The following is a 264,573-nucleotide window of genomic DNA, read 5'->3' as shown; positions in this document are numbered from 1 at the left end:
GAAGAGGAGCAGGTGTGCCGAGCCAGCGCGTGACGTCTACAGCAGCGGATACGCGACGGAGGATTTTCCCGCCAAAAACCGCGAGGAATTGAGAGCTGCTACCTCCGGCCTGGCCTCCCTCTCCAGCAATCTACCTCAAGCCCTACCTGCCTGCAATATCCCCCTGAGTAAGTGTGAACGTCCTGTCCTGCTCGTTTGTCTTGGGGCTAAGTAAAAACGAATAGTGTAAGTTAAGGATTCGCTGTGTCACTGTTTCTTCCATCCTTTGCTTGTGTGTGTATAATAAATCTGTTCTTCCTCCGTATTCTTCTTCTTCTTTTTCATTCTCTTGCGATCGCTTTAGAGATTTCCCGATTGAATATCCGTGGGGCGATCTGGTCAACGTCGGGTGAAATCGGGTTTTAATCGGGGAGTAACTGTTCGGACGCGGTTAAATACACCACCGCTCGGTCAATATAACATCTAAAAGCCGCGTCTGTAACAATTGGTGTCGAGGAGTTGGATTCGAACCTGGGACTAAATTTGTTAGGCCCAAATTTTGGAACACCAATTGTACTATTAGAGTAACAATTGGTGTCGAGGAGGGAGATCGGACCCGAAGCGCGCTTAACGCGCTCAAAATTACAAGCTGCCGAAATTTATTTTGTTTTATAAAGCAAAACCCGAATTTTGAGATCGCGCCATGGACAATCAAGGCGATCGGATGTCGGTGGGAGAGATAGACAGGGTGGAATCGACCCAGGACCTCGGGGAAATGTATGTGGAGGAAAGGGAGGAGGAGAAAAATGGCAATGTGGTTGCGGAGGTTTCAGACGCACAAAATGGCGCCCTCGCGCACGTGGTTGAGGGGGCCACGGTCGCGGAACCAATGAGCGCGACCCAAATGCAAGCCTTCATGACCCAATTCATGGTGGAAATGCAGAAAAATAACGATAGTGAGAAAATGGAAAGCAGAAAAATGGGGGCCCTTATGGACAGGCTAGAAGCCAAAATGGGACAAATGGGGAACCGGATGGATGCTCAGGGTGAGCGATTGGGGGGCCAAATGGGAGAGATGGGGGGCCAAATGGGGGCAATGAGGGACGAAGCGAGGGGTACCAATGCCCAGATCGGGGAATTAGACAAGAAATTTGAAGGGATGAAACATGGGTTAACGGGGGTGGAAAATAGAATGGCTGCCCAGGAGAATCAGATAGAGGGGATGAAAAATGGGTTAATGGGGCTAGAAAATAGCATGGAAGGCAAATTGCGGGAGATAGGGGAGCAATCCGCCCGAGAAATTAAACAAATGGGAGAGCAGATAGAGGAGGTAAAAATCGGGGTAGAAACCAAATTGGATGCTCAGAGGGATGAATTGGGACAGATGAGGGTGGCATCTACAAAACAGATGGAGGAGATGAAAGAGGGGATACGACGAGGTGTGAGTGAGGAGGTCTTGGGGCTACGCGAGGAGGTAAAGCAAGGTGAGAAGCGTATGGAGAAAGAGGTGAGAAATGGGATGGCAAAGTTACAGGGGGGAATAGAAGATCTGACGGAGGAGGTGGAACAGCTGACAGAGGGACAGACGGAGTTAGTGGAGCAGGTTCAAAGGAACACTGCAGTACTCGGAGGGTTAAAGGCGACACAAAAAGAAATTAAAAACGAATTAATAGCGACACAGAAGCAATGTCAGATGGTACGTGAGGGACTGACAATGAGGGTGGACGAGGTGACAGAGATAATGGAGACGAAGGACCGAGAGGTGAGGATGCACATAGAGACGGTCACGGTAGCCTTAGAGGACGAACTTGAGGGGACGCACCGGGGAATAAAAGAGGTGAGGCAAAAATTAGAGGAAGTGGAAGAAGAGGTGAGTGAAATTAAGAAGGGACGGACAGAAACTAAGAGGGAGATAAAGGAGGAAGTAATGGAATTGGTACAAGGTCTGTGCTCGAATCGTGATGTGCTGCTCACTGACCAAATAAAGAGTTTGCAGGTGGCAAAGGAGGTGCGGAGACGAGGTGCCAAGGTGAGTGGCGAAATATTCGGCAATGTATATGATGTGAGGAAAGCTTCAGTCGGCTTGGGGATTGGTTTGGATCCGGGTGTTCGTGAAAGGCCGTTGGTGAAGTGTGCGACAGGTCTGGTGTGCGAAAAAAGAGGTGTGCGAGAATGTCCGACCATGGGGTGTGTGAGGAAAAAGTGCGCGCCGACCAGTGAGTGTGCTGTCGAGAGTGAGTCGGTAGTAGCGCGTGTGCGAGGGAGCACATGGAAGCGCGGTGTGGTGAGTGTTACGGAGGAAGTAACGAAAAAGTGTGCGTAAGAGGATGCGCGAGAAAGGTGTGTAACGGACGGGTGCATGGGGAAAGCGCATGCTGTCAAGAGTAAGGGGGAATGCACGCCTGTGGTGAGTGTTACAGAGGGTGTAACGGGAGAGTGTGCGCAAGAGTGTGCGCGAGAAAGGTGTGTAACGGACAGGTGCATGAGGAAAGAGTGCGCTGTCGAGAGTAAGGGTGAGTGCGTTGTCAAGAGTGGTGGTGAGAGTAGTGAGAGTGACACGGAGCGTGAGTTGGTTGTGACAGGTGAGCGAGGATGTACACCTGGAATGGAAGGATGCACACCTGGAATGGTAGAGCGTGTGTGGGAATGCACACTTGAGTTGGTCGTGAGGCACGTGGTTGGGTGTGCGAGTGAAAGCACACCTGTGATTGTCACAGAGGAGGTGACCGAGGAGGGGGCGCGAAGAGGTGTGTTGGTGAGGTGTGCGAGCGACGAATGTGTGCCAAGGTGTTCGGTGGTCAGGTGTGTGACCATGTCTGTGGGCGGAATGAGTGTACCGAGGTGTGTAAGGAAAGGTACGAGGAGCATGGGAACAGCTGGAGGTATGAGCAAGAAAGGGGTAGCGTATGCGTGTCAGCATCCAGGTGAGGCATCGACGGTAAACGGGTTAGTGGTTAGAGCGACTTATAGCCGAATCGGGCCCTCGGTGCGTGCCGGGCTTCGCGTGCCGCGAGAACCAGCGGGGATCCGAGCCGCGGCGGGTTCGAAAGGACCGCCGTACGCGATCCACGCTGGGCCTCGCTTGGAACGGCCGCGTCCGTGCTCCACTAGGCGGAGCGGGCAGCCCGATAGGAAGGGTCGTCATGGCGACCACTTTTTGTTGAGACCTGCCGGCAGGTCGAGATCGGGAAATTGGATGGCTCCGCGCCGAGGTGGTGCGTGGGATCTCGGCACGGGTAAGCCCCCGTCCCTGCCCCGAATGCGGGACGTATCCAGCCGCTGGCACAAAACAACCCGCATTCATTGCTCGGCTGTACGAAGCCGAGCTTTAGAAGGGAATTGGCGCACCGAGAGGATCTAATAAGTAGACGGGTGATGAGGATAGTGTTTTGGCCCCGAAATTAGAAAAGAAAAGCAAAATTTGATGATGGTACGGTGATTAGCAGTAAATGACAAATTTTTGATTTGTTGGATTTGGACGAGCGAAATTGATAGTAGGACCTCCCCGATGTGGTGGGATGGCAAATCCACCATCCCTCACAGAGAGGGGCAAATGCGCTATAGGTTATGGGGTTGATGGCAGTGAAAACTAGCCCGGGTGGGTTAGGATATTGTTTGTAGGGATCTAGAAGAGATTGACATTAGGTAACGTTAAGGTTTAGTTAGTGACTGATACCTGTAGTGGGGACGCAGGTAGATTAGTATGGATGATAATGACGTGGGAGCGCAATAGTTTAAAGGGACGACTGGGAAGCGCAAGTTTCAGAGGGGAGTAGTTAGATGAGATGATGCCGTGTGTTTGAGGATTGAACAGGTGTGATTGCACAGGTGTGCAACTGAACAGGTGTGTGGAGCAGTGTATGAGGGAGTAGTGGTGATTGCGTGTTGTGTTGACCAAATGGTCCAGGAAGAGGAGGAGGGTGCAGGTGGCACCAGGTATGATTGCACAGGTGTGCAACGACAGGTGAATGGAGGACAGGTGTATGGAATAAATGGTATGGAGTATTGGAATGGATGGTCGTGGAGTGAGTATGGTGGAAATTGTGGAGTGGAGTGGATGGTGCGAAGGTGTGAATGGGGGAAGAGTGGACCCCCATCACGGATACCCGGGGCGGGTAGAGTAAGTGTTAGGTAGAGGGTATAGGTAAATTGTGGTTGGATATTGGCATCTGTGGTGCGGGTGAAAGAATGGTCTTTGGATGGGTGCATTAGTGTTGTGGAAATGGCTGGGCGTGTAGCCTGTTAGTGTGTGTAGTTGGTTGGGCGCTCCACCACTGTGAGGATGTCGGCCAGGTGAGGCCGCAGGTGGGCTCTGGGAGCCGGTAGTAGTTGTTGTGGATGGGGCCCGAGGATCCGGAGGACGGACCCGGGTAGCCCAGTGCCAGAGGGCACCGAGTGGGGTGACAGAGCCAGGAGGGGCTTTCCCCAGTTAGTTAGGTTAGGGTGAGGAGCTAGGTAAGCTCGGGTGGCAACTGCAGTGGTGGAGGTGTGCAGGTGGGTAGACCTGCTGGGAGAGCTACACGTCGCAGCCCAGAAATTGTGCGAGGGCACCGGGAGATGAATCGGGGGAGTGAGACCCCAAATTGAGAAGCACCACAGTTTGGTCAATGGGAATTGGTTTTCAGAACCCATAGTGTAAGTTGGCCAATGGATTGGCAGGGAGAGACCCCGGGTAGTGTAAAGTGTGTTAATGTCATTTAGAAAGTAGTTAGGATGAAGTCTCCTCGCACCATCTGCATCCACTCACCTGAGGTGACAGGTACTCCACACCATGCCATGTTTTGATTATTTTTTACTGTGCAAATGTTTTGGATTGTGAGACGCATCATGATGTGGGTGTGACATTGTGCGTAATTCCATCTCTCCCTCCTTATGAGGATTGATGACGAATTGGGTGATGGCAAATTTTGGATAGTGGGGGAGTGAAGACGAATTTGGTATAAGGGAAATAAGGGGAAGACGTGACGGTAGCGACGGATTGGTAATGTGTAGATTTTTGTACATATGGGGTAAGGGCAAGGGTAGTGTAGGTGACAGGGGGGTGACGTACGGTAGGGACGAGCTTTCTCATTTCGCTCTCCGTACGCATTTCACCTTGCATTGCCTTATTGACGTGTACCCTTGTGACCTTACCCCTCGCTCATTTCTCTTGTCCCCCTTTTGTCTCCCACATGACCTGTGCACCATGGGGCGCCGAGGGGAGCGTGCGTGAGTCGGCCATTGTGCGCCCGGAACTCTCAGAACCAGCTGTCTGAATCGATGCACCACATTATGGGCCACATGCCTGTGGCCGAGCACCACTTATGGACCCCATGGGTTGGGGCATGGCCCCTCTGCTGGAACCGGCCATGAGGGCCCGAAATCTTGCTGGCGGACCTTGGCCACAGCACACCGATGCCCCACAGGTGAACCACACATAGTCGGCCCTGTGGGCCATAAATAAAGAAAATAAAAAGGACACATTGGGCACACTTTATTGCAAATAGGCCGCCAGTAAGAAAATGAAAGAATGACAACATCTGGAAGAACAAATAATAATAACCAGCAGAGGGAGCCGAAGAGCAAGAGATCACCTGCAGGGTTAGGGGTTGTTTGGTTATTTTTTATTGTTGAACACTGATGAACAATGGTGACTGCACCGATTGGTGCTTGGGTGTGTATTGGTGCGTTTTTGGGTGCTTTCATGGTGCATTGATGCAGAGCAGACTGTCTCCCCCCCAGAAAGAACAATCACAGGTCCTGGGTTAGTTTTGTAAATAAAAATAGCGTCATTGTAAATAATGCTCCCCATTGTATAGTTTGTAGTTTGTTTGTTCCAAGTTGTTGTTCCAAGTTCCAAGTGTTCCAAGTGTATAGTTTGAAGACAATTCCGCAATTCGGTTAACTGTGGGCGTAAGTCTGTTAGGCAGGGTGCAATGGAGCAGCGGGACACATTTATTTATGTTTTAAAACTGTCGCACTCAGGGTCAGGTTAAAAGTAGAGGGACTACACCTACGTGTCACACTAAATAAAAGTTGTAGGCCCGGGACGTGCCTAAGAGGAGGAGGGTGCAGTGTTGCGGATATGAGGACTGTATATTTTTTTGATTGTGTAAATTATTATTATTGTTTATTCTGCGCCCCCTGCCTCCAGAGCTGTGTAAAGGTGAAAGGGCATCCCATAATTAGTCCACAAGCATACACGTCAGCCAATAATAGAATACCCCTGTTTGATAGTTATATCTTATTCTGTGTTTTAGAGTAAGGCTGTGTCTCCCATTAATTGAAGTACTCCATTGCACCAGTGAAAGAGAATAGATCCCCTTTCATTCCCATCCCCAAAATCTCCATTTCCTTTCACATCCCCTTTCGTCATTGCCGAGCCTCGATTGCCAATTACCTCCCCTCCAAAACCACCATTGAACAAGTGCTCGGGTCGGGGAAGAGGGGCGTGCCCGCCCGTCGTCATCACGGGCGGAGCCAGAGGGTCGCATGACCAACCAGGGCCGAGGTGAGCACACCGATGGGCGTGTCCTGAAGGCCGGCGGCTTGATCGCTGGAGGCGCTATAAAGGCGCGCGCGCAAGAAGCGAGGAGGGAGTCAGTGGAGTCAGTGGAGTCGGTGGTGAGGTGGTCAGTGGTCAGTTGGTTGCGTTGGTTGCGGTGAGGAGTCGGTGGTGGTGGTCAGTTGGTTGCGTTGGTTGCGGTGAGGAGTTGGTGGTGAGGAGTGAGTGGACCAAGAAAGAGTTGAGGGTTTGGACCAGACGAGTCAGACAAGTCCTGGGAAAGCACACGACGTCCACAGCAGCCACAACAGCCACTTGGGGCCTGGACGGCGGTTTTGAGCAAGGCCGTGAAGGAACGGCGGCTGCTAAACGCGCCGATCGTGCTGCAGGACCCCCTTGGACCTTCCTCTCCCTCCAGCCATCCACCTCCTGCCTTTCCACCCTTCTTGTGTACGTGAGTTTGTTTTGTTTGTTCTGTCCCTGGGTTAATTAAGTCTGCATAAGCTAGTATTTGCACTGTGTCGCCTGCGTCTTATGTGTTGTAAATAAACGTGACTGCTTTCTTTTTGCTTGTGTGTACAATAAATCCAATTACTCTTCTGTCCGTCTTCTCATTTTATTCCTTTTCCTCTTTGCATTTCGTCGTTTTAGTCTTTTCCCAGATTGGGCAGCTGCGGTGCGATACGGCCAAAGTTCTGGGTGAATCGGGTGAGTCGGGGATCCTGTAACGGTCGCGGTTGGACCATCCGCTCGGCCCATCATAACATCTAAACCGCGATCAGTAACAATATATATATATATATATATATATATATATATATATATGTATATATATATATATATATATATATATATATATATATATATATATATATATATATATATATATATGTATATACATATATATATACAGTCGTCCCTCGCTATATCGTGGTTCACTTTTCGCGGCTTTGGTACATCGCGGGTTTTTCTCGCTCGTATATGTAAAATTATATATCGGATTTTTCATTATATCGCGGGATTCTGCGGCCTATAGGTATTTTTATTTTTTTAGATTTTAATTATTTTTGCGGTAAAATAAGCATTTTCTAGCCTAAAAAATTAAAAAACGTAAAAAAAATAAGAAAAATACAGTAGTTAAAACATATTACAAGAAATAAAATACTGTACATAGTGTACAGTAGAAGAGTAGACAAAGAGACAAAGAGTCGTGCGTATGGAAAACGCAGATGCGGCAGCTTCCACTTGCGCTAGTTACCCACGTGAGATCGTACACGGCACGCTACTGGCTGATGGATTAGAGGCGACCAACCAGAGCATGGTGTTCTGTATCCTGGGCTCTGATTGGCTCAGCGACCATAGCATCATTCTCTGTATCTCCCGCGCATAGCATGGAGCTGTAATGCTCTTTCTGGCTGTGCAGTACATTCATCATCGTCATCACCTTCATCGTCATCAGTACTGCACAGCTAATTCATCATCATCTTCATCACGCAAGTTGTAGTATCTTCAATACTGAGTACCCATTAGAATTTTATATGTTGTTAAAATTACGTATGTTTAAGAGTGTAAAAAGTGTTTAAGAGTATAGGAAGTGTTTATAAGAGTATGGGAAAGGTTAATAAGAGTGTGAGAAAGGTTAATAAGAGTGTGGGAAAGGTTAATAAGAGTGTGGGGAGGGTCATAAAGCTTTAAAATATATATAAATAATAAAATAAAAATATGGTCGCTACTTCGCGGATTTTCGTCTATCGCGGGGGGTTCTGGAACGTAACCCCCGCGATAAACGAGGGATCACTGTATATATATATATATATATATATATATATATATTGTAACGATTTTGAGAAGTGTGTAACGATTTTGGGAAGTGTGTAACGAATTTGGAGGAAGTGTAACGAATGTGAAAACGTTACAATGTGAACGTTACGAACGTACGGTACCACCCTGTTAATGTAAATAATGGTCGCAGTCAGCGTCCTAGTTAATTGCATGGAATATACACGCAGGTCACGATATATCTTTTAAATAGTGTATTTCCTTATTCCATGTAGGCTAAGTATGTGTTTTCCCACTAGATTGACTTTGCATTGTATCAAACAAAATAAGCATAGGCCCTTCCAGTTTCCCCAAAACCTCCCTTCCAATTGCCTTCTGCATTTTGGCTGGTTTTCTTCAAACCACCATTGGCCACGAGGTAAGGTTGGGGAAGAAAGGCGTGTCTCCACCTCGTCGTAAGAGGGAAGGAGTGAACCAGCCCTAACAGCCAATCAACACCGCGGTGAGTGACCCGGTAGGCGGGCCCTCGGAGTCGGCGGCTTGATTTCGCTGGAGGTGATAAAAGCGACTGCAGGGGACTGCTTTACCGGTTGACTGGAGAGGAGATGAGATGAGAGATGACTGGAGATGAGCTGGAGCCTGGAGATGACCCTGGGAGAGGAGCAAAGAGGCTGCACCAAAGAGAGGCAGTGAGATGCGAAACGCTCCAAGCCAAAGAGGAGAGGTACTCGGAAAGGAAACCAGCTTTGGAGAGACGCGCTGAAAGGAGGGAGACGGCTCCACCAGGAAGAAGAGGAGCAGGTGTGCCGAGCCAGCGCGTGACGTCTACAGCAGCGGATACGCGACGGAGGATTTTCCCGCCAAAAACCGCGAGGAATTGAGAGCTGCTACCTCCGGCCTGGCCTCCCTCTCCAGCAATCTACCTCAAGCCCTACCTGCCTGCAATATCCCCCTGAGTAAGTGTGAACGTCCTGTCCTGCTCGTTTGTCTTGGGGCTAAGTAAAAACGAATAGTGTAAGTTAAGGATTCGCTGTGTCACTGTTTCTTCCATCCTTTGCTTGTGTGCGTATAATAAATCTGTTCTTCCTCCGTATTCTTCTTCTTCTTTTTCATTCTCTTGCGATCGCTTTAGAGATTTCCCGATTGAATATCCGTGGGGCGATCTGGTCAACGTCGGGTGAAATCGGGTTTTAATCGGGGAGTAACTGTTCGGACGCGGTTAAATACACCACCGCTCGGTCAATATAACATCTAAAAGCCGCGTCTGTAACAATTGGTGTCGAGGAGTTGGATTCGAACCTGGGACTAAATTTGTTAGGCCCAAATTTTGGAACACCAATTGTACTATTAGAGTAACAATTGGTGTCGAGGAGGGAGATCGGACCCGAAGCGCGCTTAACGCGCTCAAAATTACAAGCTGCCGAAATTTATTTTGTTTTATAAAGCAAAACCCGAATTTTGAGATCGCGCCATGGACAATCAAGGCGATCGGATGTCGGTGGGAGAGATAGACAGGGTGGAATCGACCCAGGACCTCGGGGAAATGTATGTGGAGGAAAGGGAGGAGGAGAAAAATGGCAATGTGGTTGCGGAGGTTTCAGACGCACAAAATGGCGCCCTCGCGCACGTGGTTGAGGGGGCCACGGTCGCGGAACCAATGAGCGCGACCCAAATGCAAGCCTTCATGACCCAATTCATGGTGGAAATGCAGAAAAATAACGATAGTGAGAAAATGGAAAGCAGAAAAATGGGGGCCCTTATGGACAGGCTAGAAGCCAAAATGGGACAAATGGGGAACCGGATGGATGCTCAGGGTGAGCGATTGGAGGGCCAAATGGGGGTAATGGGAAACCAAATGGGGGTAATGAGGGACGAAGCGAGGGGTACCAGTGAGGGGTTAGACAATAATTTTGAGGAGTTAGACAAGAAATTTGGGAAGTTAGACAATAATTTTGAGGAGTTAGACAAGAAATTTGGGAAGTTAGACAATAATTTTGAGGGGTTAGACAACGGGATAAAAGAAGTGAAAAATGGGTTAATGGGGGTAGAAAATAGAATGGCTGCCCAGGAGAATCAGATAGAGGGAGTGAAAAATGGGTTAGAGGGGTTAGAAAACAGTATGGAAGGCAAATTGAGGGACATGAGGGACCAAGCGGAAAGGGAAGTTAAACAAATGGAGCAGCAGATAGAGGGGGTCAGAATGGGGGTAGAAACCAAACTGGATGCTCACAGGGAGGAAATGGAGCAGATGAGGGTGGCATCTGGGCAGGAGATGCAAGTGATGGGAGAGGAGATCAGAAGAGGGGTAAGTGAGGAGGTTTCGGGGCTGCGCGAGGAGGTAAAGCGAGGCGAAAAGCGTATAGAGAAAGAAGTGAGGAATAATACGGCTAAGTTACAAGGGGGAATAGAAGATCTGACGGAGGAGGTGGAGCAGCTGACAGAGGGACAAACTAAGTTAGTGGAGCAGGTTCAAAAGAACACTGCGGTACTAGGAGGGTTAAAGGCGACACAAAAAGAAATTAAAAACGAATTAATAGCGACGCAGAGGCAATGTCAGATGGTACGGGAGGAACTGACAATGAGGGTGGAGGAGGTGACAGAGATAATGGAGACAAAGGACCGGCAGGTGAGGATGCACATAGAGACGGTCACGGTAGCCTTAGAGGACGAACTTGAGGGGACGCACCGAGAAATAAAAGAGGTTAAACAAAAACTAGAGGAAGTGGGAGAAGAGGTGAGTGAAATTAAGAAGGGACGGACAGAAACTAAGAGGGAGATAAAGGAGGAAGTCATGGAATATGTACAAGGTCTGTGTTCAAATCATGATGTGATGCTCACTAACCAAATAAAAAGTTTGCAGGTGGCAAAGGAGGTGCGACGAGGTACGGAGGTGAGTGGCAATGTACATGATGTGAGGGGAGATTCAGTCGGCTTGGGGATTGGTTTGGATCCGGGTGTTCGTGAAAGGCCGTTGGTGAGGTGTGTGACAGGACAGGTGTGCGAAAAAAGAGGTGTGCGAGAATGTCCGACCATGGGGTGTGTGAGGAAAAAGTGCACGCCGAGGAGTGAGTGTACCGTCAAGAGTGAGCCGGTCGAAGCGCGTGTGCGAGGGAGCACAGGGAAGCGCGGTGTGGTGAGTGTTACGGAGGAAGTAACGAAAAAGTGTGCGCGGGAGGATGCGCGAGAAAGGTGTGTAACGGACGGGTGCATGGGGAAAGCGCATGCTGTCAAGAGTAAGGGTGAGTGCGCGACCGAGAGTGGAGGTGAGAGTAGTGAGAGTGAAACGGAGCGTGAGTTGGTTGTGGCAGGTGAGCGAGGATGTACACCTGGGATGGAAGGATGCACACCTGGAATAGTAGAGCGTGTGTGGGAAGGCACATTTGAGTTAGTAGTGAGGCACGTGGTTGGGTGTGCGAATGAGGGCACACCTGTGATTGTCACAGAGGAGGTGACCGAGGAGGGGGCGCGAAGCGGTGTATTGGTGAGGTGTGCGAGCAATGAATGTGTGCCAAAGTGTTCGGTGGTCAGGTGTGTGACCAAGTCGGTGAGCGGAGTGAGTGTACCGAGGTGTGAAAGAAAAGGTACGAGGAGAATGGGAACGGCTGCATGTATGAGCAAGAAAGAGGTAGCGTGTGCATGTAAGCCTGCAGGTGAAGCGTCGACGGTAACCGGGTTAAAGGTTAGGTCGACTTTTAGCCGGATCGGGCCCTCGGTGCGTGCCGGGCTTCGCGTGCCGCGAGAACCAGCGGAGATCCGAGCCACGGCGGGTTCGAAAGGACCGCCGTGCGCGATCCACGCTGGGCCTCGCGTGGAGCGGCCGCGTCCGGGCTCCACAAGGCGGAGCGGGCAGCTCGATAGGAAGGGTCGTCATGGCGACCACTTTCTATTGAGACGTGCCGGCAGGTCGAGATCGGGACATTGGATGGCTCCACGCCGAAGTGGTGCATGGGATCTCGGCCCGGGTAAGCCTCCGTCCCTGCCCCGAATGCGGGACGTATCCAGCCGCTGGCACAAAACGACCCGCGTTCATTGCTCGGCTGTACGAAGCCGGGCTGTAGATGTGAATTGGCGCACCGAGAGGATGTAATAAGTAGACGGGTGATGTGAATTGGCGCACCGAGAGGATGTAATAAGTAGACGGGTGATGGTGATAGTGATCGTAGTGATTTGATACAAAATTTAGAAAAGTGAATAGAATTGGCAGTAAATAGAAAGCTTTTGACTTGTGGAATCTGGACGAACAAAATTGATAGTGAGAGACCCCCCGATGTGGGGGGATGGCAAATCCACCATCCCTCACAGAGTGGGGGCAAATGCGCAATAGTTTATGGGGTGGCTATGACAACCGAGCCAGGGAGGGCTTGGATAATTGTAGGGATCTAGCGAAGATGACATTAGGTAACGTTAAGGTTAGTTAGTGACTGATACCTGTAGTGGGGACGCAGGTAGATTAGTGTGGATTATAATGACGTGGGAGCGCAATAGTTTAAAGGGACGACTGGGAAGCGCAAGTTTCAGAGGGGAGTAGTTAGCTGAGATGATGCCGTGTGTGTGAGGATTGAACAGGTGAGAATGGAACAGGTGTGATTGCACAGGTGTGCAACTGAACAGGTGTGTGGAGCAGTGTATGAGGGAGTAGTGGTGATTGCGTGTTGTGCTGACCAAATGGTCCAGGAAGAAAGGAGGGTGCAGGTGGCACCAGGTATGATTGCACAGGTGTGCAACGACAGGTGAATGGAGGACAGGTGTGTGGGGAATAAATGGTTGTATGGAATAAATGGTATGGAGTATTGGAATGGATGGTCGTGGAGTGAGAATGGTGGAAATTGTGGAGTGGAGTGGATGGTGCGAAGGTGTGAATGGGGGAAGAGTGGACCCCCATCACGGATACCCGGGGCGAGTAGTGTAAGTGTTAGGTAGAGGGTACAGGTAAATTGTGGTTGGATATTGGCATCTGTGGTGCGGGTGACAGAATGGTATGTGGATGGGTGCGTTGGTGTTGTGGAAATGGCTGGGCGTGTAGCCTGTTAGTGTGTGTAGTTGGTTGGGCACTCCACCACTGGGAGGATGTCGGCCAGGTGAGGCCGCAGGTGGGCTCTGGGAGCCGGTAGTAGTTGTTGTGGATGGGGCCCGAGGATCCGGAGGACGGACCCGGGTAGCCCAGTGCCAGAGGGCACCATGGGGTGACAGAGCCAGGAGAGGGGCTGTCCCCAGGTAGTTAGGTTAGGGTGAGGAGCTAGGTAAGCTCGGGTGGCAACTACAGTGGTGGAGGTGTGCAGGTGGGTAGACCTGTTGGGAGAGGTACACGTCGCAGCCCAGAAATTGTGCTAGAGCACCGGGAGATGAATCGGGGGAGTGAGACCCCAAATTGAGGAGCACCACAGTTTGGCCAATGGGAATTGGTTATTAGAACCCGTAGTGTAAGTTGGCCAATGGATTGGCAGGGAAAGACCCCGGGTAGTGTAAAGTGTGTTAAAGTCATTTAGAGGATAGGTAGGATGAAGGATCTCCTCGCACCATCTGCATCCACTCACCTGAGGTGACAGGTACTCCACACCATGCCATGTTTTGATTATTTTTTATGATGCAAATGTTTGGATTGTGAGACGCATCATGACGTGGGTGTGACATTGTGCGTAATTCCATCTCTCCCTCCTTATGAGGATTGATGATGAATTGGTGATGGCAAATTTTGAAGTAAAGGGATTGTGGAGACGAATTTGGTATAGGGGAAATATGGGGAAGACGTGACAGTAGTGACGAATTTGTAAATGTGTAGATTTTTGTACATATGGGGTGGGAACAAGGGTAGGGTAGGTGACAGGGGGGTGACGTACGGTAGGGACGAGCTTTCTCACTTCGGCCTCCGTACGCATTTCACCTTGCATTGCCTTATTGACGTGTACCCTTGTGACCTTACCCCTCGCTCAATTGTCTTTCTTTTGTCTCCCACATGACCTGTGCGCCATTGGGTGCCGATGGGAGCGTGCGTGAGGTGGCCATTGTGCGCCCGAGATTCCCAGAACCAGCATGCATTGCGTTGATGTACCACTTTATGGACCGCTGTTCTGCGGCCAAGTACCACTTGATGGACCCCAGGTTCTGGGGCAGGGCACCTCTGTTGGAAACCGGCCATAGTGGCCAGGGAATCTTGCTTGCGGACCTCGGTAAGGTGGCACCGATGCCAAAGAGGTGGACCACCCTTAGTTGGCCCCTGAGGCCCTAAATAAAAATGGACACAAGTTGTGCTTTTTATTATGTCCAAATAGGCCGCATGAAGCCTGAAGACGTCGGGAAGAACATCGGCCCAGCAGAGAAAGAGAAGACCACCACCAGTTGTTTTGTTGTGTTTATTATGAACCATGGTGACCGCACCGGATGGTGCTTTTGGGTGCTTTGTGGTGTTTGGGTGCTTTTGGGTGCTTTGGTGGTATTGGTACTGGTGCATCGATGCAATGCGTGCTGTCTCCTCCCTCCCAACAGGAATTTCTTTTTCTTGTTCCCTAAAAAGAAAAAAAAAAAAAAAGAGAAAAACACAGGTCCTGGGTTGCGTTGTAAATAAGAAATCACGTCATTGTAAATAATGCTCCCCACCGTAAATGTATAGTTTGAGAATAATCCCGTAATTCGGTTAGCTGTGGGTTTGAGTCTGTTAGACAGGATGCAATGCAATAGGGGGACATACTTATTTGTGTTTTAAAATTGTCACACTCAGGGTCAGGTTAATTGTAGAGGGAATTACACCTACGTGCCACACTAAGTTAGTTCAATAGGTCCGAGGACGGACCTGAAGAAAGGGGGGTGCAGTGTAACGATTTTGAGAAGTGTGTAACGATTTTGGGAAGTGTGTAACGAATTTGGAGGAAGTGTAACGAATGTGAAAACGTTACAATGTGAACGTTACGAACGTACGGTACCACCCTGTTAATGTAAATAATGGTCGCAGTCAGCGTCCTAGTTAATTGCATGGAATATACACGCAGGTCACGATATATCTTTTAAATAGTGTATTTCCTTATTCCATGTAGGCTAAGTATGTGTTTTCCCACTAGATTGACTTTGCATTGTATCAAACAAAATAAGCATAGGCCCTTCCAGTTTCCCCAAAACCTCCCTTCCAATTGCCTTCTGCATTTTGGCTGGTTTTCTTCAAACCACCATTGGCCACGAGGTAAGGTTGGGGAAGAAAGGCGTGTCTCCACCTCGTCGTAAGAGGGAAGGAGTGAACCAGCCCTAACAGCCAATCAACACCGCGGTGAGTGACCCGGTAGGCGGGCCCTCGGAGTCGGCGGCTTGATTTCGCTGGAGGTGATAAAAGCGACTGCAGGGGACTGCTTTACCGGTTGACTGGAGAGGAGATGAGATGAGAGATGACTGGAGATGAGCTGGAGCCTGGAGATGACCCTGGGAGAGGAGCAAAGAGGCTGCACCAAAGAGAGGCAGTGAGATGCGAAACGCTCCAAGCCAAAGAGGAGAGGTACTCGGAAAGGAAACCAGCTTTGGAGAGACGCGCTGAAAGGAGGGAGACGGCTCCACCAGGAAGAAGAGGAGCAGGTGTGCCGAGCCAGCGCGTGACGTCTACAGCAGCGGATACGCGACGGAGGATTTTCCCGCCAAAAACCGCGAGGAATTGAGAGCTGCTACCTCCGGCCTGGCCTCCCTCTCCAGCAATCTACCTCAAGCCCTACCTGCCTGCAATATCCCCCTGAGTAAGTGTGAACGTCCTGTCCTGCTCGTTTGTCTTGGGGCTAAGTAAAAACGAATAGTGTAAGTTAAGGATTCGCTGTGTCACTGTTTCTTCCATCCTTTGCTTGTGTGTGTATAATAAATCTGTTCTTCCTCCGTATTCTTCTTCTTCTTTTTCATTCTCTTGCGATCGCTTTAGAGATTTCCCGATTGAATATCCGTGGGGCGATCTGGTCAACGTCGGGTGAAATCGGGTTTTAATCGGGGAGTAACTGTTCGGACGCGGTTAAATACACCACCGCTCGGTCAATATAACATCTAAAAGCCGCGTCTGTAACAATTGGTGTCGAGGAGTTGGATTCGAACCTGGGACTAAATTTGTTAGGCCCAAATTTTGGAACACCAATTGTACTATTAGAGTAACAATTGGTGTCGAGGAGGGAGATCGGACCCGAAGCGCGCTTAACGCGCTCAAAATTACAAGCTGCCGAAATTTATTTTGTTTTATAAAGCAAAACCCGAATTTTGAGATCGCGCCATGGACAATCAAGGCGATCGGATGTCGGTGGGAGAGATAGACAGGGTGGAATCGACCCAGGACCTCGGGGAAATGTATGTGGAGGAAAGGGAGGAGGAGAAAAATGGCAATGTGGTTGCGGAGGTTTCAGACGCACAAAATGGCGCCCTCGCGCACGTGGTTGAGGGGGCCACGGTCGCGGAACCAATGAGCGCGACCCAAATGCAAGCCTTCATGACCCAATTCATGGTGGAAATGCAGAAAAATAACGATAGTGAGAAAATGGAAAGCAGAAAAATGGGGGCCCTTATGGACAGGCTAGAAGCCAAAATGGGACAAATGGGGAACCGGATGGATGCTCAGGGTGAGCGATTGGAGGGCCAAATGGGGGTAATGGGAAACCAAATGGGGGTAATGAGGGACGAAGCGAGGGGTACCAGTGAGGGGTTAGACAATAATTTTGAGGAGTTAGACAAGAAATTTGGGAAGTTAGACAATAATTTTGAGGAGTTAGACAAGAAATTTGGGAAGTTAGACAATAATTTTGAGGGGTTAGACAACGGGATAAAAGAAGTGAAAAATGGGTTAATGGGGGTAGAAAATAGAATGGCTGCCCAGGAGAATCAGATAGAGGGAGTGAAAAATGGGTTAGAGGGGTTAGAAAACAGTATGGAAGGCAAATTGAGGGACATGAGGGACCAAGCGGAAAGGGAAGTTAAACAAATGGAGCAGCAGATAGAGGGGGTCAGAATGGGGGTAGAAACCAAACTGGATGCTCACAGGGAGGAAATGGAGCAGATGAGGGTGGCATCTGGGCAGGAGATGCAAGTGATGGGAGAGGAGATCAGAAGAGGGGTAAGTGAGGAGGTTTCGGGGCTGCGCGAGGAGGTAAAGCGAGGCGAAAAGCGTATAGAGAAAGAAGTGAGGAATAATACGGCTAAGTTACAAGGGGGAATAGAAGATCTGACGGAGGAGGTGGAGCAGCTGACAGAGGGACAAACTAAGTTAGTGGAGCAGGTTCAAAAGAACACTGCGGTACTAGGAGGGTTAAAGGCGACACAAAAAGAAATTAAAAACGAATTAATAGCGACGCAGAGGCAATGTCAGATGGTACGGGAGGAACTGACAATGAGGGTGGAGGAGGTGACAGAGATAATGGAGACAAAGGACCGGCAGGTGAGGATGCACATAGAGACGGTCACGGTAGCCTTAGAGGACGAACTTGAGGGGACGCACCGAGAAATAAAAGAGGTTAAACAAAAACTAGAGGAAGTGGGAGAAGAGGTGAGTGAAATTAAGAAGGGACGGACAGAAACTAAGAGGGAGATAAAGGAGGAAGTCATGGAATATGTACAAGGTCTGTGTTCAAATCATGATGTGATGCTCACTAACCAAATAAAAAGTTTGCAGGTGGCAAAGGAGGTGCGACGAGGTACGGAGGTGAGTGGCAATGTACATGATGTGAGGGGAGATTCAGTCGGCTTGGGGATTGGTTTGGATCCGGGTGTTCGTGAAAGGCCGTTGGTGAGGTGTGTGACAGGACAGGTGTGCGAAAAAAGAGGTGTGCGAGAATGTCCGACCATGGGGTGTGTGAGGAAAAAGTGCACGCCGAGGAGTGAGTGTACCGTCAAGAGTGAGCCGGTCGAAGCGCGTGTGCGAGGGAGCACAGGGAAGCGCGGTGTGGTGAGTGTTACGGAGGAAGTAACGAAAAAGTGTGCGCGGGAGGATGCGCGAGAAAGGTGTGTAACGGACGGGTGCATGGGGAAAGCGCATGCTGTCAAGAGTAAGGGTGAGTGCGCGACCGAGAGTGGAGGTGAGAGTAGTGAGAGTGAAACGGAGCGTGAGTTGGTTGTGGCAGGTGAGCGAGGATGTACACCTGGGATGGAAGGATGCACACCTGGAATAGTAGAGCGTGTGTGGGAAGGCACATTTGAGTTAGTAGTGAGGCACGTGGTTGGGTGTGCGAATGAGGGCACACCTGTGATTGTCACAGAGGAGGTGACCGAGGAGGGGGCGCGAAGCGGTGTATTGGTGAGGTGTGCGAGCAATGAATGTGTGCCAAAGTGTTCGGTGGTCAGGTGTGTGACCAAGTCGGTGAGCGGAGTGAGTGTACCGAGGTGTGAAAGAAAAGGTACGAGGAGAATGGGAACGGCTGCATGTATGAGCAAGAAAGAGGTAGCGTGTGCATGTAAGCCTGCAGGTGAAGCGTCGACGGTAACCGGGTTAAAGGTTAGGTCGACTTTTAGCCGGATCGGGCCCTCGGTGCGTGCCGGGCTTCGCGTGCCGCGAGAACCAGCGGAGATCCGAGCCACGGCGGGTTCGAAAGGACCGCCGTGCGCGATCCACGCTGGGCCTCGCGTGGAGCGGCCGCGTCCGGGCTCCACAAGGCGGAGCGGGCAGCTCGATAGGAAGGGTCGTCATGGCGACCACTTTCTATTGAGACGTGCCGGCAGGTCGAGATCGGGACATTGGATGGCTCCACGCCGAAGTGGTGCATGGGATCTCGGCCCGGGTAAGCCTCCGTCCCTGCCCCGAATGCGGGACGTATCCAGCCGCTGGCACAAAACGACCCGCGTTCATTGCTCGGCTGTACGAAGCCGGGCTGTAGATGTGAATTGGCGCACCGAGAGGATGTAATAAGTAGACGGGTGATGTGAATTGGCGCACCGAGAGGATGTAATAAGTAGACGGGTGATGGTGATAGTGATCGTAGTGATTTGATACAAAATTTAGAAAAGTGAATAGAATTGGCAGTAAATAGAAAGCTTTTGACTTGTGGAATCTGGACGAACAAAATTGATAGTGAGAGACCCCCCGATGTGGGGGGATGGCAAATCCACCATCCCTCACAGAGTGGGGGCAAATGCGCAATAGTTTATGGGGTGGCTATGACAACCGAGCCAGGGAGGGCTTGGATAATTGTAGGGATCTAGCGAAGATGACATTAGGTAACGTTAAGGTTAGTTAGTGACTGATACCTGTAGTGGGGACGCAGGTAGATTAGTGTGGATTATAATGACGTGGGAGCGCAATAGTTTAAAGGGACGACTGGGAAGCGCAAGTTTCAGAGGGGAGTAGTTAGCTGAGATGATGCCGTGTGTGTGAGGATTGAACAGGTGAGAATGGAACAGGTGTGATTGCACAGGTGTGCAACTGAACAGGTGTGTGGAGCAGTGTATGAGGGAGTAGTGGTGATTGCGTGTTGTGCTGACCAAATGGTCCAGGAAGAAAGGAGGGTGCAGGTGGCACCAGGTATGATTGCACAGGTGTGCAACGACAGGTGAATGGAGGACAGGTGTGTGGGGAATAAATGGTTGTATGGAATAAATGGTATGGAGTATTGGAATGGATGGTCGTGGAGTGAGAATGGTGGAAATTGTGGAGTGGAGTGGATGGTGCGAAGGTGTGAATGGGGGAAGAGTGGACCCCCATCACGGATACCCGGGGCGAGTAGTGTAAGTGTTAGGTAGAGGGTACAGGTAAATTGTGGTTGGATATTGGCATCTGTGGTGCGGGTGACAGAATGGTATGTGGATGGGTGCGTTGGTGTTGTGGAAATGGCTGGGCGTGTAGCCTGTTAGTGTGTGTAGTTGGTTGGGCACTCCACCACTGGGAGGATGTCGGCCAGGTGAGGCCGCAGGTGGGCTCTGGGAGCCGGTAGTAGTTGTTGTGGATGGGGCCCGAGGATCCGGAGGACGGACCCGGGTAGCCCAGTGCCAGAGGGCACCATGGGGTGACAGAGCCAGGAGAGGGGCTGTCCCCAGGTAGTTAGGTTAGGGTGAGGAGCTAGGTAAGCTCGGGTGGCAACTACAGTGGTGGAGGTGTGCAGGTGGGTAGACCTGTTGGGAGAGGTACACGTCGCAGCCCAGAAATTGTGCTAGAGCACCGGGAGATGAATCGGGGGAGTGAGACCCCAAATTGAGGAGCACCACAGTTTGGCCAATGGGAATTGGTTATTAGAACCCGTAGTGTAAGTTGGCCAATGGATTGGCAGGGAAAGACCCCGGGTAGTGTAAAGTGTGTTAAAGTCATTTAGAGGATAGGTAGGATGAAGGATCTCCTCGCACCATCTGCATCCACTCACCTGAGGTGACAGGTACTCCACACCATGCCATGTTTTGATTATTTTTTATGATGCAAATGTTTGGATTGTGAGACGCATCATGACGTGGGTGTGACATTGTGCGTAATTCCATCTCTCCCTCCTTATGAGGATTGATGATGAATTGGTGATGGCAAATTTTGAAGTAAAGGGATTGTGGAGACGAATTTGGTATAGGGGAAATATGGGGAAGACGTGACAGTAGTGACGAATTTGTAAATGTGTAGATTTTTGTACATATGGGGTGGGAACAAGGGTAGGGTAGGTGACAGGGGGGTGACGTACGGTAGGGACGAGCTTTCTCACTTCGGCCTCCGTACGCATTTCACCTTGCATTGCCTTATTGACGTGTACCCTTGTGACCTTACCCCTCGCTCAATTGTCTTTCTTTTGTCTCCCACATGACCTGTGCGCCATTGGGTGCCGATGGGAGCGTGCGTGAGGTGGCCATTGTGCGCCCGAGATTCCCAGAACCAGCATGCATTGCGTTGATGTACCACTTTATGGACCGCTGTTCTGCGGCCAAGTACCACTTGATGGACCCCAGGTTCTGGGGCAGGGCACCTCTGTTGGAAACCGGCCATAGTGGCCAGGGAATCTTGCTTGCGGACCTCGGTAAGGTGGCACCGATGCCAAAGAGGTGGACCACCCTTAGTTGGCCCCTGAGGCCCTAAATAAAAATGGACACAAGTTGTGCTTTTTATTATGTCCAAATAGGCCGCATGAAGCCTGAAGACGTCGGGAAGAACATCGGCCCAGCAGAGAAAGAGAAGACCACCACCAGTTGTTTTGTTGTGTTTATTATGAACCATGGTGACCGCACCGGATGGTGCTTTTGGGTGCTTTGTGGTGTTTGGGTGCTTTTGGGTGCTTTGGTGGTATTGGTACTGGTGCATCGATGCAATGCGTGCTGTCTCCTCCCTCCCAACAGGAATTTCTTTTTCTTGTTCCCTAAAAAGAAAAAAAAAAAAAAAGAGAAAAACACAGGTCCTGGGTTGCGTTGTAAATAAGAAATCACGTCATTGTAAATAATGCTCCCCACCGTAAATGTATAGTTTGAGAATAATCCCGTAATTCGGTTAGCTGTGGGTTTGAGTCTGTTAGACAGGATGCAATGCAATAGGGGGACATACTTATTTGTGTTTTAAAATTGTCACACTCAGGGTCAGGTTAATTGTAGAGGGAATTACACCTACGTGCCACACTAAGTTAGTTCAATAGGTCCGAGGACGGACCTGAAGAAAGGGGGGTGCAGTGTAACGATTTTGAGAAGTGTGTAACGATTTTGGGAAGTGTGTAACGAATTTGGAGGAAGTGTAACGAATGTGAAAACGTTACAATGTGAACGTTACGAACGTACGGTACCACCCTGTTAATGTAAATAATGGTCGCAGTCAGCGTCCTAGTTAATTGCATGGAATATACACGCAGGTCACGATATATCTTTTAAATAGTGTATTTCCTTATTCCATGTAGGCTAAGTATGTGTTTTCCCACTAGATTGACTTTGCATTGTATCAAACAAAATAAGCATAGGCCCTTCCAGTTTCCCCAAAACCTCCCTTCCAATTGCCTTCTGCATTTTGGCTGGTTTTCTTCAAACCACCATTGGCCACGAGGTAAGGTTGGGGAAGAAAGGCGTGTCTCCACCTCGTCGTAAGAGGGAAGGAGTGAACCAGCCCTAACAGCCAATCAACACCGCGGTGAGTGACCCGGTAGGCGGGCCCTCGGAGTCGGCGGCTTGATTTCGCTGGAGGTGATAAAAGCGACTGCAGGGGACTGCTTTACCGGTTGACTGGAGAGGAGATGAGATGAGAGATGACTGGAGATGAGCTGGAGCCTGGAGATGACCCTGGGAGAGGAGCAAAGAGGCTGCACCAAAGAGAGGCAGTGAGATGCGAAACGCTCCAAGCCAAAGAGGAGAGGTACTCGGAAAGGAAACCAGCTTTGGAGAGACGCGCTGAAAGGAGGGAGACGGCTCCACCAGGAAGAAGAGGAGCAGGTGTGCCGAGCCAGCGCGTGACGTCTACAGCAGCGGATACGCGACGGAGGATTTTCCCGCCAAAAACCGCGAGGAATTGAGAGCTGCTACCTCCGGCCTGGCCTCCCTCTCCAGCAATCTACCTCAAGCCCTACCTGCCTGCAATATCCCCCTGAGTAAGTGTGAACGTCCTGTCCTGCTCGTTTGTCTTGGGGCTAAGTAAAAACGAATAGTGTAAGTTAAGGATTCGCTGTGTCACTGTTTCTTCCATCCTTTGCTTGTGTGCGTATAATAAATCTGTTCTTCCTCCGTATTCTTCTTCTTCTTTTTCATTCTCTTGCGATCGCTTTAGAGATTTCCCGATTGAATATCCGTGGGGCGATCTGGTCAACGTCGGGTGAAATCGGGTTTTAATCGGGGAGTAACTGTTCGGACGCGGTTAAATACACCACCGCTCGGTCAATATAACATCTAAAAGCCGCGTCTGTAACAATATATATATATATATATATTGTTACGGCCCGCAGATAAGGATGTTGGTTTGCCGAGCGGATGGCACCGCGGCCTAACAGTTACCCCAACTAACCCGATTACCAAACGTTGGCCGGATCGCGCCACAGATATTCAATAGGGAAAAGACTAAGGCGACACGGATGTGAAGAAGAAGCAGACAAAAAGGTTGGAAATACGAATATAGTTTATTTGCTATTTACAGGCTCAAAAAAACCAAGGAGAAGGAAAGATAAGAAAATAATATACAGAAGATATTAGAGACACAGTGAAAATCGCTAGCTTATCTAAACAGGCTTAATTAATACCCAGGACAGAACAAACAAAACAAACTCACGTACACAAGAAGGATGGAAAGGCAGGAGGTGGATGGCTGGAGGGAGAGGAAGGTCCAAGGGGGTCCTGCAGCAGGATCGGTGCGTTTAGCAGCCGCCGTTCCTTCGCGGCCCTGCTCAAAACCACCGTCCAGGCCCCAAGCGGCTGTTGTTGCTGCTGTGGCCGCCGCTGCTGCTGCTGTTGTCTGCTGCTGCGGCGGTGGACGTCGCGCGCTTTTCCAGGACTACAACAGGCTTCTTGCTGTTAACTACTGCTCAGTCCAACCTTGGCGAGCAAGGCGACGAATAGCAGGCTTTGTGCTTCCCTGGATATCCTCTTAATGTTCTCTCTGGATGATCTCTTTTGGACAAGAATGCTGCTGGATGATCTCCTCTGGACAAGAATCGCTGCTGGATGATCTCCCCTGGACAATAATCGCTGCTGGATGATCTCCCTTCTCTTGGTCCAATCACTCCTCACCACCGACAACTCAACGCAACCTTGCTTCTTGCGCGCGCGCCTTTATAACGCCTCCGGCGATCAAGCCGCCGGCCTTCAGGTCACGCCCATCGGTGTGCTCACCTCGGCCCTGGTTGGTCGCGCGACCCTCTGGCTCCGCCCTTGATGACGACGGGCGGGCACGCCCGTCTTCCCTGACCCGAGCACATGTTCAATGGTGGTTTTGGAGGGGATGTAATTGCAATCGAGGCTTGGCAATGATGAAAGGGGAAATGGAGGTTTTGGGAATGGGACTGATGAATGAAGGGAATCTATCTATTTCACTTGGTGCAATGGAGTGTCATCTTAATGGGAGACGAGGCCTTACCCTAATACACATAATAAAGATATAACTATCGAACAGGGGTATTCTATGATTGGCTGACGTGTATGCTTTATGGAATAATTATGGGACGCCCTTTGACCTTTACACTACGGAGGTATTTACAAGGAATCATTACATTTTACAGAGGGTGATATTTACAACAATTTACTATACAATACAACACAATAAAAAAACACAATCCTCATTTCCGCAACAATATATATATATATATATACACATATATATCTGAGATATATGAGATATCCTGCTATTGGCCCCATCTCCCAATGGTGAAGAATCACTTTAAAAATTCTAATAGCTGGATCCGGATCCGGATCTTCACCAATATTTAATCGATTCTTCCTTGTCAGACACACAACCTGTCCAACAAGTTTCGTCCAAATCCGTAAATAATTGAAATATCCGGCTAAGCATCGTTTTTGGCCCTAACTCCCAATGGTGAAGAATCACTTAAAAATTCTAGTAGTCGGATCCGAATCCGGATCTTCACCAAAATCAAATCATTTCGTCTTTGTCACATATGCTACATCTCTGCCAAATTTCGTCCGAATCCGTCCACAACGCTTTGAGACATTTTGTTCACAGACAGACAGACAAACAGACAGGGGGGGGGGGGGGGGGGGACATAACCTGCATACACCTTTTGTGGCAGAGGTAATAAAAATCAGCTGTCTTTGTCAAATTTAGTTCCACTACAAAGCAGACAGCACACCGACGTGATTTGCATTTTGAGATGTTTTCTAGTTTCAATTTTATTTATTTATAATTCGACGCCCCTTCCCAATCGTCGTTGCGTACGTAATATGTCGAAGATGTCTTTCAACTATTGGTCCTGTACGTGTTTTTGCCGTTGCTACTTCTTCATTCTTATCTCTGGTCGTTTTTCTTTGTTAAGTGGTTGGAGATGGAACTAAATGAAAAGCGCTATTATGTTATATTTTATGATAAATTAAGATTAATTAATCGCAGTGGCTGTGCCACGTGACTCCGTCTCAGAACGACGTTTATATCCCAAATACCTCGCGTTGTCTATACGGGTTTACCTCAAAATTCAAATCGATCTATATTTTATATAATTTTTGTAATTATTCGTTTTTATACATGTTATTTATACTCTAATGTTACTTATACATGTTTATACTCTACAACGTTAATAACAATAAACGAAACTCCTGAGCTTGCGGACGCAAGGGGGCGGGAGGTGCGGTAACCATGGAAACGGGGCCAATGCGCGGAGCGGAAGGCCTGGAAGGCCGAGGCCAGGGAAGAGAGCGTGTGTCGCACATGCGTCGCACATGTGTCTAGGGGATTGGCCAGTCAGGATACTCCAAGATGAAGGTAAATTATTCGTGTCGCGATCAAATGTTACCTTTATTTACCGTTAAGGAAAAAAAGAGTTCCGTTTTTCATCGTAAACCTTTTTTATATACACATACGACAGAGTCGAGGCTCGTGGAAGAGCTAGAGCTCGTACACTGAACGGATGCGATCAGGACAATCTCATCTCTATCTTGTTATGCAACTCTTCTTTCAGTCTATTCTGCTCATCATCGTCATCGTCTTCCTCGTTCGTCTTCTCTGCTCAGTTGTTCTCCCTTGGCTTCCTTTCCCAAAACAGGACGTAGCCTAAAGCACGCAAAGCAGGACGAAAAAGGAACAGTGGGGAAGGAGAGAGACAGAGAGACAGGCAGAGAGACAGGCAGAGAGACAGGCAGAGAGACAGGCAGAGAGACAGAGGTGAAACACCAACAGCGGAGTTGGAAGCCAAGATAGAGTTGGGAGACTTGGACAAACAATTAAATGGGTGTGAGGAGGAATAGAGTGGGTGGGGGGTGGGTGAGGGATAACAAGGGTAGAAAAGATCATGGTTTTGGATTGTGGTGGGTGAGGGATAACGAGGGTAGAAAAGATCATGGTTTTGGATTGGGGTGGGTGAGGGATAACGAGGGTAGAAAAGATCATGGTTTTGGATTGGGGTGGGTGAGGGATAACGAGGGTAGAAAAGATCATGGTTTTGGATTGGGGTGGGTGAGGGATAACGAGGGTAGAAAAGATCATGGTTTTGGATTGGGGTGGGTGAGGGATAACGAGGGTAGAAAAGATCATGGTTTTGGATTGGGGTGGGTGAGGGATAACGAGGGTAGAAAAGATCATGGTTTTGGATTGGGGTGGGTGAGGGATAACGAGGGTAGAAAAGATCATGGTTTTGGATTGGGGTGGGTGAGGGATAACGAGGGTAGAAAAGATCATGGTTTTGGATTGGGGTGGGTGAGGGATAACAAGGGTAGAAAAGATCATGGTTTTGGATTGGGGTGGGTGAGGGATAACAAGGGTAGAAAAGATCATCGTTTTGGATTGGGGTGGGTGAGGGATAACGAGGGTAGAAAAGATCATGGTTTTGGATTGGGGTGGGTGAGGGATAACGAGGATAGAAAAGATCATGGTTTTGGATTGGGGTGGGTGAGGGATAACAAGGGTAGAAAAGATCATGGTTTTGGATTGGGGTGGGTGAGGGATAACGATGGTAGGAAAGATCATGGTTTTGGATTGGGGTGGGTGAGGGATAACGCGTTGGATTGGGGTGGGTGAGGGATAACAAGGGTAGAAAAGATCATCGTTTTGGATTGGGGTGGGTGAGGCATAATGAGGGTAGAAAAGATCATGGTTTTGGATTGGGGTGGGTGAGGGATAACAAGGGTAGAAAAGATCATCGTTTTGGATTGGGGTGGGTGAGGGATAACGAGGGTAGAAAAGATCATGGTTTTGGATTGGGGTGGGTGAGGGATAACGAGGATAGAAAAGATCATGGTTTTGGATTGGGGTGGGTGAGGGATAACGAGGATAGAAAAGATCATGGTTTTGGATTGGGGTGTGTGAGGGTAGAAAAGATCATGGTTTTGGATTGGGGTGGGTGAGGGATAACAAGGGTAGAAAAGATCATGGTTTTGGATTGGGGTGGGTGAGGCATAATGAGGGTAGAAAAGATCATGGTTTTGGATTGGGGTGGGTGAGTGATAAATGAGTGTAGAAAAGATCATGGTTTTGGATTGGGGTGGGTAAGGGATAATGAGGGTAGAAAAAATTATGGTTTTGGATTGGGGTGGGTGAGGGATAACGAGTTGGATTGGGGTTGGTGAGGGATAACGAGGGTAGAAAAGATCATGGTTTTGGATTGGGGTGGGTGAGGGATAATGAGGGTAGAAAAGATCATGGTTTTGGATTGGGGTTGGTGAGGAATAACGAGGGTAGAAAAGATCATCGTTTTGGATTGGGGTGGGTGAGGGATAACGCGTTGGATTGGGGTGGGTGAGGGATAACGAGAGTCGAAAAGATCATGGTTTTGGATTGGGGTGGGTGAGGGATAACGAGGATAGAAAAGATCATGGTTTTGGATTGGGGTGGGTGAGGGATAACGAGTTGGATTGGGGTGAGTGAGGGATAACGAGAGTCGAAAAGATCATGGTTTTGGATTGGGGTGTGTGAGGGATAACGAGGGTAGAAAAGATCATGGTTTTGGATTGGGGTGTGTGAGGGATAACAAGGGTAGAAAAGATCATGGTTTTGGATTGGGGTGGGTGAGGGATAACGAGGATAGAAAAGATCATGGTTTTGGATTGAGGTGCGTGAGGGATAATGAGGGTAGAAAAGATCATGGTTTTGGATTGGGGTGGGTGAGGGATAACGAGAGTCGAAAAGATCATGGTTTTGGATTGGGGTGGGTGAGGGATAACGAGAGTCGAAAAGATCATGGTTTTGGATTGGGGTGTGTGAGGGATAACAAGGGTAGAAAAGATCATGGTTTTGGATTGGGGTGGGTGAGGGATAACGAGGATAGAAAAGATCATGGTTTTGGATTGAGGTGCGTGAGGGATAATGAGGGTAGAAAAGATCATGGTTTTGGATTGGGGTGGGTGAGGGATAACGAGGGTAGAAAAGATCATGGTTTTGGATTGGGGTGGGTGAGGGATAACGAGAGTAGAAAAGATCATGGTTTTGGATTGGGGTGTGTGAGGGATAACGAGGATAGAAAAGATCATGGTTTTGGATTGGGGTGGGTGAGGGATAACGAGGATAGAAAAGATCATGGTTTTGGATTGAGGTGGGTGAGGGATAATGAGGATAGAAAAGATCATGGTTTTGGATTGGGGTGGGTGAGGGATAACGAGGGTAGAAAAGATCGTTTTGGATTGGGGTGGGTGAGGGATAATGAGGGTAGAAAAGATCATGGTTTTGGATTGGGGTGGGTGAGGGATAACAAGGGTAGAAAAGATCATGGTTTTGGATTGGGGTGGGTGAGGGATAACAAGGGTAGAAAAGATCATGGTTTTGGATTGGGGTGGGTGAGGGATAACGAGGGTAGAAAAGATCATGGTTTTGGATTGGGGTGGGTGAGGCATAACGAGGGTAGAAAAGATCATCGTTTTCGATTGGGGTGGGTGAGGCATAATGAGGGTAGAAAAGATCATGGTTTTGGATTGGGGTGGGTGAGGGATAACAAGGGTAGAAAAGATCATCGTTTTGGATTGGGGTGGGTGAGGCATAATGAGGGTAGAAAAGATCATCGTTTTGGATTGGGGTGGGTGAGGGATAACGAGGGTAGAAAAGATCATGGTTTTGGATTGGGGTGGGTGAGGGATAATGAGTGTAGAAAAGATCATCGTTTTGGATTGGGGTGGGTGAGGCATAATGAGGGTAGAAAAGATCATCGTTTTGGATTGGGGTGGGTGAGGGATAACAAGGGTAGAAAAGATCATCGTTTTGGATTCGGGTGGGTGAGGCATAATGAGGGTAGAAAAGATCATCGTTTTGGATTGGGGTGGGTGAGGGATAACGAGGGTAGAAAAGATCATGGTTTTGGATTGGGGTGGGTGAGGGATAACGAGGATAGAAAAGATCATGGTTTTGGATTGGGGTGGGTGAGGGATAACAAGGGTAGAAAAGATCATGGTTTTGGATTGGGGTGGGTGAGGGATAACGATGGTAGGAAAGATCATGGTTTTGGATTGGGGTGGGTGAGGGATAACGCGTTGGATTGGGGTGGGTGAGGGATAACAAGGGTAGAAAAGATCATCGTTTTGGATTGGGGTGGGTGAGGCATAATGAGGGTAGAAAAGATCATGGTTTTGGATTGGGGTGGGTGAGGGATAACAAGGGTAGAAAAGATCATCGTTTTGGATTGGGGTGGGTGAGGGATAACGAGGGTAGAAAAGATCATGGTTTTGGATTGGGGTGGGTGAGGGATAACGAGGATAGAAAAGATCATGGTTTTGGATTGGGGTGGGTGAGGGATAACGAGGATAGAAAAGATCATGGTTTTGGATTGGGGTGTGTGAGGGTAGAAAAGATCATGGTTTTGGATTGGGGTGGGTGAGGGATAACGAGGGTAGAAAAGATCATGGTTTTGGATTGGGGTGGGTGAGGGATAACAAGGGTAGAAAAGATCATGGTTTTGGATTGGGGTGGGTGAGGCATAATGAGGGTAGAAAAGATCATGGTTTTGGATTGGGGTGGGTGAGTGATAATGAGTGTAGAAAAGATCATGGTTTTGGATTGGGGTGGGTAAGGGATAATGAGGGTAGAAAAAAGTATGGTTTTGGATTGGGGTGGGTGAGGGATAACGAGTTGGATTGGGGTTGGTGAGGGATAACGAGGGTGGAAAAAATTATGGTTTTGGATTGGGGTTGGTGAGGGATAATGAGGGTAGAAAAGATCATGGTTTTGGATTGGGGTGGGTGAGGGATAATGAGGGTAGAAAAGATCATGGTTTTGGATTGGGGTTGGTGAGGAATAACGAGGGTAGAAAAGATCATCGTTTTGGATTGGGGTGGGTGAGGGATAACGCGTTGGATTGGGGTGGGTGAGGGATAACGAGAGTCGAAAAGATCATGGTTTTGGATTGGGGTGGGTGAGGGATAACGAGGATAGAAAAGATCATGGTTTTGGATTGGGGTGGGTGAGGGATAACGAGTTGGATTGGGGTGAGTGAGGGATAACGAGAGTCGAAAAGATCATGGTTTTGGATTGGGGTGTGTGAGGGATAACGAGGGTAGAAAAGATCATGGTTTTGGATTGGGGTGGGTGAGGGATAACGAGAGTCGAAAAGATCATGGTTTTGGATTGGGGTGTGTGAGGGATAACAAGGGTAGAAAAGATCATGGTTTTGGATTGGGGTGGGTGAGGGATAACGAGGATAGAAAAGATCATGGTTTTGGATTGAGGTGCGTGAGGGATAATGAGGGTAGAAAAGATCATGGTTTTGGATTGGGGTGGGTGAGGGATAACGAGGGTAGAAAAGATCATGGTTTTGGATTGGGGTGGGTGAGGGATAACGAGAGTAGAAAAGATCATGGTTTTGGATTGGGGTGTGTGAGGGATAACGAGGATAGAAAAGATCATGGTTTTGGATTGGGGTGGGTGAGGGATAACGAGGATAGAAAAGATCATGGTTTTGGATTGAGGTGGGTGAGGGATAATGAGGATAGAAAAGATCATGGTTTTGGATTGGGGTGGGTGAGGGATAACGAGGGTAGAAAAGATCGTTTTGGATTGGGGTGGGTGAGGGATAATGAGGGTAGAAAAGATCATGGTTTTGGATTGGGGTGGGTGAGGGATAACAAGGGTAGAAAAGATCATGGTTTTGGATTGGGGTGGGTGAGGGATAACAAGGGTAGAAAAGATCATGGTTTTGGATTGGGGTGGGTGAGGGATAACGAGGGTAGAAAAGATCATGGTTTTGGATTGGGGTGGGTGAGGCATAACGAGGGTAGAAAAGATCATCGTTTTCGATTGGGGTGGGTGAGGCATAATGAGGGTAGAAAAGATCATGGTTTTGGATTGGGGTGGGTGAGGGATAACAAGGGTAGAAAAGATCATCGTTTTGGATTGGGGTGGGTGAGGCATAATGAGGGTAGAAAAGATCATCGTTTTGGATTGGGGTGGGTGAGGGATAACGAGGGTAGAAAAGATCATGGTTTTGGATTGGGGTGGGTGAGGGATAATGAGTGTAGAAAAGATCATCGTTTTGGATTGGGATGGGTGAGGCATAATGAGGGTAGAAAAGATCATCGTTTTGGATTGGGGTGGGTGAGGGATAACAAGGGTAGAAAAGATCATCGTTTTGGATTCGGGTGGGTGAGGCATAATGAGGGTAGAAAAGATCATCGTTTTGGATTGGGGTGGGTGAGGGATAACGAGGGTAGAAAAGATCATGGTTTTGGATTGGGGTGGGTGAGGGATAATGAGTGTAGAAAAGATCATGGTTTTGGATTGGGGTGGGTGAGGGATAACAAGGGTAGAAAAGATCATGGTTTTGGATTGGGGTGGGTGAGGGATAACGAGGGTAGAAAAGATCATCGTTTTGGATTGGGGTGGGTGAGGCATAATGAGGGTAGAAAAGATCATGGTTTTGGATTTGGGTGGGTGAGGGATAACAAGGGTAGAAAAGATCATGGTTTTGGATTGGGGTGGGTGAGGGGTAACGAGGGTAGAAAAGATCATCGTTTTGGATTGGGGTGGGTGAGGCATAATGAGGGTAGAAAAGATCATGGTTTTGGATTGGGGTGGGTGAGGCATAATGAGGGTAGAAAAGATCATCGTTTTGGATTGGGGTGGGTGAGGGATAACAAGGGTCGAAAAGATCATCGTTTTGGATTGGGGTGGGTGAGGCATAATGAGGGTAGAAAAGATCATGGTTTTGGATTGGGGTGGGTGAGGGATAATGAGTGTAGAAAAGATCATGGTTTTGGATTGAGGTGGGTGAGGGATAACAAGGGTAGAAAAGATCATGGTTTTGGATTGGGGTGGGTGAGGGATAACGAGGGTAGAAAAGATCATGGTTTTGGATTGGGGTGGGTGAGGGATAATGAGTGTAGAAAAGATCATGGTTTTGGATTGGGGTGGGTGAGGGATAACAAGGGTAGAAAAGATCATGGTTTTGGATTGGGGTGGGTGAGGGATAACGAGGGTAGAAAAGATCATGGTTTTGGATTGGGGTGGGTGAGGGATAACGAGGGTAGAAAAGATCATCGTTTTGGATTGGGGTGGGTGAGGCATAATGAGGGTAGAAAAGATCATGGTTTTGGATTTGGGTGGGTGAGGGATAACAAGGGTAGAAAAGATCATGGTTTTGGATTGGGGTGGGTGAGGGGTAACGAGGGTAGAAAAGATCATCGTTTTGGATTGGGGTGGGTGAGGCATAATGAGGGTAGAAAAGATCATGGTTTTGGATTGGGGTGGGTGAGGCATAATGAGGGTAGAAAAGATCATCGTTTTGGATTGGGGTGGGTGAGGGATAACAAGGGTAGAAAAGATCATCGTTTTGGATTGGGGTGGGTGAGGCATAATGAGGGTAGAAAAGATCATGGTTTTGGATTGGGGTGGGTGAGGCATAATGAGGGTAGAAAAGATCATCGTTTTGGATTGGGGTGGGTGAGGGATAACGAGGGTAGAAAAGATCATGGTTTTGGATTGGGGTGGGTGAGGGATAATGAGTGTAGAAAAGATCATGGTTTTGGATTGAGGTGGGTGAGGGATAACAAGGGTAGAAAAGATCATGGTTTTGGATTGGGGTGGGTGAGGGATAACGAGGGTAGAAAAGATCATGGTTTTGGATTGGGGTGGGTGAGGGATAATGAGTGTAGAAAAGATCATGGTTTTGGATTGGGGTGGGTGAGGGATAACGAGGGTAGAAAAGATCATGGTTTTGGATTGGGGTGGGTGAGGGATAATGAGTGTAGAAAAGATCATGGTTTTGGATTGGGGTGGGTGAGGGATAACGAGTTGGATTGGGGTTGGTGAGGGATAACGAGGGTGGAAAAAATTATGGTTTTGGATTGGGGTGGGTGAGGGATAATGAGGGTAGAAAAAATGATGGTTTTGGATTGGGGTGGGTGAGGGATAATGAGGGTAGAAAAAATTATGGTTTTGGATTGGGGTGGGTGAGGGATAACGAGTTGGATTGGGGTTGGTGAGGGATAACGAGGGTGGAAAAAATTATGGTTTTGGATTGGGGTTGGTGAGGCAAAATGAGGGTAGAAAAGATCATGGTTTTGGATTGGGGTGGGTGAGGGATAACGAGTTGGATTGGGGTTGGTGAGGGTCTGAGGGATAACGAGGGTAGAAAAGATCATGGTTTTGGATTGGGGTGGGTGAGGGATAACGAGTTGGATTGGGGTGGGTGAGGGATAACAAGGGTAGAAAAGATCATGGTTTTGGATTGGGGTGTGTGAGGGATAACGATGGTAGGAAAGATCATGGTTTTGGATTGGGGTGGGTGAGGGATAACGCGTTGGATTGGGGTGGGTGAGGGATAACAAGGGTAGAAAAGATCATCGTTTTGGATTGGGGTGGGTGAGGCATAATGAGGGTAGAAAAGATCATGGTTTTGGATTGGGGTGGGTGAGGGATAACAAGGGTGGAAAAGATCATCGTTTTGGATTGGGGTGGGTGAGGGATAACGAGGGTAGAAAAGATCATGGTTTTGGATTGGGGTGGGTGAGGGATAACGAGGATAGAAAAGATCATGGTTTTGGATTGGGGTGGGTGAGGGATAACGAGGATAGAAAAGATCATGGTTTTGGATTGGGGTGGGTAAGGGATAATGAGGGTAGAAAAAATTATGGTTTTGGATTGGGGTGGGTGAGGGATAATGAGGGTAGAAAAAATTATGGTTTTGGATTGGGGTGGGTGAGGGATAACGAGGATAGAAAAGATCATGGTTTTGGATTGGGGTGGGTAAGGGATAATGAGGGTAGAAAAAATTATGGTTTTGGATTGGGGTGGGTGAGGGATAATGAGGGTAGAAAAAATTATGGTTTTGGATTGGGGTGTGTGAGGGTAGAAAAGATCATGGTTTTGGATTGGGTTGGGTGAGGGATAACAAGGGTAGAAAAAATCATCGTTTTGGATTGGGGTGGGTGAGGGATAACGAGGGTAGAAAAGATCATGGTTTTGGATTGGGGTGGGTGAGGGATAACGAGGGTAGAAAAGATCATGGTTTTGGATTGGGGTGGGTGAGGCATAATGAGGGTAGAAAAGATCATGGTTTTGGATTGGGGTGGGTGAGTGATAATGAGTGTAGAAAAGATCATGGTTTTGGATTGGGGTGGGTGAGGGATAATGAGGGTAGAAAAGATCATGGTTTTGGATTGGGGTGGGTAAGGGATAATGAGGGTAGAAAAAATTATGGTTTTGGATTGGGGTGGGTGAGGGATAACGAGTTGGATTGGGGTTGGTGAGGGATAACGAGGGTGGAAAAAATTATGGTTTTGGATTGGGGTTGGTGAGGGATAATCAGGGTAGAAAAGATCATGGTTTTGGATTGGGGTGGGTGAGGGATAATGAGTGTAGAAAAGATCATGGTTTTGGATTGGGGTGGGTAAGGGATAATGAGGGTAGAAAAAATTATGGTTTTGGATTGGGGTGGGTGAGGGATAACGAGTTGGATTGGGGTTGGTGAGGGATAACGAGGGTGGAAAAAATTATGGTTTTGGATTGGGGTTGGTGAGGGATAATGAGGGTAGAAAAGATCATGGTTTTGGATTGGGGTGGGTGAGGGATAATGAGGGTAGAAAAGATCATGGTTTTGGATTGGGGTTGGTGAGGAATAACGAGGGTAGAAAAGATCATCGTTTTGGATTGGGGTGGGTGAGGGATAACGCGTTGGATTGGGGTGGGTGAGGGATAACGAGAGTAGAAAAGATCATGGTTTTGGATTGGGGTGGGTGAGGGATAACGAGGATAGAAAAGATCATGGTTTTGGATTGGGGTGGGTGAGGGATAACGAGTTGGATTGGGGTGAGTGAGGGATAACGAGAGTCGAAAAGATCATGGTTTTGGATTGGGGTGTGTGAGGGATAACGAGGGTAGAAAAGATCATGGTTTTGGATTGGGGTGGGTGAGGGATAACGAGAGTCGAAAAGATCATGGTTTTGGATTGGGGTGTGTGAGGGATAACGAGGGTAGAAAAGATCATGGTTTTGGATTGGGGTGGGTGAGGGATAACGAGGATAGAAAAGATCATGGTTTTGGATTGAGGTGGGTGAGGGATAATGAGGGTAGAAAAGATCATGGTTTTGGATTGGGGTGGGTGAGGGATAACGAGGGTAGAAAAGATCATGGTTTTGGATTGGGGTGGGTGAGGGATAACGAGAGTAGAAAAGCTCATGGTTTTGGATTGGGGTGTGTGAGGGATAACGAGGGTAGAAAAGATCATGGTTTTGGATTGGGGTGGGTGAGGGATAACGAGGATAGAAAAGATCATGGTTTTGGATTGAGGTGGGTGAGGGATAATGAGGATAGAAAAGATCATGGTTTTGGATTGGGGTGGGTGAGGGATAACGAGGGTAGAAAAGATCGTTTTGGATTGGGGTGGGTGAGGGATAATGAGGGTAGAAAAGATCATGGTTTTGGATTGGGGTGGGTGAGGGATAACAAGGGTAGAAAAGATCATGGTTTTGGATTGGGGTGGGTGAGGGATAACAAGGGTAGAAAAGATCATGGTTTTGGATTGGGGTGGGTGAGGGATAACGAGGGTAGAAAAGATCATGGTTTTGGATTGGGGTGGGTGAGGCATAACGAGGGTAGAAAAGATCATCGTTTTGGATTGGGGTGGGTGAGGCATAATGAGGGTAGAAAAGATCATGGTTTTTGGATTGGGGTGGGTGAGGGATAACAAGGGTAGAAAAGATCATCGTTTTGGATTGGGGTGGGTGAGGCATAATGAGGGTAGAAAAGATCATCGTTTTGGATTGGGGTGGGTGAGGGATAACGAGGGTAGAAAAGATCATGGTTTTGGATTGGGGTGGGTGAGGGATAATGAGTGTAGAAAAGATCATCGTTTTGGATTGGGGTGGGTGAGGCATAATGAGGGTAGAAAAGATCATCGTTTTGGATTGGGGTGGGTGAGGGATAACAAGGGTAGAAAAGATCATCGTTTTGGATTGGGGTGGGTGAGGCATAATGAGGGTAGAAAAGATCATCGTTTTGAATTGGGGTGGGTGAGGGATAACGAGGGTAGAAAAGATCATGGTTTTGGATTGGGGTGGGTGAGGGATAACGAGAGTAGAAAAGATCATCGTTTTGGATTGGGGTGGGTGAGGCATAATGAGGGTAGAAAAGATCATGGTTTTGGATTTGGGTGGGTGAGGGATAACAAGGGTAGAAAAGATCATGGTTTTGGATTGGGGTGGGTGAGGGGTAACGAGGGTAGAAAAGATCATCGTTTTGGATTGGGGTGGGTGAGGCATAATGAGGGTAGAAAAGATCATGGTTTTGGATTGGGGTGGGTGAGGCATAATGAGGGTAGAAAAGATCATCGTTTTGGATTGGGGTGGGTGAGGGATAACAAGGGTAGAAAAGATCATCGTTTTGGATTGGGGTGGGTGAGGCATAATGAGGGTAGAAAAGATCATGGTTTTGGATTGGGGTGGGTGAGGGATAACGAGGGTAGAAAAGATCATGGTTTTGGATTGGGGTGGGTGAGGGATAACGAGGGTAGAAAAGATCATGGTTTTGGATTGGGGTGGGTGAGGGATAATGAGTGTAGAAAAGATCATGGTTTTGGATTGGGGTGGGTGAGGGATAATGAGTGTAGAAAAGATCATGGTTTTGGATTGAGGTGGGTGAGGGATAACAAGGGTAGAAAAGATCATGGTTTTGGATTGGGGTGGGTGAGGGATAACGAGGGTAGAAAAGATCATGGTTTTGGATTGGGGTGGGTGAGGGATAATGAGTGTAGAAAAGATCATGGTTTTGGATTGGGGTGGGTGAGGGATAACGAGGGTAGAAAAGATCATGGTTTTGGATTGGGGTGGGTGAGGGATAATGAGTGTAGAAAAGATCATGGTTTTGGATTGGGGTGGGTGAGGGATAACGAGTTGGATTGGGGTTGGTGAGGGATAACGAGGGTGGAAAAAATTATGGTTTTGGATTGGGGTTGGTGAGGCATAATGAGGGTAGAAAAGATCATGGTTTTGGATTGGGGTGGGTGAGGGATAATGAGGGTAGAAAAGATCATGGTTTTGGATTGGGGTTGGTGTGGAATAACGAGGGTAGAAAAGATCATCGTTTTGGATTGGGGTGGGTGAGGGATAACGAGAGTAGAAAAGATCATGGTTTTGGATTGGGGTGTGTGAGGGATAACGAGAGTAGAAAAGATCATGGTTTTGGATTGGGTTGGTGGATGAAAATGGGGGTCAAAAGATCATGGTTTTGGATTGGGGTGGGTGGGGGTTAACGAGGGTAGAAAAGATCAAGGTTTTGGATTGGGTTGGTGGATGAAAATCGGGGTCAAAATATCATGGTTTTGGATTGGGGTGGTGGAGGTTAACGAGGACAGAGCCGTAGATAGAGAGAGTTCGGTCAACCCGGTTTCAACTGGTCTGCCCTATGATTGGTTCAGCGCTGTCATGTGATTCCCAGGCGCCATGTTGTTACCCAACCTCCGTAACTAGCAGAACTCGCATCACATTGCATGCATTCGCTTAGTGGAAGTTGGGATGGATGAGGGGAAGGAGGGATGGATGAGTGGAAGTTGGGATGGATGAGTGGAAGTTGGGATGGATGAGTGGAAGTTGGGATGGATGAGTGGAAGTGGGGATGGTTGAGTGGAAGGAGGGATGGATGAGTGGAAGTAAGAATGGAGAATGAGTGGAAGGAAGGATGGATGATGAGTGGAAGTTGGGATGGATGAGTGGAACTTTGGATGGATGAGTGGAAGTAAGGATGGATGAGTGGAAGGAAGGATGGATGAGTGGAAGGAAGGATGGATGATGAGTGGAAGTTGGGATGGTTGAGTGGAACTTTGGATGGATGAGTGGAAGTAAGGATGGATGTGTGGAAGTTTGGATGGTTGAGTGGAAGTAAGGAAGGATGGATGATGAGTGGGAGTTGGCATGGATGAGGGGAAGGAGGGATGGATGAGTGGAATTTGGGATGGATGAGTGGAAGAAAGGAAGGATGGATGACTGGAAGGAGGGATGGAGGAGGGGAAGGAGGGATGGATGAGTAGAAGGAAGGATGGATGATTGCCGTTTGAAGGAAGGATGGATGATGAGTGGAAGGAGGGATGGAGGAGTGGAAGGAGGGATGGATGAGTGGAAGGAGGGATGGATGAGCGGAAGGATGGATGAGTGGAAGGATGGATGAGTGGAAGGAAGGAGGGGTGGATGATGAGTGGAAGGAAGGAGGGGTGGATGATGAGTGGAAGGAAGGATGGATGAGTGGAAGGAGGGATGGATGAGTGGAAGAAAGGATGGATGAGTGCAAGGAAGGATGGATGAGTGATGGATCTTGCACTCATCCATCCTTACTTATGCTCATCCATCCAAAGTTCCTCTCATCCATCCCAACTTCCACTCATTCATCCTTCCTTCCACTCTTCCATCCATCCTTCCACTCATCCATCCTTCCACTCATCCATCCTTCCTTCCACTCATCCATCCCTCCTTCCACTCATCCATCCCTCCTTCCACTCATCCACCCCTCCTTCCACTCATCCATCCCTCCTTCCACTCATGCATCCCTCCTTCCACTCATCCATCCTACCTTCCACTCATCCATCCCTCCTTCCACTCATCCATCCCTCCTTCCACTCATCCATCCCAACTTCCACTCATCCATCCATCCTTCCACTCATCCATCCATCCTTCCACTCATCCATCCCTCCTTCCACTCATCCACCCCTCCTTCCACTCATCCATCCTTCCTTCCACTCATCCATCCCTCCTTCCACTCATCCATCCGTCCTTCCACTCATCCATCCCTCCTTCCACTCATCCATCCCAACTTCCACTCATCCATCCTTCCACTCATCCATCCCTCCTTCCACTCATCCATCCCAACTTCCACTCATCCATCCTTCCTTCCACTCATCCATCCTTCCACTCATCCATCCCTCCTTCCACTCATCCATCCCAACTTCCACTCATTCATCCCTCCTTCCACTCATCCATCCTTCCACTCATCCATCCCTCCTTCCTCTCATCCATCCCTCCTTCCACTCATCCATCCTTCCACTCATCCATCCCTCCTTCCACTCATCCATCCCAACTTCCACTCATCCATCCTTCCTTCCACTCATCCATCCTTCCACTCATCCTTCCTTCCTTCCACTCATCCATCCTTACACTCATCCATCCCTCCTTCCACTCATCCATCCCAACTTCCACTCATCCATCCCAACTTCCACTCATCCATCCTTCCTTCCACTCATCCATCCTTCCACTCATCCATCCTTCCTTCCACTCATCCATCCTTCCACTCATCCATCCCAACTTCCACTCATCCATCCCTCCTTCCACTCATCCATCCTTCCTTCCACTCATCCATCCCAACTTCCACTCATCCATCCTTCCTTCCACTCATCCATCCCTCCTTCCACTCATCCATCCTTCCTTCCACTCATCCATCCCAACTTCCACTCATCCATCCCTCCTTCCACTCATCCATCCTTCCTTCCACTCATCCATCCCAACTTCCACTCATCCATCCCAACTTCCACTCATCCATCCCAACTTCCACTCATTCGCAACTGACTAAACAATTTAAGAAACTCAGGAACATAAAAATAAACCCGTCCCTAATAGCAGTAAGTTGCATGTACGCTTTAACGCACGCGCGCGTGCACTTGACCTTGGGTAACAACATGGCGCCTCTTGTTTAGTTGGCCAAACTCTCTCTATCTCTACAGCTCTGAACGAGGGTAGAAACGATCATGGTTTTGGATTGCGTGGATAGGGGTTAACAAGGTTAGAAAACATCATGCCTTTGGATTGGGGTGGGTGGGGGTTAACGAGGCTAGAAAAGATCGAGGTTTTGGATTGGGTTGGTGGGGGAAACCGGGGGTAAAAAGATCATGGTTTTGGATTGCGTGGGTAGGGGTTAACGAGGTTAGAGAACATCATGGCTTTGGATTGGGGTGGGTGGGGGTTAACGAGGCTAGAAAAGATCGAGGTTTTGTATGGGGGAAGATATGTGATGGTGGTGAACAGCTATTTTGAAGACCTGGAGGGAGGAGTGGGATTGAAGAGAGTGAGAGAGTTTGTTCCAGAGGTGGGAAAAAAGAGGAATGAAAGAATGAAGGTGAGCAGAGAGTTTTGATTTTGGCAGTTTCACCAGAAGAGGGTTGCTGGCAGATCTTGTGCATCCTGCAGAAATATTTGGGGGACAGAGCACAGACAGAGCTGGGGGAGCAAAGCCGGCGAGGCGTAGGTAGAAGATAGAAAGACCACCAACCTGCCTGCGGTGAGAGAGTGAAAGGCTCTCAGAATCAGCTTCATCGCGGGAGATTCCAATGATTCTAAAAACTTTGGTTTCTACAGTGTGGAAGCCGAGCTAGGTGTGAGGCAGGAGCACCAGCCCAGAGAGGATAGTAGTGTTCCATCAATATGCAGATGAAAGCTTTGGAAGTGGTGATTAGTTCAGTGGTGTCAAGGAAGAACTTTGCATGATGGATGATGCCCTGTCGGTGGCTGTATTTGGAGGCCAGCTTGGAAATGTGGCTTTCCTCGGAAATATCGTGGCAGATAGTGAGTGAGAACCAAAAGTTCACGTATTACACCTCAACCCTCATTTATTTCATACTTACCTCACCCCTTTATAAAGAGAAGAGGAGGAGAAGATCAAAGAACAATTGCACAGATGTATTCCTCATACCACCCAAAAGACAGGGGACCTAGATTATCATCTCCTTGTTTTTTCATGAGTCTAATGATAGTAGTGTATATATACACAAAGAATTAAGTTAAGCACCCCTACACAACGAATTAAGGTAAGCACCCCCTAATATATATTCTTTGTGTATATGTATACATTGGCATATATTCTAAGGTATGTGAGATCAAATAATGATTGGTATGACATTAGCAATTATCCATTGATGAAATTGAGTGATCAAAGTGAAAAAAAGTGATTGGTTGAGTCAGTGATCCGATCACGTGGGTCCTACACACGTTATTGACGCAAAGATCGCTAGAGGTCTTCTCAGAACAATGACTGTACGTTAGAAAACATAAACGTCATCCACACTGTCCGTGATGGACCTATAGCTCCATACTTAAATTGAGGTGAAAATATGCCTAAAATTCCCAAAAAATTTCACCTTAAATTATTCAGAATAAAATATTGAAAACGGCATGATTGTTATGTTTTTATGTGACCATAATATCACTTCTCCAGAAAATATAGCAATATCATGAGTATATTACACTGTTTTGACGACAACAAACTTGTAATGTGCGAGGTTGTACAAAAACGGGGGGGGTGCTTAACTTAATTCTTTGTGTATATGTTGCTTCTGGGACACTCTCATTTTTCCCATTGACTTACATGTTAATTTTTCCCCTCCCTCATTGCCCCTAAACACCTCTATTTCTCTCACCCTGTTCTTTACGAACCTTCTAACCTTTTGACATGTTATCCTTATTCATTAGACCACTTAAACAATGGTCCTGTGTGAACCTGTGATCCTTCTGACCTTATGGACCTTTTAACCTTTTACTCTTAATATCAACTGGTGAATCATCTTTGGCCCACTCAAACAACGACCCTACAAATATTTGTTTATGCGTGGGAAATAATTTAATTCTCTTGCCACTCCCTTCACCATCTAATATATTAACAAAAAAGATGTTTGAGTTTGGTTCTTTATTAAGATATTTTAACTGAGCTAAGATAAAATGGTAAACCTCCCTCAATGTTCTTGTTTGAGCACCTCCAGTGCCACACACTTTTTGGTAGGCTCTGCCCACCTTTTGTTAAGCTCCGTCCACTTTTTGGTAAACCTGCCCACTTTTTTGGTAAACCACGCCCACTTTTTACGAAGCCCCGCCCACTTTTTGTTAAGCCACGCCCCCTTTTGCTATGCCCCGCCCACTTTTGCTAAGTCCCACCCACTTTATAAACTCTTCAGCATTGTATCATTTCCAGGTAATACATTACATCATTTTCAGGGAATTTCCATCACATCATTTCCAGTTAAGACACGCCCAGGTTTGCCCAGGGAATTTCCACAGGAAATGACACACACCCAGCCCTTCTTATAAAAGGCACCGACCACACAGGCTTTTTCAAACACGCTTTCTGCTTCACTTGAGAATGGACTACTATGCCGAAATGGAATGGGATAACTTTGCTATTCCTTGGAGTCCTACTACCTGTGTAGAACTCAACCTTCAGATTGATGAAATGGACTCGAACCTCTTATCAATGGAGGTAAGTTTGTTTATTTATTAATTTATTTATTTAAATTTTTTTTTTTTTAGATGAGACTCGTGTAAGAGTTAACAAAGTTTATTTTAATATTCATAGAGCTTGATTTATACAAATAAAAATATTGTATTAAATTAATACATTGTTATTTTCTTTCACAGGAAATTGTATCTGAGATACGAAATGAAAATTCTGCTTTTAACACAACTTGGGATGAAGTTATTTTTTTGTTTGAAGACATTTTGAACAACCAAGACCCCCAGAACGAGTTCTACCTTGATGACCCAGCCAAAGAGTTATACCTTGGAGATCCACAAAATCCTGAAAAAGAGTTTTACCATGATGATACTTGTTGTGAGTTATCAAAACAAAACCCACTGAACAAGTTCTACCTTGATGAGCCAGAATACAAGTCATACATTGGAGACCCACAAATTTCTGAAAATTGGGAAAGGGGAGTTCTCCCTGATGGTCCGCAGTTATACTATGTGAGACACATCATAGAAACCCTAAAAAATTGGGCAAGGAGAGTTCTCCCTGATGGTCCGCAGTTATACTATGTGAGACACATCATAGAAACCCTAAAAAATTGGGCAAGGAGAGTTCTCCCTGATGGTCCGCAGTTATACTATGTGAGACACATCATAGAAACCCTAAAAAATTGGGAAAGGGAAGTTTTCCCTGATGGTCCGCAGTTATACTATGTGAGACTTATCACGGAAACCCCCAATATTTCTGAAAATTGTGGTTCTACCTTGGGGACTTGGAAAGATGGTTATATTTTTGGAGACTCGGAATGGGGGTTTTGTTTTGATGACTCGGAATGTGATACCTATCTTGGAGGCTCAACAGGAATGTGGTTATACCTTGGGAACTTGGAAAGTTGGTTTTATTTTGGAGACTCTACCTGTGGGGTTCCTCTTGGAGACTCTTTGGATTCTAAAGCAATGAACAATGTTCTTTATTTAATGACGCTTGATTTAAGCAATATCGAGAAAGTTCGAGGAAGAAAATGCTGGAAAATTCTTTCTTCCCATTTCTACTTCTTCAAACTTGAAAGCCTTGAAAGACAGAATTGGAAGAAGAGAAAGAAAAAAAAAAAGAAATACGTATTTAAAAAAAGAAGAAAAGAAAGATTATGTTAGGGTTTGGGTGGGATTTTGAATGTGAGGGTTAGGGATGGGGTTGGGTTAGGGATGGGGTTGGGTTAGGGTTGGGATTTTGAATGTGAGGGTTAGGGTTGGGGTTGGGTTAGGGATGGGATTGGGTTAGGGTTGGGATTTTGAATGTGAGGGTTAGGGATGGGTTGGGTTAGGGATGGGGTTGGGTTAGGGTTGGGTTAGGGATGGGATTGGGTTAGGGATGGGGTTGGGTTAGGGATGGGTTGGGTTAGGGATGGGGTTTGGTTAGGGATGGGTTTGGGTTAGGGATGGGGTTGGGTTAGGGATGGGGTTGGGTTAGGGATGGGGTTGGGTTAGGGATGGGGTTGGGTTAGGGATGGGGTTGGGTTAGGGTTTGTATATTATTATGACTCACTCACACATACACACACACACAAAAGTTAAGCCCCAACTGAAAAGTTGTGGGATTCTGTGTTTGGGGTTCACAGATTTAAAAACGTATCCCCATTATACACACACAAAAGTTAAGCCCCAACTAAAAAGTTGTGGGATTCTGTGTTTGGGGTTCACAGATTTAAAAACGTATCCCCATTATACACACACAAAAGTTAAGCCCCAACTAAAAAGTTGTGGGATTCTGTGTTTGGGGTTCACAGATTTAAAAACGTATCCCCATTACATTTTATTTATTTATTTATTATTTTCAAGGGTATTATCTGCTTACTTGTGTTTTTTGTAATTCTTGCGAGTAAAATGAACCCAAGATTTCTCCTCCATTTAAATCATACTAGGGCATGCCCGTAATATATATATATCTAAAATTATATCCCCCCCCTCTATTTACATGAAATGGTTTGGTCCATGAAATGTTTTGGTCCATTCGCAACGCCAAAGCGAACGGCGAACGCTTTACATGAAATGGTTTGGTCCATGAAATGTTTTGGTCCATTCGCAACGCCAAAGCGAACGGCGAACGGCTTGCGAGTACAGTGACAATCCCCCCCCCCCCCTCTATTTACATGAAATGGTTTTAATTAGTTTTAAAACATAGTTTAACGCCAACATATGGCATGCCCGTACCCGTACTATCCGTAATGGCGCACGCTCTCACAGGAGCTCCGGAAGGTCGCATATCGCAGGAAAGCGAAAGAATCGCAAATTAGTTTTAATTAGTTTTAAAACATAGTTTAACGCCAACATAGCGCCAACATAGTTTGCCGACGGGAAATAAATGAATACGCTCTCAAATGTGCCGTCCGAGGCAGAGTGTGTTCGCCACGTTCGGCACACGTGATAGCTCGCTGCTCTCTGATTGGTTGAATCGTTTTTTGGACATAGCTCGGTAACTACTTCTGCGATTAATTTAAAACCTTGAAAGGCACATCCTCGGGTCCCCAGCAATATACCTGGCAAGTTTCAAGTATATCGGACCGGTAGTTGTCGAGAAACAGCGGTCACAGACAAACATACATACAAACATACAAACATACAAACATACACACAGAGATTGCTGGAATTATAGATAGATAATTTGTAGGTCCAAGGGACTGTATCCATTACATCAATGATTTTAAATAATTCACGAGTCCATTTTTGTGTATAACCTTTCTCAAAATGACTTTTCCATTTGTATATTCTTACAATATCACCAACTTTAAACTTGGGCTTTCTCAAATTAATCTCCTTTTCATATTCTAATTTTGTAAATGTTTCCAATGGTTTTGATTTTGTTGATGAATGAACTGTATTATTGTAATTATCTACAATATCCTGAATTAAATACACCCATTTTTGAGAACCGAGTTGTGTGAATTTTTTATATAATTTCTCTTTTAAAGTACGATTAAAACGCTCAATAACAACTGCCTTTCCTTCATTAAAGGTGCTGTATAATTTAATACCCTTCCCCTTAAGAAATTTCATGAATATTTTGTTATAGAACTCTGTTCCCTCATCAGTCCATAACTTCATTGGTTTCCTTTTATCCTGATCAAATATTAGCTTAAAGGCTAACATTAAAGTATCACCCCTTTTATTTTTTAAAGGGACAACCCAGGCAAATCTACTCCTCAAATCAATAACGGTTAAAGCATACCTGTATCCCCTGTCATTATTCAATTCAATTAAATCAGCGGACCATATGTGGTCGGTGTATTTAGAATAAACCTTCCTTCTTTTAAACTTTGTGATTATAGGTTTGTGTAATTCTTCAGCCAAAAGCTCCTCAGTCTTGATGACATCATTAGAGCCTAATAGTTTTTTGAGGAATAACCAAGACCAAGTTTCAATTTAGCATTTATCAAATTTCTCACAATAAACCTATCAACTTTCTCTCTCAACGTTGGATTTTGTATCAAAGACAAATTATACAACATTTCGCTGTCGGCTTTATGTTTTTCAGTCAACGTAGTGGTTTTCCCATAAGCAATATCATGCTTCATACACACTTCGTCAACCCTATTTGTAGGTTTAGACCAAGGTTTAGGATTGTCAGCCTCATCTAATCTTTTATCCAAGTTTGTTCCTGGACCACAGAAAGAATACCCTGGAAGGTGTAATTCCCCTGGAATTCCAGTTGTTGTAAATTTACTTCCTGACAGAAACTTTTGTATGTCTCCTCCTCTTTTAGGAGAGATGAATTGGCACTTTTTAGAGCCACATACTTGACATATTCCTTTTTGATAAACTCTATTATTTTTAGCTTTAACATAAGAGATATTTTTAGATTTAGTTTTATTTTTACATTTGAGACAATAACTCATATTTATTTATCAGAAAAATTCCGACAGAGTATCAAAACCTTTTTGGTTTTCAACATATACATTTCAATCTTTATTTTTAAAACATAAAGAATCCTAAGGAATGCCTTCACTCTCTCCTCCATTTATTTACAAATAAAAACTAACTAAAGTCAATGACACCAACATCATCAATCACATAATCTTTTCCTTCTTCTTCTTCTTCTTCACCACTTTCTCGTTTAAATCTCCTCCCTGAAATTGAAGACATTGACGTTGTTATTTTTGAAACCATTATCTTCATAAGAGTTGTTAATTCTTTAATTTCCTCTTCGGTGCGTTGAGATTGATTTATTTGCTGTAATACACTCAATCTTTTACGAATCTCACTGATTTCCATCTTTTTATATTTTTCCTCCCTCTCTCTTTGCTCCCTTTCCTCCCTCTCCTCCTTCTCCTTTTTCTCCCTCTCCTCCTCCTTTTTCTCCCTTTCCTCCTCCTTTTTCTCTCTTTCCTCCTTCTCTTCTTTAACTCCTTCCTCATTTATCTTAGCAATTTTTGATATCAATATTTTCACAGCATTCATTCTTTCTTTATTTTCCTCTTCGGTGAGTTGAGATTGATCTTCTTGCTGTAATACATCCACTCTTTTTTGAATCGCTCTGATTTCCATCTCCCTCTCCTCCCTCTCTCTTTGTTCCCTCTCCTCCTTCTCTCTTTTCTCTCTTTTCTCCTTCTCTTCTTCAACTCCTTCCTCATCCCTTGCTACCCTTGAGTTTAAACCCCAAAGAATATTATACATATACTCATCTGGATTTTGAGATATTCTTGTATCTATAATTATTTTTCTCATAATAGGATACCAATAAGATTTGTTGACGATTTCTAAAAGAGTTTTATATTTCATAACTTTGAGAAGTTCATTTTTATTTAATACTTTAAACAAGTCTCTATTTGTGGGTTTAACAATATCAGTATAAGGCCAGTTTTTTATGACAAAATTCCCATGTATATGCTCCAAATCATAAGGTATGTAATACCGAGCACCCTTTTCTTGTAGGTATCCTTGAATACAAAAATTATAATTCTCTTGTAGTCTTCTTCCTGCCATTTATGTATCAGAAATATATGTGAGATTAATATTATGACAGGTAATACCACCCCATCTTCCCACTACCAAATCGGTTTGTATTCCTCGGCTTTCTATCCTTATCTCATGACCTTCCTTCTTTGTCATGCTAACCATCGCTATACTATCATATATTTTTCTTTTCTTAAAACCATGTATTTGTTGTTTATTAATTGTACTTCCACATAAATCCATATCCTCACCAAGTGGATAATATTCTTCTTTACGAGACTGATTCAAATCATGTAGGTCTTCTATGTTTATTGAAAAAGACCAATTATACCCTAAATCAGGCATATCGTACCCCCATTTATTAATTCGCATATTAACTATATGTCCTTCTTTATAAAATTCAATTGTAAGCAGGTAGTTAAATTCAATGAGGAAAGGTGTATGGTCAGTATAACCAGGTGTTGTGGTTGTAAATTTTACTTGTTTAACAAAACGTGCTGTTTTCTTTAAAAATATATATTGTGATAAATCACTAAATCTAATTAAGTCATTTGCATCTGTAGGGTTTGGATAATTGATTAATTTATAAGTATTCTTCATATTAATATTTTTACTTACACTATATTTTTGTCGTTCAGTCTGTGCCTTTGTATAATAATTTGATAAATCAATATCCTGAGAGGATTTTCCAAAGATAGAACCATCTTTTCCAACATAAGTCATTTATATTAGATTAAAAATGATATCATAAAAATTTTCATTATTGTTGAGTTGAAATAATACATATAAACATAATTGACCACAACATTTAGAATTAATTTCTTGAACTTGAAATGTTTGATAAACACCATTCTGTAAGAATTGTATTACTTCAACAGGTGGTGGCATACCATAACTATCAAAATAATATTTATCCTGACTATTATGAATACAAACCCAATGAGAACCATTCTGTGTGTCTAAATTCATAATAATATTCTTTGTATTCTTATTTATATGTATTAATTCATCTCTCATACAAATAACCACATTATCAATTTTTAGTGTTTTACAATACTTAGTAAGTTCTATATTTGACGTTGTATTCTTTCCAAATTGTTTAAACCATTTATCCATTTATTTATGAGAAAGATACAATCCATTACCCCGTTTAGTTAGTTTAACACCCGCTTGAGCGATAGAGGAAAGCATATCTCTAACCAACAATCTAGCTTTATCAGGTAGACTTTCAAGTTTTTGAGCAAAATCTACAATTACACCACTTCCACTAATTTGTTTCTCCAACTCCTTGTTATGTCTTTCCAATTCTTTTTGAGCTTTTAGTTGTGCCTTCCTTTCGTTAGCAGTTTTTACCGCTGCTGAAATACCACCAGTCAATGCTCCCGCCGCACTTAAACCAGCAAATAAAGGAATTAGAAACGGGAGAAATCCTCCTCTTGACTCGTCTATTGAATATTTCTTTAACATAGGTTTCGTCATTTTAATTTTAAGTGATCCAACATCATTTAGTGTTTTTACTTGTGTGTGTGTGAGTAAAACATCAATTCTTACAGCTCCTTTTCTTTGAATTGTATTAACATTAATAATACAAGGCTTTTGATTTTGAATACAAGATGTTAATTTATTAAGATTGATTTGATTAACATATACCCCAACCATTTATTTATGAGAAAAAACCTATGTGATATTAATCATAACACCATTATCTGTATTAGTCTGTAATTCTGTTTCCTCCAAAAGCAAACAATATGCATTAACCTCTTCACTCTCCCCTCTTTCAATGTATAGAGAAGTATCCACTCGATTAGACTTTATAGTTTCCTTTTGAGAACTCAGGTCAATTGCATGGATTGTATAAAGTTTTTGAAACGCAACCATATCCAAAATAGGATCATTATTACCATTACTTTCACACACCTTTTGGTAGGACTTGTAGGCTTCCGCATAATCATTTTTTTCCCAATCAATTTCCAATCTATCTCGCGGATAAAATGTGCCATCAAGAGAAACCCGAAGTTGTTTCACCTTAGCATTATCACTCAGCGCATTATTCTTATTAGTACCGTCCTCTCCATCTGGTTTTTTAAAAATGAGCCAGAGGTATCGTGGCTTTCCTTGAAGAACACCCAAATTCCAAGTGTAGGTAGTGTGTTCCAGTTTAACGTGTTGACATCTTCTTTTAAGGTATGATACATTTAGCGGTTTCTTTGAGTTAAGTCTTCTATTTAACATCTCTTCCGTTTTAAGATTAGGAGTATATTCACTGATATACCAACACAAATCATTAATAACAAATTTATTGTTGTCTCCAAAAGCATTTTCAACCCCAAAAAGCAACCTATTTACATTATCATTCCTTTGTAGTTGAAATCTAATTTTAAGACCATACAAAACTTTGTCATAATCACAAAATCCAAATATACCTTTCAGAGGTACTGCTACGGTAAAACTATTCTCTGGTTTTGTGTCATCATTATACATTGCCTTCCTTTGACTATAACCAGTGTCTGTGTTTGTACCCGTTGACATATCAGGAATAAAACCTTCAACAGCTCCCTTACCCATTCTATCACCAAACGAATATAGTGTAAATTTCATCATTTCAGATGTAGCAGAGACATAATCAACCGCTTCAACCTCTTGTGTTCCAATATACAGGCGAACACTATCAAACATTTTCCAGAAGAAATCATTTACGAGTGTAGCATTAGTATTATTCGCAGCCTTAGTGAATTTAAGTTTACACAGCAAGAAACTATCAGCTATATTCAAGTAAGTTTGTTGATTATTTATTTCAAAACTTTTTGTTCCGTTTGAATTCCAGTCTGTTCCTGTTATAGCATTTACCTTAAAATAGTCTTCCTTTTTCGTGGAGTTTGAAATGATAATTGTATCATCCAAATCATAGATACTATCAATCGCTTCCATACTTGTATTTATATAGTATTAAAATCGTTGAAACCCTGACCCAAGTATTTTAATGATTTTTTGTCGTTCTTGTGAAGATAGTTGAGTTTTACCTTTTTTTATTTCTTTGATTGCTTGTAATTTATGAGACTCCTTTTGAGCATCTTTTATACTCTTTATAGCACCCGCAACGGAGCCCACGGCAGAAGCAGTTGAACCAATTAGGTCTTTATGTTTAAGGATGGTTGAACCAATACCCATTAGAGTATCAATGATCCCATCTCCTTTATTTCGAAATTGATGACCTACACCTCGTTGTCTCTTAGGTTTATAGTATCCTCTACCCACATACCTTGTATAGTATGGTGAAAGGTACATGCCCTCCCCTGTAATTATTTTATATTTTCCCAACTCGTGTTTTCTCACAATAACCATTATTTATTTATTGAAAAACTTCACGTAGGTGAATTCTGATGGATATAATTTCATCATTAAAGGATATCATACGATTATCTTGGTCGGTTATCCTAAAATTTACTCTGTATATGGTTTTTCCTGACACAGGTAAATAGACAATATTTTTTGGTTCCATATTAAATTTATAACCAATCGGGGTTGAGTATGCACTGAATGAAAATATTGTATTTGTTCTTATTCCATCGTTATAAGCACCATCAATCAAATCACAATGAATTAATACTGAATTTATACCGGAGGATATTTGGATAACATTATCACTGTAAAACGTCCCGTTATTTTCAATCTTTTTTGAAGAGAAACCCAATAGCTCTCTAAACGAATTTTCAATCGTGAAATCAACTTTATAATTATTTTTAAGTTTAATAGTTGATTTTGAAGTGTGTTTTTGAATATCTATTACAATATTTTTTGGTTCATCACCTTTTTCTTTCATAAGGCGAGAGACTTCTGAAGATATTTGAGAAATCTCGTAAGCTCCAGGTGAAACGGTTATAGTTTTATATCCACTTCCTGGATTATAACTAAACTTGTTGTTTTTCTCTGTGATATTAAACAAGGTATTATAAGTTTCCATCGACAATAAAGATGCCTCATATGAGGTAAGGGGGTCAAGTTGTAGTGGGTAAGGGAATGAAGCTGTGTAATCGCTCGTTGTGAAATTAAAACTAAGAATTGTGCTTCTCATCTTATTTAATATCTAATAAAATATCTTTGTATTGACATTTATTAATTATTTTCATATTCATCAACTGATCTAAAATGGCTGAGGATTCATTAAAACAATTGTTGTTTCCAGCCTTCTTACTACCTAACAACAATAATAGCCTATTAACTAATTGTGATGGGTCATTTGGAAGAAAACTAACACCCGAACCAAGCTTACTTAAAGCATCAATAATATGTTTCTCCTTCTCATTCTTCTTACTTTTACCAGCAACAGAAACTCCATAATCAAGTGCATTTAGCAACTCAATATATACCCTATCTTCCTCTCTTTCCATATCAAGTGGTTCCTCAAAATATTTTGAACCGCTGAATCCGGGGTTTGTTAGAAGAAACATTAATCTTGGAGTTAATTTAACATTTGGTTGAGTAGAACTCAAGAACATCAATTCATCATTAAATATCAATACCTTTTCTTTCACAAGATGGAACACTGCTGGTTCTTCTGTTGGAATGAGACCTGCTCTGGTTTTTGAATCTGCCAAATATTCATTGTTTTGAAGAGCTTCCACTACATAATTAGGGGGTTGATTTACCTCCTCAAGTTTCTGAAATAATTCTTCATCATTATATTCTAATTTTCCAAGTTCTTGTTTTGTTATCTGACTAAAATCTTTGAGCATTTGAAGTTTTTTCGGAGTAAATTCTACCGTGGGAACTGTAGGGTGTTGAGTTTTTAAAAGCGGTTTAAAATATTTCTCTTGTTTTCTTTCAAAGGCTTCTTCACCAGTTAGTTTCTGTCTCCGTTTCTTCTTTATCTCTTCCTGTTGCTTTACAACTTTTGAAACCAACTCTTGATGTTCTTTAAACTTTCTTACTCTTTCTTCGGTATTCATTTTCTGTATTTATTTATTGAAAAATATCATTTAATGAATTGTAAAGGTCAATGGGAAAATTTTCCTTTTCTTTGTCATTATAGTAAATGTGTTGAAATAAATCCTTTTCTTTAAATATTTCATCAAATTCTTTATTGGTATTAATACGAGTTGTTATTTCTTCTTCACTAATACTTGTATCTCTGCTTTTCATACGTTTGCGTTGAGTCTCCTCATAGATATCAAAACCGAATGATAAAATCTTAACTCCATCACCACACAATTGTTTAATAATTTGTCTCATTCCTTCAGGATTAGTTTCTAAAATCCCAAGCACATTAGATTTTACTTTATTTAACTCACTCTTACAATGTGAATATTTTGTAGAACCAAGAGAGACCTCCTCAAATATTTGACCTTCGTTCCTCAATCGCATATGTTCCTCCATTGAAATGTAGTAATAATCTTTCCCTTCTACTTCTCCTGGTCGCTTTGCTCTGGTTGTAGTACTCACAAAACGAATCATAGGGTGTTTAAAAAAAAAACTTACAATCTTTTCATTTTTACTATTCAAGAGTTTAGATTTATGAAAGTTCTTTCCTGAAGCAGATTTACCCACAAGATTAATAATAATAGTTATCATTTATATATGTAATTATGTTTAAAATAAAAATACATCCTTTAATATCTCATCTTGTTTCACAACAATATATTTATATTTTTCAATCGTGTGTTTCATATAATTTTCAAATTCTTTTTTACTACATAACGTAGAGCAATTATCTCTCCAAAAATTATTTACATGTATTGAATTTAACTTAAATAAAATAAAAGTATTGGCATTGTTTCTTATTGAGCGTCGAGGGAGTTGAAAATATGATTGACTAAGATATATACAATTACAAGAAGAATGTCTCCCTCTTGTATAGTAGCTATCCATTACTGTTTGGTTTCTCTCATTAACACAATCATCAAAGATGACGAGGTTCTTTTTTGATTTATCTAAATCTTGAGGTGAAGGTATATCATCCGTATTATCACTGAGAATACAAGTTATGGGTTTTGGTTTCGATTTTGATTTCTGTGTATCACAAAATAATTGTATTATATCTTCAATATTATAATCATTTAGTTTGTTTTGAAGTTTAAATAAACCGATAATGTCTTCCTTTTTAAGACCTGCATTAAAACCCTGTGAGAGTAGTTGATACTCGGGTTGAAAACTAGACTTTGTAAAAATTATTAAATTATCATAATCTAAAAAATTAGGACCAAGGAGCATCTTTAAAAGTAAACAGGTTTTTCCACATCCGCTTGAACCAACTATTAGACATCTCAATGAATTTGGAATGTTTTTATGGTTATTAAATTTTATCTTATTTTCCCAAACGGGTAAAAAATCATTCATTTATATATTTGGAAAACAAGTCATCTAACTTTTTTTGAGCTATTTTAGAAACTCTATATTTTATCCTGAGTTCGGGTTTAATTTCAAAATAATTCATTATTTTATTTATATAGTATCGTGTATTAACATTTCCATTAAAATTATTTTGAATAATAAATATCATTAAACCCTTATACATTTCCTCAATACAAATAGTCTCTTCCCTTGAAAGAAATGGTGTATTATTATCACAATACTTAACATTCATCTCTCTTATTAATCTTGTAAAGTAATTCATTTTTGGTTCTAATTTAAAAGAGTTATATATTTGTTTATATTTTTTATTATCATTAATTAAAATTAAATCACAGAAAATACATTGTTTATATGAACCCTCATTATTAAGCCCTATTCTATCACAAGCCGGACAATTCTCTAATTTATCATATGGAGAGTCTGGAAATTCTAAATATCCTTCAGAACTTATCATATTTATATGGTAAATTTTTACTTAAACTAAACGCAAGTTTATTCATTAATAAATACAATGTTTCAAAGCACAAAAGACAAATTTCAATCAATCTCTACTTCGGTGAAAGATATAGAAAAATATGTCAAAGATGTTAAATTGAACAAAGATAAATATGGAAATTTTTGGGTAAAACCAGTTATGGAAAATAACATGAGCCCCTCTATTTCATTTAAAGGAAGAGCTCTAACTATACCTGGAAAGACATCCATTAAAGTAAATCTAACAAAAGTTTCTCCTCTACTCCTGGCAATTTATTCAAAGCTTGAAAAAGTGATTGACCACGATACTTTGAAAAAGAATGATAAGACCATCAACAATACTCGTGGAGAAATTTGTATTTACTTTAATAATCCAAAGGGTGTAGATCTAAGTAAAATGAATGATGTTAATATTTCTGGTGAAATGTCATTTCGTTCTATGATAGTTAGAGATTATTTAAAGATAACTTTTGATATTAAAAATGTAGAGATTGAATCCGTTAATGAAAGAAAGTATATTGGTATAGATGGAAAGGTTTTTTCTGCTAATTAAATATGAGTCATTACAGCAGTGAAGATTTTACTATTTCATTGAACTCGGACGATAGTGATGATAGTATTTCATTGAACTCGGACGATGGTGATGATAGTATTTCATTGAACACAGATGATAGTTATGATACTAATAGTTTGTGCTCAAATGATAGTTATGAGAGTAGCTTTATTGATGACTCTGAGTATGATTCTGAGTATTCATGTGATAGTTATGACTTAGATGATTCTGAGTGAAAAAGTGTTTTAGTTTAAGCACAGCGATATATATAAAACGGAGCTGTAAAGCTCAAAAGTGTTTTATTTTAAGCACAGTGATATATATAAAACACCACGTTTTCTCACGCTATAAATATGGTTTATTGTGATACTTGCGAGAAGGAAGTAAAATATTATAAACAACATATTCTCACCGCAAAACATACATACAACATTCTTAACAAACTTTCCCCTCTTCCACCTAAAACAAAACATTGTAAGGTCTGTAAAACAACCATCCTCAAGAAGGGGTTTAAAGCCCATCTTAAAACTAACAAACACTTGTCAAAATTGTTTACTATTAAAAATACTGATGGTGCTTTCAAAAGACATATCAGGATTCGAATCTTTAACTTCAAACCTCCCGAACCAAAGTCTATAGTTGATGCTGTAGAAATAGTCAAACCTGCTGTTCAAACATTGATTGAAAAAACACTAAAAGAAATGAAACCACTTAAATTTTATATGGGGGTAAAATTAGAAATGACAAAGGATAAAGGAGTTATAGATACACCATACATGAGAACTGAGCCACACTTTATATCTTCATATTAAGATTTTAAAACATCAGGAGTCTATGATGAACTTATTAAACAAGAGCAAGATGTGGATAATTCAATCGTAGGAAGTGGATTCAATATAGGAAAAATTATTTACATAGACATTCATATTCTTAAATCAGATCCTCTAAAAGCTTCTTCTTACATTGATTTACCCAGTGTTATCAAAAATAGAAAAGCAGTTATCAATATCAAAAATAAAGACAATAAATGTTTTCTCTGGTCTATTTTAGCACACTTACATCCTCCACATTTTCATGATGAAAGAGTATCTCATTATAAAAAATATGAGAATACATTAAATACGAAAGATCTAAAGTTTCCGATGACTTTAAATGATATTCCTAAATTTGAAAAGATGAATAATTTATCAGTTAATGTTTATGGTCTAACAGAAACAAACAACATTCAGGTTTTAAAGCTTTCTGACAATTGTAAACAAACTCATATTAATCTTCTATATTTTAATTCAGAGGAAAATTCACATTATACATACATCAAAGATATTACAAAATTAATAAAACCACAAGTATGTAAAAGAACAAATAAAATATATATTTGTATGCGTTGTCTTAACTTCTTCCATACACAAGAAAGATTAGATAAACATTCAAATTATTGTGGTGAACATAAATCAATGGTAATCAACATGCCTAAAAAAGGCTCAAAGATCACATTCAAAGATGAAAAGAAAACAATAAAACATCCATTTGTTATATATGCTGATTTTGAAAGTATTTTAGAAAAAATTGATACTGCTTCTCCAGATCCAAAAGAATCATACACAAATAAATATCAAAAACATACTCCTTGTGGTTTTTGTTATTATATCAAATCATCCGTTGGTGATAAATATAACAAGTTAGAGATGTATAGAGGCTCAAATACCCCAGAGGAGTTTGTGAAACGACTAGAAAAAGACTGTGTTCGATTAACCAAGATAATGAGAGAAACCAATAAACCAATGTCCTTAACAAGTAAAGAAAAAAGGGAATTTATAAAAAACAATGTCTGTCATATTTGTGAGGAGAAAATTGGTAAAGGTCTAAAGGTTAGAGACCATTGTCATCTCACTGGTAAATATAGAGGTCCGGCTCATCAAAGTTGTAATATTAATTATCAACTCCCCTCTTTCATTCCTGTCTTTCTTCATAACAACGCTCATTATGATACACATCTATTTATCAAGGAACTCTCAAAGACTTCTGGAAGTATCTCAGCAATTCCAAACACGGATCAGAAATACATTTCATTCACAAAAACAATTCACACATCTCCTATTACTCATATCAGATTTCTTGATACATTTAAATTCATGGCAAGTCCATTGGCTAACTTGGTTCAAAATCTAAAAGAGTTTCCATGTCTTTCAGAGTATTTTTTAGATAAAGATTTTCTAACACAAAAGGGAATTTACCCCTATGACTATATGGACTCATTTGAGAGATTCAATGAAACACAACTTCCTTTAAAAGAAAATTTCTATAACAAATTAAATAATAGTCATATATCTGATAAAGATTATGTACACGCACAAAATGTTTGGAAAAAATATAACATTAAGAATCTTGGTGAGTATCACGATTTGTACCTCAAAACGGATGTGCTTTTGTTGGCTGATGTGTTTGAGGCTTTCAGAACAATCTGTCATTCTGGATATGGATTGGATCCTGCTCACTATTACACTGCTCCTGGATTGGCTTGGAGCGCGATGTTAAAAATGACAAAACAAGCTTTGGATTTGATAACCGATGTTGATATGCTTTTGATGATTGAAAAGGCAAAGAGAGGAGGAATTTCACAAGTCTGTTCAAAGAGATATGCTAAAGCAAATAACAAGTACATTCCAAATTATGATCCATCGGTAGAGAGCTCCTACTTGATGTATTATGATGCGAACAACCTGTATGGCTGGGCAATGTCTCAGGCTCTTCCTTATGGAAAACTTAGATGGGTAAAGGAAAAAGATTACAAAAAGGTTTTACAAGATGTATGTATCTCTACACAAAAAGAATTGGATGATTCAAAGGTTGGTTATTATTTTGAGGTCGATTTGAAATATCCAGAGGAACTTCATAACCTACACAAAGATCTCCCATTTGCTTGTGAAAAGGAAAGTCCAAAGAAGGAGTGGTTAAGTGATTATCAACAATCATTTAATATAGGTGAATCAACAGAAAAATTACTTACTACATTATATAACAAGAAAAATTATGTTCTACACCAAAGAAATTTGCGACAATATTTATCAAAAGGTCTAAGAATAGAGAAGATCCATAGGGTTCTAAAGTTCAATCAAAGTCATTGGTTAAAGGGGTACATTGATTTTAATACACAAAGAAGAACAGAGTCAAAAACAGATTTTGAGAAAGACTTTTATAAATTGATGAATAATGCGGTCTTTGGTAAGACCATGGAAAATGTGAGAAAAAGACAAAATATCAGACTATCAACATCTTGGAAACAAGCATCAAAATTAATTAATAGACCGAGTTTTACTAGAGCTGAGGTCTTTACTGAGAACTTTTGTGCGATCCATTTGATTAAAGAGAGTATTGAAATGAACAAACCTATTTATATTGGAACATCAATTCTTGATTTATCAAAGTCATTAATGTATGATTACTTTTATAATAACTTGAGGAAGAAATATCAAAATGATGTTCATCTACTTTATATGGATACAGATAGTTTTATTTTGCAAATTAATACTGATGATGTTTATTCAGACATGAAAAAGGACATTAATATCTATGACACTAGTAATTACAGTCCAGAGAGTGAGTTGTTCTCTTCTAAAAATAAAAAGGTGATTGGAAAGTTTAAGGATGAATTAGGGGGAAATGTCATGAGTGAATTTGTGGGATTGAGGTCTAAGGCTTATGCTTATAAATACATTGTGAATAACGTCGAAAAGACTGATAAGAAGTTAAAAGGTGTAAAGAAAAATGTTATTAAAGAAACAATAAACTTTAAGGATTATTATAACTGTTTAACAACAAAGAAAGAAGAGTTTAGAAAGATTAATGGAATAAGAAGTTATAAACATAAATTATATTCAGAAGAGATGAATAAGAAAGCATTGGGGGCTTTTGATGATAAGAGGTTTATTTTAGAAAATGGAATTGATAGTCTCCCTTATGGTTATATAAGTATATAAGTGATAAGTTAAAAAGGGGGGTTAGGGATTTTAACGGGCTACCGCCGCCTTTTTTACTATTATATAAATGATAGAACCAAGTACCAACCAGACTAAAGAGTGGAGGTGTAATCAACCTTGGTATATAAATGGTAAACATAACGAATGTGAAAAATATCAAATAGGTATAATTGAAAAGACAACTGGTAAAACAATTTACAAAACAAATAAGAGAATTAATTTAAATACCGGTGAATTGGGTAAAAAAGATGGAAATATTTTTGAGTGGACGGAAAACTTTGATGGTTGTCAGGAAAATATATACTTTAATTTAAAAATGGTATGTGGCACTGGAGGCGCTCAAACAAGAACATTGAGGGAGGTTTACCATTTTATCTTAGCTCAGTTAAAATATCTTAATAAAGAACCAAACTCAAACATATTTTTTGTTAATATATTAGATGGTGAAGAGAGTGGCAAGAGAATTAAATTATTTCCCACGCATAAACAAATATTTGTAGGGTCGTTGTTTGAGTGGGCCAAAGATGATTCACCAGATGATATTAAGAGTAAAAGGTTAAAAGGTCCATAAGGTCAGAAGGATCACAGGTTCACACAGAAGGACCATTGTTTAAGTGGTCTAATGAATAAGGATAACATGTCAAAAGGTTAGAAGGTTCGTAAAGAACAGGGTGAGAGAAATAGAGGTGTTTAGGGGCAATGAGGGAGGGGAAAAATTAACATGTAAGTCAATGGGAAAAATGAGAGTGTCCCAGAAGCAAGATATATACACTACTAATGATGTTCTTGATTCTATGTATCTGTATGCAGAGAGCATTCTTACTTCTTACTACTTCCCCTTATTTTCCCTCCTCCCCCTCCTCCTCCTCCTTCTACCCCACCTTTTAGCCCTTCCCCCCTCCAGCAAACTATCTAATCCTCCTTTTCCACTATTATATATAATTTTTCCTTATCATTATTTCAATTTCATAAATCGAATAATTTCATTTCATTTGATCTCTTTGCAGACACTGTTCTTGCTGGAAAAAGAGGTGCTGGGCAAAGGCCCAACAATTTACAACTGGCAAAAGACGCTTGGAAACCTTTTGGCAGTGGCATGGTATGGCTGTTCAATGAATTATAAATTTAATAACAAGTTATTGTCATTCCTTTTATCAGTGTATTTTTCAATGCATTTCTCACCTTTTGTTTTGTCCTATTCATCATAATAGTGACTCTTCATCTTCCCTCTTCAGTCAGCACAGTGGAGATCTCTTCCTGAACTTTTGATTAACTTTGGTTGAGGTTTCTCACATTTGTACTCTGACTTCCACTTGAGTGGCTATTCTACTTATGGATGCTAAATATATAGATATGTGATGGTTGTAAATGATGCAGTTATCTTTTTACCTGGATTTTTCTTTACTTTCTGTTGTTCATTTACCTCTGCCACCGAAGGTGGATGGAGGTTATGTTTTAAACCCTGTCTGTTTGTTTGTTACTTGAATAGATTCCGGCAAGTATGTTGGTTGGTTTGTTACTTGCGGAAAAGATTCCGGCAAGTATGTTGATCGGTTGGTTTGTCTGTTTGTCTGTCTGTTTGTTACTTGCCGGAAAAGATTCCGGCAAGTATGTTGATCGGTTGGTTTGTCTGTTTGTCTGTCTGTTTGTTACTTGCCGGAAAAGATTCCGGCAAGTATGTTGATCGGTTGGTTTACTTGCCGGAAAAGATTCTGGCAAGTATGTTGATCGGTTGGTTTACTTGCCGGAAAAGATTCCGGCAAGTATGTTGATCTGTTGGTTTGTTACTTGCCGGAAAAGATTCCGGCAAGTATGTTGATCTGTTCGTTTGTCTGTCTGTCTGTCTGTTTGTTACTTGCCGGAAAAGATTCCGGCAAGTATGTTGATCTGTTCGTTACTTGCCGGAAAAGATTGGTTCTCACAGAACACAGGCCTGTGTGTGTTCTCTCCAGTTGTTCTGGCACCAAGTTTAAATAGAACATTCATATCTAAAAGACATTAATGTCACTTATGTGGCTAATTTCAAACAGGAACAAGTCAATACCTAAGACTATGCTACCAAATTTGAAAAGCAACATATCGTGTAAGTGCCAAAAATACGAGGTATCATTAAAATTGGTTAAGCTGCTCAGTGGGAATGGTTATCATGCTTTAATGTACTCTTATGGACGCTACAAACAAATTGACACCCAGAAGGTTTTGCCACCTCAGGTGTACCGATATCTTCTCTGGCCAATGGACTATTTCTACTGGCCTTGAGGTGTAAATTCATTAGGAAAACGTGATTATTCTGCTTTATTCTATACTATAAGAGAGATGTTTGCCTGTCCGTGTGTGTTGCCATTTTTCTCAGAAATCGCCCAACGGATTTCAAACTTTCAGAGGTTCATCAGTGAGTGCTGATCATCAGTAGGCAAAAAGTGCTGATCATCAGTTCATCAGTAGGCAAAAAAAAAAGATTTTTAAATTAAAAAAAGGTTGGATTTTTTTTATCGCTTTATCGTGCTTGGTTTTGGGAGGGATTACCAGTGGCAGACCTATGTCAAAGGTAATATTTAATGGTCTCTGACCCCATTCCTTAGTGGGTGTAGGGAAGTGTTTTAGGCCCCCACATGAAAATAGAATTTTTTTTAATTTCTTTAATATACAGGATTGGAACAGCACCAGGCGACTCCGGTCAACTTTCCTTTACGTGGGAAGCATGGGGATTTGTGATGGCTCGCCATCGACTTCACTCTAGTTTTGATGGCACAAATCAGTTTACTCTTGAAATATTCCTCAACATTGCTGTTGATGTGGTTTAAGATTGTGACTACTGAAGAGTCGATTGATACCTGAATTCGGCATATGACATTCAAGGCTGTCTCCAGGGATGACAGAATAGTTTAAAGGTATTGTATTATCCTTTGAGCTGTCGAGTCTGGTTTTTATTCCTGACCTGACTATAAAACTGTCACCCCAGTTGCTTTGCAGGCAGCGAATTTCATCAATGAGAGTGCTGTTCATCAGATTTCATGTTAAGCCATTGTCTCATCTGCCAGCATTTGTTCGTGAATGGTAAAGATCCTACATCAGCATGCCATTGGGGATTAACCCGTAGAGCCGAGGCCAGAAAAACACACACACATACGCACACACACACACACACACACACACACACATCTCGTTTTTTCATTTCTGTTCCTCAAAATTCTATCTCTCTCTTTTATTCACACACACACACACACACACACACACACACACACACACACACACACACACACACACACACGCACACACACGCACACACACACACACACACACACACACACACTTACATTACTAGCTGGACGATTTCCTTCACTTCTAGGTGATTAAACTATCCCCTCTGTCTTCACAAAGGAGGGTGGCACACACCCAAAGAATTGTGTTGGGTACAGCAGCGATGTTTCTTGTATACTTAAAGGACTTCTCAATCTCTACCATTTTGCAGATGATTGTACCTTGTGTCGATCAGCTCCTTATCCTGAAGACAGGTTGTCAGCAGCTAAATTCCTCTAAGGTTAGGATTTGGTCCAGTACCTGAAATTTGACCATACAACCCAGACAAGACTCTCCCTACCCAACTCTCCCGTTACAGGCTCTTTTATCTGCAGTACATATTCAATGGCAGTTCTTCCTATCGAGTTGTTAATGTGACGCCTCTCTGCCCTTTGCAATATTTCTCTTCCATTAGACCTATTTATCTATTTTAAAAACGTCTTTCTGAATACCTCTATGTGTATTGCTTGTTTATAAAGAATTAGTAAAGAACCCGTCCTTACAGATGGATGACTTGTAATACCCACCAGGTGGTGCTATACAATACACATTTACATTGACTGTGGTCCTCCGGCACCCTGAACACCTGGGACTATGAATTATTTTTACCACCTAAAACCCTCCCAGGTACACTTCGAGTACAACCACCTGGTTTCACCTCATTCCGTCCAGCGATTCAGGAGTGCATCAAAGTCACACACGCAAACAAACACAGACACAGACACATCTCAAATTATATATACTTCAAGCTTGAATTTTTGCCTGTTTCTTTGCTGACGAATTTAATCAAAATACAACATTTTCTACTTCACAAACAATCTGCTTTAGCCACTCTATAATTTGCTTGAGGTCATCTTCCATGTGCTTGGAAGTCAGCCAACATCACCTTCATCAACCATCCTTGCTGCTTATTTGTGGTGTGAGCAAAAATCACTTCCACTTTGCTGTGAAGGTCAGTGTTGGATGCTTTGGTTTGAACCTCCATTTAAAACGAGTGAAATGAAACATTTTGAATATTTGAAGATGATTTGTAATACCAGATACCACCGGGTGGCGCTATAGGATACACATTTACATCGAGATAATTGGGATCTTCCCTCATCCCTGAACCCCCTTCCTCAAATTTGCTACTTTGCCATAAACCAAACTTGGGGTACCCGTAGGTAACATGCAAAATATGGTTGGATTTGGTTCCATAGTTTTTTAGCTCACCTGGAACGAAGTTCAGGGGAGCTTATGCGATGGCGCGTCGTCCGTCCGTCAGTCTGTAAGTCATTAAGTCAGTCCGTCCGTCCATCCGTAAACACTTGATACTTCTTCTCCGAAACCGCTGATGGGATTGCGACCAAATTTGGCATAAATGATACTTGTTGTGTTGTGACTAAAGTTTGTTCACAGCATTAAAAAAAAATCTGGGTCTAAGGGGGTCTACCAGGGGTCAAAGTGGATCCAGGTTTGACACCCCCCAAAAATAGGAATTTGCTTTTTTCTCTGAAACTACACACACTATTTCGATGGAACTTGACCATAACCTTCATCACCCATGATGTACCGACGTTTGTTCACGGCACGAAGAAAATCGAAGTCTATGGGGGTTTATGGGGGTCAAAGTGGGTCCAGGTTTGACCCCCCAAAATACAGTAGATATTTGCTTTCTTTTCTGAAGCTACACACGCAATTCTGATGAAACTTGACACACCTTAATCTAATGTCTAAGGACCTTAATCACCCGTGTTGTACTAAAGTTTGTTCACAGCATTAAAAAAAAATTGGGCCATGAGGGGTCTACTGGGGGCCCCAAAATAGGTATTTGCTCTTTTCTCTGAAACTACATACACAATTTCAATGAAACTTCATCACAACCTTAATCACTTGTGATGTACCAATGTTTGTTCAAGCCATTAGAAAAATTTGGGTCTGAGGAGGTATACAGGATGGGGAAGGGGGGGGGGGGGGGTTGCCCCCCAAAATCGGCATTTTTTTGTTTGTTTGTTTAAAGTCTTATGATTATGTTGGTATGATTCTACATGCTGCCCTGTCTTCTAGAAAGCATTGAAATTGGTTTAAAATACCATTAGTCATTGTAGTACCAGATACTGTTTAATGTACCAGGTGAGCGCCAGGGGTATTTCCCCTACGTTTTATTTTTTGAAGCTGATATATATGAACAAACAAGCATGAATTGAGCTTTATATCTACTTCTCCCTCTTCTTCTTCTTCTTGCTCTTCTTCTTCTTCTTTAATGGCCACCATTCTCCCACCTTTATTGTGGGTTCGGTCGGAGGAAATTTGGCCCGAGTCATCACTATCCGGCTGGCCAGGCCTGACGTTCGACTAGTTAGAGCAGGACATTGGAATTTGTTAATGGTGCTGGCGATAGCTCGCCTGCTCTTCGCGAAGGACACCGTGGGATCTTTAACGTCCACCAACGAATGCTGGCACATAGGACGCACGTACAATGCCCTTCCGAGGGATGGCACGCACATTGATAAATTACCCTGCCTGTGAGAACGAATTGAGCTTTATATATATTAGATGATAACATATTTTGGTTCAGTTTTTGTCTTTGTGCATACAATGCGAATATCACATAGCAATGGCAGAACTCATTTTTCTTAGAACTTTATCGAATGGACATTCGTCATTGCAGCTGCCCTTACTAAGATGTAATGTTATTTTTTTTTATTTTTTTATTTTTTTTTTGTATACAAGATCGAGGCTCGTGAAAGAGCGAACATTAATCACACAGAAAGACAAACCGACACATAAAACATATAACATCGGGAGCGGTAGACAAGATGGGGAGAGAGGGGGAAGGACACAAACACAACATTTGAGAGCAGGGACCGAGAGACATGGAGACATCGAGAGATCTGAGAGAGGGCGAGGGCTTTGGGGGGGGGGGGGGCAAGGGAAGGGGGCGGTGGGAGAGGTATAAAACATATGGACACTGCCAGGACTTCCAGGAAAGAAGTTGGAATTTCAAACAAGGTGGATCTGGGGTGAATTAGCGGGGGTAGAAAAGATCAAGGTTTTGGATGGGGGAAGATAAGAGATGGTGGTGAACAGCTGTTTTAAAGACCTGGAGGGAGGAGTGGGATTGAAGGGAGTGAGGGAGTTTGTTCCAGAGGCGGGAAAAAGAGGAATGAAAGAGTGAAGGTGAGCAGAGAGCCGAGATTTCGGCAGTTTAACCATCAGAGGGTTGCTGGCAGATCTTGTGCGACCTGTAGGAATATTTGGGGGACAGAGCACAGAGAGAGCTGGGAGTGCAAGGCCGGAGAGGAGTCGGTAGAAGACAGAAAGACCACCTACCTGCCTGCGGTGAGTGAGTGAAAGGCCCTCAGAGATAGCTTCATCGCGGGAGATTCCAATGATTCTGAAAGCTTTGGTTTCAACAGCGTGAAGCCGAGCTAGGTGTGAGGCAGGAGCACCGGCCCATAGGGGAGAACAGTATTCCATTGAGCTGCGGATGAAAGCCTTGTATGTGGTGAGGAGCTCAGGTGTGCCGAGGAGCACCTTTGATCATGCAAGCTAGCTTTTGGCTTGTATGACAACCTGAGTAGCATAATACTATCTACAACCGAGCTGGATGTTCAGTGCTTTCATGTTGACTTGTTTATCTGAAAACATGTTTATGTTTATTTTTACCTCCGCCACTGGATGTTGCTTCATAATGTTGACTATAGACCACTGATTCTATGTAGCATTATTAGTTCTCATTCCTCTCGTCCCACCCATTGTGTACCTGCAGTTCTGACAACTCTGTGAAAATATTTGACAGACATGGCCATCGGATTGAGCTGATCAGTATTCCAGGGTAAGATCAGTATCCCCTTTATTTGTACATTCACATCCGTGCAGCAAATGCCTTCAGGCAAGGGATGTTGAAGCACCTTTGATCATGCAAGCTAGCTTTTGGCTTGTATGCCAACCTGAGTAGCATAATACTATCTACAACCGAGCTGGATGTTCAGTGCTTTCATGTTGACTTGTTTATCTGAAAACATGTTTATGTTTATTTTTACCTCCGCCACTGGAGGTGGATGGAGGTTATGTTTTCACCCCTGTTTGTTTGTGAACTGGATATCTCAAAAAGTTGTGGATGCATTTGGACAACACTTTGGTGGACAGGTTGGGTTGGGTTGGGTTTGGTGGACAGGACAGGTTGGGACAGGATTGATTTCAAGTTTTCAGAAGAATTGATTTCAGAAGAATTGATTCAAGTTTGGTGAAGATTCAAATCCAGATCAGGGGATTTAAAAAAGTGATTCTTCACCATTGAGTGGTTGGGCTCAAACCAATATATAGCACGATATCTCAAAAAGTTACACACGTATTCGGCCGAAACTTGGTGGACTGGTTGTGTGTGGGACAAGGACAAATCGATTTTGGTGAAGATCCGAATCTGGATACGGATACGATAATTTTTAAAGTGATTCTTCACCATTAAATGATGAAGGATCAAAAACTATGCACTCTATAACATGATTGATATTTCAAAAAGTTGTGGATGACTTGTGATAAAACTTGGTGGATGAGTTGGTTAGGTGACAAGAACAAGCAGATTAGATTCTGGTGAAGGTCCGGATCCAGATCCAAACTATCAGTGGAATACAAAACGTAAACTGTTCAGCTTGGTGGAGGTATGAATTCTACCGAGTGCCATTATAGTATTTCATTTCATGTTTTATTAATATCATTTATTTTAACTGGATTAACATTTGTACATAATGGCCTTTATTTCAGTAATAAAGTGAATTGCAGATACCTTTTAAATTGCTTTTCTTTACTAGCCCAGCAGATATGTGAAAAAATTGTGCTTTTGGTGATACAAGCATGAAATTTTGAACACTGATAGAGCATACTACTAGGAAGATTTTTGGATATAGGGGCATTCAAATCTTTTCCTAGGGACAAAATGGCGGCCATTTTAAAAATGGCCGTTTACGGATAATAAGATACACAGTACCGATGTCTATAAAACTAGATTTACTTATTGCTCAAGCACACCTATGATGTTTTTTTCACGTAAACAGGTTGTAAGATCATAATTAAATGTCAACAAACTCACATAACATTTATTTGGTCCTTATTCTTTACAAAAATAATTACTTTTTGAGCTATTTTGAGCAAACTCCAGAAACACAATGGAAATGAAGTGAAAATGCCACATTAACGCTGTGGAAGTGACTTTCACTATAAAACAGTCTACAAAACAGTCTTCCACATGTTTGTGTATATGTAACAGATGTGTTATTCCTCCTGTATACTATCGTGTGCACTCCCCTGCACAGTGACACAGAGCTGAGCACTGGAGTGCGGCCTTAACACACTTGCACTGTTTCCTGCAACCCTTCTTGCATCCACATCTAATCAATTGTCGGCATGCCTCAGTTGCCTCTGTGAGGGTTGTCCAATATATCCCCCAGCCGTTATTACTCTGTTTCCAACCCCATTCACTTGGCGATGGGAGCTCAGGTGCGCAAATCATCATCTGGCCCCAACAAAAGCCGGCTTGGTAGGCAGCTCTCTTGATGTGTTGTCTGAGGGCTTCTTGCGTTGGTGGGATAGCCTCTATTGATCTACCAGTCTGGGTGAAGAGATGCTTGCGGGCATCGTTAACATGTTCCTGGCTGCTTGTTCGATCGTAGAGCAGAACAACAAAACGCTCCAGTGGATCCATGTTGTCATTTGCAGTTGAAATGGTTGGTGTGGCAGCCAGTGCGCAGAAAGCTGAGGTGACCTCATCATAGGCTTTCCATGTTTCCCATGCTGTTTTCTTCCCCCTTCCGCCGAAGCAGGACACGGTGTCACACCCAGTGAAGGCGTGGAAGAATGGCAACCCTCGGCACTTGTTTGGTCCCAGTGCCACAGCCATCTCGTGAGCTGCCAAGTGCCTGAAATTCTTCCCTGTGCCAAAAGCAACCCAGAGTTCATCGATGTCAAGATATCCAGTTGCTGCCACTGCAAGGATCAAAACATCTGTGTCCACTGTGCGGATTGACACCTTGGTATAGCCCTGTCTGACTGCATCTTGGACATGGAGTAGTATCCTTGTATCTGCCTCCTCGTGACTACACGGGGAAAGACCAGTAACATCTCGTGGCTGTGTACAAAAAACTTCTTTGTGGTTTGTGGTGACGATTTGCTTGTCAGTCTCAATGTTTGCTATCCTCGTTGCTAGAAAGTCAAACAACTCCACCTTGTTCTCGTCTATGCGAAGGAAGGCCTGCCAGTTTCGAGGGATGGAACTAGATGGCTCAACTCGTCTCCTGGTGCCTTTACCCCTCGTCTTCCTGGTGTCGGCTTTCAAACTGTCTGGGAAATATTCATCCCAGATAATATCAACCCTGCTCTTATTTTGTATCTGAGATGTGATGTATGGCAAGAATACTAGTGATGCATACTCAGAGAAGGTCTTCGCATTACGAGGTGCCAGCATGTTCACGATGGCTGCTCCATCCAGGATCATGACTTCAACAGGGGGGCTTACATCATCATTTTCCCATGAGGTGATCAGATCTTCTAAGCACCCAACCAGATCAGACTTGGTTCCAAGCCGGATTTTGCCCATTTGTGACAATGCAGGGGGACAAGCTTGGTTTTCATGTGCAAAGAATTCATCAAGATCTCCATTCCGTGTCTGGGATGCAATAAACAGCCTGGAGAACAGAACGCAGTCATTCTTCAGAGATACCACCTTCAACTCTGTTCTTGACTTCTCTCTGACTGGGGGTCGGCTGAAGAGAGGGAGATTGTTTCTTTTTATTGGGTCAGTGATAGGCTTTGTCTGATGTACAAGCCTCTCGTTCACATATGTGTCATACTGTTCTTTTCCCAGCTTCTCGATCTGGTAAAGGGTGTTGATGACTGCTGGGTCTGCCAGGTCTCTGCTGTCTAGCACCAAGAGATCTTTGCTGTCGTCACAGAATGGGTTCCCCATCTCTCCTATGACACGGGTGAGTGCTCTCACATCTCGAGCAAAGGCTACCTGCGTGTGCTTTGTCTGTTCATGGTGTTTTAGTTCAGTTTTCCTAATTCTTTTTTCTGTTGTGGCCTCGAACTTATAGATCAGTTTGGCCATCTCTGGACCAGACACCATCCATCAGCGCAAAGCTGCAGCATTCTCCGTAAGACCTACAGCCCCTCCATCACCTTTCACCAATGCATTATTTTGCTCGTGTGCCTGGTCTAAGGCTATGGCAGAGAATGCACGTGTAGTCTTCTTCATGGTGAAGTTTCCTGCCAGAAACTGTGCGTATACAGTTGGATGCTTTGTTGCAAGTGTCACCATGTCGCGCAAGTGAACTGGGATCCACCTGGCATAGTTTGTATGTCCCAAGGCGAAGAACCATGGTACAAGCTTGGTCAGAGCATCAGTGTACAGTTGGAAGTTTCCTTCACGGACGGATCTCACATAGATCAGGACTGCCAGTTCTAGCTGCATAATTAGGAACCAGAACTGAAACTGTGGACTTGCATTGGCTTGTTCACCGCACCAGTCATCTAGTGGTATCGTATCCTGTCCCTCATCTAGTCCACTGGTGTACTGGCTGTAGGCTTCCTTCAGGAGAAGATAGAGAGTACTGGCTGTGACTTGGTGTGCTCGTCGTGTGCGTGTCACATGGGTCACTTTCAGGAAGGAATCAGCAGTACCACTTGTAGCAACCCCTGCAAGCATCAGAACGCCTGTCCACCCACTGCTATCCAGAAGGTCACCGAGGGTTTTCCATGCTGCCATCTCAATATGGAGTCCACCAAAGACCATGACGAAGTGATCTTCTCCGTGTGTTTCTGGCCATCTCCATTGGATCTGTTTGGCAAGTGTGTACAGTGGCTGATCAAGTGTGATTACAGGGATCTGACCTGGATTCAGAATATCGATTGCTTTCTTGATGACATCCATGGAGTGACGAATCATTGCCACAGATTTTGCCTGGTCATAGAAGAGAGGCAGCAATGAAGTTAAGGCCACACTACACTCTGGTTCTTCTGGAATAGACTGCTTGCTGGCATGGTATCCAGCCCATGATACTGTCTCGTCTCCCTTAAGTGGTGTGTCAGATAGCACTGTCTTCTCCATCTGCTCCAGCCACCTGTCAAAATGCAAGATAATGAACACAATTAAGAACAAACAAGTCCACACAAGTTAACAAGTCTTGGTTATTTAGGTACACATATAACTGTCCACAGTTCAAACACAATAATCAGTTACCTGTACTCAATCTGCATTGCTTCAGGGATGAGTTGGCAGTTGCTTTTGTTGGGACCCGCTAGCTTGGGTACAGGTGGGTCACATTTACCCAGAACAACAGGAGGTACGATGGTGTATGACTGTGGCAGGTGTGCATCTGTTGTTGATGTGTCATCTGGGTTTACCCGTTGAACTCCACGGCTATCGCTATTTGGGTGCTGGAAAAGTGAAATGCCAGTGCCATGGAAGGAGTCGTTGGCACTTGTTGAACTGGGGTTATGATCAATGTTATCCACTGCCCCAGTTGTGAAGAGGTCACTTTTTAGCTCAGGGGGGCAAACTGTACCCTCATTTTGGAAGAAACGGCAGATTCTGTTCCCCAAGTCCGTGGAGATGCTAAGCACCCTGTCATAGGAGATCGAGAGACCCAGGTTGAACATAGTATCAACCAGGTCTCTTTTTCGAGTCTTTGTGTGGATAAGGGTGCCCAGGTACACAGGCAGGGGAGTCTCCCGATTGTGACTGTGCCTCGTGGACGTGGTAGTACTGCTACTCTCTCTGCGGCGTGAGTAACTGTTGAACATAAGGAGTTGTGAGATTGTGAGAGTAGGTGTTGATACCGACGAGTGGCTTGACTGCTCTTGGATGTTAGGACCATTCAAGATCATAGAAACTAGTGATACAAGCGAATTAGGTACCGAATGTTCTTGGCAGTGGGCTTCAAATGAACCACTAAATGTTGAGTTCATTTTCAACATGTCTCTACGAACTATATTTGCGGCTCTAGCAAGACAAACTCAATCACTGTCAGTGTCGTGATCACATGCCTTCTGAAGGGCTGAGCCAACATCCTGGTTGAAAGCAAGCAGAATATCTCGACCGGACATGTGCTCCTCTAGGTCTGGAAAATATGTCATGATTCGATCTTTGAGTTTGGTGGAGTGGACACGCCTGGTCAAGACTGTTCCAAGCTGTTCCAGCCTGGTGGTGTATAGTCTTGCTAGGTCTACCAGCTTGAACACTGGTGTCACAAGAGCATCTGTGCGGGCATCATCGATGTAAGACACTAGCTCTCCAAGTGCTATACCGTGATTGATATCATCTTGTTCATTCAGTGTTGTGCTTGTGGCCCTTGCTTTGTTATAAAGTGACACCAGACACTTCACGTGGTACTGTGCATCTTGTGCTATAAGGTCACCTGCACTCAGTTTAGCAAGAAGTGCCTGATCTCCTAGTTTCAGGGCAGCTGTCCTGACATGTTTATCGAGGTCGAAGGTGGAAGCTTTTCGCAGAGAATTAGTACCCGCTGGTTTGTCACAAAAGAAACACTTTTCAGGCTGTGGCTGTGTGTGGTCTACATGTACTCTGTGACGGGTGTACTTTCTTGAGACACTTGCGGTTTCTTCACTAGACGTTTCTCTTTTTTGTGCCCGATGCAGTTCAGTTTTGTTGTATTTCAGTCTGCATGAATCATGCCACTTAGCCTTGTGGCTCTGGAAGGTTGACTGGATACCTTCACCATCGTCCAGGCGGGACAGTTCTAGAGATTTTGGCAGGCAGCCCATCTGGCTGAAGGTGAGGAGATAATCTGCAAGAGTTTGGTATCCGGACCCTGTGGTTCGCTTGGAATCAGCTGGACAGGCAAGGGCCTCATCGGTGACCTCCTGACATAACACACACTTCTCCCAATCTGTCAGATAAGGCATGTTTGTTCCAGATGTACTAGGGCTTTGGGGGTCTAATAGCTTGAAATTTTTGTTGGCCATTGTCAATTAAGCATTATCCACCACCACCATCCAATCAATATACAAATTGGGAACCAAATCTAGGTAGCTACTACAGTCAATGAGCGAAGGTGCAGTGCAGTCGAGTTATCATCTGAAAAAGAAATACATACATTATTATCATAAATATAGTAATTAGCTTTCGTAACTTTTCACTAGCCTTGCATTGTTCCTTATAGTCACCTAGTCTATGATAGGAAAGTTCATAAAGCTACATCAAAGTTGTTCATATAAAGGTATTGAACCAAAATTACACCCAGGAGAAATCAGATAGTCATGCAAAGTTAAATAATTAAACCGCTAGACCAGTCCTGTCTATTGCAATGGTAAACCATTTGTTCTGCCCCTTATAGGCCACCGTAGATTCCAATTTTGAACCCAGTATGAAGGTATTGCATAGCATGTACATGACAATTTATAATATGCTCATTACATTGTGTTTCAATAGCAGCACAAATGACAAGTCTGAAATAATAGGTAAATATGTCCTTCTTAGCCGCCATTTTGTAAAATGGCCGCCATTTTGGGCCAAGGAGAAATCTGGAATGCCCCTACATCCAAATTTCACTGTAAGGGTATGCCCTAACTGTGTGCCAAGTTTCATGCTTGTATCATCAAAGGCACAATTCTACCACAATTCTTCACATATCTGCCGGACTATACTTAATAAGTACCTTCACAAACTTCCTGTTTTCACTTTCTCTTAAGATTCACTTTCTCAACAATCCTCTCCAAGAAGTTCTGTCGCTCAAGATTTTGGGTCTCACTATCTGCCATGATCTTTCTTGGGAAAACCACATTTCCAAGCTGGCCTCCAAAGCCAGTCGCCGACTGGGCATCCTCCGTCGTGCGAAGTCCTTCCTCGGCACACCTGAGCTCCTCACCACATACAAGGCTTTCATCCGCAGCTCAATGGAATACTGTTCTCCCCTATGGGCCGGTGCTCCTGCTTCACACCTAGCTCGGCTTCACGCTGTTGAAACCAAAGCTTTCAGAATTATTGGAATCTCCCGCGATGAAGCTATCTCTGAGGGCCTTTCACTCACGCACCGCAGGCAGGTAGGTGGTCTTTCTGTCTTCTACCGACTCCTCTCCGGCCTTGCACCCCCAGCTCTCTCTGTGCTCTGTCCCCCAAATATTCCTACAGGTCGCACAAGATCTGCCAGCAACCCTCTGATGGTTAAACTGCCGAAATCTCGGCTCTCTGCTCACCTTCACTCTTTCATTCCTCTTTTCTCCCGCCTCTGGAACAAACTCCCTCACTCCCTTCAATCCCACTCCTCCCTCCAGGTCTTTAAAACAGCTGTTCACCACCATCTCTTATCTTCCCCCATCCAAAACCTTGATCTTTTCTACCCCCGCTAATTCACCCCAGATCCACCTTGTTTGAAATTCCAACTTCTTTCCTGGAAGTCCTGGCAGTGTCCATATGTTTTATACCTCTCCCACCGCCCCCTTCCCATGCCCCCCCCCCCCCCCCCAAAGCCCTCGCCCTCTCTCAGATCTCTCGATGTCTCCATGTCTCTCGGTCCCTGCTCTCAAATGTTGTGTTTGTGTCCTTCCCCCTCTCTCCCCATCTTGTCTACCGCTCCCGATGTTATATGTTTTATGTGTCGGTTTGTCTTTCTGTGTGATTAATGTTCGCTCTTTCACGAGCCTCGATCTTGTATACAAAAAAAAGAAAAAAAAAAAAAAAGAAAAAAAAGAAAAAAAAAGATGCAACTAGTGATGGAATTAATGCATTAAGGTGCAAATAAAGTTTGTTGCTTGCTTAAAAGCTTAAGGGCAAGCACTTAATGAAAGGCATGTACAGCAATTTATTACTTGCGAAAATCTGACATTTTTCAAGTATATTGGTTGGTCTTGTGCGTTATTCTGTCTGTTTGTCTGTTTGTCTGTATGTCAGTCGCTGCCTACAGGTCACAATTTTCAACCGATCTTCACGAAACTTCACCAAATGGTAGAGTTGGTCATAAGCAAGAAGCCTATTGTTTTTGGGGTCAATAGGCCAAAGGTCTCCAACTTTGCCAAATTTCTAAAATCCTCAATTTTCATATAATTGACTTGAAATTTGAAGAGGATTTGCATATATGGTCATTGAATTCAACCACCAATTCTTTTTGAGGTCAACATAGACCATATTTCTAAAATCCTCAATTTTTATCCAATTGACTTGAAATTTTAAGAGGATTTGCATACCAGGTCACTGAATTCAACCACCAATAATTTTTGAGGTTAACATAGGCCAAAAGGTCAACACAGGCCAAAGGGTCAACATAGGCCAAATTTCTAAAATCCTCAATTTTCATCTGATTGACTTGAAATTTGAAGAGGACTTGCATGTCTGGTCATTAAATTCAACCACCAAGTATATTTGAGGTCAACATGGACTAAAAGGTCAACATAGGCCATATTTCTAAAATACTCAATTTTCATCCGATTGACTTGAAATTCTAAGAGGATTTGCATATATGGTCACTGAATTCAATCACCAGCCATTTTTCAGGTCAACATAGGCCAAAAGGTCAACATAAGCCAAGTTTCTAAATTCCTCAATTTTCATCTGACTTGAAATTTTCTGACTTGAAAGATAAATAATTTAAGAGGATTTGCATACCAGGTCACTGAATTCAACCACCAATTTTTTTAAAGGTCATCATAGGCCAACAACCTATTTTAGGGATTTCGCAAGTATCATGCTATGCATGACATATTTGTTGTTTATTTATTTTTAAAACGAGTCTGGGCTGTTGGAGGAGCTAATCATGTTCGACTTCAGAGAGAATATCACATTCCTCAAAATATTAACTAATGGTGATGTTGAATGAATACACACACTCGAAGCTTGGAACAGAACTGTGTCTTCGTGTTCACATACAGGAAGTGTGTTGGGCTGGATTGGAATGAAAATGGAGACACCCTTGCCACAATCGCTGACATATCACCAACTATATTCCTATGGAATGCGAACTGGCACAAGCTGAATCAGCTGGACAGCACCATGAAGTGGGTGTTTGGAACATATTGAAATGTATTTATGACAAATAGACTGGCTCAGCAAACTTTGCACTTTTTTTGCAACATTTGCACTTGTGTTCTCTCTGTATTTCCACCAGATGCAATGATGCATATCAATAGTTTATTGCTTAGAAAACTTTGGATACTCATTATTTCAAACAAGCCCACATGGATGTTTTAGATAAGCAGAAAGGTAAACTGATAGATTGAATAAATATCAAGTTGATATACCAGGTCTAAATATGCCAAATGGCCCCCTTCTGTGTCAATGTTACTTCTGTACAGTGCATTCAAAAAGTATTCAGACCCCTTCACTTTTTTCACATTTTATTATGTTCCAGCCTTATGCTGAAATGGTTTAAATTCATTTTTTTCCCTCATCAATCTACACTCAATACCCCATAATGACAAAGAGAAAACAGGATTTTAGAAAGTTTTGCAAATTTATTAAAAAGAAAATACTGAAATATCACATTTACATAAATATTCAGACTCTTTACTATGACACTTGAAATTTAGCTCAGGTGCCTCCCATTTCTCTTGATCATATTTGAGATGTTTCTACACCTTGATTGGAGTCCACCTGTGGTAAATTCAATTGATTGGACGTGATGTGGAAAGGCACACACCTGTCTATATAAGGTCTCACAGCTGACGATGCATATCAGAGCAAAAACCAAGCCATGAGGTCAAAGGAACTGCCTGCAGAGCTCAGAGACAGGATTGTGTCGAGGCACAGATCTGGGGGAAGCCTACAAAAAAATTCTGCTGCATTGAAGGTTCCCAAGAGCACAGGGGCCTCCATAATTCTTAAATGGAAGAAGTTTGGAACAACCAGGACTCTTCCTAGAGCTGGCCGCCCGGCCAAACTGTGCAATCGGGGGAGAAGGGCCTTGGTAAGAGAGGTGACCAAGAACCCGATGGTCACTCTGGCTGAGCTCCAGAGATCCTGTGTGGAGATGGGAGAAACTTCCAGAAGGACAACCATCACTGCAACACTCCACCGATCTGGGATTTATGGCAGAGCGGCCAGACGGAAGCCTCTCCTCAGTGAAAGACGCATGAAAGACCACTTGGAGTTTGCAAAAAAGCACCTAAAGAACTCTCAGACTGTGAGAAACAAGATTCTGTGGTCTGATGAAATGAAGATTGAACTGTTTGGCCTCAATTCTAAGCGTCATGTCTGGAGGAAACCAGGCACTGCGAATACTTATGTCAATGTGCTATTTCAGTTTTTTCTTTTTAATAAATTTGCAAAACTTTCTAAAATCCTGTTTTCTCTTTGTCATTATGGGGTATTGAGTGTAGATTGATGAGGGAAAAAAAAAAGAATTTAAACAATTTCAGCATAAGGCTGCAACATAACAAAATGTGAAAAAAGTGAAGGGGTCTGAATACTTTCTGAATGCACTGTATATCCTTGTAATGCCTTTGTAAGAGATTATTCTGTGGAGAATGATGAAAGTCAATTTCTTAAATGCATTGTCTTCTTGTTGAGAAATGTTAAATGAGATTAGGAGACATCGACATGTTACTTACATGTTACAAGGAATCAAAAGGAAATTTGACGCAGGTGGAGACCATTCAGCCCATCGTGCCTGCACTACACCAACACCAGATTCAATAAATCCGTCTAAGCTGAGACGTAATTTCATTGGGGGAATGGTGGCAGGAATTGGGATAAGAAAAGTGTGGCAGACTCAGGGACATCACCAGTGTTAAAAGAAAAGATGGGTAAAAATGTTTTGTGTGTTTGTTCAATTTTAGTATTTTATTTTATATATTTTTCTTTTTCTTTTTTACGGAGTGGGAGGGAGGAGCGGGGGAGGGGTTGAAGGTGTTTTTTGCATGAAGAATATACAACACTGATCACACACTATCCCTTTGAGACCCTCTCACTAACATCACAATCAGCACAGATATACACAACCACTCATCCGTTCCCTCATCCACCCAATCAGAAACTTCTTCATAGAACTCCAATAAATTTGTTAAACATGACTTCCCTTTGGTAGATCTATGCTGATTGCATTTAATTAGTTTGCATTTATTTAAATGTTTCCTAATCTTATCCCTAATTAATGTCTCCAATACTTTCCCTACAACTGAAGTCAAACTAACAGGTCTATAGTTCCCCTAATTCCGCTCTGGATCATTTATTAAATAACGGTGTTAGATTTGCTACTCTCCAGATATATCTAGTCCCGAACATCTTCTCCGAAACCGCTGATGGGATTGCGACCAAATTTGGCACAAATTATATTTGTTGCGTTGTGACTAAAGTTTGTTCACGGCATTAAAAAAAAATCGGGGTGTAAGGGGGTTCACCTGGGTCAAAGTGGATCCAGGTTTGACCCCGCCCCCCCCCCCCCCGTCCCACAAATAGGAATTTGCTTTTTCCTCTGAAACTACACACACTATTTCGATGAAACTTGACCACAATCTTCATCACCCCTGATATACCGAAGTTTGTCACGTAACTAAGAAAATCAAAGTCTACAGGGGTCTACGGGGGGTCAAAGTGGGTCTAGGTTTGACCCCCCCCAAAATAGGTATTTGCTTTCTTCTCAGAAACTACACACACAATTTTGATGAAACTTCACCACAACCCTCAGCACCCATGATGTACCAAAGTTGGTTCATGGCATTAAAAAAATCTGTTCCTTTGGGGGTCTATGGGGGGTTGCCCTCCAAAATAGGTATTTGCTTTCTTCTCAGAAACGACACACGCAATTTCGATGAAACTTCACCACAACCTTAATCACCCATGATGTACCAATGTTTGTTCAAGGCAATAGAAAAATTGAGGTCTTAGGAGGTGTATGGGGTTTGGGGAGGGGGCTTGCCCCCTAAAATAGGTATTTTTGTCTTTGTTTAAAGTCTTATGATTATGTTAGTATGATTCTACATGCTGCCCTGTCTTCTAGCAACCATTGAAATTAGTTTAAAATGCCCTTAGTCGGTGCAGTATAGTGTTTATTCTACCAGGTGAGCACCAGGGGTATTGCCCCTATGTTGAACAATTGTCACAATTTATAATCCAAATGTATATAATGGTGTGTGGGTATCTTTTGATACCTCAGGGAGATGGATGCCCCTGCCTCGCATAATCTCAGGTCACCTGTGGGCAAGTTGTAGTACCTGTCAGCCTCCCTTACCAGGGTAACAGTCCGCAGCCATGCGGTTTAAATGGCAGATGGCCCCGCACATCTGGTGGATGAGAGTCCAGTCGACTCCAATAGCACGGGCTGAAGAGGGTGAATTCCCCAACGGCCAGCAGAGGGACGGAGAGGAGTGGTGATGCTCCCGCCCTCCCAACTCCCCCCCCCCCCCCCCAACCCCTCTATATCACACACTTACCCATGTGTATCAGCCATAGAAAGACAATATGATGGCAAACACGTCATCATTGCCCGAGGAGACTCGACATCATTATTAACATATATAATAAGCTAATGCCATCTGTCTGTCACTCTGTCTATCCCACCCTGAAACACAGAAATACTCGTTGGCTAGAAATATATTGTTACGGAAACGGAGCACGGCACTCCCCTTTAGCGGGGGGGGGGGGGGGGGGGGGGGGAAGGTGGGGTTAATCCCCCTTCTATTTTCACTGGCCGTCTCCGCTCCTGAAGCCGACCCGCTCCCTCCACGAGGCAGGTGGGCAACCTCGTTCGAGACCGCGGACAAGATGTTATTTGCCGAGCGGATTAGCAGCCCGCGGTTCGAACCATTAGCAGTACTAAAACCCGATTCTTATGCGTTGGCCAAATCGTGCCACAGGTGTTCAATGATGGAAATCACAAAGACGACCGGACGAGCATGAAGAAGAAGACGAAGGTAGGAAATAACAGGATTTTATTACTAATTATATACAAGTCAAAGAAACCAAGGAGGAGGAAAGAAACGAAAATAATTTACAGAAGAGGAAGACACAGTGCTATACAGTCTTACTTATTCCCAGGGACAACAAGGACAAACAGACGACAAGTCAGACTTACACGGGGATGATGACAGGAATTGCAGGAGGTGGATGGCTGGACGGATGAGGAGGTGGGACCACAGGGCTGGAAGGGTGCGGGTCCGGCTCGTGTCAATGGCAAGGCTCGAGGTGAGCAGCCGCCGACCCTCCTCACTCTCGTTCGTACGGCGGCTTTGCTTCGCGGCCGCGGGTCGAACTGCCGTTAAAGCTCAACTCCTTCTCAACTCAACTCAGCTGCGGTGGACTCAGCTGCGGTGGACTCAGCTCATCTCCTTAAGCAGTCCCTCCCAACTTCCTTTTATAAGGCGCGTGGCGATCAAGCCGCCGGCCTTTTAGAAACGCCCATCGGTGAGCTCGCCTCGGCCTGGATTGGTCGCGAGGGCTCACCGATCCCGCCCCCTTGATGAGGCATTGGCAAAGCCACGCCTTGTTCCTGGTGCTTGGCTGACTCCTCCCACCTTCTTCTCCGAGATGACCTCGCCGTAATGGTGGCAAATGTAGTTGGCAATGCGATTGGCAATGACGCAGTTGGAAATGGAGGTTTTGGGGGAATTTGAACAAGGGAATCTATCTTATTCGATTCGGTGCAATGCAGTGTCAATTAATGGGCAACAGAGCCTTAAACTGGAACACATAATAAGGAAATAACTATTTTGAAGGGTATATGATTTTCTACGTGCATGCGATGGACTAACTAAGGGGACGACCTTTGACCTTTACAATTAACGGAGGTATTTACAAGGATCATTACATTTACACAGGGTGATATTTACAAACAGGATTCTCAAATCCGCAACACTGCACCCTCATCCTCCAGGCACGTCCCGGGCCTATAAAACTTAACTTAGTGTGGCACGTAGGTGTAATGCCCTCTAAAATTAACCTGACCCTGAGTGTGACAGTTTTAAAACACAAATAAGTATGTCCCTCTGCTGCATTGCACCCTGTCTAACAGATTCACGCCCACAGGATAACCGAATTGCGGAATGGTTCTCAAACTAAACATGTACGGTGGGGAGCATTATTTACAAGTGACGTTACTTGGACTATTTACAAAACGCAACCCAGGACCTGTGATTTTTTCCTTTTGGAAACAAAAAAAAGAATAAATCCTGTGGGAGGGGAGGAGACAGCATGCACTGCATCGACGCACCAGCACCAATAATCACCAAAGCACCACTCACCAAAACGCACCGGAGTGCACAGTCACCATAGTTCAAATTAAAAAAAACCCCTGTTGGTGGTCTTGTTCTTCGGCTCCCTCTGATGGCCATTGTTCTTCCTGATGTTGTCTTTCTTCATGTTCTTTTTGCTGGCGGCCTATTTGCAATAATAATAAAAAGCACAGAACGTGTCCACTTTTTTTTATTTATGGCCCACAGGGGCCGACTATGGGTGGTTCACCTGTGGGCTTGGTGCCACCTCACCGAGGTCCGCAAGCAAGATCTTCCTCTGGCCAACCTGGCCGGTCCCAGCAGAGGGGCCATGCCACAAAACTGGTGGTCCATAAGTGGTGCTTGGCCACAGACTGTGGTCCATAAGTGGTGCGTGGATGCAGGCAGCTGGTTGCGGAAATTCCGGGCACACCGACGCGGCCCCCCCCCCCCCGCATGCTCCCCTCAGTGCCCAGAGAGCACGGTCCTCGGTTGGGGAAGGAAGACAGAGAAGACAGGTGAGTGAGGGGTAAGTGCGCAAGGGTACACATCAGACAAGGCAATGCAGAATGAGGGGCGCATGGGAGCGAGCTGAGAAAGGTTTGTCCCTACGTACACCCCCCACATGTGACCTCCACTGCCCCCCTTGCCCCTCCCCGTATTTACAAAAGCCTACACATTTACAAATCCGTCACTACGTCTCGTCCTCCCCATATCTCCCCTATACCAAATTCGTCACAATCCCATTGTCTAAATTTGCCATCACCAATTCATCATCAATCATAAGGAGGGAGAGATGGAACATCAGCACAATGTCACACCCACATCATGATGCGTCTCACATTCCAAACATTTGCACAAAAAAAAAACCAATAACAACTGTGGCATGGTGTGGAGCCCCGTCGTCACCTGAGGTGAGTGGATGGAGATGGTGCGAGGAGATTCTTAATCCTAACTATCCTCTAAATGACTTTAATACACTTTACACTACCCAGGGTCTTTCCCTGCAAATCCATTGGCCATCTTACTCTATGCAGTTTTAAGAACCAAATTCCCATTGCCCAAACTGTGGTGCTTCATCAATTTGGGGTCTCACTCCCCCGATTCAACTCCCTGTGCCTTTGCACAATTTCAGGACTGGGTCGTGTGGCTCTCCCAGCAGGTCTACCCACCTGCACACCTCCACCACTGCAGTTGCCCCCGAGCTTACCTGCTCCTTACCCTAACCTATCTACCTGGGGAAGGCCCTCCTTGGCGCTTACCCCACTCGGTGCCCTCTCTGGCACTGGGCTATCCGGGTCCGTCCTCCGGATCCTCGGGCCCCATCCACAACTCTAACGGCTCCCAGAGCCCACCTGCGGCCTCACCTGGCCGACATCCTAACAGTGGCGGAGTGCCCATTTAACTACACACACTAACAGGCCACACGCCCAGCCATTTCCACGACACTAATGCACCCATCCAAACACCATTCTTCCACCACGCACCACAGATGCCAATATCCAACCACAATTTACCTACTCCCTCTACCTAACTCTTAAACTACCCTCCCCGGGTAGTCGTGATGGGGTCCATCCTTCCCATACACACCTTCGCACCATCCACTCCACTCCACATTTTCCACCATACTCACTCCACACCATCCATTCCATACTCCATATATTCCATACCATTCATTTCATTCAACCATGCTCACCTGTATTGGCACACCTGTGCAATCACTCCTAGTGCCACCTGCACCCTCCTTCCTCCCAGGCTTCTTCAATCATTCAATACAATGCACAACCACAATTGTTCCTCATGCACTGCTCCATACACTTCCACGCTCAATACAACTCACAATCACCTCACTCACTCATACACTGCTCCATACACTTTCGATTCTCAAACACATGGCATCATCTGATCTACCTGGTTTCCTTCTAACTTGGTGCTCCCCGTCTTGCCTTTAAACTAAGCACATCCCACGTCATTAACAACCATTCTAACCTCTCTATGTCCCCGACTACCTGTCCAATGTCGCTACTTACCTCTACCGTTACCTATGGTCATCTCTAGGTCCCTATACATTATCCTAACCCTCCCTCGGCGAGCTTACACTGCCATAAACCCCATAAAACTATAGCTCATGTGCCCCGTGGATGTGAGAGATGACAGAGTTGCCATCCCATCACATCGGGCATGTCCCACTATAAATTTTGCCCATCCAATTTCCTGCAAATCAAAATTTGCCAATCACTGCCAATCATTCTACCAATCATCAATTTGCCAATCATTTCTGCCAATCCTATTAACTACTCTCAATTTCGGATCCAAAACACTATTACCATCACAGTTCGCTATATCTGAGCCTCTCGGTACGTCATGACATCATTAAAACTCGGCTTCGCAAAGCCGAGCAATGAATTCGGGTGGTTTGTTCGCCTGCAGGTTGAGTCCGTCCGGCATTCGGTTCAAGGGAGGCGGTTTGCTCAGACCGAGATTCCACGCACCATCTCGGCGCGGAACCTTGCGGTCTCCGGCCCGATGACCGAAGCTCGCCCGGTCGGAACCCCGTCCCCGCCAGGCGGCGAACGTCCGACCTGGCCCCCCTCCCCCGGAATCGCGCCGATCGCCGCTCTGACGCGGTACCGACCATTCAGTGCGGGACCCGGCCCGAATCGTGCGCGACGCTCCGAAGAGCGACGCACTTACGGTCCCGGCCGGTCCTTGCTGCAAACGAAGCGCACCGCGCACAGAGTGCTCGCATCGGCTATCCGTCACCCTAAACGCTGCCCCGGTCAACGTCGATGCCTCCCGGACATGCTCACACCACTCGTTCCGTTTGTTGCTCATACATCCCATGCACTTCGTCAATTTCACCACCGTACTCCCTGTTACACACCACACCTCTCGCGCACCCTCTTGCGCACACTCGTCGTTCGCACACTTCGTTCCACACCTCTCTTCTGTTACGTCCTCCGTAACACTCACCATGGGCGTGCACTCTCGCATCCACCCACTCACGTGCTTCAATGGGCTCTCCCACACCCACGCCACAACCAACTCAGGTGTGCTTTCTCGCACACTCTTACCGGCCATCCCTAGCATGCATCCTCGCACCCGCTCCTCGGTCACATCCTCTGTGACAACTATGGGTGTGCACTCTTTTGCACACCCGATCACGCGCTTCGGTGCGCCCTCCCGCACACGCGCCACCACTAACTCACTCTCCGTGTCACACTCCGTACACTCCGATGTGCATTCTCGCTCGCACTCGGTTTCACACTCGCGCTCCGATGTGCCCTCTCGCACCTGCGCCACCACCAACTCACTCTCCGTGTCACACTCCGTACACTCCGACGTGCATTCTCGCTCGCACTCGGTTTTACTGCCACACTTTATAACACACTCACTCGCCGACGCACACTTTTTCCTCACACGAGTGCCATTTTCTCTCACACCACGCCCCACGGACCTCCCACAAACGCCCGGGTGCCATATCGACCCCAATCGCGCGACAATTCTCTTCGTGCCAAACACTCTGCCGAAAAACCTCTTAGCACCATATACAGCGCGACTCACCTTTGGGATCCTCTTCTCCACGCGCACCTGCAAATCTTTATAAGGATTAGCAAGTACGGCATCAGGATGCGAGCTTAGACTTTGTGCACAATCCATTTCTCCCTTCAATTCCCGGGCTACCTCCGTCGTCTTTCCAATTTCAACTATACCCATTATTTCTTTGTTCACCTCGACGACCGTTGTCTTTAATAAAATTCCCTCTACCTCAGCGGTCGCCGGCTTTTCCATACCCCGGGTCGTGATGTCTACCCCGGTCCAGTTACCTGTGCCTTGCTCCGACTCGCTCAACCTGCGCTCCTCGATTCGCGTTACCTCGTCGTGCACCCTTGGGACCTGCTCGCCCAACCTGCGGTCTCTGTCCCTCTCCATTTTTTCAGTACTACGCCTTGCTTCATACCGGGCTTTGGCCCTTACCAGCCCCTCACTAATTTCTTTAATTTGGTTTCCCAATTGCTTTTCCTGAGCCCTCACTTCGTCCCTCATTCTGCTTTCCATCCCTTCAATTTGGCTTCCCATCTCAGTTTTTAATCCACTAATTTGGCTTCCCAGCCCCCTGTTCTTTTCCCTCTCCTCATCCACCTTGACCATGAAGGCCTGCATTTGCAGCATGAGTAGGTCCCAGTTCATTGGTGCTGCGGGCGTGGCTGCCGCAACCTTGTGCGAGCCGCCATTTTGTGCGCCCGAAACCTCGTGTGCGAGGGCACCATCTTGTGCACCTGATACCCCCGCAACCACATCCTCATTGCTCTCCTCTCTCTCCCCCATATACATTTCCCTGGGGTCCTGGGTCGCTTCTACCCCTTCTAACTCCACCCCACCGGCATCCGGTCACCTTGACTATCCATGGCATGATTTTAAATTTGGATGTTTTAATAAAATTTTGGCCACTCGTAATTTTGAGTGCGCTAAGCGCACTTCAGGTCCGAATCTCGCTCCCGACACCAATTGTTGCGGAAACGGAGCACGGCACTCCCCTTTAGCGGGGGGGGGGGGGGGGGGGGGGTTAATCCCCCTTCTATTTTCACTGGCCGTCTCCGCTCCTGAAGCCGCCCCGCTCCCTCCACGAGGCAGGTGGGCAACCTCGTTCGAGACCGCGGACAAGATGTTATTTGCCGAGCGGATTAGCAACCCGTGGTTCGAACCATTAGCAGTACTAAAACCCGATTCTTATGCGTTGGCCAAATCGTGCCACAGGTGTTCAATGATGGAAATCAGAAAGACGACCGGACGAGCATGAAGAAGAAGACGAAAGTAGGAAATAACAGGATTTTATTACTAATTATATACAAGTCAAAGAAACGAAAATAATTTACAGAAGAGGAAGACAGTGCAATTCTACTTATCTATACAGTCTTACTTATTCCCAGGGACAACACGGACAAACAGACGACAGTCAGACTTACATGGGGATGATGACAGGAATGGCAGGAGGTGGATGGCTGGACAGATGAGGAGGTGGGACCACAGGGCTGGAAGGGTGCGGGTCCGGCTCGTGTCAACGGCAAGGCTCGAGGTGAGCAGCCGCCGACCCTCCTCACTCTCGTTCGTACGGCGGCGTTGCTTCGCGGCCGCGGGACGAACTGCCGTTAAAGCTCAACTCCTTCTCAACTCAACTCAGCTGTGGTGGACTCAGCTGCGGTGGACTCAGCTGCGGTGGACTCAGCTGCGGTGGACTCAGCTGTGGTGGACTCAGCTCATCTCCTTAAGCAGTCCCTCCCAACTTCCTTTTATAAGGCGCGTGGCGATCAAGCCGCCAGCCTTTTAGAAACGTTCATCGGTGAGCTCGCCTCGGCCTGGATTGGTCGCAAGGGCTCACCTATCCCGCCCCCTTGATGAGGCGTTGGCAAAGCCACGCCTTGTTCCTGGTGCTTGGCTGACTCCTCCCACCTTCTTCTCCGAGATGACCTCGCCGTCCGAGATGACCTCGCCGTAATGGCGGCAAATGTAGTTGGCAATGTGATTGGCAATGATGCAGTTGGAAATGGAGGTTTTGGGGGAATTTGAACAAGGGGATCTATCTGATTCGATTCGGTGCAATGCAGTGTCAATTAATGGGCAACAGAGCCTTAAACTGGAACACATAATAAGGAAATAACTATTTAGAAGGGTATATGATTTTCTACGTACGTGCGATGGACTAACTAAGGGGACAACCTTTGACCTTTACAATTAACGGAGGTATTTACAAGGATCATTACATTTACACAGGGTGATATTTACAAACAGGATTCTCAAATCCGTAACAATATATTCAGCAAAAATCTGCTTCAAATTAATCCAAACATATGGGAAAATTCTATTTTTTTCAATCAGACGAATAATTTATCCTGAGCGGTGTATAAGGCAACAGACCGCTGCTTCGATTGCTCCCGAATTTTTTAAAATTTATTTTTATTTGCAGCTAAGAAATATGCCGTGATATATTTGCTGTTAAGAAATATGATGATGTTGGAATTTCACAATACTCTATCGAGCCTAAACAGTATATTTAATAAGCTAATGCTGTATGTCTGCCTTCCCCCTTGAAACACGGAAATGCTCCTCGGAGACTATAAATTGCATAAAAGTTGCTTCAAATTAATCCAAACCTACGGGAAAATTATACTAGTACCAGACTGCAAAGCCGCAATGAGCCGGCGAAGCCAAAGCCTCTTGCCACTATTTTACCCATCACGATGGCATCAGTAGGTTAGGTAGCTGATAGTAGGTCGGTGTAGGTACCGTACCTGGTAAGACTTGGTAAAAGAGAAGAGCAGACAGTCCTCCCCAATACCTACATACAATAAATGTCACAAGAAGCTTAAGGAAGTAACTATACGATGTGCTAGCTTAAGGCTTATTTTAAGAAATTTTAACTGGGCTTAACATACGTTTTCACAGTATGTGTGTAGTCTTCTAAGTTCAGTCGCTGTCTGGGCTGGTTCTCTCCGGCACGGCAGCTTCCTCCACCAGAAGAAGTTAGCTTGCAGTAAGATCAGTGCCGACAGATCAGACGATAGCGCCGTTGCAACGCCAATGTATGACTGTCGTTAATCAAACCGAGCTTTCTTTCTTCATGTAAACCGCTTATACCGTATTTCTGGCCGTGAAAAACTATCCCCTACGGCCGCGAGATTTCTAAAAAATAATTCTTCGTCAATTTTAGAATATTTGACGCCGTTTTCACCATCCGAAATGCGTAATAAGCTTTTTTGAAGTATTTTTTCAAATGCTCGAATCTCATTGGTTCCGGTGTTTGGTGACGATTTTCGTTGAAGATAACGAGGTTGGTCTTAACGTATTTTAATTACAAATTAGAGGTGCATTAGATTGTGAATCAAACAAAGACGGGTGAAACAAACTCCTATTGAACTTTTTCGCAATTGTTTTATGCAAACTTCCGCATCCGGTCGATGGCGGCCTCCATTGCGTGATTTGGTTTTAGAAATATTTTTTCAAATGCTCGAATCTCATTGGTTCCGGTGTTTGGTGACGCTTTTCGTTGAAGATAACCAGGCCCGTGCGGGCCGAGGTTGGTCTTAAAATATTTTAATAATAAATTGGAGGTGCATAAGATTGTGAATCAAACAAAGACGGGTGAAAGAAACTCCTATTGAACGTTTTTCAATTTGTTATGCATACTTCCGCATCCGCAAGATGGCGGCCTCCATTGAGCTTCAGAATTCTCAAGCCAAGGCATAATCAGGTTTTCGACATAATACGTACGCGTTTATTGACAACACCTGCTTTGCCGGCTATTACTGCCTAACTTTAGCTCTTTCAACCGGCGCAAGAATAAAAGACTTACTTTTATTTATTTTTTTGTATCGTGGTATTTTTACCACATGCTTCCAGCTAGGAGTAAATGACTTTTCAAATTTTTATATTCTGTACAGATTGTAAGGATGGACTAGTCGTGAAATTTTCACATGGATCAGGTGAGCCGTTCCATTGTTGTGGACATAAAAGCATGTACCTGGAACTGTACCTTCACCATTGATATTTTATATCATCCATTTCCAATTGGCCTATTAAATATATATAATAATAACCACCTTTAGAGGCCATTTTTCCCCGCAAAGCGGGGGTTGGCCTTTTTCGGGGACCGTGGTTGTTGTTTTTCGGTCCCCTTTTTGAAGCAATGTTTTACGGCCGGATGCCCTTCCTGCCGCCAACCCTTTTTGTCGACTTTTACGACAAACGGGGAATTACCAGTGAACTGGTACTCAATTAGCCGACCTCGGAAGGATGACAGGCTGAGTCAACCCCCCTGGCGTTAATTCAGCGATCGACCGGGATTCGAACCCAGGATCCTAGGATCCTAAGCTGGCACCCTAGCCGCTAGCCCAACACCAGGCTAATTGTCACAAAATAATCTCAGTGAGAGTAGATAACAGGCTGACGGCAAAGGAGAAAAGGGGAATGTAAGGAAGAGAAAGGTGAGGTTGATATCCACAAAGGAAAACAGTCATGCACCTTTGATTCAAGCAGCCTTTGGCAATCTATGTTGTACTGCCTAACTAGATGTTTTGCCGACTGAACAAATCACACTTGAAAGCGTCTGCGGAGATTGTGCAATTAATTAGCTGTCAAAGATTAGGCAAGTCTCATGTTAGCCAAGCAAATGGAATGCAGACACCCTTATACATGCCTTGGATTACTTTGCCAAGTAGTTTCTTGTAACAGTTGCTAATAATGATTCGTAATCTACTCTGTCAACAATAACAAATTGTACTCAGTAGGGGAAAATGGTTTAATTTTCAGTTGTTTTATTTCCTTATCTGAAAAACAACACTTTCTACAGGGACAAGATGACGTTTTTGATGTGGGCCAAAACTATGCCGGTGCTGGCAGTGGGAACAGCAAAGGGCAACTTGCTCCTCTACAACCAGCAGACATCACGCAAGATCCACATTTTGGGTTGGTAATCTATTTTGAAAGGCTTTATAATTAGATGGGGTTGATACCCTGAGCCGCAGTTTCTTCCGTGGTATATGAAGGATTGAATATTTCAATCGTAGTTGCAAACCCTGCAGAGATTGGCAATGACATTTTTCAGCCTTAAGTAATATGTAGAGTGAGAGCAGTGATTCAAGCAGAACTTATCCAACACCTGTAACACGCACTCCCAAATGTAACCTGAATTCAAGACAACTGCCTCAGGTTCAGTAGCTAAGGCTGCTGGGCCATAGAAGTTCACGGTTCACGTTTCACGGTTCACGTTCACGTGAACAATCGGACCCTGGGCCATAGGATTTCACGCTTGGCTGTTCACGTGTTGCGCGCCAGTTCTGCTTTGGCCGAGTAACCGTCAACATGGACTCTTCGGATGAAGAAGATTGCCTCATTCTGCTTCTACTAAGACGGAGGAAGAGAAAAAGGCACAGAATTTGGAGCCGAGAGCACTTCCTTCTGAGAGAAACCCGTGGTGAATTCCACCGAACATTCCGTTATCTGCTTGACAATCCCGATGAAGAACTGTTTTTCAATTATACCAGGATGTCATACAGGACTTACGATGCCTTGAAGACCCTCGTCCTGGAACATCTACAGCCAGGTCAAACAAACTGGAGAAAATCGATCGAAGCAGAACAAAAGCTCATCATTACTCTCAGGTTGGTACCTATTAATTTGGATAATGTGGTCTAAATATAAAACTAAATATAGTCTAAAAATAATCAGGTCGACCGAGATCTCCGTTTTCACGCATAGAAAAAGTGTGCATGTTCATTCCGCCTTTCACGCGTGAAACGTGACACGTGAAACGTGAAACATGAAAGGCGTTCTATGGCCCAGAGCAAGTCATACTACGTTTGTCCAGTTTTCTTTACACGCGTGAACCGTGAAACGTGAAACGTGAAACGTGAACCGTGAACTTCTATGGCCCAGCAGCCTAAGACAATAGTTACTAAACTATGGTTATTCTTCATCAAAGGTGAATTCTTGCTGTCAGTCTATTTTAAGCATTCAATAGATGATAAACATCGTTTCAGCCCAATGGGTTCTGCAGGTACTCATTCCTGGGTTTTAAAGCATGTGAATTTGATTGTCTTCCATTCATGATCAGAGGGAAACATTTCAATTGTTTCATCATCCTGTGTTTTGTAGATTTTGATCTCCATAGCTGAGCTTTTGTTTACACTGTCAAAGCTCATGAAAGTGATTAAATATTTGTTTGAGGAGTTGAGAACTGATGGAGTAGTGAGACATTGAACAATGACATGAGATTAAGCAATTAGGAACATAAAAAGGAGCCACATGGGTTGAGATTAGTTTTAATGTGAGATACTGATAGGTCAGAGGTTATATACCCAACATTGAGATGCTAAATCTGAGTTTAATTCCCAACAAAAAAGACAAGAAGACGTCATGCAGAGCACGATACTTGCAAAATCCACCCCTCCCCGCCCCCCCCCCCCCAAAGTTGCCATCGTTACATCAAATTGTCCATTTCATTAAGATTATAACTGACGGTCTTAAAGGTGGGTTTTCACGGGACACGCGAACGGTTCGCGAAGGATGCGAATGTCGAAAAAATGGCAAAGTCCAACATTCGTATTTTAGGCTCCAAAAGTTCGCCAAACATGCGCGGGGGTTCGGAAGCGTCGTCAATTGTTCGCAGGAGTCGTTTTTTGTTCGGCGGGTATTTCAAACATTTTTGAAATAGATTTTGATGAGCCGTTCCTCTAAATTTCTCCTCTAAAATCCTCTAAATTTCAAACATTTTTGGTCCTTAATAAAAAAATTTTGGTCCTTTGGTTTTGGTCCTTAAAACCTTCATCAAAGCTCGGATCAATCGGATTATAATTGATGATTTTTCAGATGAAAATTGATATTAGAGGTTTGGCCTGGAGTTGACCTTTGACCTTTTTACCTCAAAAATAGTTGGTTTCCCAATTTATAGAGTCAATATGCAAATGCTGTTCAATTTTCAAGTCAATCGGATGAAAAATGGCAATTTTAGAAATTGACCTCAAGATGACCTTTGACCTCAAAATCAATCAATAGTCCTCTTCCTTATGACCAACTCTACCATCTGGTGAAGCTTCGTGAAGATCGGTTTAAAATTGTGACCTGTAGGTGATAGACAGACAGATAAATGGACAGAATAATGTACAAGACCAACCAATATACCTGACCAATCTTCGATTTTGCAAGTAATAATCTGAATATAATGGTCATTGGTGCTTCACAAGCAAGCTGCTGCATCATCGTGGTTTCATTATTCTCATCTTTATTATTTTCCCTGCCCGTCTTTCTGTCCTTTGCTTGTTTGTCTGTCGCCTTTGCCTGCCCGTGCTTCTCTGCTCATTTGCCAGTGCATTTGCTCCTCACCCTCTGCAGTCTAACTCTTCCATGTGTCTCAGACCTTGTAATCAATAAACTAGTGGGATACCCATTTCCGACGGGTTCGTAGATGTCTCGCCTCAATGAGCAATTCTTTAGGGTGAGTATTGGGAGAAACGGGAATTCAATGTAAAGTGATGATGTGGACCGTGACACAGGGTACATGTTTACCTTATAGACGATGGGGTTGCGCTCAGAAGAAGAACTATCGTTAGTGATTAAAATTGGCAAATACACCGTCATTTCTTATCAGATTGTTTCGACATTTTGTCGTCAACGTGACACCGGCTATGGAAGCGTTTGTAAAGGTTAAGAAGCCTCGATTACCTCCACAAAATCGCGTGAGAACACCCCAACTCGGTGTTGAAGTACAAGACTCTTCTTTGAACCTCAGATGGGGTGGTTATAAGTGAATGACGGTACTAAAAAAAAAAAGACGTTTAAAAAATGATGTTGCTCAAATTTGTGAGGTAAAATCGAAATTCATGCAAATCATACTTCAGGTTGTATTACTATGAGTTATATTTACATAGGAATGTTAAAAAAAACATTTTAAATGTATAAATATAATGCTCATATCTATATATATAAAAGAAAGTTTTTGTTTGTTTGTTTGTTTGTTTGTTTGTTTGTTTGTTTGTGTGTTTGTTTGTTTGTTTGTCTGCACGCGCTAATCTCCTGAACGGTGAAAGATAGGAGGAAACCTCTAATACAAAAAATGTCGGGACGGGCCCCGGGAAGGTTATAGGCTAGGTGGTGAGGCCGGTCGAGGCCGCTTCGGCTGGGCTGCGCCCATTTCGCAATTAAAAGCTGAGCTGAATTATAGTAGTCAATCTTCTACGGCCGCGAGTAAAAGCTGAATTATCGTAGTAAATTCATTCAAAAAGAACCAAAAATGTCGGGACGGGCCCCGGGAAGGTTAACGGTTAGGTGGCGAGGCCGGTCGAGGCCGCGTCGACCGTGCTTTGCCCATTGCGCAATTAAAAGCTGAGCTGAATTATAGTAGTCAATCGTCTATGGCCACGAGTAAAAGCTGAATTATAGTTGTAAATTCATTCAAAAAGAACCCGGGCAACGCCAGGTGCTTTCAGCTAGTGTGTATATATATATATATACTACTGTGTTCAAAAAGTATCCGACCTTTATTTTTCGTGCGTAAAAAAGAAGAAGCTAGGGAGGCGTTGATTGGTGCACGTATGTAGGCGATCCTAATGCACACGCGTGAATTTTTTCACACCTGCAGAAGCTGTCATTCGACGGCAGACCGCCGATGAGTGAGGACATGTAAGCGAGCGCCGTCGGATTTTCGTTTTTGACAAAATGACGGAAAAACTTGAACAACGCTACTGCATCAAATTTTGTGTAAAGCTTGGCGATTCCCAAGTGGAAACGATCCGCAAGATTCAACACCGTTCATTCCATTATGAAGGAGGATTTGGGCTTCAGGAGAATCTCAGCGAAGTTCGTACCAAAGCTGCTAACGATTGAGCAGAAGCAACTCCGTTTGGAGATCGCACAGGACATGCTGGAGACTGTGAACAGCGATCCCAGCTTCCTCAACACAGTGATCACTGGCGATGAGTCCTGGGTTTATGGGTATGACCCAGAAACCAAGTTGCAGTTTTGATGCAAGTTTGATGAAACACAAAATTTGATGCAGTAGCGTTGTTCAAGTTTTTCCGTCATTTTGTCAAAAACGAAAATCCGACGGCGCTCGCTTACATGTCCTCACTCATCGGCGGTCTGCCGTCGTATGACAGCTTCTGCAGGTGTGAAAAAATTCACGCATGTGCATTAGGATCGCCTACATACGTGCACCAATCAACGCCTTCCTGGCTTCTTTTTTTTTACGCACGAAAAATAAAGGTCGGATACTTTTTGAACACACTACGTATATATATATATATATATATATATATATATATATATATATATATATATATATATATATATATATATATATATATATATATCTATATATATATATATATGTATATATATATATATATTGTTACGGACACGGCTTAAGATGTTATGATGGGCCGAGCGGAATGGCCGCCGTGTTCGCACAGTTTACCCGATTACCCCCAACTCACCCGATTCCACTCGAACGTTGGCCAAATCGCGCTACGCTAAATCAATGAAGGAAAGGACACAACGACTGGGATAAATGAAACGACGCAAGGGGTACAGTTCTCAAGACCTCCGGAGGAGGATATAATTGGTGGGGGAGAAAAGGGGTAGATTACAAGGCAATGAGGTAAAGACACAGAAGAGATAGGCACTTAGACACAATCTTATCTATCCCAGACAGACCACAGACAAACGGAACAAGACTGACTTACACAGGGATTGATGGCAGGGAAGGACAGGCAGTCGATAGCACAAGGTGCACCTTGGCTCAGGGGCAGAATCAAACACGGTCCGGTCTAGAGATGCGGGGAGGTATTGCAGCGCTCGGAGGTGGCGTCCTTCTCTCTCCAAGCTGAGGGCGCATCTGACGTCACCTCCCTCTTCCTGCGCATGCTCAGCGGGGAGTGACGCCCTCGGCTCGTTGGCTCCGCCCCAGATGGGATCGGTCCGCCGCTTCTATTGGGTGCGGGGGGTTACCGGGCTCCGCCCTTGACAAGGAGCTGACAGCGAGCCCCTACTTGGTAACCCCGTCGAGCACATGCTCGATGGCGGCTCGTTGGAAAGGCATGGTGCCCTCCCAACACCCCCCACCAACCAAGCCGGAGTGAGGGCGCACACTCCCCGCGCCGCCGCCGCTGTTGTTGTTGTTGCTGTTGCTGTTGTTGTTGCTGAACCGTGAGGAAGAGCTGCGGGGAGGTATTGGGAGGTCCTAAACTTCCTAACGGTGCCATACAATCACATTCTGGTGCAACGAAGAGTCACAATTAATGGAAACGAGTCCTTAACTGACATAGACTAAGAATAACTAGCAAGATGTCCTATAGTTGTCTACGTGAGATGCGGTGGACCTGGATGCGACATTTAATGGGGGAAATAGGGGGAGGTCGGGTCTACAGAGTGTTGTTTACAGAAAATGGGACTAGGGAATCGGGGATTGGGGATAGTTGGGAAGTATGGAGGAAATAGGGGAATATTTACAAGCGGATATGGATGGATGCCAATCTCATATCCGCAACAATATATAATGCTGTCCTCTACTGTTAACTTTAGTTCTTCCATTTCAAACACACCCGCAAACCAACGTACTTTGGAAAAACCTATTGTTGAAGTGTTTGTCTTTGTACAAGTAAATGTTTGTTGACAAACATCTTAGGATCAACTCAACATTCTGTGCTCACTTTTCATTCTCACACCAGGTAAGCATAGCAATAGGATCACCTGTGGTGCCTGGAGCTCGCAAAATTTGCTCGCACTGGGCAGTGATGACAACACGTTATCCATCACTGATCTGGAGGGCGTTACGTTGCTCCAGGTTCGCTGTTTTGCATTCCCACATCCATATCTTTTGTAAACAGTTTTCCTTTTGCTGCTTTTCAATAACTTCATATTGTTTGTGTTTTACTCTTTTACATATTGTTGATTATTCTCTGTAGATAAAGTGAAATTATTAATGGGCTTGATGTCTGATTATGCAAGTCAATGAATGTATCCATAGTAATGGTATACTATATATACCCATCAATGGTAAACTTTTTGGATTAAAACTTTGTCCTTCAAGGGTAATTTCACCAAAGCCATATTTCTATGACTATAACAACATTTACTCCTAGCTAGGTAAAAGCACATCCTATGTGTTTTGTTACATTGAATCATTAATGTAAGCATCCATTTAATTATCATTGTGTTGTGTTCTTTTTTATGTTTGGAATCCATGGTATAACTTTTACATCAGAAATATTTCTTCTCTGCAGAAGAGCATCTGTGGCAATGTCCGAGAAATGCACTTTTCTACGATGAAGACGAACGATCAAAGTCCAGAAGGAGAGAAAACGGTTGGTTTAAGTCTGGGCATCACACTTCCACTTCAAGAAGTCTCCCACCATTAGCTACTCATTGTGTCGAAGCATAAATTCTCAAATTAACTACAAGATACATGGGTCACTCATGAAAAGAGGGTACCAGTGTCTAGCATAGAGTAAATTTAAAAATACCCAGAGTTTTTCTAAAACAGTTGGTAAGTTACAAATTTAAACTCCAAATGAATACGTACACAATTTTCTGTAAAAAGATGAATTTTCTTTTATATAATAATGCAAAGTACCAACAAAATCATGACTTTGTGTGTGTGATAAAGAAACCAAAGGCCAATTAAAATCATATACTGTAATCAGAATATATGGTTAAATTTGTGGAGAAGGTGGTAATAGTTAGATTAAGGCTGTAGACACCATGTATGTTTCTGTACCTTGTGAACTTCCCTATATTAGAGTGTTTGGGTAAAGAATCTTAAATATTACCTGCTAAAAGACAGGCATTGTCTGATTTGGACAATACATACCGAGGTAAAAGCATTTCGTCTGTTTGTTCTCTGTGGAACTGGTTAGGGGCAGGCAGGGTGGAGATGATGCTTTGCGTTCCCTCTACCAACGAAGGGGGGTGGCTTCTTTGCAGCTGGAGGTGGGCTTGGTTCGTTGCCAAAGGTGGGATTCGTGAATGCTCTTGCGGCAGAGACTTTGATGGGGCCTCAGGGCGGTGATTCCTGAGGGACTCACACTGTGATTGGTGGAACTTCTGTGGCCAAGATGGTTGGGGGCTCCTAGGGGTGGAGACCTTTGTTCCTGTCATTCTTTAGCCTCAGGAAACAGAAACTTGCAGTGGGATGGGTATAGAACCCCTGCCCCAAAAATAAGTGCTTTCAGCCTGTGTCTTGCTCGATCTTGGACCAGCTCGATCTCTTCGACCAGCTCACTCTCTGGCTCTGGCTCAGACCCACTGGGGTCTCATCTGACCATCTATCTGCCTCTAGCCGCTGCCTCACCATAAATATCTGACTCGCTGTCTGGCTCTTGCTCTTACCCTGGTGGTGATGAGGCTGCACTGTGCTTGTTCTGCTCCAGGCTGTTCTGCACTAGCTATGTGTTCTTCACCACGTGCCTTTCCCTCTAAGCTGCCTGGGTCTTGCATGAGTAGTTAAGTGTGTGTGTGTGTGGCACATTTTTTTGTTTGCAGAGTCAAGATTTGTGGAGGAGCTAGAACACAGAAAGTATCAAGATGTAACAGCACAAAAGGAACAGTAGAGAGGGGGGAAACACCAACAGCAGAGTTGAAGGACAGAATAGAGGGAGACTTGAACAAACAATGATGTGGAGAGAAATGAAGGGTAGGGAAGGGTGCATGGGTTGAATACAAGATGGATACCGAAGGAAACTCTCAAGAAGGGAAAACTGGATAATTTGGAAGGATGTGTGCTTTGGAGATTGGAGGCGGGGTTAGCGGAGATAGCAAAGTTAATGATTTTGGACAGGGGGTGATCTGAGATGGAAATCTGTGGTGAACAGCTGTCTTGAAGACTTGGAGGGAAGAATGAGATTGAAGAGAATGTGGAAGTTGGTTCCACAGGTGGGAAGGAAGAGGAACAAAGGACTGGTGGTTAGCAGTGGTTCTTGATTTTTGGAGTATCATCAAAAGGGGGTTGATGGTGGATCGTGTGTGCCCTGCAGAAAACTGGGGGATGTGGTGGGACAAAGCATGGAAAGAGCAGACCAAGATGAAGGCCACCAAATAGGTGGATAGACTGCATCAAGTCAGTTTGCAGGGCCAGACAATTAGCATCATTGGCGGAGGCACAAACATTGGCTCAAGATCGAGGTCTTTGGCGACGGATCATCATTATGGAACAGATGGCAGGACAGGGAGCAGCAGTTGCTGCTCCTGTGTCGACGCCTTAGATCGATAGATACATACATAGATAGATAGATAGATAGAATAGTGGGTCAGGCGCCATTGGAGCCATTGTCAACCCGGCCCTGTGAACCAGGTGGGTATTCCCGTCAGTCATTCCTCACTCCTGTTTGTCAATCAATTAGAATTGACAGGAACGCGATGATATGTCGGGGTTACCGTGCATGACTCAATGGGTGAAAACGTACAACTGAGATCGCTTGTACTTACATCGTTTTACATAATTATTAAAGCTCTAAGCGTTCCGCGATATGTAGAATATCGATCTACTGGTATAGTAGATCAAATGAATATAATTAAAACTAAGCAATGATTGTTTTAAAGACTTTTTTTCCTATATCTGTGTATTTACCATACCCCCAACTTTTAACTTTTTTGCTGATAAAAAGCATGGTTAATACACCAGAAAATACAGTAATTAAGAAGTCATGAAATGAGATGGGGAGAGGCAGGTTAGTTGATACAGTAGGTTAGTTGATACAACCTTCCTCCTCGCCCTCAGAAATGAAACTTGTGTAAATGCTGCCCTCTGTTGTTAGCTAGTTGCATCACATATCATTGATAAGTAGGTCAAGAAGTTAAAGACAAAGAAAGGGTGTGATTCTCCAAAAAACCTGATTTGTGTCCTCCTGAGTAAAAACGCCAACAAAAGGTAAGATCATTTATTGTGAGAATACTACATAGATTTCACAGGAGTTCTCATTGGTTGATTATACCTTGTGAAAGTGGCTTTCAGCCTACTCTGCTTTGATTGCCAGGATAATACACGTAAGCATGTGGGCAACATGTGTTGCAAAAAACCCATGGATGGGTTAGATGATACAGTCTGAGTACGTTAGTTGATATGCGTATTAACTAACCCTACCGAGCTATATCAACTAACCCTACCGACCTGTATCAATTAACCCATTCATAATTCTTTTTTACAAGACAATGCTGTAGCCATTTGTAACTGGGCTTCATACATCATAATATATGTAGGCCTATATAGCCTACACTGTACATCTTTAGAGTATAAGAGTTGTGTCCATCTGAGTTGTGAATCTTGTTCCTTTCCTGATATTTCATGCTTGCCGATTCATTTGTTTGGCAGATCTTTTTTTTCTCTCTAACTTAACCTTTAGCCCTATTGTTCGATATACTTTACATTACCTATGTATACATAGCAGGTATACAACTGAATAAATAACAAACAAACAGCTTAATTAACAGTGCTCATTGACTGAAATTACCATTAGTACAAATATTATACAGAAATGATGGTATGTAGCCTAGTTTGATGTGTATCTGTAATTATGTGCATGCTAATTTGTTACCATTGGCAGAAATACAATGTAAATCGATGTATCATCTAACTCATTCACCATGTAAATCAATGTATCATGTAACCTACCAAGGTCAAGGTGTATCAACTAACCCACTTGGTCAGGTCAGATGATACGTTTGACAAACAGTTTTTTTGTGAGCCACCATTCCAAGTTTGATAATGCAGCGGATCTGGCATGCTTCACAGATATGTACAAGACCCTGATATTTCTTTTGGACAATTCATGAATCCTGTCGAGTTAACAGTCTTCATTATAGGCCAACATAACTGAAAAGTGCATCAACTAACCTGCCTCTCCCCTATCAAGTTTATGTACTGTTACTTCCAAAGAATTACAATCCAACTATTGGCTAACACTGTGTTTCAGGTGAGTCTTTTGGCAGGAAAGAAAATCCTCATCCTTTTAAACATCGATTGTCCTGACAATCCCATTGAGCTTGCCTTCCAGCAAAATTACGGCACAATTGTCTGCCATCACTGGTTTGTCTTCTCTCTTTTGCTCCTCTTTGCATCTGTTTACACTCTTATACACCACTCAACATTTCTCTGTGCCATATCTTACCCGACTGTCACCTAAAAAAAAAAACAAAGCAAAAAGGACGTGAATGTACAAATGAGCCCCGAAGAAATACACCGGCTATCGAACATGTTACAATTTGGGAGAAAATTTGTGCCTATATCATATTTGCGCACCTTAGTGATTTTCAATATCTATATATATAAAACACAGTTTGTGTGTGTGTGTGTGTGTGTAATGTTACCGATAGACTCCTAAACGGAGAGGCTTACGTGCTTGATATTTGGCATAGACATGGCCATTGAGCCTGGGACGAACATGGCCGAACTCAAAATATTTGACGATCCATATTTTTTATTCATATTTACCTCAGCGCATTTCAGCGCACGGAATCAACGGAATCAGAGCAGGTGGGCGCTGATTCGCTCAGAGCGATCACGTGATGACGCTATGAACGATATGACGCTATGACGCTATGAACGCTATGACGCTATGAAAAAAAAAATCGCTATGACGCTATGAAACGCTATGAACGATATGACGCTATGAACGCTATGACGCTATGGAAAAAAAAAATCGCTATGACGCTATGAAACGCTATGAACGATATGACGCTATGAACGCTATGACGCTATGAACGATATGACGCTATGATGCTATGACGCTATGAACGCTATGACGCTATGAACGATATGACGCTATGAACGCTATGACGCTATGAACGCTATGACGCTATGACGCTATGAAAAAAAAAAATCGCTATGACGCTATGAAACGCTATGAACGCTATGATGCTATGAAAAAAAAAAATCGCTCGCTTTGCCAAGGGGCTCGCTCCCTCCCCCCCCCCCCCCCCGTTCCCCTCCCCTCCCCTTCCCCCTTCCCCTCCCCTCCCCCACCCGGCAATGCCGGGTACTTCTGCTAGTCACATATAATGGTGCAACACAAATTTGATCATTATTATAACATCGATTTATGTTCACCAAACTATGAGCAGATCATTTGTTGCGTTATCTGGCACGACAGTTTATTCTGTTTACAATCCAATAGCATAATATTTTCTACGAATATTCTCGTAGTGGCAGATTCTGGTACACCCAGCGCCATGAGTATACTTGTAGTCGGCAGTAAACGTGTTAACCCCTACGGTGTACTGTTTTTGTAAGATTACTTTAGCGCACCTAACTCCTTTTGCTCTGGATGTGGGATAGTCCGATTTATTTCTCAGGGGCTCATATTATAGTTGCCTTCAATATATTTGTATTCTACAACAGGGTGTATATGGTCGACTGGCAGGTATGGTGACGGATACATTATTATTGGCTTCTCACATGGTGACCTGATTGCGATTTCCACTCACCCACAAGAAATTGGGAGGGAGATATTCCATTGTCGTGATCACAATGGCAGCCTCATCAGTGTAGCAGTGACGGAAGCTATAGGCAAAGTTGCAACATGTGGCAACAACTGGTAAGTTGCTCCACTTCCCCTCGCTGTTTCTTTTCCTGGCTTCTTGAGATTCCCTCCTTGAAAGATCCTATTTTCGTTATGGCACACATCATCGGATCCTATTGTTAACTGATTGCTTGAAACTTAGAGATATTCTACTCATGCTTCCTTTTTTTCACTGAAAAGGAGGAAATGTGCTTTCTTTCTTTTTCTTTGCTTTCCTGTTCACGGGGCTGTAGAAAAAACATAGCATTTGAATGAAGCCTCGGCATCCACTAAATTTAAAGGCAAGTGTGGAGTTCTTGCTAAAGTTTAGACAGGTGAATATAAATACGAGTAAAGTACCGTGAAATGGGGTGAATCGGGACAGCAAGGTGAATAGGGACACAAACTGAAAAAAAGTTCGGAAACCTTTTTCGCTGAAAATTGATAACCATACAGATTTGTTGATATTTAGGTTGAAAGTGTTCTCTTGTTTTTTGAAAAGCAACTTATAGTCCCTATTAACCCCAAATATGGGTTAAATAGGAATAAATAGGATTTTTATGGCTGTCCCTATTCACCCCGTTTTATGGGTGAATAGGGACAGTCACTAATACAGAAAAAAAAATAATCAAGAAATAGGGACAGTTTGGAGAAACTTTTTATCCCATATTTTTTTTCATTGGCACCGTGGATCATATTATTATTATGGGTGCATATTATGTGCATCCATCTGAGCTATCAATTTAGCAATAAGTTGGAAACTCAGGATTGTTTCTTGATTATTATTTTTTTGTATTAGTGACTGTCCCTATTCACCCGTAAAACGGGGTGAATAGGGACAGCCATAAAAATCCTATTTATTCCTATTTAACCCATATATGGGATTAATAGGGACTATAAGTTGCTTTTTAAAAAAAACAAGAGAACGCTTTCAACCCAAATATCAACAAATCAGTATGGTTATCAATTTTCAGCGAAAAAAGTTTCCGAACTTTTTTTCAGTTTGTGTCCCTATTCACCTTGCTGTCCCTATTCACCCCATTTCATGGTACCGTATATAATTTTGATCGTGATTCCCATGTTCTTTTGAATTTTATTTGTTAGATGCTTGCATTGTGATAACTTGCACCTGCCTTGCAGATGTCTTTCCTGAAAGCTTATTCAAACAACAGCACATACATGTCTTTCAGCTCAAAACTTATCTAAATGTTGCTCTGGATGATAAGGGAGCTTTGTTTCTTTACATATCTAAAGTATTGCTCATGATTTGTGGATGCACATATGTATGAATGAATATGTGAATGAGTGCATCGAGTTATTGCATTCTGCACCTCTATAAGAGCTCTTGCTGTTGAGGCAAGTTTGGATGTAGCAATTTTTGTCCCCCGTCGCACAGCGGAGCGAAAGGGGGACTATGGTTTTCCCCTCCGTCCGTGTGTCCGTCCGTCCGTCCGTGCGTGTGTGTGTGCGGGCGTGCATGTTTGCGTGCGGGCGTGCGTGCGTGCGTAAGCGAAGGACCGCATTCGAATTTGGTGTGTGGGTGCAACCCACGTCAAAATCCAAGATGGCCGCCACCATGTATGTCTGATGCCATGTATGTCTGAACATTTTGAGATGAATATCTTGAAAAATAAGCGAAGTACCAACTTCTAATTTGGTGTGTGGGTGTATCTCGGCATAAGGAAGAACGCTATTGAAAATTGGGTCGCCACGTCAAAATCCAAGATGGCCGCCACCATATATATGTCTGAAACTTGTGAGCGAAATATCTCGAAAAATAAGCGAAGTACCAACTTCTAATCTGGTGTGTGGGTGTATCTAGGCACAAGGAAGAACGCTGTTTAAAATTGGGTCGCCACGTCAAAATCCAAGATGACCGCCGCCATGTATGTCTGAACCTTGTGAGATGAATATCTTGAAAAATAAGCGAAGTACCAACTTCTAATTTGGTGTGTGGGTGTATCTCGGCATAAGGAAGAACGCTATTGAAAATTGGGGCGCCACGTCAAAATACAAGATGGCCGCCACCATATATATGTCTGAACCTTGTGAGCGAAATATCTTGAAAAATAAGCGAAGTACCAACTTCTAATTTGGTGTGTGGCTGTATCTCGGCATCAGGAAGACCGCTATTGAAAATTGGGTCGCCACGTCAAAATCCAAGATGGCCACCGCCATGTATGTCTGAACCTTGTGAGATGAATATCTAGAAAAATAAGCGCAGTACCAACTTCTAATCTGGTGTGTGGGTGTATCTAGGCATAAGGAAGAACGCTGTTTAAAATTGGGTCGCCACGTCAAAATCCAAGATGGCCGCCGCCATGTATGTCCGAACCTTGTGAGATGAATATCTTGAAAAATAAGCGAAGTACCAACTTCTAATTTGGTGTGTGGGTGTATCTCGGCATAAGGAAGACCGCTATTTTAAATTGGGTCGCCACGTCAAACTCCAAGATGGCCGCCACCATATATATGTCTGAACCTTGTGAGTGAAATATCTTGGAAAATAAGCAAAGTACCAACTTCTAATCTGGTGTTTGGGTGTATCGAGGCACAAGGAAGAACGCTATTGAAAATTGGGTCTCCACGTCAAAATCCAAGATGGCCGCCGCCATGTATGTCTGAACCTTGTGAGTGGAATATCTTGAAAAATAAGCGAAGTACCAACTTCTAATCTGGTGTGTGGGTGTATATAGGCATAAGGAAGAACGCTATTGAAAATTGGGTCGCCACATCAAAATCCAAGATGGCCGCCTCCATGTATGTCTGAACCTTGTGAGCGAAATATCATATCATAGCATGTTTTCTGCGTCTTCCACTTTGTCAACTCACATCACTTCACCGACGGGGGACCCTTGGCGTAACGCTTGTCACAAACGAATACTCTCTGGTTAATTAAATATATAACTCAGAATGTATACACAGATTTAGAGGAGGGATAGGATTAGAATTTAAGTCATCTTGTTAATTGTACAAGCCCTTTTTCCATATCCTGTTCTTCAAAGCTTAATATATTGATCATCATCTCAAGATCACTGTGATGTGAAGATGTGTTCTGTAAATTGGAAAGTTCCAAAGACTCAAAATTCATTCGTGATGATTTTGCATGATTTTTGTTTGCAGCATCAAGATACATGATCTGGCGAAGATCAATGAGATTGACCACGTCATCACACTAGACAGTGAACCAAAAGGTGCTGTCAATGTCAATGTCTGGGGTACTCTCTTTGTTATTACTGAAAATGACTCTTTCATATTCAAAAATCACCACAAAACCAGACTACTCAAGGCTAGAACTACATTAAACAGTTTATGTCAGAAAAGAGTGAGAATTTTCACTCGACATGTTTTTCCAGTATCCACAATGGACATTGGCAGTAAGGTATTCGTGTACAGATGACAATTTTCAGTGTTGAATGGAGGGGGTGTCATTCTCCTGATGGTCGTGGCAGATTGATGAGGGAGAGGTGAGGAACTAGGTGTGTGAACTCCACAGAGCATTAACATGGATTACTGTCCTAAAGGGGTTTTGTGTAATAGTCGCATGTTGTTTTTTTACAATTCGAAATCAATGGCGCAAAGAGGGAAGAGTGACCAGGGAGAAGAACAAGAACCACCTTTGGAGGCCATTTCCCCCGCAGAGCAGGGGTTGGCCTTTTTTGGGCACCGTGGTCCCCTTTTTGTCCCCGTCGCAGCGCGGAGCGAAAGGGGGACTATGGTTTTTCCCCTCCGGCGGTGTGTGCGTCCGTCCGTCCATGCGTGCGTGCGGGCGGACATGCGTGCGTAAGCGAAGGACCGAATTCTAATTTGGTTTGTGGGTGCAACTAGGCATATGGAAGAACCCTATTGAAAATTAGGTCGCCACGTCAAAATCCAAGATGGCCGCCGCCATGTATGCCTGAACCTTGTGAGCGGAATATCTTGAAAAATAAATGAACTACTAACTTCTAATCTGGTGTGTGGGTGTATCTAGGCATAAGGAAGAACGCTATTGAACATAGGTCACCATGTCAAAATCCAAGATGGCCGCCACCATATATATGTCTGAACCTTGTGAGTGAAATATCTTGAAAAATAAACGAACTACTAACTTCTAATCTGGTGTGTGGGTGTATCTACGCATAAGGAAGAACGCTATTGAAAATTGGGTTGCCACGTCAAAATCCAAGATGGCCGCCACCATATATATGTCTGAACCTTGTGAGCGAAATATCTTGAAAAATAAACGAACTACTAACGTCTAATCTGGTGTGTGGGTGTATCTAAGCATAAGGAATAACGCTATTGAAAATTGGGTCGCCACGTCAAAATCCAAGATGGCCGCCTTGCATCTTCCACTTTGTCAATTCACATCACTTCACCGACGGGGGACCGAGGCATAACGCTTGTTGAAGCATTGTTTTACAGCCGGATGCCCTTATTGCCGCCAACCCTGTTAGTCGCCTCTTGCGACACACAGGGAATTACCAGTGAACTGGTACTCAATTTGCCGACCTCGGAAGGATGACAGGCTGAGTCAACCCCCCTGGCGTTAATTCAGCGATCGACCGGGATTCGAACCCAGGATCCTAGGATCCCAAGCCGGCACCCTAACCGCTAAGCCAACACCAGGGAATAAGTGAATAATAATGTACAGAAATACCACATGCTTGTTTTGGTAATGTTCATAATATTGGGTTTGTAGATTAGTTTACCAAAGTGCAGGAGTGATGTCCAACTCTTTCCACCTTTTACTTCTCAACTAATTTGCTACTTTTGATTGCTTATTCACAAAACATCATTCAAATGTAAAGTTTCAATCTTTAGAGATGAGAATCTGCAAACTGAAAAGTTTGACCTGCAGGCCTTGGTGAACTTCAATGGGTGGCTGATGGATACTTACTTGCTGTGGGGACTCAGCGTGGTGCATTGCACGTCTTCTTGGCACGTCTCCCACAATTAGGGGCGACTTGTGGAGCGCGGATCGCGCACCTCACTTCATTGCATGAGGTCACCATATGTAACCCTGCGGAAGAGGTATGCTCCGACCACAAAGCTCGTAGTTACTCAGTCGTAGTTGTAAAATGGGAGTCATTTGTCACCCATGTAATGACACCTTTCAATGATGCTTTCTCACTTATATAAGAAAAGGTTTACACTAATAATGGCTGAAGAGCATAAGACCTTTTTTGGATTGATAGCAAAGCACATTTTGATGATTCTGCCTGCTGCATGGTCTGTCTGTCAATGAGAGCACAACTGAATTGTTTAATGTCTTTCATCTTTTATTTCATTTCCACGGTTTTCAACATATTTCCACATATTTCAACCACGGTTCCCGAAAAAGGCCAACCCCCGCTTTGCGGGGAAAAATGGCCTCTAAAGGTGGTTATATTTTATATATTTATCTTTTATTTCATTTGCTTGGGCCTTGGCTTGCACAACGCAATTTAGGCATTAATGAGTTTCATGGTTTGTTTTGCTTATGGTGTATTCAAATGCTTTTGCCATCCATAATGTCATTGTAGAAATTGATTATCTCATCAACACCCCCTTATCCATGTAATTATGGCAGGAAGTACATCAGTATATTGTGTGTTGGCTATTCTCCATTTTATATGATTTCTCCTGGGCCTGAAAACATTCTGACATGGCCTGTCCGTCATTCTGCAGCCTGTCGTGTTGCAGTTGTGTTGATGGCGTCTATACTGCTTAGTTTTTGATCGTGGCGAAATAACAAATGAAGCGTTTGATGGTTTACAACTTGCAATTGGCTTGTGTGTAGATGCAATTGCTATGCTGCTTGAACATCGTATCGTTCACTTTGATGTTGGCCTTGGAAATCAAAAGTTGGATTGGTCATTGATATATTTCACAGATTTTGTTTTCGCAGTTGACAAATGATGTATTTTGCTATGAATCGATACTTTCTGGTAGAGGTGCACACTGACTGCCATGCATAGATAAACATTTAACTTTACCGCAAAATATTTTCCTTCAGGAACCCTCTCTGACTTTGGAGATCGACATTGAACCCAGCATCATCGGTGCTGGGCCGGATCACGTGGCCGTATGCTTGAACAACCGTGTTTGGTTTTACGCTATCTTGGAAAACGGTACGCCCAACAGTCAGCTTGCTGACTGCATTGAACTTGTGCATTTAAGATGTCTTGAATGGGTGACCAATCAGGCATGCGAAACATGTTTGGACAGGAAATGTACGGCATCTGAAAGAGCAGGAGTACAATGGCACAGTGAAAGCTGTGAGTTTGAATGACGAGTATGCTGCCGTTGCCTTTGAAGGAAAAGTTCAGCTGCATACGGTCAGTGGCTTGCCTGTGTTATTGGATTGCAGCCAATCACCAGCTTAATGTGAAGCATTATGTGTGAGTACTTTAACCTGTCAGAGATCAGAGTAAGAGTAGTAGGATTTTCTGGTGCTTGATATTATTGATATTGATGCTTCATCTTGAATTTGCATGTGACAAGAAGGCAACTAGGCCCAGTGGTGTAATGGTTAGAGCATCTGCTCTGAGTCTGAGAGGTTGGGTGATTCAAATCCTGGCCGAGTCATACCAAATATTTTAAAACGGTACGTGCTGCTTCATTCATATCCTTCAGTCATACCAAAAGTTTGACACTCGGCATGAAAGGAAAAATAGAGCACAGACGAATAACCGTAGCACAGGTTTTGATGCATCTAATTTTCTCCTCTTACATTGAAGTTCCATGAAGTTCCTACTTTGCATAAATTTGTGCAAATGGCGCTTTAATGGCACTTCACAGTTTTGCTATTGTGATCGTCAAATTACAAATAAAATTGTTTGTTTTCATGCATACAATAATTCAGCTAAGTAAATAAATTGTGCCTTTTATAAACAGGACAAAGGGGCACAGGTGTACAATGAACATTCAGACAAATACCATGAGAATAAGTGGAGAATGCTGAAGGCAGGCAAAGGCGGTACAGAATTAACCGGAATACAAAAATCCCTGTGTAGGGGACAAGGCAAAATGTTTATTGTCTGCCCTCTTCACAGTTTGGAGGGAAGAGCTCAATAGCACAGACTCAAAAAATTGATTTGATAACGGAAGGATTTTTTTTCTTATTTTGAAGAAGAAGCAATTAACATAATTTCAAGGCTTCTCTGAGCAAAGCCTAAAAGTTCTGTAAATCTATAATTAATGTTGTTTGTGCAAACATTGAACAAATCAAATGACATGGAGTTAATCCAGGTTCAGATCTCCATGCAATTCGTTAAAGTTCCTTCCATCTTTTACATACCAACACGGCTTCTCCAGAATTCTTAATTATGCATTTTCACAAACTTTTTTTTTTTCATACGGGGTCTAAGGCTCGTAATGGAGCTGCCACTCACACACACACATGGACATACAATCACACACACATGGACATATTGACAAGACAAACACTTAACAGCCACTGAGCTTGGGGGAGATGTCTTCACTTCCCAAGTTACTTTGAGTTCCAGCGACATCACAACATTGGTACCAGTTTCATCACTGCACTCAGCAGGGCATTTCCTCAGTACGAAGTTCCTCCTCCCCATAGATGCCAACCGATGGGGTTTGTCCATGCTCTGCCTTTTTAAATGCTGATTGTCAAGCAAGGAAGTAGCACAGCAAGTACACATACCAATTTTTAAAGTCTTTGGTATGGCCTGGCTGAGGTTTGAATCACCGACCACCTCGACGCTAATCGCCGACGACCAGACTCGGAGCAGATGCTTCTAACCATTACACCAGAGTCTGGATTACTGCCATGACCCCTCTCTCCTGTCCCTCCCCCCATCCTACCCCCACACCACAATTCCAAACCCCCCCCCCCCCCCCACTCCTATTATCGATCACTCACCTCCTTTTACTCACTTAAGTAGTATATCATGGTTTGGTGAATGTGACATGCATAATCCCAGTTGAAGGCAACTCTGTGGTTAAGATGTTTGAACTGATCTCTTATCCCTGTGAAAAATGCATTGGTTCGGATGTTCCTTAAGTTTCCTTAATCGTTGTATCTACCATTGCCATACCCCCAAAATATTTTCCGACTCTTCCATCTGCAAGTCGTGCCAATACAAGGCAATTTCCATTGCATAAGCAAGGAAAGTTGGACCTTCGCTACACATGTGAACTCGTTTATCTGTTGCCATGACATATCATTGTGCAATCTTTCACATTGGCATGTCTCCAAGCGGATAATCTGTTTAGGTTGGATAAGAAATGTGACACTGACATAATGTTTATGTTTTTTGAAGTTTGACTTGTATGCTTAAATACAATACTGCACTTTTGTCACGTGAATACGAAACAGCACTGTCTGCTCATGACGGGCTCAGTAAATGCCCAACCGTAACCATCCTGTGATCTCTCACTCACCTCATGCAGATTGACACTTTATTGCATTGGGTTAAAAAGTAAAGCATTATGTGCTATTCACTTAGCATTTGAGAACTTAATAAAACGTTTTTTTATCTCTGACTAACGACTATGACATTGTGATTGACACGGTGTTGAGGAAAGCTTAGCGGGAATCAAAATCGAGGTAATGAATGTATGTATGGTATAAAGCTTATGAAGTGTACGTGGTTTTAAAATCCCTGGTGTAAATGACTTTTCATAACATATTGCTTCTTTTTTGTTGACAATGGATGAATAACTACATTGTTCATCATCATTTTAATATGGACAGATCGAAGACAGCGTGGTCAGTGGCTCTTGGGACCACAAAACTCTCCTTCTGCCAGTGCGGGAAAATGTCGGACTCATCACCAGCCATGCTTTAACCCCTGAGTTCCTGATCTACGCCACTGATGTAATTCACCTCTCTCCCTCCCTTTTGTATTCATACATACCCAAAGTGCACGTCTCAAACACTAACTTAATTATCGGGAGGTTATCGAATTAATGGGAAACATAGTACTATTAGGCTGTAAAAATGTTTTGTGCTGCCTTTTACAATAGCAAATTAACTTTTAGAATGAACTAAAAAAAATTGGAACTTTTAGAACATTAGAAAAATAAATGTTACCTGCCTTTGGGGAGTTTATTAGCATTCTGTAAATGATAGAAAACGACACTTACCATCTTGCCTTTACCCAGGCTGGATTTATCTGTTACTTTATTCTGGAGGACTGGCAACTTTTGACTGACTTCCAGCACACAGTGGGTATACAGCGGCTCTTCCCAGACCCTCTGGGTACTCAGCTTGCTTTCATGGATGCCAGTGGTAATGGCTACATATACAGCCCCGTAAGTTGTTGAAATAACTTTTGATGTTTGTGCACATGTCCAAATATTTAATTATTTTTCACTGTTTTTTCTTCATCATTGCCCACTGCTATGCCTACGAATGGCTTCAGCTTATGCTGGTTCACGGATAAGGAAACATGGTAAAGAACTGCCAGACTTCGTGTGTGAATATATACCGGTAGTACAAATGTAACTGGAGGTAAACTTGTAAAATATGCTTTAATTGTGAAGACAATAAAATGGCAGCATTCTAAGTGATGCACAGGTGCAATGTGAATGAATGCAAGATGTCAATGTTGAATTTGAACCAGTACTAGAGGGAATTAGACAATGAAAGGAGCAATTTCCAACGCTTACATAAGCTTGCAATATTTGCGTATGAAAATGTGGGGGAAAAAAAAAGCACGAGGCATCGCAAACATAAATGGCATGTAATACTTCAAATTGCGATGGTTTTTGTGACCATGAGCTTTATGTAGATAAAGAAGACCATGGTGGAAATCCCAAACTTCTCCTCGATGCATGGCATTCTTTGGGATATTGCATTGTCCAGCTCCACCATCTTTGTGGCATTTAACAAAGAAAACGTCTTCACGTACGCCTTCCACAAAAATGCAATTACAGGTGAGCCTATCACCACGCGGAGTCTTGCAAATGTGGTTGGACCTTAGTGGCGAAGTGAAAAAAGTGAAATAACAACGCAAACTAGCATTTCACAGTTGACAGTTCTGGATAATTTACCACCAGGATAATTGAAAAATTCAACAGATTATGCTGAAGCATATGGTGATATACAGAGATATGGCTATAGTTTTAAATATTTGTGTGTGTGTCTAAATGAACTGGTAGGCCTATACATTTTCATTCTTGTACATGCACACTTTTTGAAGTATCGTCTATGTATCGATAATGACAGTCCTCAGACCAAATTAATTTAGCCATTCACTACACTAATACTTACCAACCATTCACTGCTGACCTCATCATGTCATTTGGACTGTTTCCATTCGCCAGATTAGAACAATATATACACACCTAGTTTGGCTGTGTAACAGTGTTACAGATTATATTTTAAAACATTTTACAGTTATCCGCCCCTCAAATAACTTTCAACAAATCTACTTGGCATAATAACTGTTCGTATTTATCCATTACAAAGCTAATAGTGTAGGGCCATTTCTCACCAAGTATTTTTGTTTGTAAATTATTGGCACCATATAAATTATTAATCTTCAGGGTGTCCTGAATCAGAAACACTATGGTGACAGGTTTTAAATAAAAATTTAGTGGTATTTTTGGCCCAAATAAGACGGCATCAGTTTGTCGTTTTTGTTGTATATATTTATGGGGATGGGGTTAGAAATCTTGTATATTTTTTACTTTCCTTCAGGCGAGAGGGCTGCAATTTTCTGCAGTATACCTATGGATAAAGTGCTATGCGACAATGTAAAAAAAAATACAACATATCCACTATAAAATAAATGTATTATTATTATTATTATTATTATTATTATTATTATGACGTCAAAGTGATGTTATCAATGTTTGCAAGCCGCTGTCTTGCAAACATTCACCCTATGGTCCTTTTTCTCTCACAAATAAAGATTGATAATTGATATGATAGAAAAACACTTTTTTTTTAATACCAAGTCGAGGCTCGTGTAAGAGCTAAGACACAGAACATATAATAAAGGGAGCGGGAGATGAGGGGGAGAGAGGGAAGCACAACAACAGTGGAGAACTGGGACATCGGGAGATCTGTGGAAGGGAGAGGCCTGGGGCAGGGTACAATGGTACATGGGATAAAACAAATTAACACTACTGGGAATTTCAGGAAAGAAGTTGGAGATTGAAAGAGGTGGATTTGGGGTTTATTAAAGGCGGTAGAAAAGATCAAGGTTTTGGATGGGGGAAGATAAGAGATGGTGATGAACATCTGTTTTAAAGACCTGGAGGGAGGAGTGGGATTGAAGAGAGTGAGGGGAGTTTGTTCCAGAGGCGGGAGAAAAGAGGAATGAAAGAGTGAAGGTGAGCAGAGTCTTGATTTTGGCAGTTTCATCAGACAATTGTTGCTGGCAGATCCTGTGCATCCTACAGGAATATTTGGGGGACAGAGCACAGACAAAGCAGAGGAAGCAAGGCCGGAGAGGAATCGGTAGAACACAGAAAGACCACCAACCTGCCTGCGGTGAGCGAGTGAAAGGCCCTCAGAATCAGCTTAATCACAGGAGATACCAATGATTCTGAATGCCTTGGTTTCAACCACGTGAAGCCGGGCTAGGTGTGAGGCATGAGCACCAGCCCAGAGGGGAGAGCAGTATTCTATTGAGGTGTGGATGAAAGCTTTGTATGTGGTGAGGAGCTCAGGTGTGCCAAGGAAGGACTTCGCACGATGGAGGAGGCCAGCTTGGAAACGTGGTTTTCCCAGGAAAGATCATGGTAGATAGTGAGACCCAAAAGCTTGAGTGACGGATCTTATTTGAGAGGATTGTTGGGAAAATAGATGGGAGGGTTGTCCAGATGGTCTTTTCGAAGAGACAAAATGAGAGTGTGATATTTGTCAGGATTGAAAGACATGTTCCACTTGTTTGACCAGTTTGATTTACCCAGGTCTGCAGAGAGTGAAGAGGCTGCTGCCTGCCGATCTGAGGGTTGAGATATGGAGCGGCAGAGGGTGGAGTCATCAGCAAAAAATAGGATTTTCCATAGTCGGTGAGATCGTTAATGAAGACCAGAAAAAGCAAAATGATCGCAAATGATCTGTTAATAAATGATCGTAAATTAATTATCTTCTTTGTAAAGCATCTTATATACGCATCAACGTTACAATCATAGGTAGTCAGGGCAGTTGTCCAACCAATCCGTGGGAAGGATTGCTACAGACACACACACAAATAAGCGTATTCTTATATAGATAATAATTTCTTTGGTTTTAACAATTTATACATGAAAAATACTTGGACCATATTTATGACATTTGGCCCTACACTATAACTTGTTCCTTCAAGTTAGTTTTCAGCTCAATGTTCTCTTCTGTTGGTTAGATGAGTCAATGGAGATCAGAAAAGATAACATTACAAATGTGACATCTTTTATCTTTTCTTGTAACTGCCTTGGCAGGGCCACGAGTTATCTTGGCAGGTTCCAGCAAGCTGCAGTTTAACCACAATCCTTTACTGCTTTACAATGGCGAGTTGACATGTCAAGCAGAAAATGCTCTTGATTCTGTCATCCTGAAATCACATCCTTTCCTGGAAGTCCAAAATGTGAACTGTGCCAGCAAAGAGGAGCTGTCACACATGTTCACCCAGAGCCTCATGCTTCTAAGGTGGGTCATGACCATGCAGTCAGGAAACAAACCTCAAGTCCAATACAAATGCCTATTTCGAATGCAAAATACCAGGGTGAAAATCGTCAGGATAAGAATGAAACCCGACTAGATGGCTCAAGTGGTGAGTGCACTACCTTTGGGCCATTCTGTCACCCCACAGGAAAATATATGGTTCTTTTTAATATTGAACACTATTTACCTTCCCACCAAAGGTGAGCAGAGGTTATGTTTTCACCCCTCCTGTTTGTCTGTGAGCAGGATATCTCAAAAAGTTGTAGATGGATTCGGACGACATTTGGTGGACATGGTTACGTGTGTGATAAGGACAAATTGGTTAGATTTTGGTGAAGATCCGGATCCAGATACTAGAATTTTAAGTGATCCTTCATCGTTGAGAGATTGGGCTAAAAACGATATATAGCACAATATCTCAAAGTTGTGGAATGATTTGGAGGAGCTTTGGTGGACAGATTAGGTGTGTGACAAAAACGAATTGATTCGAAAATACGAATCTGGATCCGGATGTGTGTTTCTTAATTTTTAGGTGATACTTCACCATTGAGAGATGGGAGCAAAAATGATATATAGGACTATATTTCAAAAAGTTATGGACGAGTTATGACAAAACTAGGTGGATGAGTTGGTTAGGTGACAAGAACAAGCTGATTAGAATTTGGCTCATGTCTGGATCCAGATCTGGCCTATCAGTGGGATACAAAACGTAAACTGTTCAGCCTGGTGAAGGTGTGCGCTCTACTGAGTGCTGTTCCAGTTTCTTCATGTTATACTTTTGAAAAAGAATGCTAGGTAGGGGGTAGAGACATTTGTAACCATCATATAAATATGATTTGCACTGTATTTTGTAAAATACTTTTATGGTCGCCGGATTCGGACCAGAATTTCATCCAAATCCGTCCACAACATTTTGAGATATGCTGTTCACAAACAGATAGACAGACAGACAGACAAACAGGGATGAAAACATAACCTCCATCCACCTTGAGTGGTGGAGGTAATAAAGTGGCCATGTCCTAGTGGTGTCCAAGCAGTAGTGTGAAGACAGTATTTTAAAGGATTTAAACAATTTATCTGGAATAAATGAAAAGCCATCCAACTTGAAAGACAGGGTGTTTCATAAAAAACGCAACCCAACGTTGTTTTTATACTTTTTAAATTTTCCATTGAAACATGAACCTTATACATAAGAATCTTTGTAATATGTAGAATAATGTAACCCACAAAAATGAAACAAGTGATTTGAGAAGATGTTCTAAATGGCTGCCCTGCTGGAGCTGTCCACGAATGGATCCTCCTGGTGACGTTGTTGATAACTCGACTGCAATCCTGAACCGGAATAGCTTTGCTTTGATGTTGGTGGCAATTTCATTTTTGAGGTCGTCAATAGTCTGAGGTCTCCTCTGATACACTTCAGGTAACGCCAAATATAGAAGTCAGGTGGGTTGAGGTCCGAAGAATGGTGCACCCATTCAACATCTGTCCTTTTAGAGAGAATTTGATCACTGAATTTCTGTTGTAGCCGCTGTATCGATTTGTTTGAAGTGTGATATGTGCCTCCATCTTGCTGAAACAATTGCACAGCCCTGTCAATGTGGCTTTTCCTCGCTAATGCAATGCAGAACTTCTGCATAACTTTAAAGTACTGTTCAGTGGTTACAGTTACAGATTTCCCTTCTTCGTCTTGAAACCAGAAAGGTCCAATGATGCCAAATTTGCTTATTGCAACCCATGGAGTGCATGTTTGGCTGTGCAACGGCCTTTCAAGAACTTCATCAGGAGAAATAAAACCCCAAAACACGTTGTTTTTAGAATTAACATGACCACTCAAAACAAAGTGGGCCTTGTCAGAAAACCACACATTACTCAGAAAATTGGGGTCGCTATGCATTTTTTGCTCAAACCATTCACACATCGTCACACAAAGTTGTTTATCATTGTCTGTTAGTTTTTGCTTCACTTCTATGCAATACGGGTACATTTTTAGTTCCTGCTTCAGAATTATTTGTGTACTTGATAGAGACGATGAAGCTAACTCCGAGGGCCTTTCACTCACTCACCGCAGGCAGGTTGGTGGTCTTTCCGTCTTCTACCGACTCCTCTCCGGCCTTGCTCCCCCAGCTCTCTCTGTGCTCTGTCCCCCCAATATTCCTTCAGGTCGCACAAGATCTGCCTGCAACCCTCTTATGGTTAAACTGCCAAAATCAAGACTCTCTGCTCACCTTCACTCCTTCATTCCCCTTTTCTCCCACCTCTGGAACAAACTCCCCCACTCCCTTCAATCCCACTCCTCCCTCCAGGTCTTTAAAACAGCTGTTCACCACCATCTCTTATCTTCCCCCATCCAAAACCTTGATCTTTTCTACCCCCGCTAATTCACCCCAGATACACTTTTTTTTTTTGGAAATTCCAACTTCTTTCCTGGAAGTCCTTGCAGTGTTCATATGTTTAAACCTCTCCCACCTCCCCAAAAGGCCTCCCCCTCCACATTTCTCCCGATGTCCCTGCTCTCAAATGTTGTGTTTGTGTCCTTCCCCCTCTCTCCCCATCTTGTCTCCCGCTCCCCTTATTTTGTGTTTTATGTGTCGGTTTGACTTTTTGTGTGATTAATGTTAGCTCTATCATGAGCCTCGATCTTGTACACAAAAAAGAAAAAAGAAAAAAAAAGACAAGTTCAATTCTTGAGATTGACAGCGCAGAAATTTCCTGGGGCTCCTCAAGCTGCTTCATTGACTGCTTCAATGTTTTCTCGTGATCTTGCAGTCCTCGGGTGTCTAAACTTTAAGCAATTAAGATTTTGTTCTGTCCCGTTGGACTCAAACCTGTTTATTAATCAAAAAAAATAGCAGACTTAGCTGGGGCTAATCCGGTCTCGAACTTCTTTCTGAATCATGTTTGAGTCTGTTTAAATGACTTTGTGGCAAAGTAAGACTCCACAATAAAGATCCTTTGTTCAATTGTCCATGCCATCTTCAAAATCAATAGTATGATTTTCTGGTGTTTGCAGTTTTTCCTCCAAACGATACTTCATACACACCTGCAATAGAAAAAAAATTGTGAATAAGAAAAATTTCACATAACTTTAATAGGGTTACGTTTTTAAAATGAAACACCTTGTATTATTCTTTCTTCAATGTTTTTGGCATTTTAACTTGGACTCAGACTTGAAACCTTATGGTTTGGATTTGCACTACTGCCAGGACTCGATTACGTCACTTGCATTTTTAATTTTGTGTTGTTTTTAAGTTCCTTATAGTAGGCATTATTGCTCATGGTTTGAGTCCAGCAAAAACACCATGTTTTTGGGTGCAACATCTTCAAATCACAAGTTGTGATTCTCTTGGAGCACAGTCAAGACAATATGCAATTGTGAGTTTGTGTTCTAATGGCTATGATACCTTCATCTGTTTTTCATCAACCATTTTTCTCCAGGTTCGCAGACACTTGGCCAATCTGTGAGAGGCTTCAATTGCAGTCGAATTGGAATCATTTTGCTCAAGCAGCGATTTATCATAGAGAGTTAGGCATTGCAAGTCAAGTGTACCGCAGAATGGGAGATGCTGCCATGGTGCTTGCTCTTCAAGATGCCAAGGTGTGGGGACAAGACAATGATGTCCGTAGCTTCTAATGACTCTTTGTGCATTATGTTACTAGCTAATATGACAAACATTTTAGCTTTGCTTACATTTGTTAATTATAAATGATAAATAATTATTAATGATAAATGCACACATCCGTTGGAACGTTAAATACAACAACAACAACATGCATTTTAAAGGCCATTTTCCCTAGTAGAGCGGGGGTTAGCCTTGCGGTCCCCATGACAATCTTCTCTATTTTGCCCTATTTTCAGCATCTCTCCTTGTTAACCCCCTTGCCCGCATTTCTTCTTCCACCATCTTTAGCCAAGTCTTTCTCGGTCTTCCCCGTCCTCTACTTCCTTCTACATTCATTTCCATCACTCTTCTCAACCAGTCACTTTCATCCTTCCTCAACACATGACCAAACCATCTCAACCTGTTCCTCTTCACAGCATCAATCACAGGCTCTATTCCCATCATCTTTCGCAATTCATCATTTGTCTTCCTCTCTCTCAACGATACTCCGCACATCCGTCGAACCATTCGCATTTCCACCCTTTCCAACCTTCGTTGCTGCTCTACGTTCATTACCCATGTCTCGCTCCTATAAATCACAACACTTCTCACACATGCAGCATACACCTTTCCCTTCAGCTTCAGCGACACTCCCCTCATCATCAGCACGCCACTCAGTTCCCGAAACTTCTTCCATGTACATCTCACTCTAGCAACCGTTGCCGAGTCTGATCCACCTTCTCCATTCAGCATGTCTCCGAGGTAGCAAAATGTTTTCACACCTTCCAGCTTCACGCCGTCTCCAAGATCCAACTCAACATTTCCTCCATCTGCAGCTCCCTCTGTGCACACCTTACATTTGAATGTCGCTGCCACACTGGTTAATGACCCTCTCAGACCACTACATTTTTGATGAACCCACTCAGCGCACATTGTACATTGAATGGAGTTCACTCCGACATCCTTCCTACACACAGCACAGGGCCACTTCCCAGTTCTTTCCACCTCACCACATGCTTTACCACTTGCCATCACCTTCGTCTTTCCGATATTCACCTTCAGACCTTTTGTCTCCATACATTCCTTCCACTTGTTCATCTTTTCCTTCAGTCCATCCATACCTTCCGCAATCAACACCAGATCATCTACATACATCAACTCCCATGGTAAACCCTCCTTTACGTTCTGAGCCAGCACCTCCATCACAGCTACAAATGGTAGTGGACTTAGTACCGACCCCTGATGCACTCCCACCTTCACCTCAAACTCACCACTGTTCCCGTCCTTCGTCCTTACAGCTGTGCGCGCTCTTTTGTACATTGCCATCACTACTCTGATCAACCATTCCTCCACTCCTAACTTCCTCAATGCCCATGTCAATACTTTGCGTGGAACCCTATCGAATGCTTTCTCCAGATCAACAAACCCAAGAAACAACTTCTTCCTCTTCTCCATGTACTTCTCCTGCAACTACCTCACAATGAAAAGTGCGTCTGTCGTTCCTCTTCCTGGCATAAATCCAAACTGCATTTCGTCGATCTTCACTTTCTTCCTTATCCTCCTCTCTGAAAGAAACATAAACATAATCGAAACATAATCCTCCCCTCCATAAACGTTAAATGAAGAAACAAATCTCTCATTGGAATTTATTCTTGCTTATTAAATTATATATAAAGAGAGATCTCTTATACACATACACAATACACATATGCACGCACGTGTAACCCTTGCAGTCATGTTCATCCATCTTTGGGGTCTTCCTGAGCAGGCATGCAAGTCATTAGCCTTCAGTGTTAATGTGGGAAACTCCTCATTCTATCCTCGTAGTCAATTCATTTGTTCAACGTTTGAGTTTTAACCTTGTTAGTAGTAGGCCTTGGGTTTGAGTCACATGTTGGATCATCAGTTTTTCATATTAGGTGTGTGTTGGAGTGTACAGTGCCCTCCATAAGTATTGGAACAGTGAAGTCAAATTTGTTATTATTGCTAGATAGTCAAGAAATTTATATTTGAGATAAAAAGATGAATATGAGGCAAGAGTACAGAAGGTCATCTTTTATTTTTTGGTATTTCTATGCATAAATGTTTTACCATTGTAGAATAATCGCACTTTTTATGTTAATTAAAAGAAAATTAATTAAAAATATAAAACTAGAATATCTTGGTTGGATAAGAGTCCACCCCCCTTTATAATAGCAGTTGTAAATTAGCTCAGGTGCAACTAATCACCTTCAGAATCACACACCAAGTTAATTGGCCTCCACCTGTGTAAAATTGTAGTGATTCTGATTATTTCAGAATAAAATCAGCTCTTACTGTAGGTATCCTCTGCTGGGTAGTGCATTTCACAGCAAAGACTCAACCATGAGCACAAAGGCGTTTTCAAAAGACCTCTGGGATAAAGTTGTGGAAAGGCACAGATCAGGGGATGGGTATAAAAATATTTCTAAGACCTTGAATATCCCTTGGAGCACAATCAAGACAATCATTAAAAAGTGGAAGGTGTATGGTACCACAAGACCCTGCCTAGATCAGGCCGTCCCTCTTAAGTGGATGACCAAGCAAGGAGGAGACTGATCAGAGAGGCCACCAAGAGGCCAATGGCAACTTTAAAAAGAGCTACAGACCTTTATGGCAAAGACTGGTCACTGTGCATGTGACAACAATATCCCAAGCACTCCACAGGTCTGTCCTGTACGGTAGGGTGGCAAGAAGGAATCCATTACTCAAAAAACCTGCATTGAGTCCCATTTGAGGTATGCAGAAAACCAATACGGAGATACTGAAGCAATGTGGCAAAATGTTTTATGGTCTGATAAAACGAAGATGGACTAAGATTGATCTTAGTTATTTTATTAACTGAGCTTGAATGCAACTTGACAGAAGTATGGGCAAATATTGCCCAATCAAGGTGTGCAAAGCTGGTAGAGACCTATCCCAACAGAATCACAGCTATAATTGCTGTCATAGATCCACCAAGTATTAACTCGGGAGGTGGGGGGGGGGGGGGGGAGTGGAGGGGGTGGTGTAGACACTAATCCAGACAAGATAATCTAGTTTTGCATTTTAAATTAATTTTGTGAAATTTGTAAAATTTACTTTTTCATTTGGAAGTTGTGGGTTACGATGTGTAAATAAAGTGGGGAAAAGCCTGATTTAATGCAATTTTATTCCAGGCTACAAGGCAACAAAAAGTGAAACTTTTGAAAGGGAGTGTAGACTTTCTAAGTGTATGTATGTATATATATATATATACAGTATATATATATATATATATATATATATATATATATATATATATATATATATATCTATCTATATATATATATCTATCTATATATATATATATATATATATATCTATATCTATATAGATATATATATCTATATATATATATATATATATATATTGTTACGGTTTTCCGCAACCCTTCTTACCCTTACCAAGGGGGGATTAAGCCTCTTGTTCTTTCTGGGCCTGGCATAACCGAGAGACTTGAAACGCCTCTTCCGGGCAAACACAAGGTAGGGTTTCGGGACCAAGGCTCGTTCGTACCTAAATACCTGCGCTGCCACGGAAGCGAGGAACCAAGCCTCGCACGAGCCACGTGTAATTTGAGTACACCGAGCGGATTGCGTACCACGTGGTCCGTGCAGTCACCGTTTCATATTGGACCCCGATTAGAGCGGTTCTATTCGTACCACGCTTAGTCAATGAGGGAAAACACAAGACGGTCGAATAAAAGGAATAACACAATTTAATTATTATTTACACTTATGTACAAGTCGGTAGAAAGCAGACACAGAGCAGAACTTAAGCAGTCTTATTCTAAATTCCCAGACGCGGGCCCATTCACACTCACACAGGGAAATGCAGGCAGGATGATGTTCAGGCCAAACGCACCAACTTGGTCGTCCAGGAACGGCCCCGTCCGACTCTCCTCGGTCACAGCACGTCCAGCGATGATGGCAAGCAGGCGGTGGAAGGATCCTCGTAGCGCGTCTCTCGAACAAAAGGCAGCAGATGAGGCAGGAAGGAAATGTACCCATCTCTCAGCGCGGCTGGGCCACCAGCGTGCTATTACTCGCGTAACCCAATGCAATATAGGCTCGGCTTCAAGCTCAACCGAGCGTCACTTTAATACGAGCGCGTATCTTGGTTCATGCGCGTCTTTCTCCGATCTCGTAACTCTATACTCTGCCGCGCTCTTCAATGCCAACTGCTTGATGCTCTCCAAATGCCAACAACTCGAGAGTCCTCTTACTCTTCTGCTCGTAACTCAATTGCTGGTGGGGGCTTTGCGCAACGGGTTATATGGACACGCCTTGAGCCTTCTCGAACGTTCCAACCACACCCCGTGACGCAGTGCTGCAGCCACACCCTTTGAGCCCTGATTGGCGGCTTGCGCTTACCGTCAACTTCTTCGCTGCCCTCTTTCGGTCCCGACTCGACCCTCCAGGCCTGCCTCATGTTAATTCGCGCCGAAAAGCCAAAGGCAGCACAAAGAGGCGTAAGAGGCATAAGGCAATGGAGGCAATGAAAGGACCTACTCTCATTACTCTACTCAATGCAAGACTAACACAGGAAAAGGACTATTCTCACACATACTATGAAATAACTGAACTATCGCGAGGCGACGTGTTGTTTGTGTGACTAACTATGAGGGGGAAATTTAGCCTTTATTGTACAAAACTCAAAACCGCAACACTACCCCTCTCCCTCGTCAGACTCGTCCCCGAGTCGAACCTAACAAAAAAAATGGAACGACCGGTTTTGAGAATGATCTGGAAATTAACTTTTACTTTTACATGTGACATATAGATGTGGTTCCCTCTAACATTTACTCTAACCCGTGGGTGTGACAGTTTTAAAACACTAAATATGTCACACCTATTGCGTTGAGTAGCTAATCTCACAGAATCACGCCCACAATTAACCGAATCCGGAATTTGTCAAACTACACATACAGCTGGTGGACAGCATTTTATATACAAGCACAGAAAACTTAACCTTATTTACAGTTCTATGACCCAGGACCTGTCCTTTTTGGAAAGAAGATTGGAGGGGAGAGAAAGCACAGCAAAGTACACAAAAACACACTCAAAAATTCAAATTTGCTGCTTGCTTCTTGCATCTTGCATCTTGCTTCTTCTGTGTGCATATATCCAACCGGCTAGCCCCCGGACCGGCATACAGGCCATTCCTGCTCTTCAGCGCTATTTAAACTTACAAATCTTCTCATCCCTAGCACACCATAATAAAATTGCACAACAAATGTGTTTATTGTATGTGTGACATTAATGCCACTCAAAGCAAGTGGTCCGAAGATGCAAGGTGAATTTGCAGCAAGGTGCTGCACAGCAGAGGTGCAAGGCCACAAAACTTGTGGTCCATAAGTGTAATATGTGCAGCAAAGTGTTTGTGGCAGCAAAGTGCTGCACCGGTGCAGCAAAGATACACAAAAGGATATGGCAGCAAAGTGCCATGCAGTTTGGCTGCACAGATGTACCAAGGTGCAGCAAGGAATGCTGCACAGGCCACTGGTGCTGCACAGTTCCACCTCCAAAATGGTCCTGGGGTGGGGGAAGACAAAGCACGACCCGTAAAGCGGAAAGGGCGCAAAGGTACACAAAAACACAAGGTAATGCAGCGTGAGGGGCGCGGAGGAGCGAGCAGAGCATGCTCGTCCCTAGCCATCCGTACCCCCCATCGTCGGCTTACATTACCCTAGCCCTTCCTTATATTTACAAATTCGTCCCTACGTCTAGTCTCCCATATCCCCCTCTAATCCAAATTCATCTCCCAATCCCTCACAGGAAGGAAGGAATCGAACAAACACAATGTCTCACTACGTCATGATGCGTCTTACACTCAAACAGTTCACTTGGCCCTGGTGTGGAGCTTCGTCCTCCTTGGTGAATGGCTGTGGATGATGCGAAGGGGATTTCTCTTCTCCGAACTACACTACTGACATTAACTTTTAAACTACCCGGAGTTGTACCCTGCCAATCGGCCATCTTTAAACTATGTGGTTCTAAAAACCGAATTCCCATTGCCCACTCTGTGATGCCATCCGAATTTGGGTCTCACTCCCCAATTTTTCTCTCTGTGCCCTTGCACAATTTCAGGGCTGGGTCATGTGGCTCCACTAGCAGGTCCAACTACCTGCGCACCTCCGCCACTGAAGTCGCCACCCGAGCTTACCTGCTCCTGCTACTACCTAAACTGGGGAAGGCCCCTCCTGGCTCTTTACCCCCTAATGCCCCCCTTGGCATTGGGTAACCCGGGTCCTTCCTTTGGATCCTCGGGCCCCACTCAACAACTCACAACTACCCTAACTGGCTCCCAGAGCCTACCTGCGGCCTCACCTGGCCGACAAACTACCAGCGGGGGTGTGCTCCAATAACCATACGCACCAATTAAACCACACGCCGAGCCATTTCATATACTCATGCACCCTACCAAAGCACTACTTTGCCACTATCTGCACCACAGGTGTCAATATCCAAACAAATTTTGCCTAAACCCCTACCTGGGTTTACACTACCCCCCCGGGCTTTCGCGAATGGGTTCCACTTGTCCCCCATTCAGTCCTTCGCACCATGCATTCCACACCTTTTATTCCACACCAAGCATTCCACAACAAATATTCTCACACACCATTTATTTCGCACACCTTTTTTCCTCACACACCTTTTGTGCTTACACACCTTTTTCCTTGCACACCTCGAACACAGTTCCCTTTGTCTTCTACACCAATTCCTTTTATTTTCACACAATTCCTCACACACACAGCATCATCTATCTAACTGCTTTTCCCCTAAAACTCGTGCTTCCCCATCATCCCATTAAACTATGCACTCACTTCGTCATTATCAACCAGCTAATCTACCTACGTCCCCACTATCTATCTATAATTCCAGCAATCTCTGTGTGTCTGTCTGTGTGTCTGTGTGTCTGTGTGTCTGTGTGTCTGTGTGTTTGTCTGTGACCGCTGTTTCTCGACAACCACGGGTCCGATATACTTGAAACTTGCCAGGTATATTGCTGGGGACCCGAGGATGTGCCTTTTCAAGGTTTGTAATTAATCGGACAAGTACCTACCGAGCTATGTCCAAAAAACGCTTCAACCAATCAGAGAGCAGCGAGCTATCACGTGTGCCGAACCGTTAATGCAATGCAAGCGTTAATGCGTTAATGCAAGGCTTTTCTTTTTTTCCCTCTTCTCTTTCTACTTTTCCTTGCGATTAAATTGCAAACAGCCAAAATACGTTGGCGCTAATTGAATAATTGGCCATTAACACTAAAATAATCGTAACTGCGATATGCCAACTTCCGGACAGTGCAGCCTTCCATGTTGTTGTTGTTTGCAGCAGCTGTTTGCAGCAAGGCAAGGCTTTTCTTTTTTTCCCTCTTCTCTTTCTACTTTGCCTTGCGATTAAATTGCAAACAGCCAAAATACGTTGGCGCTAATTGAATAATTGGGCATTATGTTTTACAACTAATAAAAACGAATTTGCGATTCATTCGCTTTCCTGCGCGTTTGTGTACGCGATGGCGATTTCTTTACCAAACTCCGGAAGCCGTTCGCTTTGGACCGAACCATTGCATGTAAATAGAGGGGGGGGATTGTCACCACTCGCAAGCCGTTCGCTTTGGACCAAACCATTTCATGTAAATAGGGGGGGGGATATAATTTTAGATATATATATCGTACGGGCATGCCCTAGTAGGTACAATGTCACTACTTAAATCTCATGTCTTCTACAGTCTGCTAAATCCCGAACAATTATCCTAGCCCTCCCTCGGCTAGCTTCGGTGCCCCATGGAGGTAACCATGGCTGGCACCTCCATGTGCCTGTCACTGCTATCCCCCTAATCTAATGCTCATGGGCCCCGATCGTGTGAGGAATGGTCAGACTACCATTCCCCCATGCAGGGTACACTATCCTCATCTGTCCACTACACTCAAACCTCTCCGTGTAGAAATACATCATCACAGCTCGGCTTCGAAAGGCCGAGCAATACATTCGGTTGGTTGGTCTCCTGCATGGGGTATCCGTCCGGCATTTTCGACCCAGGGGAGGAGGCATGGATGGGCCGAGGTTCAGGGCTCCATCCCTGCGCGGGGCCTCGCGGTCCCACGCACGGTGGCCCAACCGCCCACGGTCGGAGCACCGCACCCGCCAAGTTGCGCGGCTCCGAACTCTCCTACCTCCCCTTGAACCTCGCCGATTGCCTTTGCCGCCATGGCGCGGCATCAACCATACAGGGTGGGGTCCGGCACTGGTCATGCACAGCGGTTCTTGTGAAACCGCCGCACCACCGATCCCGGCGGGTCCCTCCTGCACACAACTCACCGAGGGCTCATGTCGGCTATCCGTCGCGCTAAACGCTACCCCGGTCGGTGTCGATGCTTGAGCCACAATTCTCACCACTCGCGACCCACTCCGCACTCGCACACCGAGGCGTCCTCACGCCTTCCATACACTCTGCTACCGCACACTCTCCTTCCACATTCTCTGGTGTGCATTCTCCCTCGCACACCATACTCGCACCTGCACACCTAGGCGCACTCATACCTTCCACACAATCCGTGACACACTCTTCCCGCACACAGTCTGTAACACCCACGGGTGTGCACTCTCCCATTGCACACCTAATCCTCGCACACTCTCACACACACCCTGGCACACACTCTTCCGTTACACACTCGGTAACACCCCCGGCTGTGCACTCCTGCACACACTCTACAACACGCTCTTCCCGCACACATTCCGTCATACACTTTTCTCGCTCACACTCACGCTCCGGTGCACACTTTTTTCTCACACGCGCGCCAGTCGTCCTCGTACACCGCACAATGGACCTTCCACGACCGCCCGGGTTTCGTTTCTTTCCCAAGCGCGCCAAAACCCTTTTCGCGCCAAACACATTCGCGCCATTAATTCTACTCACCTTGGGGACCACTTTTTCCGTCAGCACATGCAAACTTTTTATTGAGTTAGCAAGCCCGACATCACGATGCAAATACCAACTTTGTGCGCATTCCATTTCTTTCTCCCGTGATATATCTCCTATTTCTCCCGTCTCTTCTATTTCAATTATAATCATTTCTTCGACGACCGCCGGCGCGCATACAATTTCGTCTTCCAATTCGACCTTCCCCGGCACTCCCGACATTTCTTTATCCAATTTGACGATCGCCGGTTTTTCTACACCCCGCGTCGCGATTTCTATAGCCCCGGTCAACTTCGCTGCGCTCTGCTCTACTTCGCTCCCCACGTGCTCCTCACACCGCGTCACCTCGTCGTGTCCCAATGTGACGTCCTCGCTCAACCTGCGCCTTATGTCCTTCCCCGCTTTTTTCGTGTCCTTCTTTGACGCTGCCATAAATTTTTCCAATTCCCAGGTGGATTTGTCCCCCAATTCTTTCATTTGATTCTTTAGCTCTTTCGTGTCTTCACCCGACCTGACCATAAAGGCCATCATTTGTGTCATAAATAGGTCCATATTCATTGGAGCCGCGGGCTCGGCTTCCGCTGCCACGTGCGAGGCGCCGCCATTTTCTACCCCTGCTGCCGGCCCCTCATCAATTCTTCCTTCGTCTACCAGCTCTTCCTGTGGGTCCTGGGTCATTAATTCCTCCTCATCATCTACCCCCACTGGCATTCAACCGCCTTGACTAGCCATGGTACGAATACAATTTGGCTTTTACTACTAAATTTAGTCCACTCGTAATTTTGAGTGCATGAAGCAGGTCCAATCTCACTCCCCGACACCAAATGTTACGGCCAATATGTAAATTTGGTGTCCAAAATTTTGGTGTCCAAAACTTTTGTCCAGGGTTACAAATCCCCACTCCTGACTACCAATTGTTATGGTTTTCCGCCGCCCTTCTTACCCTTACCAAGGATTAAGCCCCTTGTTCTTTCTGGGCCTGGCGTAACTGAGAGACTTGAAATGCCTCTTCCGGGCAAACGCAAGGTAGGGTTTCGGGACCACGTCTCGCTCGTACCTAAATACCTGCGCTGCCACCGAAGCGGGGAACCAAGCCTCACACGAGCCACATGTAATTTGAGTACACCGAGCGGATTGCGTACCACGTGGTCCGTGCAGTCACCGTTAATATTGGACCCCGATTAGAGCGGTTCTATTCGTACCACGCTTAGTCAATGAGGGAAAACACAAGATGGTCGAATAAAAGGAATAACACAATTTAATTATTATTTACACTTATGTACAAGTCGGTAGAAAGCAGACACAGAGCAGAAGTTAAACAGTCTTATTCTAAATCCCCAGACGCGGGCCCGTTCACACTCACACAGGGAGATGCAGGCAGGATGATGTTCAGGCCAAACGTACCGACTTGGTCGTCCAGGAACGGCCCCGTACGGCTCTCCTCGGTAACAGCACATCCCACGATGATGGCAAGCAGGCGGTGGAAGGATCCTCGTAGCGCGTCTCTCGAACAAAAGGCAGCAGATGAGGCAGCAAGGAAATGTACACGTCTCTCAGCGCGGCCGGGCCACCAGCGCGCTATTACTCGCGTAACCCAATGCAATATAGGCTTGGCTTCAAGCTCAACCGAGCGTCACTTTAATACGAGCACGTATCTTGGTTCATGCACGTCTTTCTCCGATCTCGTAACTCTATACTCTGCCGTGCTCTTCAATGCCAACTGCTCGATGCTCTCCAAATGCCAACAACTCGAGAGTCCTCTTACTCTTCTGCTCGTAACTCAATTGCTCGTGGGGGCTTTGCGCAACAGGTTATATGGACATGCCCTGAGCCTTCTCGAACGTTCCAACCACACCCTGTGACGCAGTGCTGCAGCCACACCCTTTGAGCCCTGATTGGCGGCTTGCGCTTACCGTCAGCTTCTTCGCTGCCCTCATTCGGTCCCGACTCGACCCTCCAGGCCTGCCTCGTGTTAATTCACGCCAAAAAGCCAAAGGCAGCACAAAGAGGCGTAAGAGGCATAAGGCAATGGAGGCAATGAAAGGACCTACTCTCATTACTCGACTCAACGCAAGACTAACACAGGAAAAGGACTATTCTCACACATACTATGAAATAACTGAACTATCGCGAGGCTACGTGTTGTTTGTGTGACTAACTGTGAGGGGGAAATTTAACCTTTGTACAAAACTCAAAACCGCAACAATATATATATATATATATATATATATACACATATATATGTATGTATGTGTGTGTATATATATATATATACATATATATATATATATCTATCTATCTATCTATAGATATATATATATATATAGTATATATATATTATATTATATATATATATATATATATATATATATATATATATATCTATCTATCTATAGATATATATATATATATATATATATATATATATATATATCTATCTATCTATATATATATACTGTATATATATATATATATATATATATGTATATATATATATATATATATATATATATATATATATATATATATCTATATTATAATAGCCGTAGATGATTCTGTCTGTCTGTCTGTCTGTCTATCTGTTGGGTGTCTGTCCGGGGTGTGGCTTACTCGGTTTTGCAGAGTAGCTCCACCCATAGCTCCACCCATTCTGGGAGTGGCTATAAACAAATATCCACCATTTTATTAACTCGCATAGCTTTGAGTCCTGTTTTGTAGGCCCGTGGTGTCTTGCTCTCCCCAGTTTTATTTCAAATCAAATTCGATAAATCATTTCATTTTTCACAGTCGCTAACATAGTTTTAGACTCGGTTGAAAAAAAACGGGAAGAAAATCCGATGAAAGTTGCCGTTTATAGAACGAAATGAATTCTCAAAGGCCTGTAACTTCAAGGCCATTGAGTCTCTCTCACGCCTTTATCTCCAATCTAACTCACCATATGATTTCATTTTTATCGATGGTTTTACTTTTAGACTCGGTGTCAGCAATAATTGAGAACAATCCACACACGCGGGAAAATGCAGAGATATATTTTTTAAAATCGCGTCATGGTGTATCATACACCGCCCAACATGACACCGCCGGCAATGTGTCGATATATATTAAAAATTCGCTTTTGCTTTTCCGTTATGATATATTACTATTTCGTTTGATGATAGTCGTCACAAAAACGTCAACAATGATGCCGACATATATTTCTTCGTTTTTATTTCATTCAACATATTAGCCGGAAGTAAAATATGTTTCAGGAAATTACCGAGAGATATTTCTTCGTTTTTTTTATTAGTTATGTGCGCATACACTTTAAATAGGTTTATTTGAAATCTTTAATTTTCCACAAACATTCCACACACGCGGGAAAATGCAGAGATATATTTTTTAAAATCGCGTCATGGTGTATCATACACCGCCCAACATGACACCGACGGCAATGTGTCGATATCTATTTTAAATTCGATATATCATTTCATTTTTCACAGTCGCTAACATAGTTTTAGACTCGGTTGAAAAAAAACGAGAAGAAAATCCGATGAAAGTTGCCGTTTATAGAACGAAATGAATTCTCAAATGCCTGTAACTTCAAGGCCATTGAGTCTCTCTCACGCCTTTATCTCCAATCTAACTCACCATATGATTTCATTTTTATCGATGGTTTTTAGAGTCGGTGTCAGCAATAATTGAGAACATTCCACACACGCGGGAAAATGCAGATATATTTTTTAAAATCGCGTCATGGTGTATCATACACCGCCTAACATGACACCGACGGCAACGTGTCGATACATATTAAAAATTCGATATATCATTTCATTTTTCACAGTCGCTAACATAGTTTTCGACTCGGTTGAAAAAAAACGGGAAGGAAATCCAATGAAAGTTGCCGTTTATAGAACGAAATGAATTCTCAAACGCCTGTAACTTCAACTTCAAGGCCATTGAGTCTCTCTCACGCCTTTATCTCCAATCTAACTCACCATATGATTTCATTTTTATCGATGGTTTTGGACTCGGTGTCAGCAATAATTGAGAACATTCCACACACGCGGGAAAATGCAGAGATATATTTTTAAAAATCGCGTCATGGTGTATCATACACCGCCCAACATGACACCGACGGCAACGTGTCGATATATATTAAAAATTCGCTTTTGCTTTTCCGTTAAGATATATTACTTTTTCGTTTGATGACAGTCGTCAACAATGATGCCGACATATATTTCTTCGTTTTTATTTAATTCAACATTATTAGCCGGAAGTAAAATATGTTTCAGGAAATTACCGAGAGATATTTCTTCGTTTTTTAAAATTAGTTATGTGCGAATACACTTTAAATAGGTTTATTTGAAATCTTTAATTTTCCACAATATAATTTACTTGCCATTTATCATTTGATGATTACGAGACAAATTCCTCTTGAGGATCGTGACAATTCATGCGCTGCGTGGAAACTTCTATTTCCAAAATGAATGAGACGATCGATGAAGAACGCAGACTTGAACAGGATGCAGCAAGAAAACGAATGAGACGGGCGAACGAGTCCATCGACGAACGTCAATGCAAACTTGCGGGGTCACCCGTGGGAATCCACGGGCATGGATGTGTGTGACATTTCGACATATTGAGTTAGATGCTGCACATTCATTTTTACAAAATGGTTACTGGCAAGTCATCAGATCCAGAAATGGTGTAAAAACCACCGTTTAGAGGCCATTTTTCCCCCGCAAAGCGGGGGTTGGCCTTTTCGGGGACCGTGGTAGTTGTTGTTTTTTTGTCCCCTTTTTGAAGCAATGTTTTACGGCCGGATGCCCTTCCTGACGCCAACCCTTTTTGCCGCCTTCAACGACAAACAGGGAATTACCAGTGAACTGGTACTCAATTAGCCGACCTCGGAAGGATGACAGGCTGAGTCAACCCCCCTGGCATTAATTCGGCGATCGACCGAGATTCGAACCCAGGATCCTAAGCCGGCACCCTAGCCGCTAGCCCAACACCAGAAATGGTGTCATGAACACAATTTATTTACGCACAAGCACAAAAGCAAGACGGGCCGATTTCCGATTCGCGACGGGCCGACGGGCGAGACGGGCCGATTTCCGATTCCGACGGCCGATTTGGAGCAAGAAAAAGAACGAGACGGGAGAAAAAGGAGAGAAACGAGACGGGGAAAGCCGATTGGAGAGGCGAGTGAGGCGCGATTGGAGAGGAGTGTGAGGCGCGATTGGAGAGGAGTGTGAGGCACGATTGGAGAGGAGTGTGAGGCGTGATTGGAGAGGAGTGTGAGGCACGATTGGAGAGGAGTGATTGGAGGGGAGTGTGAGGCACGATTGGAGAGGAGTGTGAGGCACGATTGGAGAGGAGTGTGAGGCGCGATTGGAGAGGAGTGTGAGGCGCGATTGGAGAGGAGTGTGAGGCGCGATTGGAGAGGCGTGTGAAGGATTGCAGAGGAGAGGAGTGTGAGGGATTGGAGAGGTGAGGGATTGGAAAGGAGAGGGATGTGAGGGTTTGGAGAGGAGAGGAGTGCTAGGTGGAGAGAGGAGAGTGTCAGGTGGAGACAGGAGAGTGTCAGGTGGAGACAGGAGAGTGTCAGGTGGAGAGGAGTGAGGGGTCACATATTATGTGAAATAACTAAATTGTGTTCATCACACCATTTCTGGATCTGATGACTTGCCAGTAACCATTTTGTAAAAATGAATGTGCAGCATATAACTCAATATGTCGAAATGTCACACACATCCATGCCCGTGGGATTCCCACGGGTGACCCCGCTAGTATATATATATATATGTATATATATATATATATATATATATATATATATATATATATATATATATATATATATATATATATACATATACATATATAAATATACATATATATATATATATATATATATATATTGTTATGAATTTGGTAGAGCAACATCTAGAGCTAGGTAGATCTGAATAGGTAGGTATTCGGCTGTCGTGACAGGGACTCTACATGTAATAAGTTCTTGAAGTTTAGGCGTTTGTCGGGGGAAGATGTATGATTGTGGATCTACCTGGAGGTTCGAGTGTTAAATAGTGAGGGATTAAAGGTAACGCCCCTGTGAGTTTCACCTAGTAGTCAAACCTTTGTCCATTATGGCACTGCAACCACATAAACATTAGTTAGGTCCTTAGCGCAACATTAAATAATTCCTTTCCCTGACAATGACTTCGGAACAAATGGACTGGAAACCAGGCCAAAAACACCGCCACAATTGGCCGCCACCGTTTACACCTCCAAGGCCTACAAACCTCGCCTGGCACGTGTTATAACACAAGGACCGCGGGGTCGGGGACGGGAGAGTGGAGCGATGCCGCAGAGGGCGTGACCTGGGCGAGCCGGCGAGTTGGGAGGCTATTATTGGCTGAGGAGTGCGCGAATGTGACGCAAACGCGAGAGATAGATTCGACGGTCGGACGCCATTTTTAGGGAGAGTTCGTTGGAGTTTGGCAGTTGGCAGTTGGCAGTTGGCACTGAGCAGTTGGCAGTTGGCACTCAGCAGTTGGCACTGAACAGTTGGCACTGAACAGTTGACTTGGCTGCCAGCACTCCCGAAGAGAGTCGAGTCGAGTCAAGTGGAGTTCGTTTTGCTTTGTGCAGCCCTGCGTTGGACCGTTGGAGCAAAGGAGCTCGTGGTGTGGGTGGGCCGTTGAACCGACGAGGCCTGGTGGCGCTTGGAGGCGGACGGAGAGGGCCGCGGGGCCGTGGAACTTGGAGTGAGGCGTGCCGCGTGACGAAAGGAGCCGGGGTGTTGGACGGCGGTCACTAAGACGACAAGGACGAACGAGATAAGGCCGTACCCGCGAATACACTTTGCATAAAACTAAAAGACGTGTTATTTTCGTATTCACCTCCCTCGTATCGTGTTTGATATCAGTTGTGTGTGGGATCCCAATTTAGGCTTATTCGAGTTATTAGTATTACCGGCGCGGGCTTTTTCACTGTCTTTACTTATAAATAATAAATCCTTATATTATTTTCTGTATATATCTGAACGCAGTTTTCCTGGGTGGTTTCGTTTTAATAGATAGGGCTGCGGAGCTTGCTGTGTCTGCCCTTCCGCGCGTTTAACTTTGTGTTGAGTTTGAATCCGCCATTGAGTTTTCGCCTCGGGAGTGTAAAGTCTCGCCAATCGGCCATCCGTAACTGTGGTGTTAATCACGGTTGCGTAACAAGTGGTGTCAGGAGTGTAGGGATTCGAACCCGTCGGACAATTTTTTTGTCCGCGGCGAGGCATCGACACGGTCGGGCGTACATTGCGCCCGACGTTCGAACGCAAAATTTTTATAGGGGGGGCGGAGAAATTTAGTAATCAATTGGGCATACGGAGCGCGATATCGCGTCTTCGTCAAATTTAAATTGTGTTTTTGGAATTGAAATAAATACGCGCGCGGGGAACGACCTTCCGAAAAGCGGATGTCGGAGGTCGACGAAATGGAGGTGCGTAGCGAGGCCTCCGTCAGCGTTGGGAGTTAGCCGGAAATAGGGGAATTTGATGCAGAGGTGAGCCTTGGAACCTCCCTCGTCCGAGCACCAACTTATGCCCCTCCCCTACCGGGGAGTCGGGAACAAGTGGGACGGCCCCTAGAGACGACCAGGCTTTAATGAAATTTTTAAAGGAATTAATGGATGCTCAGGAGTGAGCGAGCCAGTCGGGAATTAAATGATAAAATTGACGGGCTGGAAAATAAAATGGAGTCGCAGGGGAAGGAATGGAGGGAAGGGACTGAAGGACATGAGTGACCAAATTAATGGATTGAAAGGGGAAATGAATGCTCAGAACGAGCAATTGGAGAATATAATTAATGCCCAAACAAAAAACATGGAGGGGCAAATGGATAGATTGAAGGAGGGTTTGAAAGAACAGATCGAAGGGATGGACAGCAAAATTGAGGGATGGAGGGAAAAGTGAAATGAACGAATGAATGAACAAATGAAAGAGAGGAATGAAAAATTGGAAGGAAAAATTGGGGAAATGGCACAACAGCTGGGGAAACGAATTGATGGCATAGAAGGGAGTGTGCAAAACCAAATTACGGGCAGACTGGGGGAATTGGAGGATAAAGTAGAAACTAGGGGGGCTGTGATGGTGAGATTTGGACGTGGGGTCCAGCCTTGGGTGTCGAGGTACGACCTGGGTCCCACGGGGGGTCTGGTGGATTGTGACGTCCCTTGTCCGTCGGGGCGCGTCTGAGCCGGTGGCTCGGGCCGGCAGGGTCACCGGACCCTGGTGGGGGTTAAGACCTCCGAGGTGGTTTCTCAAGCCTGGGATGGCAAATATTGAGGACCACTAGGGGGAAGTGTTGTGGGTCGTGCTCTGGTGGTGGCACTGCAGACGGCCAACTTGGGCCTGATGTAGTGACCACCCGGGCATGCGACCTGACACCCTCTCCCTGAGACTTTGGACAACCGGCATGTGATGACCTGCCATGCCGTGTTGGTCGATGGACGCGGGTCAAACCGAATGGACAGGGAATGAGACAGCCTGCCGGACAACCATTGGGGCATCTGTGGAACGTGATGGTGTGAGTGACCTTCCACAGATGCTCCGTTATGATTTATGGACTCTCGGGGTTGGGAAGAGAGCCATGGGGATGTGAATCGGGAGATGTGTAACGAGCCGAGCATATGGGCCATGCTCGGCTGGCATGTGTATGGCAAAGCATCCTTCTTTGGTGAGGTTAGTAAAAGGTGACAAATGTTTCGGCATGGGTAATCTGTGGGTTTTTAAGGGTGGATTTTGAAATGTCATGGTGGACACTGTACAGTGACGCCATTATTGATCCAGGTGTGTAGACCAAAGTGTTGGAGGCTGTGATAAAATTAATAAGGTAGCAGGACACAGCTTCAACTGGTTGCGGGGGCAACTGTGCTGATATTTGGGACGCGGGGTTATGGGGATGTAGTTGTGTAGCCTGAGGGTCAACGTGGTGCTGTGCATGTCCGAGGTGTGTGGACCATGTCTTCTGGGTGAGTCTCCTGGTGGAGCATGGCTGTTGACTGGACCTTGGTGTGGTCAAGTGTGGGTGAGCACTGGGGGGGCTGCAGTTCTGTAGTCGGACTGGGGGATGATGGGGAGGTGCAGGGGACGTGGCTGTAGGGATGCCACGCACTGCGACCGTGCCCCCCAGGGCCGAGGTTGTGTGTGCGGTAGTGTGTATTGTGGCAGCAAGTGCTCACCACATTGGCCAGCTGGGGCTGGTGCTGCTGTGTTCCTCGCAGGGGTCGAAGGATGGATGGTGGGTCGCACCCCTTATGGACACTCATGGGCATGTTGGCGTTTTGACTGCTCACCTTGTCCCGATGACCTTGCACGGTAGAGGTGCAGAGCTGTCGTGGCTACAGGTAGTTGTGTAGTGATGATCGCCGTTGGATGCGGATCCACATACCTGCCAGTCGTAGTGGGGACAAAAGAGAAATTTGGAAGTATTTGTAGGCCCAATGTGAAATTTTGGGAATTGTATGGGTGGATTGCACTTTGGACCTGACCAACCTGTAACTACCTGCACTTGAGGTGAGTGTTTAAGGAGTACTGTCCCAGGCTTCAGGACTTGCTTTGGAGATTGGGGACATGTAATTTGGAGTTGGGAGGCGGGTGAGAGTGATGACACGGCCGGTGAGGGGATGGAATGGGAGCCACACAGTGTCTTGTGGGTGGCGTATGTTTTTGTGTTGTGGTTATGTGTTTTGATGTGGTCGTGAGAGTGGACCTGGAGAGTGAGTGATGATTATTGAGATAATGAGGGCGATACTTGTGCTTTTGGAAATGTGTGATGGTTTAAATGTGAACTGGGGGATTTCACATGTGGCAGGCATGGCAAGCCTTGTAACACCTTTTACACCAAGAATTGTACTGAATTGTGCTGAGTTGTGTGGAGAATTGAATGGCAGCGGGGGGAGGAAGTGTAGCGGGGGGAGGAAGTGTGTTTTGGGGTCTTGTGGGTGGGGAAGGTGTGTGTGTCCGCAGGTACAGAGCAAGCTCTGAGGAGCGATGCCTGCGGGCCCCCCTCTGCGGCAATTACCCCTGTCAGCCGGTGGTAACTGGAAATTGGAGCTCGTCGGTGGAGGGTCTGGTTGGGCGCCGCGGGGTGAGGAAGTCCCCCGGTGACCCGTGTTGCTGCGCGAAAGCAGGAGGCAAAGGAGCCTGGTGTGTGTGGAGACCCTCACCGGCGAGGTAACGGCGGAAAGGGGCTGTTGGGCTGTCACGGGGCCAAGAGGTAAAAGGGGGGGGGGGGGGCAATGAACTTGTAAGTCGGTTGACTTGTTTTTGGGACTGCGGGCACCACAGCCTGATGCGCCCCCACCATCTTTTTGTGCGGTACCTCCCCGCTGCCTAGTTGAGGAATGCACACACACGTGAATGACATCAATGCCATGGTCCTGCAGGGGGTGTATTGAAATAAGTGCTTTGTTGATTTTTGAAATGCCTTGATGACCTATGGAATGAGAATGAGTGGTTAAGGGGTCTGTGTTGCATGAATGTGGGCGAAATCCACCGAGCCGTGTCACTCACCTGTAACATCTGGACAGGGCCCGTGGAAATTTAGGGGGATGCATTGGGGATGGCCCCGCAGGTAAGGTTGTGTCTTGTGGCATCCACCGGGGGACGCGGTCTGTAGACCGGGGTATGTACAAAGGTTAGAGTTTTGAGTTTTGGAAAGATGGTTAAGTTTTGTGGTTAAGTTAGTGTTGTGTGTTGTTGTTTCCTCCCTCCACAGGAACAACGAAGAAAATGTACATACTTGCATGATGGTTAAGGGGTTCAGCATGTTAAGGAAGTGTAGGTAGGTAGTCCGACTCACTTCCCACAGCCCTTCCTGATTTATTTCATAGGTTAATTAAGTGTGTGACAGTAAGTGTTAAGGCTGGAGTGGTAGCGCCTGCAGTGAACCTTGCAGGAGCTACGGTTCCAGGGGGGGGGCTGTGTTATGAATTTGGTAGAGCAACATCTAGAGCTAGGTAGATCTGAATAGGTAGGTATTCGGCTGTCGTGACAGGGACTCTACATGTAATAAGTTCTTGATGTTTAGGCGTTTGTCGGGGGAAGATGTATGATTGTGGATCTACCTGGAGGTTCGAGTGTTAAATAGTGAGGGATTAAAGGTAACGCCCCTGTGAGTTTCACCTAGTAGTCAAACCTTTGTCCATTATGGCACTGCAAACCACATAAACATTAGTTAGGTCCTTAGCGCAACATTAAATAATTCCTTTCCCTGACAATGACTTCGGAACAAATGGACAGGAAACCAGGCCAAAAACACCGCCACAATTGGCCGCCACCGTTTACACCTCCAAGGCCTACAAACCTCGCCTGGCACGTGTTATAACACAAGGACCGCGGGGTCGGGGACGGGAGAGTGGAGCGATGCCGCAGGGGGCGTGACCTGGGCGAGCCGGCGAGTTGGGAGGCTATTATTGGCTGAGGAGTGCGCGAATGTGACGCAAACGGCGAGAGATAGATTCGACGGTCGGACGCCATTTTTAGGGAGAGTTCGTTGGAGTTGGCAGTTGGCAGTTGGCACTGAGCAGTTGGCAGTTGGCACTCAGCAGTTGGCACTGAACAGTTGGCACTGAACAGTTGGACTTGGCTGCCAGCACTCCCGAAGAGAGTCGAGTCGAGTCAAGTGGAGTTCGTTTGCTTTGTGCAGCCCTGCGTTGGAGCAAAGGAGCTCGTGGTGTGGGTGGGCCGTTGAACCGACGAGGCCTGGTGGCGTTTGGAGGCGGACGGAGAGGGCCGCGGGGCCGTGGAACTTGGAGTGAGGCGTGCCGCGGGACGAAAGGAGCCGGGTGTTGGACGGCGGTCACCAAGACGACAAGGACGAGATAAGGCCGTACCCGCGAATACACTTTGCATAAAACTAAAAGACGTGTTATTTTCGTATTCACCTCCCTCGTATCGTGTTTGATATCTGTTGTGTGTGGGATCCCAATTTAGGCTTATTCGAGTTATTAGTATTACCGGCGCGGGCTTTTTCACTGTCTTTACTTATAAATAATAAATCCTTATATTATTTTCTGTATATATCTGAACGCAGTTTTCCTGGGTGTTTCATTTTAATAGATAGGGCTGCGGAGCTTGCTGTGTCTGCCCTTCCGCGCATTTAACTTTGTGTTGAGTTTGAATCCGCCATTGAGTTTTCGCCTCGGGAGTGTAAAGTCTCGCAATCGGCCATCCGTAACTGTGGTGTTAATCACGGTTGCGTAACAATATATATATATATATATATATATATATACATACATACATACATACATACATATATACATATATATATATATATATAATTATATATATATATATATATATATATATATATATATATATATATACATATATATATATATATATATATATATATATATATATATATATATATATATATATATATATATATATATATATATATATATATATATATATACTAGACGACCCATGAACCGTTGGGTCAATGTCAGTTTGAATAGATATGAGAATAGAACTAAAGCGAACGCTGGACATCATCAGGGAGATTATTTGGGCCAGCAAGCCATAAGGCTCACCTCTCCAGCGTTCTAAATCACTTACCTGTGACACGTGATTTCGGCCCTTATCTCCGATCAGGTTTTTTTTTTTTTTTTTTTTTTAGAAAAAACACGCGACCCGTGGACTACCACGGTTTTGTTGTCAGAGGACACTTCTGATGACGATGTTCTTTGTCGACGATCCTCCATTTACATAAACTCGCACGTTCTCTTTCCTCTTCCCTCGACTGAGCGCCACATACAGCTGACCATGCTGGAAGACCGGTTTCTCCAGGTAGACCAGCACATTCTCCATAGTTTGCCCTTGCGCCTTATGGATCGTCATTGCGAAGCAGGATTGTATGGGGGAACTGGCAGCGCTGCAAAGGGATATCCTCAGCTTCCGACAGATTTAGTCGGATCCGAGGGAGCATTACAGTTTCGCCTTCAAACGTTGAACTTATGATCCTCGCAACTATAATATTTCGAAGCATGTCCTCAACAATCATGCGCGTCCCGTTGCAAAGTTTCGGAGGGTCCAAGTTCCGCATCAAAATGATAGGGGATCCTTTTTTGAGCTCGAGGTTGTGCGGCGGCAATCCCGAGACTTCAACGGAATCTAGGAAATCCGTTGGGAAGTGCGTCGCATCAGTACCCTCAGTCACACTGTTGAACGCAGCATACTCCTTGCTAGCACCAGGGAACCTTGTGATGCATCTTGAATTGATGTTTCGCATCATATTGTTGAGGGGCACTAATATAGACCTTGCTGAAAAAACCTCCATTGGATTGGCGAATGATGGATATATGGTATCGATGCACTCATCGAGCCCACTCGCTGTCAGCAGTATATCCTCTGGCAAATCTATCTCATCATCCGCATTTTTCTCGATTCTATCCTCGCCGATGTCGAGCAAAAATCTTGAAAACTGCCCACTTCCGTCGGTCAGTCGCATATTAGTTCTCAAGTGAAACATTCCAAAGCTCTGCCATAAGTAGGACTTCTTTATGCACGCATTCTCAACGTCAGCATCACACCCTCTTTTCACCACGGGCAGAAGTTGACGGAAATCACCACAGCATATCGTCAAGATCCCTCCAAAAGGCTCGTCTTTGTCACATACATCACGCAACGTGCGATCCACAGCCTCGAAACTCTCTCTTCTGATCATAGGACACTCATCCCACACGATGAGTTTTGTACTTCGAAAGAGGTCTGCGATAGTGGAATTTTTATCGATGTTGCATACGCCACCTTCCCTCGGTGTCAGAGGGATTTGGAACCTTGAGTGCGCTGTTCTTCCACCAGGCATGAGGGTAGCAGCTATGCCAGATGAGGCCACCGCAAGGGCAACTTCTCCACTCGCTCTCACTTTGGAGAGAATCAGGTTAATAAGAAACGTCTTCCCTGTGCCTCCAGGCGCGTCAATGAAAATCATTGATGACTGATTCGTGCGGATGTTGCTATTCGCGTCCATAGACGTGAGGTGTGATTCGTTGTCCGCGTCCGTAGCGCCGTCGGAGGGTTGATACGACATTCTTCCTGCAAATAGTATTGTGTTTGTGCTATCGTTTTGCCGATCATCAAATGACAAATAAATTACATTGTGAAAATTAAAGATTTCAAATAAACCTATTTAAAGTGTATGCGCATATAAATAATAAAAAAAAATCGAAGAAATATCTCTCGGTAATTTCCTGAAACATATTTTACTTCCGGGTAATAATGTTGAATGAAATAACGAAGATATATACTGTATGCCTGTTATTTTAGGCGGTGTATTTTCGTATATCAACGTGGCGCAATTTTTAAAATATATCTCTGCAATTTCCCGTGTGTGCGTGAATGTTCTCAATTATTTCTTTTACCGAGTCTAAAACCATCGATAAAAATGAAATCAGATGGCGAGTTAGATTGAAGATAAAGGCGTGAGACAGACTCAATGGCCTTGAAGATACAAGCCTTTCAGAATTCATTTCGTTCTATAAACGGAAACTTTCATCGGATTTTCTTCCCGTTTTTTTTCAACCGAGTCTAAAACTATGTTAGCGACTGTGAAAAATGAAATGATATATCGAATTTGATTTGAAGTAAAACTGAGAGAGAGAGCAAGACACCACGGGCCTACAAAACAGGCCTCAAAGCTATGCGAGTTAATAAAATGGTGGATATTACTACTCTCTCAAAGGGGTAAGCCACGCCCCCGGACCGATCAAATGTTACACACAAACACGCAAGATTTCAATTTTATAATTATATAGATATAGATATATATATAGATATATATATATATATATAATATATATAATATACATACATATATATATATATATATATATATATAATATATATATATATATATAATATATATATATATATATATATATATATATATATATATATATATATATATATATATATATATATCTATATATATATATATATATACATACATATATATATGTACAGTCACGTGAAAAAGTAAGTACACCCCATGTAAAGAGTTGACTTTTTCAACATATTTCAACATACAGCTATTTGATCTTAATTTCAACAATATTGATAGATAAAGGTGATATAATAGAACAAATATCATGAAACATTTACATTTTGTAGTCCATTGTATAATTTAAATAAACATAAATGCAAATTTCGCATGTTGAAAAAGTAAGTACACCCTTGGCTCTAATAGGTGGTATTGCTGCCTTTGGCAGAAACAACCTCAAGTAGGCGCTTCTTATCACTGTCTACCAGTCTCTGACATCGATTGGGAGAAATTTTTGGCCACTCCTCCATGCAGAATTCTTTCAACTGTGCGATGTTTGAGGGGTTTCTTGCATGCACAGCTCGTTTCAAATCCCCACACAACATCTCGATGGGATTTAGATCCGGGCTTTGACTTGGCCATTCCAGAACCCTCCATTTCTTTCTTTTCAGCCATTCTTGGTGGATTTACTGGTATGTTTAGGGTCATTGTCATGTTGCAAGGTCCACCTTCGGTTGAGCTTCAACTTTCCGACAGATGGCCTCACATTATCCTCAAGCACCCTCTGGTACAATGAAGAATTCATAGTGGTTTATATGATGGTGAGCTGCCCAGGTCCTGATGCAGCAAAGCTGCCCCAAACCATAATATTTCCACCACCATGCTTTACAGTTGGTATCAGGTTCTTGTGGTCAAATTCTGTCTTTGGTTTTCGCCAAACATGTTTTCTGGTACTGTGGCCAAATAGCTCTACCTTTGACTCATCTGTCCAGAGCACATTGTTCCAGAAGTGCTGGTCTTTGCCGAGGTGTTCATTGGCAAACTTTAGTCTTGCCCTGATGTTCTTTCTGGACAGCAAAGGTTTCCTCCTGGCACACCTCCCATGTAGATCAAATTTGTGCAGCCTCTTTCTAATGGTAGACTCGTGCAATTTGACATCAACAGTGGCACGAGCTACCTGTAGGTCCCGTAATGACATTCTGGGGTTCTTCGAGACTTCTTTCAGCATCTTGCGGTCTGCTCTCGGGCTGAACTTGCTGGGGCGGCCTGGCCTGAACAAGTTGGCAGTTGTTTGGAATCTTCTCCACTTGTAGATGATCTTCCGGACAGTCGAATGATTGATTTCAAATTGTTTGGAGATATTTTAAAATCCCTTCCCAGACTCGTAGGCATCTATAACCTTCTTTCTGAGGGCCTCAGAGAGCTCTTTTGATCTAGGCATGGTGACGCCATGCCTAGATCAAAGAGCAAACCACAAAGCGCAAACCAAACTTAATGTCTGAGGTTTAAATAAGACAGGTTCCTCCAAGATCCTCTCTTACGACGTTCTCATCATTTGCACCTGAGCTGGTGCACCTGATTCTAATTTTAGGTATTTGAAGTAGTTATAAATGTAGGGGTGTACTTACTTTTTCCACATGCGAAATTTGCATTTACTTTTATTTAAATTATACAATGGACTACAAAATGTAAATGTTTCATGATATTTGTTATATTATATCACCTTTATCTATCAATATTGTTGAAATGAGATCAAATCGCTGTATGTTGAAATATGTTGAAAAAGTCAAAACTTTACATGGGGTGTACTTACTTTTTCACGTGACTATATATTGTCACGTCCCTGCTAGTGAAGACCAGCCTGGACGGATGAGCCAAACCAGCCTTCCTCCCAAGGCGACCTGCTGATTATTGCGGTTACTGCGCGTGCGAGATGGAAGAGATACGAAGCGTTTGACTAAGGAACACACGGGTTTAGTCCCGAAACCCACAAACAATATGTGACAAACAAAAATGCAGCAATAATGATTTGAAAGCAAAAATAAACACAGAAAATTAAAGAAAATAAATCTGAGGTAAAATTTTATATTGTGAGGATCCTCCACACCGACTCACAAAACACATACAGGGGGGTATAACTAATAAAATAAAATCCCCCCTGGCCAGCACGTAGCTTGCCCAACGGGGTCCGTTTGTGAGGTTGGCAGCTGGTGGTGTCTTGCACCATCCGCACGGAGGCAAACAAAATGGCGGCAGCTCCGTGCTCAAAGGTGCCACGAATTTGAGGTGAGTCACGAAGACGGCCTCCTTTTTTTGGTCTTCTCTTGACTGTGCAGGAGAACCACAAGCGGCCTCCAACCCACTTGTGAGTCCAGCAATTGTTGCTCCTTACGATGCCACACTAATCCCCTCTCCTCCAAAACGCACAGAAAAATTGCCAGCTTCTTCCTCGAGCTCCCAGCATAACCACCTCTTCTTCGCTCCGACTACGTCACCCAATGAAAAAGACCACAGTCACTGCTCCTCACGACAGCCAAATAAAACAACACTCTCTCCTTCAAGGATGAACAAGATGACCAGCGTGTCCTTCGTGCCGCACCAACTGCCTTGTTCCTCGCGAACCCCCTCTTGATGTCCCACCCCCCCCCCCCACCCCCCTCCCAAGGCCGTGTCACTTCAGGGGCGTGGCCTGTCGGCCTTCTTCTCAAACCTACATCACCACTGTCAGCTGCACCTCTCCTGTGCGGGTCCTTTTTGCCGTAAGTGTCCACGGGGTGGGCTTAGTTTGGCCGGCAGTTCATGAAGCGTAATTAATGGCCGGCCTTGTCGACAAAAATGTTAGGTATGACGACAGAGGGTTTGATGCACAGTGGAAATTAGCCTTAACCTATATTACTAATTAACACGTCACCATCCCACGTATGATGAACATTTAAACAACCTTCAGTTACATTTTCCCTTCTTATGTACATCGAGATTCTCCTACGTGTCACACGGTCATGGTATTTCTATACAATTCTACCTTCCCTATGGTATTCTCTTACCTACTAAAGCCTGGATTCCTCGAGAAAAAAAATTTTTGGCTGCTTGTGTAGCCATTCATGCACTGCCTCTTGGACCTCTTCGTCGGATCGGAAAGTGGTTCCACCAAGCGCCTCTTTAAGTGGCCCAAAGATGTGGTAATCCGAAGGGGCGAGGTCGGGCGAGTAGGGTGGATGAGGAAGACTCTCAAAATGCAGGTCCTCGATTGTTGCAGCTGTAGCACTGGCAGTATGAGGCTGAGCATTGTCATGCTGCAGCAAAACACCGGTAGTGAGTAGTCTATGAGGTTCTGATCTGATTGCTGGTTTCAGATAATTTTTAAGGAGGTCACAGTATGATGCACTGGTGACTGGGGTCCCTCTGTGCATGTAATGCTTTACAAGTGGGCCTGGGCTATCCCAGAAGAGCGTCAGCATCACATTTTCAGCGGACGGCTGTGTGCGGAATTTTTTTGGGCTTTGGTGAAGTTGAATAGCGCCATTCTTTGCTTGCCCTCTTCGTTTCTGGCTGAAAGTAGTGGACCCAGCTTTCATCCCCAGTCACTACGTGCTGTAAGAAAGCACCGCCTTCTGTTTCGTAATGTCGCAGAAGTTCTTCACTGGCGTCCACTCGCCGTTCTTTCAGTTCGGGTGTGAGTGGTCTAGGCACCCACCTTGCAGACACTTTGCGGAACCCCAGCACGTTGTGAATGACATGGTGTGCTGAACCATGGATAATGTTCAATTCGGAGACCACTTCATCCAGCGTAATGCGACGGTTTTCCCTTAGCACGCGCTCAAATCCTGCAACCATTTCTGGTGTGTCGGCTGTGTGAGGCCGGCCCAAGCGAGCAGCATCTGCCACAATGGACACTCCACTTTTAAACTTCCTGTCCCAGTCTTACGCCTGCTGCAGTGATAAACACATGTCACCATATTGCATCTTCATTCTGCGATGGATTTCACTGGGATTCACACCCTCACTTCCCAAGAAAAGGATGACAGAACGTTTCTCCTCCCTGGTGCATGCTTCTAAGGGAGCCGCCATCTTGGAACTGCTCTACTGACATCATACGCTCAATGTTGCTAGATCTAAAACAGGCAAAACATGACTCTTACCCATAGATATAATATAGGTCGTATACAACTACATAAAGGTGGGCGCGATTCGGAAAATTTTAAGTCCGCTTACCGCTTATCCGCTCCACCAGCCCGTGTAGTCCGATTCGCTTATCCGCTTCAGCGGCCGAAAATCTTAGTCCGCTTACCGCTTATCCGCTTATCCGCTTCGATTCGATTTTTTTAAAGCGCTTCGACGTTTTTAAAGCGATTTTTGACGTTTCTAAAGGGAATTTAATGCTTTTTAAGCCTAAATAGCCATTTCTAACTACTACAAAGACAAACAAAGCTTTTAAGATCAAAAATATACATTTTTATTTAAATAAAATTTATTCAAAATTTATTGAAATAAAGTTTTCCACTCGACTCTACTCTACTCTACAGTTAATTTAAATATAATTTTAATATATGCAAGTTACATTAAAGAAAAATCAATTTGCCCGTCCTTTCTTTGACAAGAGAGTCTACTAGTCAACAGACTAGCAGTCTGTTGACTAGTCCTCGTCTTCCTCCTCCACCTCGTGGGCCTTCTTGAGGATTTGGAGGTTGCCCTTCATGAAGACGAGGGCCTCGAAGTTCGGTGCAGCCAGGGCCGACCTCTTAGGCCTGAGGATGTCCGACCCGTAGCTGAACACGCGCTCGACCGAGGCAGAGCTCGGGAGCGGCGTGTTATGCCTGAGAAACAGAGTTACCCAAGCATCACGGAACTCGAGCGGGAAGAGATTGGGCGAGAGCCGAGTTGTTAGGGTTTCACTTATTATTCACTTAAATAAATATTCACAATTCTAGAGTAACGGCTCAGGCTAACAGCTGATTTGGCGAATCGCGATGCGCTTTAATTTTTCGGAAGTCCGCTTATGCTTATCCGCTTCGGTTTCCGGTGGTTGTTCCGATTCGCTTATCCGCTTCGAAAACGTTAGTCCGCTGCAGCGGATAAGCGGATAAGCGGATAAGCGGACTTTCGAAGCGGACCGCCCACCTTTGCGGAACTACACACATTACATTCTCAAATTTATATCACCATTTTAAGGTTACTTATTGACTGGCCCTCGATATATATATACATTCGTTGTCCAAGCATTCATGGTACTAGTTTCACAGGCAAGGTGATTCATCAATGTGCGTGTCGTCCCTCAGGTGGACGTTAAACGGGCGTACTTTCTGCTGGCATTAGTTGGTGGACGTTAAAGATCTCATGGTGTCCTTCACAAAGGGTAGGCGAGCTATCGCTGGCACACTGAAAAAATTACAAATTCCTGCCCTGACTTCCTTTGTCAAAGTGGTAACCCATGCAGAATTGTAACCATAGCCAAATAAACTGCTCCTGCAGCACCTACATTCTGTGGAGAGCATGACTAATTATCTGATGTGATATATGCAGTAATCTGCAATCATTTTTGTTATTTTCACTTATGGTGTGCTATCCCCATGAAATATTTGTGTGCAATATAGGTCGATAATATAATAATTCAAATTTCTGTGAAAGTCAATTTAATGAATTACTACCGGTGATCTCACTACCGGTGTTTTGCTGCAGCATGACTGTATATAAAATACATCAGGAAATTGAAAAGTTTTATTTTTGCTTTCCATATTACATTATCATGTGTGAGTAATATTTACTAACCACAAATAAAATATGCATAAATAGTTTGTGAATTTTTGTACAGTAAATAATGTTAAATTATTGAGTCCGGTCTGGAGAGGACGCTGGCGTTACTTGTTCGCCGCTTCTCCGACTGGGTCATTGTATATAGTCTGCTTTTCTGGTGGTCGTGGCAGCTTTTTGGCCGTTGGGTCTGCCCTCTGCTCGGTCCCGGCTCTGCTCCTGGCTTCGCCTGCCCGGCTCTTCCACTGTTTCCTCAGGCCCGCTCCCGTTGTTTGCGGCCGTTGTTTGCGGCTGTGGCTGTTTGCCCTTGCGGTCTTGGTTTGCGGCTGTGGCTGTTTGCCGCTGCGTCTTGGTTAGCGGCTGCGGTCGTTTGCCGCTGCGTCTTGATTAGCGGCTGCGGTCGTTTGCCGCTGCGGCAAGGCCTACTCGTCCTCCTCAACCTTGGCCTCTTACTCGTCCCTTCGCTCCTGCCTGGCATGGCTCTAAGGTACTCCGCCGCAAGGCTTCTTCTGCTCAATACTCACTCCACCCCATCATGCATCTCTGCAATCAAATCCCATGGACTCCTGCGATGACCCAGATACATTCATAGAGGCTCCGGTCGTAAGTTTGTTTATTTACAAACAGGTCACTTCATTCCCGTACTCTGGTCCGCTCAGCGCACTCCCACTCATCGTCCCAGCGCACCTGGTCACAGCAACGCACACGATCGCACCTCCTGTCTGCAAACCCTGGCTAAATCACCTGAGTTCATCCCCACTGTACAAAGCAACATCAAGCTCACCCTGTTCAATACCCGGTCCCTCAACAACAAAAGCCTCATCCTGAACGACTACATTCTGGATAATAAACTGGACTTTCTCTGTCTCACTGAAACCTGGCAACAACCTCTGGACTACTTCTCACTCAACCTCACTACACCCAATGGATATTCTTACCTCAATAAACCACGCTCGGAGGGCCGAGGTGGTGGAATTGCCGTAATTCACCGACAGCACATCAAGACCAGCCTCATCTCCATCTCATCTGCTCCATCATTTGAACACCTGGCTTTTAAACTCTCTGGTCACACACAGTCAGTCATGGCTGTCGTCTACCGCCCTCCCAAACCACACCCATCATTCCTGTCTGACTTGTCCTACTTTCTGACCCAGCTCTGTTCCTTCTCCCCCTCAATCCTCCTCCTCGGTGATTTCAATATCCACATGGACTCCACTGACTCCACAATAACCACTGACTCACTGACTTACTCACCTGCTTTAACCTCACTCAACATGTCAACTTTCCTACCCATAACCGTGGGCACATTCTGGACCTTGTCTGCTCTACTGGATTACTTTTGCACCATCTCTCTGGCTCCGACCTCACCCTCTCTGACCACTTAGCCATCACTATGACCATTGACATCCCCACCCCAGCACCAAGGCATTATCGCACTATCAACTTCCGTAAGCTAAACGCTCTTTCACCGACCTCATTCTCATCCACACTCTCTGAAAAAATGTCCACTTCTCCCTTCGTTGACCTCCACACCCCTTCTGACCTCACTGACTACTACAACCACACTCTCTCCTCCTGCCTTGACCAGCTTGTGCCTATAAAAACCAAAACAGTTTCTTTCACCCATTCTGCTCCCTGGTTTACCCCTGAACTCCGCCTGATGAAAACTCGTGCTCGCCAACTTGAAAGACTCCGCAATAAAACAGGTCTCACAATTCACTCCCAAGCCTACAAGGACCACCTACAGCATTACAAAGATGCCCTCTCCCGTGCCCGCTCCGCCTACTACTCTCAAATTATCCACTCTGGCTCTGGAAATCCAAAAGCACTCTTCTCTACAATAAACAAACTCCTCAGCCCCCTGGACACCACCACCCAGTCATTCACAGTAGACAACTGCATCTCCTTCCTTTCATTCTTCCAAAGCAAAATTGACAACATCTACAACAGCTTAACCACCACCGCACCTGCTCCCCCTCAAACCACCTGCCCCCCCCTTATCCTGCCAACCCCTGTCTCAGTTCTCCCCAGTCTCCCCTACTGACCTCTCTGAACTCCTCATAGGAATGAAAACTGCCACCTGCACTCTTGACCCCATCCCCTCCAGCTTTGTCAAGGCCTCCCTTCCTGCGCTCTCTCCACTTATCACTGCAACAATAAACTCCTCCCTGTCTACAGGCATCGTCCCACCATCCCTCAAAATTGCTGCTGTTACCCCCATTCTGAAAAAACCTGGACTCAACCCTGACACCCTAAATAACTTCAGACCCATCTCCAACCTACCCTTTCTGTCAAAAGTTTTGGAACGTGCTGTAACCACTCAACTTAAACATCACCTCTCTGCCAATAACCTGTATGAAACATTCCAATCCGGATTCCGCTCCAACCACAGTTCTGAAACTGCTCTCCTCAAAATCACCAACGACCTTCTCCTCTCCTCTGACGCTGGCAACCTCAACATTCTCATCCTCCTCGACCTCAGCGCCGCCTTTGACACCATCAATCACACCATCCTCCCCACCCGACTTGAAACCACCTTTAACATTACCGGCACTGCCCTCTCTTGGATCAAATCATACCTCTCCGACAGACGCCAGTTCATCTCCATCAATAACTGCAAATCCCCCACTGCTCCCCTCCCCCAAGGTGTCCCCCAAGGTTCAGTTATTGGCCCCCTCCTCTTCATCCTGTACCTGTCCCCCCCTTGGTCACTTAATCCGCCATCATGGTCTCCAATTCCATTGCTTCGCCGATGACATCCAGCTTTTCATCTCCACCAAGTCCATCTCCACCGCCACCCACTCTATCCTGACAAACTGCATCACTGAAATAAAATCCTGGCTTCAAATCAACTTCCTCAAACTTAACTATGATAAATCTGAAATAATCATCATTGGCCCAAAAACGCTCACCAAATCCACCCATAACTTTGCCCTCAACATCGACGGTTTCCCAGTATCCACCTCCCCTCACATCCGGAATCTTGGCATCATCTTTGACCAAACCCTCTCCTTCGACAAATACACTAAACAGATCACAAAGACAGCCTTCTTTCACCTGAAAAACATCGCCCGTCTCCGTCCATCCCTCTCCTCCACGGCTGCAGAAACCCTCATCCACGCCTTCATCACCTCCCGTCTGGACTACTGCAACAGCCTCCTCTTTGGTTCACCCTCAATAATCATCAATAAACTCCAATACATTCAGAACTCCGCTGCCCGTCTACTCACCCATTCCCGGACCCGTGACCCCCGTCCTTTACAAGCTTCACTGGCTCCCCATCCCCCAGATAATCCAGTACAAAATCCTCCTCTTGACCTACAAAGCCCCCATAACCTGGCCCCATCCTACCTGACTGACCTCCTCTCCAGACACACTCCCACCCGCAACCTCCGCTCTGCTGGTACCAACTTCCTGACCCCCCCCCCCCCCCCCCATGCGACCAAATTCAGATCCTGGGGGGACAGGGCCTTCTCCATCGCTGCTCCCACCCTCTGGAACTCACTACCTCACGCCATCAGAGACTCCTCCTCACTCACCACATTCAAAACATCACTGAAGACCCACCTGTTCAACACTGCATTCAACATTTAACCCACAGCATTTAACCCCTGACTATCTCTTCTCCTTCTCCTTCCTTTTGCTTTGATTATTTACCTGTTGATTTTTGTCTTTTTGCACTTGTTTTTTTTGTACTCTGTCAAAGCGTCTTTGGGCTTCTTGAAAAGCGCTATATAAAATAAATGTATTATTATTATTATTATTGTTATTAACACTATAAGGATGGGTTATTTGCTCGTTTGATTAATTAACAAACAAGCTTCGTTATTCTTTGCAAAAATCCAGGTGAATTTGAACCACCTTTCGAGGAAAGTCATTATGCAAAATAATCCCGACAAGTTTGGAAAATAATAACCATGTAGAGCAATTCAAGGCGTTATTGTGCATCTCCTATTTTTACCAATTCTACCTTTTTGCTGTAGCTCAACTAAAAGGATTAGTTTTACAAGTGCAAAACCATTTGGGCACTGATACATTTAATACCACCAAAGATTTTCAGCATACACGTAAAGGAGTTTGCATGTTAGAGGTGCCCTCTGCTGTCTATACATTTCAAATGAGTTTCGTACTTGTGAAATATTTTTGGTGTTGGGTTCTGTGCTTGCCACGCATATTTGTGTTGTGTGGACCCATTTTCTGGGGGTATTGTCTTAGGGCATCGAAGAAAAGAATCTACAAGCTGGCCACCTAGCTGCTTTACTGTCAGATTTCGACCTTGCACAAAACCTCTACCTATCCTCCTCAGATCCGTTGGAGGCACTAATGGTAAGCTCTCCTTCCTCTCTCTCCCATGTAGTTCTTGTTTCACTGCAGAGTTATTGAATTAGCATTTCAGACTGATCGTTTTAATTTCATGTATCTTTCACAGTTCTCTTTCCCACCTTCTTGTCTTGTTATCAAATGAAATTCATGTAACTTATGTCCTCCTGCTCAACTGCAATTCTTTTTTTGGAATGCAAATTTTGACACATCTCTATTGCCACCAACAACTCATTTCTGCGATAAAGTTTCACTCTTGAGATTTTTCATTCCCACGCATGAATGAATGAATGAATGAATGAATGATCGTTTTAAGGCCATTTTCTCCACTAGAGCGGGGGTTAGCCTTGCGGGCCCCATGACAATCATGGTTCCCTGTTTGAGGCAATGTTTTTATGGCCGGATGCCCTTCCTGACGCCAACCCTTGGTCGCCTCCTACGATGCGCAGGGATACGGTGCACCTATTCTAAACCGGGGTACACACCGCGATCATTCATCCCAGCAAGCTGGTACTCAATTTGCCGACCTCGGAAGGATGACAGGCTGAGTCAACCCCCCTGGCGTTAATTCAGCGATCGACCGGGATTCAAACCCAGGATCCGAGGATCCCAAGTCGGCACCCTAACCGCTAAGCCAACACCAGGCTTGAATTGAATGATTTACACGCATGAAAAAGGAAAATTCTCAGCTCTTGATTTACATTGAGTGTATTTTATAATGATGGTCTTGATAACTGATTCATTTTTTTGGATTGAATAAACATGGCTGTGGTTTGCATTGAACATTCCATTCATTTGATGCTTGATCAATTAACATTCATTATTGTGATTGAAATATGGATGTGTTTGATTCTTTTTGTTTTGTGGCAGCTGCGTTGTGACTTACAGCACTGGGAAAATGCAATACAGCTTGCAAAGCACCTGGCTCCACAGCAAATGCCTTTAATTTCCAAGGAATATGCATCACAGCTTGAGTACACGTATGTTCATCATGTCTCAGTCGTGCCAACATTACCACATTCATGAGAAGTAGGTTGTTACAGCATAAGTATACCATTGAGTGTGTGGCTTCATTTTGTGCAGGATCTGAAGACTATTCACTGATGGAACTTTCTGAGTAGAAATGCTTTTGATTGATTTGTTGATCTGCTTCACCATTGTGTGTGCTTTTATTAAATCTTACTAGAATTCACCAAATGTCCGTCCGTCCGTTCGAAGGTACCGCAAAAACGGCTCAACCGATCGCAACGATATTTTGGGTGGGTATTCCTGGGACGCCTGGGAGTAAAATAGGCTATATTGTTTTTCCAATTTTTCAAAGTTTTCCAATTTTCCAGTTTTTCCAAACACGATGGAATAATATTTACCGATATGAACAGTGATGTGGCTTTTGTTGAAATTCTACAAATACTGTTTATTCTACGTACCAGGAGAGAGTAGATCGACTCCTGACGAACTCTTCCTATATAAACGTGCAGCTCCGAAGTAACATGGCAGCGTGTGCAAAGAGACTGAGAAACAGGTGTAGCGGCCGCTTCCGTGTTACAGATTCGGCGCGCACTCTTCACACATAAACGTGCGACTGAGAAAGACTTCAGTTTTGCAGAATTCAATCTTTTTTCAAAATGGGCGCCATGTACTGTTTAGATTTTGATGATTTGCGTGTGATGTGATTCAACGGATGTTTATATGAGTCGTTTAAAATTAAAAAATGCCTTCAATTTCTGATATTTTGCCTTTTCATTTGGGTCTCCCAATTGAAGCCCCGCCCATAGGGCGGGTGCCGTTGCTAGTGATAGAAATAGATAAACAGAATGCATACACCTTTTTTACCCAATGTATATACAACAACCCTGGTGTTGGGCTAGCGGCTAGGGTGCCGGCTTAGGATCCTAGGATCCTGGGTTCGAATCCCGGTCGATCGCTGAATTAACGCCAGGGGGGTTGACTCAGCCTGTCATCCTTCCGAGGTCGGCTAATTGAGTACCAGCTCACTGGTAATTCCCTGTTTGTCGTTAAAGGCGGCAAAAAGGGTTGGTGTCAGGAAGGGCATCCGGCCGTAAAACATTGCTTCAAAAAGGGGACCGAAAAACAACAACAACCACGGCTCCCGAAAAAGGCCAACCCCCGCTTTGCGGGGAAAAATGGCCTCTAAAGGTGGTTTTTTTTTTTTTTTTTTTATATACAGTGCCCTCCATAAGTATTGGAACAGTGAAGTCAAATTTGTTATTATGGCTATGCACTCAATAAATTTGGATTTCAGATCAATAGATGAATGTGAGGCAAAGGTACAAAAGGTCAGCTTTTATTTCTTGATATTTCTATGCACATATGTTTTACCATTGTAGATCAATAGCACTGTGTATGTTCAGTACCCCCATTTTAGGTAAGCAAAATTAACATGGAAAAGACAGGTGGTATGGGTTAGGCAGCAGAGAAAATAAAATAAATGTTATGGATCTTCACCACTCTGCAAGGGCAATGGAGTGCCACTTTCATTGGAAAAAAGTAGAACCCTCAGTCTGCTCGAGTTCTTTCACCCTCTGATTACTCAATAACTCACCATGTTACCACCCTACCACCCTATACATGAAAACTTGCTTGGAGGCAGGGGGTGGCTCAATAATAACCAAAATATCAAATAGAAAATAAAAAAGAAAGACATTTTATATTTTTGTCCGTACCTATTCGAACTGTCCTCATATGAGAAGTACCCAGATGGTGTCATGAATGCTTTAAGGTAAACGATCAGCTTGTACTTTGTTCTCCTCTAGGGGTGATTACGTGAATGCAATAAAGTATTACGAGGAAGGAATGAAAGATGAAAAGGCAAGCGATGCTCAAATTATTTTTCTTCATTCCTTTCCTTCCCTATTTTCTTCATATCTTAACAAATAACCTTTTTGGGTTTGGTCACTCGGATACTAACTTATCTTATTTGCCTGAAAATAATTTAAAGCTTGAGTGTTTCAGATTTACAATTTAGAAACTTTACATTATGCATTATTCACTTCTGTGACTCTATGCTGATCTATGCATACTTGTTTCCTAAGCAGAATGAAGATCACGTTAATGCGTGCAACGCAGGTTTGGCGCGCTCATCTCTGCACGTTGGGAATGTGAGGCACGGTGTGGACCTGGCATTGACGCATCCCAGCCAAAGCGTGCAAAGGGATTGCGCAGCTATACTGAAGGATATGAAAGTATGTTTGGAAAAATGTGAATTCTGTTAACAGCTGTGTTGTGCAAAGACCAAAGACCAGCTCAAAAAGTGTGCGTTGAAGAATTTTGATTGAGAATGCATGTTAAAAAGCCAGAAATCCAGCCCCAGATTTTGTTGAAAATGGATAGACGATGCTTTCCTTTTCTATGATTGACATTTTTATTGAGAAAGGAAATCAAACTTTTGGAAAATTGATGACGTTTTGTTTGGATGTTGAACATTGTTTGCTATGGAGTGTACTTGTAAAATTACACGAGATAATTCTGTGCCCACTTCGTTTGAGTTATCTCTACAGGACAAGGAAAATGTCAAGTCCTTGTGCGAAGGAAAAAATAAGCAATTTTTGAAGTTATTGAAACGGGATGCTCACAATAGTCCAAGATGTGCCAAAAAGAGTGCAACACGGTGTATATCAAAATAAAGCTACATTGATATATTATCTTTTACTGATAATACATGTATATATATTGAAAGCTTAAAACGTTGGTGTGTCTTGGATTATTTTGGGTATCTTATTTGGACAACTTTTTGAATGCCCCCCTTATTAGGGTCAATAGCTCAGTAAATTCATTTTTTGAAAAAAGTGAAGTTTACTCTTGAACATTCATCTCTGGTGTTCTGCTTGAAGGCAAGTTCAGTAAAATGGATAATGGAATGTTACTACTACTACGAATACTTCTACTACTACTACTACTACTACTCACCTACTCACCTACTACACTACACTCACTCTTCTACACTCTTCTACACTCACCTACTTCTACTACTACTACTACTACTACTACTAGTCACCTGTCAGCTGTCACAGTAAGGTTATTTTGCTATCTGTTCTTCTCTACAAATCATGTCGGGACGTGGTAAAGGTGGTGGAAAGACTCGCGCAAAGGCCAAGTCTCGTTCTTCCCGAGCTGGGCTGCAGTTTCCCGTGAGTCGTGTTCATAGATATCTTCGCAAAGGCAACTACGCCGAGCGCATCGGTGCCGGCGCTCCCGTCTACCTGGCGGCTGTGCTCGAGTACTTGTGTGCATAGATCCTGGAGATCGCAGGTAACGCTGCACGAGATAACAAGAAATCACGGATCACCCCACGCCATTTGCAGCTCGCCATCCGCAACGATGAGGACTTGGACAAACTGCTGGGCGGGGTGACGATCGCGCAAGGTGGTGTACTGCCTGACATCCAGACCATGCTGCTGCCCAAGAAGACACAGGGAAAGTAAACGGTCCCACCATACACAAGGCCAAACAATACCCACAACGTAGACAAAAAAAAACTACTACTACTACTACTACTACTACTACTACTACTACGACTACTACTACTCCTACTACTACTACTACTATGACTACTATTACGAACATTACTACTACTACTACACTTTTATCGCCTTCAATTATTTCCACCTTTTTATGGGGTCAGCCAGGGAAGGTCTTTAGCCCAAGTCTCTCATGAACTGGCTGGCCAGGTCCAACATTCGAATGAAGATGACATTTGGATTTGAGCCGGATTGCCGACAAACACTCACTTCCGCTTTATGAAGGACACAGTGGGACTTACGGTATAACATGCACAAAATAATGCGAGCAGATCTTAAACCCAGTTTCAATGTCCATCCAATGGACGGTGCACACATCAATGCCTCGCCTTGCCAGCGAAAAACACGAGGATAACAGTTTATAAGCATACTGTATTGGGGCCAAGATCCAAACCCAGTTTCGACAGCTCAGAGGTGAGTGTGCATAACTCTAGTCTATCCTGCAAAGATAATGAGATTTTGAATTATATGCTAAAAGGGGTTGTTCACATTTTAAAATAACCATCCCTCCTTTTTACTTCAAATATTAAGGCTGATTGGTATTTTAAATGTATTAATTTATGCAGAATGAATTATTAAGTGCCATTTGTCATGCTTTCATCCTGACCAAGCTAACCCTGTTCTCACAGCAATTTTTTGATGCTGGGTTGCTCTATGAAAAGGGCCAGAATTTTGACAAGGCTGCCTCCATGTACATCCGCTGTAAAAACTGGTGAGAGATAAAGAGAGAGGCCAGGGCTCAAGAGTTGAAATAGTTTTTACAGCAGGAAAAAATGGACACTTGTGCAACAATTGCAATTATGATGGCCCAAGTAAAAGCACAGTATTAGTTGTTTTTGTTTCCCTAAGTACACCTGACAAGTCCATGTTGGTGCCCTTTGTTCAATTTAATTGGTCTGGACAATGGATGAGAACTGTGATTTCTTTTCAAATAATTATTCTGCACATGCTTGTTTCGGGTTCCATCTGCACATTTTTGTCATTCTCCAGGGCCAAGGTTGGTGAGATATTGCAACAAATAACTTCTCCCAAAATTCTGCTGCAGTATGCGAAAGCCAAGGAAGCTGATTGCAGGTGAGATTTTCTCTCTATAAGGGAATGATTTTATACGTCACTCCTTTCCTATTCCATATCCAGGCACTGCATGACGTCATCACTGGGCACCAAAGGGGGTCCAGCGATGACACGTGCTGAAAGGGAGTACTCAGTTTTCACTCCGTTTTTCTTTCTTGTTTTCTTGTTTGTTTGTTTTTTTTCCGGGCGATATCTCAGCCATCCTTTGAGATATGAAGCTGAAATTTTGTCACATTAGTGAGCACTTGCTTTGGCAAAACTTTTTAAAATTTTTTTTATTAATCAATTAATTGATTCATTATTTAATTACTATCTATTAATTAAATACTTATTTATTTTCTTTCTCATCTGGGCAATATCTCAGGCACCTTTTGAGCTTGAGCTAGGAAGCTGATATTTGGACATGACAATGACCGAGTGATTTGGCTATAAATGGGATTTTGATTTATTGATTAATCAATTAATCGATTAATTATTTAATTATTCGATTAATTACTTGATTAATTTTTTTTAAGTTACAGGCTCAGATGAAACGGTGGTAGTTTAGGTATTCTATTAGCCAATTGATTAATAATTTAATTATTTTACGATTATTATTTATTTTCATTATTAATCACTTATTTATTTTCTTTCTCATCTGACCAATATCTTAGGCATGTTTTGAGCTAGTAGGAAGCTGATGTTCAGACATGACAGCCAAGTAACCAAGTGATTTGGCTATAAAGGATTCTGGCGGAAACCGAGCACAACTCATTACCCATCTAATGCTATCCCTACCCTGAAGCATGGTGGTGGCAGCATCATGCTATGGGAATGCTTTTCAGCAGCAGGGACTGGGAGACTTGTAAGGATAGGGGGAACAACGAATGGAGCCAAATCCTTGAGGAGAACCTACTTCAGAATCCAAAAGACCTTCTTCACTCTGATGAACGATGGTCCTGAGATTCAGCGCACCCATATATTTTGAATATATAAGAAACAGTCAGACATTTAGAAAATATTGTAGATGGAAACCAAAATGATTGTACAACTAATCTCCTTGATTTTAATTTTCTAATTTGTGCATTCAAGGTGCTTTGATAGTTTTGACATTACTGTGGCATTATAACTACCATGGACATTGTGTTCTTAATAAGTAAGTAAAGAAAATTATTTTGCCTCCACCCCGAAAGTGGCCGGAGGCATTATGTTTTCGGGTTGTCTGTTAATACATCCTTCCGTCTGTACGGGCTAAACCTCGTTTTTCTCAGCAACCACATGTCCGATTGAGACGAAACTTTCAGGATATGAGTGACACCCATGCCGAATGCTTTTAAGATAATTGTGATGGCATCGGTCACATGGTATGGCAGCCATCTTTGATTAAACGCAAATAATGATAAAAAATATTTCTCGGGAAGCTGCGGAATGGAAAAATTTGAAACTTGGCACATTGTAAAGTATTCCCAATGGGGAACAAAAGCATGATAATGATGTCATTATTTGTGATGTGGTATTCCAGCCATAAATGTTTTAATTGAATGCCTTATCCTATTAATCTGAAATTGCATGCACATGATCTCTGACCCATTTGTATTGAAATATTAAATTGATGACATCTTAGATCACATGGTTTGGCAGCCATGTTGGATTGAAGGAAAATATTAAATAATTATATCTCTGAAACCACTTACCCAATCGATGCGAAATTTTACAAATGGCATCCAACACCATTGTTGCATATAGGTTGAAAATGATGACGTCGTAGGTCATGTGGTTTGGCAGCCATCTTGGATAGAAAAACGAACCTTATCCGATCAATACGAAACTTCACAAACATGATCCCCTACCCTTACATATGCAGAGTGTACATTTTTGATGTCATCTGTCACGTGATGTGGCAGCCATATTAGCTTGAAAGGCAATATTGAAAAAAAATCCCTTCTCCGAAAACGCTTCACTGATCGATGTGAAACCTGTCTTGTGGTAAAAAAAATGTGATACTTCAGAATAGTTGAAGGGATTTAAACCAAACTTGTTGATTTTTAGGACTGTGGAAGAGGGCATCTACCCATTGTCATGGGCAAGGGCTGCGTGGAAGCATATTGGCGACAGTCGCATTGCTCTAGTTTTGTCTATACACTCAACCCTCGGCTATCGCGCCTAATTGGTGCCGCTATCGGTGCGCGTTAGCCGAAATCGCGATAGCCGAACTGAAGAACGTATGGTAATAATTCTAATTGGTGTCAGGACCCCCAAGTTGACCACATATTTAACCTATTTTTGCCACTTTTTACCAAGTGTTTCTACCATATAAAGACCTACCTATGTAAACATAAAGACCTATGTTTCTACCATTTCTGCCATAAAACAAGAATCACAATATGTAAATAAAAATAAAATGGTAAAAAAATTACTCTTTTTTTTACCATTTTATTTACCTTTTTGGGAACGATGAGGGGCTTAGGTGGTTGGGTAGGTTCCGAGGCTTGGGTGGAGTCTTATTGACCACCCCTACGTGCCTCTAACTTGTCCAGGATTGCGTCAGCTGAAGCACCAGAGAAGCGCTCAACGTCAGAGGGCTTGTCAAAGACAGAGGCCTGTGCCTCATTGCGATGCTGTAAGCAGGGTCGGCGTGTTGGGGGCAGGCAGTTGCGGGCCATGCCCACCTAAATGCGTTATTGTGCCCCCCCCCCCCCCCCCCACACCCACCAGTAGGCCAAGCCTTTGGCGCCAAACTTGCACGTTCGCTATAGTGTGTGTGTGTGTGTGTGTGTGGGGGCGGGTTGTATGTGTGCGTGTGTGTGTTTGTGTGTATATGTATGTGTGTGTGTGTGTGTGTGTGTGTGTGTTTGTGTGTGTGTGTGTGTAAGAGAGAGACTTTGCAGCATGTTTTTAAATTGGAACTGTGTTGGTTGTTGACGGCAAACTCTTATTATCAAGCATTTACATCATAGATTGAGGTCTCGAACGGCAGTTTGTGCCCCCCCCCCCCTGCGGTTACCCTAATGCCCCCCGATTAGACTTGTTCTGACGCCGAATCTGGCCGTCAGAATTCGGTGATCTGGCGTTGGCGGAGGGAGTTGACGTGGGCATGATACTGCTCCTCGTAACCTGCCAGTGCCGTATTAATAAAGGAGCACCTTGCTTCACTGTTGATTGTTAAATCTTATCTACGTTTCTACGATAATCACTGTTTTGGTAAATACCTCGCACTGTTGACTCATTTATCCCAAATTTCTTTCCAACACTTCGCTTTGTTTCACCATTGTCTATCAACTGCACAATTTCGAATTTTTGAGCGTAAGTTAAGTTCTTCCTCTTCTTGATTTCTCTTTCCCCACGCTCGGTGATGACGTAGCACCCTTTCTACCATTTCCGGTGCGCTATAGCGCTTATTTGGGGCACGATAGTCTATTGTGCAGTTTTTTAGGTAGCCGCGATAGCAAAGAAACGCGATAGCCGAGTTCGCGATAGCCGAGGGTTGTACAATAATTGTACAAATCGACAGGTTCCACTGCTTCTTGATCTGATGTGAAAGAGCTTTGCTTTTGTCATGTGTAAGAGTTCAAATATTTATTTGGAAGTGCTTTGCTGATAAACAAACATAACTTTCCCCCTTTCAGCTACAAGGAGGCTGCAGAGGCGTATGAGAAGGCAAAGGATCATGACAATCACATCCGTATGTTGTTGGAGCATTTGGGACAGCCGGAGGCTGCCATGCGCGTTGCACAACAAAATCAGTCACTTACTGGTGCTAAGATGGTTGCCAGGTCTGTGGATGCAATGAGGCTGTTTTTTCCAAATGTGATGTCTGAATTTTTATTTTTCAGACTTAACTTCCTTCTTCCTTTTATTCATAACTTCACACTGATGCAAATGAAAATGTTTCAGTTCACTATTTATTTAGGAACACAAAAGGAAAATGCCCATGCATGGTGAGAGTAACACGAAAAAGATACACAGGTGGTCTCAGTAAAGGGTTTGAATGATGAAATATTTTGAGACAATTCTGTCATTTATATTGTTACGACCGCGGATAAGATGTTAGTTTGCCGAGCGGATGGCGCCACGGCCCGAACCGTTTTTACAATGACTAAGACCCGATTCCTTAAACATGGGCCAAATCGTGCCACAGATATTCAATGGGGAAAAGACAAAGGCGACACGGATGTGAAGAAGAGGAAGACAGAAGTAGGGAATACGAATATAATTTATTTGCTATTTACAACCAAAAGTAACCAAGGAGAAGGAAGGATAATAAAATAATTTACAGAAGAAATCAAGGAGACACAGTGAAAATTGCTAGCTTATCTAAACAGGCTTAACTTATACCCTGGACAGAACAAACAAAAGACGGACTCACACGAATGGGGAATTTGCAGGCAGGAATGACAGGAGGTGGGTGGCTGAAGGGGGAGGAAGGCACGGAGCTGGCTGGAGCTTGATCCCGCACGGGACGTCTGGCTGGACCTCGACGGCCGCCGATGCCACCGATCCTGTGGTGTGCGCGGGGTAACGGGTCGGAGCTGCCTGGTGGAGCCAACGCTGCTGGTGGGGGGTCTGGCGTGACGGGTTCTCTCTCCCTCTCTCACAAACTCGCAGGACTCTCTTCAGGTTTGTCTGTCATCTGATCTCCTCCCTCCTCGACTCTTCTGGGGGCGTCTTCCTCGGGTTATATAAGCCCCACCCTTCACCCTTTTGCGAACCTCCCCCAAACGTTCTCTCTCCACCCTCTAAAGCCAACCCCTCGTTCTGGGTTGGTCGGCAATGGCTGGTTCACTCCTCCCCTCTATGATGAGGTGGAGACTCGCCTTTCTTCCCCGACCTTACCTCGTGGCCAATGGTGGTTTTGGGGCGATTCGAGCTAGCCCCAGCCAAAGGGCAGCAATGGTGAATGAAGAAAACCGCCCAAATGCAGTTGGCAATTGCAGCAAACCTGGCAAACCTGGCACTTTGAAGATGCCATGTCGGAGGGATCTACTTTATTTAATGCAGTGCAATGGAGTGTCAAATTAATGGAAGACAAGGCCTTACCCTACTACACAGAATAAGGAAATAACTGTCAACAAGGGGGAAATCTATGATTGGCTAACGTGATTGTTTATGAAATAACTACGGAACGACCTTTGACCTTTATACACAACTGGAGGCAGGAGGGTCCACAATAAAGCAATAAAAAAACACAATCCTCATATCCACAACACTGCACCCTCCTCCTCTTAGGCACGTCCCGGGCCTCTTACCTTTACTTTTAGTGTGGCACGTAGGTGTAGTTCCCTCTACATTTAACCTGACCCTGAGTGTGACAGTTTTAAAACATAAATAAATATGTCCCGCTGCTCCATTGCACCCTACCTAACAGACTCACACCCACAGCTAACCGAATTGCGGAATTGTCTTCAAACTATACATTTACGGTGGGGGCGTAAATCTGCCCTGCATCGATGCACCATGAAAGCACCCAAAAACGCACCAAAGCACCCTCAAGCACCAATCGGTGCACAGTCACCACAGTTCTTAATTAAAATAAACCAACAAACCCTTGGTGGTGTCTTGCTCTTCGGCTCCCTCTGCTGGCCATGTTATCTTCCAGTTGTTGTCTTCTTCTTTGCTGGCGGCCTATTTGGACATAAAACTTGGACATAAAACACTTTACACTACCCGGGGTCTCTCCCTGCCAATCCATTAGCCAACTTACACTATGGGTTCTAAAAACCAATGCCCATTGACCAAACTGTGGTGCTTCTCAATTTGGGGTCTCACTCCCCCGATTCATCTCCCGGTGCCCTTGCACAATTTCTGGGCTGGGGCGTGTAGCTCTCCCAGCAGGTCTACCCACCTGCACACCTCCACCACTGTAGTTGCCACCCGAGCTTACCTAGCTCCTCACCCTAACCTATCTAACTGGGGAAGGCCCCTCCTGGCTCTGTCACCCCTCGGTGCCCTCTGGCACTGGGCTACCCGGGTCCGTCCTCCGGATCCTCGGGCCCCATCCACAACAACTCTACCGGCTCCCAGAGCCCACCTGCGGCCTCACCTGGCCGACATCCTCACAGTGGCGGAGTGCCCATTTAACTACACACACAGTGCACACACTAATAGGCTACAAGCCCAGCCATTTCCACGACACTAATGCACCCATCACTACACTCCTGTGCAACTACCCGCACCACAGATGCCAATATCCAACCACAATTTACCTGTACCCTCTACCTAACTCTTACACTACCCTCCCCGGGTATTCGTGATGGGGTCCATCCTCCTTTCCCCCATCCACACCTTCGCACCATCCACTCCACTCCACAGTTTCCACCATACTCACTCCATGACCATCCATTCCAATACTCCATATACTCCAGACTCCATGTATTCCACACAACCATTCTCAATACACCTGCAGTTGCACACCTGTGCAATCACCCCTGGTGCCACCTGCACCCTCCTTCCTCCCTGGACCATTTGGTCAACACAATACACATCACCATCACTCACTCATACACTGCTCCATACACCTGTTCAGTTGCACACCTGTGCAATCACACCTTTTAACCATACACACGGCATCATCTGAACTACCTGTTGCCCTGCTAGCTTAGTGCTCCCCGTCTTCCCTTTAAACTAAGCACATACCACGTCATTATCATCCAAACTAATCTACCTGCGTCCCCACTACAGGTATCATTGTCACTACCTAACCTTAACGTTACCTAAGGTCATCTCTAGGTCCCTACACACGATATCCTAACCCTCCCGGGCTAGTTTTCACTGCCAAACCCCATAAGACTAGTGCTCCTTTGCCCCCGCTGTGAGAGATGGCAGGGTTGCCATCCCACCACATCAGGTATCTCTCACTACCAATTTGGCACATCAAATTTCAGCCAATTAAAAATTTGCCAATCACTACCAATCATCTGCCAATCATCACTCTGCCAATCCTTTGCCAATCATCAAATTTTGCTTTTTAATTTCGGGTCCAAAACACTATCCTCATCACACGTCTACTCACTAGAGCCTCTCGGTGCGCCAATTCACTTCTAAAGCCCGGCTTCGCACAGCCGAGCAGTGAATGCGGGTTGCTTGGTGCCGGCGGTTGGATCCGTCTGGCATTCGGTGCAGGCAAGGTTTACTCGGGCCGAGATCCAACGCACCATCTCGGCACGGAGCCGTCCAATGGCCCGATCTCGCCCTGCCGGAACGTCTCAACAAAAGGGGGTCGCCATGACGACCCTTCCTACCGGGCCGCCCGCTCCGCTTAGTGGAGCACGGACGCGGCCGTTCAAAGCGCGGCCCGGCGTGGATCCCGCACGGCGGTTCTTTCGAAACCGCTGTGGATCCCCGCGGCACGCAAAGCTGCCCGGCACGCACCGAGGGCCCGATTCGGCTATACGTCGCTCTAACCGCTAACCCGGTTAGCGTCGATGCTCCACTTGCATGCTCACACCCCGCAGCCCGTTCCTTGCTCATACATCCAGCCGTTCCCATGCTCCTAGTCATTGCACCTTCTCCTACACACCCAGGTACACTCATTCCGCTCACAGACTTGGTCACACACCTGACCACCGCACACCTTTGCACACACTCGTCGTTCGCACACCTCACCAACACACCTCTTCGCGCCCCGTCCTCGGTCACCTCCTCTGTGACAACCACAGGTGTGCTCTCACTTGCACACCCAACCACGTGCCTCACTACCAACTCCAGTGTGCATTCCCACACATGCTCTACCATTCCAGGTGTGCATCCTTCCATTCCAGGTGAACATCCTCTCTCACCTGCCACAACCAACTCACGCTCCGTGTCACTCTCACTACTTTTACCACCACACTCGGTCGCGCATTCACCCTTACTCTCGACAGCGCACTCTGTACCCATACACTCCTCTGTTACACACCTTCCTCGCGCATCCTCTTCCGCACACTCTCCCGTTACACCCTCCGTAACACTCCCACAGGTGTGCACTCTCTCGTTACATCCTCTGTAACACTCACCACAGATGTGCACTCTCTCGTTACATCCTCTGTAACACTCACCACAGGTGTGCACTCTCTCGTTACATCCTCTGTAACACTCCCCACTACGCGCTTCCATGTGCTCCCTCGCACACGCGCTACGACCAACTCACTCTCGACAGCACACTCACTCCTCGGTGCGCACTTTTTCCTCACACACCCCAGAGTTGGACATTCTCGCACACCTCCTCTTTCGCACACAGTACCTGTCGCATACTTTACCAACGGCCTCTCACGAACACCCGGGTCCACACCAACCCCCAAGCCGACTGAAGCTCCCCTCACACCATATACATTTCCGCGTATATCGCCACTCACCTCGGCACCTTGTCTCCGCACCTCCTTTGCCACCTGCAAACTCTTTATTTGGTTTGTGAGCATATCATCATGATTTGAACACAGACCTTGCACATACTCCATCACCTCCTCCTTTATCTCCTTTTTAGTTTCCGTCCGTCTCTTCTTAATTTCACTCACCTGCTCTTCCACCTCCTCTAATTTTTCCTTTACCTCCTTCATTTCCCGGTGCGCCCCCTCTATCTCTTCCTCCAACGCCACTTTAACCGTTTCTATGTGCGTCCTCACCTCTCGGTCCTTCATCTCCATTACTTCTGTCACCTCTTCCAACCTCTTCGTCAACCCATTATGTACCATCTGACATTCCTTCTTGATGTCTTTTTTTGTCGCTTTTAACCCCCCGATTATTGCAGTGTTCTTTTACACTTGGTCCACGAGTTCCTTTTGTCCCACTGTCAGCTGTTCTACTCCCCTCGTCAGACCCTCTATGCCCCCCTGTAACCTAGCCGTATTATTCCTCACCTCTTTCTCGATACGCTTCTCACCTTGCTTTACCTCCTCGCGTACCCCCGAGACCTCCTCGCTTACACCTCGTCTTATTTCCTCCTTCATTTCTCCCATATCTTTGGTAGATGCCACCCTCATTTGTTCTAATTCATCCCTCTGAGCATCCAATTTACCTTCTAACCCGAATTTCACCTCCTCTATCTGGTTCCCCATCCGTTTGATTTCACGGGCAGATTGCTCCCCTACTTCCCGCAATTTGTCGTCCATTGTATTTTCCAACCCCATTAACCCATTCTTCATTCCTTCCATCTGGTTCTCCTGGGCAGCCATTCTATTTTCCAACCCCGTTAACCCATTCTTCACCTCTTTTATCCCGTTGTCTAACCCTTCAAATTTATTGTCTAACCCCTCAAATTTATTGTCTAACCCCTCAAATTTATTGTCTAACCCCACAAATTTATTGTCTAACCGTTCACCGGTACCCCTCGCTTCGTCCCTCATTGCTCCCATTTGGCCCCTCAATCGCTCACTATCAGCCCTCGCTTCGTCCCTTATTGCTCCCATTTGGCCCTCCAATCGCTCACCCATTTTGTCCATAAGGGCCCCCATTTGTAGCAAAAAAAGGTTTGAATCCACCGGTGCTGCTACGGTCATGGGCGCCTCTAAATTTGGTGCCGCTGCATTCACGTGCGCGAGGGCGCCATTTTGCGCACCTGATACTCCCTCAACCACCTCCTCATTGCTCTCCTCCATTTCTTCCCTGTGGTCCTGGGTTATCCCTAACCCCTCTTCTAGCTCACCCACCTGCATCCGATCGCCTTGATTGTCCATGGCACGACTTCCAAATTTAAGATTTTAAATAAAACAAAATTTCTTTTTGGGCCACCCGTAATTTTGAGCGTGCTATTCGCGCTCCAGGTCCGAATCTCACTCCCAGGCACCAATTGTTACGGACCGCGGATAAGATGTTAGTTTGCCGAGCGGATGGCGCCACGGCCCGAACCGTTTTTACAATGACTAAGACCCGATTCCTTAAACATGGGCCAAATCGTGCCACAGATATTCAATGGGGAAAAGACAAAGGCGACACGGATGTGAAGAAGAGGAAGACAGAAGTAGGGAATACGAATATAATTTATTTGCTATTTACAACCAAAAGTAACCAAGGAGAAGGAAGGATAATAAAATAATTTACAGAAGAAATCAAAGAGACACAGTGAAAATTGCTAGCTTATCTAAACAGGCTTAACTTATACCCTGGACAGAACAAACAAAAGACGGACTCACACGAATGGGGAATTTGCAGGCAGGAATGACAGGAGGTGGGTGGCTGGAGGGGGAGGAAGGCACGGAGCTGGCTGGAGCTTGATCCCGCACGGGACGTCGGGCTGGACCTCGACGGCCGCTGATGCCACCGATCCTGTGATGTGCGCGGGGTAACGGGTCGGAGCTGCCTGGTGGAGCCAACGCTGCTGGTGGGGGGTCTGGCGTGACGGGTTCTCTCTCCCTCTCTCACAAACTCGCAGGACTCTCTTCAGGCTTGTCTGTCATCTGATCTCCTCCCTCCTCGACTCTTCTGGGGGCGTCTTCCTCGGGTTATATAAGCCCCACCCTTCACCCTTTTGCGAACCTCCCCCAAACGTTCTCTCTCCGCCCTCTAAAGCCAACCCCTCGTTCTGGGTTGGTCGGCAAGGGCTGGTTCACTCCTCCCCTCTATGACGAGGTGGAGACACGCCTTTCTTCCCCGACCTTACCTCGTGGCCAATGGTGGTTTTGGGGCGATTCGAGCTAGCCCCAGCCAAAGGGCAGCAATGGTGAATGAAGAAAACCGCCCAAATGCAGTTGGCAATTGCAGCAAAACCTGGCACTTTGAAGATGCCATGTCGGAGGGATCTACCTTATTTAATGCAGTGCAATGGAGTGTCAAATTAATGGAAGACAAGGCCTTACCCTACTACACAGAATAAGGAAATAACTGTCAACAAGGGGGAAATCTATGATTGGCTAACGTGATTGTTTATGAAATAACTACGGAACGACCTTTGACCTTTATACACAACTGGAGGCAGGAGGGTCCACAATAAAGCAATAAAAAAACACAATCCTCATATCCACAACAATATTATAATAATTATGCTTGTTTGTCTGTCCCCATGTCACATATTGAGAATGACGGAATCTCGTGAGATTGTGAATTAAACGTTGTTTCGCCATTATTTAATTGTACATTAATTCTGACAGAAGGACAACAGTAACAGATATATATATGTAACATATATAAGGCAAGAAAGGGGGAGAGGAGGACAGGGAGAGCTGGTGTGAGGGTGAGGGGGGGGGGGGGGGGAGTTGGATGATATTTTGACAGGATAGTGGAAATTATTTTGAAGGGGCTTGAGGCTTGGGGAAGATTGAGGATTTGCAGTAAGGAGAGGGGTGTGTTGAGGAATTGAGGTGAGGAGGTTGTTGAAGCCTTGGAGTTTGGTTGGGGGGGGGGGGAGGGAGGCACATCTACCCTGTAGTGAAGACCTCAGGGTGACAGATGACCAAGACTAGCTTTAACTCTGAGGCGTTTACCCAAAACTATGGTGGTGTTATCTCTTCAGCACGCGAGGGAAACTGAGTTCCCTTGTCTTAACTTCATGGACAGACGTGACACAGGGGGGTGGGTTATCCAATCCCCACAGACAAATAAGTGCACAAGACAGGCACGGCAAAGAAATGCAATAAGTAATGGGTTTAATGAAAAGAAATGCCAGGATAACAAAAGGAATGTGCGGTAAAATCTAATTCCTAAATGATGATCCTCCGCTCAGACACAATTACAACACAAGGGGAAAGAAAACGAAAGTAAAGATAAATGTGGTGTGGTGCGTTGGCTGGTACTCCGCTGCGGTCTCCACGACGGTTTGGGGCCATCAGAGGTCCCGTGTCCCTGCGCAGGAAAACACGCAATGGTTTGTCGGGTTCTTCTCGTTCGGTTGCACCGAGCTCCGACTGTCCCGAACTTCCCAGGTGCGCATGACACGAAGCGCAGCCGTCACGAGCCAACACCAAGAGAGAGAGAGAGAGAAGAGAGAGGGATGCGTCCGTCTTCACCATTGCCCGGAACAGAGAGAGTGATTGTGAATGCAACCGCCTTTTACCTTGCGAGAAACAGAGAGAGAGAATGCGACTGCTCGTACCCAGAGCCCGGACCAAGAGAGAGATAAATGGCGGTGCTTTCCCTTTTTGCTCCGACTGTCTCGAACGTTCTCTTTGATGTTACCTGCGCTCCAATCACCGAGCGCTATCGAATCGTCCTTCGGGGCGTGGCCTCACGGCCACACTTGGCGCCCATCGAGAAGTTTCGGCTGGGTGGTGTAGTCGTGTCTGGGTACCGTCGGCGATTATGTTATTTTAATCATGGGCCGGTCGCATGGCTAGCCGAGTGTGCTTTATAAGAACTAAGGGAAAAATCACGAGGGCAATTACACACTGGGAATTTATCCATAGGCCCTAACTAATTAGCATAGCTCCACCCCTCGCATGGAGACACATAACGCTTACACGGACATCCGGTCCTAACTTATATACATCGAGGTGGCTTCACTGCATACTGAGCACGCTACTCTATCTAATTCTACCTCGACAATGGTATTTCATTATCTACCCCCACACATGTAACAATATTTAAGGAGCACACAGCTAGACAATATAAAATTCCCATGATATTTAACTGTTCTTTGCATGATCCATTTTATGAAATATTTCAGAAGCTAGGCAGCAGATGTAGAGAAGCATATTGTAACTCCGCCCACTTAGTTTAGCTGAACATACACATTTGTCCAAGCTGTTCATGCCAGGCCAAAATTTCTGGCTGTGTAAATGGAAGGTTGTTTGCATATTGGCACCCAGCTCCCAGCATGTATGATCTCTACACAGGTTCCTCCTGAAGCTTGGTGACTACTCCACTGCTATTCACTTCTTAGCAATGTCTCAATGTGGTGAAGAGGCCTTCCAGCTGGCTCAAAAGCATGGACAGATGGAAACCTACGCTGAGATTATTGGTAAGCCCTCCTACTCATTCTACCCCACTCACATGTTTTGTGTCACTAATCACTTTCCCCTTGTTTGAAACTAAATACCCCAGATATTTTACTGCCTCAGAACAACATAGGCTATACCAAGCGTTATGACATATAAAGCTTGCTGTCTGGCACAAAATCTCAACAACTATGACATTAATATCAACTCTTGAGACCATTGGGAATTGCTTTGCTGAAATGAAGTTTGCCTTTGGAAAGTTTTCCAATGTATTTTTGCAGCAATGCTTTGCACTGTCTACTGCATGCAGGGCCTAATGCCACAGCCGAGGAGCTACAAAGTATTGCACTACACTTTGAGGAAGAAAATAAACATCATTTGGCTGGAAAGTTCTTCCTTCGCTCTGGGCAATATGCTAAGGTCAGTTAGCATCATGATGTCACATCAAAAAAAAATACATTTTTTTTTTTTTTTTTAAATCTTAAAAGATATATCTTTTATATATCTTTTATTTATCTACTATTTATCTACTAGCAAAAGTACCCGTCCTCACTGACAGGAAACGCTAGCCATGGCGGTGGCATGAATAACCACAGAAGATGACAGCCAGGCAGTTGTCCGGGGAAATTCAATCCATTCTGTAGCACTCAACTTAATCAAAGGTGGTGCTACTTAAACCAACTGCAACAGCGAGGAGGTATACCCCCATTATTTCCCCAGGGGTTTATTGGCAGCCGTAGGAGTCACTAACCCTGCTAAAACTTGGCCGGTACAACCTTTTACCTCTGTAACAAATTTGGTCCAAATCCGTTCAGAGGTGTAGGAGTGTATATGTAACAAAGACAATGTCAGCATGACAGCCCAACAGTTTATGTGGACATCTGTTGAGGTAGTATTGAAGGAGCTGGGGCTCCCACGTCGATCGGAAGAATGGACGCGACAAAAAGCTGGAATTCATCCGAGTTGCTTTATTCAAACCAAACACTCAGGCACTCTGAAAAGCCCGTTTATTGGGCAGCAATATATATACATATTATCCCGGAGCGTTTGCCCAGGAAAGGCGAGAGGGGGCGTGGCCCAGCGTCCTGGCTGCGGCCTGGCAAGTTGAGGGCGAGCCTGCCCGGGCGTCCTGGACGAGCCCGGCATGGTGATCGCTCCGCGTCCTTGATAGGTGCAAGGCGATTGTGAAAACCCAGCGGTAGCCACTACAGTATAGTGCTTATCGGATGGAAGGTTTGTTCAGCTGCAACATTTGTTGATGCCAAATAGCTTATCCTGATTAGGTTAAATAGCAAGAAATCACAATAAGTATCAAAGTTTGACGAGTAAATTGAAAGGGAATAGAATTGTTGAAAGCTATTTAGGTCCATAAACCTGCGTTAACAAAACAATTGCACTTTCCATCTACAAATACCACTTATTTTGGCAATCGCTTTACTTGACAGTTTTCAACTGAACTCGATGGCATAATGGTTAGAGCCTCCGCTCTGGGTGTGGGAGGTCGGCCGTTTTTAACCCTGGCCAGGTCATACCAAAGACTTTTAAAATGGTACGTGCTGCTTCCTTGCTTGACCCTCATCATTTAAATGACAGAGTACAGAAAAAAAACATTACTTGGCATCCATGCTGAGAAAGAAATTCCTATTTGATTGCACGGTTGAGTGCACAGAGAAAAGCATTATCATAAAGATGATGTCACTTGTACGCAAAGTGTTCTGGGAAGTGACATCACTTCCCCCCAATCAGCGTCTTTGTGTGAAAGTCGGGTCTGGTGTTACCTCATGTATGTCTGCATATGTGCATGATTTGTGCTGCAGCTCTTCCACGAGCCTTAAAGCCTTTAATCCAACCTCTCCCCCCTCCCCTCCTTCACCTCCCGACCCCTAGCGTACCCCCCGAAAAACCCGCAAACCAATGAAATTAGTGTTTGAGAGATACTGCATTTTAATAGTTTAAAAGTACGCTTGGTAACTTGGATATGAATAAGAGAATGATACTAACCCGTTTATTAACATGCTTAAAATGTATGCATCATCCAGCATTCTTTCCTTTGTCCTGTTTTTTACCTGTGACATGTCATAGGTCTACAAGAGCTTCACGTTGCTGCTGCTGCTGTTGTTGTTGTTGTTGGGGTTCTTTTTGTGGGTAGATTTTTGAAAATTGCTCCCATTGGTCAGACAGCTGCCAGACCACCCACACCTGCTTGACTCTAATCACCATAGTACCAAGACAAAATGATATGGCCAACATCTTGCTTCCTGTTGGGCCTGACACAGGTCTGTAGGCCTCTGCTGATTATACACTGCCCAGTTTTGTTGCATCTAATTTCCATTAGCTTTGTTTGGGTCGAGTGGTAAATTATTAGTAAGGTTGAATCAAGCTCGTACGCGCCTCCCTAAAAATATAGCGTTACGTAATTTTTGAACGGGTCCCATTTGCGCATTAATGCCAGGGGGGTTGACTCAGCCTGTCATCCTTCCGAGGTCGGCAAATTGAGTACCAGCTTGCTGGGATGAATAATCCCGGTGTGTACCCGCATCGTAAGAGGCGACTAAGGGTTGGCGTCAGGAAGGGCATCCGGCCGTAAAAACATTGCCTCAAACAGGGAACCATGATTGTCATGGGGCCCGCAAGGCTAACCCACGCTATTCATTCATTTATTCCCATTTGCGCATTAAATGCGCATTTCCCAATCGGCCCATTACCGGATTTGTAAAGTCAATTCACTTGCGCTTAATTCCAAAGACCTCGTACCTCAAACGACCACGTATATGTTTTTTTTATGAACAAAAGCTTTATTACCAGAGAAAGAGTGAGAGTGAGAGAGAGACACACACTACAAAACTGAGGTTACAGATATAAAATAAATCCCCTGTTCACAATCACAATTAATCTTATCTATCTAATCTTATTCATTCTCATGGGAAAATGGAACAGAGATGGAACAAGGTTAATAAGACAGATTAGAGAATGTAAGCTGAACCATGAGGCAATTTTTTTTCATTTCTTTAAAATAACACTAACATGAAAGGCAAGAAACCCTAACGTGTGTTCAGGTACTAAGCAGTTAGGTAACGCTTGCCAGGCCAGCTGTTCCTTATCAACAGTTTCAAATGGAGTGCTGGCTTGAATGCTGAAGCCACTGGGCGAGTGCTCTACAAGAAACTTGGTAACTGAACACTTGGTAATCTCTGATGTTCTTGAGGTCCGATCCAAGATCAACTGTAATCTATATACCCCAGAGAGGATAATAACATAACCCTTCTTGACGCCCCTGTGTAGAGTGGTTGTACAAGTTGCCGGAAACTATACCCAGCTATCCGTCAGATTCGTAATTGATATTGAACCAAATCTTGAAGACCCTTGAAAATGAATTGTATAATACCTTCAACAGCAAGGATGAGGGAGTTGAGTGGACAGAGGAGGCAATATATATACTGTATATGTATATTTTGTGTTGCAGGTTGTGACTACAGTGTAGTCATTCTTGTTTATACAAGATTTAGGATCAGGAAGGAAGAGCACGGTGATATAGAGTGAAAAGCAACAAACTGACAGTGGGGGCAGTGAGAACCAAAGTTAGACACAAGATGCCATGGAAACAAGCATTCTGAGTATTGCGCTGCAATACATGTCCCCTACCGGCAGTCTGTCGTCCAGAAAACACCGGTAGGGGACTAATAAGCCCGCAAGGTCGCTCTGTGGAGCAGCCTGCACGTATTGCACTGTTTGGATTATATAATTACCAACTCACGGTCTGAGGTAACTCGGCTAAAAATTATCCGATTTGCACCAAATAAAGTCTATGAATGGTTGCATAGACCCCTACTTCTCACTAAAATGGGAAAACGAATGTAAATCGGAGTTAAAATAAGCCCGCAAGGTCGCTCCGTGGAGCAGCCTGCACGTATTGTACTATGTGTGAATTATATAATTACCAACTCACGGTCTGAGGTAACCCGGCTAAAAATTATCCAATTTGCACCAAATAAAGTTTATGAATGGTTGCACAGACCCCTACTTCTCACTAAAAGTGGAAACAATGTAAATTGGAGTTAAAACAAGGAATATTAACAGCTTTGACTTACCGCACTCGAAATTATAGTCCGGAAAACTGTTGGGGAAATTACCATAGTTAAAAGTGCCATAACTTTGTCAAAAATGATCGAAACGTCGTGAAGTTCGAACTTCATCTGTAACTTATCATGAGGAAACCATGTACCAAGTTTGAAATCATTAGCATTGAGGGTTTAGGAAAAAAGTCCGGAAAGCTGTTCTTTGTGTGACGGACTGACGGACTGACAGACTGACAGACGGAGGGATGGCGTGCAAACCTATAGTCCCCTCCGGTGTACACCGGTAGGGGACTAACAAGCATTCTGAGTATTGCGCTGCAATACATGTCCCCTACCCGGCAGTCTGTCGTCCGGAAAACTGTTGGGGAAATTACCAAAGTTCAAAGTGCCATAACTTTGTCAAAAATGAAAGTAACGTCGTGAAGTTCGAACTTGATCTGTAACTTATCATGAGGAAACCATGTACCAAGTTTGAAATCATTAGCATTAAGAGTTTAGAAAAAAAGTCCAGAAAACTGTTATTTGCATGACGGACTGACTGACAGACGGACAGACGGACAGACGGACAGACTTACAGACAGAGGGACGGAGTGCAAACCTATAGTCCCCTCCAGTGTACACCGGTAGGGGACTAATAATGGAGAGGAAATAGGAGAAAGAAAGAGAGCAAGATTGTTTGTGAGATGGGGGAGAGGGGCAGTAGCATGCGAGTTGGAATGTGAGGTATTTTGTATACAGAGTTGAAGTTTGTGGTGGAGCTAAAACATAGAACAGAACGGACGAGGACACAACAAAAAAAGAGCAGTCAAAAGTTGAGGGGAGGGGCAGGGGGCAGGAGGGTACACACCAACAATAGGGTAGACGTTCTGGCTTCAACTATACCCCTTTAAATAATTTCCACAACAACATGATTTATAACATGGGGAATACACGACAACAGTCAGCAGGTATGGTATTCTTCATTATTGAAGAGGTTTTCCCATGGTCTGGGGAAACCAAATACCATCACAAAGTAACAATAAACCAAAGGCCTCGGCTACTTCATCATCTATATAATAATACCGTAAGGACTCGACTTTGTTATCCCTTTTACGCCGCACCCAGTGACCCGATGCCCACGGCACTCATGGATTTACGATCTACGAACAGCGCTCTTTGTTTATCACATACAGACATACTCGAAAAATCTGAATTCGCCGACGTTGGGGCCCAAAAGCATCCGATTAACTGCCGATACGACGCCATCATATTGGCGTCTGCTGGGCGAAGGCGAAGCGAGCCGTCCGCTGATTGGACAGTCGGGTGGTGTGAACCAAATGGTCTTTTTATTCCCTTGAACATTTTAAATTAGGATATATAAGGAAACGTCTTTATCGTCATTTTAATAAAGTTAAATGGAGTGACGTTGCGATACTCGGGGTGCGTTGCATAAATCCTCGTAACTCAGAGAGGTGTAGCAGGTGGCGAGACGTAAGGAAGCTTAAAGATAACGAGCTGAAAACAGACGAACGATATGTCAATCTCTTTCTACACCGAACGGAAATAAAATTATGAGAGCGGGAAGGCATGGCCTGAGCACTTCGAGCAGAGAGGACTGATTGGACTTAACTTAAAGAGAAAAAATTGGAGCTTAACGGAAGAAGAAGATCCCATGAGCGCTCCCCTATGCCATCCATAATGGTACACTCTATCCATACACCACATCCTCCCTTCCGTGGATGTTCCACGGGTTTCACGTCTTTATCGTCATTTTAATAAAGTTAAATGGAGTGACGTTGCGATACTCGGGGTGCGTTGCATAAATCCTCGTAACTCAGAGAGGTGTAGCAGGTGGCGAGACGTAAGGAAGCTTAAAGATAACGAGCTGAAAACAGACGAACGATATGTCAATCTCTTTCTACACCGAACGGAAATAAAAGTATGAGAGCGGGAAGGCATGGCATGAGCACTTCGAGCAGAGAGGACTGATTGGATTTAACTTAAAGAGAAAAAATTGGAGCTTAACGGAAGAAGAAGATCCCCATGAGCACTCCCCTATGCCATCCATAATGGTACATTCTATCCATACACCACATCCTCCCGTGGATGTTCCATGGGTTTCGGCTAGTTAAAATGAATTGTCATGTTTTAAAGCCATGTGATATGACATCATCTATATGTCTAAATAGGGTAATGCTGTCTGTCTGTCTGTCTGGCCCACCATTAAAGAGAAGCACTCCTTGGAGAGAAAAAATAAATAAATAAAGATGCTTTAAATTAATCCAAACCCCTGGGAAAATTATATATTTTTTTCTTGACCCCGGGCAGTGTATAGGCAACAGACCACTGCCCTGATCGCTCCCGATTTTATTTTTTATTTGCTGTTATGAAATATATAACCTCCCATTTTTTGAGCTCTTTCAACCAGTGCAAGAATAAATGGCCTCCATTTTTTCTTTTTTATGTTGTATTTTTACCAAGGGCTTCTGCTGGTCACAAGTAATTGTGCAAAATAGTGAAGAATCTTTAACATTGGAGATGTGTGGTGCACACAAAGGTATGGGTGGATGAACAATGAACTAGTTGGTTATATACTATTATTCATAGGCGTAGTTTGACTTCTCTATTTTGGGGAGCAAGGGCTTAATATTAATAATGGGTAACTAGGTCTGACTTCCAAAATTACCGTTTGTTAGTGTATGTGAAATCACAAGTGCAGTTTACGTTCATTATTGTTACTCACGTTTAAGTACGGGATGTTTTTATCTTAATTATAAACTACCGAAAAAAATTACGGTGGGGGCATTGCCCCCAAAGCCCCCTCCCCCCTGCCCCCCACAAAACCCGCCGGTGCTATTATTATAAACGTGCAATTTGAAATGCATGAATGAAAATCATGATTTGTCTATTACTTAACCTCACTTTAAGATGCAGATGGTCTTCGACTGTTCGCCTAGTTTAAACGACTCTACTATTTTTCATTTATTCATAAAATCCTCTATACTTGTGTGCCCATTGACATTTTGAATATTGTATGAGTTTAAAGGGAGGCATAAATGATATTCTTTCAAATTTAATTTTCGCTGCAAATGCTTTACCGATTTACCGATTTGAGATTTTGCCCAACATTTCAGGGTGTAATGGACAGACAGCTGGGCCATCTATCGGGTGCTAAGTGGCTCACTAAGCACTGCGTACATGACTGCACTGAAGGGGGAAAGTGTAATTAGCCATATATAGTTTCTGTGAGCATTCAATACCACTCAGTACTGAAGGTTGATCATTGCCATGTCACAATAGATCACTGTGCTTATTTATTTTTCCACTGTCATTTATTTATTTTTCCACTGCACAGGCCCTGAAACATTTCCTGCCATGCCATACTGAGGAAGACCATTCAAGCCTGGATTTGGCGATAGAAACTGTAAGGAGGAAAACCTTGAAGGAGGAATATTTGCAGAGCAATAGGGGAAAAGGAGGGAAAGCAAAATCTCTTCTTTCAGTCCTTAAGGTTACCTGTACCCTTCAGATGCTAACACATAGTGCTCCTCCTTGTACTTGTGGTAAGGACAAGGAACGAGCATGATTTGTTTTCCTTCTTTGTCCTTTATAAAGAAGCCAGAACGTCTGAAATTCAGCTTGAGGAATGATGCAAATATTTGCCACAATATTTACCGAAGTGCGATCTCTTTAGATCAGCTGGGCCAAGGATGAGGTGCTGACAAGCCAGCTCATTGACTACCTCATGGGAGAAACAGATGGCATTCCCAAGGTCGGTAGAGGTTTTGTGCGATTGTGATCTATACAATGATCAAATGATCACGGTAAAGCTTTTGCAGGTTGCAGCTTTGCTTGCAGCAAGCAGAAGGGATCAAAAATGGCCGAGAACATTGGATGTATATAATTAACGTGCTGCTTGAACATTTAAACGTTTTAACCATTCTTGTTGCCAAGTCGACCGTTTGTATTGCCAACAGTAGCAAAATGGATTCCTGGTATTTGCACAACTTGTAATCAAACCATCATTTGGTTATGACAGTAGTTATTAGTGTCACTCCAAATAACAACTAAAATATTTTGGCAACATACTTTCAGACATCAGTATTTATTTACACCATTATCCTTTATTTAATTGGTCAGCTGCTGTTAGCACATTTTCAAGATCACTGTTAGCACAATTTATTGGCTTGTTTGTTCCTGGACAAATTGATTTGATGGAAAATTGACTTATTATGCAGCCCCTGCAGAGGGCTCGGAATTGTAGAGCATTCTGTCCTTTAAAGTTAGCTTTATGCTGATTGTCTTGTCTGTAGTTGTTAAAGATCTTACAGTATCTTTTATAAATCCCTTGTGTGACTCAAACCAAACATTAAAGGCCTTGCCTCATTTTGGGCCCTTCCTAGTTTTTAACTCCTGAAATGGCTTCATTATTGGTAGTTCTCCAAAAGAAGATCCGATAATAAATTGAGCCCCTTCCAAACTCACAAAACACGAGAACGGCACTCGGTAGAGCTAATACCTCTGCCAAGCTGAACAGTTTACATTTTGTATCTCAATGATAGGCCGGACTCGATCCGGACCTGAAACAAAATCTAATCGGCTTGTTCTTGTCACCTAACCAACTTGTTCTTGTCACCTAACCAACTCATCCACCTAGTTTTGTCATAACTCATCCACAATGTTTGGCATATCAGGCTATTTATTGTTTTTGGCCCCATCTCTCAATGGTGAAGATTCATTCACTAAAAAAATATATATAAATATTTTATCCGGATGTATGTACATCCGGTGTGTACAGGTGTGTACACATGTGTACCCCGGTTTAGAATAGGTACACCGTATCCCTGCGTGTCATAAGAGGCGACTAAAAGGGTTGGCGACAGGAAGGGCATCCGGCCATAAAACATTGCCTCAAAAAGGGAACGATGACAATTACAATTACATATGGGCAGGGTACAGCCCGAAGTACCCCGTGGGGGACCCCAACCCCTCTCATCAAAAATCAAGGTGTGGAACCCGATCGAAGCAAGGGTGGAAATCACTCCATTTATGACGACAAAACTTCTGATGCCCGACGTGTAGATCGGTTTCTGAGGATTGGGATATGGAATGCAGGGACAATGACAGGAAGATCAGGAGAAATGATGGAAATGTTGGTCAGAAGAAGAGTGGACATATGTTGTGTGCAAGAGACGAGATGGAAGGGAAGTGGTGTGAGAATGGTGAAGGGTAGGCAGGGACAGAAATACAAGTTTGTGTGGCAAGGGTGCCCGGAGGGCGTGAATGGTGTTGGTGTCCTGTTTTCTGAGGAGTTTGTAGACAGTGTGGTGAGTGTGACTGGAGTGAGTGATCGGTTTATGATGGTGAAAATGATGATTGGAAAGCTCTAGGTGAACGTCATCTTGGGATATGCTCCACAGGTTGGTTGGAGCGATGAAGAGAAGGACAAGTTCTGGTGTGCAATGGAGAAGCTGATGGAAAACGTGAAAGATGAGGAAGTTGTTGTGGTAGCAGGAGACCTAAATGGACATGTGGGAAGGAGTATAGACGGTTTTGAGGGAGTTCATGGGGGTTATGGATATGGTGTGAGGAATGGAGAAGGTGAAAGGATTTTGGAGTTTGCTGATGGAGCTGATTTGTTGATTTGTAATACCGGTACTCAGTTCCAGAAAGCGGATAATAAGCTTGTTACATACACGTCAGGTGGGTCAATGACAACCCTTGACAACCTGATGGTGCGTAGGCGAGATAGGGGGCACCTCCCGGACAAAAGGTGATCCTGGGAGAGGAGGATGTTTCACAGCACCACTTGGTTGTCTGCGACATAAGGGTGAAAGGTGCGAGGAGAGCTCGGCGGGTGAAGTACCAACTGAGAATGAAGGTGTGGTGGTCGAAAGAGGTGACAGTGAGGGAGGCATTAAAAGAGAGGCTGAGTATGGTAGAGGATGATGTGGTTGAGCTTGAAAGTGGTTGGATGTCAATGAAAGATAGTCTGTTGGGAGCCGTTGGTGAGGTATGTGGATGGACAAAAGGACCACCGAGGCACTCGGAAACATGGTGGTAGGATGATGAAGTTGGAAAGAGGATTGATGAGAAGAGGAAGAAGTTCAAGGAATGGCAGAAGGCGAAGGGTACGGGGGCAGAAGAGGCAGAGCATGAAAGTTATAAGGCAACCAAGAAGGCTGCAAAGAAAGAGGTAGCAAAGGCGCAGGAGGCATGTAGGAAAATGTTCGGAGAACGCTTGGATTCGGAAGAGGGTCAGAGAGCGGTATTCAGGATTGCAAAGCAGACAGCGAAAGAGAGATGTGATGTGATGGGGGTGAGTTTCTTGAAGGATGAAGTGGGTCAAATCGTTGTGGACCCAGATGGAATTAAAGGAAGATGGAAGAGATATATGGAAATGCTGTTGAATGCAGAGAATGAATGGGACGGCAACATAGAGAGTAACCCAGTTTTAGGACCGGCAGAGAAGATAACTGAGAAGGAAGTTGAGGAAGCGATAAAAGCAATGAAGAGTAGAAAAGCGGGAGGGCGGACGGGAGTTGTGGGAGATATGTTGAAGGCAGCAGGAAGTTGGGGTGTGAAGAGAATGACAGAGATCTGTGATCTGGTGGTGAAAGAAGGCCGCATTCCAGTCGATTGGGAACTGAGTACCCTCGTCCCTCTATACAAGGGGAAAGGTGACCCTCTGGACTGTGGCTCGTATAGAGCGATAAAGTTATTAGAGCATGGAATGAAGGTATTGGAACGGGTGTTGGAGAGGAGGATAAGGAAGAAAGTGAAGATTGATGAAATGCAGTTTGGATTTATGCCAGGAAGAGGAACGACAGACGCGCTTTTTATTGTAAGGCAGTTGAAATACATCGAGAAGAGGAAGAAGTTGTCCTTGGGTTTGTTGAAGTTGGGTTTGTTGATCTGGAGAAATCATTCGATAGGGTTCCATGTGAAGTTGTGACATGGGCATTGAGGAAGTTAGCTGTGGAGGAATGGTTGATCAGCGTAGTGATGGCAATGTATGAGAGAGCGCGCACAGCTTTAAGGACGAAGTACAGGAACAGTGGTGAGTTTGAGGTGAGGTGGGGGTGCATCAGGGGTCGGTACTAAGTCCACTACTATTTGTAGCTGTGATGGAGGTGCTGGCTCGGATTGTAAAGGAGGGTTCACCGTGGGAGTTGTTGTATGCAGATGATCTGGTATTGATTGGGGAGAGTATGGATGGACTGAAGGAGAAGATGAACAAGTGGAAGGAATGTATGGAGGCAAAAGGTCTGAACGTGAATATCGGAAAGATGAAGGTGATGGCGAGTGGGAAAGCATGTGGTGAGGTGGAAAGAACTGGGAAGTGGTCGTGTGCTTTGTGCAGGAAGGGTGTCGGAGTGAACTCAATTCAATGTACAATGTGCGCAGAGTGGGTTCATCAAAAATGTAGTGGTCTGAGAGGGTCATTAACCAGTGTGGCAGCTACATTCAAGTGTAAGGTGTGCACAGAGGGAACTGCAGATGGAGGAAATGTTGAGTTGGATCTTGGAGACGGTGTGAAGCTGGAAGGTGTGAAAACATTTTGCTACCTCGGAGACATGCTGAATGGAGAACGTGGATCAGACTCGGCAACGGTTGCCAGAGTGAGATGTGCATGGAAGAAGTTTCGCGAACTGAGTGGCGTGCTGACGAGGAGGGGAGTGTCGTTTAAGCTGAAGGGAAAGGTGTATGCTGCATGTGTGAGAAGTGTTATGATTTATGGGAGCGAGACATTGGTAATGAATGTGGAGCAGCAACAAAGGCTAGAAAGGGTGGAAATGCGAATAGTTTGGTGAATGTGTGGAGTATCGTTGAGAGAGAGGAAGACAAATGATGAATTGTGAACGATGATGGGAATAGAGCCTGTGATGGATGCTGTGAAGAGAAACAGGTTGAGATGGTTTGGTCATGTGCTGAGGAAGGATGAAAGTGACTGGTTGAGAAGAGTGATGGAAATGAATGTAGAAGGAAGTAGAGGACGGGGAAGACCGATAAAGACTTGGCTAACGGTGGTGGAAGACGAAATGCGGTCACGGGGGTTAACAAGGGGCGATGTAGAAAATAGGGCAAAATGGAGAAGATTGTCATGGGGCCCACAAGGCTAACCCCCACTCTGGCAGTTAAAATGCCTGTTGTGTGTTGTGTGTATCCGGATTCAGATGTTCACCCAAATCGAATTGAATCAGTTCGTTCTTGTCACACACGAACCTCTCCTCCTTGTTTAATTCAAATCCACCCATAACTCTTTGAGATATCCTGCTCACAGACAGACAAACAAGGGTGAAAACATAACCTCTGTCTACCTTCGTTGGTGGAGGTAACAAGAAGACAGGATTTGTTTCATCAATCTGCATTTAAAATCTTTCAAAAAGATATGATTACAACTCAGTCAATGAGAAAGTCCAATGTCTGTATATTAGGATAATGATGCTAATGATGCAAACAGATTAAACTCTACAGTGTCAGGAAGATCCTGGTATAGCACTGAAGTACAACTAGAGTGGTAAGGTACAATATTGCACAACATGTGGAAAACCCTTGAAGGTTGTGAATGTAGACATTTGAGAACACAGTATTGTACGCACTTGAAATGGATGGTGATGATGATGTTTGTGTCTTAGTTTTAGCACAATATACACACAGTGAATAAAAACAACAAATGACACACATTGTACGCATCAAAAAACCTAGAAACGAATCTTCGACATCTCACCAGAAGTGATAGTTGATAACATAAAGGAAAATGACCATAGGGACACAATGGCCCATTGGAATTGCACCACAAAGAAGGGACAATGGTGATGGGATAAACAGGCTTTCAAGGGCAGACAAAAAGTTATCAATAACACAACACGTACTGTTAGTGTGCATACTTCCATGTACCTGCACCTGCAGGAAGCGATAAAACTTCAGGAGAGGATCCTCAGCCTTTCCAGATGTGCTAATGTGCTCATAAACTTAACTTCCTTGGAAGCAGTTTTGAAAAATCAACCTCATGAGGAATATTTTTTTTTGTGGCATTGACCCAAAACAAATTTCTCCGGTGATTGTGGAATGTTCCAATAATTTGAAGATTTAATGAAGCAATGTATATTGCCTTTATAAAGTATTCACACCCTTTGACTTTTTTCACATTTTATTGTGTAACAGCCTGAATTTTAAATGGATACAATGAGATTTATTTGTCACTGATGTACACAAAATATGCCATAATGGCAAAAGTGGAATTCTTATTTTAGAAATTGTTACCAAAAATTTAAAATGAAATACAGAAATATCTTATTTACATAAGTATTGAAACCCCTGAGTCAATACTTCATTAAAGCGCCTTTGGCAGCGATTACAGCTTTGAGTCTTCTTGGGTATGTCTGTATCAGCTTTGCACATCTGGATTTGGAGAGTTTCTCCCATTCTTCCTTGCAGATTTGCTCAAGCTACGTCAAGTTGTATGCGTAGCCTTGGTAAACAGCAATCTTCAAGTCTTTCTACAGATTCTCAATGTTATTCAAGTCTGCGATTTGACTGGGCCACTCAAGGACTTTCACGTTCTTGTTCTGAAGCCATTCTATTGTTGCTTTGGCTGTATGCTTGGGGTCATTGTTCTGTTGGAAAGTAAATCTTCGCCACAGTATAAGGTCGTTTGCACTCTGAGGCAGGTTCTCCTCAAGGATTTGCCTGTGTTTGGCTCCATTCATTGTTCCCTCTATCCTTACAAGTCTCCCAGTCCCTGCCGCTGAAAATCATCCCCAAAGCATGATGCTACCACCACCATGCTTCATGGGAAGGTGTTAGATGGGTGATGAGCTGTGCTCGGTTTACGCCGGACGTAGTGCTTTGCATTCAGGCCAAATCGTTCAATTTTCATCTCATCAGAATGCAGAATCTTTTGCCTCATGTTCTGTGTTTCACACATGCCTTTTTACAAACTCAAGATGTGCTGTCATGTGTCTTTTTCTCAGGAGTGGCTTCCATCTGGCCAATCTCCCATGAAGCCTAGATTTGTGCAGTGCTGCAGAGACTGTTGTCCTTCTGGCAGGTTCTCCCATCTCAGCCACGAACTCTGTAGTTCGGTCAGAGTAGTATTTGGGTTCTTGTTCACCTCCCTGACCAAGGCCCTTCTTGCCTGGTTGCTCAGTTTGGTCGGACGGCCAGCTCTAGGAAGAGTCTGGGTAGTTGCATATTATTTCCATTTCCTAATGCTGGAGCTCACTGTGCTCTTGGGAACTTGCAACACGCTCGTAATTGTTTTATACCTTTTCCCAGATCTATGCCTCCTCACAATTCTATTTTGGAGTTCTACGGGCAATTCCTTGGACTTCATGGTGGAGTTTCTGCTCTGACATGCACTGTCAACTGTGACACCTTATACAGTATATTAAGGTGTGTTTTTTTAAAAATCATGTACAATCGAATTGGCCACAGGTGGACTCCTATCAAGTTATAGACATCTCAATGGTGATCAAAGGAATTGGATGCACCTGAGCTCAATTTAGAATGTCATAGCAAAGGGGTTGAATACCTATTGACTCAAGACATTTCAGCTTTTTGTTTTTAATGAATTTGTAAAAAAAATCGAAAACAAAAATTCCACTTTGACATTGTGTGGTATTATGTGTAGATCAGTAACAAAGAAATCTCATTGTATCCATTTAAAATTCAGGCTGTAACACAAAATGTGAAAAAGTCAAGGGGTGTGAATACTTTCTAAAGGCACTGTACATTTAGTAATGTTACTTTTGTGAGTGTGGAATGGCCTTTAAACGGGCTAACAACTCGTTTTTAAAAGACTGCATTTAGAATAAGTGGTTAAATTTAACTGCATAATTAGATTACATCATTGAAGTAGCAAACCCGTATCTTTCAGGATGTAAATTGAAGTCCGTCCAGACATGATAGTGCAGAGGTAGCTTACTTACCTTTTGAGCTTGAGCTGTCTTGTTCAATTCCCGATCTGACTATAGACTTTTTTGATCGGTGCTTTTACAGGAAGGAAAATGTTGCATCACAATGTGTCGTCCCTCAGGACACAATCTCTGTACTTGGTTTATATCACCAAATTAGCTGTCGACAGACATTGTTAAATATCCCACGGTGTCTTTGAACAAAGATTTGGCTAGTTATTTGCAGCACCCAGACTGACTTCTAAAAATTGCATCACGAACCTACAGGGGGCACTGCATAAGTAGCAAAGCTGCATTCACTATCAATGGTGTTACTGTAGCGACCCATGGGTCCCCCAAGCAAGACCGGCATCAGAATCTCCTTGCTCCAGCCGGTGACGTCACCGGCGGGGATCTCCGGCGCCAGAGTGGCTGGTCACGTGACCGCCAAAGCGTACCGCGCGTGCGGGTATAATGAGCTACACCTGTGGATCACGTGACCACCGAAGCACGCCTCGCTTGAGAGGCGTGGCTTTCGGTTTCGGTTTTGCTTTATAAGGCAGCCCGATAAACGGGCTTTTACAGTGTTCCCGAGTTGGTTTTACGAATAAATATCTTCTCAGACGAGTTTGTGCCTTGCCATCCTTTTGTCCGTATTCTGCTGGAGCCCGGACTCCTTCACTGGTGACCCCGAATTTGAACACGCAACCCCGACTGCCCCCGCACGGATGCGGGGGCTGCGAACGGACACGGCAAGCACGCCCTAGCCAGGGAAGCCACCTAAGCTGGTGACGCCGGCTTCTCCCGCACGGCTTCGGGCGCAGTTTCGAACGCGGTTTCGAAATGCCGGAGTTTCGGAAACGACGACGGCCATGACTATGAGGTTCGCACACCGCGCTTGGCTTCTCTACGACCAGAGGGGCGAGCCTACTCCAAGACCCTCCGAAGGCACGGCCGCTTCGTCACCCTCGCGCAACTACTACTACAACTACAACCGCAACTACTTCTCCGACCCTGCATCCTCGGGAGGCCCGCGAGGAACCTCGGCAGCCTCCCCCGAGGCCTTGACCAGCCCCTCGGTTGGCTCGCCCGCTTTTCGCGTGCACTGCTCGAGCCTTCTCGGCACTGCACCCGCGAACTGCAACCTCGGGAGGCCCGCGAGGAACCTCGGCAGCCTCCCCCGAGGACTTGCCCGGCCCTCAGCCGCCCCCCGTCCACTGCATCCCCCGAGGCCTTGACCAGCCCCGCATCCTCGGGAGGCCCGCGAAGGACCTCGGCAGCCTCCCCCGAGGCCTTGACCAGCCCCTCGGTTGGCTCACCCGCTTTTCGCGTGCACCGCTCGAGCCTTCTCGGCACTGCACCCGCGAACTGCAACCTCGGGAGGACCGCGAGGAACCTCGGCAGCCTCCCCCGAGGACTTGCCCGGCCCTCGGCCGCCCCCCGTCCACTGCATCCCCCGAGGCCTTGACCAGCCCTGCATCCTTGGGAGGCCCGCGAGGGACCTCGGCAGCCTCCCCTGAGGACTTGCCCGGCCCCTCGGCCGCCCCCCCGGCCTGCACCCCCCGTCCGACCACCCACCACCACACCGGACGCCCCCCCCCCCCCCACGACTGGCCAGGGGTCGTTTCGGTTGGGTCATCCGGACCCCCCTCAGGTTGACCTCCCTGGACCAAGTCCATTCTGGGGGGGCGTGTGTAGCGACCCATGGGTCCCCCAAGCAAGACCGGCATCAGAATCTCCTTGCTCCAGCCGGTGACGTCACCGGCGGGGATCCCCGGCGCCAGAGTGGCTGGTCACGTGACCGCCAAAGCGTGCCGCGCGTGCGGGTATAATGAGCTACACCTGTGGATCACGTGACCACCGAAGCACGCCTCACTTGAGAGGCGTGGCTTTCGGTTTCGGTTTTTGGTTTTGCTTTATAAGGCAGCCCGATAAACGGGCTTTTACAGTGTTCCCGAGTTGGTTTTACGAATAAATATCTTCTCGGACGAGTTTGTGCCTTGCCATCCTTTTATCCGTATTCTGCTGGAGCCCGGACTCCTTCATTACCTGTAGTAGCCACATTATGCATACAAAAAGAAGCTGAGGACTTCAATTTGTGCCACTTTGTAATCCTTGTGTAAATGAAGGCAGTTATCTAATTTTTTGGTTTCATTTTTGTGTTGCTTTGTAGTTGTAGCAGATAGAGCATGTCCATTTGGTCTGCATTTCACAGATTAACAATTCAAACGTGATCAGTGACGATAAAGATAGCGTGAAATATCCTGTATCAGACATTTGAATGTCTGATCGTTCACTCATTTGTAAACAATGTCTGGTGGAAGTGGTATGCTTGCATTTTGGTAGATTGAGGGTTTTTACTAAGTATTACACTCACACAATGATAGATTTTGGACTTGCCCCTCTTTTCCCTCCTCTTCGTTTTCTTTTACACTAGGGCATGCCCGTACTATATATATGCCCGTACTATATATCTATCTAAAATTATATCCCCCCCCTCTATTTACATGAAATGGTTTGGTCCATTCGCAACGCCAAAGCGAACGGCGAACGGCTTGCGAGTACAGTGACAATCCCCCCCCTCTATTTACATGAAATGGTTTCGTCCATTCGCAACGACCACAGAACCCCCCCCTCTATTTACATGGAATGGTTTGGTCCATTCGCAACGCCGGCACACGCGATCGTTCGCTGCTCTCTGATTGGTTGAATCGTTTTTTGGACATAGCTCGGTAAGTAATTGTCCGATTAATATGAAACCTTGAAAAGGCACATCCTCGGGTCCCCAGCAATATACCTGGCAAGTTAAAAGTATATCGGACCCGTGGTTGTCGAGAAACAGCGGTCACAGACAAACGTACAGACGTACAGACAGACAGACAGAGATTACTGGAATTATAGATAGATAACCCCCTCCCACCACCCCACCAGCATCTGCATATATTATAACTACAATTTCTTTCCTTTATATTATTCCTCTTTTCCTTTTCTGAATTCACTCCTTTTTCAAACACCATAATTTTCCTCATCCCCTGATTTATAAAACTAGGGCATGCCCGTACTATATATATATCTAAAATTATATCCCCCCCCTCTATTTACATGAAATGGTTTGGTCCAAAGCGAACGGCCTGCGAGTACGGTGACAATCCCCCCCCCCCCCCCCCTCTATTTACATGAAATGGTTTGGTCCAAAGCGAACGGCTTGCGAGTACGGTGACAATCCCCCCCCTCTATTTACATGAAATGGTTTGGTCCAAAGCGAACGGCTTGCGAGTACGGTGACAATCCCCCCCCCCCCCCTCTATTTACATGCAATGGTTTGGTCCAAAGCGAACGGCTTGCGGAGTTTGGTAAAGAAATCGCCATAGCTCGGTAACTACTTGTCCGATTAATATGAAACCTTGAAAAGGCACATCCTCGGGTCCCCAGCAATATACCTGGCAAGTTTCAAGTATATCGGACCCGTGGTTGTCGAGAAACAGCGGTCACAGACAAACACACAGACACACACACAGACACACAGAGATTACTGGAATTATAGATAGATGGAGATGAGCCCTTTAAGTTTTTGTTCTTATCCTTTTATCAATTATATTGCTTATTGCTTATAAATACACACTTTAATTGCAATGATCCACATAACTCATTATCCCTACTTTCTCCCCTCCATCCAGTCTTTATCGGTGAGTACTCCAACATACATCCCAGCCATGCTGTGTTTTTCTTGGGTTTCCTCATCCCTCCAACTTTTCTTAGAAATCCTTAGACTTTTCTGTGCCTTCCTATTGCTGACCTGATGAGCCCAATTCATCCTTAGCTTTGTATGGTTTTTTTCTTTCTGTGAAAGTATGATGCGGAGTACGTTTGTCTGCCTTTAGAGGATGCAGTGTAATGTTTGACACATTGTACTTTCTCGTAGTGATCCCCTTATGTGTTGCACACAGGATGCTCGCTACCTCTTCCGCCTCTATATGGCACTGGATCAACATGAAGAGGCTGCACGCACAGCCATCATAATCACACGGGAAGAGCAGGCTCACGGTATGCATGGCTGGCACCATTGTTCCCTGTACAATGTGCACCCTTGTTCCTGTATTACCATGTACTACTGTATTGTGCTCTCGCGTTTCTATCAAAAATCGTTTCTTTCACTTACTCACCGCAGGCAGGTAGGTGGTCTTTCCGTCTTCTACCGACTCCTCTCCGGCCTTGCTCCCCCAGCTCTCTCTGGGCTCTGTCCCCCAAATATTCCTGCAGGTCGCACAAGATCTGCCTGCAACCCTCTTATGGTTAAACTGCCAAAATCAAGACTCTCTGCTCACCTTCACTCCTTCATTCCTCTTTTCTCCCGCCTCTGGAACAAACTCTCTCACTCTCTTCAATCCCACTCCTCCCTCCAGGTCTTTAAAACGGCTGTTCACCACCATCTCTTATCTTCCCCAATCCAAAACCTTGATCTTTTCTACCCCCGCTAATTTCACCCCAAATCCACTTTTTTGAAATCCCAACTTCTTTCCTGGAAGTCCTTGGTGTCCTTTCGTTTTATACCTATCCTGCCTCCCCCCTGGCCCTCTCCCTCCCACACATCTCCCGATGTCCCTGCTCTCAAATGTTGTGTTTGTGTGCTTCCTCCTCTTCTCTCCCCATCTTGTCGACCGCTCCCCTTTTTATATACTTTGTTTGCTTGTTTGTTTGATTTGTTTGTTTGATAAATGTTAGCTCTTTCACGAGCCTCGACTCTATACAAAAAAAAGAAAAAAAAAAGTCTTCCTTCACCATATTCATTTTTTTTCACTCTTCTTCCTGAGTGTGTGATTCACATGTTTCCTCCTTCCTTGTTTTCCCCACTTGTGCTCACTGCTTCTTTTTTCCTTGGCTGCCTCTACTGTAGTAAAAAAAACAAAAAACCAGTGAACTGCTCTTCTATTTCTTGGCCACCATTTGCACAAATAATGTTGTCAAGTCAAAGCGGCCATTTGCTACCAGCATTTCAAAAGCTACCATGGTTCATATTACACCATATTATCATCATGAACTACAATTATGTTCTTGCATTGGTCAATAGTGACGCCTTGCTAATGAGTTATTTATTTTGCCTGATACAATTTTCGAAAGAAAAAAAAGTTTGAGTTCAATAGCGTGCGTGCGGGCGTGCGTGTGTGCGTGCGTAAGCGAAGGACCGCATACGAATTTGGTGTGTTGGTGCAACCCACGTCAAAATCCAAGATGGCCGCCGCCATGTATGTCTGATGCCATGTATGTCTGAACCTTGTGAGCTGAATATCTTGAAAAATAAGCGAAGTACCAACTTCGAATCTGGTGTGTGGGCGTATCTACGCATATGGAAGAACGCTATTGAAAATTGGGTCGCCACGTCAAAATCCAAGATGGCCGCCGCCATGTATGTCTGAACCTTGTGAGCGAAATATCTTGAAAAATAAGCGAAGTACCAACTTCTAATCTGGTGTGTGGGTGTGTCTCGGCACAAGCAAAAACGCTGTTTAAAATTGGGTCGCCACGTCAAAATACAAGATGGCCGCCGCCATGTATGTCTGAACCTTGTGAGATGAATATCTTGAAAAATAAGCGAAGTACCAACATGTAATTTGATGTGTGGGTGTATCTAGGCACAAGGAAGAAGGCTATTGAAAATTAGGTCGCCACGTCAAAATCCAAGATGGCCGCCGCCATGTATGTCTGAACCTTGTGAGCGGAATATCTTGAAAAATAAGCGAAGTACCAACTTCTAATCTGGTGTGTTGGTATATCTAGGCATAAGGAAGAACGCTATTGAAAATTGGGTCGCCACGTCAAAATCCAAGATGGCCACCTCCATGTATGTCTGAACCTTGTGAGCGAAATATCATATCATAGCATGTTTTCTGCATCTTCCACTTTGTCAACTCACATCACTTCACCGACGGGGGACCTAGGCGTAACGCTTGTTGGTTCTGGATAATCAACTCTACATAGCCTGGTGTTTGCTGAGCGGTTAGGGTGCCGGCTTGGGATCTGAGGATCATGGGTTTGAATCCCTGTCGATCGCTGAATTAATACCAGGAGGGGTTGACTCAGCCTGAAAACCATCCTTCAGAGGTCGGCAAATTGAGTACCAGTTCACTGGTAATTCCCTGTGTGTCGCAATAGGTGACTAACAGGGTTTTTTTTGTATACAAGATCGAGGCTCGTGAAAGAGCGAACATTAATCACACAGAAAGACAAACCGACACATAAAACATATAACATCGGGAGCGGTAGCCAAGATGGGGAGAGAGGGGGAAGGACACAAACACAACATTTGAGAGCAGGGACCGAGAGACATGGAGACATTGAGAGATCTGAGAGAGGGCGAGGGCTTTGGGGGAGGGCATGGGAAGGCGGCGGTGGGAGAGGTATAAAACATATGGACACTGCCAGGACTTCCAGGAAAGAAGTTGGAATTTCAAACAAGGTGGATCTGGGGTGAATTAGCGGGGGTAGAAAAGATCAAGGTTTTGGATGGGGGAAGATAAGAGATGGTGGTGAACAGCTGTTTTAAAGACCTGGAGGGAGGAGTGGGATTGAAGGGAGTGAGGGAGTTTGTTCCAGAGGCGGGAGAAAAGAGGAATGAAAGAGTGAAGGTGAGCAGAGAGCTGAGATTTCGGCAGTTTAACCATCAGAGGGTTGCTGGCAGATCTTGTGCGACCTGTAGGAATATTTGGGGGACAGAGCACAGAGAGAGCTGGGGGTGCAAGGCCGGAGAGGAGTCGGTAGAAGACAGAAAGACCACCTACCTGCCTGCGGTGAGTGAGTTAAAGGCCCTCAGAGTTAGCTTCATTGTGGGAGATTCCAATGATTCTGAAAGCTTTGGTTTCAACTGCGTGAAGCCGAGCAAGGTGTGAGGCAGGAGCACCGGCCCATAGGGGAGAACAGTATTCCATTGAGCTGCGGATGAAAGCCTTGTATGTGGTGAGGAGCTCAGGTGTGCCGAGGAAGGACTTCGCACGACGGAGGATGCCCAGTCGGCGACTGGCTTTGGAGGCCAGCTTGGAAATGTGGTTTTCCCAAGAAAGATCATGGCAGATAGTGAGACCCAAAAGCTTGAGCGACAGAACTTCTTGGAGAGGATTGTTGAGAAAGTAGATGGGAGGGTTGTCCAGTCGATCTTTTCGGAAAGACGTAGTAAGAGTGTGAGATTTGTCAGGATTGAAAGACATGTTCCACTTGTTTGACCAGTCTGTGATTTTGTCCAAGTCTTCAGAGAGTAAGGAGGCTGCAGACTGCCGATCTGAGGGAAGAGGAATGGAGCGGCAGAGAGTGGAGTCATCAGCAATGAGATAGAGAGGATTTTCAAGAGAGTCAGAGAGATCATTGATGAAGACCAGAAAAAGCACGGGGCCCGGAACACTGCCTTGGGGAACTCCAGCCTGAACAGGAAGAGGAGATGAGAGAAACCCATTCAGGGCCACACGTTGACGACGACTAGAGAGGAAGTCCGCCAGCCATGCGTGGAGATTTCCATGGATACCAAAGGAGGAGAGTTTGGTGAGCAGAGCGGGGTGCCAGACCGTGTCGAAGGCACGTGATATGTCGAGGGAGACAGCTCTAATTTCCTGTTTGGCATTGAGGACCTCCATCCATTGTTGAGACAGCAGAAGCAGCATGTCCAGAGTAGAGTGACCTGGTCTGAAACCAAATTGATGATCAGAGATCAAGCCATTGGAGAAGAGGAAAGATTTCATATCCGAAGCAATGATGGATTCCATGACTTTGCTGATAATTGGGAGAAGGCTGATTGGTCTGTAGTTGCTAGGATCTGTTTTTGCACCTTTTTTGTGCAAAGCGGTGATGTTGGCTGATTTCCAAGCAGATGGCAGTTGACCTTGAGCAAAAGAGAGGGTGAAGAGAACAGAGAGAGGGTGAGATAGAGCGGCAGAGCAGGATTTTAGGACCCGTGGGCTGATGCCGTCGGGTCCAGTTGCAGAATCAGAGTCGAGGGTTGACAGAAACTTTTCCACCTTGTCAGGAGGAAAGGACACGGAGTCCAGGAGCAGCAGGGTACGACTGGGTATGGTGGGTACAGAGAGGGATGGGTTTGGGACACAAGATTTAGAGGCAAACACAGAGTTGAGGCATTCAGCTTTTTCACGTGCCGAGTCAGCTGTGTAGCCGTTTGAGGTAAGGGAGGGGATGGAGGGGGAACAAACACCAGAAACGGATTTGACCAGACGCCACCAGGATTTGGAAGAGGGAGACAGATAAGAGAGTTCGGTCTTGAGAACAGAGAGATATTGTTTCCTGGCTCTCCTGAGGGTGGACACACACTTGTTTCGGGCTTTGTGAAAGGAAATGAGATTTCCTTCCGTTGGATTTGCTTTCCAGGAGACGAAGGCAAGTTGTTTCTGGGCAACAGCCTCACCACAAGATTCCGTGTACCATGGACGGGAGGAAGGGTATGACAACTGAAGACGAGATGGGATAAATCTGTGCATGAGAGAGAGCAATTTACTTTGGAAGAATTCCCAGGATGAGTTGATGTCAGAGGCGGTAGAGATGGGAGACCAGTCCAGATGATTGATGGCTGCTTGAAGACCGTGCCAGTTGGCCTGATTGAAATGCCAGACTCGTCGATGTTGAGCAGGCTCCCTGAGGATGGTCAGATAGATGTCCACTTTAACAAGGACATGATCAGATGATCCGATTGGAGCAGAAGAAGAGCAGCAGACCCAAGTCCAGAAAGTTAGAAAACTTTCAGGGAAGTTAGTCATAACCAAGTCCAGAAGAGAAGATGTTCCGTTGACCGAGATCCGGGTCGGGAAATTGACAGATTGTGTCAGTCCCAGTGAGTCGCAGAAGTTCTTTGCTGAGGAGCCATGGCTGGTGAGAGAGGTACCCACACCCAGCCAACTGGCATGATGACAGTTGAAGTCACCACATATGAGGAAGAGAGAGTTGGGATGAGTAGATAGAAGTTGGTCCATATTATCAGACAGCGAGATGTAGATGGAGTCATCACTGTTTGGTGGACGGTACAACACACATATGAACAAGAGGTGGGAGCGAAGGGGAAGCCGTAGCCAGAGGTATTCCTGGGGGTGAGGTGGAGAGAGTGCATTGCAGGGCGAGTGAGGAAGAGAGTTTTTGATAAAGATAGCAACCCCGCCTCCAGGACGAGGCTCAGGTCTATCATACCGGAGGAGGGAGTAGCCCGGGAGAGATACTAAGGAATCAGAGACATCATAAAGGAGGAAAGTTTCTGTTAAGCAGATCACGTCTGGTTTGACAGAAGCAACCTGTATGGAGAGATCAGTTAAGTTTGAACGAAGGCCCCGGATGTTTGAGGTCCATACCGTTAATGAAGAGGAAGGGGGAGCATCAGATACAGAACAGGGGGAGGAGGGGTAGGGTAAGATGTGGAAGAGGTGGAAGAGGTAGGGAGAGCTGTTGAAGGTGTGTCAGAGATTACAAAAGAGTTACAAGAAAGGGAAGGATGAGGCGGACGAAAGGTTTGATGGTGAAGGGATGAGGCACAGTGAGGTGTTATTTGAGGAGGGGGAACAGCGAGGCAGAAGGTTGGGGGAGATGGAGGTGAGAGTTGGAAGGGGGAAGAAGCGGGAGGACGCTTTGAGGAGGGGGAGTGAGAGGGGGGAAATTGAGAAGCAATGAGGGTGGGGAGATTTGAAGGGGAGGGGTGAGGGGGAAGAAGCGGGGAGGACGCTTTGAGGAGGGGGAGTGAGAGGGGGGAAATTGAGAAGCAATGAGGGTGGGGAGATTTGAAGGGGAGGGGGGAGTTTGGGAGGGAAGGGACAAGGGGAGGGATTTGAAAGGGATGGGATATGGGGGAGATTTGGAGGGGAGGGGTGAGGGAGGAGTCTAGGAGGGAGGGGGCAAGGGGGGAGATTTGAAAGGGATGGGTGATGGGGAAGATTTGGAGGGGAGGGGTGATGGGGAAGATTTGGAGGGGAGGGGTTATGGGGAAGATTTGGAGGGGAGGGGTGAGATTGGATTTTAGAAAGTGTACGATTTATGGGAAACGAACATTTATTGCAAAATGAGTTTCTTGTGACCTTCGAGTTAAAAATACGTTTAAGGATGCTGGATGGAGGATGGAGTGCAGGAGAGTTTAGGGAATGTAGAAAAAAGGCACTATAGGAGATGGATATTTTTTTGGGGATTAATTGATTTGGTGAGCAAGTCGAAAGCAGCCTTTTAAAGAAGAAGAAGAAAAAGGTGTTATAAAATATGACGGAATACATAACTTGAGGGGATAGTGTAAACATTGAAGGTTAATAACAGTGAAAACTATCTGGGGAAATGGGGGAGAAACACGTGGTCGAAGAACGAACGAACGAATAAGAATGAATAAACGAATGAGAACAGAGAAGGAAATGTTTTTTTTTGTTTTTTTTGTTAGTTGAGATTTACACAAGGAAGTAGGCTATGGGTGAAAAGACTGGGAATACAGAGAACGAAAGTTATTGGATCACAAACGACGGACCGCTGAGAGAAAAACAAAGCCTCAAGGTTGTACAGTGTACACTGTACAAGGCCTCAAGACACGACACGAATTAACACGATTTTCAATACAGGTATGAAAGATTTGCACCGAAAAATCTTCGTCGGGACACAAAATACATACAACACCATAAATAAATACAGTTTTAACGAAAATACAAATGGGAACAATCACTTAACTTCGATTTCAAATCGTTCGCGACGCGGCAAAGGCCTTGCTCGCGACACGGCAAACAGACGATCAATTTATGAAAGATAAACACCGAGAAACAACCAAAGTTGCACACAATAACTTCACACACCGAAAGATAAATACAGTTTCGACAAAATACAATTGTGAACAGACTTAACTTCGAAAAACGTGGAGACCGTGTGGAGCTTCGAAAATCCCTCCCACCGTCTCCGAGATCTCGCGAGACTCCGGGTTGGCGGCAGGAAGGGCATCCGGCCATAAAACTGCTTCAAAAAGGGGACCAGGGTTCCCGAAAAAGGCCAACCCCTGCCCTGCGGGGAAAAATGGCCTCTAAAGGTGGTTCTAGAATCAACTAGATAAGCCAGAACAAACTTTATTGGGCAAAACGAAAAATACGGTAGCTTCAGGACCAATGAATTCTGCAACTGGACCTGCTCGGACTCGGATTCTGCAACTGGACCTGACGGCATCAGCCCACGGGTCCTAAAATCCTGTTCTTCCGCTCTTTCACTCCCTCTCTCTGTTCTCTTCACCCTCTCTTTTGCTCAAGGTCATCTCCCATCTGCTTGGAAATCTGCCAACATCACCGCTTTGCACAAAAAAGGTGCAAAAACAGATCCCAGCAACTACAGACCAATCAGCCTTCTCCCAATTATCAGCAAAGTCATGGAATCCATCATTGCTTCAGATATGAAATCTTTCCTCTTCTCCAATGGCTTGATCTCTGATCATCAATTTGGTTTCAGACCTGGACACTCTACTCTGGACATGCTGCTTCTGATTTCTCAACGATGGATGGAGGTCCTCAATGCCAAACAGGAAATTAGAGCAGTCTCCCTTGACATATCACGTGCCTTCGATACGGTCTGGCATCCCGCTCTGCTCACCAAACTCTCCTCTTTTGGTATCCATGGAAATCTCCACGCATGGCTGGCGGACTTCCTCTCTAGTCGTAGTCAACGTGTGGCCCTGAATGGGTTTCTCTCATCTCCTCTTCCTGTTCAGGCTGGAGTTCCACAACGCAGTGTTCTGGGCCCTGTGCTTTTTCTGGTCTTCATCAATGATCTCTCTGACTCCCTTGAAAATCCTCTGTATCTCTTTGCTGATGACTCTACTCTCTGTCGCTCCATTCTTCATCCCTCAGATCGGCAGTCTGCAGCCTCCTCACTCTCTGCAGGCCTGGACAAAATCACAGACTGGGCAAACAAGTGGAACATGTCTTTCAATCCTGACAAATCTCACACTCTTACGATGTCTCTCCGAAAAGACCGACTGGACAACCCTCCCATCCACTTTCTGAATAATCCTCTCCAAGAAGTTCTGTCACTCAAGCTTTTGGGTCTCACTATCTGCCATGATCTTTCCTGGGAAAACCACATTTCAAATCTGGCCTCCAAAGCCAGTCGCCGACTGGGCATCCTCCGTCGTGCGAAGTCCTTCCTTGGCACACCTGAGCTCCTCACCACATACAAGGCTTTCATCCGCAGCTCAATGGAATACTGCTCTCCCCTCTGGGCTGGTGCTCCTGCCTCACACCTAGCTCGTCTTCACGCTGTTGAAACCAAAGCATTCAGAATCATTGGAATCTCCCGCGATGAAGCTAACTCCAAGGGCCTCTCACTCACTCACCACAGGCAGGTTGGTGGTCTTTCCGTCTTCTACCGACGCCTCTCTGGCCTTGCCCCCCCAGCTCTCTCTGGGCTCTGTCCCGCAAATATTCCTACAGGTCGCACAAGATCTGCCTGCAACCCTCTTATGGTCAAACTGCCAAAATCAAGACTCTCTGCTCACCTTCACTCCTTCATTCCTCTTTTCTCCCGCCTCTGGAACAAACTCCCTCACTCTCTTCAATCCCACTCCACCCTCCAGGTCTTTAAAGCAGCTGTTCACCACCATCTCTTATCTTCCCCCATCCAAAACCTTGATCTTTTCTACCCCCACTAATTTCACCCCAATCCCACTTTTTTGAAATACCAACTTCTGTCCTGGAAGTCCTTGGTGTCCTTCTGTTTTATACTTCTCCCTCCCCCCCCCCCCCCCTTCCCATGCCTCCTCCCCTCAAGCCCTCTCCCTTCCACACATCTCCCTGCTCTCAAATGTTGTGTTTGTGTGCTTCCCCTTCTCTCCCCATCTTGTTTTCCGCTCCCTCTTTTTATATATTTTGTTTGTCTGGTTGATTTGTTTGTGAAGTAAATGTTAGCTCTTTCACGAGCCTTGATTCAGTATACAAAAAAATGAAAGAGTATGGTATCACATGAGTTTTCCTATCACATGACACGTTGGATGCAGGGAATTATCGGAGCGCACACAATATGCTGTTCAGCATGTACCAGGCACTGGGAGCACAGCAGGCCCCTGCAGAGATGGCGGCAAACCTCCTCCTACTACACAGCTACGTGTTGGTTAAGGTCAGCACTACAAGTGTATCGTGCTCTAATGTATTCTGTTATAGTTAAGGATATTGATGCTCCATTCAATTTATCATTTAATTCAAATATTTCAGAAAAATAAAACAAAGTCGATTTTTTTTTTTTTTTTTTTTTTTGTATGCTGAATCGAGGCTCGTCAAAGAGCTAACATTTATTTCACAAACAAATCAACCAGACAAACAAAATATACAAAAAGAGGGAGCGGAAGACAAGATGGGGAGAGAAGGGGAAGCACACAACCACAACATTTGAGAGCAGGGAGAAGTGTGGGAGGGAGAGGGCTTGGGGGGAGGAGGCGTGGGAAGGTGGGGGGGGGGGGGGGGGGAGAGGTATAAAACACAAGGGGACCGAAATCAGCAGGGTAGAAAAGATCAAGGTTTTGGATTGGGGAGGATAAGAGATGGTGGTGAACAGCTGTTTTAAAGACCTGGAGGGTGGAGTGGGATTGAAGAGAGTGAGGGAGTTTGTTCCAGAGGCGGGAGAAAAGAGGAATGAAGGAGTGAAGGTGAGCAGAAAGTCTTGATTTTGGCAGTTTAACCATAAGAGGGTTGCAGGCAGATCTTGTGCAACCTGTAGGAATATTGGGGGACAGAGCCCAGAGAGAGCTGGGGGGGCAAGGCCAGAGAGGAGTCGGTAGAAGATGGAAAGACCACCAACCTGCCTGCGGTGAGTGAGTGAAAGGCCCTTGGAGTTAGCTTCATCGCGGGAGATTCCAATGATTCTGAACGCTTTGGTTTCAACAGCGTGAAGACGAGCTAGGTGTGAGGCAGGAGCACCAGACCAGAGGGGAGAGCAGTATTCGATAGAGCTGCGGATGAAAGCCTTGTATATGGTGAGGAGCTCAGGTGTGCCAAGGAAGGACTTCGCACGACGGAGGATGCCCAGTCGGCGACTGGCTTTGGAGGCCAGATTTGAAATGTGGTTTTCCCAGGAAAGATCATGGCAAATAGTGAGACCCAAAAGCTTGAGTGACAGAACTTCTTGGAGAGGATTATTCAGAAAGTGGATGGGAGGGTTGTCCAGTCGGTCCTTTCGGAGAGACATCGTAAGAGTGTGAGATTTATCAGGATTGAAAGACATATTCCATTTGATTTGCAACATTTGACAAATATCCAGATTATAATTTTATATGTGTGAAGCTTACCAACGTTATCCTATGTGGAGACCTAGACATAAACTTCAGGCCTCATGATCAGTCAAGTTTCAGCCAGCAGAGCCTGATTCTCTTATCACTTGGCATAAGCTGAGGATGTTGATAGGCACTGAAATTCAAAGACTAACAATCAGGCAAGATTAAAGTTGAAAAGTATGCAATCCACTTTTGGAGGAATATTCCCACTTTGGAGGCTAAATTATAATTAAGGTGAAATTTGGTTTATTATTAGGCGGAAGACAATGAGGAATCAACAAGGAATCAATTAAGTCAACTCCCATTCCTCCTCCACTCCTCCAAAAACTAAATTTTCCCCAAAATACCCAAAATTCCTTGAATTATATTAATTAGGCAATAGCATAGAACTAATCTGTCCCAATACCTGGATTCCAGGATTCCAAGATTGTAGGTGTATCATGGTCGTATGTAAACAACTTAATTGAGATCCCTCATGTGCCGGTTGGTAGAATGTGCCGGTTGGTAGAATGTGCCGGTTGGTAGAATGTGCCGGTGGGTAGAATGTGCCGGTGGGTAGAATGTGCCGGTTGGTAGAATGTGCTGGTTGGTAGAATGCGCCGGTGGGTAGAATGCGCCGGTGGGTAGAATGTGCCGGTGGGTAGAATGTGCCGGTGGGTAGAATGTGCCAGTGGGTAGAATGTGCCGGTGGGTAGAATGTGCCGGTGGGGAGAATGTGCCCGTTGGGTAGAATGTGCCCGTTGGGTAGAATGTGCCGTTGGGTAGAATGTGCCGGTGGGTAGAATGTGCCGGTGGGTAGAATGTGCCGGTGGGTAGAATGTGCCGGTGGGTAGAATGTGCCGGTGGGTAGAATGTGCCGGTGGGTAGAATGTGCCGGTGGGTAGAATGTGCCGGTTGGTAGAATGTGCCGGTGGGGAGAATGTGCCGGTGGGTAGAATGTGCCGGTGGGTAGAATGTGCCGGTGGGTAGAATGTGCCGGTGGGGAGAATGTGCCGGTGGGGAGAATGTGCCGGTTGGTAGAATGTGCCGGTGGGGAGAATGTGCCGGTTGGTAGAATGTGCCGGTGGGGAGAATGTGCCGGTTGGTAGAATGTGCCGGTGGGTAGAATGTGCCGGTGGGTAGAATGTGCCGGTGGGTAGAATGTGCCGGTTGGTAGAATGTGCCGGTGGGTAGAATGTGCCGGTGGGTAGAATGTGCTTGTTGGTAGAATGTGCCGGTTGGTAGAATGTGCTGGTTGGTAGAATGTGCCGGTGGGGAGAATGTGCCGGTGGGTAGAATGTGCCGGTTGGTAGAATGTGCCAGTGGGTAGAATGTGCCGGTTGGTAGAATGTGCCGGTTGGTAGAATTGTTGATCTCAATCCAGTAAATTGTACAGAATTAGACTGTTTTGTTTTACTCTTTTGTAAAAAGAAACTATTGTCGTAAAAAAGGAAAAGATGAAATTGTGGGTGAGAAGTAAAGGATGAAAGGAACAAGTATGCGGATTTTTCAAAATTATTTGCCGGGCTGGGTTTGTGTTTACAGGTGCACATAAAAATTGGGAATCATGTAAAAGGTGCTCGTCTGCTCATGCGCGTCGCAAAGAATATCAGCAAGTTCCCAATGCGTAAGGAAATGCATGCGTGCGGTACATTTACACTCCCACTTTGCCTCATGTGCCTCGATTGACATTTGCAATGAAAAGTGGATTACGCACAACGACACGGTAACCATCGACGGTGTGATGCTGATGTTGATTTTAATGGAATAAGAAAAGAAAAGAACAATCGATCCTGAGATCAACAGCAAAATTATCTCACTTCTTCGGTGGTTTGGAATTGATACGAGGCTGCTTTTTTTTTTGTATACAACATCGAGGCTCGTGGTCGAGCTAACATTAATGACAAAAAAAACAAGCGGACACATAAGACATAATAAAGGGAGCGGGAGACAAGATGGGGAGAGGAGGAAGCACACAAGTGCACTATTTGAGAGCAGGGACATCAGGAGATCTGTGGGAGGGAGAGGGCTTGGAGGAGGAGGCATGGGAAGGGGTGTGGGGGGTGGGAGAGGTAAAAACCACATGGACATAGCGAGGACTTCCAGGAAAGAAGTCGGTATTTCAAAAAAGTGGATCTGGGTTGAATTAACAGAGGTAGAAAATGCAAAACAATATCGAAAATGCTTTAGATATTTTTATTTTGCAATTACTTAGTCAGTTTCGCTTCTTATCATCAGGGTCACATAATGTCACGACTGCCTTACGATTTATTCACATTTTGTTTAACGGCCTGAGAAGGGGAAGCTGTCTGTGTGGTCGTATCGTTAATGTGCCACACATAGTAATCATGTTTCGTAATTGCATTTTAAATTCATAAAAATATACTTACTTTACTGTTGTCTCTGCAGATGTGGTCCCTATCTTAACGTCTACAGTAATGGAATGCCACCGTGCCAAACTGCACGTCTCCTCGTTCTCCTATGCTTCCATGCTGATGCGTCCCGAGTACCGCAGCAAAATAGATGCCAAATACAGCAAAAGGATTGAAGCCGTGGTCAGGTGAGAGCCCCAAACCCAATGGTATTTGAGGTGTGCACTTCATAGCGAAATACGTACTCACCATGAAAACAAAATTTGCCTCGTCTGTAACTGGGTACGAATTGAGCCGATCACTTTCATCCATCCTGGTAGGCTTAGCGGTTGGGGTGCCGGCTTGGGATCCTCGGATCCTGGGTTCGAATCCCGGTCAATCGCTGAATTAACGCCAGGGGGGTTGACTCAGCCTGTCATTCTTCTGAGGTCGGCAAATTGAGTACCAGCTTGCTGGTAATTCCCTGTGTGTCGCAAGGGGCGACTAACAGGGTTGGCGGCAGGAAGGGCATCCGGCCATAAAACATTGCTTCAAAAAGGGGACCACTGTGCCCGAAAAAGGCCAACCCCTGCTCTGCAGGGAAAAATGGCCTCTAAAGGTGGTTTTTCTTCTTGTTTGTTCTTCTGGTAGGCGTCCGAACTCATACGAGTTGGAGGATGACAACAGCCCCTGCCCCTTCTGCAACCACTCTGTACCCAACAATGAGCTGCTCTGCCCAGCTTGTAAAAACAACATTCCTTACTGTATCGCCTCTGTAAGTACTTCAATGAGGAATTATTCCTAAAGGTTTAATTAACTATGTCATGGGAAAGTTTTCCATTTAATATTGCTTGTGGAAGTTTATTTCTAACTTTATTTCGAAAAGTGAATGCAGAAGGTGTTTTGTCTTATTTTGTATGGAAAATGATTGGCAAAAATATTTTTGTCACTTTTCACTATCGTATAGCGCCACCTGATGGAAGCGAGTATCCATAGAGATAGATTCTGATGTACCATGTCCTGTTACAGTGTCGTTGGTGTCGTCTGTTGAAGCGGTTTCTTAGCAAGAGTTATACTGGGTGGTTTGCAATTGCCTTCCGAGCGGTAGTTAGAACAGGAAATGGGAATTTGGTCACGGTGCCAGCATAGAGTCGCTCCTGTTACAGTGCCATTGCTGTCAAAGCAGTTTCTTGGCAAGGGTTATATTGAGTAGTTTTCCTTTGCCTTCCGAGCACTAGTTAGGACAGGAATTTGGAACTTGGCCATGGTGCCGGTGATAGCTCGCCTACTCTTCGTGAAGGACATCGTGGGATGCTTAACCTCCACCAACTAATGTCAGCAAACGGGACCCCCAGTTGAACGTCCATCCGAGGGATGGCATGCACATTCATGAATCACACTGCCTATGAAACACTGGGATGACGGTTTATAGCTGGATCATAATTCGAACCCAAGCTAGACAGCTTAGAAGCATGTGCGTACCTGTGGGCCATCCTACCTTCTACCAGTCCAGACATCACAGAAGTGTGGAATTAACAATGGACGGGTTCTTTGCTAGTTACCACTATTTTGCACGTGATAGTCAAACTCTGCCACAGTCGCTCCCAAGCTTCACTTGAGATTGTCTCGTGGTCACCAGTTATGAAGGTATGGAAATGTTGGACAAGCAGTGTTGATTTTTCTATCAATAAATAAAAATGAAATTTAGGAATGGAATTTTGCACCACATTATTGAAAGTAAATTGCAATGCATCAAACCTGACTAGCTACATGGCCGTTGAGGTAGTTTGTACTCTCCATTAAGGCTGGTTGTGCATTTTCTAATGACTACCGTTCCTGTTTCCGTTCACCTCCATCACTCATCTCACAAAGTCATATGTGTACAAAACTGCTCTGTTTTATGAAACTTTATGCATGATTAATTTTTTTTCCACTTCACTACTTCAAGTAACATCCATCATCCTTCAGATAGGCCAACCAGCAGCCTCTTCCCTCTCTGCAGGCCTTGTTAGAATAGCAAGCTGGTCAAACACTTGGAATATGTCTTTTAATCATGACAAATCTCGCTCACCCTCTCCAAAAGGGCTGTCCATCCACTTCCTTAACAAGTTTACAAGATCACATCAAAAGGATATCAACATTACCTCCCCGAAGACGTTTGATAAAACAGCAAAGAGTAATATGTCACTCTTCTTCACCAATTTTCTGTAATTTCAGGGTCAGCATATGGTTCGGGACGATTGGAGCATATGTCCACACTGCAACTTCCCTGCACTCTACAGTGAGTTTACAAGGTAACTATTGCTAGATTGTTCAACCATCATACTGTTTTAAAGACCCAACATTTGTGTTTGTTTTTTTTAACCAAGAGTTAATTAAATTGACAACCACGTTGAAAGGTAGCACCTTCCCAGGTAACCACTCATGATGCATGGAACTGAAGGAACATTATACATACGAAGAGGCCATTTGTCTCAGTATACCTGTGGCACATCTAAATCCCTGGGATTGTCTGTTTAATTCAGTCTATTTCAACTTGTTCTTGGCTGGCAAAAAAGCTTAGAGGTCAGCACACCAGCTTTTGAGCTGTTGAACCAAGGTTTGAATCCAGAGCTAGTTATAAGCCATCACCCTAGTGTTTGGCATGCGGGCCTATGCCGCGAGTGTACCGTCCCCTTTAGAGGTAACGTTTAACCAGTTGTTGTGTGCATGGGCATTCATTGGTGGATGTTAACATTCTATGGCACCATACCAAAAGAGTCGGCCCATTTTGCGCCAGTGCCATACATAGGAAGTTCCAAATTCCTGCTCTAATTTATTGACATTGTCAGACTTTCAACTTCTTAATTCAATGTGGTTTGTCATAACGACTTGTCAAAATACACATATTTCTGTAGCAACAATGAGATTAAATTCCTCAACTCAATATGTTAATGATAAACCAGCCTTTCTTTCCCATGCAGAGCTTTGAACCCGGCGATGTACAGGTAGTGGACAAAAAAAAAAAGGAAAAACGTGAAGTCGCTTAATTGGGCCACCATGCGGCCAGTACGGCCTGTATGCACTGTGGCATGGAGTCCACCAGCATCTGGAATTCAGCACCATTCTTCCACAAGAAAGTCGATCAACTCGCCCCTGTTTGATGGAGGTGGAAAACGCTGTTTCAGGCGTTGTTCCAGAGTATCCTATAAATGCTCGATTGGGTTCAGATCTGGTGACTGAAAAGGCCACGACATATGGATACAACACCCCCCTGGTGTTGGCTTAGCGGTTAGGGTGCCGGCTTGGGATCCTAGGATCCTGGGTTTGAATCCCGGTCGATCGCTGAATTAACACCAGGGGGGTTGACTCAGCCTGTCATCCTTCCGAGGTCGGCAAATTGAGTACCAGCTTGCTGGGATGAATGATCCCGGTGTGTACCCCGTTTTAGAATAGGTACACCGTATCCCTGCACATCATAAGAGGCGACCAAGGGTTGGCGTCAGGAAGGGCATCCGGCCATAAAAACATTGCCTCAAACAGGGACCCATGATTGTCATGGGGCCCGCAAGGCTAACCCCCGCTCTAGCGGGGAAAATGGCCTTAAAACGATCATTCATATGGATAGTATCAGTCATGCTCATCAAACCATTGGGCAAACACACGTGCTCTGTGGATAGGGGCATTTGGAGGGGGCCTGTCTCCTCTTGCAGAATGCTAGCTATAATTATAGGCCACCAGGCCTGTGCAGCATTTTTATGCCTCCGGTTTTGGGTTGTCCGTCCGTCCGTCTGTAATAGGTTTTTGTTACCGCAGTAACTTGAGAATGGCTGAAGGAATCTAAGTCAAACTTGGTGCAGGTGTGTATAATGAAGTAATGATGAACTGATTCGATTTTGGGGCCAGGAGGTCAAAGGTCAGATTAGGTAAAAAAAATCCTTTTACTATTTGTGAAACAGTGATGGGATTTTCACCAAAGTTGGTAAAGTATGTATTACGATGCAACGATGAGCTGATTAGATTTTGGAGCCATGAGGTCAAAGGTCAGATTAGGTAAAAAAATATTTTACTATGATTTGTGAAACAGTGATGGGATTTTCACCAAAGTTGGTAAAGTATGTATTACGATGCAAGGATGAACTGATTTGATTTTGGGATCAAGAGGTCAAAGGTCAGAGTTTGTAATACGTTTAGAACTTGAGAACGGCTGAAGGGATCTTAGTCAAACTTGGTGCAGATATGTATGCCATAAAGATGAACTGATTATATTTTTGGTCATGAGATCAAAGGTCATGTTAGGTAAAAATCCTGTTACCACAATAACTTGTGAACCAGTGATGGGATTTTGACCAAAGTTGGTCCAAGTATGTATTACAGCGCAAATATGAACTGAATTTATTTTAGGATCAAGAGGTCAAAGGTTAGTTTGTAATACGTTTATAACTTACGAATGGCTGAATGGATCTAAGTCAAACTTGGTACAAGTATAGTATGTATAATGATGTAAAGATGAACTGGTTAGAATTTGGGGTCAAGAGGTCAAAGGTCATGTTAAGTTACAATTATTTTGTTACCGTGATAACTTATGAACCGCTGAAGGGATCTAAGTCAAACTCGCTAGAGGTATGTATGTATAATGATGTAAAGATGAACTGATTCGTTTTTTGGGTCATGAGGTGAAAGCTCAAAGGTCATGTTAGGTAAACATCCTGTTACCACGATAACTTGTGAACCAGTGATGGAATTTTGACCAAAGTTGGTACAATCAAAATAATGACCCATTACTGCACCATAGTCACAAAAAGGAAGCTGGACATTAACAATACACACACACACACACACACACACACACACACACACACACACACACACACACACACACACACACACACACACAGAAGTATGTATTATGATGCAAAGATAAACTGATTTGATTTTGGGCTCAAGAGGTTAAAGGTTAAATGTCGGCATCTGTAATAGGTTTTCGTTACCGCGATAACTTAAGAACGGCTGAAAGGAACTAAGTCAAACTTGGTACAAGTATCTATAATGATGTAGAGATGAACGTATTAGATCATAGGGTCAAGAGGTGAAAAGGTCAGAGGTCCTGTAAGGTAAAAATTATGTTACCAAGCTAACCTGTGAACCATTGATGGGATTTTGACCAAACTTGGTAAGTATATATATTATGATGCAAAGATGAACTGATTAGATTTCAGCATCAAGAGGTCAAAGGTCAGTTTCTGTAATATCTGTCGACGTCGAAAAGTGCCGTTCTATTTATACATGTCCCTAAGCATGCTGGGATGTTACTTGTTTAATTAACGCATGGGCCACACCTGTGTGGAAGCCATTGCTTGGTGTCCCTCATTTCCCCAGGTGTTTCCATTTTTTTGTCCACTACCTGAACTTTCTTCTTGCAATCTCAGGATTTAACGTTTATAATATTTTAATGCTTTGGATTACCATAAGCAAAATATAACTGGCTTGGAGGCATTTCTTTGTTTTTGTCACTTCATGTTCCAAATATAGTTATACCCACCAGAATGGATTTTGGCTAGTCCATTGCAAGTATTGATTCTTGTAAGGAGGGGCAGGTGTGATGTGCATGATAAAAGCCGAGCTCCGGTGACAATGTTGAGCTGCAGATTTCCCATTTAATCAATTTGTCCTTTGCACAAGACTATCATTGGGACTTAATATAATGGTAAATATAGAATTAGTAAATGGTAGAGCTGCGCCTTTAAGAACACAATATACATTTATCTGTGGTGTAGAAATGAAACAAAATTAATAAATTAATACCTCATATCTGGGGTCACTTTCCCTTAAACTTTTTCCTTTAGCCGGGTGTTTGTCATACTCGCCACACTTACGAAGTGTCTGGTACGGAGAGTGAGCAGCAACGGGAATCAAACTCAAACCAGGCAGACAATGAGTCGTCTGTTTGTAACCCCCACAACCAAACAGAGAACTACGTGGATAAACATTTTGTTGCATTAATACAATTGGAAAAGACCTATGTTCCCAATGGGAACTAAATGAATAATTTGAGAAACAAACTCCCTCTTCCTCTTCCTCTCCACTCCCACCTTTTGTTCATATGTGTTCTGTACCGTCCTCCAAACAGTGATGACTCCATTTACATTTCGCTGTCGGACAACATGGACCAACTTCTATCAACTCATCCAAACTCTCTCTTCCTCATATGTGGCGACTTCAACTGTCATCATGCCAGCTGGCTGGATGTGGGTTCATCTCTCACCAGCCATGGCACCTCATAAAGGACTTCTGCGACTCATTGGGACTGACACAATCTGTCAATTTCCCGACCCGGATCTCAGTCAATGGAGTATCTTCTCTTCCAGGCTTGTTTAAGACAAACTTCCCTGCAAATGTCTGCTACTCTTCTTCTGCTTCAATCGGTTCTTCTGATCATGTGCTTGTTAAAGTGGACATCTCTCTGGCCATTCTCAGAGAGCCTCTTCAGCGCCGACGAGTCTGGCATTTCACTCAGGCTGACTGGCACGGTCTGCAAGCAGCCATTAATCATCTGGATTGGTCTCCCATCTCTACTGCCTACGACATCAATTCTTCCTGGGAATTCTTCCAAAGCAAACTCCTCTCTCTCATGCACAGATTTATCCCATCTCGCCTTCAGTTGTCTTACCCTTCCCTCCCATCCATGGTACACTGAATCTTGTGGTGAGGCAGTTGCCCTGAAACAACTTGCCTTTGCCTCTTGGAAGGCAAATCCAACTGAAGGCAATCTCAGTTCCTTCCACCAAGCTCGGAACAATTGTGTGTCTACCCTCAGGAGTGCCAGGAAGCACTATCTCTCCACACTCAAGATTGAACTCTCAAACCTGTCTCATTCCTCCAAATCCTGGTGGTGTCTGGTCAAATCCGTTTCTGGTGTTTGTTCCCCCTCAATCCCTCCCTTACCTCAAATGGCTACACAGTTGACACCGCATGTGACAAAGCTGAATGCCTCAACTCTGTGTTTGCCTCAAAATCTTATGTCCCAAACCCATCTCTCTCTATCCCCACCTTTCCCAGTCGAACCCAATGGCTCCTGGACTCTGTGTCCTTCTCTCCTGACAAGGTGGATAAGTTTTAGTCAAACCTCGACTCTGATTGTGCAACTGGACCAGACAGCATCAGCCCACTGGTCCTAAAATCCTGCTCTGCCGCTCTATCTCACCCTCTCTCTGTTCTTTTCACCCTCTCTTTTGCTCAAAGTCATCTGCTAGCATCTTGGAAATCAGCCAACATCACCGCTTTACACAAAAAAGGTGCAAAAACAGATCCTTGCAACGACAGACCAATCAGCCTGCTCCCAATTATCAGCAAAGTCATAGAATCCATCATGGCTTCGGATATCAAATCTTTCCAATTCTCCAATGGCTTGATCTCCGATCATCAATTTGGACCAGGTCACTCTACTCTGGACATGCTGCTTCTGCTGTCTCAACAATGGATGGAGGTCCTCAATGCCAAACAGGAAATCAGAGCTGTCTCCCTTGATATATCACGTGCCTTCAATACGGTCTGGCACCCAGCTCTGCTCACCAAACTCTCCTCCTATGGTATCCATGGAAATCTCCACTCATGGCTTGCGGACTTCCTCTTTGGGCGTATGCAACGTGTGGCCCTGAATGGATTTCTCTCATCTCCCCTTCCTGTTCTGGCTGGAGTTGCTCAGGGTAGTGTTCTGGGCCCTGTGCTATTTCTGGTCTTCATCGATGATCTTTCCGACTCTCTGGAAAATCCTCTCTATCTCTTTGCTGATGACTCCACTCTCTGCCGCTCCATTCCTCATCCCTCAGATCGGCAGTCTGCAGCCTCCTCACTCTCTGCAGACCTGGACAAAATCACAGACTGGTCAAACAAGTGGAACATGCCTTTCAATCCAACAACTCTCACACTCTTACTATGTCTCTCCGAAAAGACCGACTGGAAAACCCTCCCATCTACTTTCTCAACAATCCTCTCCAAGAAGTTCTGTCGTTCATGCTTTTGGGTCTCACAATCTGCCATGATCTTTCTTGGGAAAACCACATTTCCAAGCTGGCCTCCAAAGCCAGTCACCGACTGGGCATCCTCCGTCGTGCGAAGTCCTTCGTTGGCACAGCTGAGCTCCTCACCACATACAAGGCTTTCATCCACAGCTCAATGGAATACTGTTCCCCCCTCTGGGCCGGTGCTCCTACCTCACACCTAGCTCGGCTTCACGCTGTTGAAACCAAAGCTTTCAGAATCATTGGAATCTCCTGTGATGAAGCTAACTCTGAGGGCCTTTCACTCACTCACCGCAGGCAGGTTGGTGGTCTTTCTGTCTTCTACCGACTCCTCTCCGGCCTTGCTCCCCCAGCTCTCTCTGCGCTCTGTCCCCCTAATATTCCTGCAGGTCGCAAAAGATCTGCCAGCAACCCTCTTATGGTTAAACTGCCAAAAGCTAGGCTCTCTGCTCACCTTCACTCTTTCATTCCCCTTTTCTCCCGCCTCTGGAACAAACTCCCCCACTCCCTTCAATCCCACTCCTCCCTCCAGGTCTTTAAAACACCTGTTCACCACCATCTCTTATCTTCCCCCATCCAAAACCTTGATCTTTTCTACCCCCGCTAATTCACCCCAGATACACTTTCTTTGAAATTCCAACTTTTTTCCTGGAAGTCCTTGCAGTGTTCATATGTTTTATACCTCTCCCACCTCCCCCCAAGCCCTCCCCCTCCCACATTTCTCTCGATGTCCCTGCTCTCAAATGTTGTGTTTGTTTCCCTCCCCATCTTGTCTACCGCTCCCCTTATTTTGTGTTTTATGTGTCGGTTTGACTTTTTGTGTGATTAATGTTAGCTCTTTCACGATCCTCGATCTTGTATACAAAAAACAAACAAACAAAAAACAAAAATATTTCCCCAACACTTATTTTTTTAACGTGGAAAATCCACTCCTATTTAAAAACATAGGGGCATACCACTGGCACTCACCTGGTAGAATAAACAGTATACTGTACTGACTAAAGGTATTTTATACCAATTTCAATGGTTGCTAGAAGACAGGGCAGCATTTAGAATCATACTAACATAATCATAAGACTTTAAACAAACAAACAAAAAAATACCTATTTTGGGGGGCAACCCCCCTGTGGACCGCCACAGGGGCAGACAAATTTTGACACATCACAGGTCGTGGAGGTTGTGGTCAAGTTTCATCAAAATTGATGTTGTTTCATCAAAAATGTTGTGCCACAGGCACAACATAAAAGTTTCATCAAAATTGTGTGTGTAGTTTCAGAGAAGAAAGCAAATACCTATTTTGGGGGGTGAAACCTGGACCCACTTTGACCCCCCATTAATCTCCTTAGACTTCGATTTTCTTAGAGCCGTGAACAAACTTTAGTCACAACATAACAAATATCATTTGTGCCAAGTTTGGTCACAATCCCTTCAGCGGTTTCGGGGAAGAAGTTGCAAGTGTTTACGGACGGACTGACAACGCGCCACCGCATAAGCTCCCCTGAACTTCGTTCCATGTGAGCTAAAAAAAAAATACCACCTTATGGAACATTGTTGAGGAATTGATTGCGTCAAACAAATTTCCTTCTCGAATGAAGAAACACAAGAACCCACAGGCACAACATAAAAGTTTTTGGGTCCATCATGAGATATTCCCTTTATAGCAACCTCAGACAATTATTGTGACCGTGGCCACAGGATATTTTACGTCACCATTACAGGTAGTTGATGCCTCAAACAATGGTGTGCTCTATAATGCAGCACTTTGCCAGAATGAGGGTTTTTCATGCAACCCAAGGAGCTATCCTTCCTATAGTAAAACGCTATACATTTTAGAAACTAAAAGCTTTCGGTAAATATGACAGGGTAATTTGATCAAAGTAACACCATTAAATTATTAATGCGAATGTACCTTCTCAGATTAGATTTGAAGACTGATTTTTGTTTTTTATACCATTCTTCCTCCCTTACAGTTTGCTCAAGACAGAGTCAACGTGCCCCATGTGTTCACAAGCTCTTATTACTGAAGACATTCATTTGATAGCTGATCCCACTGCTTACCTGCAGGCGATTGGCACACATGACTAGCTTACCTCTTAATCTTTCTTCATCCACACCATCTCCATTTCAAGGTGCATTGTGCGATATTTCTGCAGGAAATTTATTCTTTTACAGAAGAAAAGATTTTACAGTTTTAAAATTCAAACAAACTGGCTTCAGGTCATACCCCACCCCCACCTCCTTCACCCGCTGAATAAAGTAGAATTTATTCATTCCTTTATGTGGCTATACATGATGTCATCACTCTTTTCATTGCCAATAATTAGAGGAATGAAAGAATATTTAATTTCAAACTTGTTACATACTCGGATGTTTTATTTTTGCCCATACATCAACATCAATGGAACCCTCTCCTCCATTCTTTCCCAGTGGAAGTTGGAGCTCCCCAAGTCAGTGTTTTCGGCCCATTCTTGTTCCCCATCAATATTAATGACCTGTCCTATATCCTGGAAAACCCTTTCCATTTTGCAAACAATTACACTGTGTTGTACAGTATCCCCATCTCTCTGCTTGGCAGACAACAGCTTTGTCTCTCTCTGCTATCCTTGGAAATGTCAACAATCTCACCCTGTTATTCCAGAATGATTGTCAAAACGAACCCACCTATCTATTTATTTTGTCATCCACGAGAACAGATTGTCCCTTGAACTTCTAGGCCTCACCATGAGCTATGACCTTTCATGGGCCGACTAGATAGCAAAGCTGCCATCCAAAGCCAGCCACAGACTGGGCATTTTCCGCTGATCCAATTCTTCCCTTGGGAAATCAAAGGTACTCATAGTATACAAGGACTTTGTCCATAGCTCAATGGAGTACTACTCTCCATTGTGGGATGGGGCCACAGAATTACATCTGTCTCTCCAGGATTATGTGGAATATAAAGCTCTCAAAATTATTTGAATCTCCTCTGATGAAGCCGAAACACAGGGTATATTGCTCTCACATTGCAGGTGAGTCGGTGGTCTCTCTCTCTCTCTCTGTTTCTCTCTCTCTCTCTCTCTATCTCTGTCTCTCTCTCTCTCTCTCTCTCTCTCTCTCTCTCTCTCTCTCTCTCTCTCTGTCTCTCTCTCTCTCTCTCTGTCTGTCTGTCTGTCTCTCTCTCTCTCTCTCTCTCTGTTTTCTATTGTCTGTGCTCTGACGTTGCTTCCTCTGCTTTATCAGTCTTCCGACTCTCCTCAGCAACTCCAGGATGCATACATTCTTCCAGTATCCCCCTCGTGGTTAAACTTCCCAAATCCTGGCTAACTGCAGACCTCAACTATTTTATTCCTCGCTTCGCCCATCTATAGAACCACCTTCCATGGGCTGTTTTCTCTCACTCTTCCCTCCCGGACTTCAAAAAAGCAATGCAAACAAGCCCACCCATCCCTAATTCTGAGCCATCATATTTATTCCCCACATTAACCTTTCCAAACCCAACCATTTTACTTGCTAGTTTCAGTATTCCTACCCCACCCCTTTTCATATCCTCTTCGTCCTTTCACTTGATGTTTGTCTGACTGTTGGTTGTACCTTGCTCTCCCATGAACCTCATTCCTGTAAATAAAAAAAAGAAAGCAAAAACTTGAAAAACGAAACACCATACTATTTAGCCACATTATTACTTGCATATGCGATGTGAGAAAAGTTTCCTTTTTGCAAAGGTTTAGATTTGAATTAGTCTTTGCCTTAAAACTTTTACTCACATAAAAGTTTCAAACGAATTGTTTTGAAAAATGACATCCCCTTGCCCCTTATTTTAAGATAGGTAGGTTTTCTGCAATATTGATGCAATATTAAAGCCAAGCCTTGAAGGCTGTCTACAACGGTTCATTAAAAAAGTGTAAAAGCAAGATTAAAATAGAGTGGAAAAGTAAGATAAAAAAAGAGTGGGAAAGTAAGATTAAAAAAGAGTGGAAAGGTAATATTAAAAAAGAGTGGAAAAGCAAGATTAAAAAAGAGTGGAAAGGTAATATTAAAATAGAGTGGAAAAGTAAGATTAAAAAAGAGTGGAAAGGTAATATTAAAATAGAGTGGAAAAGTAAGATTAAAAAAGAGTGGAAAGGTAATATTAAAAAAGAGTGGAAAGGCAAGATTAAAAAAGAGTGGAAAAGCAAGATTAAAAAAGAGTGGAAAAGTAAGATTCCCTTTTTATATGTTTCATGTGTGTTCATGTTTTTGTGTTTGATGTTTTAACTCTTACACGAGCCTAACCTTTGTATACAAAATAAAAAAATTTAAAAATACTGACTTGATCATTTTTATTTTATTTCACTTTTCGATGAAAACTAGCCGAGTAATCAGCAAGTGCCACTTCAAAAGGATTTTTAAAACAATGGACAAATTGAAGACAACCATTTCAAATGGCTTTGCTAATAATCAGATTTCAAACGATCTGAAAAGAATCACGTGTAATTCAACCAATAATGTTACAGTACACTTCATTCTTTCATAAAACAACAAAATCATTTTGTATGGTCATCGAAAGCTCATAGCGATGGCATTCATAAAGCGTTTGTTGTTTTTGTGTTCAATTTAGCATACAGATAACTTGTGCTTGTGTATGAAAAGAACTTCACCGTATTGGGAATAAAAAAAGTTTAAAATCAACACTAAGGTGGTACAATAAACGAAACGAGCACGCATTTATCTTTTAAAAAGAAGGAACTCCAAACTGTTATCTGTACTAGAAAATGTTCAAATGCATCCATGAGGCAGAATGGCCTTCAGGGAAAACAGAAAATGTACTGAAATTTCAGTTTTATGTTTGATTTCAATGTTTAATGATGTATTTTCTTTGAACAACAATAATTGATCAGATACAGAACTAGAATGACACTCGGTAGAGGGCATACCTCCGCCAGGCTGACCAGTTTACATATTGATAGACCGCATCTGCATCCGCACTTTAACAAAAATATAATTGACTTATTCTTGTCACCTACCTAACCCATTCACCAAGTTTTGTCATAACCTGTCCACAGCTTTTTGAAATAGCGTGCAATATATCGTTTTTGTCCCGATCTCTCAATGGTGAAAAATCACTTAGATAATTCTAGTACCCAAATCCAGTTTATCATTAAAATCAAAACAATTCGTCCTTGTTGCACACCCAACCTGTTCACCAAGTTTCGTCCAAATCCATCAATAAATTTTGGAGATATTCTGGCTGGTCACAGACAGGCAGACAAACAGAGGTGAAAACATAATCTTCATCCACCTTTGGTATCCCACTTTTAAAATGTCTTGGATGCTTTTAGGCTCAAAGCCCAACTCAGAGTACTCAAGAATCTTTGAGACCGCAACACTAATCGTACTATTCCCAAGATCATCAATGCCTTCGCTTTCACAGGTATGAAAATAATGATTCTCAAAGTGGTGAAACAATTTATTTTATTTTTTTTGTATACAAGGTCGAGGCTCGTGTAAGAGCTAACACTGATCACAAAAAAGACAAACTGACACATACAATATATGATAAAGGTACATAAAACATAAAACGTATGATAAAGGGAGCGGGAGAACAAGATGGAGAGCTGGGACATCGGGAGATCTGTGGGAGGGAGAGGGCTTGGGGGGAAGAGCTATGAGGTTAAAAAAAAAAAAAAAAAAAAAAAACATGTGGCAAAAAACAGGAAAGAAGTCGGTATTTCAAAAAAGTGAATCTGGGGCGAATTAACGGGGGTAGAAAAGATCAAGGTTTTGGATGGGGGAAGATAAGAGATGGTGGTGGACAGCCATTTTAAAGACCTGGAGGGAGGAGTGGGATTGAAGAGAGTGAGGGAGTTTGTTCCAGATGTGGGAGAAAAGAGGAATGAAAGAGAGAAGGTGAACAGAGAGTCTTGATTTTGGAAGTTTAACCATAAGAGGGTTGCTGGCAGATCTTGTGTGACCTGTAGGAATATTTGGGGGACAGAGTACAGAGAGAACTGGGGGAGCAAGGCCAGAGAGGAGTCAGTAGAAGACAGAAAGACCACCAACCTGCCTGCGGTGAGTGAGTGAAAGGCCCTCAGAGTTAGCTTCATTGCGGGAGATTCCAATGATTCTGAAAGCTTTGGTTTCAACTGCGTGAAGCCGAGCGAGGTGTGAGGCAGGGGAGAACCAGAGGGGAGAACAGTATTCCATTGAGCTGTGGATGAAAGCCTTGTATGTGGTGAGGAGCTCAGGTGTGCCAAGGAAGGATTTCGCACGACGGAGGATGCCCAGTCGGCGACTGGCTTTGGAGGCCAGATTGGAAATGTGGTTTTCCCAGGAAAAATCATAGCAGATAGTGAGACCCAAAAGCTTGAGTGACAGAACTTCTTGAAGAGAATTGTTGAGAAAGTAAATTGGAGGGTTGTCCGGTCTGTCTTTTGACAGACATAGTGAGAGTGTGAGATTTGTCAGGATTGAAATACATGTTCCACTTGTATGCCCAGTCTGTGATTTTGTCCAAGTCTGCAGAGAGTGAGGAGGCTGCAGACTGCCGATCTCATGGATGGGCTACGGAGCGGCAGAGAGTGGAGTCATCAGCAAAGAGATAGAGAGGATTTTCCAGAGAGTCGGAAAGATCATTGATGAAGACCAGAAAAATCACAGGGCCCAGAACACTGCCTTGGGGAACTCCAGCCTGAACAGGAAGGGGAGATGAGAGAAAACCATTCAGGGCCACACGTTGACTACGACCAGAGAGGAAGTCCACAAGCCATGCGTGGAGATTTCCATGGATACCATAAGAGGAGGGTTTGGTGAGCAGAGTGGGGTGCCAGACCGTATCGAAGACACGTGATATGTCAAGGGAGACGGCTCTGATTTCCTGTTTGGCATTCAGGACCTCCATCCATTGTTGAGACAGCAGAAGCGGCATGTCCAGAGTAGAATGACCTGGTCTGAATCCAAATTGATGATCTGAGATCAAGCCATTGGAGAAAAGGAAGGATTTGATGTCAGAAGCGATGATTGATCCCATGACCTTGCTGATTATTGGTCTGGAGTTGAAAGAATCTGTTTTTGCACCTTTTTGTGTAAAGTGGTAATGTTGGCTGATTTCCAAGCAGATGGCAGATGACCTTGAGCAAAAGAGAGGGTGAAGAGAACAGAGAGAGGGTGAGATAGAGCGGCAGAGCAGGATTTTAGGACCCCTGGGCTGATGCCGTCTGGTCCAGTTGCAGAATCAGAGTCGATGATTGACAGAGACTTGTCAGGGGAGGACACAGAGTCCAGGAGAAGCTGGGTACGGTGGGTACAGAGAGAGACGGGTTTGGGACACAAGATTTTGAGGCAAACACAGAGTTGAGGCGTTCAGCTTTTTCACGTGCAAGTTGTGCCTCGTCCATCCAACTACAACAGTGACTGCAGAGCGTTCCTTCAGTTGACTACGGCAGTTGAAATCCACTTGTGATCGACTATGACGCAGCATCGTTTGGACTCGATTATTCTGTCCACATACAAGGAGAAGATGGATGCCATTGACATCGTAGACCTCATAAACAAATTTATTTCCCGAGGTGACATCGAGCTTTATTTGCCAAGGTGACATCAAGTGACAAAATGCATTTTCACAGCTTAGTTAATGGTCATGTATGGTATGGCATGATAGCATACATAAGCTATCAACGATTTTTCTTTTGAGGATTAAAATCACCCTCCACACTTGGTTGCTTCTCTCCTTCGTCAGGAATGATGCCCTTATGTTAAGATGAAGATGAACCAGAAACACATGGTTTAAAGATCTAGATTACCACCACCACCACCAAACACAACAAGGATAAATGATGTACCACCAGCAAACACAACAAGGGGGCCTACAGGCAGAGCAGAATGGTTATAAAGGAGGATGCTTCAGTTTGGCATTTTTAATATAAAATAGGCAAAGCTTAGAAATGAACGAAACCCTTTAGAACCCTCTGGAATCACCATTTAGAATTACCCTTTGGAAGCCTTTAGAATGACCATTTAGAATTACCCTTTAGAATTATCCTTTAGAATTACCCTTTAAAATTATCCTTTAGAATTAGCCTTTAGAACCCTTTAGAATTACCCTTTAGAATCCTTTGGAATTACCCTTTAGAATTGCACTTTAGAATTACTCTTTAGAATTACTCTTTAGAATTACTCTTTAGAATTACCATTTAGAATTACCCTTCAGAATTACCCTTTAAAATTACCCTTTAGAACCCTTTAGAATTACCCTTTGGAACCCGATAGAATTACCCTTAAGAAGCCTTTAGAATGACCATTTAAAATTATCCATTAGAATTACCCTTTAGAACCTGTCAGTATTACACTTTTGCACCCTTTAAGCCCGATTTTTTTTGAGCGAACCACAACGATCTGGCATTCGTGGAGAAAATCCCTTTGGACTTTCTGATTCTTTTTAGTTCGTTCTTGTTCTGTTAAACTTTCCTTGCGCATCGTGCAGATCTTCTCGATTCGCAGAGGCGCTCCGACAGTTTTGAAATGTTCAAATTTGTGGTGGCCGAACAAAGAAATGTTCAAAACTGTCGTTGCTGTTACGGATTCGGCCCTAATTATTGTTGGTATTATTATTATTGTTGGTTCTCAGTAAGGGTTATTGTGGTTAAAAGGTTTAAAAGCGCTCATGACAAAAATGATGCTGGAAATCGGATAGGGCACCGGAAGAGGTGGAGCGAAGAAGAAGAGCGCGTGAGGCAGAGGTGAAACGAGGCGTTTTGTAACAGCTCCGCACCCAGCGTGGTCGAGCGTCCATGGAGAAGGAACTTTGAGGCCTGGAAAGGAATCTCGTGTGATCGTTGTTTATCGCTGGAGTCGTGGAAGCCTGCGAAGCCAGGTACACATACAGGTGTGAGAATCCGGAGAATCTTCGGCTCGAGGGAGAGCCGTCCACCATTTCGTCCCGCGCGCTGCCTTCAGCGGAATAGGTTTTTGTCGTGTCGGGTGGGCTTATCCCTGTGACGTGGGTGGGTGGTTTGCCGGGGACGGCTGTGCAATAAAGCGGCGTCTGAAGATTGCCCTGCGGTTCGCCGATTGAACGGCAAATGTGTACGCGCGCGTCTTTGGAGATTTCCCTTTCTACCGTGAGTGCTGGGTGTTGGACCACGTGACTTCTGTGTCGCTTCGGCCGTCTACGCCTCGGTTGCTCTTGAGCGGACATTGGTTCAACGATCGCCGGAGCGCATCATCTTCGCCTTGGAGGGGTATAGTGACATTGTGGAGGGCTCGGTTCCATTTCCTGGGAGGGCCATGAGTTTGGGGTTACGTTACCATCTCAAGATATTGTTACAGACGCGGTTGTGGATGTTAGTTTACCGAGCGGTTTGGTATGACCACGTCTGCACAGTTTACCCGATTATGCTCGAACGTTGCCGAGTCGCGCTACGCTAGGTCAATGAAGGAAAAGACACACGGCTGGATTAAAATGACACGACACCAAGGGTTCAGTTCTCAAGACCTCCGGAGGAGGTTATATTAAGGCGGAAGGTTAGATTACAACTACAAGAGGGACATCATAGAAAGACAGGCACTTAGACACACTTATATTAACCCCAACAGACGACAGATAAACGGGACAAGGCTGACTCACACGGGGATTGATGGCAAGGAAAGGCGGGTAGCGATGGCTCCAGGTGCACCTGGGCTCAGGGCAGAATCGACCCGGTTCGGTCCGGTCCAAAGATGCGGGGAGGTATCGTCGCGCTGGGGGTGGCGGTGGCTTCCTCTGCTCTCCGTAGTTCAGGCGCATCTGACGTCACGTCCGGTAAGTCGCCGCGTATATCCGGCGGGGAGTGACACGCCCTCGGCTCGTTAGCTCCGCCCCAGCTGGAATCGGCTCGTTGCTTCTCATTGGGTGCGTGCGGGGGGGTTACCGGCTCCGCCCTTGACGAGGGCTGACAGGGAGCCCCTTCGTGGTAACCCCGTCGGAGCGCATGGTCATGGCGGCTAACCGAGCCGGTGTGAGGACGCACACTCCCCGCACGCCGCGCCGCGCCCCTCTGTTGTTGTAGTTGTTGTTGTAATTGTTGTTGTTGTTGTTGTTGTAGTTGTTGTTTCATGGGGAAGATGGGAGGAGGTAAGGGGAGGTCCTAAACTCACTACTGGTGCCATACAATCACATTCTGGTGCAACGAAGAGTCATAATTAATGGAAACGAGTCCTTAACTGACATAGACTAAGAATAACTAGCAAGATGTCCGAAAGTTGTCTACGTGAGATGCGGTGGACCTGGGCACGACATTTAATGGGGGAAAAAGGGGAAGGTCGGTTCTACAGAGTGTTATTTACAGGCAATGGGACTAGGGAATGGGGGATTGGGGATAGTTGGGGAGTATTGGGGAAATAGGGGAGTATTTACAAGCGGATATTGAGGCCAAGTCCCATATCCGCAACATTGCACCCTTCTCTACCCTCGGGGCGTCCCGACCCGATAAATTTTTACCTACTTTAGTGTGGCACGCAGATGTAGTTCCCTCTACTATTAACTCTACCCTGAGTGCGACAGTTTTACAGATATTCACAAATGAGTAAATATGTCCCCCTGCGACGTTGCACCCTTCTCCTCACAGAAACACACCCACAGGATAACCGAATCCGGAAAGAATTCTCAAACTAAACATACAGCCGGTAGGGAGCATTATTTACACAAGACTACGCTGATATTTACACTACGATCCAGGACCTGTTTTTGGAGGAACACATGCAGATGTTATGCATAGAGAGAGCACGCATGCCAGCATCGATACACCAACCCACGAGTGCTCTGTGGCCTACGGCCTTTAATAATGTGCAGAGCACCCCTTCCAAGCATCAAAAGCACCACCCCATCACACAGTCAGCACCATCCGGTGCACCAATAAAGTGTCTATAAATCATTGTGTGGTGTCGCAGCCGGCCGATGTTCTGCCGCTGGTCTTGCCTTCGTGTGGTGCACTTGGCCTTCTTGCCTCTTTCAAAAATAAAGAAAGGCGCCAACCGCGTCCATTTCTTTATTGTGGCCGTCAGGGGGCCAACTGTTAGTGGTTCACCTTGTATGGCATAGGTGCCACGTTGACCCATAGGTCCATCCATGGGTGGTGCTTGGCCGCAAAAGAACTGCGGTCCATTGTGGGTGGCCACAAACATTGCGGTCCATATGGTGTATCGATCCAGGCAGCAAGCAGCGAAAGTGCAGGCCCACAACTGCGTAGCCAGCACCTCTCTCTCCTCTCTCTCTACCCCAAAGCCAGATCCTCGGAGGTGGGAGACAAAAGAAGAAGACAAGTGAGTAAGGTGGTAAGGGCGCAAAAGTGCACGCAATATAAGATGATGCACACTGGGGGCACATGGGAACCAGGTGAGACAGGTACGTTCCTACCGTACGCTCCCCCCCCCCCCACCAGGTAACCTACATGGCCCCTCCCTTACCCCTTACTGTATCCACAAAACACAACACTACCCATAAACATCTACTTTACAAATCAACAAACATCCCTACTGTCTTCCCCGTTCCTCCTCTATACCAAATTCGTCTTCTCTCCCTCCTAACCAATCAAATTTGCCCTTTTCAACTCTCATCAAAATTTGCCATCTCCAACTGAACATCAAAATTTGCCATTACCAATTCATCATCAGTCCCTCCTAAGGAGGGAGAGATGGAATCACCCCAATGTCTCATCCACGTCGTGATGCGTCTCACCAATCCACACAGCAATTCTCATTTCCTGCACACAGAACAAAGAAAACACAGGTGTGGAGTCATCATCCTCACCTCAGGCAAGTGGCTGCGTATGGTGCGACAGGTTCATCAATCCTAACTCTTTCCTAAATGACTTTAACAACTTTACATTACCCGGGGTCTTTCCCTGCCAAACCATTGGCCCTCTTACACTATGGGTTCTAAAAACCAATTCCCATTGGCCAAACTGTGGTGCTTTTCAATTTGGGGTCTCACTCCCCCGATTCATCTCCCGGTGCCCTCGCACAATTTCTGGGCTGTGGCGTGTACCTCTCCCAGCGGGTCTACCCACCTGCACACCTCCACCACTGCAGTTGCCTCCGAGCTTACCTGCTCCTTACCCTAACCTAACTACCTGGGGAAGGCCCTCTGGCGCTCTCCCCACTCGGTGCCCTCTCTGGCACTGGGCTGCCCGATCCACACCCGGGATCCTCAGGCACCCACTCACAACTACCGGCTCCCAGAGCCCACCTGCGGCCTCACCTGGCCGACATCCTCACAGTGGTGGAGTGCCCAACCAACTACACACACTAACAGGCTACACGCCCAGCCATTTCCACAACACTAATGCACCCATCCACAATACCATTCTGCAACCGCACCACAAATGCCAATATCCAACCACAATTTACCTATACCCTCTACCTAACACTTACACTACCCGCCCCGGGTACTCGTGAAAGGGGTCCACTCTTCCCCCATTCACACCTTCGCACCATGCACACCACTCCGTACCACTTACTCCCACTCTCTCCACACACCTGTACTTGCACACCTGTGCTCTCACACCTGGTGCCACCTGCACCCTTCTCTCCCCAAGCGCATTCGCGCTGATCCACAACACTCACTACTCACACACTGCTCCACACACCTGTCCAGTTGCACACCTGTGCAATCACACCTGTTCAATTCTCACACACACGGCATCATCTCATCTAACTACTCCCCTCTGAAACTTGCGCTTCCCAGTCGTCCCTTTAAACTATTGCGCTCCCACGTCATTATCATCCATACTAATCTACCTGCGTCCCCACTACAGGTATCAGTCACTAACTAAACTTAACGTCACCTAATGTCATCTTCGCTAGATCCCTATCAATATCCTAACCCACCCGGGCTAGTTTTCACTGCCATCAACCCCATAAACTATAGCTCCTTTGCCCCCCCATGGGAAGGGTGGCAGGGATGCCACCCTTACCCACCGGGCCCATCGCTCACTACCAATTTTGCACATCAAATTTCAACAAATTAAAAATTTGCCAATCACTACTCATCATCTGCCAATCATTACTGCCAATCCTTTGCCAATCATCAAATTTTGTTTTTCTCTAATTTTGGGGCCAAAACACTAACCTCATCACACAGTCTACTCACTAATGCCTCTCGGTGCGCCAATTCCCGTCCAAAGCCCGGCTTCGTAAAGCCAAGCCATGAATGCGGGTTGTTTGGTGCCAGTGGCTGGACACGTCCCGCATTCGGTGCAGGGACGGGGGCTTACCCGGCCGAGATCCCACGCACCACCTCGGCGTGGAGCCATCCAATTGCCCGATCTCGACCTGCCGGCACGTCTCACCAAAAAGTGGTCGCCATGACGACCCTTTCTATCGGGCTGCCCGCTCCGCCTAGTGGAGCACGGACGCGGCCGTTCAAAGCGAGGCCCAGCACGCACCGAGGGCCCGATTCGGCTAAAAGTCGACCTAACCTCTAAACCGGTTACCGTCGATGCTTCACCTGGACGCTTACACCCCGCAGCCCGTTCCTTGCTCACACATCCAGCCGTGCCCATGCTCCTCGTACCTTTCCTTACACACCTCGGTACACTCATTCCACTCACAGCCTTGGTCACACACCTGACCACCGAACACTTTGGCACACATTCGTTGGTCGCACACCTCACCAACACACCTCTTCGCGCCCCCTCCTCGGTCACCTCCTCTGTGACAATCACAGGTGTGCCCTCACTCGCACATCCTACCACGTGCCTCACTACCAATTCCAGCGTGCATTCCCACTCACGCTCTACCATTCCAGGTGTGCATCCTCGCTCACCTGTCACAACCAACTCACTCTCCTTGTCACTCTCACTACTCTCACCTCCATTCTTGACAGCGCACTCACCCTTACTCTTGACAGCGCACTTTTTCCTCATGCACCTGTCCGTCACACACCTTTCTCGCGCACACTCTCCCGTTACACCCTCTGTAACACTTACCACACCGCGCTTCCATGTGCTCCCTCGCACACGCGCTACGACCGACTCACTCTCGCCAGCACCCTCACTACTCCTTGGCACGCACTTTTTCCTCACACACCCCAGAGTCAGACTTTCTCGCACACCTCCTTTTTCGCACACCAGACCTGTCGCACTCTTCACCAACGGCCTCTCACGAACACCCGGGTCCATCTCGACCCCCAAGCTTATTAAATCCCCTGGCGCATCATACGCACGACCATATTGGTCACCACTTACACCGGGTCCTCTTCCTCTTCGCTTCTCCTCCATCACCTGCGAATCCCTCATCCGGTTAATGAGCACATCATCACGATCCAAACACAGACTTTGGACCAATTCTGTTATCTCCTCTTTTATCTCCTTCTTATCCCCTCTCCGTCGCTTCTTAATTTCGCTCACCCCTTCTTCCACTTCCTCTAATTTCTGCTTCACCTCCTTTATTCCCCGGTACGTCTCCTCAAGCTCGTCCTCCAAGGCTACCTTGACCGTTTCCATGTGCGTCCTCACCTGCCGGTCCTTCGTCTCCATTACCTCTATCACCTCGTCCAACCTCGTTGTCAGTCCCTCACGTACCATCTGACATTCCCTCTTCGTCGCTACCAAGTCATTTTTTAGGTCATTTTGTGTCGCTTTTAACCCTCCTATTACCGCAGTGTTCCTTTGTACCTGCTCCACTAACTCCGTCTGTCCCACCGTCAGCTGCTCCACCTCCTGCGTCAGGTCCTCTATGCCCCCTTGTAACTTTACAGTCCCCTTTCTCACCTCCTTCTCCATGTGCTCCTTACAGTGCCTCACCTCCTCGCGCACTCCTCCGACCTCCTCACTCACCCCTCTTCTGATCTCCTCTCCCATCACTTGCATCTCCTGCCCAGATGCCACCCTCATCTGCTCCATTTCCTCCCTGTGAGCATCCAGTTTGGTTTCTACCCCCATTCTGACCCCCTCTATCTGCTGCCCCATTTGGTTAACTTCCCTTTCCGCTTGGTCCCTCATGTCCCTCAATTTGCCTTCCATCCTGTTTTCTAACCCCTCTAACCCATTTCTCACCTCTTTTATCCCGTTGTCTAACCCCTCAAAATTATTGTCTAACTTCCCAAATTTCTTGTCTAATCCCTTAAAATTATTGTCTAACCCCTCAAAATTATTGTCTAACTTCCCAAATTTCTTGTCTAATCCCTTAAAATTATTGTCTAACCCCTCACTGGTACCCCTCGCTTCGTCCCTCATTACCCCCATTTGGTTTCCCATTACCCCCAATTGCTCACTCTGAGCATCCATCCGGTTCCCCATTACCCCCATTTGGTTTCCCAACCGCTCACTATCAGCCCTCATTCCCACCATTTGTTCCATAAGGGCCCTCATTTGCAGGAGGAAAAGGTTCGAATCCACCAGGGGCGCTGCCACGGTCGCGGGCGTGGGCGCCGTGGCCATGTGCGAAGCGCCATTTCGCGCGCCCGCCATGTCGGGCGCAACGACGCTAATTTGTGCGTCTGCTACCCTCGCTGCTTCGCTCTCCTCGCGTCCCTCAATTTGGTCCTGGACCGACCCTGCCTCACTCTCCACTACCGGACCCCAGCCGACTTGGTCTGCCATAGCGCGACTTTCAAAATTCGGGTTTTTATTTCCGTATAACAAAATCAAATTTCGCCGTTATAATTTCGTCGAGCGCAGTAAACGCGCTCCGGATCGATTCTACCTCCCAAAGTTTGGGCCTAACAAATTTAGTCCCGGGTCCGAATTCCACTCCTCGACACCAATTGTTACAGACGCGGTTGTGGATGTTAGTTTACCGAGCGGTTTGGTATGACCACGTCTGCACAGTTTACCCGATTATGCTCGAACGTTGCCGAGTCGCGCTACGCTAGGTCAATGAAGGAAAAGACACACGGCTGGATTAAAATGACACGACACCAAGGGTTCAGTTCTCAAGACCTCCGGAGGAGGTTATATTAAGGCGGAAGGTTAGATTACAACTACAAGAGGGACATCATAGAAAGACAGGCACTTAGACACACTTATATTAACCCCAACAGACGACAGATAAACGGGACAAGGCTGACTCACACGGGGATTGATGGCAAGGAAAGGCGGGTAGCGATGGCTCCAGGTGCACCTGGGCTCAGGGCAGAATCGACCCGGTTCGGTCCGGTCCAAAGATGCGGGGAGGTATCGTCGCGCTGGGGGTGGCGGTGGCTTCCTCTGCTCTCCGTAGTTCAGGCGCATCTGACGTCACGTCCGGTAAGTCGCCGCGTATATCCGGCGGGGAGTGACACGCCCTCGGCTCGTTAGCTCCGCCCCAGCTGGAATCGGCTCGTTGCTTCTCATTGGGTGCGTGCGGGGGGGTTACCGGCTCCGCCCTTGACGAGGGCTGACAGGGAGCCCCTTCGTGGTAACCCCGTCGGAGCGCATGGTCATGGCGGCTAACCGAGCCGGTGTGAGGACGCACACTCCCCGCACGCCGCGCCGCGCCCCTCTGTTGTTGTAGTTGTTGTTGTAATTGTTGTTGTTGTTGTTGTTGTAGTTGTTGTTTCATGGGGAAGATGGGAGGAGGTAAGGGGAGGTCCTAAACTCACTACTGGTGCCATACAATCACATTCTGGTGCAACGAAGAGTCATAATTAATGGAAACGAGTCCTTAACTGACATAGACTAAGAATAACTAGCAAGATGTCCGAAAGTTGTCTACGTGAGATGCGGTGGACCTGGGCACGACATTTAATGGGGGAAAAAGGGGAAGGTCGGTTCTACAGAGTGTTATTTACAGGCAATGGGACTAGGGAATGGGGGATTGGGGATAGTTGGGGAGTATTGGGGAAATAGGGGAGTATTTACAAGCGGATATTGAGGCCAAGTCCCATATCCGCAACAATATTTATTGTATTGTATTGTATTGTGTTATTCCCGTGTGATTTTTAATATATTATTTTGTTGATAACCATTGGTGTGGTTTCCTTATTGATTTGGATTGCTTCCTTTGAGGATTTCATGGAGGGTTTCAGTCATGATTGATTTCGACACGGAATAACATATATATCTTTCTGCCGGGGTTCCTCTCGGGGTTCGGGGGTTACCGAGACCAGGAGATTGCAGAGAACCCCGTAACAGAAATTGGGGGCTTGTCCGGGATGAAGGCAATATTGGCAAGCTCTTTGTAGGGGGACTGAACTTCAAAACAAAGGAAGAGGTTCTGGAGTCTGCCTTCAGCAAATATGGACCGCTTTTGGAAGTGCTGCTGATAAAAGACAGGGAGACACAAAAATCAAGAGGGTTTGGCTTTGTCACGTTTGAAAACTCAAATGACGCCAGAGTTGCAGAAAAGGATCTGAATAGCAAGGAGTTGGATGGTCGGACCATCACAGTAGGGAAGGCATTTCCTAGGGGTCGGGGGGGCTACAGAGGAGGACCACGGAGTAGTTGTGGTGGTGGCCGCAATCGATATTATTATGGAGGCTTCCAGAGTTATGGCAGCTCCCGAAGGAAGGATTATCAGAGCAATGACCGAGAAGGAGACCGCCATTCATGTGACTACAGTGACAAGTGGTCCAACCGTGATTGTTAGGAAAGTTAGAAAGAGTAGAAGCACTGAATGCTGAGGAGCAGCCGAGCCAAGATTCCTACATGGACTAACTGTGAACGCCACGTTCCTAAAGGCGTCCATGTAGTGAACTTTCCTACACGGATTAATCGTGAACTCCACGTTCCTAAAGGCGTCCATGTAGTGAACTTTCCTACACGGACTAACCGTGAACTCTCCGTTCATAAAGGCGTCCAGGTAGTGAATATGTCCAGGCCTCACCACCCAACCACCATGGAACCTGGCCTTCAGCTCGGCCTCCCAGGAAAAGTGCTATCGATTTGCTTGACTTGGGATTTTTGATCACCCCCTTAACCTTCATTCAAAAGAAACTAAAAGTAAACATCAGAGGTTGATGAGATGGAGTTTGGCTTTGCAGGGGTAACTTGGAAATTGAACATGTAAAGGGCAGGTACAATGTCGTTGCTGATGCTTTGTCCAGAGTGAATTAACTTTGGAAATCTCTGTAAGTTGTTCGGAGTGTTGTTGCTTTATTTTTGGGGAAACATTGATTACTTGTGTTGGTTTCAAGAATTTGCCGACAAAGAAAGTTTTCGCTGTGTTCAAACTTTCTTACTTGAGGGGGGGAAGTGTTACGGATTCGGCCCTAATTATTGTTGGTATTATTATTATTGTTGGTTCTCAGTAAGGGTTATTGTGGTTAAAAGGTTTAAAAGCGCTCATGACAAAAATGATGCCGGAAATCGGATAGGGCACCGGAAGAGGTGGAGCGAAGAAGAAGAGCGCATGAGGCAGAGGTGAAACGAGGCGTTTTGTAACAGCTCCGCACCCAGCGTGGTCAAGCGTCCATGGAGAAGGAACTTTGAGGCCTGGAAAGGAATCTCGTGTGATCGTTTATCGCTGGAGTCGTGGAAGCCTGCGAAGCCAGGTACACCTACAGGTGTGAGATTCCTGAGAATCTTCGCCTCAAGGCCACGGCTCGAGGGAGAGCCGTCCGCCATTTCGTCCCGCGCGCTGCCCTCAGCAGAATAGGTTTTTGTCATGTCGGGTGGGCTTATCCTTCCGGTGGTTTGCCGGGGATGGCTGTGCAATAAAGTGGCGTCTGAAGATTGCCCTGCGGTTCGCCGATTGAACGGCAAATGTGTACGCGCGCGTCTTTGGAGATTTCCCTTTCTACCGCGAGTGCTGGGTGTTGGACCACTTGACTTCTGTGTCGCTTCGGCCGTCTACGCCTCGGTTGCTCTTGAGCGGACATTGGTTCAACGATCGCCGGAGCGCATCAACTTCGCCTTGGAGGGGTATAGTGACATTGTGGAGGGCTCGGTTCCATTTCCTGGGAGGGCCGTGAGTTTGGGGTTACGTTACCATCTCAAGATATTTATTATATTGTATTGTATTGTGTTATTCCCGTGTGATTTTTAATATATTCTTTTGTTGATAACCATTGGTGTGGTTTCCTTATTGATTTGGATTGCTTCCTTTGAGGATTTCATGGAGGGTTTCAGTCATGATTGATTTCGACACGGAATAACATATATATCTTTCTGCCGGGGTTCCTCTCGGGGTTCGGGGGTTACCGAGACGAGGAGATTGCAGAGGACCCCGTAACAGTTGCGCCGCAACGATTTAATCACATTCGCCCATTGTCGTGTATTCGCGTGTAATCCTCCCTCTTCTTTACAATTCTTTGTGACTCTCACCACTTCGTTGTTAAGATCGCTGCTTTCCGTTGTGGTTCTGGTTCAATTTCTGCCGTGATGAGAGAAGACACAGAACGGTGGTCGGACGACCTGACTCGATGCGCAATGAGGAAGAACGACGGTCATTGATAATCGCAGAAAGCAGAGAAGATTAAGAACTAACAGCTATGCGACAAAGCAACGAGGCACAAGGAGTTACAATGGCTGTATGAGATGAAGAAAGAACACAGAAGGACCATGACGATGTAGAACGGTATATAACGATGCAAGTAGACCCAGCACGATTTTGGGTACGATGGGTATATAAGAAGGGCCCGATTCTCCTCGAAATCAGTTTCCAGAGTAGCGCACATCACTGTGGTTCATCACTATGTGTTTCTTAAAGTCACTGTGCCTCCTGTGGGTTGTCATCCTCACCCCTCTTCAGAGACTACAACTAGCACACGACCTCCTGCAGGTTATTAGTTACATGAAAATATTAAAAAATAATATATAACATCATGTGTGGAAGAGGTGGACAAAAGCCCAGTACTTTTGTATCATTGACAGCTGGGTCTTTCATACAGTATCATTCACTCTACCTACATATTTGTTGCAGGTCCAGTTACAGAATGTTCAGAACAACCATGGTGTCGCCCACCTGGTCCAACGTGGAAGGAAATGTTCTCATGGACTCGCGAAGCGCCATGGAAATGCGCGGTGTTTTTTAGCCTCCAAACAATTCGTACTGCATCATTCTGACACGTTCCAGTTCGTTCTAGTTAGTTGCGCTTCCGTTCTCCATCTACCTGTTCCGTTGCGTTTCGTAACACGTCGTTGTACGTCTTCGTCTACTTTGTGTTACTTCGGCTCACACGTTGCACTGCCTCGTTCTAGTTCTTTCTGCGTCGAGTTTATTCTACTACATTCGTTGCTAATCAAGTTGATTCGCAAATATTGTCCTGTTGATTCGTTCCTCAACCAGATCTGGCAATCCCGGTGGCATTTTTTGAAATTATTCGTGGCCTAAATCGTTGTAACAATTTCGTTCTGTTTCCTTGTGGTTCGCTTTAAAAATCGCCACAGTGGGACTGGGGCTTTAGACTTACTCTTTAGAATTACCCTTTAGAGCTCATTAGAATTACCCTTTACAACCCATTAGAATCACCTTTTAGAACCCTTTAGACTTACTCTTTAGAATTACCCTTTAGATCCCATTAGAATTACGCTTTAGAACCCATTATAATTACCCTTTAGAATCCTTTAGACTTACTCTTTAGAATTACCCTTTAGAGCTCATTAGAATTACCCTTAGAACCCATTATAATTACCCTTTAGAACCTGTCAATATTACATTTTAGCACCCTTTAGACTTACGCTTTAGAGCTCATTAGCATTACCCTTTAGAACCCATTAGAATCACCCTTTAGAACCCTTTATACTTGCTCTTTAGAATAATCCTTTAGAGCTCATTAGAATTACCCTTACAACCCATTATAATTACCATTTAGAACCTGTCAGTATTACACGTTAGCACCCTTTAGACTTACGCTTTACAATTACCCTTTAGAACCCATTAGAATCACCCTTTAGAACCCTTTAGACTTACTCTTTAGAATTACCCTTTAAAGCCCATTAGAATTATGCTTTAGAACCCATTAGAATTACCCTTTGGAACCCTCTAGAATTGCCATTTAGAATTACCCTTTAGAACCCATTACAATTACCCTTTAGAACCCTCTAGAATTGCCATTAAAATTACCCTTTAGAATTACCCTTTATAATGCATTATACTTGCCATTTAGAATTACCCTTTAGAATTACCCTTTAGAACCCATTATACTTACCCATTAGAACTCATTAGAAATAAGGTGGGTTAGAAAGGTTCTTCTTCATTTTTTGGTAGAAGCATGGAAGGAAAGACATAGTCGAATATGGAAGCAACGTCAATGCTAAAAAAAGCTTTTGACACCATCTCACATTCATGGATGATAAAGTGCATGCACATGTACAAGATCAATCCCCAAGTAATCAAGCTGGTTGAAAAAGCAATGGATCTATAGAATACTGCACTAATTCTGCAGCACTCAGAAGGAAAAATCTAAATACCAGCAATGACGATGGATGCAACACAGGAGCTTCCATGGAGACAGCCTTTCCTCCTTTTTGTTTTGCCTTGCTCTGGATCTATTAAGTAACCTCATCAATGAGCATGGACACTGGTACAGTGGTACACCCTAACATCCAATAAAAGAACATCCAGAAGAATGAAAAAGGTGACAAATCTACTGTATATGGCCGATTTAAAACTCTTTGCACCGAATGACGAAAAATTGGCAGAACAACTGAAATTAGTGAAAAGGTTCTCTGACCACATCCAAATGAATTTGGCCTAGATAAATGTGCTATGTGCACATTTGTGCAAGGTAGATCAACAAAAACGGACAACATAAAAATTGACCTAGATACAACAATACAGGAGCTAGACAATGAAGTATCTTACAAATATGGTCGAGTAGAATAGGACCATCAAATATGTCACAAAAAATGTGCGAAACAATTACCAAAGAATACTTGCGTAGAATGAGGCTGATCTTGAAAACATACCTCTCCCAAAGAAACAAAATCAAAGCCATAAACCAACTTGCAGTACCAGTGTTCCAATACTGCTGTGGAATAGTAAACTGGCCACAAGCAGAAATCAAACAAACATATATCAAAAAGAGGGAAACTCCTCATGATCCACAAAATGGTCTATAAAAATAAATGCATCCCAATAATGTACCTTCTGAGAAAAGAAGGTGGCTGCCTGATGCAACTCAATCAAGTGCACAGAACGAAGTTTATAGGATTAGCAGAGTACGTGAAAAGTTAAACAGTCTGCCGAATATAATTTGTATACAAACATGAACACAAACCAGAAAAAGTATCTCTCACTCATCTTGTAAAAAAAAACTTCCAAAAACATGCGAATAGAAGATGTCACACACAAAACCAAAACAGCAACAAATACAGCCCCAATGATTGCAAAAAAGACAAAAGAAAAATACAAGACAAAATATCAACAGATGTATAGTGGTAACTGACAGAAAGACAGAAGAGCAGGGAGATGTAAAAAAAAAAAAAAGACTTGGACATATTGGGGATAGACAAAGAAGGATCACTGGAATGGCTAAGAAGAAGTCAGGTCAATTGGGATGGAGAAACAATCATAAACAACCAACACCAAAGACACTACACGAATGGCTTTAGAAAGATGGGGGGATTGAGTTATTCAGACAGATGTAGGTTCCACAAGGTAAACAGAAAGCATGGGTCACCTCCTATCAGGATGTAAAAAAAAGATCATATCAGAACAGCTGTGCACCCAAAGGCACATCAAGGTATCTGGTAAAGGTAAAGTAATCCACAGGCACATCTGCAGAAATTTCAATATCCCAGTTCCAGAAAACTAATGGAAATATGAACCCAAAGCTATAATTGAAAACGAGGACATAATGCTCACGTACGACCTGATGATCCCATCGAGTGTGAACATAGAAAACAAAGCAGTGCGACTGGACATAGTACTTGGATACAAAAAGGAAAAGAAGGCATTGCTAGTTTAGGTTTCAGTACCCAGTGATTTTGGTCTAAATAACGTGGAAATCAAGAAAATGCCCAAATATGAAAACATGCAGAATGAAGTGAATAGATCCTGGAAGCTGAAGAGTGCCGAAATTGTACCAATCATAATTGGAGCAACAGGAATGATAAAGAAGAACCTCACAGAGATCTTTAAAAAAAACATTTCCAGGAACATTACCACAAATGAACTACAGACGCTGTCCAGGGCTCAATGACGATCCTAAAAAAGAGCCCTCAAAACAAAACTCAGAACAACACAACTTCACAATTTAGCCCATGAATCACGATCTTTCACCAAAATCGAGGTGGATACCTCAAGTCCTGAGAGGACTCCGTTCCACCTTCTGAAACCTGAATTGTGGAGATAACAATTTGCTCCCTTGCTGGTTCTTTCCTTCCCCTCCCACCTCTGGTAGGATCCTGGCCACATCAGTGATACTAAATATGTTTAACATGAGTATGTGAATGTACTGGGATGTATTATCGAAAGTCATGACGTGCAAAAGGTTTTAACTGTAGTAGTGGGTATACCCCCTCCATCACCCTTCCTAATTGGTTGCTTCACTCCTTCGCAAAAATGTGCCACACCCTCAAATTTCTCACCCAAGGAAGTGATATCCCACACTCTTTTTTGTTATGAAAAAGATTACGAAAATGCACTAGAACGCATTATTTCAAAACCCCAAATTTGCAAAAAGCTCTTTAAAAGGTTGAGGTACTGTAAAGTGGGGATACTTTGAACACTTTTCTCACATTTTCACAATCATATGGAAAATGCCAATACAAAAGATATCCATCAAAAGATATAAAATGCACAGATTATGGGCTGTAAAATTTAATATTTTTTGTGGTGCACAATAAATACCTTTATTATACCTTTATTGTGCACCACTTACACCTGGAATTTATTTTCGCAAATATATGTTTTTTTTTGTTACCTCCACCACCTTAGGTGCATAAAGCATACTTTAAACAAGGTTATGTTTTTACCCCTCTGCCTGTTGTCTATCTATCAGATAGCTGGGTATCTCAAATAGTTATGAACGGATTCGGATGAAACTTGGTGGACAGATTGGGTGTGTGACAAGGAAGAATTAATTCGACGAAACTGTTCAGCCTAGCGGAGGTATACGCTCCACCGAGTGTCATTCTAGTTTATTTTTACCTCCGCCACCAAAGGTAGATGGAGGTTATGTTTTCACCCCTGTTTGTCTGTCTGTCCGTTTGTGAACAAAATATCTCAAAAAGTTGTGGACCAATTCGGACGAAATTTGGCAGAGATGTAGCGTAGCGGATCCGGCTACTATAATTTTAAAGTGATTATTCACCATTGGGAGATCGGGCCAAAAACGATACATAGCAGGATATCTCAAAAAGTTGTGGACGGATTTGGACGAAACTTGGTGGACCGGTTGGGTGTCGGACAAGGACGATCCGATTCGATTTTGGTGAAGATCTGAATATGGATTCGGATATGAGAATTATTTAATTTTTTACGTGATTCTTCACCATTGGGAGACCGGGCCAAAAACAATACATAGCAGGATATCTCAAAACGTTATGGATGGATTTGGCCGAAACTTGGTCGAGAGGTTGGGTATCTAACAACGACGATTCGATTCGATTTTAGTGAAGATCTGAATATGGATTCGGATATGAGAATTATTTAATTTTTTACGTGAATCTTCACCATTGGGAGACCGGGCCAAAAACAATACATAGCAGGATATCTCAAAACGTTATGGATGGATTTGGACGAAACTTGGTGGACCGGGTGGGTGGCTGACAACGACGATTCGATTCGATTTTAGTGAAGATCTGAATATGGATTCGGATATGAGAATTATTTAATTTTTTACGTGAATCTTCACCATTGGGAGACCGGGCCAAAAACGATACATAGCAGGATATCGCAAAAAGTTGTGGACGGATTTGGACGAAACTTGGTGGACCAGTTGGGTGTCTGACAAGGACGATTCGATTTGATTTTGGTAAAGATCTGAATATGGATTCGGATATGAGGATTATTAAATTTTTAAAGTGATTTTTCACCATTGGGAGATAGGGCCAAAAACGATACATAGCAGGATATCTCAAAAAGTTATGGATGGATTTGGACGAAACTTGTTGGACAGGTTGTGTGTGTGACAAGGGAGAATCAATTCAATTTTGGTGAAGTTCCGGATCCGGATAGTAGAAATTTTAAAAGTTATTCTTCACCATTGAGTGATATGGCCAACCAGGCGGAGGTATGCTCTCCACTGAGTGCCGTTCTCGTTACCCTGTGCTCGCGAAGCGAAAATCCGGGTTAGGCATTCGATATGTGTCTGTGTGCCGTGTCTACATTTTTAAAATTCATTTTCTCGGCAACCGTTGGTCCAATTGACACAAAATTTTACTACAGGAGCGCCTCTGCCTGTATAATTTTTTATTGATAATCATGATGTTATCGGTCAGGTGGTACGGCCGCCATCTTGGAAAAACGTTACACCTCTATATCTCCCAAACCGCTCAATGGAAAAGGTTGAAACGAGGCTCATTGTGAAGTACTCCCCTTGGGGAATAAGATAGTTTAATGATGATGTCATCGGTGCCTTAATTATTACGTCATAATTCGACAAACATTTACACTTGATTTGGTCAGTATGAATTTTTTTCTCTGCAATTCTTGGTCCGATTGACATGAATTTTTCACCATAGGAGCGCGTCCTCCTGTAAAATATTTTAATGATAATTATGACGTCATATGTCACGTTGTACAGGCGCCATCTTGGAAAAACTTTGCACCTCTATATCTCTGGAACCACTCAATGGAAAAAATTAAAACATGGCTCATTGTCAAGTACTCCCTATGGGGAATAACATATGTTTGTGATGATGTCATCGGTGCCTTCATTATGACGTCATAATTCGACAAGTACAACGCTTGATCCGATCAGTATGAATTATTTTTCTCTGCAGCTGTTGGACTGATGGACACGAAATTTTCACCGGAGCGCTTCCTCCTGTAGAATATTTAAGTGATAATTATGACGTCATAGGTCATGTGGTACAGGTGCCATCTTGGAAAAACCGAAAAACGTTGCACCTCCATATCTCCAAAACCGCTCCATGAAAAAAATTGAAATATGGCTCATTGTAAAGAACTCCATATGGGGAATAGATGTTGTTAACGATGACGCCATTGGTGCCATAATTATGACGTCATAATTCGTGAGGACAATGCTTGGTCTGATCAGTTTGAAATTTATTGAGTGTGATCTATGCAACAATTATATTCGAGAATATAAATTTATGATGTAATTGCTCACGTAGTCTGGCAACCATATTGGATCAAAGAAAAAAAACGTTCAAAAACAGAAGAGTTGGCTCGCACCAAGTTGACTGCGCAGGGTAAGTATTCTATGAATACCATCTGGTTTTTTTTTTCTTGCGTTGCAAGTTACCCCCTGGTTGGACTTTCCTTAAGCTCAGATCACCGGATTTTACTGCCCACATGGCTTGGTCTTCAGAGTAGCTGGCATACTTAGGGGCTATTTGTACACTTGAACATTTTTTTGGGCAAGTTATTTTCACATAAAAATATATTCATTCCGTTTATTGTTTGATTGTATAGCCTTTGAGCATGCCTTACACAAGTTTCAATTAATGCATTTATGTAGGCCTACAAGCAACATAAAATGTATTATGGTGCATCATTGAGCACTGTTCAAAGTTACCCCAAAATGCGTTTAATGTTACCCCAAAATATTCAAACTTATGCTGTCACAAAATTATGAGCTACAGGGAAAGCTAGTGTTGTACACATATTCACAACCAATTAAGGTAAGGTATGGTTACACTGAGGGATGTTATGTCAATGCACATACATTTAAGCAAGTAGAAGTTTGCACAACAAAATTCTGCAATTCTGGGTGCAATTTTGAAATTCACTGCGGAACCGACGCAATAATTGAAAATAACTAGCGGGGGCACTACCACCCTCCAGGTGGGAATGCCTTCTCAGTTTATCGGAGTTCAGGCCGGAGTGCGTGCTCAAGAATGTGCACCGGGATTAGGCTAAAGTACGACCTGTCTGCTGGTCAAAGTACTTCAATAACGAGGCTTTCTCACCCTCTCAGGTACCCATTTATGATCCTGGGTGGAGAAGTAATGTAAACAAACTGCATTGCCAAAGGACAGTAACAAGAATGTAATTGGTTATTTTCAGCACAAAATTAGTGTCCTGTGTGGGCCGCAAAATAAGTCAAAGCAAATAAGAAAATAGAACAGCACTTGGTAGAGAGAATACCTCTGCCAGGCTGAACAGTTTACCTTTCGAATCCCACTGATGTGCTGCATCTGGATCCGGATCTGAACCAAAATCGAATCGGCTTGTTCTTCTCACCTACCTAACTCATCCACCTAGTTTTGTCATAACTTGTCCACAATTTTTCAGTTTTGGCCCCATCTCTTAATGTTGAAAAATCACTTTTAAAATTCTCATATTCGGATTCGTATCTTCACCAAAATCTAATCAAATCATCCTTGTCACACACCCAACCTGTCCACCAAGCTTTGTCTGAATCTGTCCATAACTTCTGTTATGAATCTGAATCTGTCCATTTTGAGATATCCTGCTCGCAGACAGACAAACAGAGGTGAAAACATTCAGTGGCGGAGGTAATAACATGCCAATTGATCTGCAAATGGCAAAGTGAATAAAAGTGAAGCTGACATTTCAGGCTTTACCCCCCCCCCCCCCCCCCCCCCCCCCATCAGAGCCTTTTTCCTCCGATGTTAAGTTAAGTGTTCATTCCACTAGACCTTGGCCCAACTTACCATGGGAGTAGAAGATCCAACCCACAACCTCCTTGGCTTGGTCACTTACCTTTCATAAGGTACAAAAATGAAAAAAGAAAGAAAAAAGGATAATGCGACTCGGGTCGGGTAAAACACAAAAATTCATATGATGTCTGAACATGCTATGTGTATGCTTCATGTGGGAGGAAATAGAATGCAACACACATATCTTCATGTTATTGTGTGTGTGTGTGTGTGTGTGTGTGTGTGTGTGTGTGTGTGTGTGTGTGTGTGTGTGTGTGTGTGTGCGCGCGCACTCGCGCGCATGTCGATGGTACGGAGCTGGATACTTTTGGCATCATTGCACCTCTAGATCCGGATGTGTGCATTGTATGTCAATGTGCCCCTCCAAAAATGTTGCACTCCCTAAATCCTGAAATGCTTTTCACAAACACACACACAGTTACACACACACACACACACACACACACACACACACACACACACACACACACACACACACACACAATCTATACACACACATACACACATCTATACACACACACACACACACACACACACACACACACACACACACACAATCTATACACACACATACACACATCTATACACACACACACATACACACACACACACACAATCTATACACATACATACACACACACACACACAATATATACACATACATACACACACACATCTACACACACACACACACACACACACACACACACACACACAATCTATACACATACACACACACATCTATACACACACACACACACATACACACACACACACAATATATACACATACATACACACACACATCTATACACACACACACACACACACACACACACACACACACACACACACACATCTATACACACACACACACACACACACACAATCTATACACATACATACACACACACATCTATACACACACACACACACACACACAATCTATACACATACACACACACATCTATACACACACACACACACACACACAATCTATACACACACATACACACACATCTATACACACACACACACACACACACACACACACACACACACACAATCTATACACATACATACACACACACATCTACACACACACACACACACACACACACACACACACACACATATCCATTGAAAGCTTAACACATATGTAGTGAATAAGTTAAAACACATAATGCGAAAAGACTATTTTTAAAAGGACGAGCAATTAACAGGAACGGCACTCTAACGGTGATGTATTTACGGTCACCAAATATTGTATATTTTAATCCTGCCCCCACCTCGCCCTCCCCCCTCCCAATGTAACCCTCCTCTCCCCCAAAATGCTTGTGTATACCAAAACCAGCGTCGAAATTTGAAAGGAAACCAGTATTAGCATACAACGACCTATTATATTTGCAAAGCACCTGGACCTTTAATATCCACTCAGGAATATTAGGAGACGGATACCAGCCATCACTCATGGATGTTACATTCTTTTGCGAGCATCAGGTCGCCGGTTTATATAATCGGATGTTACATTCTTTTGCGAGCATCAGGTCGCCGGTTTATATAATCGGATGTTACATTCTTCTGCGAGCACCAGGTCGACGGTTTATATAATCGGATGTTACATTCTTCTGCGAGCACCAGGTCGACGGTTTATATAATCGGATGTTACATTCTTCTGCGAGCACCAGGTCGACGGTTTATATAATCGGATGTTACATTCTGCGAGCACCAGGTCGACGGTTTATATAATCGGATGTTACATTCTTCTGCGAGCACCAGGTCGACGGTTTATATAATCGGATGTTACATTCTTCTGCGAGCACCAGGTCGACGGTTTATATAATCGGATGTTACATTCTTCTGCGAGCACCAGGTCGACGGTTTATATAATCGGATGTTACATTCTTCTGCGAGCACCAGGTCGACGGTTTATATAATCGGATGTTACATTCTTCTGCGAGCACCAGGTCGACGGTTTATATAATCGGATGTTACATTCTTCTGCGAGCACCAGGTCGACGGTTTATATAATCGGATGTTACATTCTTCTGCGAGCACCAGGTCGACGGTTTATATAATCGGATGTTACATTCTTCTGCGAGCACCAGGTCGACGGTTTATATAATCGGATGTTACATTCTTCTGCGAGCACCAGGTCGACGGTTTATATAATCGGATGTTACATTCTTCTCCGAGCACCAGGTCGACGGTTTATATAATCGGATGTTACATTCTTCTCCGAGCACCAGGTCGACGGTTTATATAATCGGATGTTACATTCTTTTGCGAGCACCAGGTCGACGGTTTATATAATCGGATGTTACATTCTTTTGCGAGCACTAGGTCGACGGTTTATATAATCGGATGTTACATTCTTTTGCGAGCACCAGGTCGACGGTTTATATAATCGGATGTTACATTCTTTTGCGAGCACCAGGTCGACGGTTTATATAATCGGATGTTACATTCTTCTCCGAGCACCAGGTCGACGGTTTATATAATCGGATGTTACATTCTTCTCCGAGCACCAGGTCGACGGTTTATATAATCGGATGTTACATTCTTTTGCGAGCACCAGGTCGACGGTTTATATAATCGGATGTTACATTCTTTTGCGAGCACTAGGTCGACGGTTTATATAATCGGATGTTACATTCTTTTGCGAGCATCAGGTCGACGGTTTATATAATCGGATGTTACATTTTTCTGCGAGCACCAGGTCGACGGTTTATATAATCGGGTGTTACCTTCTTCTGCGAGCACCAGGTCGACGGTTTATATAATCGGGCGGGAACCAAACCAAGAACACACAGCTGAAAGGCGAATGTGCGATCTTCATTCTGTCGACAAGAAGCCGCTGATCAGTGTTTGCGGCACGATTTCACGCATCCCATCCGAATATGCAGTCGACCGGCAGCATTTGCTGGGTTAATTGGATTTACAGTGGCACCGTGTATTTGTTTTCTCTGCGTTTGGTAAGAACCTTGGCACAAGAAAGGGTGTCAGAGCTTATAGAAACATAAAAGCTGGAATAGAATGGGTGGCTTAGTCTGGAGCCCGGCGGTTAGTGCGCGTTGTGTTACTTGGATCATCTGTGCCTTATTATCTTAGCACCGAGCTCCTGGCTCTCCACCTCTAATTGCAGGAGAGAAGCGATTTTTACACCGCTAATCCGGTAATGGCCTTCTGAGATCAGACTGAGCTAACGATGTAGTGCAGGGTGCGAGGGAAGGGTGTGGAGGACGTGTGAATTATTGCAGATCATACAACATGGCTGAGTACGGCTTAAAGGGTGAAAAATCCTTGTGTGTTGCGAGCGGCTTTGGGCGGCCTGTGCTTCAAAGTGTTTCGTGCGCTTTCCCCAATTCCGTTCCAGCGTCGGTACTCGAATCATGGCGCAATCCTCCAGCCTCCCGCTCGTCTTCATCATCACCTACTGATTGTGTTTTTGTGTAAACTCGAAAATCAACCTCATATATCACGAGATGTTTCGTCGCCTTGTCATTCCGATTGCCAAAATGGAGAACTAACGATGGCTTATTCTGCCAGTAAGCCGAAGGACAATGGGTCAATTCTTAAGCTAGGCGTCCTAAAACTTGGAAATAGTCCCTTTTTCTGAATGAATTGTGCTCCTGAGCACACCAGAAGGGTTTTGGTGACTTTTCTCTCTTCTTCTTCCTCTTCTTCTTCTTATTTTTATTCATGTCCTTTCCATTATTTTTATTTTTTGTGCAGGTGACGACACTTACAGTACCAATGCTGGAGTGTGTTAATGTGTCTAGGGTGTGTATTGTGTAAACATGATTTGCTCTTTGCAATCATCTGAGAAAATAAATAAATAAACATTGACTGTTTTCCACATCGTTTGAGTGTAGGGTTATGTCATGGAAAGTAAAAAAGCAGTTTTCTTTTGTTATTAAACTATAAAGGCGACACTCGGTAGAGAGCACACCTCCGCCACGCTGAACCGTTTATGTTTTGTATCCCACTGATAGGTCAGATCTGGATTCGGACCTGAACCAAAATCGAATCACTTCGTCCTTGTCACCTACACAACTCATCACCCATGTTTTGTCAAACTCATCCACAACCTTTTGAGATATTGTACAACAACACACAACAACAGGCATTTTAAGGCCATTTTCCCTGCAAGAGCGGGGGTTAGCCTTGCGGTCCCCATGACAATGTTCTCCATCTTGCCCTATTTTCTGCATCCCCCCTTGTTACCCCCCTTGCCCGCATTTCTTCTTCGACCATCTTTAGCCAAGTCTTTCTCGGTCTTCCCCGTCTTCTACTTCCTTCTACATTCGTTTCCATCACTCTTCTCAACCAGTCACTTTCATCCTTCCTCAACACATGACCAAACCATCTCAACCTGTTCCTCTTCACAGCATCAATCACAGGCTCTATTCCCATCATCTTTCGCAATTCATCATTTGTCTTCCTCTCTCTCAACGATACTCCACACATCCACCGAACCATTCGCATTTCCACCCTTTCCAGCCTTCGTTGCTGCTCTACGTTCATTAACCATGTCTCGCTCCCATAAATCATAACACTTCTCACACATGCAGCATACACCTTTCCCTTCAGCTTCAACGACACTCCACTCCTCATCAGCACGCCACTCAGTTCCCGAAACTTCTTCCATGCATATCTCACTCCAGCAACCGTTGCCGAGTCTGATCCACCTTCTCCATTCAGCATGTCTCCGAGGTAACAAAATGTTTTGACACCTTCCAGCTTCACGCCGTCTCCAAGATCCAACTCAACATTTCCTCCATCTGCAGCTCCCTCTGTGCACACCTTACATTTGAATGTAGCTGCCACACTGGTTAATGACCCTCTCAGACCACTACATTTTTGATGAACCCACTCAGCGCACATTGTACATTGAATGGAGTTCACTCCAACACCCTTCCTGCACACAGCACATGGCCACTTCCCAGTTCTTTCCACCTCACCACATGCTTTACCACTTGCCATCACCTTCGTTTTTCCGATATTCACCTTTAGACCTTTCGTCTCAATACATTCCTTCCACTTGTTCATCTTTTCCTTCAGTCCATCCATACTTTCTGCAATCAACACCAGATCATCTGCATACAACAACTCCCACGGTAAACCCTCCTTTACTTTACGTTTTGAGATATTGTACGATACATTATATAGTTTTTGGTCGTATCTCTCAATGGTGAAGAATCACTTTTAAAATTCTGGTATTTGGAACCGGATCTTCACCAAAATCGAATCAATTCGTCCTCGTCACATACCCAACCTCTCCACCAAATTACATCCGAATCCGTCCACAACTTTTTCACCAAATTCCATCCAAATCCGTCCACAACTTGAGATATCCAGTTCACAGACAAAAATAAAACAAGGATGAAAACATAACCCCATCCACCTTCGGTGGCAAAGGTAATGATATATAAACTCTGTTTACTAAGAACGGTCGGTACAAGAGGCCATTTGGCCCATCATTTTCTGTTCCATACGTACAATCCCATACACATACAATGCAGTACTTATTATAGCTACTGCAAATTATGTAGTTAATGCTAAGAAGGGAAAGATACCCTAGGATCTTTATATGTATATAGTCAGAAGGGACACTTTGTGTCACACCTGTATATGAGGGATGGCATGCTTCAAGATGCATTTTCCCTGCTGGCACTGCACCAGAATGGCTTTCTTTTTTTTTCTCTTTTTTTGTATACTGAATCGAGGCTCGTGAAAGAGCTAACATTTATTTCACAAACAAATCAAACAGACAAACAAAATATATAAAAGAGGGAGCGGAAGACAAGATGGGGAGAGAAGGGGAAGCACACAAACACAACATTTGAGAGCAGGGACATCGGGAAATGTGTGGGAGGGAGAGGGCGCTTGGGGGGAGGAGGCGTGGGAAGGGGGGGGGTGGGAGAAGTATAAAACACAAGGACACCAAGGACTTCCATTTTTGGTTTAAGTCTGACCCCATTCGATATTGACATCAGAAGAGAGAACTCAATGGCAATCACATTTCAAATGAGGTTGACTGCCATCCTTTGAACCACCTTTAGAGGCCATTTTTCCCCACAGAGCAGGGGTTGGCCTTTTTCGGGCACCGTGGTCCCCTTTTTGAAGCAATGTTTTACGGCCGGATGCCCTTCCTGCCGCCAACCCTGTTAGTCGCCTCTTGTGACACACAGGGAATTACCAGTGAACTGGTACTCAATTTGCCGACCTCGGAAGGATGACAGGCTGAGTTAATCCCCCTGGTGGTAATTCAGCAATCGACCGGGATTCAAACCCAGGATCCTAGGATCCCAAGCCGGCACCCTAACCGCTAAGCCAACACCAGGCTAACACCATCCTTTGAATGATATAAAAAGATAACAGACATAATTAAAGGTTCACACACTATCCATGGGGTGATGGAAACAGATGGACATGGGGACAAGTGGAAGAACTATCTCGAAAGGCAACCACTGAGGGGGAGAGGCATGTACGCTCAGAAGTTTATGCAGCACTTTAAGAAGCAAAATCAAAGGGGGACAGCTTTAATATCGAAAGGCAGGCAAAAATTTGATTGGCTAATGAATGTATTTGAATTTGTATGGCCATAGAAGTGTAGATGACAAAGCATAATAAACTTTGTGGAAAGGTTGGTGTGTCACAAGAATTGATTTAATTTTGGTGAAGATTGGAATCTGGATCTGGATCAGAGAATTGATTTCAGTGATTCTTCACCATTGAGTGATAGGGCCAAAAATGATATATGGATTTTTTTTTTGATATTTCAAAAAGTTGTGGATGACATGACAAAACTTGGTGGATGCGTTGATTGGGCGGCAAGAACAAGCCGATTAGATGTTGATTCAGGTCCAAATCCAGATCCGGCCTATCAGTGGGATACAAAACGTAAACTGTTCAACCTGGCGGAGGTTTGCGCTCTACGTAGTGCCGTTCTAGTTGAAACTGTCTTAACATTTGCTTTGGTGTAGTTTCCTTAACTAACTATTTTTGCAACAGCAGGTAGTGTAGATTTAGATGACTGGGACAAAAGCCAATTTGATGACGTGATGAAAATGTAGTGACTAGAAATGACTTTTGGGAGAATGCAAAACACTCCAACCAAAGGTTATGAGAAACATGTGATTTGAATGGCAATACCTAGCAAGCCATGTGCTGTTACCATTTAATACTTGGAAGGGCCTCCCTATGCTCTAATCACAATGTGGACTCTTGCTCAAACATGTGCTACCAGCGTTAAATAAGCGGAGGTGGGATTGTCCACTATTCTTCCCGTAGTGCATCCCTAAATTCTTTAAGATTTTGTGGTCATATGTCAAGCCTTTAAGTGGAGTTCCTTCACATCACACACACACACAGTGGCTCATTTGAATGAAAGTTTTGGAGTTGGACTACTCACTCCATTCTTTGCTGAACGCTACATGATGCGGTGCATTGATCCAGTTGATGAAAGGCTAAAATTTATATGCGGTTGCTCTTCATAGTCCTTGTCCTAGCCTGACAACCCGATGACTCCCTACAATATTTTGTCATATCATGGAGTGATAAAAGTTTATGTGATAAAAGGGTTCAGGTTCCCTGCCTTGCCTTGTTATGCAAAACATTGAAAAATAATGTGCGAAGAAGGAGACGGAGGATGAGTAAACACCAAAAGCACAACAATAAGTCAGGGCATTGATTCAGGACATAACACTTACTTTTGACGTAGTGTGTTGCACCATGTTTGCTCTCAGCATATACTGTATTGCATTCTCAGCTAAGTCCTCGTGCACTCTTTAAATCTCCTGATCATGTACAATCATGTACAAACATGTACAATCCAAAAGTCTATTTTTACTCAGTCGCATATTCCATTCTGCTCTCAATGTCAAAACCAACATTTCTCAAGGCAGAATCTAAAGATCAATTTCATTACTTCGTTTCTTAAGTGACTAATCCATTTTTCATAAAAATCATATATTTTTCTTATTTTTACAATAACCAAGCATAATCCTTTTCCATCATCGGCACCGAATGTAAAACTTGTGGTAAAGAGGCCAAAACTCAATTCCTGTAAAGCCCAAAAGTATTAGATCAGAAACTGGTTCACCATCTGCAAGATGTCAAACAAACAATGTCAAAGAAGTATGTCAAACAATCTCAGTAACCTTTCTGAGAATGATAAATAACAGTATTCTTCTATGAAGTAGTTACTTTGTTGGTGCCACTCAACCTGTCAGTGTATACAAGGTAGTTGCGCACAGTTGTATAAATAATTATCTTTCAAATATGTTCTGTTCTGAGACTATTTGCCTTTTTGAACACAAAACAGTGGAGTCTTTCACTCGACATCATCGACATCTCCCAACAATAGTTAACGTCCCGGCACTCAGATTACAAGATATTTTCATCAAATACCCTTTGCCACTTTATTTGGCACCGCCTCTTGGACCTCTTTGTCAGATCGGAAAGTGGTTCCACCAAGCGCCTCTTTAAGTGGCCTAAATATGTGGTAATCCAAAGGGGTGAGGTCTGGCGAGTAGGGTGGATGAGGAATACACTCAAAATGCAGGTCCTCGATTATTGCAGATGCAGCGCGGGCAGTATGGGGAAGAGCATTGTCATGCTGCAGCAAAACACCGGTAGTGAGTAGTCTACGACGTTCTGATCTGATTGCTGGTTTCAGATAATTTTTAAGGAGGTCACAGTATGATGCACTGGTGACTGGGGTCCCTCTGTGCATGTAATGCTCTACAAGTGGGCCTGGGCTATCCCAGAAGAGCGTCAGCATCACATTTTCAGCGGACGGCTGTGTGCGGAATTTTTTTGGGCTTTGGTGAAGTTGAATAGCGCCATTCTTTGCTTGCCCTCTTCGTTTCTGGCTGAAAGTAGTGGACCCAGCTTTCATCCCCAGTCACTACGTGCTGTAAGAAAGCACCGCCTTCTGTTTCGTAATGTCGCAGAAGTTCTTCACTGGCGTCCACTCGCCGTTCTTTCAGTTCGGGTGTGAGTTGTCTAGGCACCCACCTTGCAGACACTTTGCGGAACCCCAGCACGTTGTGAATGACATGGTGTGCTGAACCATGGATAATGTTCAATTCGGAGACCACTTCATCCAGCAATCTCAGTCATCGCGCTCAACTCCTGCAACAATTTCTGGTGTGTCGGCTGTGTCAGGCCGGCCCGAGCGAGCAGCGTCTGCCACACTGGACACTCCACTTTTAAACTTCCTGTTGTACACCTGCTGCAGCGATAAACGTGCGTCACCATATTGCATCTTCATTCTGCGATGGATTTCACTGGGATTCACACCCTCACTTCCCAAGAAATGGATGACAGAACATTGCTCCTCCCTCGTGCATGCTTTTAAGGGAGCCGCCATCTTGGAACTGCTCTACTGACGTCATACGCTCAATGTTGCCAGATCTAAAACAGGCAAAACATGACTCTTACCCATAGAAAGAACATAGGTCGTCTACAGCTGCACACATTATATTCTCGAATTTATATCGCCATTTTAAGGTTACTTATTGACTGTTTCTCGTGTGTGTTTGTATATAATATATATACATACATATATACATACATATACTGTATAGCAGTGCAGCGGGAGGACACGGAGCTCCACCGTCTACCGTCTACACGCTGCAACCAGTGCGCTTACATTTCACGAGTTACCGCTCCCAGAGACAAACACAACCTTTGTGTGTGATACATCGATGGGACAGTCACTTCCTTTCGTTCCTGCATAATTCCGTTGTACAGTCTTTTCACAATTTTCACTCACTTGCAAATCCGGGTATTCTAGCAACCCAGCGACTCATCACCATGTGCTACATCTGGCCACATATAAACACAGATGTGTGCCAATCAAACACACAGTTTCTTCATTGTCAACACTCGAAGATCCAACGTCATACTGTTGTACCACTTGGTAGCTTTTCAATACCAGAGAGGCATTTCGACAGGGTCCACATGGATCTTGTCGGTCCCCCACCACCTTCAAACATACACCTCTATTTACTGACTTGCGTTGACCACTTCACCCATCAGCTGGACACCTATAGCTGATATGACCACCTACCATCACCAGGTCCTTTGTCCACATCCAGATCGCACGATTTGGCATTTAATCAACCATCACGACGGGTCATGGTAGCCAGTTCGAATTGGCTCTATTTCGCGAGCTGACTCAACTCCTGGGTACTGGCCATGTGTGGACCACCACTTACCACCCAGCAGTGGAATTGTATGGGGGAGCATTTCCACCACCAACTCAAATCTGCCGAGAAACGCACAACTCAATGCCCTGGACATTTGTCGTAGCTATCTATGGTCCTGCTTGGTATACAAGATAATTATTCTCAGTGTCCGGTGACACCTTGCCTGATACCACCAACTATGCCAGCTAATTTTTTTTTTTAACACCTTTAGGACATACACACGTGAGAGATAGGTGCATACCAGAAGTTTGGTACGATTTCACAAAAGTTTGAGGGAGTTGTTCAATGACAACACAGGACAGACACTGCACAGATACATATATATATAGATATAAAATTTGGCAAGTGCCTGGGTTTTTTTGTGTGTTTGAGTTTGCTTTTCTGTTTGACTTCTATGCCCTCCCAAACTGCTTGGTGTAATGAGTTGAAAACTAGTGGTTGTAATCTGGGTGTGCACGGGAAATTTTTAGGCAGTAAAAAAAAACAGTCCCTGCGGTTTCGCAGGTGTCGGACTCAGATTCTCTGTGTGTAAATGTGTATGGTGCAGCACCACTCCCTGAGGGTCACGTGTCAAAAACAATGGTCTACCATGTAATGCACCTGAGGGTAACAGCCAGGACATGAGAAGAGGTTAGACTGCGCATAAATAAAGCGCACCACCTTCTCACTCATTCTTTATTTGATTTATTTATCTGCTTGCAGAATGTAAGCATTCAACGAGACATATCGTTGTACTCATATAACCCATTACATCTTCTTGTCCCCATTTTGTTTTTTATCATGAATTTCCCCTTATCCATTGTACACCTACAATCATGATCACGTATGTGCGAGACACAAAAACGGTTGGAGTTTTAATCATTATTTATTAAAAACAGCTCGACTTTCACCAACTGAAGAGTTAAAAAGAAAATTAGGAGGCATTGCATATGGAATGCTTTTTAATGTCATTATTCTAATGGTAATAAAAACGACGTAAGATGGAGGGAAGGAAGGTTGGGGAGGACAGACGAGGGTTACCCAAGGGTCGTGGTTTCTGGCATTGATCCCAATCCAACTCTCCTGAGAGTGACAATGGCCGCTTAACCCAAACTGCCTGTTTTTCCCTGAATGGCTTAGCGAGGTATTTTGGTAGGAACATCCGTTAAAACGCTCGCTCGGGGAAATCGCTATCAATTAGAGCATTAACTGCAACCAGTGTGGCGAAACGTCACAACGTGTCTCTGGGTCAAAACAGGGCGACAAACCGACGGGTCTTCATAGAGGGGAATGCGGCAGCTAGGAGAAGTAGATGTCAGAAATTCTGGCACAAGGACAAATTCCATCAAAATTATCAGAATCTCACTCGATCACATACCCACAGACACTAGCACAAGTGTTCCTTGCAATAGAGTTAGTAAGGTGGTTACCATATTGGTGTCACCATGCTTGATCCACTAATGCCAATGGCACACACATCTTAAAAGGTGAACTTAACAACGTGAGGGTGGATGATTGGATCATCCAACTTGATTTTACCTTTCCCATGGGAATACTCCTGAGATGAGGGGCATGGTATTCTGACATTGTTCCAAATACAATTATCATAGAACAGCAAGGATTGCTCTACCCAGGCTGTCTCACAACCCCAGGTATTTCGGTGTGTATCGGAACACCAAGGTGACACCACTCTGCGGTGGAAGGGTGCGCTGTCCTGTGTCCCAACATGCTGTCCTCAATTCAAGGATAACGAAAAAATGTCATCCTTGATTATTGCCAAGAAAAGCAATTGGATGATATTGGGAAGTGGAATAGTTGTTGCTGTGCTTGTACTAGCTGGATGGTTTATTTAGGGTGTGGATGACTGGTGGGTGGGATGGGCACACGTGAAGTTGCTGTGCGACTGAGTGCAACAAACATTGAGAACAAAGAAACTTTGTGTGTGCCATGTGATCATTACCGTCCCTGCGGTTAGCTGCCAGCACCGGGCCCGTGAGCTTTCGAACACACTGAGGCCTTTGACACACACACATAATGCCTTTGAAATGTAATGTGTTTTAGCGGCGATTATCATTGTCACAATAATGAACGTGGCTGCAAATATGTATTAAAATGTGCTGGCAACCACACAAGGAATTTGGACTCGGGAGGCCACTCGGCCCAAAAAGCCCATGCTCTACATCCATACCACATTAATTCAATCTAATAGTTTATCAACTTCAATTCACTCATGGAGGGGTCTAGGGGGCAGGGGGGGGGGGGTGAATGAGAACAGTGGGGCAAGCACATACTTCACCAGGCTGTTTTATACACAAATACAAAGTATAATAGGATAAAATAATATTGTTTAAAGTTTTATTATTGTTAGGTCAACTCGATCTTGAAGAGATGACCTTATAAAATGGGCCGTGATATCTGTCCATCCATCCGTTCGTTAACCTTTTGCTATTTTTGCTACTCCTCCCTTATCACCTGGCTGATTGTTCTGAAACTTGACATGAATACAAGACAGTAGCCCGCACAATCGCTCGGGCTTCAATTTTTCGATTTCGTACCATGGGGGCAACCAGTGGGGTTACCTCCCAAAATTTGAATCCCTACTCATCCCTTATTTATCAACCGATTGCTCTGAAACCAGATACAGTCCTTCTACCAATCTACCTGATCTGCAGGATTGCTCTGTCTTAGTAGATCTTTCGATTTCGCATCAGGGGGGCTCACAGCAGTGTTCCCCCAAAATAACCTTAAGAGATGACCGTTACCCCACTCGAGGATGACCCGTTTATATTTTATTGTTTCTGGATTATTTTTCTTAGGAGCGGGTGAACAAGGTTGTAGGGTGAGGAATGAACAAACACACACAAGATTCACCTTTTTATGAGACCAGACCCTCTTGCAGGTGTGCAATCACCCATCCATAATGCCTAAGCTAATTACCAGTGCTGCTAATATCCCTGTACCCCTCTATCCCAAATGCTTACAGCTACCTTCCTCATTCCAATTTAAACTTATTTACTGTTTCTGCTTCCACTACCTTTGTAGGGATCCAAACTCCAAACTGCTTCTTCTAACTTCTAACTGTTCTCTTCTCTTTTTTTACTCCAAGTAAGGCTGCCCCTTGTCCGGAGCCACATAACAAGCACAGGTGTTAAATGAATGAATTGATTTAATAACTAATTTAATCAAATCATAATTTGATTGTTTATACAACAGCTTGCAGCTGTTTTAGAATGCAGTACAATAAATTTTCAATCTCTTTTATTTCCTGATCATCCGTAGTTACATCCAAGACTGGCAGGGTTGCCTAGACGTTCGCACACTCACCTCTAAGCTGTCTTCTCTGGGTTTGAATCCCGACTCAGCTATAAATTGTCATCCCGGTGTTTCTCGGGCAAGGTGATTCATCAAAGTGTGTGCCATCCCTCGGATAGATGAATAACTGGGCGTCCTGTCGACCAGCATTCTTTGGTGGACGTTAAAGATCCTACGGTGTCCTTCACGAAGAGTAGGTGAGCTATCCGGAACACCATGGACAAATGAAAAATTCCTGCCCAAACATTAGTTGAACATCAGGCCTGTCCAGCTGGTTGGGGAAAGACTTAGGCCAAGCTTCTCCTGGCCAACCCCACAATATACGTGGGAATAATTGTGACCATTGTAGAAGAAGACCTGTAGTTACAACCAGAAGTTCCCTTTTTGTTATGTGGTTGCAGTTTTTTTGGGGTGGGGACACCAGAGCAACCCATATGAATTTGAGCATTAGTAAAAAATATTGAGTGGTCTCCTTTATGCTCCTGAATTCCTGATGCATGCAATTATTTATTTTAACTTTCAACCAAAATATACTTCAGTAAGCCTAGTTGTAAAACGAGCAATGGATTTGATGAACTCAATCTTGGTAAGGGTATGTTTAACATCATGCCGAATCATGTGTGTCTGGCATTTTGAGTATTAGAGTATTTTGAGTATTTTGAGTATTCCTTCCTGCTTCAGTTAGACTGGTGTTGCCTTAGCGGTTCGGGTGGCGGCTTGGGCTCCCAGGATCCTGAGTTTGAATCCCGGTCAATCACTGGATTAATGCCAGGAGGGTTGACTCAGCCAGTCATCCTTCCGAGGTCAGCAAATTGAGTACCAGCTCACTGATAATTCCCTTTGTGTCGCAAAAGGCGACTAACAGGGTTGGCGGCAGGAAGGGCATCCGACCATAAAACATTGCTTCAAAAAGGGGACCACGGTGCCCGAAAAAGGCCAACCCCTGCTCTGCGGGGAAAAATGGCCTCTAAAGGTGGTTCTTCCTGCTTCAGTTGCTCTAAAAAGGAGTTAACACTTGAAACGGCAGATGCACCTTGATTCCAACGACATAAGGACACTTGTCTTACATCAAGTTTCAAAAAATAAACAAAATAAGTGTAAACGAGTTTTTCAGCAGAATAAACAGTGATAGGGCCACACCCTGAAAGTAAAGAAGGTGAGTGTTCGGACAGTAACCAGGAAAGGGTTTTACACTCAGAGAGCAGTTAATGTATTGATGTTGGAACCCATCTGTGGATCGGTCCCATCGGCCGATGGGTCTGACCCGTTTGGCGACCCATCTGTGGATGCACGAGAAATGACAATGCAGACCCATCGGCCGATGGGTCTGCGCCATCTGCGGATGTGTTGTTCACCTTGAAGGAATGTGTATGCATCAATGGTGGATGAGTTAACCTAACCCTAACCCTAACAACCCTAACCCTAACCCTAACCCTAACCCTAACCCTAATTGAAGATTGAATAAAAAAAGATTGAATAATAATGATTGAAGAGCACCATTCTGTCAACACATTCCTTCAAGGTGAACAACACATCCGGAGATGGCGCAGACCCATCGGCCAATGGGTCTGCATTGTCATTTCTCGTGCATCCACAGATGGGTCGCCAAACGGGTCAGACCCATCGGCCGATGGGACTGATCCACAGATGGGTTCCAACATTGAATTGTGTCCCTCTGAAGGTAGTGGCAACAGAAAGAGAAGGAAGGTTTAAATTGTAATTACATGGTGTCCCAGGTGCATTAGATATAGAGGGGTACCGGGATGGGGATGTTTCCACCTTGTGTGTACATGAGTGATAGTATCTGGTGTGTGGTGAGGCATAGGCATGATGGGCTGAATGGCCTCCTGTGCCAACGTCTTTGTTATTATTATTATTTATCTCTTGCGAGGATGGAAAATGACATTAGCCTTCACAAAGACTACTATTCTAGTTATGGAATGCTTTCATTTGGCCTGTTTAGCATTCTCATCCAAACACAGGGCTTAAAATGCTGGCAACGCCTATAGGTTGGAGGTGCTTTATACGAACGCCAGGAGCTAAGATGGAAGGGGGAATGGGGTATGACATATAGTTGATGTAAGCAAAGCGTAGTTTTGTGAGCAATACACTTGGATGGAGGATTGGAATTCAAGGCTTATAGTTGTGATAGGAATGAGAAAATGGAGGAGGTGTAGCAATCTGGGTGAAAGACAGCATTGTATTGATAAAAAAGGGTTGAAATTAAGGAGGGAAGTATTGTGGAGGATTCTGTGTGGATAGAAATGAGAGATGCACGGAATAGTGAGATTCTTGTAGGATGCATTTGCAGGGCTCTCGGAGTGAGAGAAGAGTTGGAAAGATGGATACGTGAAGAATTCAGAGAGGCATGTAATAAGGGAAGCGTTTTGATGGTAGGGGATATTAATTTCCCATTTTCCTGCTATAGGATTATAAGGGAATGGCAGAGCAGATGAGGATTTTCTATCTCCTATCCAAGATTTCTATCCAACCGAGTTTGCAGAAAAGCCTCAATTTAACCCAATTTTAAGTAGTTATCATAGTATAGTGAAGGAAGTGGAGGTGGGAGAACATCTGGGGACCAGTTAAGACAACATAACAAGCACAACTCTATTGTTGAGATATGAAGTTCGGGATAGCGGTTTATCGAGGAATGTTGTTGAATTTTAGAATGGCAAACTTTGAGTATATGAGAAGTTCACTCCTTCATTCCTCTTTTCTCCCGCCTCTGGAACAAACTCCCTCACTCTCTTCAATCCACTCCTCCCTCCAGGTCTTTAAAACAGCTGTTCACCACCATCTCTTATCTTCCCCCATCCAAAACCTTGATCTTTTCTACCCCCGCTAATTTCACCCCAAATCCACTTTTTTGAAATACCAACTTCTTTCCTGGAAGTCCTTGGTGTCCTTGTGTTTTATACTTCTCCCACCCCCCTCCCCCTTCCCACGCCTCCTCCCCCCAAGCCCTCTCCCTCCCACACATCTCCCAATGTCCCTGCTCAAATGTTGTGTTTGTGTGCTTCCCCTTCTCTCCCAATCTTGTCTACCGCTCCCTCTTTTTATATATTTTGTTTGTCTGTTTGATTTTTTTTTTTGTGATAAATGTTAGCTCTTTCACGAGCCTCGATTCTGTATACAAAAAAAGAAAGAAAAAAAAGTGATTTGGGAGCTTAAGATTGGATAAATTTAGAGTGGATGGTCTGCATCGGAGAATTGGGCAACCTTCAAAGAGCAAATGTGCAGGGTGCAGAGCAGGTATATTCCAGTGAGGTGTAAAGGTAGAGGCACAAAGAGACCAGGGTGGATGAGCAGGGAGGTATGCAGTGTAGTTAATGATAAGCAGAAATAATTCGTTAAGTACAAAATAACAGTACTAGAGTCTGACTTTCATCAGTATCGGAGGAACTGGGACGGCACTCGGTAGAGCGCATACCTCTGCCAAACGGAACATTTTACGTTTTGTAACCCACTGATAGGCTGGATCTGCATTCGGACCTGAACCAAAATCTAATTGGCCTGTTCTTGTCTCCTAATCAACTCATCCACCTAGTTTGGTCAAAACTCTTTCATAACTTTTTGAGATATCGTTTTTGGTCCCGTCTCTCAATGGTGAAGAATCATTTATTTTTAACTCTCGTATCCGGATTCGGATCTTCACCAAAATCTAATCTATTCTTCCATGGCCCACACCAAACCTGCCCAAACCATAACCTCCGGCCCATCTTCGGTGGTGGAGGTGAACAGAGGCTAGTTAAGAAAAGAACTCGGCAAGCCAAAGGACAATATGAAAGGGACATACATAGCCAGAAATATTAAACATAACATCAAGTAATTATTTAAGTCTACAAGGGGGTAATGAAAGGGTTAAGAGAAGTGTGGGCCCATTTAGAAATAGCAGAAGAGAATCGGTAGACGACGAGAGTGAGATAATAGGCTTATTAAATATTGGTGTCTGTCCTTCAACATTTACACTGGAACAGTCAGGGGAACTTCCAATAACTGCATTTTCAAAATTAATTTTCTTAGTAAGGATATATCCTCTTAAAATAAGTTTTCTTGAAAGAGGAAATATTTCTTATGACGAGAAATATTTTCTCATGGTTTTCTTGTTTCAAGAAAATATTTTTTTGCATTGTGAGAGTATCAACTCAAGGGTGAAAAAGGACTTTTAGAAGAGATCCAAGTAAAAGTAGAGGAAGTGAAGAAATAACTGGAAAAATTAAACAATGATAAAGTTCAAGATCAGATAATATTATTGTCGTGTGACTGCCCGGGAGAGTCACCGAAGGCCAAACGCAAGCTTTTACTCCGAAGGCGATGCCAAAATGCGGATTTTATATATGCGGGGGAAGAAAGGGAAAGAGGAAGCTGAAGATTACCTGTATCATCAGCAGCAGTCCCAAAGCCTGCAAAGAAATAACTCACACGAAAACGGATTTAAAATGTACAAAAAGAAACAGGTATATTAAAACGGAATACCGGGACAAAGAAAAACGCGACAGTGAAACTAAAGTCCAAAACAGGGAGTCCCCACACCAGACACAAATCACAAACGAGTGATAAAATAACTTGGAAAATAATGTGTAATTATGACACTTAGCTCAAATGGACTGAAGTATCCTGTCAGGAATAGTGTCGGCCCCAACCTCGCTGTCCGGACGCGGCTCCGTGCTTGGCGGGAAGAAGGCCGCAGTCCGCCCGTTGCTAGGCCTCACTGAGCGTCCTCTCACTCCTGGCCCCGTCGAGCACGAAGCGAACTGGGGTTGTCGCGTCGTTCCTCGTTCCCAGCTCCTCGTTCGCAACTCGGCCTCCTCACAATCCCCAGCAAGGTCTCGGCACACTACCGCCCGCACCGAGGTCCAGAACGTGCAAACAAGGGGGGAGAATTGTCAGCGCACAAGAGACAAGCAACAGAGTACACGAGGAGAAGAAAGAAGGTGGATCCAAAGAGGACAAAATGCCGGCCAGAGAGTTCTTTTATTCGCCGTCTCGTGACGTCATCGGCCCTCTCCACCAATGCCCGCAGGTCACCACTACCTTGTCCAGCTCTCCATCTATCAGCACGCAGTCCGCCTCTGATGTCATCGGTGGTCCTTGCCAATCGGCGCTCTGCTTCCTCCTTGGCCTTTCCTCCACCAATCAGCGGGTAGCTTCTTGCTCCTGCCTTCCTGTTGGTCAACTCCCGCCCAATAGCGAGTTGCTTCTTGCTCCAACCTGGCCAATTACGGCTCCTCGGGGCGTGTCTTCGGCCTGCCTGTCTTCCTTGGCGATGCAGCTGGTGCTTCCAAATGGCTGTGCTCAGAACTGGCTTCCGGTTGGTTTTTATTGTTATTATTTAGTGTAAGTCCAATGGGCACTTCCTGCGCTAGTGTCTATTGCTGTGCAATAAGGGACAAAGGATAAATCACATAGGGTAAGACATACAAGGGATAATTTATCTTTATTCCCTAAGCTAAATAACATACCCCGCCCCCTCGTGACGGGGACAGATATACACTTATCCGACATTCGGCTAAACAAAACTTATTACATGGTGATGGTTCTTATCACGATCATCATCGGAGCACCTCCCTATACAAATCTACATGACTCTACATATCACTACCCCACAAACATAACATTATTATGTGGAAGTGGGTTACTTTGTATTAGCTATTCATCGAGAGGTAAGCCATATTTTCAAACGTGCACTGTGGAGGCAGCAAGCGTCCATTATAGAGCATGAGAGGGTAAGAAGAGCATTGTGCAAAACCTCCTGTAACAGGCGAGGCCATGTGGAGGACTTGTGGGCACAAAGACACATGGAAAGCACTTCACGTCGCCATTACATCTTGTGGCCACCAGCACAACACAAACAGCCCTGCCCTGCCCCTTTGTTCAGTGTACAAATCCGGTATTTGGTCCCACAGTTGGGTTAAGCTTTATTTATTACCTCCGCCACCAAAGTTGGATGGAGGTTATGTTTACACCCCTGTCTGTCTGTTTGTTTGTTTGTCCGTTTGTGAACATAATATCTCAAAAAGTTGTGGACTGATTCGGACAAATTTGGCAGAGATGTACCATATGTGACAAGGACTAAATGATTAGATTTCGATGAAGATCCACATTCGGATCTGGCTACTATAATTTTTTAAGTGATTCTTCACCATTGTGAGATAGGGCCAAAACTAAACATAGCAGGATATCTCAAAAGGTTGCAGACGAATTTGGACGAAACTTGGTGGAACAGTTGGGTGTCTGACAAGGACGATTCGATTCGATTTTGGTGAAGATATGAATATGGATTTGTATATGAGAATTATTAAAATTTTTAAGTGATTCTTCACCATTGGGAGATAGGGCCAAAAACGATACATAGCAGGATATCTCAAAAGGTTGCAGACGAATTTGGACGAAACTTGGTGGAACAGTTGGGTGTCTGACAAGGACGATTCGATTCGATTTTGGTGAAGATATGAATATGGATTCGTATATGAGAATTATTTAATTTTTAAGTGATTCTTCACCATTGGGAGATAGGGCCAAAAATGACACATAGCAGGATATCTCAAAGTTATGTACAGATTTGGGCGAACCTTGTTGGACAGGTTGTGTGTGTGACAAGGAATTATCAATTCAATTTTGGTGAAGATCCGGATCCGGATCTGGATCCAGCCAGTATAATTTTTTAAGTGATTCTTCACCATTGAGTGATATGGCCAACCAGGCGGAGGTATGCTCTCTACAGAGTGCTGTTCTAATTTCTCTTGTACATAATTTCGGGTTTTTGCATCTTCCTTTCCACATTTTTTGTCCTCATGTGCCAGATCCATCCGGTAGTCTACTTGCAAGCAATGTGAACCCGGAAATGTTGAGTACCCCAAAGTTTTAAGTTAGAAATGTACAGTATGGGTCCCCAGCACTTAGAAACTGCCGGATGCTAACTTTCATATGTTGGGCAATTAGCAAAATTAGCATTAATAGCATTAACCCTATCAAGCATAGGCCTGGGACACTGAAATTTCTGTTTCGCTCTATTGCTCTACTTTTATTCACAGGTATTAGAGGTAACAAAGGCAAGTACCATACCAAACTAGAATAATATGACTATGGGTAAATAATATCCTCAAAATTAAAACACAAGTATACCCAAAATTATCAGAGCTGAAAAATATGTGCACTAGTTACACAACATAAAACTTCCATCAAGAAAGAGCGTCTTGCACTTCTACTACTCTGCACTGTTATAAAGCATATCCTCATCATAAAACTCATCCTCATCGTCTTCATCTTCTTCTCCTGACTCTACATTCTTGTCATATTGCTCTTCTTGCTGTGAGTGTGTGAGTGTGTTGCAACATGTACTATCAGAGCCTTTGCAGAAGCAGTAGCTGGTACAGGCCAGGCCTGCAGCTCCGCAGCTGCACTTTGCTGTTAAACAGGGCTTTAACCCAGCTTTGCAGCTACTCGTCTACTTGCCAAGCCTTTCGAGCCCTCTTGTGAACCCGGAAATGTTGAGTACCCCAACGTTTTAAGTTAGAAATGTACAGTATGGGTCCCCAGCACTTAGAAACTGCCGGATGCTAACTTGCATATGTTGGGCAATTAGCAAAATTAGCATTAATAGCATTAACCCTATCAAACATAGGCCTGGGACACTGAAATTTCTGTTTCGCTCTATTGCTCCGTTTGAATGCTTCGTGTGAGCAAACTATTTGAAGGATCTGTATGAAATTTAGACACAATACCTGGGATGATGCACACTCTCATGTCATTCATCGGCTCAATCGGACAACTGATGAATTCAACAGGTGTGGAGGAGCTAGTCGGTGCATCATTTGGAGGCCTGAAATCCATCTTCAACGGGAAGGCCTGGCCCAAGGCTATGCGAGCCTTCCGTATGGTTGTGTCTGCTCTTCTTCATGACTTCTCAGAGGAGGGAGAGAAGACTCACGAGCAGATAACGGCATTCCTGGAGAAAGCGAGAGAGCACCCCACAGGCCGTCTATGGGTGGATTGTTTTATCACCCCTACCCTAATGGCTCACAGGTTCTGGCGAGCAGAAAGAGAGGGTGATTGGATGCTGCAACAACACTGCCTTGAAGAGATGCTGCCCTATTTCTTTGCTGCCGGTCATCACCACTACGCAAGATGGATCACATGGCATCTGCGCGACATGCAGTACCTTCCTACTACTGCCAAGGATGACCTTTACGCTGGAAGCCATGTGTGCCGCCACTCTGATGGTGCAGCTGCAGTGAGTGGAGACATGTTTGGGGAGCAGACATGCATCAAGCAAGGGAAGGGAGTAGGAGGCATGAAGGGCATCTCCACGAACCCTGAGCAGGTCGCCGTGTGGATCCAATCTTTCGGCATCTGCTCCTATCTCTCCAAGTCATTGGATGAGATTTACGACGATGCTGAAGCACCGGATAAGACAATGAAGCCCAACAGACACAAAGAAGAGGGTAAAGGATGGCGGGAATTGGACGCGGAGGACCGGGCTAAAATCCTGAGAGTGCTACAGGAAAAAAACTCCCATCCACTCACCATAGAGACCGCGACCCTCCACCATATCATAAATGGCCAGGTGGCAGATGAAAAGGTGAATGTGCAAGATGCATTGAAGATCGGACAGGACATGAGCACACTGTTCTCTTCATCACTTCCTGAGAGATTTCATGCGCCCATCTCAAATAAGGTGGTGACAATGACATTCACCAAAAAAAGAGTGAAGGTCAATGCGAAGATCATATGTGACCTTGAGGCGTTGTTTGCTCGGCTGCTGGTGGTGGGGAGCAAGAGAAGAATGGAGCTCTCTGCCCTCTTTGACTACGAGCTCGGCCCGGTCCCTGCATCCATCATCGATGAGTATGGATGCCTCAGGAAGGGTAACAAGTCTGTGATCGTCCAGCGTCTTGGAATCCTTGCCCCCAATCCCCACCCACCACATGTTGTACTCGTTGATGCATCGCAGCTCATCTACCACGTGGTGTGGCCATCGTCAGGCACTGTGGCTGACCTCGCAGCCAGCATGGGGCGCCGGCTTAATCGCTACATCACCGAAACATTTGTCATCTTTGACCGGTATGAGCAAGTCTCTGCCAAAGACCACGAGAGGCAGAGAAGAGCTGGGGAGAGCTCAACAGAGTACCGACTCTCACTGACAACCCCTCTACCTAGCCGCGACAAAGTGATGAAGAACAAGACAAACAAACGGAGACTGGGTGAGCTCCTGTGCACACACAGCATAGGAGATCACATCAAGATGGTCAGCAAAGCAGACAGTATTGTCACTCATGACTAGGCTGACGTCTCCCTAATCTCATACATGTTGGATGCAGCCAGTCGCGGAGCTGAAACTGTCCGCATTCTCAGCGACGACACTGATGTTTTCGTACTCATGGTCTATTGGTGCTGGAAGGTGGGTATCACATGTAACCTGCAGATGGAGAGATGGGATGGCACTATTCTCAACATCAATTCGACAGTAGAGAATCTCGGTGAGCAGTGTCGCTCCATCCTGGCTATGCATGCTCTCTCCGGATGTGACACCACCTCCTATCCCGCGGGGAAAGGGAAGGTGTCCGCACTCAAGGCCATGAGAGTAGTCCCTGGTGACCTGCTTCACTTCATCGGAGAGGAGGGAGCTACTGATTTACAGATTACAGAGGCAGTGAGTGGTTTCTTCCTGGCTCTGTACAACGAGAGGGAGTCGGCATCTCTGAACGTCGCCAGATATGACATCTACCGAAAGCGCAAAACTCCCCCAGCACTGAAGACACTGCCTCCTACAGAGCGCAACGCTCTCCTCCATGGACGGCGTGCCCATCTACAGGTGCTGCTTTGGAAAGCAGCAGACTGCCCTGACCACCAGCTGTGGACATAACAGAGTTTGGATGGAATAAGAAGGAAGGCGAGAAGGGAGAGGAAGTCATCATGCCCATCCTGGATGCAAGCCCCGTTGCTCCTCCTGCCGTGTTGGAAATGATCAGCTGTAGCTGCAAAGCTGGGTTAAAGCCCTGTTTAACAGCAAAGTGCAGCTGCGTAGCTGCAGGCCTGGCCTGTACCAGCTACTGCTTCTGCAAAGGCTCTGATAGTACATGTTGCAACACACTCACACACTCACAGCAAGAAGAGCAATATGACAAGAATGTAGAGTCAGGAGAAGAAGATGAAGACGATGAGGATGAGTTTTATGATGAGGATATGCTTTATAACAGTGCAGAGTAGTAGAAGTGCAAGACGCTCTTTCTTGATGGAAGTTTTATGTTGTGTAACTAGTGCACATATTTTTCAGCTCTGATAATTTTGGGTATACTTGTGTTTTAATTTTGAGGATATTATTTACCCATAGTCATATTATTCTAGTTTGGTATGGTACTTGCCTTTGTTACTTCTAATACCTGTGAATAAAAGTGGAGCAATACAGCAAAACAGAAATTTCAGTGTCCCAGGCCTATGTTTGATAGGGTTAATGCTATTAATGCTAATTTTGCTAATTGCCCAACATATGCAAGTTAGCATCCGGCAGTTTCTAAGTGCTGGGGACCCATACTGTACATTTCTAACTTAAAACTTTGGGGTACTCAACATTTCCGGGTTCACATTGCTGGCAAGTAGACTATATAGGGATACAGGGATCTGGTGTTGGTGTATTTTATTTTATTTATTTATTTGTATGTAAGGTCAAGGTTTGTGGAAGAGCGAGTACACTGAACGGATCAGGACACAACAAAACAAAAGCATGAGCAGAAAGAGTGGTCGGAGGGACACCAAAAATGGGGTTAAATGACAAAATAGAGGGAGAGTTGGACCATTGAGTTGAGTTGAAATGGAGGGAATGGGTGGTGGGGAGGAATGAGGGGAAGGAGAGGATGCATGGGGTGGACAATATGGACACAGAAGCAAACTCTCAGGAAGGAAAAACTGGAACTCTGGAAGGAGGTGGGCTTAGAGGTAAGTGTGGAGTGGGGCTGCAGATGAAGGCCTTGCAGGTGGATAGGACCTCAGGTGTGCCAAGGAAGGACTTTGTACGATGAAGGATGCACAGTTGGCAGCTGGCTTTGAAGGCCAACTTTCAAATGTGCTTTGCCCAAGAAAGATCATGGCTGATAGACCAGGAGGAAAGAAAAAGGAGTTAAGAAAGTTGATGGGGGGAAGGTTTGCCAGACAGTCCTTTCGGAGATAGTGAGAGTGTGTGATTTGCAAGGATTGAAAGTCACATTGCACGTGTTTGACCAGCGTATGATTTTTGTTAACGTCTGGATAGAGGGAAGAGGCTGCTGCCTCTCCTGAGAGTGGACACACACATGCTGCGGACTTTTTGGAATGCACTGAGATTGCCTTCGGTCTGATATGCCTTTACAGGAAGAGAAGGCAAGTTGTTTCAGAGCAACTTCCTCACCACAGGATGAACTGTACCATGGGCAGGAAAAGGGTAGGATAATTGAAGACGACATGGGATGAATCTGTGCATGAGAGAGAGAGCAGGTTTCTGTGGAAGAATTCCCAGGCCTGAGTTAATATCAGGGGCATATTTTATATTTACAAGTGAACTTGCAATTCATAGTGGAATTAATTACAGGTTATTTCAACACTATGTTTATATTTGTATAAATGCCTTATGAGAATGCAGAATCTATGGGAGTTTGGTGTCTGTGCGTGTGCATGTGTAATTGTGTATGGTCTTTTAAGAGAGGGGAGAGGAGAGTGAAGCGGCAGGAGAAGAGGAGGAAAAGAGGAAACCACGTTAAAGTAGTAAAAGTAAAGTTGTAAATGCTGCACTTGTTTTATTCTGCTGGGTTGTCTTTCTGGTCAATCCACCACCTAAATAATTTCAGCAAAGCTCAACGTCAACCCCATTAGTCATATTATTTTTCAACTGCTGGTGCTGAGGTTTGCTTGATAAAGCAAATAAAAGAAATAAACGTATACATCCCCATAGACCTTTGTAGCAATTCACCAAAGCAAACAGCCTTTTGTGTTGTCAGACAAAGATGAGAATTTGTCATTCTGAGGCAGATAACTCAGAAAAACCAGTTCATCTGGGGAGATATGTATTGAAAGACATCACCTTTGCAGGAACTATTTCAATGCATTACACCCCGGAGGAATTTATATATCACATATCAACGTTACAGAACTATACACCACCACCGTTTAGAGGCCATTTTTCCCCGCAAAGTGGGGGTTGGCCTTTTCGGGGACCGTGGTAGTTGTTGTTTTTTGGTCCCCTTTTTGAAGCAATGTTTTACGGCCGGATGCCCTTCCTAACGCCAACCCTTTTTGCCGCCTTCAACGACAAACAGGGAATTACCAGTGAACTGGTACTCAATTAGCCGACCTCGGAAGGATGACAGGCTGAGTCAACCCCCCTGGCATTAATTCGGCGATCGACCGAGATTCGAACCCAGGATCCTAGGATCCTAAGCCGACACCCTAGCCGCTAGCCCAACACCAGGGACCAGGGAACGTTACAGAACTATAAAGGGTGCAAAATGGGGCCTCTGTTGAATTGGCTGCCAGTTTCACTAAACCGTCTTCATTCAGGTCATCTATTCAATTCCTGCTGAACATAAATGCCATATTTAGACAAAGGTGTCATACATTGCAGAACACAAACCGAAAACGAACGTCGGCAACGGCACAACTTGATTAGGCCTAACCCGAACAAAAGATGACAGCCTCACTAAATTGGGCAAAAACATACATCAGATTATTTTCTTTATATATAGGATTAAATTTCATGTCTTTTCATCTGCTTCGTTTTCATTATTCTTACGGATTTTTATTTTAGGCTCATCATGACAAAAATGTCTTTTCACATTTTCACAACCTCTTCAAGTACACTTTACAAATTCAACCTAAAATCCTATTTATTTATTTTTTACCATTGCTTCCTCCTAACTTTAATCTTTCTTACTTTTCTTCATTTACCTTTTTTGTTAGGTGCTCTGAGATTTATGCCAGAAAAAAAGGTTCATTTCACATCGTGACCCAAACACCAAACCAAACCCATGATATTCCTTCAAAAAAATTGTGAATAGAGGAATAGGGTATAAGGGTCAAGGGTACGCTTTGAGGCACCATCCCAGCAGGTGTGTGTGTGTGTTTGTGTGTGTGCATGTATATGTGTGTGTGTATATATATATATATATATATATATATATATATATATATATATATATATATATATATATATATTGTTATGGATTTGAGAATGGTGTTTTTTTGTGTTGTAAAATATCACCCTCCTTCCTCCAGTTGTTGTGTATAAAGATCAAAGGTCGTTCCCGTAGTTATTTCATATCCCACACGTAGCCAATCATATATCCTTCTATACAGTTATCTCCTTATTATGTGTATTAGATTAAGGCTGTGTCTTCCATTAATTAACTCTCCATTGCACCGAAGTGGAATAAGGTAGATTCCCTGCACATCCCCCCCTTTCGTCAATTGCCAACTGCACTGGGCAGTTTGCTGCATTCTGCCGCTGCTGTGGGGTTGTGGTTGTTTTCACCCCAAACTCCATTGAGCACGAGGTCATCTCGGAGCGGAAGGTGGGAGGAGTCAGCCCAGTGCCAGGAACAAGGCATGGCCTTGCCAACGCCTCCTCTGGGGGTGGGATCGGTGGGCCCTCGTGGCCAATCAGGGCCGAGGCGAGCTCACCGATGGGCGTGTCCTGGAGGCCGGCGGCTTGATCGCCCCAGGGGCAATAAAAGTGCGCGCGGAAGCCTTTGGGAGAGAGCTCAGACAGGGAGAGAGAGAGACGCGGCAGAAGCAGCACCAAGCAGCGTTGGCTCCACCAGCAGCTTTGACTCCACCAGCAGCTTTGACTCCACCAAGCAGCGTTGGCTCCACCAGCAGCTTTGACTCCACCAAGCAGCGTTGGCTCCACCAGACAGCTTTAACTCGACCGGCGGAGCTCGTCCCGCGGCAGCTCGCACGACCGCAGCTTGGGCGTTGATGGCGGTGCCGACCGTGGCCGCGGAGGAACGGAGCTGCCGCTCCCGGTCCGACCAGTACACAGTTCCCGTGGACCTCCCTCTCCCTCCAGCCATCCACCTCCTGCATTCATTCCTGCCATCATTCCCCGTGTAAGTGTGCTCGTTGTCTGTCTTTGTCTTGTCCTTGGGGTATGAGTTAAGCCTGTTTAGTTCAGCTAGAGTTTCACTGTGTCTCCTGGCTCCTTTCTGTCTTTATTTTATTATCCTTCCTTCTTCCTTGGTTTCTTTAATTGTGTAAATAGTAGTAATAAATAATATTCGTATTTCCACCCTTTTGTCTTCTTCTTCTTCACATCCTTCGTCTTTGTCTTTTCCAAATTGAATACCTGTGGCACGATTTGGCCAACGTTCAGCAATCGGGTCTAGTCATTGTTAATAGTTCGTGCCGCGGTTGCTAAAACCGCTCAGCAATTAACATCTGTCCGCAGTACGAACGGGGTTGTGCCACCGGCCTTTCCGGAGGTCGCTGTACAGCGTCAGGGACCACGTCGGTCAGTCATAAACGAGGGGACTAATCCCCCCTCGATAAGGGGAACAGAGGCCGTCGTTGGGTTCCGTAACAATATATATATATACAGTGGTACCTCGGCTTACGAGTGCCCCAACGTACGAGTTTTTCGGGATACGAGCCGTCGCTCGGGCGGTTTGTTGCTTTGGGATACGAGCCGAGATCCGATGTACGAGCTCAAAAAATTTATTTTTTTGAATTTTCCGGTTGTGGCTTCCGGTTCCGGTCACGTGGTTATCTTGCCGTGAAAGCATCTCTGCTTGGATATAAAACACGCAATCGTCGAAATACATTAGCGAGGAATCTCCTTGCTCCAGCCGGTGACGTCATCGGCGGGGATCCCCGCCTCCAGAGTGGCTGGTCACGTGACCGCCAAAGCGTGTCGCGCGTGCGGGTATAATGAGCTACACCTGTGGATCACGTGACCACGGAAGCACGCCTCGCTTGAGAGGCATGGCTTTCGGTTTGCGTTTTGCTTTATAAGGTGCGATAAATGGGCTTTTGAGTGTTAGCGGTTCATGGCGTTGACGGTCAAAAACCCATTACATCAATTTTACCAGGCACTGTACAGTAAGTACAGTGGACACCAAATGCACGGTGGAAGGCTAGAAGTAGAAGATCGTCCAAGACAAGTGAGAATAAGCCATACTTTGGAGATGACGTCATTCGCTGGTCCGATAACCAAAGATGTGGTATAAAAAACCAGGTGAGCTAACAATGCAGCAATGAAGGAATTCGGCCAAGGCACCGGCACACAACGACCTACCTACATCGAAAGACTCAATGCCAATGGTGACAGAAGCCAAGACG

The 264,573-nt window shown here is 44.5% G+C and overlaps 1 protein-coding gene across 1 annotated transcript; it reads left to right on the top strand.

The window, feature by feature from the left end:
* Positions 1–25,405: 25,405 nt before the first annotated feature.
* WDR19 (WD repeat domain 19) lies at positions 25,406–210,427 on the top strand. The gene is made up of 36 exons (XM_068120441.2): positions 25,406–25,535; positions 59,704–59,795; positions 65,748–65,813; positions 74,855–74,980; positions 88,476–88,591; positions 94,348–94,463; positions 94,903–94,983; positions 98,587–98,699; positions 100,033–100,206; positions 103,294–103,364; positions 105,014–105,186; positions 106,151–106,265; positions 106,363–106,472; positions 108,860–108,982; positions 109,270–109,419; positions 109,899–110,043; positions 112,540–112,747; positions 116,198–116,357; positions 150,084–150,194; positions 151,059–151,168; positions 152,963–153,017; positions 153,245–153,391; positions 155,356–155,438; positions 155,717–155,800; positions 159,406–159,552; positions 168,517–168,641; positions 168,929–169,038; positions 176,029–176,097; positions 176,368–176,445; positions 187,519–187,615; positions 196,551–196,669; positions 199,344–199,425; positions 200,208–200,358; positions 200,801–200,924; positions 202,367–202,443; positions 210,120–210,427. Exons 1-36 carry the CDS (start codon positions 25,530–25,532, stop codon positions 210,232–210,234), a joined length of 4,029 nt encoding a protein of 1,342 aa, XP_067976542.2. The 5' UTR covers positions 25,406–25,529; the 3' UTR covers positions 210,235–210,427.
* The last annotated feature ends 54,146 nt before the right edge of the window (positions 210,428–264,573 follow it).

This window comes from Myxine glutinosa, chromosome 1 (assembly GCF_964187855.1).
Source record: "Myxine glutinosa chromosome 1, kmMyxGlut1.1, whole genome shotgun sequence".
Taxonomy (NCBI): Eukaryota; Metazoa; Chordata; class Myxini; order Myxiniformes; family Myxinidae; genus Myxine; species Myxine glutinosa.
Note: the sequence above shows the minus strand (reverse complement) of the source record. Positions and strands in the feature narration are given on the sequence as shown.

Excerpts from the sequence above, each read along its gene's own strand:
- WDR19 (XM_068120441.2), top strand. Across the intron at positions 98,700-100,032 it reads ACAATTGTCTGCCATCACTG|GTATGGTGACGGATACATTA; the intron begins GTTTGTCTTCTC and ends GTCGACTGGCAG. Across the intron at positions 110,044-112,539 it reads CCACAAAAATGCAATTACAG|GGCCACGAGTTATCTTGGCA; the intron begins GTGAGCCTATCA and ends CTGCCTTGGCAG.